This window comes from Denticeps clupeoides, chromosome 8 (genome assembly GCF_900700375.1).
Source record: "Denticeps clupeoides chromosome 8, fDenClu1.1, whole genome shotgun sequence".
NCBI lineage: Eukaryota > Metazoa > Chordata > Actinopteri > Clupeiformes > Denticipitidae > Denticeps > Denticeps clupeoides.
Window position 1 is genome coordinate 6459889 of NC_041714.1, and position 253153 is coordinate 6713041.

Below are 253153 nucleotides of genomic sequence, written 5' to 3' on the forward strand. Positions count from 1 at the left end.
GTTTAGTTTTGTTATCAGGATAGAACCAACCACACGTCCAGGTCATTCTACTGAACCTGCACAATCATGTTTCAAGAAACTAACAAATATAATCATTTAATACGTTTAATTTTAAATCAAATTTAAGTATCCAAAAATCACTACTCATCTATACATCCCATATGATGTTTGTATTTTTACAAAAAATACATTTTTATTTATTTACCTACTTATTTCTTCATTTTTTTTAGTTTTTTTTTTTTGTGTGTGTGTTCTCCACTGTAACTACATGAATTACAGTAATAGTAAGAGGGGGCAGTTTGCTAATAATAAATTAATTTTACTTCAGATCATGATTAACTGAGCATTATAATTGCTGATTTCTAGATATTACTATATATTTCTGTTTTAGTAAACTGTTTTTGCCTGATATTTTAATTATCTGTCTAGCATGTATTTACTTTTCATTCAGTCTTTTTGGTTATGAAATAAACTTTCAGTCAGGTGCCTGGTAGGTGAGCAACATTCAATTTGCTTCTGATATCTTTTCGATTCTATGTTTCCATCTTATTGTGTGCTGCTCACAGACACTGCATGTGGGTTTTAGCTCAGCTGTGCGCCTCAGTGACAGAGTGGGGCCGGGCTTAAGCAAAGATTGCAAAGCGTATCTCCCACATCATGCCATTCCAATTAAATTGGCTCTTACAGCTTGCTATCGACTGGGCCCCCTTCTCCTCTCCTCTTACGGAATAGGGCACATTAATGAAGCCCTCTCACCAGGTAACAGGATATGAGAATCAACCCCCTTTGACTTGTGTTGGTCCCCCCACCATGAGGGTGTGGAGAGGAGGACGTTCACTGTTTCACACACAACCAAACAAAGCATACAAACAGTGCTTTTATTTACAGCGAGCTAACAGGTACAATAAAACAGCGGACTCAGGACAGCTAACCAACATCAGTATAGCCTAAAGGAATGGATTGTCCAGCGGGGATAACTCAAACACGCACAAACACGTGGAGCCTGAGGACCGCCCCAAAAGCGTAAGGGCCTAGCAGACCCTGGGGACCTACTGAACACCATACGAAGTCTCTTTATATAGGTGGATGTGACCAATAGGCAGATGGTAGGTGGAGCTGGTAGGCTTCAACTCCTCCCACAAAGTAAACCTAAAAGAGACAGGCCACAAAACACAGCCAGTCACACGTGGGAGCATACGTCCAGGGACTGTGTTAAATGACATCATTAATCGTAGCTTCCTTCATTGTCCTTTTAGCCACAGCTATGACCAAAAGGACCTCTCCTGAACCACCAGCACCACTTGCACTTCCTGGCCCCAGCCATCCTGACCACCTTCTATAGGGACACTACTGAGAGCATCCTGACCCATTGGAAATGGAAATACCTCTGATTGTGCAGACAGCAGAGCGCATCACTGGCACCTTTCTCCCTGGCCTGCTGCCTCCATAAGAAAACCAGCGTTGTGATTGGCCACTGATGTCCATGTACAGTTCCCTCCCATCTAGAAAATGAGTCCACAGCATCAGGAGCAGAACTTCCAGACTGTATAATTGCTCCTGTACACCAGCACCCTCCCACACTGGACCATTTTGCCCCCCATTTGCACGCCATCTTCTGTAACAGTCTACTGATGGTATATTTTGAATGGTATATTGCACTGATACTGTAGTACTTGACCAGAATTTACACTTACACAGAAATTACTTACACTTACACTATTACTCTAACTGCACTGTGCATATTCACAAAAATAATACATAAAACATTTTTGATATATTATTATAAAGTGATGTGATCCACAAATAATTAGGAAATGACCCACAACGGCGCAAAGCCCATTTCAAATGCTTTTTATATGATTTTAGGCAACACAAGGTAAATACATATTTGTGGATAATGATGGATTTTATTTTCTACGGATCTACTGCGGTACAACTTGGATAAAGTTCTACAAATGCACAGGAAGAAAGTTGCAAATGTGACAGGATCCACAAATCAACAGGAAAGGATCCACAAATGTGCATAGTGCTTTTCACATGTATAAAACACTCTGTATTTTAGCATATATGCTTTATAAAAAATATAGATTTGTGGATACACAAATATTTGTGATGCACAACTTTTACTTTGGGATTATCTTTTGTGAGTTACAAATAATAATGTCCATTAATATCTTTCGTAGTTTTGCTTTCTATAAAGTGAAAGTGAAGTCATTGTGAAACACTGCAGCACAGCACACGGTGACACAACAAAATGTATCCTCTGCTTTTAACCATCACCCTTGGATGACACGTCATCCTTTTACATTCACTGGTTTAAAAGAGGGCCCTTGCAGATCTCAGGACATCTCGGTTTTCATAGGCGAATGCCAGGGGTGTCCAAGGACCATCTTTGTTTGCTTCAGGAAGTGTCTGTGCCTGAATTGGATATCCATTTGCAAATCTTCAATCTTAGCTAAGGTGATGGAACACATGGTTGCTACACAACTTTCTTCAAGGCAATTCACAGTATGAGTCTTTTATTCTGGTGTTTGTACACAGCACAGCACTGAGATGCCTCTGCTTCATGTAATTAGTTACTTTTTCTGGTTCACTTAATATTCTTCTTCTGAATCCTCCTATCACATCTCTGGCTGTTCCCTTCAATGGTTCACATCATATCAACTTTCTAATAGACAACAGATTGGAGTACTGTGTCACATGGTGTCCCTCAGGGTCCCGTCCTTGGGCCATTACTCTTTCAACATCGTTGGGTCAGATTATTCACAGTCATGGTATCTTTCTCCACTTTTTCTCCCGATTGTGGTGACCTGGGTCAGTAGTGGCCTTGCTTCTCTGGGAAACAGTTGATTTTCAAAACAAATGAACATTTAATTAAACAAAGAATTTAAACACTTTTACCAATCACCAAAACACTTTTACAAATAGTGAGCGGCACAAAACAAAAGGTAGTGATGAGTAGTTGGTAGGTATGATTGACAAGAAATGTGTGTGTTTGCAAGGTGAAGTAAAGTGAGCCTGATGTTTTGTGGGGATTATTTTTGCCAACTGGCCTGCTTTTCCTGTTTGTTTTTTTTGGCCAGTGTTTCCTGTGTTTTAGACTTTTACAAATCACCAAAACAAATGAACAAATACGAAGAATATGGAAAGGGTCCTCAAGCAGTAATCTCTCTGCCCCTGTCAGGATTGACGGCACCTGGACACATCACCAGTGTCCAATCTGTGGCTCCGCCCATCTGCAGTGATGGCATTTTCGTGGATTCAGTCATGAACTTGATTTTCGTTTGTGAACCTGTTTCTGTTTAGAGTTCTGGCAACCCCCACACGCCTGCGGGTTTGTTTCTGTTTTCCCCTGTGTTTAATGATGTGAGCGAAACCAGGAAATGGCAACAGAGGCGTTCCGCCAGCAGAGGGATGGGCCGGCTCCAGGCAGAATGGCCAGAGTAGTGCCCGTGGGAGCTGATCCCGCCCTGGGTCCGGGATGTCAGCAGGGTGGATGACCCTCGGGACCACTGGTGGGAGGAAACGGATGACGAAAGCGACGATGACGTGGATTGGTGGGCGGTCGGGGCCGGGATGGCTCCGCCCATCATGCACATCCGTGATCGTCGCAACATCCGTGATAACCCACATGACTTCCGGGGGTACGATGAGAGTGACGAAGACGTAAAGTGGGCGGTTGGCTCTGCCCATCGTCCCTCCTAGAGGTGTGAGTACAGCGAGGAGGAAGATGGTGGAGCAGGGCGACGGGAGGTCGCGAGTCAGCAACTGCGCTGCCGGGACTGCCTCGCGGGGAATCTACCCATACAGCTCAGGTCGTGAACCCACCTTTCCTCTGCCCGGACGTTCCCCAGCTGAACGGCAGCGCAGCACCAGTGCCCCCGCCTGCTGTAGTGGACGTCCCCTCCAAGCCACACACCCACCACCATCTCAACCGACACACCCAGCCCCGTGTGGGACATCCCTCTGGTCCCAGGACCCTTTAGTGGAGCAGCAGGTACATGCCAGTCATTTATAACATCCTGTGGTGTGCACTTTGCTGCTCTTCCCTCCCTTTCAGACGTGGAGAGGATCACCACCATCCTCACGTGGCTGACTGGGTCGGCATGGGGCTGGGGCGCAGCCCTGTGGCAGCAAGGAGAGATGGACAGAATGAGTTTTCGGGGCTTCCTGCAGAGACTGAGGGCATAGTTCGATCAACCAGAACCTGAGTCAGGGATCAAGCTTTGCCCCACCACCACATCCAGCGCCATTCATGATCCAGTACAAGAAGACCCAGCACTGGCAGGCGGCGAGAAGGTCTCGCCTCCCGAGATCCTGGCTGTGTCCCCTGAGGAGGTCCCAGAGAGCCCAGAGAGGGAGCCAGACGACCCTCTCTTCTGTCTGTGTGCATCTGAGTGGCTGTTTTCTGCAGCAGGCAACATAGCCTCAAAGAAAAGAGCAAGTCTGAGCCCGGAGCATGTGGACATTCTCACATTTTTTATTTTTGCATTGCAATGCAAAGTGTGAACAAAAGTGTGAGAGTTTGTAAGTGTGTCCGTCTGCGAGTGGGTGTCTGCAGTGTAGTGTAGAGAACAAGTTCTGACATTCAAACAAATCCTGTTAAAAAGCTTACATATTTGGCAGATGTAAAGTATACATGTGTATGGTTTTGTGTTAATCCATTTTTATTTTATTTTATTATTATTATAAAATATTAACAGCTCAAGTAGCAAGATGTTTGTGCATTTTTTAAAGATTTTAGTTGAAAAGAGTTGGAAATGAATGCTTTTCGTATCCGATTGATTAAAAAAAAATCGACAGATTAACCGATTATTAAAATAATCGTTAGTTGCAGCCCAGACCCAGATGGTTTTATGAGTGCAAATACTGAGGACCTGAGGTAACCAGCAGAGTTGGAGAACTTTGTCTCGCACCCAGTACCAATTGAACACTTCATTGGCATAACAAATAATCAAACCAGATCAGACTTGTGGTTTACATTTACATTTATGGAAATTAGGAAACGCACTTAACCAGAGTGACTTAAAGTCAGTATTTACTACGAAATGCTTGTGAACATGTTATTCAGCATATATTCATCAGCTTTAATGTACTACCTCAATACTACATCATAATACAGAATACATAATACATACATAATACATAATACATAACTGGACTGCAATAATCTCTATATGCCATCCACCTGGTACCTGCCAGTGGATCACCAGCTTCCTGACAGACAGGAAGCAGCAAGTGAGGCTGGGGGAGATCACTTCTGGAACACGGCCCCTCAGTACTGGTGCCCCTCAAGGATGTGTCCTCTCCCCACTGCTCTTCTCCCTGTACACCAACGACTGCACCTCCAGAAACTCAACTGTAAAACTCCTGAAGTTTGCAGACGACACCACCGTCATTGGGCTCATCCAGGATGGTGATGAGTCTGCATACCGACAGGAAGTTGAGCGGTTGGTACTCTGGTGCAGTCAACACAACCTGGAGCTGAACAAGCTCAAGACTGTGGAGATGACGGTAAACTTCAGGAGACATCCCTCAACATTGTTCCCCCTCACTATATCAGACAGCCCGGTGTCTATTGTGGAGACCTTCAAGTTCCTGGACCTGAAGTGGTAGACAAACATCTCCTCCATCCTCAAAAAGACCCAACAGAGGATGTACTTCCTGAGGCAACTGGGGATGTACAGTCTTCCACAGGAGCTGCTGATCCAGTTCTACACTGCGGTCATTGAGTGTGTCCTGTGCTCCTCCATCACCGCCTGGTATGGAGCAGCCACTAAAAGAGACAGGATCAGGCTGCAGCGGACTGTACGGACAGCAGAAAGGATCACCGGTGACCCCGAAAATCATCTCAGACCCCTCACACCCTGGTCACAGGCTCTTTGACCTGCTGCCCTCTGGCAGATGTTATAGAAGCCTGCAGACCAGGACCAGCCGACACAGGAACAGCTTCTTCCCCCTCGCCATCTCCCTCCTAAACAGCTGATACTGTAAATCCCCTCCATCATTGCACAATGCACTTTATGTTCACTTGTATATAAGATGTATTTTTTTTTTATAATTTTTTTTTTATTTTATTATTTTTTTTATTTATTATTTATTTATTCATAAAAAGTAGATATAGTTATTTATAAATCACAAACAAATCCACAACTTGTACAATAACACCACATCCTTGCACATTGTTGTTGTTGTTGATGTTGTTTTTTCCTACACTGTACTTGAGAGACACCATCTACCGGAATCAAATTCCTTGTATGTGCTTGGACTTACTTGGCCAATAAATACGATTCTGATTCTGATTCTGATTTTCTGGATAAATCTCCCTGAACATCCCAGGGTTATCCAGTGCTGACCAGAGGATGGGTTCCCCTTTCTCTCAAGGATTCTTCCTTTTTCCTTGCCACTGCTCACTAGAGTGTCACGTCCATGCGGGCATGACGAGGCGGGTGAACGGAGAGGTGGACGAAGAGTGACGAGGAGACGAGGAATGAAGGACGCTTTCACCTGACATCACGAAACAGGGGTTTTAATGGTGAATCACAAGACAGGGGAGACATCCGAGACGTAGACACTGGTGAACATGGAACATAACTTCAAAGACCTGACAGCGGACAGAAACGAACAGGGCAGCTTTATTCAATTAACACAGGTGAAAACGATTAGGGAACATTACACATGACAACGGATCCCGGACCGGAGTAACCCCCATTTCGGACCGGATCGTGACACTAGAGGTCTTGACCACTGCTCTACTGTGAGGCATTTGTACATTGTAAAAAGTGCTTTATAAATAAAATGGGATTTATAGTATAAACTGTAGTTTCTCCTAACCAAGAGCCGTCAAAAGAGTCAACGATGCAGTATCAGTACAGTGAAAGATTACATGAATGAGCAGATGATGGACCTTATTATAATTTAAATGGAATATCCAATAGATATGCAAATCCTGGATGTGAAAGAGCATCTTTCATTAAACCGTCATTATATCTGGGTCAGGCATGTAACATGAGGTCGAGTGTCTGGCAATGTCAGGAGCCAGCATGCAAACATTTTCAGTCACTTGAGACGCTCACACACATTAGCATTCGTCACGCCCTGCAACAATCAGAAATAATGAAGGCATGCTCTCCTCACAACCATGGACAAGTGCAAGAGGAACAAAATGAGCCGTCGTGATACTGATTGATTCTCTCTTTCGTTACCCATGTCCGATTGGCTGCATTCTGCATGCAAAGAAGCCACAGGAGAGGGCGTGCAACGAATTACGAGGTAATCAGAGGTGGTTTCAGGGAGTCACATTTGGAGAGCTCTTTGAACTCCATCAAATGTGACTTCACATCACTGTGCCAGCTGGCCTGGCCTCATCGGAACTGTGAGGACGCACTGAGAGTTCAGATGACCAAGTCCCTGCTGCTATTAATGCATGCAGAACTGTATTTACATTTCTAATGCAGTTATGTGACCATAACCTTCTGCGGGAGATGAATTACATGTTGGGAAAATCAACAGTTTATTACATGCAATGAAAATGATGAGAAAATAATACACTGCCAGCTCATACATGTATAAATATTCACACACGGGACTTTTTTCCCAAGCTTCGCGACTATTGAACAACTATTGGAAATATTCGTAAGACCTACAGATTATGCAGCAATTTTTGTATGACATGATATGACTGTGAATATAGATTCACAGATGAGGTGCTAGTAACGTCAGACACAAAGTGTGGCTCCAGACTCCACAACCATGTTAAACACCGCCCTCTTGTGGAAATAACACGTTGAAGAGGACGTGTGTCACTTATTAAAATGTAATACATCTGCCAAGATTTCCTGTCAAGTGAATCAGGAAACCATGTAGAATTTTATTTGTTTTTAATGCTGCTTATCAAATGGAACAAAATGTTATTATTAATATTGTTGTTGTTTATAAAAACAATTATTCTGTGCTAAATATTGCATCAAATACCATTTTTTATTTCAAATGAATATTTTCTCTGCACCACAGAGATATGATGAGAATGCCATTTCCTGAACTTCCTGAACCCTCCATTCACTGCAGCCGAGCACCGATTGGCTGCCTGACACGGACCCCTTTCCGCTACGCCACGCTCAGCACTCCACTCTGTGTCAGCCTGAGGCTCCTCCCCCAGCGACCCCTCGCTTCTGCATCCCACCCACTGTGTCGCCGTTCCACCCGGCGATATCCCGTCTCTGCTGCACCGTACAGGGATGCGGGGCCTCCTGGCCAAACACAGCTGAATCATCCTCCGCCCGATTCTGGCTCAAGCCAAAGCAAGGTACGGTTTTTCATTATTGTCACGTTGGTCCGGTCATCACCCAGGACAGGGCAGTTGGGGGCAACACCAGAAACAAACAGCACTTCCCACCCTCGTGTCTGAAGCTTAATAAAGCGTAATAAAGTGTTTCTGCTGAGCCACCATGCATGCTAGCCTCTGGCCATGTGAGGGCTTTTCCCCCCTCTGAAGCGAGCGAGGCAGGAAATCACAGTCATATGATACAGGCCGGTGGAGTTAATCAGCAGACGGACTGCGTCGGGCGTGGAAGTAGTAGCTGGAAGGCTGGTTTAATGCTCTGCACTCTGCCCTTTGGCAAATATGGTAAGTTTTCTTTTTTGTGTTTGATGAATTACGATCGTATTCATGTCATTTCTGCACATTTCAGTTGGGTTTTCGGTTTAGGTGAGACAGAGTTAATCATTGAACAGGGTCAAGAATGCATTGACTTCTGAATACCTGCAATGTGATGTTTTCTTTCACCCCGAGCAACTCAACATGTATTTGGTAAATCACCTCACTTTTGCCGTGATGGTGAGGCGCAGAAGAAAATAACCCCTTCTGACAACATTCACCGGTCTGTGCTGGTGACAGCGGCCTTGTTTTGCTGCTGCAGTCCAGACTGTCGCCTACAGGTGGTGGAGGAGGTGAACAGTGAACAGTGAGGTGGACCTTTGACCAACTTTACCCGGATCTGCGCCGATGTACACCTCTCCGAGCCTCCACCGCTGGGACGGTGACAGCATGGAACATCTGGCATACAGCCATGGTACGTCACGAAGCATCACATGCCTCCATACTGGAGCCTGTTAATTGTTTTTTAATGATCAATCCTACTGGTGTAATTTAATTTCCCACTTCACTGTTTTATGTGTGTACGTTATGACAAGACAGGGCCTACAACGCTTCACTGGTATTTAATTCGCTCCCGAGGAGAAAGCTCTGCGGCTCTCCTGCCACACGCCGGCAGGCCGCCAGGGGGCAGCAGAGGCCGCCGCTCGGCAGCAGGGTGACGTAGCGCCGCCGCTTCTCCGCTTTTGTGTCCCCGGGGCGTTTCGACGCCGCCCCTCGGTCGCAGTAGGACTCGGGGAGAGCGGCGGGTAAACAGCTCTGCTCCGCGCCGGGAGGGGGGAAAAGACCGTCTCGTTCCGAACCACGCGTCGCCGCGTTCGGGAGCTCGACGCCGTAGACGCGCGCAGGATGTAGGTAGCCGGGCCCGGAAGAGGGGAATCTCCCCGGACAGGGTGGCTTCGGACCCGGCGTTGTTAATGAGCGCCACCCGGGACCCTCCCGCCCCGCTCGCTGTCAGGTGAAACACCGTCGCCAGGCTTTTCCGCGATGGCCGCGGCCGCGGAGCACGACTTCAGCTTGGCCGAGGCGGAGGGCAGCAAGGAGAAGGCGCAGGTCTTCGGCATCCTCCGGCTGCAGGAGGACAGGTCTGGCGGGGAGAAGGCGCTCGGTGCCGGTGCCGCCGCCGCCTCCAGCAGCAGCAGCAGCAGCAGCAACACGAAGTCCGGGGATGGGAGGTGGCAGGCGCCGATATTCGCCCTGGCGAGGAAAGCGTCCGAAACCTTCTCGGGGAGCATCCATGTGCTCCCCAAGGTGGCGGAGCACAAAAGCGCCGCTTTCCCGGAGGACTGGGGCGGCAGGGGTGAGTTGGGCGGCGGTGACGTGGGGACGGGCCGCCTGGGATGACGTCATGCCACCTTCACATTTCATTTGCAATTATCGTTGCGATCAATTGACGATTTGTGTTGCCCTTTGTAGTTATTCCACTGGCAGGGTCTGATTTAGTCCGCATGGTGTTCGAGGGATTGCTCTACCAGGGCTGACATTAAAATAATAGCTTGTCCCCACCCATCCCCGGCTGATGCTGTCACCATGTGACCAGTGTGTCCCCTGACTCTGCTGTGTGATTGGTCTACAACACAAAAAAATACTAAAAAATCAGGCACAGCACCAGCAAAAAAATCTTTTATTTTTTCTCATTTTTTCCCCAATCTTGTTGTATTGTAAAAAAAAAAATCCTCCGTTTTAGGTTCATGTCGTCGTGCTGTAATCCTGCTTCTGCTTTTCTCGGTGAACATGGCCACAGGGACAGGACATGATCAGTGTGAATCGCTGCCACGCCATGTTGTGCACTCTCTGCACCCCGCCCCACCAGTCCCCCTTCCTCAGACCCACTCGGTGTATTTACAGCAGGATTTACATTCATTCGTGCTTTCGGTATAACTGTCTTGTTGTCTCTGTCCAGTGACAGTAAGGGTTGCATGAAACAGGAAATTCTGTAGTTTGACTGTACAGTGTTTCACCGGCGCGTGTTTAATGGTTTAATTTGTTTCTTGATTCATTCAGATTTGGAGCCAAAATTCCCCGCACCACAGAGGCTGATAGCTTGGAGGAAATTAATTTGTGCCAGTCAGGAGCCCCAATATGACAGACATTTACAAAACCGCATGCAGATCCAGTACACCGAACTTAGAAAGACCCCACAATTTTGGAAGCCCGGCATCTCCCGATTATCAGTAGCAGGTCCCTGACGCCAGCAAAATATCTACAATGTCCTGGGAACGTTGTAACGAGACAAACATTACAAGATTATAGCCTTACATTTTGTTGACAAAACATTCAAGCAAAAGGAAATATATATTTTTTTCATTTGCATTTTTTAGGGCCTTATAAGTTACATTACACATGTAACTTACTACATATTAGAGGTGCGAACCTTCGCTGTCTTCATGATTCGATTCGATTACGAATACCATGTCATCAGTTCGAAGTCGCAGTGCATCCCCTCGATTTTTGTACATTACTTCACATTATGTTTTCAAATAATATCAGTGGGATGAGACGAGATACAGCCACCAGCGGGACAACTTTCTAACAAGGTTTTTAACAAGCAACGTCATTATGATATAATTCGATCACTGCATCGATGCAGAATCATTCACCACTGCATCACGATGCCTTGATTATGAGATTCATTTGTCAGTGCACAGTGGGGTTTGTTTTGGTCAAATTAGACATTAGGCTTGTTAACGTCATAAGTAGTGTACCACTGTATACCAGGCTGCTTTCATGATGTGTGTCTTGTTCGTTCCATTCCAGCCTACCAAGACCCCATGGCGGTTGAACGTGCCAATCTACTGAACATGGCCAAGCTGAGCATCAAGGGTCTGATCGAGTCCGCTCTGAGTTTTGGCCGCACTTTGGACTCCGATTATCCCCCGCTTCAGCAGTTCTTCGTGGTCATGGAGCACTGCCTTAAACATGGCCTGAAAGGTATTTTTCATGCTTTGAAAAAGGCTTGTGTGTAGGGAGGGTCTAATACTTGGCCAATGTGTGTTATTCAGTTTGACAAGAATTTATAACGTGTTTTTCCTTCTCAGATTGCTGATATAATAAGTAATAAAACATACAGTGGGTTGCAAAAGTATTCAGCCCCCTTGAACTTCTCCACATTTTGTCACATTACAGCCACAAACATGAATCTATTTTATTGGAATTCCAAGTGAAAGACCAATACAAAGTGGTGTACACTTGCGAAGTGGAACAAAAATCATACATGATTCCAAACATCTTTTACACTTAAGTAGGGCTGCACGATTTGGGGAAAAAGACATATTGCAATTATTGAGATCAATATTGCGATATGCGATTGCGATATGATAAAGGGCACTTGCTTGTATATCAATGAAAAGTTGCATACAAATTACTAATAGTTAAATGTTTAATTTCAAAACATACAAACTACTTATAACAACTTGAAATGCCCAGTGCTTTCAAAATACAATATTCTACTAAATTAAATAATCACAAAAAAGTATTTACTTAAAAAAAACATTACTGTCGAACGACAAACCCTGGTAAGGCTAAACAACTGTTTTGATTATATTTGGATATTATAAAATCCCGTATTATAGTTCTTACGTTGAACCAAAACGTTGTTTGGAGGCTGACTTAAACACAGGGATGCATAGCTTTGCTAGCTGTTCCCTCCATAGACATGTATATGCTTCACGCCACAGCAGTGCCTATCGCAATATGGCGGCGACGTTGACGTACGTGTACCCATATGTTATCTGAGTCACGAGTCTAAGGTCTCCATTGAACCGAATCGAAAGTCATGTGACCAAACACGTCACATTTAAATTGCAGCTTTTTGCGTTCATGTAATCGCACAGACTGACATCGCGATTATGATTGCGATTAGATTAATCGTGCAGCACTACACATAACTAACTGAAAAGCGGGGTAAGTGCATAATTATTCAGCCTTCTTTGGTCTGAGTGCAGTCAGTTGCCCATAGACATGCCTGATGAGTGCTAATGACTAAATTTACATTTACATTTACAGCATTTATCAGACGCCCTTATCCAGAGCGACTTACAATCAGTATTTTACAGGGACAGTCCCCCTGGAGCAACTTAAGGTTAAGTGTCTTGCTCAGGGACACAATGGTAGTAAGTGGGATTTGAACCCGGGTCTTCTGGTTCACAGGCGAGTGTCTTACCCACTAGGCTACTACCAGTGCACCTGTGTGTAATCTAATGTCAGTACAAATACAGCTGCTCTGTGATGGCCTCAGAGGTTGTTTAAGAGAACATTGGTAGCAACAACACCATGAGATCCAAAGAACGTACCAGACAGGTAAAGGATAAAGTTATTGAGAAATTTAAAGCAGGTTTAGGCAACAAAAAGATTTACCAAGCCTTGAACATCCCACGGAGCACTTTTCAAACGATCATTCAGAAATAGAAGAAGTATGGCACAACTGTAAATCTACCAAGACAAGGCCTAAATCCAATCAAGAATCTGTGGCAGGATCTGAAAAACTACTGTTCACAAATGCTGTCCATCTAATCTGACTGATCTGGAGCTGATTGGCAAAGAAGAATGGGCAAGAATTTCAGTCTCTGGATGTGCAAAGCTGGTAGAGACATACCCTAAAAGACTTTGTATTGGTCTTTCACTTGGAATTCCAATATGATAGATTCATGTTTGTGGCTGTATTGTGACAAAATGTGGAAAAAGGGGGGCAGAATACTTTTGCAACCTACTGTATATGCAGGTTTTAGCCCTGATGCTGTTGTGTTTATCTGTGGTTACCATGCAGAATTGCATATATTTATGGTTGGGGCCAAGTCATGATAAATAACCTGAAAGCGACTCACACACCATGAAAAAATTAAGTAAACTAGCAGCAGCAGTGGGGACAATAGACAGCTTCGCACTCAGCTCTCTATAGTCGTGACCAAAAGTTTTGTGAATGATACAAATACTGGTTTTCACAAAGTTTGCTGCTTCCATTTTTTATTATGACAATTCGCATATACTCCAGAATGTTATGAAGAGTCATCAGATGAATTGGGGGGGACCCGTCCAAGAACAGTTTGGTGAAGAACACTCCAGCATGATGGAGCACCGTGCCATAAGGCCAAAGTGAGAACTAAGTGGCTCAGGGACCAAAACGAATTGCAGGCAAATTGCAGAGGTCTTGAAAAAAGGGCCAACACTGCAAATATGGACTCTTTGTAATGTAACTGTCAATAAAAGCCTTTGAAACTAAAATGCTTGTAATTATACTTCAACACTCCACAGTATTTGTGTCATTCTCCAAACTTTTGACCACGACTGTACTTCTTCATTCTGGCTGATTTGAAGTCATTACTTCACACACCCAGGTGTGTAACACAGTAACTACAGAATAAGGTTGCAGATTAATGTACAGAATAATGTTGCAGGAACCTCAAGTTCCTGGTTCTCCTCTCCTGTAACACTTATTATTCCACCCTGTTCCAAACTATGAGCTCCAGTGTCTCAAGTGGGTTTGCCTTTTAATTGTCTTCCTTAGTGAAGAAGTCATTTCTTGGCTACAACAAGTCTCTGTGGGGGCCGCTGGAGCTGGTGGAGAAGCTCTGTCCTGAAGCAGGAGAGATTGCTGCCAGCGTCAGAGATCTCCCAGGACTCAAGTATGTTCTCTTTTGTTGTTTTTTTTTTCTTTTGGTTTATAACAGTACTGTCCCCTGCGATTCTTGTGTCTGGCCCAGTGAACTTGTTTTATGTTGGGAAGGTCACCTGGTTCATGAAGAACGTTACAGTTCCTCCTTGGCTTCTCAGTACAGACTCGCTCTGAAAGAGGAAGTGCTTTGAAATCACAGAGGAGGCTCAGCACTTAGTGACTCTGATGGACACGTTTCCATTTGATGGCATTAGTGCTCCAGCAAATCTCTGGTGCTTTTGTTTGATCCGCTAATTTGCAATCTACTTATCATGCATTTCCCATTGATTCAGCCATATTAACCGTATTCTGCCTATTCACACCATCCTGCCTATTCACACAGGCCATCCTCATTCAGGTGCTGAAATATTAATACTCACTCAACATTGGAGTAGAATTCGTCCTAAAATGTGCTGTATATGTGTTTCTTGTTCCATGCCAGGACCCCTCTGGGAAGAGCGAGAGCCTGGCTGCGTCTGGCACTCATGCAGAAGAGACTCGCAGATTACCTGCGTTGTCTGATAACCAGGAAGGACCTCCTGAGGTAACGGGTGGATACAGGGCCAAAGACCGCGTTGCTCTTCTTTACGTGAACTGCGAATGAAGGGAAATGAGACCTAGACAGGAAGTGGTTTCAGAGTCTGGTCCGACATCTGCACTCTGACCAGGGTCCTCCTGTATTTCTATTCTGATTATTATAACCGTTACAGTCATTTACGTTCCTTTCGTTTACACCTTCTATATTAATGATGTGCTATATTAACAGGCAGACACTGTGCTTCATATTTATCTGAGTGTGTCTTGAGTGTGTTGGGGGTTTGTGTGTGACAGCGAGTTCTACGAGAGCTCTGCCGTGATGCTGGAGGAGGAGGGCGCCGTCATCGTCGGGCTTCTGGTCGGACTCAATGTGATTGATGCAAACCTGTGTGTGAAGGGAGAAGACCTAGACACACAGGTTAGTGGCCGCCTTTTCACTCACAGGACACTGCGGGTGGAGATCGCAGTGTGTGGAGATCAGTTTGCTTTTTCAGCGTTTTTTTTTTAAATGTTTTTTTCCTCCCCAGCTCCTTGAGTCAGGTTTTTGCAGGAAGCACGGCTCAGAGGTTGTGTTGTGTAACACGCTGACATGCCATAATCCAATGTAGTGAGGATGGATGTGTAAATGTGTGTAATTAATGTTTAGTAAATGTCAAGTCGTTTGATGCAGTCATCTCGCAGACCTAGCTGAGGAATGTTGTTAGCTAGCGGATGGTGTTTCAGATGGCCTTTAGTGGTGTGAACCGTCACTGGTCTCACGATTCGATTTGATCACTATTATCAATGCGGCCCCGTAATCAGAAGGTTGGCAGTTCGAATCCTGATCCGCCAAGGTGCCACTGAGGTGCCACTGAGTAAAGCACCGTCCCCACACACTGCTCCCCGGGCGCCTGTCATGGCTGCCCACTGCTCACTCAGGGTGATGGGTTAAATGCAGAGGACAAATTTCAGTGTGTGCACCGTGTGCTGTGCTGCTGTGTAAAACATGTGACAATCACTTCACTTCACTTCTATCACATCTATTCACATCACAATTTGCTACAATGAGCGCTCACCTGACGGCAGAAAAGGCGCCGAGAGAAGAGCGGGACTGTAGCAGCGTTGGAGGGCTGTGGGGATGCAGCAGCGGTAGTAGAGTGGGGGTGCAGCCGTCCAACACAGGGAAACAGTTTGTGGGCTCTTTTGGCCATAGGAGAGCTGCATGAAGAAGCGGGGCTGGGTGCTTGGGTTTCCATGGAGTAGCTGTAGGAGAACACGGCAGGCTGGAGAATAGTCGGGCAAAAATGGTTGGTACCAGAAGACAAAAGCTGTAGGATCGTCTGGGGCGTGAAAAGTCATGAAATAAATACTTCCCGGTTTGACATGGGTCCCGCCTGCTTCCGGGTCGGTTGCATGGGGTGAGCGTGCACGCCCCTGTGGGCCTGGAGCTGGGGTGGCAGCCGTGACAGGACTTCCCCCTCTAGACCTGGTGCCAGATGGGCCGGGCGCTGCAGGATGGGTGTCATGGAATTCCTGGAGGAGAGAGGGATCCAGGATGTCACGACAGGGAACCCAGGATCGGTCCCCCGGGCCAGCGGACCATGAAGGTTAGGGTGCCATGCACCAGGCGAGGAGGGGGAGGCTGCGGGGTTTAGGACAGGAGAGGTGAGAGCCTTCCGCAGAGTTTTGGCTGAGATTGGCACTGGGAGGCCCCTGGTGGCGACCCCCATAGGATAACTCGGGTGGTACAGCAAGGCACGCTGCTGGTCCACCCATCACCTCATGGCCTCCGCACTCCGACCCAAGGACCGATGAACCAAGGCCCAGGTCTGTTGCAGCTCGCCAACGCACTGATTGACGACCAGAACCGGACGCTCGGTGGTGTCGATTGGATAACAGGTGTATTGGTGACCCGTGGACGGCTTGAAGGGTGAGTGGAGGTCCACATGATGTCCACTGGAGGTCCATAGTGGCGCACCACTTCACGAATCATGATAGAAGCTGTCTCGGCGGCTGTGGAGTGTCTTGGCAGAGACAAAGTTTGCAGTCTTTGAGAAACAGTCCACCAGTACCAGAACCATAGTCTTCCCCATAGTCTGGGGCAGTGGTGGCCTAGCAGTTAAGGAAGCGACCCCGTAATCAGAAGGTTGCCGGTTCGAATCCCGGTCCGCCAAGGTACCACTGAACAAAGCACCGTCCCCACACACTGCTCCCCGGGCGCCTGTCATGGCTGCCCGCTGCTCACCAACGGTGATGGTTAAAAGCAGAGGACACATTTTGTTGTGTTAACGTGTGCTGTGATGCAGTGTTTCACAAGGACTTCACTTTCCCTTGTCAGAGAGGCATGCCGGTTACAAATTCCATGGAGACGTGTGACCATGGCCTGTGGGGCCGAGAGAGTGGCAGGAGGGGACCTTGGGACCTGTGTGCAGCACAGACGGTGCAGGCTGCCACAAATTCTGTGATGTTAGTCGGCAAACCTGGCCACCAAAAAAACATGCTGGATCAATGCCTGGATGCGATGTCATCCGGGGTGTTTGGCCAGGGTGTCATTATGTCCCCACTGGAGAGCATGGGGCCAGAAGGTAGCCGGCATGTAGGTGTGACTGGAGACCACTTCCTACAGGAGGGTCCACGATACGGGGGCCGGGATATAAGAAGCAGGAATGATTGGGTCCGGGGTTTGGTCTTCATTCTCCTGGTTGTGCTGACATGACAGAGCGTGCGGCCATGTAAACTACTGTTCAGTGACAGCCATGTAAATTAATGGCTGTTCAGTGATTTGGATATTAAAAAGAAATAATAGGAGTGTCATGCAATACTTTTATTTTGTTTTACACAGGTTGGTGTTATTGACTTCTCCATGTACCTGAAGAATGACATTGATGACTACAGAAGTGAAGAGAGGTAATGTAACCATGGATCTTTGAATTTTCATAGATGAAAATTACAGTATTTATTTATTAATATTCTGGGACAGCAGGTAGTATGCAAATGTAATTTTACTCTGACCTTTTTCAATAGAAATGGACAAATAGCCGCTATTTTGGACCAAAAAAACTATGTTGAAGAACTGAACAGGCAACTTAAGTAAGTGACATTTTTTTGATGCACAAAACTTAAAATAGCCTCTAATGCTCTATTAGATACTCTACAGCTATATGTTGACATTTTATCTGTATTCATATGTAGTGGGTATGGAAAGTATTCAGACCATCTTAAATTCTTCCCTCTTCAGCCATTTGCTAAAATCATTTAAGCACATTTTTACTATTATTAATAAACACAATGCACCCCATATTGACAGAGAAACACAGAATTGTTGACATTTTAGCAGATTTATTAACAAAGAAAAACTGAATATTACAATATCATAAGTATTCAGACCCTTTGCTGCGACACTCATATATTTCTTCTGATCATCCGTGAGATGGTTCTACACCTTCATTTGAGTCCAGCTGTGTATGATTATACTGTTTGGAATTGATCAGGAAAGCCACACCCCTGTATATATACAGGGAGTGCAGAATTATTAGGTTGTATTTTTGAGGAATAATTTTATTATTGAACAACAACCATGTTCTCAATGAACCCAAAAAAACTCATTAATATCAAAGCTGAATGTTTTTGGAAGTAGTTTTTAGTTTGTTTTTATTTTTAGCTATTTTAGGGGGATATCTGTGTGTGCAGGTGACTATTACTATGCATAATTATTAGGCAACCTAACAAAAAACAAATATATACCCATTTCAATTATTTATTTTTACCAGTGAAACCAATATAACATCTCCACATTCACAAATATACATTTCTGACATTCAAAAACAAAACAAAAACAAATCAGCGACCACTATAGCCACCTTTCTTTGCAAGGACACTCAAAAGCCTGCCATCCATGGATTCTGTCAGTGTTTTGATCTGTTCACCATCAACATTGCGTGCAGCAGCAACCACAGCCTCCCAGACACTGTTCAGAGAGGTGTACTGTTTTCCCTCCTTGTAAATCTGTAAATGTGTAAATGTGCCCTTATTACACCCCGCACTGCACCTCGTTTACTCCGAGCCTCCAGTACTGCTCGCCTGGTCCCTCCATCTCTGAAGGTAAAAGGAAAACATTCATCTAGACTCTTCTCCGTCTTGGCCCCTCGGTGGTGGAATGAACTTCCCCTCGAGGTCAGAACAGCTCAGTCACTGAGCACCTTCAAACGACAGCTCAAGACCTTCCTCTTTAAAGAATATTTTAGATTAAATTGTAATTTTCTTGTTGTCGAACTTTGTGTACAGAATCTACAACAGAGTGAATTAAATAGATGTATTCATAGTTGGGGTCCTAGTGAACCGGAATTGATCTCTTCATCGATGGTAACTTGAAAGCACGTTGTAAGTCGCTCTGGATAAGGGCGTCTGCCAAATGCCGTAAATGTAAATGTAAATCTCACATTTGATGATGGACCACAGGTTCTCAATGGGGTTCAGATCAGGTGAACAAGGAGGCCATGTCATTAGTTTTTCTTCTTTTATACCCTTTCTTGCCAGCCACGCTGTGGAGTACTTGGACGCGTGTGATGCATGAAAATCATGTTTTTCTCGAAGGATGCAGACTTCTTCCTGTACCACTGCTTGAAGAAGGTGTCTTCCAGAAACTGGCAGTAGGACTGGGAGTTGAGCTTGACTCCATCCTCAACCCGAAAAGGCCCCACAAGCTCATCTTTGATGATACCAGCCCAAACCAGTACTCCACCTCCACCTTGCTGGCGTCTGAGTCGGACTGGAGCTCTCTGCCCTTTACCAATCCAGCCACGGGCCCATCCATCTGGCCCATCAAGACTCACTCTCATTTCATCAGTCCATAAAACCGTAGAAAAATCCGTCTTGAGATATTTCTTGACGTCTTGATGTTTCAGCTTGTGTGTCTTGTTCAGTGGTAGTCGTCTTTCAGCCTTTCTTACCTTGGCCATGTCTCTGAGTATTGCACACCTTGTGCTTTTGGGCACTCCAGTGATGTTGCAGCTCTGAAATATGGCCAAACTGGTGGCAAGTGGCATCTTGGCAGCTGTACGCTTGACTTCTCAGTTCATGGGCAGTTATTTTGCGCCTTGGTTTTTCCACACGCTTCTTGCGACCCTGTTGACTATTTTGAATGAAACGCTTGATTGTTCAATGATCACGCATCAGAAGCTTTGCAATTTTAAGAGTGCTGCATCCCTCTGCAAGATATCTCCCTATTTTTGACTTTTCTGAGCCTGTCAAGTCCTTCTTTTGACCCATTTTGCCAAAGGAAAGGAAGTTGCCTAATAATTATGCACACCTGATATAGGGTGTTGATGTCCTTAGACCACACCCCTTCTCATTACAGAGATGCACATCACCTAATATGCTTAATTGGTAGTAGGCTTTCGAGCCTATACAGCTTGGAGTAAGACAACATGCATGAAGAGGATGATGAGGACAAAATACTCATTTGCCTAATAATTCTGCACTCCCTGTATATGACCTTACAGCTCACAAAGCAGGTCAGAGCAAATGAGAATCATAAGGTCAAAGGAACTGCCTGAAGAGCTCAGAGACAGAAGTGTGGTCGACGGAGGCCACCTGCCCAATACAGTCCAGATAGTGAAGCATGGTGGTGGCAGCAAAAGATGAATTCTGCCAAGTACAGGGATATCCTGGACAAAAAACTTCTCCAGAGTGCTCGGGACCTCATACTGGGCCAAAGGTTTATCTTCCAACAAGACAATGACCCTAAGCACACAGCTAAAATAACAAAGGAGTGGCTTCACAACAACGCTGTGACTGTTCTTGAATGGCCCAACCTGAGCCCTGACTTAAACCTTACTTAAACATCTCTGGAGAGATGTAAAAATGGTTGTCCACCACGGATCTGCAAGGAGGAATGGCAGAGGATCCCCAAATCCAGGTGTGAAATACTGTACATTTAACAGTTTAAAACTGTGTACATCAATGAGGAGAAGAGTGAAACATTTAAGTGGGTCTGAATACTATCCGTAACCACTGTAAACTTGATGTGTAAGTTTGCTTATGTATGGACTGTTGCCTGAGATGAGCAGTGAGGTATTTTGAATTCAGATTTCTGTCAGATTGATATTCAACGATGTTGTTATGGAATTTTCACAGTTCATCAGTGCAAGGTTTGCAAGGACGAGTTGACTCTCTGGAGAAGTCCAACTCTAAACTCATTGAGGAGGTGAGAACTCAAGAGGACTAAGTAGGACTACGAATGAATGTTAGTGATGGCTTGACTCTTTGTTGACCAGTGGATCCCGTGTTCTAGCTTGCCATTGCCAAAAACAACATCATTAAACTTCAGGAAGAGAACCACCAGCTTCGCTCTGAAAACTCAGTCATTGTGATGAAAGCCCAACAACGTCTTGAGGTACGGTGTGTTTTCATTCTTTTGTGAAACTGATATTTTAACTGAAAACCTCATGTGGTATAGGAGAGTAAAAGACATTTCTTCAAAGTTCATATGAAACAGCAGTATAATAGAAAACTAAAAAGTTGGTATCTGTAATTCCTGTATTCAGTTTGGATGGAGTAGTGAGGGGTGGATAATTGGTGGATGGATGAATTTACATGTTATGTATTCAGGCAACCCAGGGTGACGTGGATGTTGAGCTGAACACGTATAAGCAGTCCAGACAGGGCCTGGATGAGATGTACAACGAGGCTCGAAGGCAACTGAGAGAGGAGTGTCAACTACGGCAGGTCAGGACTACAAATTTGCTGAAACTATTCTAGAGTGCAGCAGACAAGATAAAATGTGCACGTCTAGAAAAAAAAGAATAAATTCTAAACCTAATTCTAAATCTTCGTAATAAAAAAGATGGGCTTTTCGTGTTTGTGAAATTGTCAAGAATGAAATCTCTGTCTAAACACACACACACACACACACACACACACACACACTGCTGCCAGGCTGGAGTAAAAATAAGTGTCAGATTCTACATGCACTTCAGGAATTGGGTGGATCAGACTTTGGCTTGCAGGGACTGCCTTCACAAGATTAATTAGCAGAGAGGCCTTTTCAGTTCATTACTTTCCTTTTTCAGCAACATGCAAGATGTTCCACCAGACTTTATAAAAGTATTACACATTATGTTACTAATTTTGCTGCAGGATGTAGAGAATGAACTGGTGGTGCAGGTGAGCATGAAGCAAGAGATGGAGATGGCCATGAAGCTTTTGGAGAAAGACATCCACGAAAAGCAGGACACCCTCATCGGCCTCCGACACCAATTGGATGAGGTCAAAGCCATTAATGTGGAGATGTACCAGAAAATGCAGGTATAACCAACCTTATTCGAGTGGATGTGCCACAGTCTGTTTTCTGGAATTCACATTATTAATTTGTAAGATCTGCACGTTTTATTGTATTGAGAATGTTGTAAATAATAACTTAACTCAACTTAAACCATGAAGGGATTGAAGGACTCTGGCCAGTCATCTTTACGTCTGCATTTTGAATGAACATTATGCCATATGGCAGAGAACAAATCTCTGTTACCATAGCAAAGTGCTGAAAGAGCAGCAAGTCTGGGTCCAGAACAGGGCGTTTCTTTCAACAAAAGTTACATTCGGTATAAGCAGGATAATCCACTTCAACAAGGTGTCCATCAATGGATTCTGATAAATTTCTCTCACTCTGTATGGTGTGCATATACCTCATATAATACAGAAATATGCGCTTGTTTGTCTCCAGGGGCAAATCCATTTATTAAAAAACATATTACGTTCAGGACGCATTCGCTGACCTATTGTTTGTGTCGTATCAACAGTCCTCTGACGACAGCTTGAAACAGAAGAATGAAATGATTGCACGACTAGAAGAGAAGACCAATCAGATTACAGCAACAATGAAGCAGCTAGAACAGAGGTGAGAGCTTTACTGCTAGACGTCATTTTACATTTAATTTGTTAATCTGGAACATGCCTTATATGTCCGTTTGCGAGATTTTGGCATGTACTTTTTGCAATTCCTTTGCATGTCCGTATTGGTAGGTTTGGCCGTGAAGCATCTGCTTTAGCGCTTTGTGTTTCTCGTGTGAAGTGGTCCCACCAGAACCTTGTCATGTTTCAGTCAACATGGACCCATCCCTCCCTGTCTTTGTCATTGCTTTATCGCCATCTTACCTGGACTGTTTCTATGACTGCATTGCTGAACAGTTTCTTATGGCTTTTGACATGGGAATTCACTGATATTTACACCCTCTTTCCCTTTTTGTTCTTCCCTTTTTTTCCCCCCTTTTTCCATCTTCTCTCCTCCAATTCATCTCTCGTGTCTCAACACTCGACCCTCCTTCCCACCCCTGATATACCTGCTGCGTCCCCGCAGCGATAAAGATCTGCTGAGTCAGACGAGAACCCTCGCCATGTCTTTCGTAAAATGTGCCAGCACCGATACTGAGCACCAGTACAAGCTCGTCAAAGACATTTCCTTCTGAGTCCTAACATTCACTCGTCCTCTGTCAAGCTGTTGTTAACATGCAGTACGTTGTAGACGTTACGGGTTGGCTGTACTCTGGATCTTCGCTTTCCTACTCCCTGAAATGGCCTTCTTTTTTGGGACTCGTCAGTTTCCATGGCCTGTGGAGCTTTTATAGAATCTGTGACTATTGTGGTACTGTAACATTAATAAAACAAGCATAAAAAAATACAATTTCAAAATATCTGTTGGACTACACACTGATAATTAATATAAATGTGTGTCTTTTAACATGTTGGCCAATAAAGTTTGATGTTTTGAATCGAATTAAGTGGTGTCTTTTGTGAAGCTCTGACAAAATTCGGACTCGCACAATGCCAGTTTGTCCCTTCAACTTGTCTGGCTGGGTGTCTGCTACTTCTCTCCTGTCTGGCTTCTCCTTTTCCCCCATTTTTGGTTTCTGTCGTTGGTTTACATTTCACCCCCCCACCACCACCATGTCCCCTTGTGATGGGATCCCTCGTTTTACCCATTCGGTTTGAATTACACCAGATTACAGGAGGCCGAGAAGGACCGTAGCCAGGCCGAAGACGGCATGCGGAAGTTCAAGCAGCACTTTGCCAGCAAAGTGGACGGTGTTCTGAAACAAATCACCCAGAGGGAGAAGCAGATGTGAGTGTTTCAATAAGACAAGTCTTTTCTGATATTAACGCTGCCATAAATATTCAAATGAACCCGTTCTTCTATTCTCAGGCTGCAGATAGAGACAGATCTGAAAATTGAACGCGAGTGGCGACAGACCTTACAAAACGATCTGGAAAAGGAACAGAAGACTGTTCTTCAGCTGCGAACAGAAGCCCAGCAAATAATCGGACTCAAAAAAGTAAACCTTCCTTCTTTTTTTAGTTCTAAACATCATTTTATTTATCTCATAGGACATCATTACTAGCAATTTTGAAAGGATCACACTGTACTTTGAGACTCCTACATTGTAGCTGTCCTTGTGTAGACACAATAACCATCATGTCTAGTTAACAATGGTCCTTTTGAAAGAACCTACCTTGGATAGCTGACATGGACTAGCTGATCTATATTGTGATAGGTGGGATGTTTTGTTTGTGTGTGTGCGTGTGTGTGTGTGTGTGTGTGTGTGTGTGTAGGAGTTTCACAGGTTGCAGGATGAGAACAGGCAGCTTAAAGGCGTTTGTGAGGAGCAGGAAAAAGCACTGGAGGAGCTCGGCTACAAACTCAGCGAGTAAATATTTGCTGTCCCATTCTCTCACTGTCATTGTTGTAACACAGTTGTTAAATGTGCAAATTAAATTATGCATCATGCTTATTAAATCATATTTCCAGATCCAAATTGAAGATTGAAGACATCAAAGAAGCAAATAAAGCTCTTCAGGTAGCTCTTCTGACATGAAAACATTCCTTGTGTTGATGGTGTTCATGTTTTGAGTATAACTAGTAAGCCTGGAATCAAGCCTTTTTCTTCCATTGATTATCAGGAAATGTTCCTGATTATTATTGGTATACATGGATGGAAATAAAAAGGTGTACAATCCACCAACCACTAACTTATAATTCACAGTGGCATTTTACTGTCATACGAGGAAGCACCAGTAGATGGAGCTGCCTGTCTGTGATGATGCTTAATAACACACAAGGCATATAGATTGTATTTCACACCGTTGTGGTCTCCGAAAGCCATTGTTCCAGAAGATCAGCTGAATTAATAGTAAAATAGTATGCATATTATTAATCAAGCTGAAATGTTTCAAATTTAAATGTTCAGATATTGATGTGTCATCTATATACCAGTATGAATGACATCCCTAGTAACTAGGCAAGTTAAATTAGACTGTATTGGTCCCTTTAATTATTCCTTAGTGAATATATTTCTTGCTTTCACTTTTGGTTATTTGCATGTGGTTTGGATGTTTAAATTAGCTTCAAGCTCTCACCAATCTATTTCAGGGTGGCCAGGTGTGGCTGAAGGACAAGGATGCCACACACTGTAAACTGTGTGACAAGGAGTTCTCCATTTCAAGAAGAAAGGTTGGCCACAAGTAGAAAGCAGAAGTAAAACTGATCTTGTATTCAGTGCATTATTTTACAGAACAGATCAGACATACCATTATAAAGAATTGTACATATTCATTAAGTTTCTGAATTGTACATAAGTTTCTGAATTGTACATATTCATTAAGATTATATTATTCAAATCATACAAACATGATACTGACTTTTCCTAACGTGACAGTTACTTAATGTAGAACACATGCATCTAATGCAATGCAGATATTCATTAAAGTAGATTTAACTTATTCTTTTTTTTCCTTTTTCTGGAGAAGCTGTACAGGCAATTGGCAGACACACCCCTTTATTAGAAGCTCCAGTTCAGATGCACCATCAGGGCCATTTTGTTCCTGTTCTACTGGTTTTGATTCACTGTTTTTCATTCCGACAGCACCACTGCAGGAACTGTGGTGAGATTTTCTGCAACGCTTGCTCAGACAACGAGCTGCCCCTTCCTGCCTCGCCAAAGCCTGTAAGAGTGTGCGACACGTGCCACGCCCTTCTGCTCCAGCGCTGCTCCTCCACTGCCACCTAGGGGACAGGAGGAAATGGGAGGCGTTCTTACACTACACACCTGTGAAGAGCTGTGTAGAGCATGCAGTATAGCTCTATAGCAGGACCACTGCCGCGATGGAAACGTTCCAGAGCTGAAGTATACCTCTCTCTGTTGAGGATGAACACACAAATTCTCATTACTTTATGTGTAATGAAGGTCAGAATGGAGGGTTTTCAGTATGAGTTGGTTGTTATTAATGCTCAGTATTCACTTGTGCCTAAAGGTGTAAGCAGCCAAAATGTGTGTGACATTTCAGCAACATTTCCATTGTGGGATGGAAAGTAAAAATGTATTATTATCTACGGCCGTCAGCGTTAATGTGTAAATCGCCATGATTCATCAGGAAACCTGAACTTAATAATATTATTGTCGCAAATTTTGAAGACAATGGAGGACACAAGTACAATCTTGACCTTTATTATAAATATAGATGGACTTGAAGAGGGATTGAAAGCAAAAGTGGCATCATTTTTCAGAGGAGAATGTTATATGCCCAGCCATCTTTATTTAACAAAGAAACATTCCCCACTAGATCGTCCACATTCTTACTAAATGAACCAGTAAATAAAGTAAGTGTGAACCATGTGATGAATTTTCACTAGCATCAGGTAGTACAGTATTTCTTAAATATTGAAAATTGTGGACTAGTTTGATTTTGTACACCACCCTAGCCTCTTGAACGCTGAAGCGTGTTCCACAGTGAATTTCTCCACATCATTACTCATTGGCCTTGGCCTTTTCTAAATTCACAACTGCGTGGTCAGACATGAATGTATACATTTTTTTATGTAGGCAATTTCAAATTGTCCTGATCAGAATATCCTGTTTCTGATGCATGCCTATAAGAGCATTTAGGGAGGAGGGAATGTTGAGAGCTTTATAGGCATCTGTGCTGCTTGAATTGCCTTGTTTTTGTCCACAGAATTGTCTGTCTGTCAGATCCTTCAAAGGAATCTTTTGAAAAAAGCATTATATGAGTGCTACAAGCGACCTGACAAGGAGCGGGCTGACTATGAGTTCTTCGTAGTGCGATCTGTCCCACAATTCATTTCCTCCCAGCTTTTACACTGCACTGTATCAACAGAAAGGCTTTGTTCAGAGTCACGGCCTATAATAACGCAGAAAGGCCGAACACAACGGTTGTATGTGTCAACAGGTAGAAATACAGGATATGTACAGTACAGGCCAAATGTTTGGACACACCTTCTCATTCAATGTGTTTTCTTTATTTTCATGACCATTTACATTGGTAGAGGTCGCCACCTGAAATGCTTTTCCAACAGTCTTGAAGGAGTTCCCAGAGGTGTTTAGCACTTGTTGGCCCCTTTGCCTTCACTCTGCGGTCCAGCTCACCCCAAACCATCTGGATTGGGTTCAGGTCCGGTGACTGTGGAGGTCAGGTCTCCACTTTTTGTTAAGTACATAACTCCACATGTGTTCATTCATAGTTTTGATGCCTTCAGTGAGAATCTACCAACGTAAATGGTCATGAAAATAAAGAAAATGCATTGAATGAGAAGGTGTGTCCAAACCTTTGGCCTGTACTGTACATGTGTGTATACATGGTTTAGTTCATAATGCAAAAGTTACAGCCGGATATGGTATAATTGCCATCTCTTTAACACCCTCTGCAGGATCCTGCCCCCCGAATTCAGACGTAACCATTTTCACTTTTACTTCTGCTTTGAGCTGCCCTGTGGCGACACTCTCCTTGCTTTTTCTGCTGTGTGTGTGTTTTCGTTCCTCTGCATTATTAGGGAAGCTGCATGTGCCGGTTCACTCCTCTACTGTTAAAGGTACAAGGTTTGGACACCATCAAAAAATGGGGGTTCCACCCCTATCAATAACAATGAATTTTCTGCAGTGTGAAAGCGGCGTGGATAGACAGACGGTGACACGCGCCATTATGTTCTGTTTATTATAACAGTATTGGTTACGTCCACAGTGAATATGAACCATGCAGACGTGATAAAACAAAGCTCTGCTGTCTCAGCACAAGTCGCACTACGGGCACACTTGACTCTAGTACATTTTTTTTCTAGTAAAATTTTTCAAGATTTTGCCGGACTAACTTCATGAAATACCTGTAGTCAGCATATCAGTGATGTAGAAAGCAAAGCCCCCATCTTTCTAATGTTACACCATGTTTCTCACCGCATGTCAGAGACAACGGAAGCGCTACTTACGCTTTTCTCCCTCCATCCTTGCCAGAAGTTAAGGATCCTGCACATTTTCAGTCAAGTAAAAACGGAATTATCGAACCCATTGGCTCCGGCTCTCGGATCGGTTTCCTTCTAGTTTTTAGAGTGGTACCAGTCTCATTTAATCCATGTTCATCTTTTTTCTTTTGTTTCTTTTTACAATTTCATAGTGAGAATGTCAGAAAGCCAGCTGTATTATTCGTGTATTTCTTCATTTCCAGCTAACAAAAGGCAGGGTTGTAGGCATTCTGCTGTGGATGCGGATCCCGGCAGACAATAATCTTGTACAAAATGGAAAATTATACAATGCACTTTGAACCAACTTCCAAACTATCAAACCAACGCCACAGGATTTGTATTTGAGAGAATGTTTCAAGGTTGTGTGATTGTATTTTTGGACATGAATATGAATCCAGGGGTTGTATATATATTTGTGTATTTATTTTCTATGCATGCCAAGGCAAGGAATTTGCTATATATAGTATACGACACCCACTGTTAGGGAATGTTTTTGATGTAAATATGTTGGTAGCGTCTGTGTAATTCGGTATATATCAATGTGCCACATTCTCTTGACTTATTAAGAATATTTGAATACAACGACCATTACCACGGATGAAGCAAGAGTCTTAATCGCCGTTGTGGTCGACAGAAACCTCTTGTGAACAGGTCACATCAGCAGTACGACGTAGTATCCACTGCATGCACAGACATGGTGCTGCCGAACCATGTAGAGGCTGCTTCTGAAACCCAGCGTCTATCAGAACGGAGCTCTGTATACAGTCCTGGGCAAAAGTTTTGCTGTTTCAGTGTTTTTTTTCTGTCAGTTGTGTGGTGGTATTGAAGTCAATATTTGCAGTATCGCCGTTCGCCCTGCCATGCTGTCAATTTCCTTCTGGGCCGAGTCCTGACTGTTGGCAACCAATTCTTTCAGTGCTTGGAGATTGTCCGAAAATGTGGCTTTGCATTTGTCCACCTGCCTGTTGAGGATTGACCACAAGTTCTCAATTGGATTATGGTGTGGGGAGTTTCTTGGCCATGGAGCTGCACACACGAATGGTCTCGGAATATTTTACTGTCGGCACGAGACAGGACTGATGGCAACGCTCACCTTTTCTTCTCCGGACAATTATCTTTCCAGACGTCCAAAACCATTGGAAAGGGGCTTCATCAGAAAGAATGACTTGTCTCCAGTCCTTAGCAGTCCAATCCCTGTACATTTTGTAGAATATCATTATGTCCTTCTTGGAGAGAAGTGGCTTCTTTGCTGCCCTTCTGGACACTAGGCCATCCACCAATGCCTGCCTGCTGCCATTCCTGAGCAAGCTCTGCACTGGTGGCACCCTGAACCTTGTTCATGGGCAGTGGTGGGCTAGCGGGTAAGGACACATACACATAATAGGAAGGTTGCAGGTTTGAATCCTGAGCCACTGCCCACACAGCTCCCCGGGCGTCTTTCATGGCTGCTCCCTCAGAGGATGGGTTACATACAGAGACCATATTTCATGGGGGCTGTGGATTACTTTCACAATGATTTCAAGCATCACCCTCCTTTTAAAGCATCCAATATGGTTTTTTTTTGTTTTTTTTGATTAAGTTCATTTTCATGGCAAAGAGGGACTTTGCAATTCATTTAATCATTCATAACATTCTGGAGTATATGGAAATTGCAATCAACTGAAGCAGTAAACTTTGTGAAAAGCAACATGGGAATAAACCATACAAAAGCAAAAAATGTATAATTAATTAACATCCAACACTCCATAGGTTTTATATAAAATTTAATAAGTAAAATGTACAATAGCTGGTTAATCTATGCAACATCTCAAATATATATATATATATATATATATATTATTTTTTTTTAATCCCAGTCTTTGAGACTGGAAAATATTCTAAGTAGATATTTTTATGAACAAGTGAAAACATCCAAATACAAAACAATTCTTCCATGAAACATCATCGTCTTCAGAACATTCCCCTCAGCCCACTGGCTCTTGAACCAATGCTGCCAGAACTGCTGTAGAAACCACCACCACCACCACGAGCTAGGAGCAAAACATTCACAATTCACTGATACAATATGCAAAATGACAGTACTTCAGATCTTTACAGTGATACAGACCCATGTCAGATGCTCCACTTGAAGTTGAGTTTAAGAAGAGCTCGATGTAACGGTGATCTATAAAGAAAAAAGCAAGATGTCCAGACATTACTTACATATGATATTCATCCATTGCAAATAATGGGTTCTGTCTTCCAACATGCATAAAACTAAATTAACAGAAAAAGTGATAGGTATGGTAGATATGTGGTCACCACTGATGTCCCTGCATTTCAGATTTTTACCAGTGCTGTAAAAGAAAAAAAAAAAAAAAAGACGACATACGCATGTGATTCTTGTCCTTTGACATTGCTGACACTGCATCTTCATGTGAGGCAAACTCGACATCAGCCTCCCCGGTGGACTTGCCGCTGGGACTCACATCAATGTGAATTCGCAATGGATGCAGTGGGCCAAAGAACTGTTGAGGGAGGAGCAAAAAAAACATGACCAACCCTAACACAAGACACCAAGTAAATAATCATCCAAAGACAGCTAGCCCCACATTTGCAATGTCCGCTTCAGTAGCTCGGAATGGAAGGCCCCTCATGTGTACAAAATGTCCGCTGTGGAAGCCTGAAACTCCGTCGCCACTGTAGCCATGGCTGCTCACGCCTGCTGCAATCAATAACGGACAGAAAGAAAAACGTCACTAGGCGATGGAAAGCAAAGCCATCCAAGAGGAAACACTCATCAGAAGTTAAAAAGCGATCAGAAAAAACGTGCACCTCTCCCTCTGTCCCCACGTGGACGCTCCTCAAACATGCCATTCCCAAAAGAGTAGTTGTTGAAGCCATTGTAGCCGTCAAAGTTGCCATAGCCTGTAGAAAACGACATCTTACATCTTCTAGAGCAAGTAAACAGCAGCTGCAGTTATTTCCATTTTCTTAGCACTGCATATCTGAAAAGAGGTCGAGCCAGATACATCTGAACGAACAGTAGTGAGAGGTGCATGATGTATAACTGTGACGAGTAAACGTTTGCCTGGCCAAAACACTCACTTTTCTTTCCTACTTTGCAGTACTTTTAATGCAAATATATGAAGAGACATTTGGACTATTTTAACCTCATTGGAAGCATACCGCCACTGTAGCCGCCACCACCGCGCATCTGCTCCATGACGCCACCTCCTCGCCCCTGCGCGGGAGTGAAGAAGCCACCACGATTCATCATGGGCCGGTCATACGGCCCCGGTCGCTGTGCCATCATCCTCCTGGGAACCTCATAGTATGCACGAATCTCGTTCCGGCTGCTCTTGAAAATCTCTATGTACCTGAAGTTGGTCCAATGCAGACATAATGAGGGCTGAGGCTGGCACGGCTATAAATATTCACAATCAATTTAATAATTAGGTGAACTACTACTTTGGCAGTGAAGGAGGAAAAGTGAACAGACTACTTTGCTGCATTTGCTGCAATAAGGCTTCATAAGTTCTAATAATGCATTGTCACAAGACAAAAGGGATAAGTGACTCGTCCCTTTGAAATAAGCCTCATTAAATTATTCAGCAGCACATATAAGCCCACAATTTACAAAAAAGCTCTGAATGAATTAAGAACTGCACCCCATGCCCTTATGTTGATAAAGAATTGTAATAAAATTACACAAAGAGCAATGCCAAAGTGTGGCAGAATGTGTCTTTTTACATCATTGTGCTGAAGCAGAAAGGTGCATATCCCACCCACCCCAGCCCCTGTAGTAAGTGAGAGCATAGTCCAGCCCAGCCCCGCCTTGCTGGCCCCACCTGTGCCCTATTCTTTCCTTGTGTTTCCCCAGTGCTTTTTCTGCTATCTCCTTTGAGGCAAACTGCACGAAGGCTTCCCCTGTGCTTCTCCCCTGGTAGTCCATCGGCAATGTTATCCCATTTGGCACGATTTTCAACCCTTTAACCCAAGGACAAATAACCCCCACAAGGGGAGACATGTTAAAAAAATAATAACGCAACATTACCCCAACCCCCGCCACCAACTTTTTGCAAAATATTGCTGATTAGCGTTAAAGCATTTAAAGACCTAAAAACACTCATCAATGTGTTTGCTAAATACCATATACAAGACATACAATTTCTGGCTAACTGAACAATAGAAATTCTACCAATTATTAAGTGTTAAAACAGTGTGATCATGACAAAAGAGCTCCCAGAATGCATTAGGCCAATATACCTGTCCAAACATCCACTCCTCATGTACTTACTTGCAAACTGCTCATTTACTCAAACCATCTGAAACGGCTGAGAAGAGGAGAACGCAAACGCACGTGTACCTGCGAAGAACTGCACAATCTCCTCCTTGCTACAGCCAAAGGGCAGGCCCCGGAGCCGCAGCATGCAGCCACTGGAGCTGTCATAGTCTGTGGGACCACAGCGCTTTAGCACCCAGTCCATCTCACTGCGGTTGGACTTGAACACTGTGAGGACAGCAGTTGGAATTAAAGAGGTTATCACTTCTCTCTGTTGAAGCTACAGATTGAGCATACAAAATATTTTAATACCAACCATGCCATTACATCTATTGGACTGTTGTATCGGATACCATGCACCCTCTCCTTTTTTCATTTGTGTGCAGAAAGGGTCAATGTGCAGGGGGGTGTCAACAGTAGAGCCCCAGAATTAGGACACAGGTTTGTTTACCCTCCTGTGGATTCTCTACTAGTGAAGAATTATATGTGAACATATTTTATTGTAAAACCTGATGCGGAATTTATCCAGGTAAACATATATAGGGCTTTGTGCTTTTCTTGTTCATCTCCCATGACATGTACTCCAGTATCAACACCCATCCTTCAACCCGAGGATCACCCCAGTGTAAATGAATACACTTTAACCTGTGCGTGTGAAACTGTACACATCAGAAATGCAAGACAGAAGTTTACAGCGGTGATGATCAAACACCTGCATGTGTCAAATTTGGAAGCTGAGGGATATTATATAACTAAAACCAAAAAGCACTACACAATGGACATTTGCAGCCTTCATTTCACCTCTGGTCATAATTAAGGCACATTCATAACGCCACAGACCTACCTTCAATATAACGATGGCCCATGTACTTGCGGTCTTTTGCTAACGCTTTCTTAAAATCTTCAGTTGTTTTGAGCTCTACAAAAGCTTCTCCGCTTGGTCTGCCCTCTTTGGAAAATGTGAAGCAGACCCCATTCACTTTCCCCACAATGTCACAGTCTGGAAGAAGAGAAGATTATATTGGGAAGGGGGGGAGCAGCCACAAAGTCACAGGTTCAAACCCTACTTACTACCAACCCTGAGTGTCTCCACGGGGACTGGAGACGACTGTAAATACTGGTTGTAGACCCTTCTGGATAAGGTCGTCTGATAAATGCCAACAAGGCCTTCCTTCCTGACTTTTAGAATGGTGGTAAACAAGCAAACTATGCATTCAGCAGCTCTAAAGTAATAGATGCATTGTCATAAGTTCTGGAAGTGGCATAATATTTCAAACTGTGAAGGCAATTTGTTCTCCAAATTGTACGAGATTATTTTATGAGATTATACTCAACATACTCAGAACGGGGGGGAAAAAAAGGAGATTATATGGATCCATGGAAACTAATTTAGGAGTAAATCCGTGTATTCTCCCACATTCCGGACAGTACTCACCCGAGAAAAAGGAGGACACTTCTTCCTGCGTACACGACCATGGCAGCCCTCGAATCCGCACCACATACCCCTCATCGTGAGACATGCTTACCTACAAAGGACAATGTCTGGAAATAAGACCAAAACATTAATGCAGATGAAATATCCTTGCTTTTAAACTCCTGCCACTTTTTTATTACACGCCAAAATAACATCTTGGAGAAAGAATGAGCTTTCGTTCAATTCCACATGACACCAATGAGCCAGTTGATCTACAGCGTAATTAATTTCAAGAAAATGTCACTTTCCTAGTGGCCTTGATGGCCTGGAAACCCGCACCTGCTTGTTGCTTTGAAACACCTATCGTCGCCGCTCAGGTTTATGGCTTCGACATCGAATATTTTTTTTTTTTTTTTTTTTTAAATCACGCAACGATAAAAAAAAATGCAATATTCAATGCTTCAAAACTTCTGCTGGCGGCCTTTCGTATTTGTAAGATGGCCACGGCCCCTGAACCGGACGAACACCTTCGGCAGGTCAGCGGTGAAGCGCCACCGGGACTCGACTCCCGTTCGTGTTGGATAAGCGGCTGGGCGGCTGGTTACGACGCCCAGACGGGGAGTTACGCCGCGGAGTGAGTCCGCACACGACGCCGCGCCGCCGGCTACGCGTCCCGTCTGACAGCAGGAACCAGGAAACGGCTAGCCGCGTCCGCTAGCAGAGAGGACGCCGAATACAGCGCCCCAACGCCGAGGCGCCACACGCGTCTCCACGTACGTGGACATTAAAGTGTCCAGCCGAGCAGTGCTGTAGGCGCGATCCACGCACAGGCGCCGTCAAATACAATTAACAAGAAGAAGGAGACCAGGCTCACCGTCCGCCGCCTTCTGTGCTCCGGCAGGAAGCTGTAAACATCGCGAGATTTCCGGTGATCCGGATCATTCGAGTCGATTCTTCTTTAAGATCCGATTCTTGGTTCCGTCCTTGCTCTTTAAAGTACAGTTCGAATAATTCTAGCATTCTAACAATACTTAGGCAATAATAACACGTCAGCAATCGTGTTTCATTCTTCAGACGCTCAAATAGAACATGACACGCCACTTGTTGAAAGTTGGAACAGAGCCGTCAGAGCGCTGTTTCTTTAAGCGGCACATGTTGATCGCGTCATGAAGCCTACAGCTGACCAGGTTCGCGAATAAAATCAACTCTCGTTTAGCTTTCTTTTAACTCTCTACACTTTCCAGTCAGCAATGGACATACCGATTTTTATAGTTGACGCATTTACCAGTTCACCTTTCAAAGGCAACCCTGCGGCCGTCTGCCTTTTGCCGAGTGTAAGTAAATAAATCAGTCTAATAAGCGTGTAACTTCGCCCATCAATATATGTCACTTGTTTCTTAAAGCCTTTGCAGGATGACCTGTACCAGAAAATTGCTGCTGAGATGAACTTGTCAGAAACGGCCTTCGTAATTTGCCTCCAATCAAGTCTCAGTGCAGGTTGGAATACAGTGTGTTCTCAGATCTAATGGAAAGTGCAGCAACTTTTGTTTCAATTAAACTGAATGCAAAGTGATTATTGTCATGTGCAGTATCTCACAAACGTGAGTACACCCCACCCATTTTTGGAAATATTTTTATTATATCTTTCCTTGGATGAACACTGGAGATATGTCTGATTTATACCATGTGTCAGTGTACAGTGTAAATCTACTGTCCCCTCAAAACAACCCACGGGCATTAACGTCTAAACCACTGGCAACAAAAGTGAAGACATTATTAAGGGAGAATGTCCAAATTGTGCCCAAAGTGTCAGTATTCTGTGTGGCCGCCATTATTTTCCACACGTTGCCACTGGAATCCGCTTTACCGTGTTTGGAATTCAGCACAGTTTCTGCTTCAGGATGTCACAGAACATGTTGAGCTTCACGATCAGCCCCAATCCATGACACTCACACCATCATGCTTGACTTGTCTTTGTTCTCTTTGTACTTTCAAATATGCTTGATGCCATCTGAACCAAATAATAGTATGTTTATCTTGGTCTCATCAGACCACAGGACATGATTCCAATATCCATGTTTTTAGTCTGCTAGTCTTCATCCTTCTTCATCTTCAGAAGAATCTTCCTTTAGGGATGACAGGCATGCGGACCAGTTTGATGCAGTGTGTGGCGTATGGTCTGAGCCTGATCCTTTCGATGGAGCAATAATGACAGCACTCATATGTCTATTTTCAGAAGATGACCTCTGGATATGACCTCTTTGGTCGACCCTGGTGAGGCCTGTTCTGAGTGGAACCTGTCCGGTTAAACTGCTGACTAATTGGACACTATTTGGACATTTTCCCTTAGGGGTGAACTCGCAGTTTAGACATTAATGTCTGTGTGTTTTAGTTATTTTAATTTTACACTGATTTTACAAGCTGTACACTGACTACATTCCATTGTATCAAAGTGTCATGTGAGTGTTTTGTAAGATACTGTGTATATAAAAAGAAATATAGGGTACTTTTGGATTCCTTGTAAAAACAGTGAATTAGGTATGAACGTGCATTAATACACACAATTTATGTGCTTTGATAGGGACACATTTTGCCCTGCGTTGGTTCACTCCGATAAATGAAATAGTCCTATGTGGACATGCGACCCTGGCCTCAGCAGCAGTGTTGTTTTACCACAAAAGTAAGAGCGTACATCACTTTTACATCACAGAAACACGTAGTGTTTCCCCATCATGTTGGAGTTTAGAATTTGTCTGTTTTGACTGCTTTCACAGAAAACCCCAACCCAGCAGTGGTGTTTCAGACGCTGAGTGGGGATCTGTGCGTTCGCCAGAATGGAGAGTCCCTAGTGATGGATTTCCCTCTGAACAAGCCCATTGCTCAGGTAAGAAATGCGACTGTGGCCAGCGTAAATGCTCACTTTTAAACCTAACGCCACCTTCTGAATTTTAATAGGATCAACGTGAATTTGCAGAACTTTGCAAGGTAAATATTCTTACTTGTATTTTAAAATGTTTTATTATATTCTGCTAATGTTCACTTCTTGTGTAGTGTATAAATCTTGTATAATTCTTAAAATGTGCATACTACAGGCTGCTTTAGGAGATTTGCCTGTAGAAGATGTGTGCTATTGTGCAAAAACCAAAAACCTACTCGTACACCTTGATGACACATGTGACAGGTAAATAAATGTTGGGGGGAAAAAGAAGTAATGTGAACTGAGAGGAGGAAAATCCTGCTGTACTCGTGGCATTTTATCCAAATGGGTTAGTCTCAAGACCCCCTAGCATATCGGAGGGAAATGCTGCTTCCCTCATCTTTTTCTTCAGAAAGAATACTTTGATACTGTGAACGGTTCTACACTCAGGGTACTACACTTTTTTCTTTTTTTTTAAATATAATCAAATTCAGTTTCCTTCTCAGTGGAAGTTTGTGGTTTTAATGTGACAAAATGTGGAAAAGTTCAAGGGGTGTGAATACTTTATCAAGATAAATTATTAATTGGAACAATCTGAGTTGTTTTTTCAAAATTCTTGACGTTTAGGTCAGTGCTTACATCAATCAGACCAGATCCGGAGAAGATGCTGCACTGCGATAGCAGTGGGAACATCAAAGGCATCGTTGTCACCATAAAAGGAGATAGAACATCCCCACCCACCTATGACTTTTTCTCCAGGTACTTTGCTCCCTGGCATGGAGTTACAGAAGATCCAGTTACAGGTAAATACTGGTTCTTTGCGTTCATATGGTTGAGGGGAAAAATTGCTTATTTAAGAAATGAACACACCTACTGTCATGTTCTGTTTGCAGGATCTACACACACCATTCTTGCTGCTTACTGGTCAAAGAAACTAGGCAAACAGAAGATGCTAGGTAATAAAATGCTTTAGAGGTGGTAATGTTAACACTCTTTATCAATAACTCATGGTGTTAAGGGTTGGCCAAAATATTCAAAAAAGTGATGGTTAAATGCTGAATACATTCTCTTACAGTACAAAAGTATTCAGAATACTTTTAAGGGGCAGTGGTTGCCTAACTGGTAATTAAGCAGGTGCCACTGAGCAAAGTACCATCCCCACACTGCTCCCCGGGCGCCAGTCATGGCCCGTCAAGGTGATGGGATAAATGCAGAGGACATATATCATTGTGTCACAGTGTGCTGTGCTGCAGTGTTTCTCAGTGACAATCACTTCACTTTCAAATATTATGCAGAGCTGTGAATTATAATTTTTTTCTACAATACATCTGGAAGGTAATTTTTTAGCATATATTAGCATATACAATGCATGCGCAAAGTGTTCACAGCATATCACTTTTTCCACATACAACACCCCATAATGACAACATTACTTGTGGTTTTGGCAAATTTGTTAAAAATAAAAGAAATGACATGTATTCACAGCCTTTGCTCAATACTTTGTTGATGCACCTTTAGCAGCAATTACAGTCTTTTTGAATATGATGCCACAAGCTTGGGACACCTAGCTGTGGCCAGTTTGGCACATTCCTCTTCGCAGCACCTCTCAAGCTCCATCAGGTTGGATGGGAAGCATTGGTGCACAGCCAATTTAAGATCTCTCCAGAGATGTTCAATTGGATTCAAGTCTGGGCTATGGCTGGGCTGCTCAAGGACTTTTACAGAGTTGTCCTGAAGCCACTCCTTTGATATCTTGGCTGTGTGCTTACGGTTGTTGTCATGCCGAGAGATGAACTGTCGCCCCAGTCTGAGTTTAAGAGCACTCTGGAGCAGGTTTTCATCCAGGATGTGTCTGTACATTGCTGCAGTTGTGATTCCTGATTAGTCTCCCTGTTCCTGCCTTTCCAAATCATGTCCTATTAACAGTTGTTTCACAGTTGGGCTCCAATGACGCTGCAGAAACATCTCTAGGATGAGCAGGGGTATCATGAGGCACCTGAACTCAATTTTGAGTTTCATAGCAAAGGCTGTGAATACTTATGTACAGTACAGGTCATGACCATTTACATTGGTAGATTATCACTGAAGGCATCAAAACTATGAATGAACACATGTGGAGTTATGTACTTAACAAAAAGTGGAGACCTGGCCTCCACAGTCACTGGACCTGAACCCAATCCAGCTGGTTTGGGGTGAGCTGGACCCCAGAGTGAAGGCAAAGGGGTCAACAAGTGCTAAACACCTCTGGGAACTCCTTCAAGACTGTTGGAAAACCATTTCAGGTGATGACCTCTTGAAGCTCATAGAGAGAATGCCAACAATGTGCAAAGCAGTAATCAGAGCAAAGGGTGGATATTTTGAAGAAACTAGAATTTAAAACATGTTTTCAGTTATTTCACCTTTTTTTGTTAAGTACATAACTCCACATGTGTTCATTCGTGGTTTTGATGCCTTCAGTGAGAATCTACCAACGTAAATGGTCATGAAAATAAAGAAAACACATTGAATGAGAAGGTGTCCAAACTTTTGGCCTGTACTGTATATGTGCTTTCTCAGTTTCTTCTTCTTATTATTATTATATTATTATTAATATTATTTTCTTATTTATTACAAAATGTGTAACATAACAAAATATGGTAAAATGTGAATACTTTGCGGTTGCATTGTATATGAATAAAATATCAGTATGAATACGGTTTATTCTTAACTGTGAAAGAACACACTGATTGGCCCAAAGACGGGCTAACATTAATTTTTCCTAATTTGACTTGTATGGCCATTACTTATTGAAACTAACACTAATTACATAAAAAGAGCTCCTCTGTAAACTGTTTTACTGATGCTTCCTTGTTATTTCTGCATAACAGCATATCAGTGCTCAAAGCGTGGAGGAGAGCTGGAAGTGGAAATAAAGGGTGATAGAGTGGATATCACAGGCCAAGCTGTAATTGTCCTCCAAGGGACACTGCTTCTGTAAACCCAAGGGACAAGACAAGAGACAAACAGCAGCAGAGCTCTGTGGTTTTTTTTTCCATTCACTTACTGTTTCTTACTTACTTCCTGACTGCTGTTTTTCACTGATGTTAAAACCACATGTGGCAAAATAAACGTGATATTGACTTTTTGCAAGGCCCATACTGATTGTATTACTCTAAAAGAACAGTTTCCACCTTTTGCATGAGACGTCAATGAGCTGTTACTGAGGTGGAATAAGCAGATTTGGAAGTGGAGTCCTGCACTTTCATTTATCTGGGCTTGGGACCAACACCAAGAAATGCAGAGTTACATGCTTCCTCAGCGGCCAAATGTCACCAAGAATTGAAAAGGGGAAGTACACAAAGTCCATTCTTGTTTTTTCAAAAATGTAAAAATTTGCTAAATTAAGATAGCAAAAACGGGGTATAGGTGAGACCACAAATTGCGATGGCACAACAAGCTGTTTTCTAACCTCTTAAGAGTTGAAACTGTAAATGCTGCTGAGCATGAAAATCACTTCAAATGGTGACTGGGTCTTTAAAAAATGGTGACCGAGTTTAAAGTCCAAGAGTCGCTCCTGACAGATAAAACAACCAGAAGACCTCAAATCACAACCCAAGCATTTCACAGTATTTCATACTTATTTTTTAAAGGGCACATCTCCATGGAAGTACCAATATATTTTGTGGATGCATTCACTAATTTACCTTTTAAAGGCAATCCTGCAGCGGTGTGTTTATTACAACATGTAAGTCTTCAGTTGGCTTTAACTTTAACTGTGTGTGCACATTGTGTTGCATAATGATAAAATAACATGATATTTGATATTTGAAGGCATTGCAGGATGAGATGTACCAAAAGATAGCTGCTGAAATTAACCTGTCAGAAACGGCCTTTGTTATTCCTCTCAAATCATCAGACTTCACTTCAGGTTGGTTTATGTCTATTTATGTGTCAGCATATGAACAGGTCTTCTTGTTAATACATTAATTATTGTCAGCATACTTACTAAAGTCATTCCATTTCATGAGACTTCTTGCTTTTACTTAATTTCTGTCATATCTCATCTTTTACTCCACTAAAGTGTGCTAAATCTGGTGTTCCTTTTTATTTGGATCAAAATGGTTCAAATTAATTGGCTGCAAGTTCCAGTCTTTGTGAGAACATATCTGACTTATCCAAACATATCCACAAATGCAATTTATACAAACTCTAGTTCCTATTAGAGTCAACCTGAATCGGCCAGATATAATCGGCCACGGGCAGTGGTGGCCAAGTGGTTAAGGAAGCGTGTATCACAATGACAATCACTTCACTATCACCTACATAAGCAGATTGCAAAGTAAGTCATTTATGCAACCATGTTTCGTCATAACTGCATGTTTTTTATTTCATAACAACTTGATTCTGTCTAATGGAAATGGTTTCCCTTCAATGTTTTGTGATCATTTGTTTCAATTTTTATTTTATTTTAATTATTCTCTGTATTATATTTTCTTTATATGAAAGTTTTAAGGGAGGACGTCAGCATTTTACTGTGGAATTTTTTTGTGCAGTACATGATTTGTGTGCAGTACATGAAATTGAATAGATACAGAAGTACATTTTACTATAAACTCTTACTTGTGTGTTTGCCATGTAAATACATTAACCTCTTGTCTGCCCCTTTCATTCAGAAATCTTTTTCTGAACATTTTGGTAAATACAAGCTAATTTTACTCGATGTGTTAGTCATTATAGCAACCTGGCCAAACTATCAAATTTGATCACGTGGGCTAGAATAGAGACAGTGATATTTGCATTAATATTCATTGACATTTTTTCTTGGTGTCCACTGTCATCTAGTGGTTAGGTGCTGAAATGTTAAAATAAATGACCTAGACTAGTATACCCGTCACAAAGTTTTCATTCCAACCAGCACAGTTTGCAACTGGCAGCAATAATTACTAACTAGGCTGCTAGGAAGAACATTTTCTGCTCTGTCTGCCTCAAATCTTCTGAGTGAGCTTTTTACTCAGCGTTGGAACACTGCCGATTTGGTTGGAAAGGTGACATCAACACTGATCAAACCCAGGGATGAAACATGAGGTTGATATCAATTAAGAATGCGTGATGGTAGAAGATTTTTTATTTATTTTTTTTACCACAGAAGCCCGTTTTGCCCTGCGGTGGTTTACCCCAACAAATGAAGTGCCTCTATGTGGACATGCCACTCTGGCCTCAGCAGCAGTGCTGTTTTACCTGAGAAGTAAGGTCCTACCATGTACAAAACACAGTTTCACATCAAATCATTTACTCATACTGAGGATACCTCATTGTCTTCATGTCTGGCCTTACAATACTACGGTCACAGAGAACATCAACCCAGCCGTGGTGTTTGAGACCCTCAGTGGGGATCTGTGCGTTCGTCAGAATGGAGAATCCCTAGTGATGGATTTCCCTCTAAACAAGCCCATTCCCCTGGTAAAACAATTATTTTTCCTATTCCATTATTCCGACAACTAACTAATGCAGTCTCACACTTCAACAGGATCCGCATGAATTTACAAACCTAATTCAGGTAAGTAAGCATTTCACAGGTCATAAAAAAAACTATTTCCAAAAAGATTTAAGAAAATGATATATTTTAAATGTACAGGTTGCTTTAGGTGATTTGGTGCCTCAGGATGTACGCTACTGTCATGCAACAAAAAAGTTGCTGGTGCGCCTTGCTGACACATGTGACAGGTAACTTGTCACATGGCTGGAATTGACATTCTTTGTCATTTAAACCCAAAAATTCTAATAACAAAAAAAAAACAGACACACAAGAGGAAATTGTGACCACAGTATGAAGAAGTGACATTAATAATGCGTTTAATGTTGATTCTTCTGCAGGTCAGTGCTCACATCACTGAAACCAGACCCAGAGAAGTTGCTGCGCACCGAGAGCAGAGGAAAAATCACAAGTCTGATCGTCACCATGAAAGGAGCTCCCACATGCCAGCCCGGCTATGATTTCTACTCCAGGAACTTTGCACCCTGGAATGGAATTCCAGAAGATCCAGTGACTGGTATGCTGATATAAAGTAATATTATAAATGAACTGGTTCAGAAAAGAAGTTTTCTGCCCTTCATCTCCAGGATCTGCTCATACTGTACTGGCAGGCTACTGGGCAGAGGAACTGGGGAAGCAGAAGATGCTAGGTAATTTTAAAATTATGTTAAATTATATTAAATTATGTTCAGTGGGCCTAGTCATTTCAAGCCATTAAATGAAGGTTTCAATCTGAAAATCAAGATTAATCAGTAATTTATTCAAGGCATAAACACAAAGTTGAAAGGTCACACAGTATCATATTTTATCAATGAAGTGCTCCATTTCACCACTATTTTTAACTCTTCCAATAAAACTCCACATTTTACATCTTCACAACCTACTTGATTTGTTCATTATGAATATTTATATTCCATATTAGCTGAGCTGCAATGTTTTGATTTTACAAGTTGTAAAGTACAGTGTGAAATAAAATAATACAGATTAATGGTTTCTCAAAACCCGTTTCACAGCATATCAATGCTCCAAGCGTGGAGGAGAGCTTGAGCTGGAAATTAAGGGCGACAGAGTGGATATTTCTGGCCGAGCTGTGGTGGTCCTCCAGGGGACGCTCACACCCTAAACCTGATGGACAGAAGTCAACGTGTCTGAACGGACATCTGGTGTCAAACCTGCCACTAATGTCATGACGTCCTACAGTGTTCAAAGAAAACGATTACTTAAAAAAATAAAACCTCACATAGCTATCAAAACGGCTTTATTTTATATTGCAAATACATAAAACACATAAAACACTGAACAATAAAATGTAAGAAAGTAAAATCTGTGCTTGGTGTTACTGTGGTAAATTCGTTCAACACTTATTCCAGTCAGTAAAATTATGTCCTTGTATGGTTTTTGAGGTGTCAAAAAGAAGTGAGGTGAAACACCAGTACATAATTTTCCTTCTGGTACCCAGAGGTCAGAGGTGAGCTGAGGGCAGTACCTCATGGGCAGCTGGTGGCAGTTGAAATATGTGATTTTTTTTGGTAAAGGACAAAAACCAGCAAGAAATAACATTTATAGCACATGCAGAACTACTGTAAACTGCTTACATTTTCATTTTTTGATTATTGCCACATAAAAAAAACTATCTTGAACATTTAAATATATTTTTAAAGCAGTGCGGTTCAGACTCACCATAATAATAGTAATAACAATAAAAAGGATATCATGTTCTCTTGCTCCAGGTGGGTGAGAAGCTTCAGGAGGGGGGAGTAGAGGCGGAGGGCAGTGGAGGAACCAATCATCAGAAGCTTGTGCTTGGCTCTGGTAATGGCCACGTTCAACCTCCTCCAGTCCTTCAGCAGCTCGCCCAGCTAGAGAGAGGGGTGAAAGGCTTAAAAATGCAACAGCAAGGAAAACAATAAAATAAAACCGGGCTGATGGAAATCTGGTAATTACTAAATATCACAATATAATCATGTAATTAGATTAATTAATTTCACAGAAAACATTACAGTAATATCGCAATCGTGAAGATCTACCATTACTTGTCTTGGGTAATAGCAGCTACTTCATCTTGTAATACAATACAAATAACACCACAGAAGTCCATTTCTGATCATAGTAAACATTTTGGAAAATAATAAACTTATACATTACAATAGTTCAGGACCATTACAGTATGCAGCAATAAATATATTCCAACAGACAAGCTGTCCTTTGATGCAAGTACAATAACCAGAGTGCGGCGCTCACATTGGCCTCCATGTTACTTCTGACGAAAGACACGATGATGACACTCTTGTCACGGCCCTGGTACTTGTCCACGGTGTTGACCTCCACTGAGCGGTACGCAGGGGCTTCCAGCAGCCCAGAGATGGCCTTGAGCTGCTGCCGATATGGAGCGATTACGCCAATGTCCACAGCCTTACAGCCAGCCTGCAAAATCATCGGAACAAATAAGCTCCTATTAACCAACTAAAACATCACCGGCCACTTCTGCCAGTGAAAGCAGAACCTACAGACCACGGTTCGAATCAGGGACATGCTAAACGCTCATCCAGGGCACACACACCATTCACACCCCTTTCACTCACACCTATGGCGAATTTAAAGCTGCCAATCTATCTAGTTTGCATGTTGTTGAGCAGCGGGAGGAAGCCGGAAAACCCAGAGGAAACCCGCAACCACATGGGGAGAGCGTGGAAACTCCTCAAACACAAACCTGGAGCCCGGATTCACTGCTGCGACCGTGTGAGGCCATGACGCTAACTGCAGCAGCATCATTCGGCTCCCATTAGTTAATTATATTTTATTAAAGTCAGACATAATCCTCACTTTGACCAGCAGGCTGACGACTGCATGAACCAGAACTGCTTCGGTGTGGTTACTGATGCCTCCTTTCTCCACTGTTTCTATTGCAGGAACCTGGAAAAGTCGTGAGAAATGCTGTGTATTACAAGGCAGTCTTCCTAATTGCAAACAGGATGATTAAGCTGGCAGCTTTTAGGTAGCCTACCAAGAAAACTAATAAAAATTCATCTTTGTAATTCTGGTTTTGGTCTATTTCAATATTTGAGTTTCAGGTGACACTGATAGCAACAGTGAACGTGACCTTTGACACCTATTGTAGGCCTGTAGTCAGTGTGGCTAAAAATGATTTAAGAGACCTTGCTTGTGTCCAAAAAGCAGACAGAGTTGAGGGGATCCAGGGCAGCGTGGATCCAGGCGGAGTATTCCTCCTGGCCCACACAGAGCTCCAGCTCTCTCTCCACACTGGCCTGGGATGGGAGCTGCAGCACAGCACTAGCCGTCCGCTCCGAACCGCACTCCAGCTTGCCCTCGTACATCAGCGTGTTGCTCAGCGACATGATCTTACTGCAGCACAGAAACCAGAGGAGTTTAACACTTTATAAAAAAAAAAAAGTCCATTTAATACATTAGGACTATTTCAACAAGATAAAAATGGCATGAATGCTTTGAGACAAGCTAACCTGTTCATTCTGTACTGCACATTTAGTTGGACCACAGCACTTGAGTGTCGCTCCAAACGCTTAAACAAACTCTCGTCCATACCCAGCGTCCTGAGCACATACAAAAAAAAATAAAAATCGAACCTACAAGCGGCTTTTCGACTGACCGATGATACACTAGTAATCCAGATTGGCTGTAGACCACCAACCTGGCCTCGGCATTCTGGACAATAGGGGGAAGCTGCTGATGGTCTCCAACCAGGACGAACCGCTGGGCGTAGAAGAGTGGCCCCAGGCAAACGGGCTGACTGATCTGAGACGCCTCATCCACAATGCAGAAGTCAAAGTGTCTGCGGGTAAAGATGGGGTGTTTCACACCCATGCAGGTGGTGGCTACAACCAGCTACAGGGAGAAAGGAGAGCAAGTTAGGGGATGGTATTTAAGTCTGTAACCATTCATTCACACACACATCAAAACTTAAAAGGCCAGGTTTAGAAGATTTACCACACCTCTTTACTATAGAGATGCTCCAGCTCAGCAAGCGTCTTAAGGCCTTTGGCCCGACATTGCTCCTCAGTGAAGGGGAGCACATCCGGGTGCACCTTCTGAGCTCGGCCCAGTCGGAGAAACCCAATCTTAAACTTCTTCAGCTTCAGCAGGATATTGTCAACGGCGGAGTGTGTGTAACTGGTGAGCAGCACGCTGAAGCCGCAGGCATGCAGGATCCGAACCTGAGCGACAGACAGGCCGTTTCAAGATGGGGCACATAACAAATGAAAACTGACGAGGAACCATCGTTCTTCTTCATTCTGAAACACGAACAACTGAAATGTGTCTCACCAGCGTGCATATCGTGGTGGTTTTGCCTGTGCCGGGCATTCCCACGATGAGTGTGTAATCTTTCGAGAGCAGCACTTTTTTCATGGCCTGTTTCTGAGGTTTGTTGAGACCTGCAATGTGGTTAGTGCTCTTGATCAATTTAAAAATATTATTTTCATATTTCAAAGGACAAAATTGGAGAGAAAATTGTTTGATGACTACTATGTAATACATTACATTAATTTATTAGACTAGCAGGTGGGGAATATCACTGAATCATGATGAATTCTGCTTTAATGAAACCAATTCATTATTTATATATATAATATTGTGTTTATTGACAAGACAATTATACAAAACCAGTGAACCTTTGGAATTACAATAAAAAAAAAAAAAAAACTTTCTTTACCTTTAAGGATGTTGGCAACAGTGTCCTTGGCATTGCGAGGCAGGACGCTGCTCAGGCTGTCAATAAACTGAGGAGCCCTGAACTCCACAATCAGCTCCCGTAACCTCTGACTGCAGGAACAGACATCAAATGAAACAATACTTTGATCTGGATGTTTTATGGTCTGTTAAATTACAGCCATAGTTGCTGCAGAAAAGCATGGTTAAAACGGAGGAAACTGAAAAGGAAAAGGGCTCATTTTGGTTTCGTAATGAGTCAGTTTACACTGAACAAAGTGAAAGTGAAGTGATTGTCATTGTGATACACAGCACACGGTGACAACGAAATGTGTCCTCTTGCTTTTAACCATCACCCTTGGTGAGAAATGGGCAGCCATGACAGGTGCGGGGACAGGTGTGTGGGGACGGTACTTTTCTCAGTGGCACCTCAGTGGCAACTTGGCAGATCGGGATTCAAACAGGCAACCTTCTGATTACGGGGCCGCTTCCTAAACCGCTCGGGCCACTGCTAGGCCACCACTGCCCAACCACAGAAGGTTGCCAATTCGAAGTCACTGAGGTGCCACAGAGCAAAGCACCGTCCCCACACACTGCACCTGTCATGGCTGCCCACTGCTCACCAAGCAGAGGGCACATTTCGTTGTGTCACTGTGTGCTGTGCTGCAGTGTTTCACAATGACAATCACATCACTTTCACTATATTTTTACACTCACCTTGTCGGGGAATTTTCCATCAGCTTTGAAAGGTTTCCGACGTGGGTGGACAATCCACCTGCACCTTCGTCCTGGTCCAAACGGAAAACCACGCTGGCAGGGTATTTTGAGAGGTCCCTATAATTGCATAAGGCATACTTACACTGAAGGCCAAAAACCACCAAAATATATACTAGTCATACATATATACATAGAAATATCCATAAAAGTAGATTTTGAAATAAATACTGAACAACAAGCTCTCCTTACCGGTCTAAAGAGCATGTAACCGCATCACTGGTCATTTCGGTCACGTAACCAGCCGCCACACCTATTAGTCTGACGTCCTGTCCACTGACCACAACTCTGTCACCGACTATTAAACCAGTCAAAGCTTGGATTCCACCTTGACGTTTAAAGTGATGGAGGAAGACATCGTCTGCAAGTGCAGCCACTTCACCAGTTCTCTTCATGTTGGCCATACAGCTGCCACTTTTCTCCCTAGAAACATACATGTAAATGCATCATTCTCCAGCAGCACACAGTTGTTTCCTCGGTTGAGGAAGAAAGGAGACGCAGGTCACCTGTCCTGGGCAGACTGGAGCCAGATGTTGCGCCGGCTCCCCTTGTTCTCCATGGTTCGGGCCTCCAGGGTGCAGAGCAGGAGCCAGCGGCTGAAGTACTGGAGGTGAAGCTGGTTCAGGTGTTGACTCTCCTGCTCCAGGAAGGGAGGCTGGGGCTCAGCTGATGAGCTGTGTGCTACTGGGACCCGCTCCATCGCCCTGCAAGGAAAGAAAACCGGAGAGGGTGCACACATAATTAGTTGCTGTTCAGCATTACCACTATTTGTTTGAATTGGGTTCATTGTACATGTTGAGTGTAGACTCTCTGATGATGTGATAAAGAAATTAAATAGTATAATAAATTAAAGTGTAATGGTTAATAAATCAAAACAGAAGTAGACCTCTTCAACTCTGCTGCAGTGGAATACAATACTGTCCAAATATCAAACCAGAGATTTTAACTTGACAAATCCCTATCAAAACAACACTGATTTACCAAAACTTATTTTGACTGTGTAGATTGTATGGTCTTGTATTGTTCTCCCTCTGTGTAATTTTGCTTGTAGGAGATAATTCATTAGTTGATAGAGACCAATTAAGTTTGTTTCACTAGTGTCTAAAACCTCTGCACAGTACTGCATATGGTTAGTATTTGAGGATGATCCTCAATGTGTCACATCCCATTTCTTTTGCCATTTGTGGTCGTGTAAACAGTATGAGCCAGGGTGACCACTAAAGTAATGTTTTTCATCCAATATAAAAAGTTAATTAAGATAATTGTTATTCTGAAGTGATACCAACTTGTTGTAGAGGGCACAGTTCCTCATTTGCGGGCAGAACTTGCAGGCCTGGCTATCGAAAATGACAGCAGGCAGTGGTGCCAAGCGTGTTGTTCCTCCTTCCACCTTCTCCAGATTATTGCCAAGGTGATGAGCCAGCAGGTTCCGTAGCTTTAGCAGTTCTAGTATCGGAGAATAAATAGCATAGAATGCACGTGAGATGCGCAAAAGTGTATAAGCGTAGAAGCACAATGGTCTTCTGAAACCTACCTCTTCTGTCCATGTGGTTTCCGACTACAGGATGCAGGTTGCCGGTCTTGAGGTAAAGGAGAAATCCAGTTTCAGCATCACAGCGCCTCTCCAGGCCCATCAGCGTGTACAGTATGACCTGGAGAAAGGTTTCAAGATAAATCAAAACTTCTGCTGATATTTGAACATAAAATATTGTTTTCCAAAAAGGTCCAATAACATGAAAATGTGAGTTTGTGTGATTATTTAACATTAATACGAGTTCCCTGAGCCTGTCTACAGTCCTGCAGTGGCTAGAAATGGGCAATAGGTGTAAAGAGTGCTTTGGCCATTCTGCTTCACCGATCAGAGCGGAGCATTGCAGTTGCTCAGTGATTAAATGTAAAAATGACCACACACGTCACACGAGTTTTATTTAAAAATTTTTCTAGAAAAACACAGACATGACTTTCTGCCTGCGGCAAACACTGTGGTTGCTGAGTGGTGTTGATGACGTCATTTCGTGAGAACCAGCTCACTTCTCATTAGCATTTAAAGCTACAGACACCGAGATGGCGCGTTGTGGGACTGGATCAAAGTGGCTGTAATTCTGCACCACGGCTAAAAACAGACCTAAGATATAGTATTAGGGGACAGATTAGACAGATATAAAAGCAGATTGTTCACGTACGTCATGGGACCGTTGAATGACAGAGGAATTGTGCTGATACCTGGCTACGGTGCTCAATGGAGTTGGACTCCTTCCCTGTTTTTAGCTCCAGGGGCACGACTTTGTCCACATGTGAACGGTCTCGCCGATGGATCCGCACTCCTGCCGTCACGTCAATCTTTCCCTTCAGACCAAAACGTGGGGACCAGATGTTCTCTTCTATGTCCACAAAGTCATTGACTGTCACAGTGCAGACACTGTCCTGTCGGTTCATGGGGCCATCGCTTGGTCTAATTTAGCAAGACAACAGCATTTAAGAGCAGAATGCCTGAAACAGTCATTTAATTTTGTCTTATTCAATTTAATTAGTAAGATATATGATATATGGGTGCTAAGGGGCTTCACACTGCACAGATATACCAACATTTATATCAGTAGACAACATGCAAAAGAAACTACATTCTGATGAATAAACTCATTTGACGGAACGCTTTTGGAAGCTTTGGTTTATGTGGAGATGTGGAATGAATTACTCACAATTTAAGGGTCATCTGCTTGTTCCCAGCATGAGGGGACGTATTGAGATAATCTCTTGCCCAGTCTGATAGCGAGGTCAGGTATTCCCCCATTTCATCTTTCATGGCCTCCTGAGTCAGATTTAAAGTGTACCTGAGGTCACAAATAAACATATATTTAATAAAATCACAGTAGTCTGGCAACATGAGGTCATATAAAACTTTAGGAAACAAATATATTCCACCACAATCGGTCACTAAAAAGCAAACCTATTAAACTGATATTGTTCACGGATTTTATTGTCAAATTATTGTTCAGTTCTCACATTTGGCCCAAGTAGTTTGGACTGTGCAGTGCATTTGAGGCAAGTTGCTCTAATTTCTCCTGGGAAAAGTCCATGGACAAGGCAGCCTTCTGAAAGATCTCATGAACTATGGTACCGTTCAGCATGTGCTTGGAGCCTCCTTCAAAATTCTGGGAAAAGAAGATTTTTACCCTCGTTAAAAACCAATTGTTGCCTCCTGTAGCCAGTATGGGTTTTTAAATATGATGCAGTAAACACAAAAAAGATAGACAACACACAATATATTATAAAAAAAAAATTTAAAAGGGTTTTTAAGCACTTCGGATGTAAGCAACATAGACAAACCAACCTTAAACATCTCTCCCAGCACAGCACGTCGCATGCAGCGAATACTGCTGGCTATGCTTGTGCCAGATATGAGTAAATCTGGCAGCAAGACCAGGAATCCAAAATCCCTGTTCATCACCCACGTACCAGCAACACACTTGCCCTCCAAGTGAACAACGTCTCCCACAGAAACTGGTGTGGACACCCTGATGGTTGTAAAAAACTATTAGTTACGTCATTTCAGGATGGATGGATTGAAGGATAGATAAATACTGTACACATTTCATATGATATATTTATTTATACATGACCAAAAAAATTACCAGTCATCTTGTAAGATGCATTTCTCTGTGGGTTCTGAGGTCTTGGAGGAGGTTAGAATCAGAAGTTTTTCCAGATATCCTTTTGGTCCCACCTTTTCCTGAACATCTAGTACCCAGTAACGGTTGTGTATTCCGGTAGCCAGCATGACATGGTCAGGAATGCGTTTGGTTTTCCTAGCAAGGCAAATATAACATTTCAGAAACAGATATAAGAATCTTTTTATTGTAACACACAATACACACACACATCCATAAACACACACCTATGGAGAAATTAGATTTGCAATACCACTTCAATCTGTTACTGTTCCGTTACACGGTGCAATGAGCAATCTATGCACAATGCACTTCAGCAGTAAATTTCTTACGATGTATAATGTTCTTACTGAACATAGATATCTTGCTTGCATTATAGCATGCATACATTCTTCATCCTTTATTCTATTGTATTTCTATAACTATTACTTAAGTATGCACGGTTAAAACAGAGCGGTTCAGGATCCGTTTCACTGCGTATTGTATTGATTTAACTATGCATGTGACAAAAAGAAATCTTCAAACTTATCATATCACAAGCTGATCAATATATAATTTTTATAAAAAAGTTTAATTGATTTAAAAGCATTCTTACACAGACTGTTTGGGTTTAGCTTCTGTAAAGTTTGGCTCCATTTTATCATCAAACCAGCAGTCATCCAGCTCATCCTCCACACTGAAGGGTTCTATCCAATCAGGCCCTCTGTCTGGTCCCTGACACTCCTCTTCACCCTGGGATCTGTTCTTGAGACATGATGAACTTGCTTGGGCAGCATCTGTCTCACACTTACAGGACACCACAAGCTCAGAGTCGTGAAGATCTTGGAGGATATCATCCGATTTCAAATCTGTGATGCGGGTGAAGTTTCTGCCACTCTGTCCGCTCCAGTCAGGCTGTTGTGGACACTTGATGTCTGATCTCTTAGTTTTAGCCAGTACACCCGAGGAGCGTCGAACCTCTTCAAGGCATTCACTGAGACTTTTAGCACATGACAGCTCGGAATCCATCACCAGTTCTTTGCGAGGCCTTTTCACAGAAAGGGGTCTGAGCCGCTTGGATTTCTGGCCATCCTCAGGAGAGAGCATGCGTCTCTTCACCGACCCGCCATGTGCGTGTTCTCTCTGCGGATACGAAGGGTCCATGGCAGAAGGGCCTTCATTCTTCAGGGGCTTCATCGGCATCCGGACAACAAGCTTGCCTCTGACTCCAAAGCCTTTTGACTGAGGGCTGCGGCAGACCGGTGAACGTGATGCGTCGGTGAGGAGACCGGAGGGCTTACGCGGCTTGATGAGGCTGTCAGGCGTCTCTGGGACAACGTTGGGATCTGGAGAGGAGCAGAGGTTCTCCCAATCTTTCATACAGTCTGCAGTCTCTTCAGAATTTAATGACGCGCTCTTCATGGACATTGCCCTCACCTAACAGAGAAAAATACAGCGCTGCTGAATATATATTTCTTTACGACCAGACATTTATTCAGGCACTTAGGTAAATGTACCAAACTGAAAAATCATGTTTCTGTCTTATTGACATTCAGCATGATGGTCAGCGCACTGTTGTGGGACACGAAAAACTGGATAAAAATGGTGATGTCCTAGCAGATCCTCTAAGTCTAAGTGATCAATACACGACGATCTGATTCTAATGGTGACAATCAAGTCTGTAAAGTTTCCATCTGTATCACTGAGGAAAAAAACTCACCTTTGGCGAGAAGAAAGCGTTGATTTTCCCGTGATGGCTGTTGCTCATCTGTCGACATTTACATGTGTTGTCATTTAATCAGTAACAGTGCCACTTTATTGTCGCATTATTTTTAATACCCACCACATTCTTCTGTATTTTAGCTTTCAACATGCTGGACCCTGGGGACAATCGCAGTTTATCGTCGCCTTCACCTCATCGCAGACGTGAAATCGTGGCATTGTCACCATTTCGGATCATGGGAAACTGCTCACGCCGCGCGGCACCATTTTCGAATTTGGGGGCCGGAAGTGTGCGTCACGGGGAGGAGGAAGGGGCGGGACCTCCGCCTCCCGCTCTCAGCGCAGCGGCAGGTGGAGAAAATGGCCAGTTCCAGTTCCAGTTCCATTTCCAGTTCCAGGGCGGTCTGGGTCGCGCTCAAGAGACTCGACCGAGACGGTCAGTGGGGTGAAGCCCAGGGAACGTTTTCTCTTACCGTCTCCGTGAAGCTTTTTTCGACGCAACAGCAGAATATTTATCGTGGTTTCCATAGAAACCGGTATTTACTATGCATAAAATAAAAAATTGAATTTAGAGACAGTGATAATATAATAAACATGTTTTTTAGTGAGAAGGTGTTACTGACGTCGAATTGTTTTATCATTTTTATTTAAAAGAAAATTATTTCAATCAACAATCCCTTTTATAAGGGATGCAGTTTTATTTCTCGACATTTTCATCACACGCACAACAACCATAATAACAGTTTTGATTTTAACTATAATAAAAGGTATTATTGGTGTTGTTGTGCAGCCCATCTCCATCTGAGCATTTAAATAAATGTCTTCTAGATGAAAGCGTAATTGCACTGAAGCAGGTGAGCATACCCCACGAAGCAGAAGTGGATAAAGTTAAAAAGGTATCATACACAATAAGCAATTCTATGTCTTTATAATTATTTCATTACAATTTAATGAATTAATTACACTAGTATGCTAGTAAGACTATGTTAGTAATACGCATGATTGCTGTCTGTCTTGTCTAGCTCGCTCTCTTTTGCTCTTCGTTTATAAACGAAGTATTCAAGGAAAATTACTTTACTTTTCTATTTTTTAGGTTCTGACTCAGTCTTTTGGGCTGGTTTCCCGTGTTACTCTGAAGGTATTTGGAAATGCACATCATCTAATAAAGTACAGTATCAATATAATACAGGATAATAAGCAGTATACAGTATGCAATAACATATTTCCCACAAACAAAATGCAGATAAGAAACAGCCAAGGCTCCTTAATACCTTTAAACAGCCAAATACCCGACAACACCAAACAAAGGTAAACCCATTTACCAGTGGCTTTTGTGATAGTTGATTACTTTCTACTTAATTCATTCATTTTGATCTCTAGGCCTCATGTTCTAGAAGTTGCAAAGACCTTTCAGCACGGTACGGCACAATTATGCAGTATGCTATGCTATCGATCGCTGATAATTCATACATTGACAATTTTCTGTAAATATAAGTTACTCCGCAGCCTCGAATCTTTGCTATGACTGTAATAAACAGAAGCTTGAAGTCAAGACTTCAGAGTGTTGTGAAGCGGGTAAGGGAAGTTTTATATCTAGTTGTTTTATTAAACCCATTTCCATTCCTTAATGATCTTTTGTTTATTAGTGCACTCTTTTAATTGCTCAGATTGAAAGACTTGAGGAACTTCCACAGATTCAATTAAAACAACATGAAAAGATGAGCAAGGTACTAATTAATTCATTTTTTATTAACTGAGACATGTCAATGTTTTATGTCAATAAAAATGAAAATATTTCATTTTCTAGGACATTGAATTACTAAACCAAAAGTTAATATTTCTCCATAAAAGAATGAAGGTAAGACAATGGTCTAATCTGCAAAGAAAAAATTATTGCCATCCTCATATTTTTTCCCTCTTCATTCTAGATTGCAGAATCCCACTGCTGGAAAGGCACAATTTCACAGCCTCCTCTTTGGTAGACAAATGATTTCCAAACTTGTCTGATTTGCAACTTCTAAACTAGCTAAAGTCTTGATTTACAACCTTTGGAAATTGAAAAGCATTCCATGGGGTTTGCAACAGATTCATTTTTTGAACCCATTACTTAATTGATGGAAACATAAAAGCAGATTGTAATTTGCTCAGGATAAGGTCATCTGCCAATGCCATAAATGTAAGTGAAATAATCTGAATAGCGAAGTGAATAAAATGTATTTTTCCAATACATTATTCATGATTCAATGCATGAATTGTTCCTACTAATATTTGAACTTTTGCCCTTAAACCCAAGAGACGTATTTACCCCAACGTCATTCTACTTCAGTCATTTCAAGTTGGTTACAATAAAGGCAAAACAGACATCTTTGTTAACATTTGTTTTATTCTTTAAAAAAAAAAAACTCATTGGAGCAGATGCTGTTTATAACTCACAAAGATGCTGGAAAAAGTACCAAAATATATATTCCAAAATTCCTTGTATATAAACCTTACTCAAATGTGTGTAAGCCAAGAAAACAAAATATGGAGTATTACATGGAGCTACCGTTCCTTGAGCTTTTTTCCTTGACCACGTTCACCTCTCAACAGTGATATCTACTGGAACAGCAGGCATCCCTCCATTTTAAGGCATTGCCAGCATTAGGACTGACATAGCTAGCTCATGAACAAGAACCATCAGATCAGCAGTTCCCAACTCCGCTCATACAGTCCCAAACTTCCATGGCAGCTGAGAACATGCAGTTCAAAATGTGGACTTGAAAACACTATTATATTGACCCAGTCCCCCCCCAAAACAGGAATGTTTGATGTCGCTCTAAATGTGAATTCATTATGTATACATCTTAATGGGGAGTCAAATGCCCACATTTATGAGAATCAATAAAACAAGTAGACAATCTTTTTGTGACATTCTTTAAAAAATGTATTTAGCATTATTCTGATGTCCAAAGTCGCACAACTTATCCCACAACTTAAAAAAAAAAAAAAAAAAAAAAAGTGATTGGTATAATGGGGGAAAATATATACATGAAAAGGGACAAATACCTAAGAATTTGTGATTTACATACTACCTGAATCGAGCCAACTCATTACCTTGGCTGGGTTGCTGCTATGTGCATCCAAAAATGATGGACATGTTGAAATGAGAGAGATAGGCAAAATAAAAAAAAAATGTAGATTGGCTAGTTGACATGTTCTTGGGACAAACTAAAATAAACTCCATATGCAGCAAACATGGTCTTTAAAAGTTTCCATAAAAGGAGAGGGAGATTTAAATTCCAAGAAACACCGAGCGCTACTCAGTTTTGGATTTTTTACTGTCACTGCCATTTTCTTCTGCATCTTCTGGCTTCCTTTTCTTACAAGCTTCTGGCTGTGGGGAGAAGGTGACGATGACGCAAGTCATGTTGTCACAACCAGTGCCATCTCCAGATGTGTCTGGTGCCAGGCAGTGATCAAGGAGCTTGAAAAGAGAAAGTTATGTTAGTCTCCCAGAGAAAGCAACAAACTACATGGACAGACAGAAACACACTTGAAAAAAGTCCATGGAAAAAAAACAAAATCTACCAGATCACCAGTTACAGGAAATAAACCACTAAATAAATTAGTTTGATAACTCATCAATACATCTTAAAGACATAAATCTAAACAATTCCCAGAACATGTAGGGGTTTGCACTTTTCTAAATAATAGCATCATGTTGTATATGTCTTGTACACGACTAGGATCTTATTGGAAGACAACATATTGGAGATTATTTACTTCTCTAAAAGTAACAAATACAAACCTCTTCAACAATGGATGACAGCGATCTGGCCTCCCCATCTTTAGGCTTCATCCGCTCGCTGACAAAATCTATGACTTCTTGACTGCTCATGACATTCCTATGTATATAAAAAAAGGAGGGGGTGCATTCATTATTAAAATCAATAAAAATAAGTCTTGGTCATTTTTTTTGACTACCAATTTAGAATTATGTAGAGAACTACTGCATTTCAACACACCAGATTCCATCGCATGCAAGCACCATGAAGTCATGTTCTTCATTGAGTGTCAGCACTTTGACGTCAGGCAGTGCTGAGATCATCTGTTCCTCTGGTGGCAGAGCCTTGTTTCGCTTGTAGAAGTGGTCTCCTGCAAAGCATGAAACTTTTTTTTTTTTTTTTATTTGCCCCCCACACACACCTGAACATGTCAAAATGAAAGCCTCTAATACTCTGACACAACATGCTGCATGAGTTTACCAATGGCCCTGGAGAGGTTGAGTCCACCATTAACCCTGCCGTCCATGGTCACTTTTCCTCCAGCGTTCTTTATTCTGGTGAGCTCCACCTCGTCCTCGGGTTTGTGATCATACGACATGTCGAACGCCTTGCCTCTCTCAGACACAACACATCGAGAATCTCCAGCGTTGGCAACAATCAGCTGCTTTCCCCGGATGAGCGCAACAACGGCCGTGGTGCCGCTATCTGAACCAGGCTGAAAGAAGAGGAGGGGAAAAAGCCACAAGGTCCCGTAAGTTCCAAAAGTACACGTTACAGAAAAAAATGATCTACAACCAGAAAGTTGTTGAATATCAGCACAACTACAAGATGAAGAGCAGCTTATTAGATGATCATTTCACCCAAACAAGGAAAGATTTGACGACCACCACTGACTTAACCCGCAATCATCCTGCTATGCCAATTTAAACCCAACAAAAGTTTATGATAATTAAAATGAATAAAAATTAGTCATGGTTAATTTTTTTCAACTACCAATTTAGAATTATGTAGAGGTTCTCTAATTTAGATCAGGCTATGTTCATACATTGTCCCTGCAGTAAAGCTGATGAAATTGGATGGGCTCGCGAAATAGTTTAATCTACTATGTCTACCCACACATAGAAGGAGCATTAGCTCAGAAATCAACAAACAGCAGTTATCAACTAAAATTACAAACTGGTCCAGACCTCTTCTTTACCATCCATGCCAGGTAAGCACATCTCCTCTTCCTCATCTTCAGAGTCATCTTCATCTAGCTCCTCTGTGTCATCCTCTTCATCATTTTCACTGGTGTATTCACCCTCATCCTCCTCACTACAATCCTACAAGTTAAATAGTTCATTAAATAAGACAATTCTGGAGTCTTTTTTTATATATATAAAAAGGTACACTACCTCATCACTTTCTTCACCCTCATCCTCTCCATCTTCCGATTCCTCGCTGTCTTCAAAGAACTTGGATTTGGTGCTTCCCTGAGGCTCTGATGCGGAGGAGGAACAGGAAGGGCCAGCATCTCCAGTCAGCCCCCCCTCACTGTCCCCTTTGCCGACTTTACTGGACCCTGATGCAGAACCGGAGGAATCTACCATTGCTGCTCTCCTACAGGCCCGAAGTTTTGAACCGCCCACTTTTTCACCAGACTCCCCTGGCTTGGCTTTGCTGTTAGTGATCGGCTGAGAAGCCTCCTGCTCAGTCTCTCCATTAATGCCCTTCTCAGGTTTCTCATCATCATCTGGGCCTTTGGTGGCATCGCTGGATGTCCTCTTAGCATGCTTGGCAGCATTCTGGCCAAAGCGGGTGAGCAACTCCTCAATGGTCATGGTGGCTTCCTCATGCAACAGAGCAGCTTCTTCATTGTCCACTACAAAAGACAGTCAGTTAGTCTGAAACTGGAATAGTCAGCAAGGTATACTGAATAATATGAATGCCATAAACAGGAGGCTCACATACAATTGTGGAGACACTTTTTCAGGGGGGGGGAAGAAAACTACTCACAGTCATCTTCATCTGCCACCTTTTCATTAGTAGTGTCATCCTGCGGGCGGCCAGCTATTTGAGCAAGCTCCTTGATTGCATCTTCTGTTGTTATTTGAGAGTCGATGGTAAGGAAAGAGCCCTCCAGAGCCTAAAGTCGGGTGATAAACAGAACACTGAAAACACATGAACATATGAAATCTTTTGGGCAACTCAAACCAAGCAGGTTTTTTTTTTTACCTTCTGTAGTTTCCCTTCTTTGTATGCTTTCTGCTCCTTGATTATTTCTGGCAAATACTTTGAACAATACAAAGCAACTTCTTCACCTAAAAATAAAATGGAAGGAAGTCATGTTATAACGACATACAACCCTCTTCAATATATGAAGTGCTCACAACACAAAATTAATGTGGAGTTATATCAGGTGGTAGTAGCCTAGTGGGTAACACACTCGCCTATGAACTAAAAGACCCAGGTTCAAATCCCACTTACTACCATTGTGTCCCTGAGCAAGACACTTAACCCTGAGTGTCTCCATGGGTCCCTGTCCCTGTAACTACTGATTGTAAATCGCTCTGGATAAAGGTGTCTGATAGTGACATTGGTGAATTTAAAATCACACTGTCTGAACCTTGCAGCTTCAGTTCTGCATTTTAGTCCAATCATTTTGTTAGAATGGACACAAAAGTGTAAAATTTCTTTACATACTTGTCGACCCTGTCCTTTAAAAAAATAAAATATTTTTTTAAAAAAAGGTCTGCAGTCTTGTAAAATGCGTGTAAAAAATGTGTGTAAAATGCGTCTCATGCTGGGTGATATGAAACCAGAATTAACAAGTGTGGCTTCACTTGAGCCCACCAACTTGAAACACGCTCAGTTTCTGGTGTTAGAATGAATAAGTTGGGGGGTGGGCAACACTTACCGCCATGTCCGTCATAGACCGCAAACATGGCCGTTTCACAGTCCAGGTTCGGAATACAGTTGTGAGCGTCCTGTAAAAAACACATTTCAGCGACGAACACAACCCCGACTAGCCGGCTGCAGCGCGCCGTGGCTAGTTAGCATCGTGAGCACGTAAATTAACACGGAGACTAAAGTCCGGCATGCGGGTTGTGATTTATAACTAACCGGCTAGCACAGCATTAACCTTCAACCAGGTGGTTAATAAGGAGCCAGGTCGTCGTTGGTTTTTACCTCCATGGAAATGCGCCAGCCCTGCATGGCCGCGAAGCCGTAGCCCAGGCTGCCGTTCCCGCCGTCCGCGGTGGACTTCACAGTGTTGGGCTGCGACAAGTAAGTCCCCATGGCAGAACAATACCTCTGCGGCTCAGGCGGATCTTCCACGGAGCGGGAGCTGGTCGGACGACGGAGGGGAAGGGTGTCTGCGCAGGTTAGCCTAGGTGAAGAGCGCCCACGGGCATTTCCCCGAAGCGGCGCCGTGAGAAGATGCGCGGAGCCCGTCCGTTTATTCCGCTCTGTAGCCTAGCAGCTAACACGGCCGGGGCGGAAGGCGAGTCTTCCTGAAAGCGGCAGCCGGTCAGACAGGTCCCCGTTCAAAAGCAGCGAGCAAAATATCACGGAGGGTCCCGGAACGTCGTGGTCCCGCCGCCGGGAGATTAATTAAATCCGGGAAAACCGATCAACACGTGCAGAGGCACCATAATCAACACTCAGTCGAAGCGGAAACGCGGTGTTAAGAGAAGGTACGTGTGCGAGTACGGCAGCCGCAAAGGGCCTTAACAGATCAATTACAAAACGCAAAAACTGTTGCGCATGCGTATTCTGAAGAATCCTGTTTTTAGATTTCCTGTCTTTTTTTATACGGTATTACCTGTTTTATTGAAGGTGAAACTACTGTGCAGCACACCAATATATTAATCACATACATTTTGCATTGGCAAAAGAATTAAATACACCATATAATTTAAAGTGACGTGACATGTCACTTAAAGACATATTCTGGAATATTCTTTAGAATCTGTGTTTATGCAATTCACATACATATCTGTGTCATCTGTGCAGAAAAGATTGGTGTCAAGAGAAACACCAATGTGTGAAAGCCATCAGAATAAAATAATCACAGTGGACACAACCGCTGTAGCACCTCCCCTGTAGTTGTAGGTTGAACCCTCACCTCCTATGAATAACTTCAGCCCCTGAGGCAAGATCTTGCAAGGGGCTCCATTTTTGAATCCCGATCTGCCAAGGCTCCACTGAGGTGCCACTGAGCAAAGCACCGTCCCCAAACACTGCTCCCCGGCGCCTGTCATGGCTGCCCACTGGTGATTTAAGTGGTGATTTAAGTGGAACCCACAGTGTAGCCTACTGGCCCTGAACAACTGGGCATTGCACTCATCATAGGAGTGGTTTTGTTGGCATGAAGGGTTGCTTTGGTGGTAGGTTCTGTATCACTGTCATGCTGTAAGCTACACGTCGTCAGTATTCTGGCTAAGGGACAGGGGTTCTTGTCCAAGATTTTATGGTATATGGTCCCATCTACTGACCCTCAATGCAATGAAAATGTCCAGTACCCTTAGTACAAAATAGTACAGTGCATAATGTTTCCCTCTCCATGCTTGACTGTGGGGACGATGATCCTTGGGTCATACTCAGCATTTCACTTCCTCCAACTCAAAGTGGTTTGCATGCCAAATAAATAGATTTTGGTCTCCTCTGACCACAGAAATGTCTCTGAACCACTGAATCCTCTTAGATGTTCAATGTACACCTTGAGCAGGGGGACCTTGAAGCGCTGCAACATTTAATTTATTCCAGTGTAGCTAGTTAGCCGTGGTGACTGTGCTCCCAGTGGCTTCAAGCACCTCATTTACATTTACATTTACGCCATTTGGCAGACGCCCTTATCCAGAGCAACTTACAACATGCTTAGGTTACCATCGATGAAGAGATCAATTCTGGTTCACTAGGACCCCAACTATGAATACATCTATTTTATTCACTCTGTTGTAGATTCTGTACACAAAGTTCGACAACAAGAAAATTACAATTTAATCTAAATGTTCTTTAAAGAGGAAGGTCTTGAGCTGTCGTTTGAAGGTGCTCAGTGACTGAGCTGTTCTGACCTCGAGGGGAAGTTCATTCCGCCACCGAGGGGCCAAGACGGAGAAGGGTCTAGATGAATGTTTTCCTTTAACCTTCAGAGATGGAGGGACCAGGCGAGCAGTACTGGAGGCTCGGAGTAAACGAGGTGCAGTGCGAACCTGTAGTTGTAGGTTGAACCCTCACCTCCTATGAATAACTTCACCCCCTGAGGCAAGATCTTGAAAGGGGCTCCATTTTTGAATAGTTGCACCAAGAGTTGTCACCCTGCTTGTAGCCCGGCCCGGTGCAGGTCTACAATCTTGTCTGCTGGGGGCAGTGGTAGCCTAGTGGTTAAGGAAGCGGCCCTGTAATCAGAAGGTTGCCAGTTCGAATCATAATTCGCTAATGACGATGGTTAAAACAGACATCATTCTAAACACGGCGGCTCCTCAGGGATGTGTGCTGAGCCCCCTTCTCTTCACTCTGCTGACCCATGACTGCACTCTGTCACTCTGCTCCAACCTCTTCATCAGGTTTGCAGATGACACGACTGTGGTGGGTCTCATTAATAACAGGGATGAGTCTAACTACAGAAGCGAGGTGAGCCGCCTGGCCACGTGGTGCGGAGACAACAATCTCTCTCTGACTTCAGGAGAGGAAATACTCAGCATGCTCCTCTGACCATCAACGGTGCATCTGTGGAGAGAGTGAGCAGCACCAAGTTCCTGGGTGTGCACATCACTGAGGATCTCTCCTGGACAAATAACACCACTGCACTGGCCAAGAAAGCACAGCAACGTCTCTACTTCCTCCGCAAACTAAGAAGAGCAAGAGCACCAGCCCCCATCATGTACACATTCTACCGAGGAACCATCGAGAGCATCCTGTCTAGCTGCATCACTGTGTGGTTTGGAGCCTGCAATGCGTCCTGCCATAAAACTCTCCAACGCATAGTCAGAGCAGCTGAGAGAATCATCGGTGTCCCTCTCCCCTCCCTCCAAGACATCTACAGCACACGCCTCACCAAGAAAGCCCTCTGCGTAGCAGCCGATCCCACCCATCCAATGCAAACCTTCTTCAGCCTGCTGCCATCAGGGAGGAGACTGCGGAGTCTCCAGGCCAGGTCCAGCAGACTAAAGGACAGCTTCACCCATCAGGCTGTCAGGAAGCTCAACTCTCTCCCTGCTCTGCCCCCACTCCCCCCACTCCCCTCTTCTGCTCCACAAACTTTCTGAATTCTAACACACACACACACACACACACACACAAACTGACCATGCGCCAGTCTCTCTGTGCAGCATTGGTCTACCAACTACCTCACTTTGTCACTTTTACCTTTGTATTTAATGTTATTTTTGTATTTAATGTTACTGTTTGTATTTAATGTTACTTGTATGCACCATGGGTCTGAGAGTAACGCAATTTCAATTCTCTGTATGTCCTATACATGTGGCAGAATTATTGTCATAAAGCTGACTTTGACTTTGAAAAGTAGAGGACACATTTCGCTGTGTATCACAATAACAATCACTTCACTTTCACTTTTCCTTTGACACCTCTTTGGAATTACCCCTCGTTGTGGAGAGGTTGTAATTGAAGACATTGATTCTGTGTCGAGGTGTGTTTCATTCAGGAATTGAGTCTGTAATTGAATGACTGATAGACTGAAATGAGCAGTAATTCTGTCAGGGTTGTAGAAGTTCAAATACTCACTTAGTATATATGAAAAGTGTGCACAGTTTTTCCCCACTTTTTGTGATGTTTAACATGATCTCTAATGTGTACAATTCAATGCAATAAAGTCTTTGGGTTCCAACCTGTCATGATTTAAAGAGACTCCTCCCGCTTTCTATTTCTGTTCCCATTGGTATACAATCCTGGTGATCAATTAAAAAGACTGATTAACCCCAAATAAAGTTGAGCTGTTCTAGTAGGATTTTTCTGACATTTACTTAGTTGCTGTTATAGAAGAAGCCATGACACCCCCGACACACACACACACACACACACACACACACACACACACACACACACACACAGAGCATCTTAAACATTATTTTAATCAGTTTAGTCTGTGTGCTGGGTTGTGAATAGTAAAAATGTGACAACAATGGGAATGCTCAAGATTACCAAAGCAGTGGTTGTGAAGAATCTGCCAAAGCCTGAACGTTTAGTACAGGTTAAATTTTGCAAATGCAATATTATCAGCTGAACACAAGAGGGAGACACAGACCTGAAACTAACGTTACAAAGTTGTGTGCATTTGTATTAGCAGAACTTATTCTTTCACCAGTATAGGAACAACATTAGTACCATTTGTACTGATTATTATTAATATTAATATTACATTCTTAAATTGAATAATATTGAATATAAGCTGATATGATTACTCTATTCCTTTACTAGAGTAAAATACCGCCTCTACTTTTTTATTGTGGAATAGTATGTGTGAACAATAGAAAAGGCTTTTTAAAGGCAACTCATTTTCATACATTGCTTGCTTTCTTTTCTCTTTCGAGATGCAAACGGCGGGTGCAGGATCACAGTGTGATATTTATGCATGTTCAGCTATTAAAATATTCTCAGAATTCTGCAATTGGCCTTAAGATTTTACTAACTCTGTGAATGCAGCAATTTGAAAGGAAAGGGCACAACTGGTGTCCCGTGCAATATTAAGAGATTATTGTATAAGATTATTGCCTTCGATTAAACGAACGTGCCATCTTCCAAAGAGAAATTTGCCATGTCCCTGTATGGCAAAAATCTCCTGGGGAGGGGGGTTGCCTGAAAAATGGGGGTCCCTGCTGTGATTGACGTTTCGAAAGGAGCTCGTCCAGATGGAGAGGTGTGAGAACTGTTCTTTGAGCAATAGAAGCTCGAGGGCGGAGGGGGGGATGGGACGACTGGAGTCACCACTTCAACTGCTGACTCACATGAGCCTTTTGTCTGGGCTGCGCCAGCTGATGGGTATAAACACAGAGCGCATGGCTCTAGTGTGGGATCGACGTGGCACGTTCGCTGCTAAACAATCCACAATACAAAACAATACTGGCCGAGCCCAAGGCAATTACACCTCCAGCAGTAAAAAGAAATGGGGCCTTGAGTCACCAAACTCACTTCAAACTTACCATGTAACCATAAAAACTTCACAAGCACTTGCAAATACCAGGGGGACTTTATTTTTGTCATCATTCGCATGCCCAGAGCGAAGTTTATTTCGAAATGGAAGTAGGACTAGAAATGGGAAACAGTTCCCGCTTCTCACACTCTCTCTCCTCACCCTCTATTCTCTTTTTCCACTTGATGTGAGCAACTGATGACCCGCTGATGGTTGTTCCCCCCGGGGGATTAAGGCTTCTGAATCTATGGCTAAGGGACGTTGCCATCTGCCACCGGGCACATTCACATAGCCAGCAGAAGGCTGTGTCATTTGTTTATTTAAATGGAGAACTTAACTTTCCCAGGACAGTATGACCCCGCCAGCCCCCCGAGCAGAAATACTGTCTGCATGTGAGTTGGCACTGTGGAAGAATGAGGTGAATTTTAAGCATGGCGTGGTGATGCATTTTTTCACACAATGATGGATATCCTGTGGACAATATGGCAGCCAATAAAGGGGCAGAAAGTGTTTGGTGGGATTCTCAGGGATGGGGGAGTGATGGGATTTTGTGTTGGATGGAAATCATTCTGGATTTCACAATGGGAAATTATACTGTTGAGTTGTGGAATTTTATCCAGACTCTGCCTCACTAGACCTTGTTAATTTTATATATATACACACACACACACACACACACACACACACACACACTATAATTTTGAGGAATACTATCTTTTGAATCTCTGTATAAATCACAATGAAGGGAAGACCACATAAGCCTGATATATTTAGATTAAATTGTAATTTTTTTGTTGTCGAACTTTGTGTACAGAATCTACAACAGAGTGAATAAAAAGATGTATTCATAGTTGGGGTCCTAGTGAACCGGAATTGATCTCTTCATCGATGGTAACTTGAAAGCACGTTGTAAGTCGCTCTGGATAAGGGCGTCTGCCAAATGCCGTAAATGTAAATGTATATTTCAGGTTTTGCACATTACTTTATTTTTATTATTGCAAAACACTTACAGAGGAATCTAAAGGAGTTTAATGTGTGCATTTTCAAAGTGTAAGAAGTTCCAATTAAGAGCAAATAAAGAAAGTGGTATAAGGTTTATGTTTGCATGATCAACGTGAACATTTTTCCTGTGAATTCTAGACGTCTGCAAATGGTGTGAAATGTCAGTCCGTCATTGTTTCTTTCTCTGTTCTCTGACCTGGAGTGGCAGCTTCCAGATAAGGACTGGCTTGCAAGGAGATTAAAAAGTGACAGTCGGGAGTGTCCTGGCATCAGCTCGCGTGTGAGGTTGAGATTGCTCGGGAACTTTGACAGCCTCGTCCCATCATCCATGTCAAGCGTCACTTGTTTCGTCAGGAAAGTGAGGCTTGCCATTTGGAACAAATGTGGAGGGAAGTGGAGCTGAGGAGCAGGTTTGACACTTCTCTCTCGGGTGTGGAACGGCGTCTTTAATAAGTTTGCTTTCTCACCTCGGACGCAGGTTGGCTGCGGCGGAGGAAAGTAACAGATGTCCGATGACAGGTCAGATGTTTGTCCGCATTCCGGAGCATCCACCTCCATCTGCTCACACCATGACAAGGAAAGCTCTTTTCCAGCATCACAGGCCCGGGAACTCTCTAAGGAGCTGCATCAGTGCGAGGACGTGCAGGATTTACGAGGCCACCTCTCACTCTTTTCCACCCCGTTTATGTTTTTCTTGCTGTCACTTCTTCTGGCTGCGCTTTGTTTGTTGAGAGAGTCCGTGGCGTCACAGGACCTGGTGGCTCAGAAGAAGCCTCCGTGGCCCCCAGTGAATGTAACTGCGAATCATGCTAACTCAATTACAGGAGCAAATAGTCCAACCGGCTTGCAAAAAGCAGATGTGATAAATCTCATCCATCTTCTGCTGTCTCATTCTGTGTGCCGTTTCCCACACTTTATAGAGTGTTTCTTTCAGACCGTCAAGGGTTCTTCACGTTCCTGAATGAAGTGGCCGTCGTTTTGCTACGGTTTTCTGCTAGACCCTGACTTTCTCTCAGCCACCCCCCTACAAAATCTGTCATTATCTTATCTTAATCATTTTATATATTTTATTTCTACTGTTTTTTAACAGGAAAGGCTGCCCATTTCCCAGGATACACTTTTCTGGCCGTTCCTATTCCAATACATGGGTATCAGACAAGTGATTAACCTTTGATTTAATTTGATTTATTTTTGTATTAAAATTATAAGAAATTGGACAGGTTTGCATTGATGAAAAAAGAATAATTAAAAGTGGCCATAGATGATTTCCATGAAATGAATGAAGTCAGTTACTCATCAAACAGTACTATTTCTAAAAGGTGTTATGACCTGTCTGCATACCTGGATTAAGGGCTTCGCTGTCATTAGAGGACCAATATTTGTTTAGGGAAGATGTGATTGAGGACAAAGGGATTACAGGAGGAATAAAGATAAAGCGACAGGCCCTCTGTGACCTGACTTTATCTTTCAAAGTGATGCAAAAATGGCAATATCCTTTCAGATGTGTTACAAATTAATCTTAAAATTCTCTAATATTGTGTTTCTGGATTCACTGGACTTTCAAGTGGGTGACATGTCCATAGCATTTCTCTGAGTGTGTGTGCGTGTGTGTGTGTGTGTGTGTGTGTGTGAATGTTTAACGCATGCACCAGTGAATGAGCTCACCAGTGACAGTTAACAGGGTTCTAGTCCCGTCACCAGTACGTCTTGCAGCGAGGTGCTAATTCTAATCAAACCCCAAAGCCCTTTGATCTGCAGTGTCCCACCTCTCCTCCCCACGCGGTTCCACGCAGACAGCCCCTACCTTTCCTTCCCACACTGTATCTGTACGAGCCCACTTCCTATTCATCATCTCTGCTTTGACACATGGGCTCATTAATGGCCCACAGGAGACCACTGTGTCTGTGTGTGTGTGGATCAGCACACTGGTGTGAAGCCGAATCTCAGTCCCCCCTCTACACTAATAGCGGATCTCACCCTGGTGCTGTCTGTTATCACAGAAACCTGACACCCATGGACAGGAGGGTGCGGGCTTTAGCCTGGCCTTGCTAACACTCACAGGTTACAACAGCATACAGGCACTTACGCTGTTGTACTTATTGCACTTCCCGGGAGGTTGTTGCACATATTCTTCTCAACTTCTCATCTTTAGCATGTTTTCATTTATTTAAAGATCACTCTGAACCAACACAGATTTGTTTTCGTTCTGTGCATGCATAGATTATAGACTAAGAAGTCTCGACAGATTGAAATGGGATCCACACATACAGGCATTTAGATGAAATGCGAGACAAACTCTGTTTCTTAAGCCAGCCATGAGCCTCAGGTTTGCTCATCCCCGTTACGTGGCGTGTTGTGTAGGCTGGTCGGAATGTGACCCTTGATGCAATCCCTAGAATATTTTTTTTTTCTTTTTAACACACGCACAAGACACATGAGGCGTGAAAAGCTGCTTTTTCTCTGCTTTACATCTGATTACTATGGTGTAAAATTGAATTACTCATTACAATGCACAAAGCACGCCGAAGGATGTCTTTTCCCACACGCCCAGAAGGGGAGGGGCGCTGCAAGCTGAAAGCAGACACCAGCTTGTGGGAAAAGCGACATAATTTAATCACATCACTGAAAGGAGCAAATGCCATTTTTTTCTCATGGAGCGATCTATAGAAGTAAAACTAGTTAATGCATTAACTAGTTAACATAAAGGGAAAGAAAGATGCAAATGTTGACTTTATTAGGTTTTGAAGGCTTTATCCAAGTGTGGATAAACTGATGGCCAAAAGCCAAAAAAAGCACAAAAGAAGTAGAAGCAAGCTGAAAAGAGGATAAGATGCAAATATTTTCAGGACCATACTTCAGTCTATTCATAACCATCCATTAGAAAAGTGCAGTGCTCTCCTCTTTCTTCATCAGCTGCCGCTGTTTTATCAGCCTGGTTCAAGAGGAATAATGAGCTCAGCATCTTTAGCACATACCACATTCTGACAGAATGGGTGACAAACTTATCAGAGGAGGAAATAGGTGCTGTGGGGGGTACAGGGTCAATGGTTGTCTAAAAACACAGACAGGGGAGGGGCACAACCATGCACAGTGGTTAAAACCATGTTTGGTACACTTCAATACACTCAAAACAGGAAATCTGCCAATTCCAGGATTCTATAAAAAAGCAAGTCTAAAATTGTTTCATTTCTGGTTATGCAGCTGAAGTCTCCTTGTTGGTCCCCATCATAGGCATTTTGTTTATTTAAAAAAAAACTATGTAATGTTTGTGGGGAAGGTTTAGAAGATGTCTTATTCACTCAGGTGTCTGTGTCCTCTGCCCACCCCCCTGTGAAGTGGGAGCTCAGTGGGCCATTTGTAGAATGGAGATTGTCCTGAGGTGAGAACGGTGGTCATTCAGACGAGGAAGACATCGGGGGGGCTTCCTCACACCTACGTACGCATTTAACAACACTTCATTCATGAAATTTTGCATAGATAGATAGATAGATAGAGCATACATGGTACACACATTGTGGACAAAGCAGACATACACGTGGGGGAACATGGAGGAACTTAATGTGAAACGACACCTTTGGCCTTCACACTTAATGAAATTTGTCACGTTTGCTTATATGTACAAACATGTGGAATTTTCCAAGTTGGTCTATTATCACCCAGCTGCTTTATTAGAGTCCATATTAGAGCTCCCTACAGAACAAACCTCGGCCTGGGGCTCCACCCTGGTGGAGCTAAAAGGCCACCAGTGCTCACGGGACGCCGGTTGACACAGCGATGTGAAGGGAAGCCCTTGCGTATTATCAAAGGCACAGGATCATGTCACTTACTTGCCTACTGGCCGGCCAGTTTACTGCTCAGTTGCCGGCCCTCATCTGCAGAATGCACCGTGTCGGACGCTGTATGACGGGGCTTCGGTCTCGCGCTTAGAGGGAGAAGAGTTATTGCTCTGACTGTAAGAGTGGAGGTGGGGCGTTGTCATCAGCAGTGATATTTTACCACTGCCATGACAGTTACGATCTGCAAAAAACCCACACATGCTCAGCTACGCCGTAGAAGGTGAATGCAGGTCAGGGGAAGGACCTTGTCACCTCTGTGCAGCAACGGCAGTCTTAGAAGCACAACTTGCAGCTTATTAAAAGTAGGGTGGTAGACAAGTGGCCAATAAACTGTCACCAACCAGCTGAACCACAAAGTCAGAAGTTCAATATCCCACTTTGTTACCACGGTGCCTGAAAACAAGACACTTAACTATATGTTGGTCCAGAGTGACAAGCCCTATAATTAATGAAGTAGAGACTCTAGGTGTGAGTGTGACATGAACATGTATAAGGTATCAGAATAATGTTCTTGGGAATGAACCTTAATCATTTATTTATTTAAAGGGGGAAAATCAATCAATCTGTATAGCTAGCTATTACTTCTCCTATGAGTAAATAGAGTGAAAAAAATTGGGTGTGTTACTACCAACTGAATATACTGAAAAAAGAAAAGCAGTGTATCACATGCTAGAACAATGTGAGAATGTGAGAAAGCTCTGTTTTGCGCTTTTTAATCTTTGTAATGAATTCACGTAGCAGGACTAACTGGGGATTTATCATTAAGTGTAAATAAAGGAGGCGTTTGATACTGACTATTAACAAACCTGAGTGCATGACAAATAGATACATTTCCATTTCCAGTTTTATTTGTTTGCCCATCTGCAGCATTTTAGATAACGTTATCTAATGTCACAAAGCTGCTTCTTTTCAAGGTCTTGCCCAAAGTCAAAGCTTTCCTTCAAATTGTCTTGATCCCAGGTGGTCAACAGACAATGACCTGATCTGCCCCGAAAAACCTCTCCTGACACACCTTGCACATTTGTTTAGAGCAGCTGCATGTATGAAACGGTTTGCTCTTAATATTATCCTAATAACCTATCTTGAAATGTCGACCAACAATCAGCATTTTGCTCTGCTGGAAATGTAAAATTGTGATTCCGCAAAGGCGCAATTTCTCAATTGCTCTGAAATTTTTACGAAGGGAAATGGCACAGATCACCACCTTAGTTTCCTGTGAGAGGCCAGATCTGAGCCCCAAAAAAGTCTTTTAAATTAGCATAACTAAAGTTACAGAAAGAGAGAGTCACCGAGTCTGTTCCATGCACTCTCACATACTCTCACCTCTCTCACCTCTCAGGCATCCTGAGCAATGGGCCCAAAGATCAAGGCAACACCTCCATTCAGAGTTAAATAGTCAGGCCATGTGAATCGCGGACAGTGCTAAAGCAGCATCAAAGCTATTTATGGGTGTTCAGGGCAGGATCAAAGGCAGGTCTTGCGGATAACGGCCAGGGTCTCCCCCAGTGATTTATCGTGCAGGGACCCATGGGAGTGCCACCTGAGGCCTCTACAGAGAGATGCTGTGGCATGTCACCCCCGCCTCGCCTTCTTAACCTCCAGGTCTTCATGCATGTAATTGACATTAGTGCGGAGGAAGTGCCTGGAACATCTACAGGTGCCATCTGTGTGGAATTAAAGCGTTCACAGCTACTAAGTGCTTCCCATCCCTGGTGTGGAAGGAAGTGAAGTTTTCCACGGAAAAACAGCAAGGGGAAATCGAGTCAGTGGGAAAAAGGGGTGGGTGGGCAGTAGCTACTTCCAGCAGCTTTCGTCTGTGTAATTTTCACTGGATTCAGCTCCTCTGTGCTGGAAAGGGTGGCGTCTCCTGGTCTTACAGTTTTTCTCCATTGGTTTGGCTCATTTCTTGAAACAGAAATTACAAAACTATAAGATAAACTGGCCAAACAGTCTTACGGTTCTGTGCAACATTAGAGCTCACAAGCAAAAGTCCATATCTCACCCAAAACTGTTCACACAGGCTTCAAAACTAGATTCCTTTTCCATATGAATTGTCAGTACCATCAAAATTTCAAAGATCTTTCTCAATTGCTTTGGCTCATTTGCATTCACTAAATAGTCGGTGCCCCCAAAATGCATCGTCCCTTTGGCATTGTGCAAGGACTGCTAGTCAAAATGGCTGGATGTTTTGTCACTGAGGAAGAAGTCTAGCTAACAGAATACAAATATGTATAAAAGTGAAAAATACACAGCACTGTACAGTAAGAAGGGCTGTGGTGGCCGTGCGGCTGAGGAAGAGGACCCATAATCAGTTGGTGGTTCGAATGCGAACTGCCATGGTGCCACCGAGCAAAGCACCATCTCCACAGACTGCTCCCCGGGCGCCTGTCATGGCTGCCCACTGCTCCGTCAGCGGATGGTTTACAGTAAATGCAGAGGACACATTTCACTGCGAGCACTGGCTGTTGCTTCAAGAAATTTGTATATGGTGTTCATTTATTGTGTTCTTGACTAATTTTGACAATATTCGGCATATGACTTACACAATATTTTGGGGAGAAAAACAACTAGAGTGAGAATGAACTAATAATTTAGATCAGCAAGAACTATTTATTTGGAAAATGTGCTAAATGGGGACTCGTTGTGCTGACTGTAGCCTACTTGTACATAGCCATATGCAACGATGAACTGAGACACTCAAGACATGTACTAAGACACTTTCAATGTGATGAAATCAATGAGAAATGCCATTCTGTTGTGAACAATTGCAAGGAAATGTGTGGAAATGTGTTATCTTGAGAATGTAATTTCTGTGTCAAGAAATGAGCCAAACCGATGGAGAAAAACTGTAACTACAAAGCCACACGCTCTTTTGACTTCAGCTCTTCACTGGCCTGGCTTAAGATGTGTTAAATGATCACAGGACCTGTTGGACCTGCAACCCTCCCAGCTTGTTCCAGATGGTCTCTGTGTGTGTTTGTGTGTGTGTTTGGCGTAGTGAGTGCAGTATAGCAATGTCCCCTCCAAACACTCCAGAAACATAATAAGGGATAATGACTAAGGAAAAGGGCCACCGATTCCTATTTGGAGTAGCATAAATCTCCCGCACTTGAAAGCAGTGGGAATTATTATCATTTTGCCTATGTCATTAAGAGTAATTGGAGGTTCAGGGTGGGAAAGAGGCTACATTCCATGTCCTCTGCAAAAATCCTCCAGGAATCTTCATGCTCTGGTTTTCGCACTGTGGAAGGACAGCATAGTTTCGTCATGACATCCAAAACACCCCAAAATACACTTAAATGTGCGGGTGTCACAGTCTGGTGCCTTAGACTGGATTTTCAGCATTACAAGCGAGTGTGCTTAAAAACATCTTGTGGAGCGTGATTTCTGAAAATATGAAAGAAGGTGAAGTGAATCTCAAACATGGCACACGGTGACGCCACAAAATGTGCCCTCTGCTTTTAACCGTCACCCTTGGTGAGCAGCGGGCAGCCATGACAGGCGCCCGGGGACCAGCGTGTGGGGACGGTGCATTGCTCAGTGGCACCTCAGTGCTACCTTCCGATTACGGGTCCGTTTCCTTACGCGCTAGGCCACCGCTGCCCCTTCAGATGATTAGGTCATGAAAAAAAAAACACTGATATTGTTTGAACTATTTCTACTTGCCTTTTGTGAAAAAGCTCATTAGCTCTCTGTTCGCATGGCTTTGTAGTAGGCAAGTCCTGAGATCCACCAGCAATGGTGGGGCGCGTCAGCGCCCCCTTTGCCCTCTATTCTTGTGTGGCAGACCTCGAGTCATTGAAGGGATGCCATTTCTAAACACTGGCACCTAAATATAGCGTTTTTTTCTTCTAAGCCTTCCTGTTAGGAGAGGAGCTATTAAAATCCAGAATGTTGGGGGAAGACAAAGAAAAGACCAAATTGAAAGTACACGAAAGTGACTATTGAAAGGCCCTGTTTGCAGCCCACTTCTGTATTTGAATCATCAGCTGAAAGCTCACTTGTAATGGCAGGGGCGCGGTCTGGGCTCTTATGCCACCAGAATCCCGACCACCACACGCAGCCGGTCGTGTTTTTCGATTTCTCGCTTACTCGTTTGTTTTCTCCAGAGAGGCACAGCAGTGGTGACTGGACTTGCAGGCTCCAGTAAATCACATGCCTCCCACACTTAGTTCTGAACTCGCCAGGAGAACGTACGTCGGCCGCTGTGGCCACTTTATAAACCATTGCAGCCAGGGTAGCGGTGGGGAGAGGGATGTTTTATGGTGCCAGAGAAAACGAAAACCACACACTCATGCTTGCATTCGCTATGGGTGTTCATGTCTGCTGAATGCAAAATTCTCTTTTGAGGGCTTCAAGGAAAGTGAATTTGCAATAAATAAATAAGACACTTGTGCAGTTGTTAAATATCTTTTATTCTTTCTAATTACACAGTATTACGCAAAAACAAAGGCCCTCTACTGTTACAATAGCACAGTAACTCATGAATGTTCCTAGCATATGGTCACCAGGGCTCTGCAGACCGGTGGGCATTTCTTCAAAATCTTCTGACTCCTGGAGCATTTACTTCAACCCCAGTCTGACAGCTACAGTCAAGCTGAAAGGGAAACGGCCAGACAGTATCTAAAGTCCCCGGGATTCTGTTTCATCTGCCATTGATGACCCCCTCCCCCTTTTTTTGTCGGAGGACTCCTGTCCCCTTTGTGGATCAGGTGAACCAGAGAGCTTGTGAATAACAACAATGACCCTGCACACCAGCCTGAGAGCCAGACAGCAGCCCAGCAATGGGTTCCTCAATGGGAACAGCCTTCAGTTGGAAACCCTACAGTTGGTCAATCCCCTCGAGAGTCATTCACAGTTGAATGAGGTTGGGAGAAAGAGTGGGCATTCCGTTGGAAAAGGCAACCTGATGCCTTTACACAGCATAGTGCCATTTGCTAGATCTTTATCTAACTTCAGATAATATTGATAAGGATATTGGGCAAACTGGGAATTTCATTGTTCTTAAAGCATTGAATTTCATTTCCGTATGAGTTTGAAAAGATACATCTTTTAGTCAATAGCCACAGTCAACCCCAGGAACAAGATCCTTACTCAAATAATACTGGAAACATAATTTCACAGACATTCTGGAAAGGGACAAATCCATTCCAAATCAAAAATGTTAAAATTCTGCATTTTTGGTAAACTTTAAAATCAGATATTTAATTTATGGAATTTTGACATCATTTCGGCATCTGAAATGCTGGTATTGCCAGCACAGGCGTAACAGCGATGCCACTCCAGTCTATGAACCACCACCACCACAACAACAACAACAACAACAAAAAGGTGGGAGAAAGGGGTCAGCTCTCCCAGGAAATGTTTGTAGGGCTATTGCAATGAAAGGCCCTATCACCCCGGCAACAGGATCACTTCATCAGTTGAGCGGGTGAACAGATGGTGGGTGTGCAGCATGCAGCATATGTTCCAATGAGCAGTGGCCACTGCCACAAATGGAGGGTGGGGAGGGAGGCTGGCAGTGAAACATAACCTGACATTTCCTCCTCATTTGACACTGCTTTGTTGCGTACCACAAAAAGAGATTAGGCCCAAGTGGTGAATAGCGACAGAGGGGGGGAGAGGCATATTAAAATCTCTTTAAAGGCAAATTACTGTCCGCTCGCCACATCTCACCAGAGCCTTGGCCGAGATGGACCTGCCATATTTCACTGGGCTGCCTGGGAAAGAGGCGTGCCGGCGTGCCTGTACCTGCTGAAATATGGGCTATATTCCCTTCCACGGCTCCGCTCTGAGAGATTTATGGAAGTAGGTTGAATCAGATCACTGTTCTCAAGAGCAACAGGTCCTTCAAGAGCATGACGACTACTAAATTCATTATTAAGTAAATACATTGACCAGGATTAGTATACACTGTAAAATGAAATGCTCAGCTGAAGCATTGTCATATATGTAGTGAGGATGTGGCAATCCAACTACAAACCCATGAGGCCTGAAATGGGATTTATGTTTCATCAATACAGAAAACTGCAGACCTTAGAAAGAACCGCAAAAATAATGCTGCATATTTGTTTTAGCTCTGAATTAGCCCTTTCATTTCCAGTAATCAAACCCTCACACTCAGGCATTATAAGGACTGCAGCCTGAATAAATTGCCTGTAACATGCTGAACATGGTCTGATGCTCACGTAACTCAATTTTTTGGTTGCACCAGGAAGCAATTAGAACAATTCTTTGGAAACACTGAAGCAATTTGAACCCTGAAACAGCTTTATGCTTTGACACAAAGATCCATAGTTGACTTCTCCAAGGGGGCTATTATAGAAAACACATTTGACAATATATAATTACCATAATTACCACCACAATTTCAAGAAAATACTACAGTCTTCTATTCTGATCATTTAAGCAACTTTAAATAACACATATTATGCAGGATCAAAACTGCAACACTGCAAGCATAAAGACAGTTGACACCCCAAAACAAAAACTGGGAATGAACAATTCTTGTGTCACTGCGGCTTCCCCTTTTTTCCCCCTGTTCTGGCACATGATAATCTTGTCTCCCCAATGCACCCCCCCCTCCCACATTCAACCGGCACAACAAACCCCAAACTCAAACCAGCACCCCGCCAGGCTTTCATTTCTTCAAGGAAAGCAAGTGGAGAGAGAGCGAGCGAGCTCGATAATCGTCGGCTCTGAACCGCCGAACCCCCTCCCCCCCATGGCCCATCCTCTATTGAAGAAGCCGGGACGAGAGCGAGCCAAAGGCTGGCTTCGTGCTGCCGCTCCTCCCCTTAGACAGGCGGAGCCCGATCGGACAGAACCCCCGTCCCCACCCGCTACAGGGACACGGCCGACTGCATCCCATCCCACACCAGCCCCCCTCCACAACTGGCTCTATTGACTGTGACCACAGCACCATGGGCAGAGTTTCTATATTTACCATTAAAACACACTGCTCCATAATCACAACTGATATTTGTGACTTTTATAGTGTTGTTTTTCTCCATCTGTCTTTAAAAGGAGCTGACTGGGGAGTCTATTTTTCTAAGGGTCAAGGTTTAGACCAGAACTGGATCCTGGTGACTTCGTCCTCCTTTGCAAAGTGTAAAAAAATGATGTAATATTTCTGGTGCATTTTCTTTAAATGAGTTTTCCATGGTTAGGCTCCCAGCACCAGAATGGCATCCAAACAGACCAGAAATCCTGCAATGTTTCTCCTGTTTGGGCCACTTCCTTTGGGCTCCTCCAGAGACTCCCGACTGTCAGGCTCTGCAAAGCAATCTCACAACTTCAGAGCAACTGGACACACATCGAGCAGCACGGCAAGCATGTAAGACATAAGATTATTACAGCTCACTGAATATTCAAAAGTAGCCCATCCCGGCACGTGCCTCAGGAAGCTTGACTTTATTGTCACCAATCAACATTGCCCAGTGTTGAGAAGGGGAAAAGATGTCATTTAACCCCGACAACCACATTGTTTTTCTCACAGAAAGTTTTTTTTTTAACTGAGTGACCTCTGAACAGGATTATTTACAGAAAGGCAGAAGGAACTTGGTTAGTGCTCTTGTTTGGTTTATTTTTGATTCTTCAGAAGAAGGGCTCATGTCAATGGAAAATGCATTTCTCACATCATAACACACAGATGTCATTCTAGGCTAAACCAAAAAATATCTAAATACTGCACAAATATTCCCCATATTTGTACGTCAACATAACCTTGGGCAAGTATGACCATCACAATAAGTTGCAAACCCCTCATCCACTGTCAATAAACACATAAGGTAACATCAGGGTTGCAAGTATCACAGCCATCCTGCAGGGCACAGACACACACCTTGGAGATGCAAACTATGTAGTTAACAAATACACTGCACCCAGAAAATATTCACAGCACTTCACTTTTTCCACATTGTCATGTTATGACTTGGAATTCCAATTTGGAATAAATTAATATAACACACAATGCCCCATAACAACAAAATGAAACAACAATTTATGAAAACAATTATTACCAGCTAAGCACCTGGACAATGGTGGTATGGAGGTGACCAAGAACTCCAGGAACCTTTCAGGAAACCATCAATTTCTGTTCCCTCCACCAAAGGTAGAAAGGCCAGATGGAAACTACTTCTCAGTAAAAAGCACAAGAAAGGCTGCCTGGAGGACTCTCAGACCATGAGAGACACTTGGCCAGTCCAACCTTACAGTGAAGCAAGGTGGTGGCAGCATAATGTTGTCAGCGTGTTTTCCAAAAGCAGGAACTGAGAGATGAGTTGAAGGGAAGATGAAGGCAGCAATGAAGATCATTGATGATAACCTGTTACAAAGCACATTGAAAACCTGTGACAAAAGTCCCTGAATGGGTCAGCCAGAGCACAGACCTGATCGACCTCGATAGGTTCTAAAAGAAAAATGGGGGAAATGCCCAAAAAAGCCTACAGCATCAACCTCAAAAAGACTTCAACTAAGTATTGCACAAAGGATGTGACTTTAATTTTTTTGTTATTTTAATTTTATTGTTTTTATAAAGCAACACACACACCAAAGGAAAAAACCCCACCCACCCCAGATGTCACCTTTAAGGAAGCAAACAGGATAAAAAAAATACATTTGCAAAGGTTTCAAGCAAACTTTGTCATTAGAAGGTATTCATTCATTTTGGTTTAAGCATTTAAAGTAACAAAATGTGGAACAATTGAAGAGCCGTCAATGCACAATGTATATAAATCTCAAATAAACTGCTAAAACAAAACAATATGCAATAACAGGAGACATATGATCTTGGTGGTCAAGGACGGTCAGGCCTGGGATTGTGCTGTGGCCACCTATAAGAAATAAGAAATAGAAATTAACCTATGGCATCATTAGCATGTCCCAAAACATTGTTCTATCACACATTACCTTGGCGCAAGGTGATACTTCCCTCTGTTGGGATGCCTTGTACTTGTCTTGTACTGATGTTCTAAGAAAAAGAAAGGACATTTTATAAGTGATTCAGTTCCATTCCAAAAATAATGAATTCATTTCAACAGGGTGATATTTGAACTTTAAATTAGTTTTTGCTCCAGGAATATTTCAGGATGAAGTTGTCAACAGAATATTCCCTTCTATTCCCTTCAATTCTAAGTTCTCTTTAAATATGGGTTCACAAGAATTATAATGAAGAGTAATTTAAAGGATTGCTGTGTAGGCATATTATTTCTTTTTTAAAGAATTAAGCAAGATACTGCTTTAATAATTCAAATTCAAACCTCGAGGAATCTGCAACTAGACTGCGGTTAGCCACTTGGCAGTGGCTGCTCTGCTTCCAGTTAGAGTACCTTGCACATAGATAGGGGGCCTTCTGCTATACTGGCTATTGTTTTGCAGTGACGACCCACAATGCCCTGGGGTACCAGAGTAATGGGGTCTTCTGTCCTTCCAGAAATCTTCCTTGTTTGTGGGTCCCCCTGAGGAAATGAAACAAATATGTTTAAATGCCGTTTTAATTATAGGTTTCAGACCTCTCTGTATAAAAAATCACGATGGAAATGAAACATTAAGCATATCTGAAAACACAAACCATACAATTCTCCGCGGCTCAAGCACCGCCACCATCTACCCACGGGACCAAGGCTGTGATTACCAGTTAAGTTACAGTTATAAATTAAAAACATACTTTTTTTGTATGCAAGTCAACTTGAGCAAAATATGGGTGTCATTTTTCATTATCAGTTCACCCTGTCTATAACACAGAGCCATCATCAGACAGAGCTCTCATAACCAGTTCTGATCTTCCCCTCTCTCAATAAAGTTTAAGGGGGGGTGGTGAAATTGCATTTTTTTTTTTTCTACCCAAGTGGAACTGATACTATGATTGTGGCAGACTATTTTCTAATCATGCTGTCAGCACATAATTCCAACACTAGTCAAACACATTCAATGGTGAAATGCTGTGCTTGCCATGTGGGTAAATGGAAACCTAAAAGTGGGCAGTAATAAAAGTATTCTAGTTCTACGCCAAAGCAGGCCTAACACTCTACAAATAAACTGACAATCATAAACCGGCTTGTTGACAAAGTCGGCCAAAAACTGATAACGAATGACGAATACATAATTACTTATGAGGCTAAACAAAAAGGTAAACAACAAGGCCTTTAGTGCTAAAATGTCAAGACACATATCATGTGCTGCACAATATCAGGATAAAGAAAACCCAGATGGATCCAATTTTGCAGTTAGGGTTCTTTTAATCTCAAGACAGAACCACAGAACACTGGATGCCAGTTGAAAGGAAAAGGGGTTTGAGGAGTTTGTAACGGCCCCCACGTTGTAATTTTGTTGTCTTGTTATGTTACTTAATATAGTTCACTTCCTATAAAAAGTAACCCTGAATTATTCTTGTTATGACAAAGCATCCCGTGGATCCAAAATTATCTGCCACCGGAACGTTCCGAGTGCCAGGACCCAGCTGGATTTCATTATGCCGTCTGCTGCGTATTGTTGTTCCACAAAGGGGCACCAACTCCCTTACTTTGTTTAGAATATATTCTAAAGTATTATTCTTTATCTCTGATTCATAACATATGGATAATAATGATAAGTGCTGCAATGTGTGGCAAAGCCACTGGAATCTGAGAGGAGACAGACTATTTTAGCCATGTCTGCACATTGGAGAGGCTATCGGTAAATATTGAACCTTGAACAACAGCAGTCATGAAGTGACCGGTGGAGCAGCTCTAATATCAGAACTGCAATGCATGTAGTGCAATTGTGTTTTGTTGTATGTATAGTTGTTTGTATTGGCCTGTCTTAATTTTAGTTTTAGTCTAGTCTTTACGTGCAGCCTATCTTTTAGTCTTCATTAGTTAAGTCATTATTGTTACCTTATAGACTAAAGATTAGTTTACATCCATTCCAGAGACGAAAGACGCTTTGTTCCATGTTTTTTGACCACAAATTCTGTTGTCTTTTCCACTTCATTGTAGAGAAAGTGCATTCAAAGATCACTTTGTCATTTTCTCCCAGTCATCTATTCACCCATCAGCAGTATCCTGAAATCGAATTAATGCCGTGATTGCGGAAGTGACGTCTTCAGTGCAACCAGATGGCCGATACAGGAAACAGAAGCCACGATATAATAACAGGGTTAAACGAGAGGGAATAACGGTTTAGTATAATTATTATCTTGTAAACCATATTTAGTCTCGTTTTTATTCTTCACACTATATATTCCATTATAGTTATAGTCACAAGACTATTTGGAACCGGTTCTTCAAGGTACATAAGAGCAGCTTCACATCCATAGTATAGCTAAATGGAGGCTGGCAAACCTTGGACCTTAACCTTAAAAGCATGTGTGAAGAACAAAGAGCTGAGCTGGTCTCACCAGGCCGAGTGTTCTGTGGGGAACTCTGCATGGTTCTACCACAGCTTGTGCACGCTTCAAGAACCAGATCTCTGAGGGACTGGAACTGGGATATCCAGGAGGCCTGCAGAGTGTCAAGCAAAGATTCAACCAACACAACATTTACTGCAAATACGAACAAATAAGACCCCCCGGCGGCACCAGCATATATTACCTAATATGAATTAGACGTTATCACAATAACCATGTCAAATTAGAACTGCGTAACACATTCATTCATGCACAATATTCCAGTAAAACATCAGAAAAACTTGTGACCTAAGTGAACTTAAGGGCGTTACCAAGCGTTGTTAGGGGTTGCTTCCGATTCAATTCATCTTCGGTTGCTAACAATTCAAGAAACCTGAAGCACATTTCACTGAGTCTATAAACTCACATTCCCTTCCAAAAGGTCTTCTGGGGTAGAGCTGCAGTGAGCCATCAGGTATTTGGAATGGAAGAGGAGGCCATCAAAAGTCCTCCATGGCATCAGGTCCTCCATATTGAAGGGGGAACCACAGGCGCTGTTGGCCGCCACCAGGTGGGTGAGGCCACGTATGAACAGAGACCCCAACTGCACCGCCCTGGGGTCCACGTGGGAGACCTGATTGGGAAAAAGGGTTGCAAATAGGTTGGGAAAGGATTGGCTCTCGCCCCTTAATTTACAGGGTTGACATAATGGCCACTGTGCCTTGGAAAAAAACACTGATGGGACACCTAACGAAACGAAACCTGTGAACATTGTTGTTGGAAGCCTATGAAAGGGCTCGGTTAATGCAGAGGGACAGGTAGAGACGCAGGCTGCAACCTGTAGTTGAAAGCTCACCTGTCGAGAACGGGGAATGGGGCAGATGTTCCCCCAGCAGTGTTTACCCTCTGGCCCCGGCCACCCCGCCCCACCCCACCCCCCCTCCTCCCCAGACGGCCTGATTAGGGCCTTGTGACACACAATCGAAAAGACCGGCCTGCCACCTGCTCCTCACTCAAACACAGCTTAAACCAAAGCAAACAAAAGGCCGGAGAGGGAGAGAGATAAAGCTCTCAGGCCAGGCTGCCGGCCTCGCAGGCGTGTGGCCTCGGAGACACAGGACACTGGCTCGTCTTCAGGATCCGGGCGCTATCTCGGAGACCAAATAAAGCCTCCAAAGGAGCCATTATTGAGGGTCCACATTACAGCGGGCTCTCCGGGGTGCGATAAGGGAATGACGTTTCATTTACAAATCTTGCTAATGAATTTCCAGACCCGGCCGAGTCTGGGTTCATATTATCATCCTTTTCAGACAACAGAGGGGGGGGGGCTGCGGTGGCAGCCACTAGTTCCCCAAAACATAAACAAAGACAATTCCACCATCCACAAGTCAGCAGGGCAAGTTGTGGCCCTCAGGCTACAGCATTTCTGCAAAGCAGTCTTCCATCAGACCTGGATCTCAGCTCTTAGGAATACATGAAATCAGCACTTTGCATGACTTTGACATTTAGTCTTTTTTTTTGTCACTAAAAGTGCACTCAACAATGACAGTTTTTAACACACCTTAGTCACATACTGATCCCTTCTGGGTTGGCTGTCAGTAGCACTTTTAGCGTCTGATGTCGTCAGACTGTTTTGATCTATTATGACTATTAATACTCACATGAAATTCCAGTGGGTTTCTACCGACATTGCATGTGTTTATTAAGCCCCAACAGGCTTCTTGTCAGAGAGTCAACAGACATTAAACTAATATAATATCTGTGATTTGTCCTGCGTTGTGTCTTACAGTGTTACAGCGCACGATTATCAGCACGCCGCCCTACTGCAGAGGCATTCGCACCCATCCTCACTCACATTCCCTCACTGTGAAGAGGGGACAGGGAGGGAGATTAGGGAGCGGTATCAGGAGCTCCCTGGAGTCTCCCGCCATCTGTCTCTCTGTCCCAACCGCCCCTCTGCCCTCCCCGACCCCCCCGTACTCCTCCTCTTCTGAGATTTCAGGCAGATGTGACAGTATCACTCCTGACGGGAGCCAACGATCCCGTATCCGACAGGTGCTTCCAGCCGCCCCGCGGCACAAGGGAGGCAGACAAGCTTCACACACTTTAATCTGGCCAGCAGCAGGCTGTCGCCACTGCACCCGACCCTAACACACACACACACACTCTCCACCCCTTCCCCCATCCAGCCCACTCGACACCTGCTGCTGCTGTGCTCTCAGTAAACACACACACACACAGGCTACTGAAATACAATCATTCTGGACTCAATGACTGTATAAACAGAGCCACGCAATCTCAGAGACGCCTGTTGCGTACATATAAACATGAAAAGCACTGACACTTACACCTTGTTCTTCTGGACCCTTGGAAAGGAATGAGAGGGCGTAATGAATAGACGGTTCTAAGTCTCAGCTTTATCTTTCCTTTACAAAATCATAGACGATGTTCTCGATACGACTTTACTGTCCTGTCTAGGAACCCTCCATGACATGTTGTCTGCTGGTCCCGCATCCCACGGCATGAACTCCACAACACACAGGCGCTCTCACAGTGCAGCACAAAGCTGACAAAAGCAGAGCTGCTGCTTCCAGACACCCGAAGGCACTGTAAATCAGGAGGTGGCTTGCTGGATGTCTCTCACGGGGCTCTAATTTGTCCTATCATCCATTATCTCTGCCGTAGGGAGCACTATCAATCCGGGCACTGCAAAACCACAGGCCGCCCTTGGTGGCGGCATCTGAAATAGCGTGCATAGCAGGTTTAAATTAGACTGAGAGCTGAAATAGCCCTGTGGTCACCGTCAGGGACGGCGCGGAGCCCGCCGCCAGAGCATCGCACTCAGGTTCAGACCACAATTAGAGCAGTTTTTGGGGAGGAACACTGCAAAGCGCCCAAAATTATCACCATGGCTTTTCCATTTCCACAGTGACTTGCAAACGGCATGAAGAATGAAGTGCTTTTCTCGTGTAAAAAGAAAATGGGCAGCTTAATTCTGCACTCAAACCAACTGTTGTTGCGCTGGCCTGGCTGGAAATCAAACCCTTTCCCAAATGATGTCCACTGGCGTTGCATGTTTCTTAATGTTTTTTTCTTTTAAAACGATTCAGAAAGAAAACGTAAAATCATATCCCATTTCAAAAAGAAAAGTAAAAAAAACCTTAAAGGCATGGAATTACATTTTATTTAGTAAATAAGCATGATCGGTACTACTAATGATAAATTGTGTATTCATCAAATTCCAGATATAAACATCACAAAATTACTTTTTTGATTATAAGCTGCAATGATGATAAAAACCATGTTAGGTAGTGTTAAGTAATGTTGTCGTCTTGCAACAACCATTAATAAATATCAAAATAACAGATCTGAGGTTGTGCTTGGCCTACAATCTCAATATTCCAGTGCCAGTATCTTATTGTATACCGCACCTTCTCATGCACAATTACTTAGAAAATACTCACCAGTGTGTAAAAGTCTTTTAATCTGCCATATAATAACCTATTATGCATGAAAGATTTGGGTTTTCTTGGGGTGGTGAGATGTGCAGTGAGAGTGAAGAAGACTCACTCTGGATTGCTGCAGCTCAGTGTGGGATTTGAACTTGATGCAGACGGCCTGGCTGAGATAGGCATTTAAGTCTTCTAGGACAAGCTGCCTCACCTACAACACAAACAGCGTTGTAACTCTGTAAACGTTGTGCATATGAGGTTGTTGACAAAAGAACTGAATGTCTCTAGAAAGGCCTCAGGGTGATGTCACTGTCAACAGTTAACTTTTTACACTGGCCTTGTATCAGTCTTAACATGACTGCTGCTGAGTATAGGATAATACTTTTGCAAAACGGCCACAGCCATGGAGCAAAAAAATAGCAAAAAAGTTAACAGAGCGAACAGAGGCTTCATGGCATTTTTGTTAATTTAGTAATTTGTAAGTCATCTGACCTTGAAATCTACTGCTAAATGAGTTTATCTAATCTACTGAGCTCACCTGTAAGGCCATATAAGTGACAAGACAAAATACAGCCATCAGGGGGCCATCTAGACGGTAAAAATCTTTATCATATCTCTCCAGGTCGAGAAGAGCCATAAAGGTGGACAAACTCAGACGTCTTGATTCAGGGTCGTTGTTAAACCACAGGACCTTTAAATCTGGCCTTCCTGCTGTATGTCAAGTAATGGAGATTATTAGTAAAGATACGCCAACTGAAAGACATGATGACAAATGTTAGCATAAATGACATCACACAGACAACAAATTTTAATTTCGAGATACAGTACAGGCCAAAAGTTTGGACACATCTTCTCATTCAAAGTGGGGTGAGCTGGACCGCAGAGTGACGGCAAAGGGGCCAACAAGTGCTAAACACCTCTGGGAACTCCTTCAAGACTGTTGGAAAAGCATTTCAGGTGACGACCTCTTGAAGCTCATCGAGAGAATGCCAAGAGTGTGCAAAGCAAGCAAGGAAACTAGAATATAAAACATGTTTTCAGTTATTTCACCTTTTTTTGTTAAGTACATAACTCCACATGTGTTCATTCATAGTTTTGATGCCTTCAGTGAGAATCTACCAATGTAAATGGTCATGAAAATAAAGAAAACACATTGAATGAGAAGGTGTGTCCAAACTTTTGGCCTGTACTGTATGTCGACAAACTTTGACTTCATACCTGAGACTGTGAAAGGCTTGGGGGATATAATTCTAGGTTCTTTCAAAGAGTTCCCAGGGAACACAAACCACTCCTTTACAAAAATCTCACTAGAACGGTCTGTGAAAAAGAATGATGGGAAAATAGAATATCAATATATTCCTTCCTACCTGAACATCATTATTTCTTATAGTACTTGATGAAACAATCAATACATTTTTTTCTGTCTGGCTCATTTCGTTGTGTCACCTTGAAAGTTGCGGGCAACTTTTTATTTTTTATTATTATTATATTTGGCAGATGTAAAGCATACATATGGGTGTTTTTTTTGGGGGGTTAGTCCATTTTCATTTTTTTATTATTATAACAGCTCAAGGAGCTACATCTTTGCACACTTTCTAAATATTTTAGAGCTGTTTTTGAATAAAGGTTTGGAAATGAATGCTTTTCTTGTTTTTTAGCCGATTCTCTGATTAATAAAAAAAATAGACAAATTAATCGATTCTTAAAAATAATAGTGAAAGTGAAATGATTGTGAAACACTGCAGCAGCAACGGTGACACAACAAAATGTGTCCTTTGCATTTAACCATCACCCACGGCAACCACTGGACCCAAGTTGCTGAATAGAATAAAGTGCACTGTGGCATTGTTCTTATCTGCTGCAAATGAGCATTCATGGAGAGAAAACAGGTTATGCAGGGCTACCTGATGGTGGTTGTAAAAGAAGGCCATAGATGTTCTCTCTGATCGGCTGAAATACTAGAGCTTGAGGGGGGAGCTGACTGTTCTCTTCATCCTCAAATGTGTTGCTGCATTCTACCGCTCCATCAAAGAGTAAATTGTACACCATAATACATTCAGCACCCATGTGCTTTTGTTTGGCAGCCTGTTAAAAAATGTAATGTAATTCGATTAAAAGTTATAATATGGATTGCAGTACGTTTATGTATAAACAAACGGTCCCATTTTATACCTGCAATACATCAACATTCACAAACTTCTCCATTACACAGACTTTAGGTGATGACAGCTGGAAGTTGGCCCATGGGAAGCTTTGACCAGGAAGTACATATGACTGCATTCCTTTCAGCACAAGGTCTCTGACAGAGTCGCACAGCGGCAGACAGGCGGCTGCCCCGAGTGCACTGAAACCACGCACAAAATCCGCCAGGGCAAAGACTTTTTCACCCCAATTTCCCAGGCCCTTTTCCCGATAGGCGCGGATGGCATTGCTGTGGACGTGTTTCAGCTTCGAGACAGGAACCGTGTCGTTTCCGAGAACGCACGCCAGCACGGGCAGGTCCGTTTGCTGGAGCTGGAGGATGCCGCACAGCTTCTCTCGAGAGAACAGCACGGTGGTCATCGTGGCTAACGAGAGTTTGGCGACCGACAGGTAGGGCGCCGTGTTGTATATGAGGAAGTCCGAGTCTTGAGCAAGAATGCCCATGCAGTTATGGGCGTTGGCGTAGCTGGCGATCTCATAGTCGCCTTCCTGGACGGAACACCTGACCTCCTGCCCAAGATCCTTCAGGGCGAACTGGGAGAAGGTGGCCAGTGCGGGGGGAATTAGAAACATGTCCCGGCCGGGCTGCTGCCCGTGACACCTGATGTGCTTGAATACTTTGGCCACGTCCTTGTTGACGCTGAGGCGTCGCCGCACCCACTCGGGGCGCTTGCGCTCCTCTACCGTCCCGTCAAAGAAAAACACGAGGCGAATGCCCGCTGCCGAAAAGGCAGCGCAAAACCCCTCCAGAGCACGCACGTACTCCTTCCACTGTCCGCCGTGCACCCACGCCGAGCAGCCGTACCAGTGGCGCAGGCACGCCATGCCGTCCACGGCCAGCGTGGGCGCGCCGCCGTGGCGAGATTTCCTGTGATCTGCGGCCATCTGTCTGAGATCAACATTCACGCACGTCTCGGGGCAGCAGGTCTCCGTGAAATTGCTCAGTCCACGAACACCCATCGTGTGTGCACTTTACAGCTCCATCATCAATCAAGAATGCAATCTATATTGGTGTTAGCATCAGCTAAACTGAGGAAGCCGCGTCTCATGAGCTCACAAGGCAGCGACGTCGTGTGTTAATAATGTTTTCTGCTGCTGCAGCTCATGTACGGAACGACTGGACAAAACGACCTTCACGTTTTCTTCGTACTGTTACAACGAACGCAAACATTATCATCCCAAGCAAGGAGCTCCGCTCACGTCCGCCTCAACGCAGCAACACTCCTAACCCGGAAGTAGTACCTTGGACTCGTATCATTCTCGCGATAGTTTAATGTGAATTGGTGAATGTAGTCCAACCTAAAGATGAACCGAAGAAAGATAAAATGATGTATTAATCGTGTTTGTGTTAAGTATGTGAATGAGATGTGTAAATCAATTTTCTCAGAATGTTTTTTTTTAACAATTATTATTTATTGTCACTATGAATTAATCAATTATTGTTGTTATTATTATTAAAATGTACTGTTCTTTATTTTATTTTACGCTAATCAGTGTATAATGTAAAGTTAAGCGTTTGCATTTCATAAAATGTAATTAACAAAATACTTCAAATAAATCATTTTAATGTTAATATCAGCATATTCATTAATTTGGTACGTTCGGATCACGGAGCTCAAGCTTCCGTCGTTGTCATTGTTCTAATTGCAGCCCAGAGCTTTGGGGTCACAGTATTGATTCCTGTGTCCCCTGGAGGCTGAGCGTTTTTCACACGAACAATAGCGCCCGAGGGAAGGGCCAGATGTTCTCTGGAGGACGTCGGCACGCGACTGAGGCATTCAGTCCCCATCTCCGAGTCCCAGATGCGACCCCGGCGACACACGAGGCACGTGGTCCGGCCGCTGATCTGTACGCCACCTTTATTATAGTAAAACGCAAACCTTTCTCCTAAAATTCGTTTTTTTTGTGTTTGTTTCAACATTCGATTCCACAGTTTGCACCGTTTCGTTCATCCGAATGTAATGGAATCCGGGTGGAGCAGGTGTGCGTGTTTTGCGTCGCCGTTCGGCTGCGACGGGAAGAATCGCTGAACCGATTCCCACGAACCGAAGCAAACTCGACTTCCAGCTTCCCGAACCATATGGCCATCACCATACCGTTGCAGGTTCTTTACATGCTTCCACTTCAATTTGGCTGAAGGCTGAGCGATGCGTGGCCGAACAGTGGAGACATGCAGTTGAAGTGGGTGGGTGGGTGCGGGGGGGGACCACGCCATTTGGTTGGGAGCAGATGGTTGGCTTGGGGGGCTATCCGCATCTGAAGGCGTGTCGTGCCCTTCAGAGAGAATCCCCAAGGGCTCCCCCCGTCCCATCCTTGTATTCCAAATCAATGAAAATTAAAGCGCGAAGAAAAGATGAATAGTCCGAGCTCGAGTCCCCCCTTTGTTCGGCGCAGCTACTGGTGGGCAGGAGTTAAAGTACAACAGCCCCCTATAGAAACACTTAAGTTAAACAGTCTCTCCATAGTCCACCTCGTGAAAGCGGGAGGAGGACGAGAAGGGGGGGGGGCTTTCTGCTTGATTTAACCAGGACAGAATCGCGTGGCATAAATTTCGCCGTGAAAAGAACGCGCGGCGCACAGTGGCCGTGGATCCGGGCCACGTGATCACGCCTCTCGGCCGCACTGGAGAAATGCGCGCCGCGTCCGCGTGAAGAATCGGCCGGGGTGTGGCCGCTGACGGGCGCCCGTGGACGTGGAAGAGCGCTGTTCGCGGTGTCGCGGGGGATCCGCCCCATAAACACGGGATGGGATTTACCGTGGAACGCGTCAACAGGTGGTGCAGTGGCAGCAGCATCTTCGGTGGGGTTCTAAACGTGGTTAATAACGGGGCAGACATACATATAGGATCGTACCGAACTACGCACATCAATTCGAGTTCTGCTCTTTTTCATTGAATAAAACATTCGAATCACGTGGGGCTGTTCGTTTAAGCCGGCATTGTCGGGAGCCGGAGTGCGTGTAGAAAACACCAAACATCCAAACGCCGGTACATTCCTCCAAAATGAAAGTTCCGTTTCAATTAACGTCCTAATGAAGACCACCCGTCACACACACACACACACACACACACACACACAGATGAATGGGGGCTATGTAAATTTACATCAGAACAATCCTGGCAACAAGCCCACGCGAGAGAAAGTCGAGAGAGAGATGGAGAGAGAGAGAGGGGAAGAGAGCGATGGAGAGAGAGAGAGAAAGGGATGGGGAGCGCTGGCGCGTCACATAAAAAAAGTTTTGTTGGTTTTTATGAAAATGTGCCCAAACAAAAAAGTTGTTGAAACAAGGTCCTCGCGATAACCGCTGCATTATTCTGATGGTGTGTGTGTGTGTGTGTGTGTGTGTGTGTGTGTGAGGGGAGCCGCCGCTCCCCCGTACATTGTGAGAGGAGCAGGTGCTGAGCGCATTACCATACAGCTGAGAAGCTCATTCTTCCCCCCACACAATAACACAGGGCCTTAATGACAGCCACGCGAGCGACACACACCAGCGCGGCATATCTGCACACACACACACACACACACACGCACACACCCGACTGCAGCACGCCCGGGGCGGCGGCGTAAAACGGATTTTAAAGACGTCAGGAGACGCGCGCAGGAATTTAATATCCCAACTCCGGCTGTAACGTTCCTCAAGTTGTCCTTATTAATGCAGCGTCCCCGTTTTACGCACGACGTGTATTAAAATAACTATCAAGCAATAAAATAAGGTCATGATTATGACGTTTTAAACTCTCGCTAACGGGACACAGGGGACGTTTATGTTGAACAGCAACACGGCTGCGGCTGCGCTGCGTAAAGTTGCGCACTCGTTACTCGGTCACAAGGGACCGTCTCCAAAGTGCGCACGGTTACCTGCATGCGCCAATTCCGCAACAAGTGCCGTCCGCGGAAACAAAAAAAAAACGAGATAAAGAGGCCGTATACCAACATCACCCGACAGGACGAGTTGTCTTTTTAAAACACCTTTTTGCTTTTGGTCTTTTATCCGCTGAACACGCAACGCAGTGTCTCGTACGTGACGCGCCCGTGGGGACCGTGACGTTTCGTTTTCGTTGCGCGCGTATTACTGTCGAGTCACGGAGTGACCGCGATGCGCTCCTGAAGTTCTAATGTCACCAAAAAAAAATCATTTTCTCTCTCTCTCTCTCTCTCTAGTATGCAAATGGGGGTTTGGGCTACAAGGAAGAGTTGCACATTTTACAGCTCAGTGACCATTTGGCGATCTTTTGAGTGTGGGGGTGTCGGGGAGGTGTGTGTGTGTGCGAGTGTGTGTGTGGGGGGGGTGTCCCTTTGTGACAGCTCGAGACAGACTGGGGGTGTAGGGGATGGGGGGGTGGGGGGGCAGAGCTCATTTGCATGTCATTACCCTAGCGGCCGCGGCCTGTATATAACCGGCGACGCGCTGCTCGGGACCTCAGACGCACGCACGTTTCGGAGCGGGAAGCAGTGCCAGAAACCGAGGGGGTCGAGTAACGCAGCGCACGACCCGCCCCGCGGCCGTGGAAACTCACAGAAGCCTGGATTTATCCACCAACCGAGGAATTGCGTTTTCTGGCGTTTTGGGGGACTTTTTGCGCATCTTTTTCTCGCTGTTGGGGATTACACTCTTGAGAAAGGACCTAAGCGACTCACGCCAGCATCTAAACAGAAGCCACTGGCAGAAGACGCAAGCTGAACACGTACCGAGAAGCCAGCCAGAGAGTTGTGTGACTTTGATGAAGGCGACCTTCCTCTCCATGACTGTTTGAGCTCTGGGACACTCTGATCTGGTCTGGTGTGGTCTGGTCCGGGCTCTTGCTGAAGAACATCCACCATGGGACGCCAGGCGCTTCTGCTAGCTGTCACCTTGTGCGTGATCACATGTCAGGTAAGGCGTTTCCTCTACTCTGACACATCGTGGTTTTTATTTTATTTTATTTTAATTTCCAACCGTATAAATAAAAACGCGTTTTTTTTTTCCCTCCAGGCATCGTGTTCTGGGGTTTTCGAGCTGAAGTTGCAAGAGTTCCTGAACAAGAAAGGCGTGACGGGGAACACGAACTGCTGCAGAGCAGGATCCGGGGCTGCCGGCGTCCAGCAGTGCGAGTGCAAGACGTTTTTTCGCGTCTGCCTGAAGCACTACCAGGCCAACGTGTCCCCGGAGCCCCCCTGCACCTACGGGGGCGCGGTGACCCCCGTGCTGGGCTCCAACTCCTTCCAGATCCCCGAGATCGTGTCGGAGGACTCGTTCACCAACCCGATCCGGTTCCCCTTCGGCTTCACGTGGCCGGTGAGTGGCTTCGCGTCCCCGATGTTGGTTTGAAGTGGGACAGATGTTCCAGGGGTGAGGATCCCCACCTCTCCGGCAGGCAGCGCAGCGTGAAATTCCGCACAGTAGCCCGCGAAGTGCGAACACGGGGGTGGGATGGGCGACGTCACACTGTGTTATTTGCACGATAAGAGTCATTTCTGGCGTTGTGATTGGCCTGTGCTTTTTTGGGGGCTACAGGGGACCTTCTCGCTCATCATCGAAGCTCTTCACACCGACTCCAGCGACGACCTCTCCACAGGTGAGCAGGAACCCGGTCGCGGGGGGGTGTGTGTGAGGGTTTTTTATTTTTATTTCTCGCTTCATCAACTGACGCGTCACTTTCACAGAAAACCCCGAGCGGCTGGTCAGCCGCGTCACGACGCAGCGCCACCTCGCCGTGGGCGAGGACTGGTCCCACGACCTCCAGACCGGGGGCAGGACCGAGCTCAAGTACGCCTACCGCTTTGTGTGCGACGACCACTACTACGGCGAGGGCTGCTCGGTCCTGTGCCGCCCCCGAGACGACGCCTTCGGCCACTTCTCCTGCGGGGACCGCGGCGACATCATCTGCAACTCCGGCTGGAAGGGCCAGTACTGCACGGAACGTGAGTTTACGCGCTTTGACCGCACGGAAACGTCGGCGCGGCAACAGGCGTTTATTTCTTTTTCTTTTTTTTTTTCCCCTTTTTTATTACTCGCATCACACGTGCGCCGCAGATTAAACGCGCCGCCTGATTGGCTGGCTGGCAGCGCGCTCGGCGCTGATTGGCTGAGCGCGGCGCGCCATTGTTGGGGACCGGGCAGCTGCCGAGTGAAGGGAGACAATGGAGCAGCTGTCCTGCGCTGGCACCGTGTATACCAGCTGTCCACTCTTATCCGCGCCGCCGGGACGGGACGGGGAGGGGAAAAAAGAGGGGACTTTCTGACCCACAGTTAGGAGGAAAAAGGAGCTTTTGTGTTTTTTTTTTTTTTTTTGGGTGGGGGGGGGCTTTTGTGCAGGAGTAACTGGGTAAGCAGAATGCCCTTGCCCCTGGTGATGAGGGGAAGAAGGGGAGAGAAAAAACTTTCCAAGAGAGCGCTAATAGGTCCGGAATAATTCAGCGAGCGGCTCGACACAAAAGGTCCAGCAGATTAAACAAACGGCCAAATCACTGAGTTAATGTGAGAACGCGCTTTGTGTTCACAGCAATTTGCCTTCCGGGGTGTGATGAAGAACACGGGTTCTGTGACAAGCCCGGTGAATGCAAGTAAGTATCCGAGCACTTCTGGAAGTTCTCTGTCCTTGGGAACGTTGATATGAATCATGTAAATTTATACAAATGCACATTTTTAACCATATTAATATTTTTTCTGGTTTCCTTTAGGTGCAGGGTGGGCTTCAGTGGCAAATACTGCGACGACTGCATCCGTTACCCTGGCTGCCTGCATGGCACCTGCCAGCAGCCGTGGCAGTGCAACTGCCAGGAAGGCTGGGGAGGCCTGTTCTGCAACCAAGGTGAGGCACATGGTCTACTCACACCCACAATGTGAATGTAACACCAGTTTTTTAACATCATTCACAAAAGTCAGTGCAGTTACATTTATTCACAAAGTGATAAACCTGCATTTACAAACGCTGTTTTTTTTTTGTCTCCAAAGTTTACAGCCAATCACATCAACTGATGTTTGAGAGTTTGGTCTCTTGGAAGGAATTGCGAAAACACAAGTTTCATAAAAGTCAGGAAAAAAGTCATCCTCCAGTGTTTTGTTGTGGTAGTAACTGTGCTGTCCCCGTCCGTCCGTCACATGTCAACACAGACAGCCTGGTGTCTGGACAAACCCTGGATACAAGAACACGATCTGAAGTTCTCTGAACAGGTTAACCGCATCATCCGACCGCAACAAGGTGAAAAGGGAAGCTCAAGCGCAGCTACTGTCTGCTACGAGTGTCCATCACCAGACCCCTTTATATGGACACCACATGACATGAGCGAGAAACCGTGTTGCTACCACAGCTAAACACTGGCTGATTCGCATTATATTTATAAATTCATTTGATGAAACCAAGAGACCACGACAATGCACAAAACTCTCGAACATCCATTGATGTGATTGGCAGTTGATGTGGTTTGTAAATGCCGGTTTATCAGCTTGCGATTAAATGCAACTGCACTGACATTAGTGCATCACGTAAATAATTTTTGCGTCGAGAAATTATATTTGTGAATCGTGTTACATTTGTTGCTGAATCATCAAATATATTTGAACGGTGTGATGTTTTTTTTTTTTTTTACGAAACGAGACTAATTCAAGACTTGCCGCGAATGTTTCAGACCTGAACTACTGCACTCACCATAAACCCTGCATGAATGGAGCCACTTGTACCAACACTGGACAGGGCAGCTACACCTGCTCCTGCAAACCGGGCTTCACCGGGGCCAGCTGCGAGATCGAAGTCAACGAATGTGTCGACAGCCCGTGCAGGAACGGCGGAAGCTGCACTGTACGCACAGTTTGTTTCTACTGATGAAACGTCTCAAAGACGAGAACTCTATTAGATGAATTCATTTACGCAATTCATAGGGTTACCTGCACGATGGCTTCTAAACACACGGCTTTTCCGTCTCACCAGGACATGGAAAACACCTACAGCTGCGCCTGCCCGCCCGGCTACTACGGCAAGAACTGCGAGCTGAGCGCCATGAGCTGCGCCGACGGGCCGTGCTTCAACGGTGGCCGCTGCGCGGACAACCCTGAGGGGGGGTACTTCTGCCAGTGCCCCGCGGGCTACGCCGGGTTCACCTGCGAGAAGAAGATCGACCACTGCAGCTCCGACCCCTGCTCCAACGGTGAGTGTGAACCTCGACGCGCCTGCGGACGCAACCCCGGACGTTTCCGCTCACGCTTCTTTTGAAACGCTTCTTCTCCAGGCGCCCAGTGCTTGGACCTGGTGGATTCATATTTGTGCCAGTGCCCGGACGGCTTCGCCGGGGACCACTGCGACGACAACGTCAACGAGTGTGCCGGCTTCCCCTGCCAGAACGGTGGCACGTGTCAAGATGGACTCGGTGACTACACCTGCACCTGCCCGCCCGGCTACGCCGGCAAAAACTGCAGCTCCCCGGTGAGCAAATGTGCGCACAGCCCCTGCCACAATGGGGCCACGTGCCACGAGCGGGACGGACGCTACGTTTGTGCCTGCGTCCCGGGCTACGGGGGACTAAACTGCCAGTTCTTGCTGCCCGAGCAGCCCAACGGACAGGCTGCGGTCGAAGGGCCCGACATGCGGTCCTCCGGCAAGGAAGGCGGCGGCGACGACTCCTTCCCCTGGACCGCCGTCTGCGCCGGGATTATTCTGGTGCTGCTGCTCCTGCTGGGCAGCGCCGTGCTGGTGGTCTTTGTCCGCGTGAAGCTGCAGCAGAGGAGCCAGTATCCGGAGGGCCACGGCGAGAGCGAGACCATGAACAACCTCGCCAACAACTGCGGCCGCGACAAGGACGTGTCGGTGAGCGTGATCGGCACCCACCAGGTGAAGAACACGAACAAGAAGGTGGACTTCCACGGCGACGGCACCGAGAAGAACGGCTACAAGTCCCGCTACTCGTCTGTGGATTACAATCTGGTGCACGAGCTCAAGCCGGAGGAGACGCGTGGGAAGGACGAGAAGTGTGAGGCGAGAGGAGAAGCCAAGTGCGAGGCTCCTGACTGCGAACCAGACGACAAACAACGGAAGCGTTTAAAAAGGTAAACGTTGCGTTGCATCGGCGCTGATCTGGGACCTGTTAGCACGCGGCGGTTTGGGAGAAAAACTCATTTCCCCTCTTTCACTTTTTGCAGCGACGCTTCGGAAAAGAAACGTCCAGATTCCACGTGCAAGGACACAAAGTACCAGTCCGTGTACGTCATATCTGACCAGAAAGATGAATGTATAATTGCAACTGAGGTGAGTTTCACGAGCAGCCCGTCAAAAAAAAACCTCGGTCCTGTCTACACAAAACAAAAACTCAAACTGTCCCCTCTTGTCCTCTTCAGGTGTAACGCTCGCTCGCTCTACAGGAGGTTTTACTCCGACAGAATGCTGCTGAAACCAGAGGGAACGTTTCCCTTGCGTGGCTGCTGCTGTGGAACTAAGATGTTGACTATGATACTCAGAATGAGCTGGATCTCAACTGAAGTAAGCACAGTGACTGCAGATGTTGGCTGTTGGGCCATACTGGCTCCTGCTTCCCCGTGTTTTCCGTTGTCCAGGACACGTGCATACAGTACATGGATGTGATGCGCGCCCTGGAAGGAGAGTTACCTCATTGCACTATGGAGGGTTGCTTTTTTTAATAAATGAGTAAATGTATTTAACATGCATATATTAGTGGAAGTATGTGTATAATAAGTATGCACTGACTGCAGTGTGTAATTGTGCTGTCCTCAGATCCGTTCCCTTGGTTTGGAGAGGAAAAAAAAAAAACACTGCCTTTTGAATATGTTCAATTACCATTTTTGTGTTATTTTTTTATATTGCATACTTTTTTATTTAAATATCATTTGTTTTATATATGTTTGTGAATGTTTTGTGGAATTCAGTTTGTTGTAATTTAATTTCTTCCTCATATTGTATAATGTATATAAGGCACTTCAGGTCAATGTGACTGTTTTCCATAAATGTATTTAAGAACCATTGTACAGATTGTATGGGTATTGTTTTTATAACTGTTGCTCATGAAGGAAATCATCTAAATATTTTTCCAAATAAATAATGTATGAATCAATGAACATCGCGTCACTCCATTTCTGTCCAGCGAAATGTTCTAAATGTTAGCAGCAGAGCCTGTTGATTCGCGGCTTGCTTGGACTGGGACTTCTGAGCTCCAATCTGGTCTCATTCAACAGGCCTCCGACTCCCTTCTGTACCCCAGTAAGTGAGACAAAGACACACCCGGTAATCACAAATTACAACCTTCGTCTTGATGGTGGGTTATTTTTGGTCACGACAGAGCCCTTTGGAAAATGGGGTTGGGATGTTTAAAGCCATGGTTAAAGTCGTCAAGTTGCAGAGATCAACATAGTCATTTAATGGCGGAGAGGTGACCATTTCTAGACAAGAAAAAAAAAAGTTCTCCTATGGTTTACCAACTGAACTCCATTATCCTTCCAGAAACCCCCAAAAAGACAAACAGACATTGAAATGTTCTGCATATCACATAGATCTAAAGTCCCTGTGAGTGTGTTTTTTGCAACAGTTGTTGTAGGTTGGCCTCATGATGTCATACGTGAGGTCCCGTCTCTCAGATTACGTCCAGTGGAAGAAAATCCAGCATGAGGACAGCTGAGTGGTGCCTTGGGTAACACATTCGTTTGCAGCTGCCAAAAGACACACACACACACACAGACACACGCACGGGTACCCAACAGAGGTAGCGAGGAGAGCCGCGTAAAATGGATGAGAAGCCACACAAGAGTCCTGTGGCTTGCGACAAATTGAAAAGTGGGCTGTATTTACGGGCCTAAGATGAAACAGATGCTCGCGTTCTCTCTAAATACCGCTGATTGTTTTCACAGCGAAGTTTCAAGTCTATTAGTATTCCGAATGCTGCCTGACGCAATTCTGGAGAATTTCACATCACCTCCCCTCCTGGCCAACGCCGGGTACCGACGGACGGCCAGTCAGCTCCAGGCAGCTGTGAACAAATATACAAACAGTTTAAGGAGCGCTTGTGGAAAGACATGCCGGCACTTTTAACCAAGTCAGGCTGACCAGCGATGACATTATGGATCGGCACCTTAGTGGTAAACACTACTTTGAAAAAACCTTGCAGTATTTCAAATGAACTGTGTAATAAATTAAATAATGGAATTGAAGTTTGGTTAAAAAAAAGTGGGTTAGACCCACTTTTGGACACCGAAATGATCTCAGTTTTCAAACGGAGAGGAGTGAAAGAGTTCATGTGTGGAAGCAGGCAGAATATAGCGGCTCCGATGGACAACGGTGAAAAGTATTTGCTTGTATTACACAACTGTCGGACAGTTGTTTTCACATACCATGCTAAGCTTTTAACTTAACTTTTTTCCCGCACACAATAGCTTTTCGCTGAGTTGGAAAATATCAGGAGACAGGCCTAAAGCAGCCTTTTGTTTCTTGATTCAGTGTAGGCCCGTTTCGCTGCTCCACATCCAAATGCAAATATCTTCTTTTTAATCTTTCCTTTTCAGTGGCGTGTCTGCAATTGAACAACGGTCGGCATTGATGTCCATGTTTAAAAGGTAGCGGCTTTTACACAAAAGGGCCAACAAACACTTTTGCAGTCATTTTATTTCAAATATGCGGGCGGCCCACATCCGGCAAGTTCTCTTTTGCCCCCTTTTTTTGACTTTCTGTATCCAAAACAGGTGGCGATTAACTGCGATTTGAAGTTTTGTTTATTGCCACACAACCACAGCATCTAAAATCTCTTTTCCACATCTCAGAAACAGAGAGACTGTGAGAATACAAAGACTGAAACTCAAAAATGTGCAATTATTCTCTCATTGCTGATTCTGTATGGAAATTGTTAAAAGATTTTACATAAATGTCAATTCCCAGGATTCCTCACACATGTGACTGCATGTAGGAATTACATCTCTTTTAAAGCTGAAAATCTTTCTGCTTTCCGTATTTTCGACCGTTTCTTCCGTTACTGCGAAATATAATGGGGACGGTCTGACTGAAGGGCCGTAAACAGGTGCATTTTGTTGTACCAATAAGTGCCAATCCGTTTGACAGGATCACAGAGGGATACAGGCTCACTCATCCTTAGAATTTGCCGTTGCTATTCATTCTTTGTGGGATCGATCCAACAATATGTTTGTAATTTGGTGCAATGCCAAGAGTTTGTGTGGCCATTCTATTATTCAAAGGGCTTTTCCCAAGCCCGAGCAATCACCATCTGAAGCAAAGCATTCTTTCAGCCCAAAGTGTGTTGGTGGTTTCGAAATCAAAGATAAAGTGAAGGATAAATGTCGAAAAAGAAATGTTACATTTATTTAGCAAATGAAAGAGGACGGGAAATACCATCAAAGAGACAAATAAAAGTCATTGTAAACTAGAAATAAACTCTGCATCATAATCTATGGTATGAGTGTTCCATTTCCAGTGGTTAAGTGCATTAATATACAGCGAAGAAAGTAAACCGATAATTGTTTGCAGTGATCAACTGTGATAGCAGGAATCGTTTCTCTGTCTGTATTTGTTTTTCATTTTGCCTTTTTGGACCATCGTTCGCGACAACACCGCACATTTCCAACGAAACTATATTAACATGACAACAGAAGACTTATAACCAAGCCTGCTTGTTTAAGTGTTTCACCTTCATGGCTTGATTAGTCTTGTCACAGATTGTTACCCCTTTCCCCTTCTTCTCTTTCTTCTTTTCTTTCATCCCTTTTCTTCGTTGAAATCTGAGTGCGAAAGCTAGCCCTCTGTCTGTGTGCGCGCCCTTACTTCTGCATGGATTAGTCAGTATGAAGCTGTTTTCTGCTGCCAGGCCCCTCAATGGCGAGTAAAATTTTGCAATTGTGGTTGTGTGATTGTGACAGATTGTGGCGAGAGGAAAACACGTTGAAAAGAAAAGGGACCCCGCTCCTGCAGTGACCCACCCTTTGTTCCTCCATAGTGGTCACCTGTCACTACCCACAATGCCCTGGCCATCCCCCTTTCAACCGCTGCAACCTGGACCCTTAGATCTCCCTCAACGGGCTAAAGACAGGATTTAGGGCTATGCCAGGGAAGTCTTGGGAAACAAAACTATTTCACGCTGAACAATTACCGGGACACAAAAGGGATAGTGGTGGGTGTAAAAGCTGGCATGTCATCATGATCTGTGCAACACACACACACACACACACACACACAGCCCCACAAAAGGGAATACTGTTGACACAACACTCGCTGCCAGTCCCAACTGTGCACTGTTAAACACAGAGAGTCACACACCATTCACACGAGGCTCTACAGGCAACAGAAGACATTAACACATGAAAGCCGTTCCATCAGCATAACGCTTTGTGTGTAGCAATGAAAACTAATGAAAAACAAAAATAAAGACATGACTGGATATATGACTTTAGGATTATGCATTTATATATATGACCATGTGCACATTTCATTTCAAACAAACGAGAAACCAACAAGTACAACTTAATTATTTTGTGGGGACTCTCTGAATAAGAGGAAATCTGACCTCTATTTTACTTACAATGCGAATGATTTAAAATATCATCTGAAAAGTTGAATACAGGTAATGATTTAAATTTAAACTTTTTTAAACTGTTAACGTTAAGCTGAAACTAGTCTGAAATTTGTAACATAAGGCCAGTGTTTGGTTAGCTTTGTAGCTAACATGAAGGAACTGGTATATGTCTGCATCCAGACATATACACATATGGGTTTTCAATTTAACCTCAACACAACCTTAACCATCAGCACTGACAATATTTTTAAATGATGTAGCTGCAGCACGAGGCAAACACAGACAGGTATATGTAGGGAATACGTTATGAGTATCTTATTGATGCCAAATGGCATAATTAGCAAATTTATTATAGAGTAGTAGGTTCAATTCACTCCACTTTCTTTGTAGCAGTCCTAGAATTTTACTTGAGACAACTAATAGCCTTAATTTCTTTTTGGATTGTTCAGGGGATGCTGCACTTTGGAGTTTAGTCGTCACTTGTGCTATTTTTCGCCTGCTGATAGTTAGACTTTTTAGACTATATAATCACTTTTTAAAGGATTAATAGACGAGCAGAGACGAATTGTAGCTCTGTATGAGCATCTGTAGAATTTTTGCATGAACGTTTCTTATTGGCACAAGCTGTTCTTTGAAGGAAGTGTCACTCCTACATAGATGAAAAGGTGGACATGAAGGTCTGGAATGCCTTTCCAGAATGCACATGGTTTTCCCATCAGCCACATGCTGCACAGACTCTAGAACCAGGTGGGATATGAGTTTTCAATTTAACCCCAACACACACTGAGTGCATAGGTCACCTCACAATGCTGTGTCACTGACCTTAATTATATTGACATGCAAGCAAAAAAACATCAGGTTGACCACACAAACTGGTCACAAATTACAGTGCGTCCAGAAAGTATTCACAGCGCACATTTAGTTATATTACAGTCCTATTCCAAAAAGGATTAAATTAATTTTTTCTCTGAATTCTACACACAACACTCCATAATGACAATGTGAAAAAAACTACTTGTGTGAGGTTTTGGAAAATGTATTAAAAATGTAAAAAAATCTGAGCACAGATTGAGCTCAGGTGCCCCCTGATTCACCTGATCATCCTTGAGATGTTTCTGCAGCTTAATTGAAGTTCACCTGTGGAACAAACAGTTGATTGGACCTGATTTGGAAAGGCACACACGGGTATACATAAGGTCCCAAAGTTGACAGATCATGTCAGAGCACAATCCAAGTCAAAGGAATTGTCTCAAAGCACACGACTATCTCAAGACACAAATCTGGGGAAGGTTATAGAAAAACATTCTGCTGCCCGAAGGTCACTCTGAATGGTGAGCTTCAGAGGTCCTCAGTGGACAGATGAGAACCTTCTAGAGGGACAACCATCTCTGCAGCAATCCACCAATCAGGCCTGTATGGTAGGGTGGCCAGATGGAAGCCACTCCTTAGTAAAAGGCACATGGCAGCTCACCTGGAGTTTGCCAAAAGGCACCTGAAGGTCTCTTGGACTATGACAAACAAAACCAGGCCTCACTCATCCCCAGGCCAATACTGTGTGCAATGTGTGCTGTGTGATGGTGGTGGCAGCATCACGGTGTGGGATGTTTTTCAGCTGCAGGAGTGGCTTCAGGACAACTCTGTGAATGTCCTTGAACGGCCCAGCCAGAGCCCAGACTTGACTCCCATTGAAAATCTCTGGAGAGATCTGAAAAAATGGCTGTGTACTGACACTTCCCATCCAGCCTGGTGAAGCTTGACAGGTGCTGCCTGAGCAAAACTGTGAATACATGTGTTTTACAAAGGGTTTTCTCGGTTTTTAGATTTAATAAGACTGAATAAGACTGTAACTTAACAAAATGTGGAAAAAGTGTAAATACTATCCAAATGCACTGTATAAAGTTTAGTTGAATAGTTCACACAACAGCAGAGTGTGTGGGACACAAAACCAATAGATGACAAAGCACAGAACAAACACTTGACTATATAAAGTGGGGTAAAAAGTATTTGGCAGCCACCATTTGTGCAATTTTTACCATAGTTACACTGTGAGAGACATAATATAAAAAAGATGTTTAATGAATTTATTTGAATATGGTGCAGAAGTATTTGGTCAATAGTAAAGACTCACCTCGATACTTGGTGGGCAGTGATAGAGGTCAAACGTTTACTGTAGTGGGTAGAGCTTCTCATGAGCTGTGATGTTTAGGGGCATAGATTCTCTATTAGATTGAAAATTTGACTCATGTCCTTTTTATTAAAAGAAAGTTAGTCAAACCCACAATTGCTAATTCTTAACTAGTCTGAAGAAGGGCAGTTTTAACCCTTCAGCACAATTTTTTTTCTAATAATCAACAAAGATTTTAAAGTGACAGTATTGCATTAATGAATATAATGTTCCATTGGAATTCAAGACTAATTGTTACAGATAAAGTTCTTCTCTACATGTATGCAGGTGTTCCATTCATTAACGCCCATTCCATTCTACCATAGTCATTAACAATATGAATGTCCCAATATGTGTGTGTGTGTGTGTGTGTGTGTTAAAAAAAGGCTTTCATCAAAAAAAAGGCTTTGGGGTTGTAAAAGAGGTTGCCTGCATCACCTAGTTTGTTACACAGAAAGAAACCATTTTGCTGTTAATTAGCGTGAGGTTGTAATAACACCATGAGGCCAAATGTCCCGACGGAATTCACCCCATGAGTTTATAGAAAGCTCTATTGCTACCACACACAGGTATAGTGGAAAGACTTCCTGACCTTCCCACTTCCCTCCCACAAGTGCCCCTTGACTTGCCAGGGAGGGACCACCCAGTCTGGAGGTGACAGTGCACCTCAGGTCCCAGGGACCATCAATCATATCCGCTCACATCTTGAAAAGTACCCAAAGAGCTCTTGACTGATGTGACTCTGGGTTGACATAAACTCGCTGATCCGAAGAGCAGGAGCTTTTTCTCCTTTGTCCTCTAAACACACGCTGCCGCTGGTTCTTTTCGGGCTCTTCTCTTGTCCATTCCTGAAACAGACAGCTACTCTTTGAGAAAAACTCTACTCAGTCAAATGCTTGTTCACACCGCCTACAGTACGCCTTTCTAAAGCTCCCACACGAACAAAGGCATAATTGTATGTATTATGCTAATTGTTGTATTATCTTTATTATGTATTTACACACAATTACAGTGAGACACGTTTAGTTAAATGTGGTAAAATAATTATAAAAAAATTATACAAATTACTTACACAACTATTTTTTGGATGGGCATATTTCATTATCTTGACAGCAAACGTTCGCCTCTTTGTCAAGTGTTTTCCATGAGAGTGGTTGGGCAAGATCTCTTTGTGGCGTGACATAAATATTAGGCTTTTATGTCCTCGGAGGGGTTTACAAGCCTGCCGCCACTCTGAGGGAGGAACCAGTGGCAGCAAAGAACAGACACCAAGCAAAGTTTATTATTAACATCTGCTGGGTCGTCCTCACCGAGCCCCATGGTGGGCTTTTCTGTTGTGACACTGCCGACATTGTGAAGAGTTACAAGTAGCTCTCTGGGGTCCAAATCCCTTTTCAGTGAGTCCCTACCCCTCCTCGCCTCTCCCAGAAAGGGTGTCTCGGAAATCACACCAGCTGACAGATACACACACAAGGGATAGCACCCCTTGGGCCAACCTCAAAATTCAGTATTTCATAAAGTTCTGCAATGTAGTTGTACAACACCGTCACAGATGCGTTTAAGTAGCAGCCATTTTGGTTATCAGTTTTGTTAAAAATACCCCTATCTTAAAGAACGTACATGAGAAACAGGAGAGCGGGGAGGACTGGGTGATGGCAAAAAGGAGCATGGCAATAACTTCCTGTGCATCGTGGGAACCGCCTGTGGCAGACAATGATTGAATTCACAATGGCGCACACAAAGGCCACCTTTGGGAGAAACCATATCCCACAGGCATGCTGGGAAAAGGGAGCAATAGCAGCAGATGTTGTCAGAACCATCAGCAACAGATGCCTTTTAGCCAAGCATTCAGCCAGGGCAAGCCAAACACGCAGCCAACCCCGGCCAAAAGAAACGCCTTCCAGAAGAATGGGCAAGAAATTATGGAGGTGCACAAAAATGTCTAAAGAGCGCAATAAATTGCTCTGCCTAGGCCAATTCTTTTGACATTTTCCAAATTGCACTGCTCTTTCAACTGCATTGAGATGATTGCAAAATGTTTATTTTACACACAAATGCTCATGATCATGTGTTTCTGGGAGTGTGAACATTGTGTTTTAAGTGCGCCTCATCTGGCCTACGTTTCAGAACCCCCTTCAGTCCACGTCTGCTCTAATGCAAGGTTACTTTCAGTCGGCCTCTCAAAGGTCTTCCTTCAAGTAATCGGTCACGCATCATGACAGAGATATGAGGAAACCTTCACAATGCGGACATCCCTGACTTCAGGGCAGGACCGCATCAATCTACCAACCAGTGGTAAAAAAGCAAATAAGCATTCAGACCCTTTTCCCCACAAACAGCCTATTGTGCCCAAATGAATGTGAGGACGTAATTTTAAAAGAGTGTGTGCAAATGAGAAGGCCCTGAACATGGCCTGTGTCCTTGGCCATCCAATGGCCGAGGCTGATTTCGCTCTGCTTGTTGTGGTCGTTGTGCTCCCATTGGCCCAGGTGGATTGTGGTCAGTGTGTTGAGGGCACCAGGCCACGGCAAGCAGCTGCCAGGCTCAAAGCAGGCATAGGATTCCGAGTTCACTGTGAAAATGCAGTGGCCTTTGGTGACCCGAGAAGGTCGCAGGACACAGATCCTTGATCCCAGGAGTCTTAATCAACACTGATGCAAAGTGGCTGAAAAACACCATAAATTAGGGGCTCTGGGTCATAAAACCTCTGGGCCTATAGATACACAGCACCTTGCTGTGCCGACTCTCATGTCCTGAGGCTGGGGCTGTCGGGGGTGGCTTGCCGCTCTGCTGTTTTCCGTTGAGAAGGTGGGAGTGGGGCGAAGACCCTTTGAGAGAGCCTGCCTGGTGGGGTGTGTGTGTGAGAATGAATGAGTGGAGTGACACCTGATTAATGACCACAAATTGTGAATGCTGCATTCTCTTCAGATGAATGATCATGGTTCCCAATGGCAGATGGGGAAAAAGTCAGGGTAGAGGCGCTAGTGGTGCGTCAGTGAATGAAAACCCACTGGCCGGAGGAACGGGAGGGGGCTGGTTCACCGTTATCATGTGAGACAGGCATAAAGGGCGGGACGGCAGGACGGATATTTTCCTCATGGTGACCTCGCTGCAAACTGTGACAAAATCTTCTCCTGTCAGTGTTCTGTTGGTCTTTTTTTTTTTGTCGTTTGGTTGAATCACACGATGGCATGTGGTAAATACTGCCGTAATGTTTCACCAGGCTATGGCTTTGATTCAGGCAAGGGAGGTGTTAGCACCGAGGGGATGGCAGAAAATGGCAGAAATGGCAGGAAGCGTGATATATATACTCGTGTGTGTGAACGGCTACGTCCTCCAGCTCAGATTTGCACCGATCGAACTGAATTCCTTCGCAGTGCGCTGCAATGTCACATGGGGGAAGTGCGGTTCAGCAGCGTCCGGCCCCGGTTCTCACCCCTCCCCTCTGTGTGTTTTGGTTACAGGCCGGCCCGGCGCAACAGCAGGAGCAGGAGCAGGGTCGGCAGGCCGCACGGCAGTCGCAGCGGACAGATGGTAGGCACCAGCCATTAATAGGACAACCAGCATTGCTGCGCTCTTGCCCTGGTAACTGCCGGCCTGTGATGGCATTTTCTCATCCAACACCCCCCCTTCCACCAACCACCCACAAACAGACACATGCTTACACACACACACACACACACACACACACATGCTACGTCAGTCCCTCAGGCTGTCTAGCACTTCTCTAGCATATGCAAATTAACAGACAGAGCGAGCCTGCTTTCATCTGAATATGAATAGGGAGCGAGTGAGAAGAGGAGGGTGATGGAGAGGGACAGAGATAGAGAAAGCCCCCCCTCCCCCAAAAGCCCCCACCCGCCCACCACTCCCCCGGCAGACTTCATTATAAAAACAAAACTCAGACAAGACACAATCCCAGTGATTAAAACAATGACACATACATCCTCTATTATTCCCCTGCTGCCTTTCCCCCTGAATGGTCAGCATTATTCTAACAATAATAAATGTTATTTCAGTCGCTGCCACTGAGCAGTTCACTAAAGACTCATCATGAACAGAGGTTCTCTCCTGGAAGGTATTGACACTCCCAAAAGATATTATGCAGATGCTACTCTGATGCCCTTCTTGACCTCAGTGAGCTCATGTGTGAGTCAGGAATGACAGGGATGTGGATGGGACACACACGCACTCACACTCACACTCACACACTCATCACCATTTTTTGGGACAAGTGGGACAAAAGTAAAAACACGATGTTAATTTCCACTAAGACACATTATATGTTCTTGATACAGTGTGTGTCTACATCACACCGTGTGTCCCTACCTACATGTGGACTTCATCAGGGGTTCATGGTATATGGTACATTCCATTTTATCAAAGTAACTGAATACTGAATAGATTTACCAATAATAAGAAAAGAAAACAGCATTCTAAATATTGCCTTGTTCAATGTAACGGGTTGAATATAAAAAAAAGGTAAAAATAACACAGACACAACAGTAGAAGGTGTTGCATCCTATGAACAACAGGGATTAATGATGAATAATAACATAGTGAATGAATACACCAGTTATAACAAGCGACTCAAAATGAACCAATAATTGATAAATTATGAATTTTATCTCAAAGTATTAATTAAATTCTTATAAAATAAATATTATCGATATAATTTATAAATTTAGCAACCATTTTGACAACAGTTCACTGTGAGAAACATTGCAATGTGTAACACTAACACTAACATGTCTTGAAACTACATTTCCACCAAAGGCCATCTAAGGTCATTAAAATTACATTGTATTAACAATGCCTTTTCCTGTCAGGGTTAAATGTTCATAAATCTTTAAACATGAAACAAAATATTAGTTCTTCCTCTCAGACAGTAAGTGTCGGGTAAAACGGCTCCCGCTTTGGAAAATCCATTTGTAGCTATGCAACCTCCAATGCAGTTGAGGCTGAAGTCTCCCTCCCCGTATGGTCTGATAGGACAGCGTTTAAGGCAAACATCAATACTTCCTGTGGTGGTAGAATAACACAGAGTTGCTGATTAAGAAAGCACTTGCTGAAAAAGACTAGCTGCTCTGCGCTTGCAGGAAACTGTGCCTGCTTCCTCCCCAGGGTCCCTGAACACAGTAAAAACAAGGCCCAGATTTCGGGGTGGATTAGGAGATTATCACTTTGCTGCCATCACCCTGTGGGCCATATTTTCATGATCATTTGACAGTTCTAAAGACATGGATAGATAGACGCTTTTATTGTCACTCTACAAGTACAGCAAGATAACGTTTGAAGCCAACCAGAGGAGGCACATTTAAACTAGCGGTTTTCAACAAAGATAAATCTCGAATATTTACAATTTATAGTGAGCAGAAAAGTCACATGAGTGTCTTATCATGGATTTATTTGGAGTGTTGTGGCTTTTTGAGAACCTTTTAATAACATACACTGACAAGTTATACATACCTCAAAGGGATGCACATTTTGGACTGTGGAACCACAACAACACTGCCATGCAATGTCTGACTGCAGGGTCCCACACATAAATCACAATCTAATGTTCAGATTTGATCATAAACTGACCATTAAAAACATGGGTGACAAACAGGTGTATTTAATAAAATGTCATCAGCTCATGTACAGTCATGGACAGTAATGAGATAAATGTATATTTTCATGTACACTACACTACTTTTTTATGGAGACTAAGATGGGGCCATTTTGAAGAATCCATTGCAAGAAACATATTTAGTATTTGGAGTATCAGGAGAAAGTGAAATATGTTCGATGAATCTGTTTTTTCAGAGTTGCCTCGTTTTACCTTGGTGAGCAGTGGGCAGCCATGGCAGGCACCTGGTGAGGTACAGTGGTACAGCGTGTGGGGACTGTACCTTGCTCAGTGCCACCTCAAGGCAAGACCTTTAAGCAAGATTAATCAAGCGTTAATCTTACAGAACTGATAATCGGACAATTGCAACCAGAATAACGAATGGTACTTTTGATAGTGTATATTGAAAGCAAATAGTTTCTTTAAAAAATTTAAGGGGAGGATTTTCCTTGGGTAATGTTTTTATATTTTATAATTTTATAAACTTCTTCTACCACTGCTCAGGGCTAATTGAACTGGTCACTGTGAACTGGTATCCCACACACAGCCAGAGCCACCAGTTCACACTTGACCACGAGGCAACCACATTGCAGTGAAGGAGGCTGCCGAGGTGTTTGTCTCCCAAGGGACCTCTGCTCGCTGTCAGGAGGAATGAATGTTACGAAAGTTGGTGCCGGGGTCCGGCCAGCAGCACTGAAAGGGGGCCCACTCTGCCTCTCAGCCTTAATTGACACTGGCGCTGCGGCGAGGGTGCAGCGCAATGCCCAGGTTTTGTCACTTGTGAGACTTAATTTGTACAAGAATAAGCCCAAGTCAGGGGTCAGTCAGTCGGGGAGCCAACCTGCTGACAGGTTGACCATTCACTGGGGCCTAATGAGAGCACCGCGCCAAGAGAACGGAACAAAGGCGGACGGATTACATGCACTCGTTTGTTGACTGGAATCAATAACACCGGCCAGTCGCATTCGACAATCTAACCCAGTTCTCGGCACACACACACACACACACGCATTAAAAAAACTTTATTCCTTTCTGTTAACATCACTCCTTGGAACTGTTGTCTCTCTTTCTCTCTCTTTAACAGAAATGTTAATATATGACTTAATCTAACACTGGTAAGAACACAAACACTCTGTTCCAAATATTTAGGCATGGTGACTCGCGTGTGTGTGTGTGTGTGTGTGTGTGTGTGTGTATACACTGATTCCTCTGGAATGCTTGAGATATTGTTCATGCTGATGAGGGGTGGGCGGGCGTTTTACTGAGGAAGCGCATCGGGGACGTAGAGGAAGCCCCGGCCAGTATCCGCCCTCTATCTGCTGCCGAGGGAAGGGGAAAAAGAAATGCTAATATAAACACAGCGAGGCACAGCCGTAAAAACGGCCGTCTGGCTGATCCTTACACAATGTAAAGAGTGTTTACTCCCCGACCTGCGCTCGCTGACAGATCACCACTTCTTCAAGTGACATCAAAATGCTTAAACATGAACTTTGCTTAGTTTCTAATTGAGAAACAAGGACACGTGCTACAAGGCTCCAGTGAAGTCCTCCACTACAAAACAGCTCGCAGATATGTCTGAGGATGGTTTTGTCCTGCTCAGAAGGCAGGAATGTCACAAAAACACTTTTCCTGGTTGTAAGAGAGAAAGGACTCTTTAAGGACTCTTGTTTTGCTGTAGTTTTATCTTTTTCTGTGAATTTGTATTGTAATTTCATCTTTCTCTTTGTGCTTCTTACAGAACAGAAATGAATGAACTTTCCTAGCAAGACAACATAAATCTTTGCACAGATTTGTTTTCCTGTAAACTTTATTGAGCCATAAATATTCTGCAAATCCACTGGTGGACATTTCACGCCAAAGATCCACAACATGCAGATTCACAGTCTATAAAGGCATCACTCCATAAATCACAGATACAGGAACAGTTCTGAAAGCAAACAGACGAGGCCTTCACTCGGGGATCGGCCTGCTGATTAAAAAGAGAGATATTGGCGCGGCTCATCAGGGACGGGGTCGCTTTGTTCAGTTGGTTTTTTTTTTATTATTCTTTCTCCAGCGTTAACAAACGAGCCAAGAGGTAACCAATACAGGTCGGGAGTGGCGGTGATGTGTGGGGTCGAGGCAGTCGCACGTCCCTCTTGGATTTGTCACACATGCGAGGAACTTCCTCTCTCTCTGATGGTATGCAGCGTTCGAGAAGAGTTCACATACCGCTGGAGTCCTCTGTAAACTTTGGGTAGTGACAAAAACTGTTTTTGTCCCTTGCTTAACTTGTCGTTTCCTATTTTCACTTGTTCAGGAAATCCAAAACTGGGTACATACATAAATACACAAAAAACATCTTCATTCACTGCTAATCCTTGTTTCATTACTGCAGATCATATAAGCTAATATAATTTATTGTCAATTTTAGATGTCAGTTTAACCATTACACCATGGTCCTCAAACAATTTGAGTAATACGTAATACTTATTCCATCACAGTAATGGAATTGATTCAGGACACATTAACTAACCGATACAGGAGAAAACTACAGAGAATCAAAAACGTCATTTCTTCACTTTAATGCAACTGCACATTTTCACTGCTACAAACATCTGAACTAGGTCAACAAATTTAAATTATAATCGTCTGGCAAATTCTTGAAGAGCATTGGCAATCGTTGCTGCTGTGTATAGGAACAGGTTTCTTGCCTTCATCTAGGAGGGAACATCAGTGACTCCCACGGGGGGAATTTTCAGTGAAGTCTGATTGCAAAAAAAAAGCCAGCATCATTAAGCAGGTCAGATGCACAGTGAAAGGGTTAATCCAAATTACAAAAGAGCACTAATGTACACCTAGATGCAAGAAGCTAAACAAGATGTAAAGAACTTTGAAGATGTCTGTAATCTCTAATCACACTTTTCTAGACTTTCTAGACTAGTTTCTCCCTCACAATCCCACTGTCTAACATAGATACTTGCCTTTAAAACATGTACTCTATTCTAATACAGGTGCATAAATACTGGATAGATATTGGAACTAACAATGTGGCCTAACACCTCCAAGATTGGAGTACATGCTCTCCCCATATTTACTCCGGGTTCTCCAGTTTCTTCCTGCAGTCCAAAGGTATGCACAAAAGGTAAATTGGAGACTGTGAATTGTCTGAAGTTTTGTGTCTGTGTGCACCCTGCGGTGGGCTGGCATCCCTTCCCTGCACCCAGTGTCCTGGTATTGTGAAATATTGTTGGATGATTTAGAGATTCTTCACTTTTGGTTAAAGTAGGTGTACTGAGATCAGATGAGCCATCCACTGCCCTGTAATCAGCAAGCTAAACAAGCTGAAGGACCTGCTTCCCATGATGAAGAGTTCTGGCATGAGATACACCATCATAAAAGATGATGGACTGCTTCTAATTGTTCAGGATTAACTGAAGCCAAGAAGACATGATTACATTTTATTCTCAATTTTAGAATATTTTGGTATTCAGTCACCTAAAGTCAATATCATTACATTGCATGTATTATTACAAGGGAGTTGCAGGGACAGTCCTCTAGTCTGGTTCAAAGGCAAGTTTATTAGCCATGAGGTTTAACCCACCCAGAACCAGAACTGGATGAGGTTCTCTGATGATGGCTTCAATTACAAATCATCAAAACCATTTTCATCCTTCCAGCACCATTATTTCAAGAGTTACATTTACTGACAGAATCTGTATTGCATGAGAATGTGCAAATCACTGACAATTAACCCCCCAAGGACCTAAAACACACATAGACATTTTTTCCTTCACTCCATACTTCCCCTGCCCGATGCTTTGACTCAGACACAAAAAGACAGACCCCTTCCTTCATGTCCTTTAAATAACAAACTAGCATCCATTGTCGGCCTTCGTCACTGGTGCTAATGTGTGCTGATAGACCAGACACTACAGAAGGAAGGACTCCATCACTAGAGAGTGACTGTAAAGCATGATTAGTCAGGAACAAGACTGTTTCCTTGGAATCCGTGCCCATTTCCTATTTGAATGTGCACAGAGTCTTTCTTTCTCCAGCCATTTCCCTCCCATATCCTGCGACCACCCTTTTCCAGTCCAACTCATTCCTGACTTAACTGTTTCAACACCCCAAAGGAAGTGGAATGGAAATGGCGGACAAATTTGCTGGGGCCCACTCCTGATTTCTCCAGCATTTTGTCCAGTCATCACTTTGGAAATGACCACTGACTCAGTCTGCTATACCAATATAAAACTCAGAAAACAGCTTTCACTGAACATGCCATTTTATAAATGATGAATGTGTACGAGAGTGAGCACCATTCAGACGTCACCTCCATACAGCTCTGCACATGTATGCTCTAAAAAACAGGCTTGAATGTATTAGACATTGAGGCACAATGACTTTTGGATTTTATGCATGAGATTGTCTGCAGGCATGGATTGGATTGGGCAGCCAGTACAGATCATGCGCCCAGAATAGCTAGTTGTACAGACACACCTGCTGAACCCAGTTCATGTGAGCATGTGAATCAGATTTATGAACAAATAGATGTAGACTAAGAGGAAAAGATTGCTCATATATTAAAAACAGGAAAATATGAGACTAAAATAGTTCATTATTGGACCCGAAGTCAGTTCAAAATGAATAGCAAAATCCTGAATGAACTTGTAACCAAAACAATCAGGACAAACTTTCTGGCCCCGTGTTCAGAGTTCCACTTGTTGACAACAAGCAATGTGGGGCAGGCTGGGAAAAAAAATGTGGAGCAAGCCCCCACATGAGGTCGGTGTGGGTTTATCAAGTGGAAAGTTTAATGAAGTAGCCAGCGAGGGAATGGCCGGGGACAGTCCTCCATGCACAGATGGCCCTTTGTACCTCCTGACACCTGCCAGCTGCTTGGTCTTCAAAATGATGGTGCTAAGGGGGAGGGTGGATGTGTGTGAGGGGAGGGAGCAGGCAGACCCCAGGCTTCTAAGCTGCCTACAGTGGCTGGGGGCTGGGGTTGACCCCTTGACCCCTGGTGTCAGACGAGGCCAGTGAATGTTTTCTCTCCTGCCAGTGGGTCTCAGGGTTCTTGTCTGAGGGCCTAGGTGCTCCATGGCCTCTAACTACTGCTCTGCCCTGGGAGTTTGTCTCACAGTGGTCAGCCTAGCTACAGCGGACAAAGATTTCAATGGCCACCAATATTGTTTGGCGTGCCCTGGCCTGAATGTTGTCATTGTCCCCTCAGAAAATTAGCAAATGTCTGAGAGGTCAAAATTAAATTTCGGACCAGCATAGCTTGCCTTTGGGGTCAGTTTTGGGAACCTAATCTAAGACTACATTGGCCTCAAGAAAAGGGGAGGTATGGAAAAAAAAGTAAATTCAATTGATCACCAGTATATGTTAGGTGTTCGAAAAGTAGCTTAGTTCTGCTTTTAAACTTTAAAAGCTAATAGCCATTCATACACAGGCACCAGATGTCAGACTGTCCTTTAAAATGTGTTAAAATTTGAGAAACAACAAACAAAAAAATTTGAAAAAATGTTAGAATTTTATTTGTTGCTGCATTTATAGTTCCAAATTGCATTTAATCCTCGAGAAATCAATATATACAGTCTCTGAGATCAAGTTAATTACATTTAAAATCACATCTGAATAGGTTTGTATGTTGTTTTCAACTCACTTGAGCCACTGCACCTTACAGAGAGTTTGGTGGCCATTGATGTTTGGTTAAGGTCTGGCAACTGTCATCAGCATGATGAATTACTATTTATGTGGTCACTTATGTAATTACAGGTAGAAGAGTCTGCTTTCTCAACTGGCAACTTGGTTTTTCAGTCAATTAGGTTAATTATGGTACTCTTAGTTGCCCTCTGAAATGTTGTATTTTGCATCTTAGGTACCTCATGGTGGTGGCAGCAGGGACTGGCAGACTGGTCACAATTGAGGGCATGTTGAATGGCGATACGCTCAATGGAAATATGTTCCACGGCACTCAGGACCTCAGGCTGGCTCAAAGGTTCACTTGCCCAAGTTTAGGGACAACATAGTCCTAGAGTGGCCCAGAGAGAGACCAGAAAATGTCTGTCCCAATAACTACCTGACTGAGCTTGAGAAGATTTGCAAACACAAAAAAAAGTTGGCAAAGCTTGTTGGTTCACACCCAAAAAGACTGCAATTACTACCAAAGGTGCTTCTTATAAGTAAAGGGCCTGAATATTTATATTAATGTAATAGTTCAGTTTTTCCTTTCTAATAATATATAGAGGACTTTACACAGTAGCATCAGACCAATCATAACCAAATTGAAACTGTATGTAAAAATGTATAAATACATTATAATTTTTCTTTGTCTAGCACCTAACAATCTCTGAGCATGCTCCTTGCTGACAAGTCTGAGCCTTATCAGGGCTCTTAGTTTGTAAACTCAATATTCTATAGAAATCGAACGAGAATTGCTGGTGTCTTCCTCTTGTAAGTCGCTTTGGATAAAAAAGCATCTGCTAAACAAAGTAAAGTATGTCAGACAATTTATATTGACAGGGGACAACATCTCGTTTTAGGTGCATGTGCGTTATTCCCACAAGGCACCAGGACGCAGTATGGGAAGAAGACAAGCAGCCAGAAATGGCGTCATGCTCACAGCACCGTTCTGTTGGGAAAACCTGAGGCCTGCCGTTCATTTGGATTATTCACTCATAGCAATAGTGCCCAGTTCCATCTTATCATTGTTGAGTATTTCAGTTTATTCTGAAATAAAGCTGCAGCAAATGATGACAAAAGACCTTAGCAAATTACACTCACACAAAGGAATTAAGCCAAAATATTCCAGTGTAAAGAATAAGTCAGAACTGTCATAACTGACATATGAACCCAATCCCACCATCTGGGTCACGTCAAGACATGACGTCTAACTAACCGGCTTCTGGCATCTTTCTGTGTGCCGGTGCGCTGCGTGCAGGTCAGGTTTCAGTGCACGCTGCCTGACCTGGTGGCAGGTTCGAAAGAGCGCAGGCTCTACTGAGGATGTTAGCGTGCAGCAGGATGATGAGACAGAGTCAGTAAACACCGGCTACTTCAGTTACCGTACGGCCCGGACAAGGCCCAGCAACCCACAGCTGTCATGTCTGAGTAACGGAGGATTATAAAATGTGGGAAAGGCACAACTCTAACAAACTATTTTTTTTAAGTAAAAAAAAAAAAACTGAAACTAATAATTCTTTGTGAGTTCTTTCTATTGTACACACTTCATCACAAAAAGAGCAAAAGATCAGCACACCGCCCATCGGCTTTAAGGTCACTAATGCCATCGGCTCCTTTTCACCACGGTCTGAAAAGGCGAGGGCATTCCTCTATTTGGAACGGCCCAGAAGTGCTGCTGTGACTTCAGAGTGACAGCTGGCTGGCTGCATCCCTTCCTGCAGAACCCATCATCTCCTCCCTGCCGGCCGCGAGTAAATGAGCACTCCAAGGGGTCAAAGGTAGCGCTCCCTTTCCCAAGAGTCCACCCAGCCAGAACAACCCTCCCATGAAACAGGAAGGGAGGGCATCGTCCATATGTTGTCTTCACTCACAGGGAACATGCCCGTGACCAGGCAGTCTCATTTTTTTTTTTTTTTTTTTTTTTTTGGAATCGAGGGACAGTGAATTAGGGGGAGAAGGCTCCTAGAGAAAAGTCAAAATGAGCTGTAAAATCTCCCCCTCCCCCTACTGCCACCAACCATTACAAAGATGAGAAATGGGATCGCGGGGGTCAGATCAAAAGCCTGCTCACCCTTTCACTTCCTGAGAAGTTACCACTTAAAAAAAAAAAAAAAAGGATCAGTATCATGTCAGCAATACTTTACATTCATCCGCTCTAAAAGCCATAAAAGTCCCACAAAGTTCAAGCCCACGCTTACAACTACCACTGTGCCCCTGAGCAACACATACCTAACCCCATGATGTTCTGGGGGATGTTGGTCCTACAAGAGGACAGCATCAGGCCACATTTACATAACTCCAATGGCAGTGCCATAACAATGGCAGTACCGAGTCAACCCAGCACCTGCAACGAGGGGACAAATACTTTCATAAAAAAAAAATAAAAAAATGAAGAGCTGATCACATTCAGTGTTAAGCTGAACATCTGTAGGCCTTTCTGCTGAAGTGAAGCATCTGCGGGCCGACGCTGGTCACATGTCCACACAGCCGGTGCCACACTACACCAGTGAGTGTATGCAGCTGGACAGCAACTGGAGCCAGCTGTCCTACCCTGTCTGCACGTTGGGGTCAGCGCTTTGTTGTCAGCCAGTTAGCAAGACGTCCTTTTTGATTTGAGAGTCAATGTCCTAAAAAAAAAAATAATAATCACACAGTCTCCGCTCACACTGGTGCATCATAAAATGCCAGAAAATATGGCAACCGCCCGAAACAAATAAACCCGTCCTCCCGTCCAACAGGGCAGATGAATTATTAACCTGTGGCTTTACGGGAGGCCACATCTTTTGTGGTGACAGACACAGACTAACAGCGACGTGAACCACTCTCTCCTTTACCTGGTTCATCCGACACCCTTCAGCTAACCGTCCCAACCGCAGCCAGGCCAGGTGGAACAATGGTGAAAGGTGGTCACCACAAAAGCGTGGACTGTGCTGAAAGGGGACAGAGCGGAGTGCTCTCATTGTGGCCGGACAACAGGTGTCAGGCCGGTGCCCTGGGCCTTCGGTCCGCTGCATTGAAATATGCATGAGATGGCCCACTGCCTTGCTGCTGTCAGCGTGGCTCGGCCGTCTGGCAGCGGGGAGGAGTGTTGCACCCCAATGCTTCGCTTGCTGCTGCTTGAACAAGGAGGGCCTTTCATTTTGACCTTGTAATGAGTTTAAATATTCCATGAGTTCTGCCGTTTTAATAATTGATGCACAATGCCACCACACAAGCAGCAGGGCTGGCCCGGACCTCAGGGGAAGAGGGTGCGAGCGAGATGATGCATGGGAAAACAGGCTTCTGGGAGGTTCCCAGAAATTAGGAACCGAACAGAGAGCACCAGCTGTCCATGCCGTTGTGGCCCGTTTTCTGGACGGCCAATTCATTACTTCTGGTTTATTGGACAACGCTCACCATCAGCTCACCTGTCTTTGACCAAAGGCATCTAATACATACATGCGAACTAATTTAATACATAGTTATTTATGACATTTTTGAAAATAGTGTATTGTAATGTATCTAATAGATTTGAATCACCAAATTTAAAGAAATTAAAATATGCACATTGCAATATAATTTAGTTCCTTACAATTTTTACACTGAATATATATATTTTGTTTTTTACACTGAACTAGGTCTTAAAACCAACCCAAAATAATTTAATGCTCTTTTTTTGTGAAGGAAATAGCCAGAAGTGACTTCGAGGATCTTTCTGAGAAAATGGCATTTGATCGCCATCTAGAGGCACATTCAAAAACAATCAGGTCAAGCACATCTCCAGTATTGAAGAGTTTATGGAAAGTTGCATCAAAATGATTATTTAACCTGGGCCAAACATAGTTCTAAACGTATAGCAAAAATACCATTAATTCAGTACATTCCAGTTCAATCCAACTTTATTTATACAGGACTTGAAAATAATAAGGTTAATGGTGCTTAAAACATTTGAATAATTGAGACATCATTTCAGATTCATTTATGCTTTGACATTTAGGTCAGTGAAGTGTGTAACAACTGGGTCGTTGTACTAAGTTTCCAACAACAAACACCAGCTGTTGAACGTAGCACCGTGGTCTTATCAACTCTGGCAAGCTTCACACACATGCCTCCACCTGAGAGCATGTCTCTTCTGGAGCCATTATCCTACACACACACACACACACACACACAGAGCTATCACATATCAGGGCCCTTCACACGTCTGTCAGCCAACGCGTCCACGTGCCATCTGCCGCATTACCTCACCGGCACAGCCACAGCCCAGGGACCAGAAAGAGAAAGTAACTGGATACCTCTGATTGGTGCCTGAGGGCCGCCAGTCAGTCATGGCGCAGGGCCCTGTGCATCGCAGGTGACTCACCCAGACCACTTAGGCAGGATGATGTTGAGCATAAATGGAGGACGTCTTGTTGTTTTCACCATTGGAACACAAAGTGCTGGATCAGTAAAAGACATTTGGGGTCAGTTTACGGTTCGAGGATTGTGCCTAGTCCTTTTATGGAAAGCGTCACTGAACTGACCATGAGCAAGAAATTGGTGTGTTTCTTGCATTAAAATGTCATGATATGAGCTGTGTTATGGAAAAAAATATCAATTTACATGATTTGGAAGTTTAGTTTTTTATTGTACAAATGTTTCAATAGCAAAACATAAAAAAGTAACAAAAAGGAGCCACAAGAGAGATCAAACAGTGAGAAAATCCATATATCCAGTTCTAAAACCATTTCATAGGTTATACCATACAGTCATGTTGACTACTTAGGAGTCTTTTTAGGCGTCTTTGAACCTTTCTTCTTTGGGGTTGAAAACTCCTTGTTACAACAATCACATACCCAGCAACCTATATTTAAAAAAAAGAGGAGAGATTAGTTAATGTTTATCAAGTGTAAGATGACACACAGATCTCTAAATATACTTCCAGTTCAAGTGTATTGCTTAATTATTCATTAGTTTTGAGTGGAACCATTGCGATCAAGACTGGATCATGAACGGAGGATACTACAGGATGGAAGCAAGCAGAAGCAGTAAATAATAAAACTCGAAGCTTTCATCAGTCTGGTGCGCAAAAAAAAAAAAAAAACATTAGACAGCTGGTGGAAGGTGGAAAATGCGAATAGGTGAAGACCCTTACCCAAAGGAATGGAGTCCATTCCCACACAGAACGTATGGAATCCACGGTCACACTTGTCGCAGAACATCATCTCTTCCTCGTGGTGGGGCTGTTCGCACACCGAGCATGTCTTACACTCCATGCACTGCCAGCGGTAGGTCTTGATGAGGGCCACCAGCTCTGTGCTCATGTCCAGACACGATGGGTGACCTATGAGGGGCATACAAACGTTGGTATGGACACAAATGCACCAATTGTTCGTTCACCAGGCATGTTAAATGAAATAAAACATAAATAATCCCCATTAATACAATCCACAGAAAATAAACAATCTCTTTCTAAAATGTATTAAAACACATGAAAGGGAATCAAGTGGCTCTTGTTTGAAGGTGCGACTCACCGCTGTTTCTGCACTGGGAGCAGTGTATTAGCGCTTCAGGTTTTCCTTTCTTGTTGGACTCCTTACCCTTCTGGCATATGCCACATATAGCATTGGGAATGACCTTAGGCTGGAAGGGCAGAACAACGCTATAAATCCATGGCAACAAGGTCAGGTAAACCATGTGACTCATGGATAAACTCAGGTCCTCTCAGTAAAAGACCAGGATTTTATGGGGAGGAGGGGTATTTTATCTGGTAAATGGTTCACAACACTAAAATTAAAAACATTAGCAGGATTTCCCTTGACACATTCAAAACTTTATAACAGAAAACTTTATACCACAAAGATTGCAACTGATCAAAAGAAATCAGAAGAAATGCAGTTTGTCATTATGTTCACAGTCAAACACTGCACATGAATACTTTTTTGGAAATGTTGAGAGAATACATATCCAGGGAACTCCTATAAAAACAAAGAAATGAATTAATCTGCCAAAATCCTGCACTCCCAGCAGTGCAAGTGTGTCGATGCCGTAACATGGAGTGCATATATTTCATTTGTTCAGTGCTCACAAATTAATAAACCTCAGTTGTCAATCTAAATTTCCAGCGGTTTTATTGAAGTATGTAACCGTGATACACCCTTCAGACATTTATCACATGACAAGTCTTGACTTCGGAAAGGAAACATGAGGTGAAAAGGAAGCTGGAACGAATGAAAGGAGCAAAGATAGATAGAAAGCACGAACAAGAAGGAAATAAACTTTCCAAATGTAAAGATATGACATGGACTACCAAACATTTTGATCAATTAAGTGCTAAAATGTTTCAGAACCAGTAGAATAAACAGGAGTTATAAAAGACAGCTGAAAATGTATTCTTATACATTATAGGTCTCTGTAAATTGTACCGTGTAGCTACACATTAGACAAACAATAGAAAATGAAACATCAGAGCGCCGTGAAAGCTTTAAGACCCTGTGACAAGCATCAGTGCAACACAAAATGTTTATAAACAGTACAATTTTTGACAGTCTTTATAAAATGTTTTACAAAGAACCAGAAATTTTCTTTCATTTTCTTGTTTGTTCTTCTTTAACAATTATAAGAGATTTAGCGCTTCCTAAAGACTTAAAGGGGAGGGGATAAACACACATTACCTTTGGCACCACACTATTAGACTCATATCAACTTTCAAAAAATAAAATATTTTGATATGCTGGTGACTTTAATAACTCTTCAGCTTTACGCCTAATTAGACACTGTTCATTTAAAACCACAACTAATAAATTAGAAATTAAAAAGAAAACTGGATGCAAAACAAGAGGAAAACCCAACTGCAACTGAGAAGCTTAGGCCAGGGTAAATGGCAAAAATTAAAGCAAGAGCCAAACAAAGAGCTGGCAGGGTAAATAGTAAGTCAGCTTTCTTGAAGCACCATTACTGATGGTGAGTGTCATAAAATCGCTGCATTTCACTCTGAAGAGCACAATGTGTGTGTTAGACGTAAAACTAGCCGTACTGCACTTAAAGCATTATTTCCTGTGTATTGCCACAAAGTCTTTCACATAAAAGATAAAAGTTAGTGCTTAAAGTAGCGCTAGGCGCTTCTTATTTTGCGGGCGGGGGGGTTAAATCTAGCAGCCATACGTACCTGCTTACTTGCCTTTTAGTTCTACCGACAAGGGAGCAGCTGAGAGGTATTTAAAACATTCAATGTAGATACTTGTGTGAGTGTGTGAGACGTGCACAAAAATCCTGTTGTTTAAACCATTCCAGAGAAGGGAAGAGGGGGCAAAAGTTACTGCTTATTGCTCCAAACGTTTATGCCCAGAACAGCGTGATCCCTCCTCACCTGAGTGGACATTCCAGAAACTGAGTGTCAAAAAGTAAGGTCCACAGATGAACAAGTTCAGCTTGAGAAGCTACAGTCATCTGAAGGAGTGTGAGTGTGTGAGTGCATGAGATGAGTTCACGCTGAGACACATCGGATGTCTCTGCTGAAGTGCTGAGAAGGTGAGAAGGGGACTGGACAAAACAAAGAAAAAAGGGGAAGAAAAGTGCTGTCGAAGAAAAAAAAAATATATAGATAGATATTTATCAGGGGCTTTTTTCTTCTACCTTGTACCCAGGGACAGATTTGAGGGGACGTGGGGTGGTGTCTTTGCCCTGGCCTGTGGCACGGTCCTTGGTTTTGCCTTTGGAAAGGACACTGCTGTCCTGGCTCTCCCCATCGGAGGTGTTCCCAGAGGAGCTGTCCTGAATACAAGACATATTTTCATCATGTGTAAAGTGCTGAGGTTATCTTTCCTCCAAGATAATGATACCAATTAGAGGTTTGCCATAATATGAAAAGTGGTAAAAAAAGTGGTATGTTAACTGGTTTATAGCTAACAGTTCCTTAACAACACAATTAGCATCATGTGATCTGCTAAAGGTCTGAATGTTTGATGGAAAAAAAATGCATTTAGTAAATGTGGCATATGGCCAGAGGTTCTTACAGAGGAACCTTTGTTTTTCTTCCCATCGTCTGCTTTGATGTCCTCTGCTTCATCAGAGTCCCCATCACTGTCTGGTGCAGGCAGCTCGGGATCCAGCGGAGGCTCATAAAGAGCTGTGTTCAATGGCAGGTAGCGCAGCTCGTTCGGGGAGTACCTGCAGCAAATTATTTCACAAAGGAAAGCGAATAAATTGTTCACATATTCAAAAAATTGACTGGCGGTATATTTTCTGATTATTGTAGTTTTAATAGCTCAGTGTTGGCTATTCTAAAGTTTGTTGCATTGCAGTTAGAGATGTTGAATTTTATTATAGCAACAAGATAAAAGCACAAGAACATTATTCCAGTTCATGTAGATAGATTATCTGTAAACAAACATTCCCCAGCAATTTTACATATACATAAATCCATGAATATAAACCAATCATGACAAACATTTAAATTACACTTTACATTTGACATTACCGTGTGTTGAAAAAGCACAGCTTTGAAATAGCACCTTTTATAATAGTCCTGAAATTGACCAGGTATGAGAGCCACAGGGTAAGGGCCTGTCTTTGTACGCTCTGGGGGAAGGACTTTGTATTTGCCTTGAGGAACCTGGATAATCTGGTTGTAAGCAAAAAAAAAATTGGGTCAAATCTGCCCATGACAGAGAAAGACTTGAGTGACGAGTGAAGCTCCTTACATGAGTTTGAAGGTCAAAATAGGCTCTTCGCTCCTCCATCCTTTCTCTGTTGAAGTTACTATTAAATTCTGCTGCTTTCTTAGCAGCTTTCTTGATGTATTCTGGAACTTTGCTAGCTTCAACCTTTTGAGGGTTCTGCTGCTGCATTTGCTAGAGAAAGAAGAGATTAAATCATTCAGCACTAATTATATTAATTATATGAACCTCAGGTTGTACATAACAATTACTGTGCTGTATTGGTCAACGTTTGTTTCCAAATCATCAAAGCTGGTTCAGGAGTTTCGCAGTTTATGCACTATATATGAATTTGAACCCAAAAAGCAGTGCACTGCGTAGTATTTTTTTTTTTTTATTAGAAAATGATGATCCACCACATAAATAGTACCAGAAATGAGTGCTCATGGAAATATTTTTTTATGATAAGGGCGTTTTATTTGGTTGTTCCTGGACAGAGGTCTTGGTCATTAAATTTCCTTCTAAAGTTATAAACATTTATAAACATTTTATACAACACATACACTAATCAAGCCTGTTTCACCACACATTTGCCACAATTGGCAAAATACAACCCCCTAATTTAGCATGCAGAGTATGGGACGAAGACCACTTACAACACTGAGAGTACTCACTGAGTACTCTTTAGTTATCCTCTGGCGTTCCCGTTCCTGAAGGATGACAGAATATTCTGCATGTTTAGCTGGATACTCCTTAATCATCAAGTCAATGACCTCATCACTTCTCAGAGCCGTAAGACCTATGAAATAACATGAGCACACTAAAATAAACTTACAGATGTCATGAGCATGACAGACTAATCATTAAAACAAAGGACATTTGTTATTTTCATATGGTTAATTAAGGAAAATTATTCTCACCCAAGGTGCACTGTGTCTCTGTGATGACGTTCTGCTCCCTTAGATACAGCTTCTCCTTGTGAGAGAGGTCCCTTCTTTCCAAATCTACATGTAAAGGCATAGATACAAAAAAGTACCCCAAAACACTTTTAAAAAAACTTAAACGCCACTGTCAATTCAAGATGGTTGTTCTCAATATTGAGGAATAGACGAAAAACACACACACACAAACCTGGATATTTCCGCTTGAAAGATGTGACCACTAAATATTCACTGACTTGCTCTTGCAACATGTAGTATTCTCCTGTATCATCCGGAGGCCACTTGTACTCTGTCAAGTTCTCTGCTGGAAAATATGTAGGCCTTCAAGGGTAAAGAAAAGCATCACATTAAACTACAGTACCAAGTGGGTAAAACAGAAAGATGGTAATAAAAAGATTGCGGGTCCTGTAATCAGCCTAGAAAAAAAAATACCCGAGCTCCTGGCTAGAAGTATCACAGCTTCGGGAGCTATCTCCTGAGCCCATGCGACGTCTCTTGGTGGCCTGACTTCCATCATTGGAGATCTCCTCTGTGTCATCCTGGAAAATCATCACAGTTAAATCATCAATTCTTATACTAACAGTCAGCATGGACATGGGAATCACATATCAAAACACTTCTGTCAATATGAAATGTTACTTGTAAAATGATGTAAACGAGGTGTAATGATACCTGACAACATGTAAGCATGGATGTAAAATTTTGAAATGTTTTAACATTACACCGGTTCATATCATTTGTGTAATATATATTTACTACTATGATGTGTATGTATGCATTTACCTTTTACTTACTATAAACAACAATGCTAACATGCTAAACGCATACAGTAAACGGTCTATAGTTCATTTTTGTAAAGCCACCAAGGTCCAAAAATGCTGGCGCTTTCCTAAACCAAATCACGGATGATATAATGTATATAAAGTTATATATTGTATATAACGTTAAGAAGCATAATCGCTTGATTTCCATAGTTATAGTATAAATATGATGCATTACATGCAAAATATAACGCATTTGCATTACTAATTTGTTGGTTAGCTAACCTTTTTTAGATATTTGGGCTAGTTATTAAACTAAACAATAAAGATTAGACTGGGTAATAAAGGTTAGCTGGGTTATATGGTGGGAAGGTCCAGCTCGGCGATGAACCGAAGAGCGTAAACACTCAGTGGCTAGCTGGCTAACGCTAGCGACAGGCGCAACGAAGTGATTGTCGGGGCGGCGCACGGGAGTCAAACGTCGGCTTTTCTGCACCGCGTGTCCGCTGCGACCGCAGCCAGCCTCTGCCGGACCGTCCTTACCCGCAGGGACTGAGTGCCGGGCGTTGCAGGACTACTGTCGCACTGTCTGGGAGAAAGCACTGTTGCCATTTTGATACGCCGCTACTGGTTTCTTCGTTGCCTGGCATACGTCCAGCGGCAGCGGCGCACTACCGCCCCCTACTGGGCTGGAAGGGCACCCGGTCATTGCTCAAACTGCAAACAATCTGATTGATTGGGAGGTACTTTTGTGTTTTGTTTATTCAGATAAAAAAATACAAGACTGAGAAGTAAAAAGTTTTACTTGAAAGTTCACTTTGAACCAATGTGCGGGATCTGTCGAGGAGGATGAGAGAAGAGTTTCTATCGGTTGGTTTGACAACTGCGGTCTGGAACGCAGGTGGAAGCGAAAGATGATGCGCACAGTGAAGTTCAGGTAAATTGAGATTACTTCCCCCCTTTTCACTGAAGGATTTGTCATTAACGGTATTTATCATTAACATCTTCAGATACATTTTATTTCTGAAGACACTATGATAAAAATGTATAGACGACAGGCCCACTTATTGTGGAACCAACCGTATGGTGGTTCTCCTGAGGTGTGTGTCTTCCTAATGTAAAGATATATTTGATATGATATATTTGACGGAATGCTGGAAGAAGTGATTAAAGTCACCCCCCACTCATCCGTCCTTTATTTTATATATATATATATAGTATAATAGTATAGTGTATGTGTGTGTGTGTGTGTGTGTGTGTATGTATGTATGTATGTATGTATGTGTGTGTGTGTGTGTGTGTGTATATATATATATATATATATGGTATAATAGTATTTTTAGTTAAAATAAGTTTAGTAAAAAAAATATTTATATTTAATTTGAGGGAGAGAGAATAGCATTTGCAGATATATATATATCTTCAGGACTCATGTCACTGGAACATGCCCCAGAAAAGCCAAGGTCACTGGGAAGACAGTGGTCATCACTGGTGCCAATACAGGAATGGGGAAGGAGACTGCCCGCGAGCTGGCCAAGAGAGGTAGGGGGTCAACAGACCACACCCACCCTGAGCCATGACCCGCCATGCACACCGCCATGGTTACCCTCTGTGCTGTGTCCTACCAGGGGGCAGGGTCATTATGGAGTGTCGAGACATGGTGAAAAGTTAGGTGGCTGCTCGGGAGATCAGGGGGCAGACGGTAAAACCCACATGTCTATGCCAGACACATCAACCATGTCCTGTCAGCAAACAGCCCATGCTCAGATCCACTCAAGGACACAGACACGTGCCAACTGAAAACCCGTGCTTGTTTCTTGTAGAGGAAGAGGGAGTGGACGTGTTGATAAATGATGCTTTGTCCCGCTGGGAAGACAGGGGATGGCTTTGGCATGCAATTCAGGCTCAACTACCTTGGTTGGTGACTAATTCTAAATCTGATTTCTGTACAATGCACTTAACACAACCAGGGCTGTGATTTTCAAAATTTCCGTTGCGTAGGTCATTTCCTGTTGACCCACAGGAAATGTCCTCCTGGATAAGCTGATGAACTATGCTCCTAGCGCAATCACCAATCTCTCATCCATGGCTCAATTTATTGGCGAGCTGGGTTCTCATGACTTGATCTGTAAGATATTAAAAACCAAATACAATACGTGTATCTCTGATCAATATTTTTTTGTTGTTTTTTTATTATCTTGTAGGTACAAAGGCCACACATCCAGGTGTGGTTGCTACAGCATTGGGGAGAAACACCGGTCTGCACCAGTCCCAGTTTCATAAAGGATGTTTGTGTTCATGAGATGGAAGTTTTACATTTACATTTACAGCATTTACCAGACGCCCTTATCCAGAGCGACTTACAATCAATAGTTACAGGGACAGTCCCCCCAACATAATATACAGTTGAAACCAGATATTTTCATACACGTTTACATACAGATTTTTTTGCATTTGTTTATTGTCAGAATATTTATGTATTTTTTATCACTTTCATACAAAGTATACAGTCACTATATCTTTAAAAAGAACGAAAAGTATAGGTTAGGTTGATTGAAAGGTTAGATAGGTTAATTGATTCCATTTGAGTTCACTAATGGCATATCTGTGGATTTCAGTGATTGTGGGGACCAAGACGGAGAAGAGTCTAGATGAATGTCTTCCTTTTACCTTCAGAGATGGAGGGACCAGGTGAGCAGTACTGGAGGCTCGGAGATTACGAGGTGCAGTGCGAGGTGTAATAATGGCTGTGAGGTAGGATGGTGCTACTCCATGTTTGTCTTTCTAGGCCAGCATCAGTATTTTGAATCTGATGCGTGCAGCTACTGGGAGCCAGTGGAGGGAACGTAGCAGAGGGGCGGTGTGGGAGAATTTGAAGATCAGTCATGCTGCTACATTTTGTATTTTTGGCATTCAGAGGTAGACCACCTAGAAGGGAGTTACAGTAATCCAGTCGTGAGATTACTAAGAACTGAACCAGTATCTGGGTGGCCTGTGTTGACAGATAAGAACGGATTTGTCTGATATTATAGAGGAGGAATCTACATGAGCGGGAAAGACTGGTGATGTGAGTCGAGAAGGAGAGTTGGTTGTCTATATTTACTCCACCATGACAATATGGGAAAATCTTTTCAAGAGTATAGAATTGTGGACCTCGACAATTCTATGTGTGGCTCATCCTTTGGTGCGATTTCCAGATGCCTGACGGTCCCATGTTCATCAATTCAGACAATCATATTCAAGTATAAAAACATTTTCAACCATCATGCCACTCAGGAAGGAGGTAGATTCTGGTGTGAAAAACCCTAGGACAACAGCAAAAGACCTTGTGAAGGTGCTGACTGAAACTGGGAAGGCGGTGTCCTTATTTACAGTAAAACGAGTCCTGTACCATCATGAGATCAAAGGTTACTCTGGGAGGAGAAAGCCATTATCTAAAAAAAAAAAAGACAGACTACAGTTTGAAATTGCGAATGGGAACAAAAATCTTAATTTCCAGTTTATATATATATCAAGGGAAAATATATACATATATATATATATATCAAGGGAAAATATATACATATATATATATATCAAGGGAAAATATATACATATATATATATCAAGGGAAAATATATACATATATATATATATCAAGGGAAAAGGAAGAAGCTTTGAAGCCTCAGAACACCATCCCAACTGTGAAGTATAGGGCTGGTAGTATAATGTTGTTGGTTTGTTTGCAGAAGGAGTTGGTGCACTTCACAAAATATACAGCATTATGAGGAAAAACATCTGAAAACATCCAAAGTCAAAGGCCAGGAAGTTAAAGCTTGTGTGCAAATGGGTCTTCCAAATGTACAATGACCCCAAGCATACCTGCAAATTAGTTAGAAAGTGGCCGAGGGACAACAAAGCCAAGGTATTGGCATGGGCGTCACAATGTCAATGGCACTGAAAAGGAGAGGGCGAGCAAGAAGGCCTGAAAACCTGACCCAGTCACACCAGTTCTGTCAAGAGGACTGGGCCAAAATTCCAGCAAACTAGTGTAAAAAGCTTGAAGAAGGCAATTCTAGGAAGTGTTTGTACATTTTTTTCTGAAGTGTAAAGAAATCAACTGTAGATACCATCACCTGCAGATTGTTGACTTCATTCAATTTTGGAAAGGACCAAAAGTCACTTCTTATCAGATGTTAACAAGAACCAAACATTTTACATTTCACCTTGTATTTGTCCATGAAATCCATGCGTCTATGATTCTGATTATGCCTAGACTGTTAATGCATCCATCCATCTGCACTCTTCCTTCTGACTGTGCGGCCTGATGTAGGTTGGAGTATATCTGTTAAATTATTATCATAATAAGTGTCATAAAATCACATACAAGACATTAGTCTGTTCAAATTGTTGGCTTCAGCAAAACAGAATTCAATGCAATATGATTCCAACACATTTTCGTCATAATGTTCCAAATGAAAACCTGCTTTGAGGTGTGTATCAAGTTGAACAAAACCAAGAGGCCAATGACAAACAAGCTCTTGTGAAACACAAGTAATGCAAATGCAAAACACTGGGATCAATTAAAGTATGACAGTTATATATTTAAATATATTGTATATACTAATTGTTTTTCTATGCACTACTCATACCCTTATTTAACAGCGGTTCGATGTGTTTTCATTTGACCAGCAGGTGTCACTCTATTCAACACAGTTGGCTGGAAGGTCATCTTGCCATCACTACAGGGAGTGCAGAATTATTAGGCAAGTTGTATTTTTGAGGAATAATTTTATTATTGAACCACCATGTTCTCAATGAACCCAAAAAAAACTCATATCAAAGCTGAATGTTTTTGGAAGTAGTTTTTAGTTTGTTTTTATTTTTAGCTATTTTAGGGGGATATCTGCGTGTGCAGGTGACTATTACTGTGCATAATTATTAGGCAACTTAACAAAAAACAAATATATACCCATTTCAATTATTTATTTTTACCAGTGAAACCAATATAACATCTCCACATTCACAAATATACATTTCTGACATTCAAAAACAAAACAACAACAAATCAGCGACCAATATAGCCACCTTTCTTTGCAAGGATACTCAAAAGCCTGCCATCCATGGATTCTGTCAGTGTTTTGATCTGTTCACCATCAACATTGCGTGCAGCAGCAACCACAGCCTCCCAGACACTGTTCAGAGAGGTGTACTGTTTTCCCTCCTTGTAAATCTCACATTTGATGATGGACCACAGGTTCTCAATGGGGTTCAGATCAGGTGAACAAGGAGGCCATGTCATTAGTTTTTCTTTTTTTACACCCTTTCTTGCCAGCCACGGTGTGGAGTACTTGGACGCGTGTGATGGAGCATTGTCCTGCATGAAAATCATGTTTTTCTTGAAGGATGCAGACTTCCTGTACCACTGCTTGAAGAAGGTGTCTTCCAGAAACTGGCAGTAGGACTGGGAGTTGAGCTTGACTCCATCCTCAACCCGAAAAGGCCCCACAAGCTCATCTTTCATGATACCAGCCAAACCAGTACTCCACCTCCACCTTGCTGGCGTCTGAGTCGGACTGGAGCTCTCTGCCCTTTACCAATCCAGCCACGGGCCCATCCATCTGGCCCATCAAGACTCACTCTCATTTCATCAGTCCATAAAACCTTAGAAAAATCAGTCTTGAGATATTTCTTGACGTCATGACGTTTCAGCTTGTGTGTCTTGTTCAGTGGTTGTTCTTGTTTCAGCCTTTCTTACCTTGGCCATGTCTCTGAGTATTGCACACCTTGTGCTTTTGGGCACTCCAGTGATGTTGCAGCTCTGAAATATGGCCAAACTGGTGGCAAGTGGCATCTTGGCAGCTGCACGCTTGACTTTCACAGTTAATGGGCAGTTATTTTGCGCCTTGGTTTTTCCACACGCTTCTTGTGACCCTGTTGACTATTTTGAATGAAACGCTTGATTGTTCGATGATCACGCTTCAGAAGCTTTGCAATATTAAGAGTGCTGCATCCCTCTGCAAGATATCTCACTATTTTGGACATTTCTGAGCCTGTCAAGTCCTTCTTTTGACCCATTTTGCCAAAGGAAAGGAAGTTGCCTAATAATTATGCACACCTGATATAGGGTGTTGATGTCATTAGACCACACCCCTTCTCATTACAGAGATGCACATCACCTAATATGCTTAATTGGTAGTAGGCTTTCGAGCCTATACAGCTTGGAGTATGACAGCATGCATGAAGAGGATGATGTGGACAAAATACTCATTTGCCTAATAATTCTGCACTCCCTGTAGTGCGTGTGATTTGTATCACAAGTGACAATCACTTCACTTTTAAATGACTTTTTACAGGCCTTTTTAAATACACCTTGGCCCGATTGTTCAAAAGGTAATCCAGTGGGATTTCGGGGTCTTGAAAATGGATTGTTGAAAGAGGAAAGAAGGCTTATGAAACCTTTATTGTCATCTCTTCTATATATTGTGCAGATATACAGAGAGACGAGAAGACGTGGCTCCAGTTTACAGTGCGACAAAAAAGTAGACAACAAAAAAAACAGAAAATTAGATCACCTAATTAAATCCAATCCAACACTCAAAAAAATTGGATCAATTTGATCCAGAAAATCAGGATTATCACGATACAGATGGGGGATTCAGTGTGAATTTCAGGCAGATGATATATAATATATTTGTATTTTGCACTAGGACAGTGGCAGTGACAATAAAGCAATAAGACATGGAGCCATTAGGGGTGCTAAAATCCCTGTGAAATCTGTACTCAAACTAAATTTTACAGCTCTAAACCAAAAAGATCTACTGTCCATTGTATTTTAATATTTTTCTATTTCAATGAGAATCTGGCTTTATAAATATAACAAAATTTGTTATGTGTGGTGTTTTCTGATTCTTCATATTTGCAGGATCATGACCTGATGACCTATTATATATATTACATTTTATATTACTCATATTTCTGTTTGGCCAGGTGAGAGACAATGTGTGTCCCTGTTCCAAATTGTGAAAGTGAAGGGATTGTCATTGTTTTACACAGCACATGGTGACACAATGAAATGTGTCGTCTGCATTTAACCTTGTATCACCCTTAGTGAGCAGTGGGCAGCCATGACGGGCGCCTGGGAAGCAGTGTGTGGGTACCTTGGCAGTTCAGGATTCGAACCTGCAACCTTCTGATTATGAGGCCATGTTTGTGTCAAATATGTAATTGAGACTGTGTCTGTAATATTACCTTTGTCATGTCAGTTATCTCATGCTGTAAACGAAAAAGCTTGCAGCTTTGTAAGCCTTCCCAGTTAATTCATATTGTATTGATATGCAAAAGGTGTGCTAGCACAGTGTGTTTTAAGAGCATTAATGCTATCAAGGGATTAGCACTAATGCTAATCCATTGATAAAACACCAATAAACCACCAAATGACCCAGTTCTGCTAGATTTGCATTCATGCATAATGCATAGAAGCAGCATTAGTTGTTCTCCAAACCGAAATCCCTCAAGATCAGAGCAGATTTTACTGGCAAGGGTCAAGTGCCCTCTAAAAATAGTGTGGATTCATAATTTTTTCAATTTTGGCTATTTTATGTAAAACCGTTTATGCCCGGATGCACGACCATGTCTGTTGGAGACCATGGCAAATAGAGATTGTTTTAGTCATCCCCACTTCCCCTTTTCTCTGCTCGCACACTGAATAGTCATCATTACAAATGTTTTAATGACAATGACAACATGACAAAGGTTGCTTCGCCCTTCCCAGTGTAGCAGAGCGCTTTTTACTTGAACATGCGTGAAGAAGTTCTGGACCTTTTCTTTTAAAATAGGTATCTATTCTTCTACTTGTGTGACCAGTGTTCTTGTGCCACAGAGGAACCAGTAGAGTCTGGGCTTTCCCAGGACGTCATGCTGCAGAATTCCCACAGGGGAACTCCTAAGAAGTCACATCATGTGCCACAGGGACACGTGCAGCTATGAAGAGGAACCACAACCAATTCCTACATCCTACAAGTTGAGGAAATGTCAGAGAATAAAATGATGGACAGACTGCTCAGTTTTTTTTTTATTTAAAGCAATCGGTTTCTTTCATTATTTCATTATTCACCCAAGAAAATACTGACTAAATGACATTGCTGATCTCTGAACCAGATACTTTGCAGTTAAAAGAAGGAGATTTTTCATTTCTGTAGATTCTTACAGATTAGAGGTTTTGTGAGCAAACACTTTAGATCTTTACATTCACCAGCTAAAAATGCTGCAGATGAAATTCTTGCTCTGGACCCCTTTATGAGAGGCAATATATGAAAGTGAAAGTGAAGTGATTGTCACACGTGATACACAGCAGCACAGCACACAGTGAAATTTGTCCTCTGCATTTAACCCATCACCCTGAGTGAGCAGTGGGCAGCCATGACAGGCTTTGCTCAGTGGCACCTCAGTGGTAACTTGGCAGATCGGGATTCAAACCAGCAACCTTCTGATTACGGGGGCCCCTTCCTTAACCACTAGGCCACCACTGCCCCCCAGTATATCAAAATGATATACTCTCATCCAGAACATTTATTCACCCTCATGGGAGAAAACTAAAGTGGCATGGGAACAGGATCTTAACATTTAACCAGTTTAAAGCACTACATCGTCTACACTACTCATTAGATAAGCTAGCAAAAATGTTTCCTAATACCAGCTCTGAGTGCCTATGTTTCACCAAGGGCCAGTTATTTTAGGCCACATGTTCTGGACCTGCCAGTCATTGTACAATTTCTGGGAAAATATTTGCATAGTCTTGTCATCTTTATGTAATAGAACGATTGAACCTACACCATACATTTCTATTTTTGGGGTCCCCCCTCCAGATATAATTCTTACAATATCTCAAGCCAAGGCGGTAGCTTTTTGCCTCATTAATGGCCAGAAGACTTATTCTTCTTATTTGGAAATCAGACAAGCCCCCCTCTTTCAATGGTTGGATTAAGGAAATGCTCTCCATGTTGCAGTTGGAAAAACTGCGATGCAATCGTCAGGAAAAGGAGATATGGTCACCATTTATTGATTATGTTAAATCATCCAGTTTAAGTCCAGCATAGACATGTCATTTCTTAATGCATATACAAACTAAAATACTACAACACTGAGAGGAGACTCCCTTCCCTTTTTTTTTATTATTTAGTTTTTTTTGTTTTTTTTTGCTTTTCTTATTTATTTATTTATTTCTCTTCCTGCTGTTTGATGGGTGGGAATGAGGGTGGTGGGTGGATATTGGTCAACAGCTGCTATTTGTTTGTTGTTGAAAAATTGAAAATCACAAATAAAGCATAAAAAATGTTTTATGAGTTCACATGCATGTCACTTTTTACTGTTGATCATAACTCTGCTTTACAATCAGAAACTGCTGCAGCAAGTACATTTTCATAAAGCAAAACACTACACTTAGTGTAGTGCAGTAAAACCTAGAGGACAGGCCTGAAGACCCCACTGGACCTCTGACAAGACCAGGACCACACAGACCATGTTTCACGACTACATGACTACATTGCTCGTGTGAGGCGGCCTCCGATTGGCTGATTGGTCGTTAGACAGTGCTCATTGCACCGTTATCAGGGGTCCGCTGTAAGTGGGTGTGGGGATGCTGCCATCTTACACAGGAATTCTTATCTTCTTTTAACTCCCCCACCCCTGGGAACATTTCATCAACGAATTGTGGCCTTGAGTATGTTCTTCTCATTCGCTTTTATTTGTAGTCCTTGTTTTTTTTTAAAAGTCATTGTTGTGAGATTTGGGTTCAAAAAGATTATAGTTTATTATTTTAGTTTATTATTTAACAAATAACAATGCTCATTATTTAAACATTAAAAGATATTCCCATGACCCCATCTGGAATGTCTTTTTGGGGAGGCAGGAAGCAGCGCAGTTCCTTTTTCTTTATGCAAGTATGCAACTTAAAAGATTGTGAATGTAGGTTGTGTCCCGACAGGTTCTTTCCACTGAGCTGCTCAATAGAAGAGTTATCAGCTGACTGGCTGTAACACACAGCAGTTTTTGTTTGGTGTTTCCGATCTCATGACCGTTCCAAAAACGAACCTGATGCACTAGTTATTTCATCTCAAATTGCTGCAATTGCTGCCTTAAACCAGGTTGAATTATTTACAGAGAGTGTGAACATCTCTCAGAAGGCCAGGAGGAGTTAACACTGAGACACGTGGCAGGTTGAACTATTAACGGTGTTGTAACGTTTTACTGATTCTGGTATCTCTTGTGGAAGTCAGCTGCTGATCACCCCGTTCTAAAGGCTGCAGGTTGCGTTCTCCCTGCTGCAGCGCTGCATGTGACGGACTGTCTGAACTGTGGCCCAGAACGCAGCAGGTTCACAGTGTTCCATTCTGTTCCTAACCGCATGCCTATGAAACAAAATGTACATGGAAAACAAGGAGATATCTAGAGAGAGAACAGGACTGGCGTTTATAAAACAATGGGCATTTGTCCAAAAACCTACATCATAAAACACATTTATATAATTTATTTACTCAAAAGGTAGCACACTTTCTCTCACGTCTGAGGTTCAAAGTTCAGGGGTCACTGCAGTGTGTGTACCTGCCCCAGGCAAAAGTGGCCGTGTCAACACAACCTGCAGCAATGCACTCCCCTACTGCAAATAAAGAACCCACAGAATATTTGACTTGTATTTATTAGACATTGTACAGGTATCATAGCAGAGAACTTAAGCAAAAGCAGCAAAGTAGTTAGTGCTGCAGTGTTAGTGTGGACCGTGCTGAACGTGGTGTGGAAACAAACAGGGCTTGGAAAAGTCAGCCATTAGACAACGTTCTAGCAGGACAAGATTCTGAAGGATCAGTAATGAAGGATCACTACTGAGATATTTTCACAGTCGCATGCCCAACATGACCAACATACCTAGGGTCCCTCTATTAAAAAACAAAAGTGAAGTGGTATGAACAGAATTCCATGTGCATCTGGATATCTGAGTTTACTAAAAAGTTATTAAAATTAAAAAGAAAAAAAAAAAGCATTACACATTGTGAGGTTGTAAATGTCATTTATAGATTCTAACTGAATCACTAAAATCACAGAAATTATTTGCGTACTTATATAAATAAATATAGATTTTTAATATTTCTCTTTTCAGCCACAAACAAGAGCCAAGAATGGCATAAAAGCACCAATCCATACACAAATCTGGTCCATTCTGGTGACATCCACCCTGCTGTTTTTATGATCATGGGTGCTCCGATCGCAAGGACTTCAAAATCAACTCAAACTAAAATCCCATGACCAGCCCAATTTCTCCAGGTTCAAGATCAAGACTCGGGTGCCAGTCCATACACTCACAAGGTTGATAAGAGACAGAAAAATCAAGCGGCTCCCCAATCCCATGAGATTATTGAAGGTAAAGGCAGTTGAAGGCGTTGCATTTGTGCGATGAGCAGCAACCTGGTTATTTCCAAAAAAAAACGTCTAATCTGACGTCTTCACATCTGTAAGAGAGGAGAGTGGGGTGTTTTACCGAAGACTTACAACAGTGAATGGTCACAAACAGGAAAATAAAGGCAGCGTGCCGCGTTACCTGTATAGGAGTCTTGTGCAGCCACTTGTCTTTATCTGCTACTTTCATGCATGAGAACAGGTCGCACACGGTGGGCAGAGCCAGTCGCTCCTGAGGAACAGCAGGGGACATCAAATCAGTCCAAACACGCAACTAAAAAGATGGTACGCTACAGGACATCATTGCAGCAGACTGACCTGTGCTTGGGCTCGCTTGCGCAGGAGCCATTTGTCCTCCTCCGTCTCCTTGGTGGGGGTCTCCTCTATCTGTGGTTGACTGGATTTCTTCTCTGGCAGAACCCAGTACTCAGGCTGCAGGGAATTCTGGAAAGGGCTCTCGGACCCTTTAGTGGATTGAAGCTGGCTAGTTTTCTCCTCGCTGAGCGGTTGTGTGGTCATGCCAGGAGACATCCAGTTTGACAGGGAGGACATGGATGTGGCCATGGATGTCTTGCCAGGGTGTAGCCAAGCTTCCAAGATTGCCTGCACCTTCTGCTCTTGCTGTTGAAAGTGGTGGCCGGTGATGGAGGATTTGCTGACAGGAACGCCATTTTTGTCCCGCCCCTCTCTCTTTAGCAGCCACGCCCCCAGAGCCTCTCGACCGCAGTTGTCGTCACAGACACACTGGGTGAAGTTGGCGCAGGGCTCGTTGGCCTTACATACCTTTTCCACCTGTGCGGGCGTGGCGTTATAGAGCCACAGCTCGATGGGGGAGGCTGCGGGGCTGGCGGGATTGGGTGCCGGCGTAGCTGAGACGGGAGGAGTCTGCTTCAAGCACTTCAGCTTGCCCAGGTTCTCGATCTCCACGGCTCTTTCGCGCGTGGCGCAACAAGAGCCACAGTCGGACTTAGGCAGCCAGTCACTGGAAGAGTAGGCCTCATGGAAGGGTTTGAGGACCTGCTTCCAGCGCTCAGCATCCGAGGCGGAGCTAAGCAAGGCAGGGCTGGCACAGGGTGCCGGAGTGATCAGCCAATCACTGAGATCCTCAGACATGCCTTCCTCCATCCGAGCCTGGCAGTTCTCAGTCGCCGGTTCCTCTTCGTCCATGACCAGGATGAATTCGGACTCGTCAATCTTCTCAATGGAGAAGGTGGATGTTGAGCTGCTGCTGCTATTGGATCGCTCCCTCACTGGTGCATTCTCCTTCATAACCCAGGCCTCCAGGTCTTTGAGCTGACCCCAGGCCTTCTGAAAGTCAAAGGGAACCAGGGGACAGCTAAGGAGCTGCAAAAGAGAAAGAGTATATTTTTAAAAGCCCTCATGACCCTACATTCATGATCCAATCATGATTAACCCTTATTACATCCCTGCATGACCTCTTCCTGCCCGCTCACATCTCACCTGCACTCGCTCTCTAGGAGCAATGAGCCAATCCCGCGGGTCCTTGCTAGACTGATATTCAACTGTGCCGCTTGTGACTGCTCTGTTTCCCAAAAGCCACTCAGCAAGAGGTGAGACCAGTTCAGGATCAACTTTCTGGAAGAAAATCAAACAGCGTTAGGTTGCACAGCCGGAAATTCCAGCCATTCTCATGCATGGAAGTCTGAGCATCGAAACAGATCAGAGTAAAGAGAGTAAACCTTGACAAACCTGCTTCTTAGCAGCTATAGGACAACTCTGTTCAAGCCACTCAGAGTTTGAGCGAGTTGAGGCATCCATCTGCTGAGAGATACATAGGACCTTTACTTTTCAAATAACAAAAAATGTCAAGTCAGAGTACTGAACTGTGCAGAAAATTTAAAATATGTAAAATAGAAATATTAAAAAAAAAAATACATCATTCATGTATGATGTCGTAACCTTCGTCCCATGAGTAACCTCCCATGCTAAAGTGTTGGTGTATTTAATTAGTCATAAAAACCACATGTTCAGCACAACCATTGTACAGTATCAATGACATGAATAAAACTTCAGTGACTTGGAACAACACTTCAAAAAAAACTTGGAGATTAGGATCCGCTGTTATTGAGAAGTAGTCCTCAACCCACTCCTCAGGGCAATGCAGTCAATGCATATAAATACAAAAAACGGACAGAGCCCAGAACCATAAAAAGTGAAGTAACCATTAAAATTACCATCAAAACTGATGTGAAAATTTACATACAGTACAGTTTTTCAGCACATAAAAGCCCTGGCTAATATGTTTATTAGCACTAAATTCTAAAGAAAAAGATTTTCAAACATTGTTAAGTTGTCTTGCACAACCCTGAGACTACACAAACAAAGAAGCTACCTGTGTAGTGATTGTCCCAAAGGAAGTGATGGCCTGCCGCAGGGAACGCACATCAGCCTGGAAGCTCATCTCCGGCGACTCTTCGGGACTGAGGTTCAGTGAGGAAAGTCTGTAGAGATGAAACAGAAGCTTTGGATTCAGCACTGGCTGCACTGTAATTCGACGATATGCAAGGCTATAATACAAATCATGCTTAGCTTGTCCTTTCATTAAACTCACCACGAAGCAACCACTGAAAATACGTACAGGAAGTAAAACCATATTGCATCACGAGTCACACTGCAGCCAACACACAGCCTACAGAGCCTGACTAACTCATGCAAGAACTTTGTGAGGTTATGATTGTTTTCTCATGCATGATGACTGGTGCACCCAAAATAAGTCCACACTTGCACAATAATCGCTATTTAGGGATAAGGGAACTGTACTTCTTTATCTGAAATAATCACAGGCTTGCACCATAAATGCATTCAAAGATTTAAGGGAACCTCTTGAATACCACACAGGGTGATAGTTTGACTCACTCATGACAGACTTGCAATCATTTTTAAGACACTAAATCCGGCAGACAATCCCACACAGAATAAAGCAAAGACACCAATGGACAAACCACAACAATAACCCTGTTCATGGGTGCGGGCCGTAAATAATAATTTGGCCAACATGTAAGATCTCTTACTTGTCCAGGCAGCTGGTGATCTGATTGGCCAGGTCGTTGCTGTTGGAGTTCTCCAGCTGATGGATGAGGATGTCGAACTGACCCCGAAGCTGCAAGACAAGCCAGCAGGAAAGGTCAGACTGAATATAAATAAAACAGACATCTGTTCACGCAGCGATGAGCCAGATCTTTGCTGAATTTATTTTTTTTAAAAGGGTCTGGCTGAAGTACAGTAACATTATATAGTGTGGGTCTTTTTACTTTAAACATGCTCTTAAACACAGGTCATGGGAGGTCCTGAATCCTTTTGAAACAATTGTCAGACCCTAAAAACCAATGTTTCCCCCAAACACAGTTCCGATTTGGCACAAAATAAAACTAATCCAGACAAAAACCTTGGACACCCTCTCACCAACAAGAAAGGTTGGAGCGAACGCAAGACTCACCCAGTAAAGCTGCTGGTTCTGCTGCTGTAAGGTCTCTACTTTCAGCTGCTCCACCAGGTCGATCTGCTCGCGCAGATACACCTCACGTGAGCGCAGGAACTCCAGGTGCCGACTGATGCAGCTGTGAAGCTGGGCCTTCACCTGCCGCAGAGGAGCATGGGAGTTTGGACATACAAACACTGGTTCTAAACTATTAGAACTGCTGTAGTTTTTAAAACTGAACTCTAAATGAACAGCACACTACAAAAAGTAGAGAAAAGAGAGTCTGAAGAGCTTCAAAGTCAAGAAACACCCCATTACCTGCTCTGCTGCTACAGTAACCAGAGTAGAGTAGAGTCTGAGAGGGTTCCACTCATCTCTCTTTATAAAGCCTGGAGAGCCAGGCACGTTGCTGAAGGAGCCTCACCTACTGGCCCCGCCCCATCCCCTCGACTGTACGCTCATAACCACATGAGCCAGGTGGGGGTAATAATAAACCGTGCCCAGGTCTCAGGATGGCACTGTTCTGACACCGTTTCCATCAACACACAACTGCGGTACTCCACCGCACTGGTATTTGTGGGGGTGGCACAGGGATGGTCACCCTGTCATTTCAACCGGCCCTATAATCACGTTCAGAACCACCAAATAAAGCCTTTACTGTTTAAAGTCGAGGACAATGGACTATGGTGCTGTTGTTAAAAAGATTTAATCACTTTACAGTCAAAAGAACACAGGTAGGTTTTAGAAAGAAAGCGCCTTCCAACTGAAGTGAACTGAAAACATAAAATGCCAGATGCATGGTCACAAAATCCATAGACCTTTCATTCCCCTTTTGAAATCCATCTAATACATACACAGGCCACAGACTAGTTGAGAAACACTTATCTGAACAGTGGTCATCAGCCATCCTACGCTCAATACGAGTCAACACGCAAAGAGGGTCAAACACCACAGTACATTGACCTTTTTATGTGATATCCACTCAACTGCATGTATGGTATTTTAAGAAATACTATTTAGTGTTAAATTACCATTGTTTTTGTGGCTGGTCGTATATTAAAATGTGTTTCCCCCTTTTCCTCTCTCTGTATATTTGTCCTCACCTCTCTGGAATTGTCTCGGAGCTGCACTTCTGCCTTCATGACACTGGCAATGGCCTCCTCTAGCTGGGATCGTGCCTGCAGGCACTGCCGCAGAGCAGTCTTGTCTCGGTCCTCAGTGGACATTCTGCGCGCACACACACACACACACACACACACACACACACAGACACAGAGGCGAGGTCAGGAACTGTGACAGGACACATTGACCACCAATATTAGCCCTTCAAATTCAATATCCAGTGAGTGAAGTGGTCACAAGCAGTTATTTCAGAAGACAGGAAATGACACTAGAGAGGAAATTAGGGGGAAATGCTGCAGCTGCAGACCAGGTGGCGAAAGAACACTTTCGTTTCGTCCTTCAGTCAGAATGTACGCCCTGGTCACAAACACAGATCAAGTGATCACGAGAGACCACGATGGGGTGGTTTCCGTATCCCCGGCTTAAGAATTCCTCTGTCACAGAAATACTTCCCTTTTATTTGTTCTCATGGTTGTGATTCAGCGCTCATTCAACATGAGACTTACGGTACGACAGGGGAAGTAACGTGAATATTGACTAATCTATAAACAGTACAATTTAATCAGGCTATGTATAACTGCATCACAAATACATTTTAGTTCGCTGATCCCATAACACAAATAGTGACAGCTGTCAACAAGCCACACTTGTGAAGCCAAACAGATGAGCAAAAATGGGCGCTGGTTCCACGAAAAGAATGAAATTAAACCGCCTGATGTTCCCATGCAAAACCAGCGATCAATGCTAGGCGTGAAATGCTAACACGGTGGGTTTAAATGGCCAAACGACGCAAGCAGGCGCCATTTGATAGCACTTATCGCTACAGCTTAACGCGTGTGCGCTCAGCACGATACCAGCACACGGAGGCATCGCTGGCACGACGGAACCGTGACGGCGCGACGCATGCGCAGTACCCCGGGGAATGCAATTCTGATGGGTGTGCTGATCTGTTAAAACACCCAGCCGAACTCGATGACCTCCGCGGCTTTAAACCACCGCGCCACAGCAGAACATGTGCATTAAGCCCTTGCCCGACGTCGTGGCGTTTTCGGGGGGACAGAAGACGGACTAACCGTAACATACAACCGAGCACTGTCGACTGCCAATATACCGAACCAAAATTTTACTCCCATTACTCCCAAAATTTTAGCCGAGTTCGCTTTTTCTTGGTCCTACCTCGTTTTCTAAGGAGTCAATCTTCCACTGGGCGGAGGAAACGCCGCGTCTCTCCTCACACGCAGTCGGCTTTCCCTTTTTGCTACTTTAAGGCGTGACGTCACGTATCGTAGGCGACGCCACCACCGCGAGCTCAGCTCTCACGTACACCATCCGCCCGACGCGGGGCCGCGCAGGGGGCGCAGCGCGCCACGACAGCGCATAATCTGTTTTCATACACTTCTTTGTATATTGTAACAATAGCTTTTTTTATATATAAAATGTATAATCTTTCACGCCTTTTCACTTTGTACAAAATAACTCGTTTGGATTGTATTTTGCATCATGGCCATGAATAAAGTTAGAAATAAAGATTATTTGAGAGCATTTTCAAAGTCATACCTGGTTTAAATTCAAAACTAAAAAGTCATCTTCATGTCAGAAAACGCACAGCCACATTGGGAAATGCAATAAACTGAAATGAACATTTATCAACCTGAAAAAGATAAACCTAATCATATATATATATATATATATATATATATATATATATTCGTATTCGTGTACATTTTAATAAATAAGTCATGAATATGAAAAAGTACAGTCATAAATCTAAAATGAATATTGTTTACGGAGTCATGGTCCACCGGAAAAAAGGACAAACATCCATAGTTGGTTATACTGAGATTATGGGTAGAATAAGGACATTTAAACTTGACTCATCAACGGCAGGAAAGCAAACATCAAATAATTAAAGCCGCGTGTAATTAAGCACGCGCTTGGTTGTTTATTGGCGGACTGTAAATCGATAAGTTATCAGTAAGTGGAAAGGCCGACGTGGTCGTACCCACCACACGGCCAATCGGAATGCAGATAAAGGTGGGCGAGGACCAGGCATGTTTTAAAACGACGTTCAGCACAACTTCAAACAGTACTTCTCAAATATTAATATTAATATTAAACATAAAGACATGTGATAAGTCATAGAAGCTAGGCTAACATATCTTATGTACGCTAACGAGAAAACAAGGCTGCTAATAAAACGCCGGCGTGCGCAGTCCATCCGTAAAAGCGCTACAACGTGAGGAACTTTGAGAACCAACCTAACGCGTTTGTTCACCAGCTTGATTTTAGCAGTCCGGACCGCCTCCTCGGAGTCCAGCGAGCGACCTTCTCCCACCGGAAACTGGGCCCGGCCGGCCGGCTCGCTCGGTGTAGTACGTGCGCAGACACGGAACCTCCGCACAGCGACAGGAACGCCTCCCATCTAAAATGGGCGTCCCCCATACGCTGTCGGATTGGCTGTGTTTGAAGTGGGCGTGTTTTCTTCTGCGCTACCAGATTGGCTGTGTGGTCGTCACGCGTCATCGCGCGAAAAGGAAAATACATAAAAATGGCGGCAGACGTGGTTGCTCAGGTTACCAGGGTGAGTAGGGTTTTTTTTTTTATTTTATTTGAGTTGTTGTCAATTTTATGTCGTTTTAATCGAATCCAACGTGCCCACACACTGCTCCCCGGTTGCCTTTCGTGGCTGCCCACTTCTCCTTCAGGGGATGGGTTAAATGCGCTGGGTGTTGTGCTGGGTCACGTCACAACTAATCACTTTCAATTATGCTGCAATATGTTAACTTGTGGATGTCCTGTTCTTTCTTATTTAGTTTCAATGTCTATCCATCTGTTTGAATTCTTCTCTTTACCTTTATAAGATTAACGATATTAACTAGTTGCGGATACTATGGGGTTACAGTTAATGTAACGCGATCTCAATCACGCTCTAGTTTATTTTTTGCAAATAAAATTTGGGGCTCCCGTCTAAAAGACAAGCAACTTCACTGAAACTTGATGCCAAAAGTTATAGATTATTAGACAAATTACTACTTGTGGCAAGAAAGTGTATTCTTATTAGATGGATAAAAAAATACTCACACAATGGTATAGAGAGATTTTTGCAGTTCTGCCTCATGAGAGGCTGGCGGCTGTGCTTAGGGATAATATAAATAGCTTTCAGAATGTATGGTCTCCCTTTTTAGATCACTTATCTCCAAATGTGAGAGAATGGTTTTGTGTGTCAATTAGGGTTTTGCGATGGTTATATTTTTATATCTATATAAAAAAAAAAATTATAAAGAATGGTCTTGGTTCTGTTGGTTTTTTTCGTGTGTGTATATGTGTGTTATAAATGACATGTTTCTTTTATGGTATTATTTAAATTCTTTTTTGTGTATTCTTTTTGTTTATAGACTTGTTTTTATTGCTTAAGTTGTTTCTGTATTTTTGAAGTGAAATTCAAGTCACAATACCTTAAAGTGATTGTACATCTCTCTGTAAATACTGAATAAAAAAAATTGGGATGCAAAATCTAAATGGTAAAAGTTAGTTGTTCAATTGTGATAGTTTTCCCCCCCGAAGTGCAAATGCTTATTGTGGCAGGATGTTTTTCTTTTTCCTGTATTTCCCCCAAAAGTGATACGTGCAAATATGTACAGGTAGAAAAAACAGACGTGTGCTACAACACTACACAGTCTCCCTTCAGTCTCAGCTGCCCTGGCTGAATGGTTCCTTGGGCCTAATACAGGGTTAACTCACCTGTAGCCCCTCCCCCTGGACTAAACCAACACTCCCCAAAAACAATATACAAGTGTTTTCATGATAAAATCATATAAAACACAATTACACACCCCAAAATATTTAAAATCACAGAAAATAAAAGTAACAAAAAAACACCTACACTCAAAACCCCAGTGATTGTATCCCCCATATACTCAATCAGCTCCAAACCAAAAAACCCTGGACGTGACCCCCAAACAGTAATAAGCCAAGATTTAATCATGCCTGCAGAAGGCCACTTGCTTGCTCTGAGCTCTGTGACTCTGTGACACTTATATTTCATAACTTAAGTACAGCCAATGAAGGAACATGAGAACAGGTGAAGATCTGGTCATATCTGGTGCTGCAGCAGTTTGAATGATCTATAACGTAGGACCAGTAGACCTAGAAGGAACAAGACAGCAGATGTCATTTAAGATTCTCACTACAGAGGGGACAAAATATTAGGTGAAGATGGAAGAAAGTGCCTGAAAAAAAAAAAAATGTGGATCAAGATGTTCCACGAATTCCTCACAGACTGAAAACTGCCAAGCAAAGTATTTCATTTCCTTCTCCATCTGCTTCTATTCGGATGCCTCCCACTTCTATAAAGACACAATCCTCGATTCCCTCAGTTCCTCTGATCCCTTTGTCTCCTACAATGTCAGCATCACACCCACCTTCACCATCTCCTGTTCCTTGGATCTCTCTGTCTACCATGTCCACATCAAGCCCATCTTCGGTCCTCAAGGTGCCTCAACACAAATCACACCCACCTTCATCATCTCCAGACACTCCTCCTACAAACGCAGCAACATGGCCATCGTCATCCTGTCCAGTTCATCAAATGCCTCTTGCTCAAACAAAGACAGCAACAGTGTCATCTTCATAGTCACGTCCCCGTCTAGGGGTTGGGAAATGTGACAACGAAGGAGAGTGATGTGTGAGGCGGGAATACACACATACCAGGCCAAAGTGAAGTATTGTGCTTTTATTTACAGTGAGGAGTGAACCACCAACCAAAACCTAGAGTGCTGTACATAACCCACAGGAGGAACAACACACCATAAAAGGAGAGACTATACAAATTCCACTACACTGACCACTAACACAGTGGCAACAAAGGCTCTTCTCTAACTCTTCAACACTCCAAAACTCTGCTCTCTATCCTCCTCCAGCTTCACAACAATGGGCCCCATCTGGTGGCTGGAGTTGTCCTTAACTGCTCCGGTCTGATGAGTTGATTGGCTGACTGATGATGAGGGAATAGGTAGGCGGAGCCATCAATTCCAATCTCCACCCAGCAGACACCCTAAATGGGAAACACACACCCCAAACCACTCTATGGCCCAAAGGACGTAACAATCATCTCCAGATCCTCATATCCCTATCACTTATACAAAGACAGCATCAAGAACACCTTGTTCTTCACCAGCCTCATTGTCAGCTGTTACATGCCTCTCCAAAAGTGAAAAATGTAAGATCCTAATTTGATTATTAGTAAAATTTGTTTAAAATAGAATAAGTTTAGCATTTGCTGATAGCTATTATAGCTATATACTGATTGCTATTACTCTTGGTCTTCCTTTCCTGGGTCTGTCCTCATGTGTGCCAGTTTCGTTGTAGTGCTTGATTGTTTTTGTGACTCCACTTGGGGACACAATTAATTTTTTGCAATTTTCAGGACTTACTCACCTTCATTTCTTAAAGTAATGATGGCCACTAGTTTTTCTTTAGTTAGCTGATTGGTTCTTGCCATAATATGAATTTTAATAGTTGTCCAATAGGGCTGTCGGCTGTGTAGTAACCTGACCTCTGCACAACACAACCGATGGTCCCAACCCCATTGATAAAGCAAGAAATTCCACGTATTAACCCTGATAAGGCACATCTGTGACATGAAAAACCATTTCAGGTGACGACCTCTTGAAGATCATCGAGAGAAAGCCAAGAGTGTGCAAAGCAGTATCCAGAGTAAAGGGCGGCTATTTTGAAGAAACTAGAATATAAAACATGTTTTCAGTTATTTCACCTTTTTTGTTAAGTACATAACTCCACATGTGTTCATTCATAGTTTTGATGCCTACAGTAAGAATCTAGCAATGTAAATGGTCATGAAAATAAAGAAAACACATTGAATGAGGTGTGTCTTTTGGCCTGTACTGTATGTATGTGTGTGTGTGTGTGTGTGTGTGTGTGTGTGTGTGTGTATATATATATATATATATATTAGTAGTAGTACTGAGGTCCTGACTTGCTGTATGCTTGCTTTAACAGGGGGGAACCATATATTCTAGGTATCAGGAAATTATGTTTATGCCCTATTATTTAAGATAAGAAGTATGGCAGTCTGAAAATCAATCAGGTAAATAATACATGTTTACATTTACGGCATTTATCAGACTAACTTATCCAGAGCGACTTACAATCAGTAGTTACAGGGACAGTCTCCCTGGAGCAATTTAGGGTTAAGTGTCTTGCTCAGGGACACAATGGACTCGAACCCAGGTCTTCTGGTTCATAGGCGAGTGTGTTACCCACTAGGCTACTACCACCATGTTGCTGATGTTGAATTGGTGTAGGGGCAGTTAAATCCTGGGTACCTGACAAAAGTGTTCCCTCTAATTTTAGGTTGGGTGACCAGACGTCAGATAAGATGATCATTTATTAGTCCCACAAGTTTACATTGTTTCAAATATTATCTGTAAAAAACAAAGACGCTTCAAATAAAGAGATTAAAAAAGGCAGAGAAAACGTCTAACGTTGCAAATCACGTCATGTTTTGAAATCAGCGCGCGGCAGGGTGAACATGGAGGAACTTAATTTCCCGTAACACCGGTTTACGGTGTTTTAATTCTGTATTCTTGGCCCTGATAGACGTTTAAAAGGAGCGCCGCCCCTCCCAAGATGGCGGCTATGTTGACGTATTCGCGTAAAACGCGGCATCTAGTCTATATATCTACGCCAACGGAGAACTAAACGTCTTTTTAGCTACAGCGATACGTAGTGGAATCATTTAGAAAAGAAATAAGAAAAATCATGAAAGAAAACGCAATGGAGAACTGTAAAAATGTAGCATGTTGAAAATCACCTTCTACATAAAGTGCGTAGGACGGTTGTCTACAATTCTTCAATTCTCGTACTTGCATTTCCGGGAAAATCATGTCTCGCGAGAGACGAGCGCATACGTCATCTGGCCACGCAGAACACTTCTGTGTCTGTGTGTGCGAACACAGAGCCAAACAGCGCCGTAGCCATTCGCCGAAAAGCTGCTTCTCGGTACTGTTTCTGCGCTGCATGCTCAGCTCGTCGACTGGCGTTTGGAGGTCTGGTGTGCAGCTTCTCTTTCACCAGCAGTCACTGAGCAGAGGAGGGAGAGAAAGATGTCGGCGTCGGAAGGGAACAAAAACACGGAACCCTGGGGCGGTTTTGATGACAATCTTATCCAGGTAACTAACTTAACACCTTGGCTAAATAATGATTCAGATGTCTGCGTTTCAAGATTTCGCTAACTATATGATGTTGGGACACGTGACTGCTAAGTTTTGTCACACGTCCCAACATCATTCAACACTGACTTATACCAAAAACACAGGAAGTATCTCTGCTGTTGCTGTGAAAACGTGGCCTTTCAGGTAATTATGTAAAAATGTCACGTTGGCATTATGATTACCTGCCACTTAGTAAGGTCATGTTTTGGTCACATCGCTCTACACTGGCAGCATACAAACAATCAGAACCAAGCATGATTTTCAGGCCAGCAGCATGTCCCACGCAAAGATTAGTCCTTACGTTACGTCCATGACTGTGTGTGTTTAGGGAACGGGGTCAGCCGTGATCGACATGGAAAATATGGATGACACCTCAGGGTCCAGTTTTGAGGACATGGGAGAGATGCACCAGCGGATGAAGGAAGAAGAGGAGGTGACAGCGGAGGCTGCAGCCACCGAGGAGGACAATGGAAATGACGGCGAGTTTCTGGGCATGAAAGGCTTGAAGGGTCAGCTGGGCAGACAGGTTGCTGATGAGGTCAGTCTCCAATTTACAGTATCTGTATAGTGTATAGCTCTTTACAAAAAAAAAAAAACAATACAGACATGTCTGTGTGAATATTTTATTTTCTGGTGCATGCTGTAATAAAATGGACTAGATAATGCCATAAAACTGTGTACATCCAGATGTTGGATTTGTATGTGTAAAGGTCTGGCAAGCTGGGAAGCGCCAGGCATCAAAGGCTTTCAACCTGTATGCCAACATAGACATCCTCCGGCCCTATTTTGATGTGGAACCTGTTCAAGTCAGGAACAGGTGAGAGGCTTGTGTTGGTTTCAATGCATTTGATTTCCACATGATTTCTACGTGTCTTCCTACATTCTTTTTTCTTTTTTTTTTTTATAGGCTGATTGAGTCAATGATTCCTATTCGGATGATCAACTTTCCACAAGTGAGTCTCTGTTTTAAATTTTAAAGGTCTATTGAGGTAACTTTTTAAAAACATGACCACATTGTGTTTGTGACGCTCAATATTTTCCTGTTTTATTTCAATTTCAAGAAAATTGCTGGAGAGTTGTATGGACCCTTAATGCTGGTGTTCACCCTGGTGGCCATCCTCCTGCATGGCATGAAAACTTCTGGAACGGTTATTGTAAGGAAAGCTTTGTGCACTATACGAGATGGGTGGGTACATAAAGTATTCAGAACTATAAAATTTTCACTCTGTTACTCAGCCATTTAGAAAATCATTAAAGTTATTAATTCATTAATGTACACACAGCACCCCATATTATATCTGATGTCCGTGTCTTCTGATCATCCTTGAGATGGTTCTACACCAGTCCAGCTGTGTTTGATTAAACTGATTGGACTCAATTAGGAAAGCCACACCCCTGTCTATATAAGACCTTTCCACTCACAATGCAGGTCAGAGCAAATGAGAATCACGAAGTCAAAGGAACTGCCTGAGGAGCTCAGAGACAGAATTGTGGCAAGGCACAGATCTGACCATGGATACAAAAAAAAGCTGCAAGGTTCCTAAGAACACAGTGGTCTCCATAATCCTTAAATGGAAGATGTTTGGGCCGACCAGAACCCTTCCTAGAACTGGCTGTCCGGTCAATGTTAGCTATCAGGGCAGAAGAGCCTTGGTGACAGAGGTAAAGAAGAGCCCAAAGATCACTGTCACTGACAAATGGCTGCAATATAACAAAGAATGAAAAATTTAAGGGGGTCTGAATACTTTCTGTACCCACTGTATTTTCGATCATTTTGATAAGTGGCTGCTTAGAATTTAAATTATATTAAAACTAAAATAGTATGTATTAGTAAGTTAAAAGTTTTCTGATTTCCATTAGAGAGAAGGCACACTGATGGGAACTGCGATCGGCACATGTTTTGGCTATTGGCTGGGAGTGTCATCTTTCATCTACTTCTTGGCTTATTTGTGTAATGCTCAGATCACCATGCTGCAGATGCTGTCGCTGTTGGTCAGTTACTCATTATTACTACCCTTAGTAATAAAGCATAATCCATATTTAATATTTATCCATAGGTTAAATGTAACAATTACATTTTTTTTTTTATTCTTTGGCTTCAGGGCTATGGTCTCTTCAGCCACTGTTTGATTCTCTTTATTACATACAACGTTCATTTCCACTCTCTGTTCTACATTCTCTGGCTTGTGATTGGTGGCCTGTCAACACTACGCATGGTAAGATACTGTAAAATTATGGTGTTATGGTATGAAAATAATAAGAATATTTTGTGTGTGCATAATACACACACATATAGAGAGACAGATGGGTGGTAGTAGCCTAGTGGGTAACACACTCACCTATGAACCAGAACTACCATTGAGCAAGATACGTAACCCTGAATGTCTCCAGGGGGGGACTGTCCCTGTAACTACTGATTGTAAGTCACCCTGGATAAGGGCGTCTGAAAAATGCTCTAAAGGTAAATGTAGAGAGAGAGAAAGGAAGAACTATATCTGCCCACTTGCAACTTTGAGATAATACAATATAAGTTTTATGGCATTGCCAGATTCATTGCATTGTGCTGTAGTTGGTCAAGGGCTCTAAAAAAGAAGGATTTGTTAATCACTAAAAGATGTGAGTTGTGCCAAAACTGTTTTTTGGGCTGTTATTGAACATTAAGCCAGGACCCAACAAATATTTAAAAAAATAGTTAATTATAAGACTAGCAATTGAAGTGTCAATCCCAGTATATGTAGACCTGTTTTGTGTCAACACCAGTGCAACACCACTAAGTAAGGGCTACCACCAAGCAAGTGACAGCATGAAGACCAGGGAATGCTAGACCGAGGAACTGTAGAGAAGTACACATCATTTTTAAAAAATGGACTGACAGACCAGGAAAGGATGGCATTAATCAGAGACCAACAGTAACCCTGAAGCAGCTTGGTGGCTCTACTGCTGAATTTGGAATAGTTGTCCATAGGACCAGAGATGGCCTTCATGAAGAGTGGCCAAGAAAACTATTGCTTACAAAAAAGGTAGACTGAAATCTGCTAAAAGGCATATTGGAGACTCCCCAAACGTGGTGCTGTAGAAAAATGAGACTTAAATAGAACTGGGATTCGGAAACTGGTCAGAATTGAAGGAAGGAAGGATGGCTGGTGCAAAATGTTGAGAAATTCTTGAGTGAAACCTCTTTGAGTCTTCCAGAGATTTGAGACTGGGACTGAAGTCCACCTTCCAGCAGGATAATGACCCTAAACACTTGAACATGAAATGACCCTAAGCTTCACTTTAAAGAGAAACAGACAAATGTCCTGGAATGGCCCAGTGAAAGCCCAGACCTCAATCCAATTGAGAATCTCTGGTATGATTTAATTATTACTGTACACAAGCGGCTCCCATCCAACTTGAAAGGTCTGGCACAGTTTTGCCATAAAACAGGCAAAAATACTAGTGTCTAGACCATCTCCAAGCATGTGGTAAAGTGGTAATTATGTGTAAATTCCAGGTTGTACAGATATAGAGATAGAAATAGAGTGATGAATAAATTTGCAAGGTACTATAGGTGTTTTAATTTTTACTCCATCAGGTGGCTGTGTTAATCTCACGGACTGTGGGCCAGACGCCTCGTCTCATCCTCTGTGGCACCATAGCTGCCCTTCACATGCTTTTCCTGCTCTATCTGCACTTTGCCTACCACAAAATCATTGAAGGTAATGCAGTGAATTGTGTTTTGAAACCATTAAAATCACAGATCTGCTCATATGTTACTAATATTTTACACTGCCCATTTATAATTTATAATTGCTCAAAGTATTGCTTAATTCTGCATGAAACTACTTGTTTAATTTGGTTTCTCTCTTCAGGAATCCTGGACACCTTGGAAGGGCCAAATGCTCCACCCATCCAACGAGTGGCTCGAGATTTGCCCAGTATAGTCAATGTTGTGAACGCTACGGTCAAGTCTCTGGCTGCAGCTGCCATGAACTCCCAGTGATTGTACAGCAAGGTGTGGATGAATGTGAAGACGCACCAGGTGGGAAACAAGAGGATGGCCATCCCCAAACCTTCTTATCTGTCAAAAGACGTTATTATGTTATGTACTGTGCATCTCATTTTATATGTTGGAAAACACTTTTTTTTCCCTCAGAGAATGGTTAAAATGCCCTCAGAAGACCTCAAGACAGTCCTGCCAACCGCATTCACTTTATAGACTTATATGGGGACTCCTGTTTTTACAACCCACGTGAAGTATTATTCAGAGAGAATAACAGTTACATGATATTTGTCAATTATTAAACGCTGTGTTTGGCATAGTAGTGCCATGAAAATGGCACTAATGATTACATTAAATGCCCTGTAATTGGCTTTGGACATGTCCCTTGAAAACCAGATACATCCAACTAAGCTAATTTTACCTATAATGCTCACCGCTGTGTGTTTTATGACAAAAAAGTCTTGGCAATTGTGAACCTGTCTCTTAATTCCTTATACTGGCCTTTATTGAATTTCGTCTTCGGACTAAATTTTAAAAAATCAGATGTTCCCCTTTCTATTTTAGGTTCCTTGTTTTTCACCAAATAATCCTTATGGTGGTGTTTTTTTTTTTTTTTTTTTTTTTTTATTTCCTGTACAGTACGTTTGATTTGCAGACAACTTTGAATGTTTGCAATGCATGAAGAAATTTCTTTAATGTTTTTTGAAGCACCATTTTAGTTCGGGAGGAACATAATTTTGGGACTGGGTTGTGCCTCATAAGTGCTCTCCCTCTTTCAGTCCTTTACTTATGAACTTTGTATTTATAGCATTATTGTACAGAAAAAAGATACAATATAAATAAACAGTAAAAGATGCAATTTTAGTGTGATCTACGTACATTAATAAATGCAATAAATCCATGTGGTATTTCTCAATTTTAGGGGCTCTGTGTGAAGACACATTCATTCTCGGTGGCACAGTTCTCTCATGATTTCAGAAACTAAATAGAGTGCCCTCAAAACATTTAAAATCCCTTTAATATCATTGCATGGTCATGAAAATGTCTTAAAAATCTGCCTTTGACTCCCTGAGATGTGTTGATGTGACATACCATGCAAATAAAAGCATTCTATATATTTTCTAAAAGATTTTACAAAAGGGTGACGAGATTAGCAAGGGCCAAACTGTGCCCACAGGCAGAAAATCCACAGCCACAGACGATGCCATCGCCCCCTGCATCTGACCCTCACCCACCTGGAAATTAAGGACACGTACGCATGAATGCTGTTCATAGACTTCAGTTCAGCATTCAACACCATCATTCCTCAGCACCTGGTCACGAAGCTGGGCCTGCTGGGCCTGAACACCTCCCTCTGCAACTGGATCTTGGACTTCCTGACTGAGAGACCTCAGTCTGTCCGGATCGGGAACAGCATCTCCAGCACCACCACACTGAGCACTGGAGCTCCTCAGGACTGTGTGCTCAGTCCAATGCTGTTCACCCTGCTGACCCACGACTGCAGCAATGCACAGCTCCAACCACATCATCAAGTTCGTCGATGACTAGATGAGAATCTCTCCTGGAATCTCAACAACAGCCAAGAAAGCCCAGCAGCATCTTTCCTTCCTGCAGATGCTGAGGAAAGCCCATCTCCCACAACCCATCCTCACCACCTTCTATAGAGGGACTATTGAGAGCATTCTGACCATCTCTGTCTGGTGTGGGAACTGCACCGTATCAGACCGCAAGACAGCGGATAATGAGGAGAGCTGAGAAGATCATTGAATCTCTCTTCCCTCCATAACCGACATTTACCACACACGCTGCATCAGGAAAGCCACCAGCATTGTGAAGGACTCTTCACCCTCCTGCCATCTAGAAAAAGGTACCGAAGCATTCGGGCCCTCACTGCCAGACTGTGCAACAGCGTCATCCCACAGGCCATCAGACACCTGAACACTTAGGGACAGGAATGACACCCACACAACAATTAAACAAATCGATACCTCATGATACAGACCTTTGGCTTCCTCTATTGCCCTAAAACTTACCATCCCCAAATGAAACCTTAGGATAAAACCTGCCTAACAACCAAAAGCACTATTCACACCTTCACACGGAATTAGTGATTATGTTCAGATACAATAGATACAATTCATATTGATGTGCGTATGCAAAAAGGAACTGACAAATTTACCATCCAGTGCATTAACATTTCTTCTGACTAAGGTAAAGGATTTTGTACTGCAGTTCAGATGACTCCCTGTAGTGTTTAATTCATCAAATAAATAGGATTTGAGTGATGTTGCAGTATGTTATATTGGGCTTTTTTCCCACTGCCCTTGTCACCTCATTTTGTGAGGCCATTTCAAATCCTTACTGAATTAGATTCAAATGTCATGGAGCTCCTTCATCTGCACATCAGTTCTTCCCGGAGTGGCTGTTCAAGCATCTCTTACACCATAATTTAATTTGCAGATAAGGAGAGGTGAGAGCCCTGACAACAACCTGCTGCTCAGTGTCAGCAAGACCAAGGAGCACACTGTGGATGACATTTTAATTGCATTAAAACTGTAATGCCAATTTGATTTGAGTCATTCCATTTTCAATTAGAATACAGGAAAAATATATTTCTTAATATGCAGTGAGTCAGAACAAAGTTTAATATGAAAAAAACATTGGATTGTATAATTATTTATTTCTTTTACCCATCCTCACCTGTTTAGGGGCTCCATACATTTGTGCCTGGTAACTTTTTCACTTCTGACAGTCGACCAAGTTAGTAACTAGTTACCAGGAAAAGTAACTTAATATTAACTTTCATGGCTTCCATTATATATATTTAACATTCAATAAGTGAAATGTCATGTCTGTATTTCCACTGTAAACACACTACTTTGAAACTTGCCATTACTGTGTGTCTCCTGTCTCCTGTCAGCCAGTCTCTGGTTGGCTTACCGTGAAGTTTAACTCAATTTTAGCCTTACTTTTACATTTTAGACATTTATCAGAGCAGCTTACAATCAGTATTTACAGGGACAGTCTACCTGGAGACACCCAGGGTTAAGTGTCTTGCTCAGGGACACAATGGGATTTGAATCTGGGACTTCTGGTTCATAGGCAAGTGTCTTACCCATTTTCAATTAAAAAGTAACAATTTCAAACAACAAACCTTTGCAATCAGTGTACCCTAAGAGTACACTGATAAGTCCTACCCTAAGAGGCTGACTTATCATATTCGTACATTTGACAGAAGAACCTACAGAAAAGTCAAGTCAAGTCAAGTCAACTTTATTGTCAATTCTGCCACATGTACAGGACATGCAGAGAATTGAAATTACGTTACTCTCTGACCCATAAAAATAACATTAAATACAAAAACAGTAACAGTAACGAATACAGAGTATAAATACAATTTAAAAAGAAAGGCACAATATACAATTTTAAAAACACCATGTACAAATAAGGGCACATGGTGGAGAGTGCAACATCAGGAGAGTGCAAAAACCAATAGTGCAACAGAGTTTTTAAGTTTAAAGTGACGAAGTGAAAGTGAGGTAGATGGCAGACCAGAGCTGCACAGAGTGACTGGTGCATGGTCAATTTGTGTGATTTAGAGTTCAGAAAGTTTGTGGAGCAGAAGAGGGGAGTGAGGGGAGTGGGGGCAGAGCCGGGAGGGAGTTGAGTTTCCTGACCGCCTGATGGGTGAAGCTGTCCTTCAGTCTGCTGGTCCTGGCCTGGAGACTCCGCAGTCTCCTCCCTGATGGCAGCAGGCTGAAGAAGGTTTGCATTGGATGGGTGGGATCGGCTGCTATGCCGAGGGCTTTCTTGGTGAGGCGTGTGCTGTAGATGTCTTGGAGGGAGGGGAGAGGGACACCGATGATTCTCTCAGCTGCTCTTACTGTGCGTTGGAGAGTTTTTTGACAGGACGCATTGCAGGCTCCAAACCACACAGTGATGCAGCTGGACAGGATGCTCTCGATGGTTCCTCGGTAGAATGTGTGCATGATGGGGGCTGGTGCTCTTGCTCTTCTTAGTTTGCGGAGGAAGTAAAGACGCTGCTGTGCTTTCTTGGCCAGTGCAGTGGTGTTTTTTGTCCAGGAGAGATCCTCGGTAATGTGCACACCCAGGAACTTGGTGCTGCTCACTCTCTCCACAGATGCACCGTTGATGGTCAGAGGAGCATGCTGAGTGTTTCCTCTCCTGAAGTCAACAACAATCTCTTTCGTCTTCTCCACATTCAGGGAGAGATTGTTGTCTCCGCACCACTTGGCCAGGCGGCTCACCTCGCTTCTGTAGTTAGACTCATCCCTGTTATTAATGAGTCCCACCACAGTCGTGTCATCCGCAAACTTGATGAAGAGGTTGGAGCAGTGTGACGGAGTGCAGTCGTGGGTCAGCAGAGTAAAGAGAAGGGGGCTCAGCACACATCCCTGAGGAGCCCCCGTGTTAAGGACGATGGTGCTGGATGTGCTACTGCCAACCCGTACTGCTTGTGGTCTTCCTGTGAGGAAGTCCAACAGCCAGTTACACAGTGAGGTGTTGAGCCCCAGCTGGATCAGTTTTTGTGTGAGCTGTTGTGGGATTATTGTGTTAAATGCTGAACTGAAGTCTATGAACAGCATTCGAACATATGAGTCTTTTTTGTCCAGATGTGTGAGTGTTGAGTGGAGTGCAGTTGAGATGGCATCATCGGTTGAGCGGTTGGGCCGATATGCAAACTGGAAGGGGTCCAGTGAGGGGGGGAGGGCAGACTTGCAAAAACATCAACCTCTAATATTACCTCTATTTAAAGTTGGACTACATATGCAATATTTAAAATGCCCAATTAGAAACAAAATAGCATGTTTGAAGGTCATGACTCTCTAGTTTAACAGGGTCAATGTGTACTGGCATAGTGGTTTGAAGTTCAACTGCATTATTTTGGTTAAACAGACACCATTGAAATTTCCATTTTATGCACCAAATTACAGGTGTGAGTAGAAAGTTAAACTGAGTGGTAATTTTACATTTACATTGGCATTTTGCATATTTCATTTTATATATTGCAGTACAGACTCTTCGTGCTCCTGCCATGTGGCTGGTGATACAGAAGCATCCAGGCCTGCACCAATATATTCAGTGTCAGGGTCCACTGGCAACTCATCAGGCTTCTTTCACAAAAATGTCCTGTTTACTTAATCGAGTTTTAGCTTGTTATAATAATGAGATATGGAGGATATATCTGTGGCTGTGTAAAACATAATCTGGTGTGTGTGTTAAGTGTTCCCAAGTTTGGCAAGCAGAATGCTTGAATTAAATCTATCTGCATGTTTGGTTCAGTAGTGCACAAGGTCTATTAGAGATTTTGTTTGTGACTGGAACAGAATAAACATGTGGAGTGGTCAGTGGGGCCTGCTGAGGGCCATTCCTTTCACATAACAAAATACTACTGTGCTGTGCATCGCAACCGTACAGTGTTCAAGTCTTCTGATACGTTGCTTGTTTAAGAAGGTCATGGGAGAATATGAGTCTGCAACAGGAGACAGGTTGCAGGTACAGGTGGTATGTGGAGCCACAACTTCTCTCATTACTTCCCAAGAGATGGCTGCCATGAATAAAGACGGTTTACACGGTCTCTAAAGAATGCTTTCTAATGATATATAATAAGTAATACAGGTTACAACAATGTATTACAGGTTACACAGATTACACATGTGTTGATATCGTTTATCCGTTAACAGTTTATTAACACTGTAATTACACAGACACATTGCACAAGGCGAATTATGAGTGCAGGCTGTTATGGCCTTCGATGTTCTGCGCCAGCTTGTATAAATTCTGCTTTTTGGGCTTGTTTGTTGTCCTGTGTGTCTGCTATATGAGGAATCTTGGAAAGTCGTGCACCTGTTCGCAGGTTTCGGTCGCGATCTGGCAACAGCAGCTGGCTCGCCAGACGGCCTGGCGCGTCTCCGCGGCGCGCTGCGGAGCTGGAACGCGGACTCGTGTTGTGGAGACGCTGTCTCGAAGCCTCCACCTTTCGCCAAGGACAGCGAGCCTTGATCAGCACCGGCTGGCGTCCGGTTTCTGCCGCACTGACCAGGTGACATTGAGAAGCCTGCGACCACAGCGCACCTGCAGCGGCGGACATTACTTTAGCCCCAGAAGCCAGACAGGCTTGGAAGTCATGAGGCTGCGCACCGTTTAGGTTACAAGGAGAAGATCGGATTGGAAGAAAAGGTCCACCAGCTAACGCTTTTAAGGCAATGCAGCTTATGTCTGGCCTTATGCTAATGCATTATTGAGCTGGGTAACTATTAGCCGGAGATGTGGGCAGATCTGTAGTATATACCTGTAGTATCTGCTACGGCAGAGTAAGTGTTGGCTAAAGGGAATTTTAAACGGAATATCACAACTTAAGCACGTTAGCCACGAATCGAACTTCATGTCTAGTGTTAAATACATTTACAGGGACCTCTCTACTGGGTTGCCTGGTTCGTAGTTTTCCCACTATATTCTGGTTTATTTTAGGTTTCAGGCGACCGATTTTGATTGACTAGTTTAAAATTGGACCAGATTAGATGTACACGTCTTATACTTGTTCGGGTTTTTATTTCATATGCTCGGTTTATAAATTAATCAGTAATTCCCCCCAAACCTGGCAACACTGTGTAGCCTTAAATTCGCTTATGAGAAAGATTATTAGCAGGCAGTGCAGTCCAGCAGTATGTAGACGTAACTGGAATTAAAGTGCAATAAGTAAATTGATCACCGAAACGTAACCTCGAACCCAAAGACAATGATGATTGCGTGAAGAAGTTATGTATAATAGAAAATGAGTGAGAAGTCCGCGTGACGTGGGCGTGGTTATTTCTCCGTTCGATATGCTCCCCGGGTCCATCCAGATCACCGGGGAGTCGCTTTCCGGTGCCGAAATAAAGGATATCTGCGACAGCCTGAAGGAGAACAGCGTGCGCCTGCTCTCCGTGAGGGGTTGCCAGCTCTCGGACAGGGACTTCGGCCGCGTGTGTCGCGGCGTGGCGGAGTCGCACTCCCTGGCGCAGCTCAACCTCAACCTGGGCGTCGTGTCGAGCATCGGCCGTACCAAGCAGCTCGCAGACGCGCTCAGAGCCAACAGATCCATCCAGACGCTCTTGTAAGTAAAGACTCGTGTGGACATTCAGTGGACGCGATTCGGCCCATATCTGGCAACCTGTAGGCATTTGAAAATGCCGCAATTTTGGTAAGGCATTGACGATGATGTAAGCGGTTGCCACTGATTGATTGGCTTCTGAATTAAATTTTAAACGTGATGGTTGCTGCCTAAATTTTCCTCCCTGTCTAGACCAGTGGTTCTCACGTTCCTAATTATAAGGCAGCCACAGAGCCAGAATGGCCCAATTAAAGGAAAATGACAAGTTGGATCTATCCCGGGAGATTATTTTGAGTAACATAAAAAAATCCCATGTCATCTGTGCATATTTCTTCTCTTTTGAAGCCTCCATGGAAGCCCCCTCCTAGATGCGGGTTTGGTTGCCCTAAACACAGCGCTGTCAACACACCCATCATTGGTCTCGCTGGACCTGGGTGACTGCATGCTGGGGGACGAGGCCGTCCGGCTGATATGTGGCATGCTGCCTCCTGATGGGGCCAAATCAGGTACATCGGCTACAGAACATCTCACTCCCTCCGCACTGAAGAATCAGCTCATTCACCAAGAAGCGAGGTCTTTAATCGTCTTGACAGCATCTGTCTTTCTTAATAAAGTACCTGGGTAGAAGAATCCAACTAATGATGAGGGCCACTTTTGAAAACTGCCACAGCAGTTGAATTGCGATGGTGGTGCTGTGCTGCTGTCATGTCTTATTTGCTGCTCCGACAGGTTTGAGGGAACTGACACTCAGTGCAAACCCGGCCATCAGTACCAATGGGTGGGCGCGGCTAGCGGTTGCCGTGGCACACAGCTCTCAGCTGAGGGTGTTGAACCTGGACTACAACCCACTGGGTGAGCAGCCGTCCCTGGAAGAAGTTAGTTAGTAGTTCTTCTGGATACAGCAAGTAGTAATGGCCCGTTTGTTGGCTTAAGGTGGTGCAAATGTGATAACAGGCACAGTAGAGATTTTATTCCATAAACAGACAATGCAAAGAATAAATGTACATTATGTAATTTATATAACACAGGTAAGCACTATATAGGACAGTGAATGGGGAGTGTTGATAGTTCACCTATCAGAATGTTAAAGAGCTTTGGCTCCTCCCTTTTTAAACTTTGCTTTTAAAGACATTATTAAAGTTCACCTTCTGCACACCAACAAAATGAGTGGATGGGTAGTTAGTTCCTCCCCTCATACATACAGATAACTATCAAGCAGTCACCTCTTGTTTGTTTCTTTCTGTAAATCCTGAAGACATTATCGATGTGACATTAGCAAACATTCCATATGTGCTGCATCTGTTGTAGCACCTTGAAAGGCAGGCCCTTTACATGATGGATAATTATCAGCATCAGTTCAATGTTCCTTACAAGGCATACCATGAAAATCTTTTCCTCCTGGCTCACAGTGATTTTCCCATTTTCTCTTTGGAATTTTAATCCTAGTAATATCATCAATATTACTTTGTACATTGAAGTTTCAGGGGTACATGTACATCTGAGTGAACTTCAGTTGGATACGGTGTAGATGGTGGATGAAACCACAGCCTCCACTAACAAAAATTGCTGCCAGCAATTTACAAGAAGCCGTTTTATCAACACCACTGAGTAACATGCAGTTTGATTTGTACAGTAATTACAGTAATTACAACTGATGCTTGGTGCCGGGTAAATGGGGAGGGTCGAGTCAGGAAGGCCAGGTCAGCTGTGACGATCAGCAGACGGGTTGATGCACTGTGGCGACCCCAAACGAGAATCGACAAAGTAGCATGATGAAGAGTACAAAAATTCACTGGTTAAGTGAAAGTGAAGTGATTGTCATTGTGAAACACTGCAGCACAGCACAAGGTGACACAACGAAAATGTGTCCTCTGCTTTTAACCATCACCCTGTGTGAGCAGTGAGCAGCCATGACTGGCGCCCGGGAGCAGTGTGTGGGGACGGTGCTTTGCTCAGTGGCACCTTGGCAGATTAGGATTCGAACCGGCAACCTTCTGATTACGGAGCCGCTTCCTTAACTGCTAGGCCACCGCTGTCCCCTTTGTTCGTTGATCTAGGCCATATTATAGCTTCCACAACACACTGCTTGGTTTTATCCAAGAACATTTTCATGCATAGGCTGGACATTTTGCTACGTTTTCTGGTTAGAATTGTCAGTCGATAATGATATTAATAATTCAATATAAATATTACAGTGAATATTTTACCAGTCTAAATACTGTTGCTAAAATGTAAATAGAGCACACAGCATTTTTAAACGCATTAAAAATTAATTGCAACATGAAAGCATATTGAGGTAAATGAACAAGTCTATGCTCCCCTTTTTAATAATTGAAGGATTTCGATGCAGAGTGTGCATTTAATGTGTTATCTGCGGAATCAGCTTGTGTTGAGGCTTGTAGGCAGCGTGTTCCACCACCGCAGAACAACCATCCTGCCCAGACCTGCACATGGCAGGATGGTCTAGCAGCGACAGCAATATGCCTTCATATCCATTTTATCAAGGATGAAAAGAAGAACATAACAACTGCAGTGCCAACCTGTTGTGTGGATATATAGGACTGTGCAAAGGTTTTAGGCAGGTTTTTAACCCATAGTAAAATTGTTCAAAAAGCAAAAAAAAAAAAAAAATATAGATGGGGGTTGGTCTCTCCCAACTCTACAGATGGAGAACAATATTCTATTGCTGCTCAGAGACCAATAGGACAACAGAGTCTCTTTGTCTACACACAGAATGCCAAGGAAATTTTGCAATATATACTTTAGGTAAATCAATATTTGATCAGTTTTTTTTATTTGTTAAATTATCAAAATTGCTTGCAGCATAGTTGAACAGTGGTTTTGTGTTTACTGGTTCATACTGGTGCACAGTACTGTAAGTATTTATAACTTTTACTACTGTATACAGTCATCTGGGTACATTCTTTATAACATATGGATATAAACATGTGGGACATCATGAGAAAATGCTGTCATTAGTTGTTCTTATTTTGTTTGCTTTTACTTCCAGGGGACCAGATCGCTGGCATGTTGGCAGTAGCGGTGGCGTCCAGCAGATCTCTGGAAGTTCTGGACTTGGAGGGAACAGGGTTGACCAACCAGTCAGCACAGGTAACCAGCTCAGACATATATAAATAAGTATAACAATTTAGATTTGTATTGAATAAATAAGAATACTTTTAGAGTTGGAATCCTTTTGTGATTATTCATAGGAACATATTATCCTTTTCGATATTGGGGCAACAATCAACATAAAACAAAACATATTTCATGTTTCACATATATAATAAGTTATTCAATTACATTATGAAATTAGGTTCACTAATTATAATAAATAAATAATACACACACATACAAAATATTTACACTACTTAAATCTAAATATATAGCAAATATTTTGTGTAATTTAGTCATTTTCCCTTTATTTTTGTCCACTTTATGGCACTAGATGAAATTGATTATTACATTTGTTTCATTACATTGTCCAAAGTGACGTAGATCAGTGTTTTGTAGTCCATATCTGTCCATAACGGAAACTGATCTGAGTCTGGAAGGTGACAATGCGTCACATGTTAATAATTAAAAAATTAAAACCGAACATTTTAATTAAACTATAAATATACATTAAGGGTCAGTTTCCCATTCATGGATGTTTTTCATTCAAAAGTGCTTTTAGTCTAGGACAAGGAAACTGACCCAAAGAATTCATGCATGTCCATTTTCTAGTATTTTCTATTGTCTGCTTGTGTCCACTGGGTGTTGCTGTTGTCCACAGAACCCATTAAGATGCTCAGTGGTCACATGGTCAGCCTCCTCCTGACAGTCTAATTACAGAATCTGTTCACTTTTCTTAAAGCAGCCACTGCAACCTTTTCATGTTCAAACAAATGAATGCGTCTCATCGAGTCCATGAAGGCTGACCGAGCAAACGCACCAAAGTCAAAGACGCCTGCCGCAGAGGCCACAGCTTTGATGTGGGGGGCAGCTCCTCCCTTTCTTCCTATGCGGTGCTGAACATAACCTTGAATGTGGTCTGAAATGCTCATTAGGGTGGAGCATATTAGCTATATTTTTTCACACTGAACACTCTTTCGCAGTATTGATACATTTTAAATTAATTTTTATTCAAGTTGTATTTTCATCTGTAGGAAATTAACTCAAAATCGATATAATTAACTGCAGTTCTAGGATACAGAACTGCAGTTCTACACAGAAGAGAATGAGAAACCCTTTGTCAGCTACATATGTAATTATTTGTTCTTAAATATTGTTCTTAATCAAACTATTTTAATGGAAACCAGTGTCATCAGACACGGTGCTCCACTCCTTGATCTGCGTGTGAAAGGAGTTTTGTCACCGGTTTTAGGAAATAGTACTTTCACACTAGTCACAAGGCTGCAGTAGCAATAGACTGGACGTTTGCCCTCGAATGTCATTTCTTCAGGGAGCCAGTGGAGTGGGGGGTGAGATGGAGTTACTCCATTGTTGGAGCTCGGTCATTGTGAGCTGCTGTAGAGGAGAGGGCAGTGCATTGTGCCCATAGTTGTTCTTCCCTTTCATGCCTTTCCAGTGTGCCAATACCAAAATTGAAATTTCAGAGAGAGTCACATAAACACTTTTTCCCCTCAACATACAGAACAGGCCAAAAGTTTGGACTTGATGTTCACTCATGCCTTCAGTGAGAATCTACCAATGTAAATGGTCATGAAAATAAAGAAAACACATTGAATGAGAAGGTGTGTCCAAGCCTGTACTGTATATCACTTGAAGGGTTGAACTTCTTGACCTCACTGCTACCCTGAACATCCCTGGGCCTCTTTGGGTCCATTTCATGCTAGTACCGCCTCTTCTACCTCTCTGTGTGCCAGATCTTCCTGGACATGGTGGAGAACTACCCCACCTGCCTGCGCGTACTGGTTCTGGCGGAGAACGCCATCAGCCCTGAGCTGCAGCAGCAGATATCAGACCTGCTGTCCGAGGGAGAGGAGGAGGACGACAAAGACGGCGAGGCCCACGGCAACGCCCAGTCGTCCAGGGAGAAGATTGCCTGGGTTCCCCACAGCAGTAAGGGCTAGAGCGGCCAACCAATCACTTGCCCTGTGTTCTGCTTCGAGGGCTGTGGGGGTTTTCTCTCTCTCTTGCTCTGAAACATTCCCTCTGCTGGTGTGACAGCCTCTGGAATGCCACTGCAGTAAAACCCTATTTATGCTGCTGCCGCCATTGCAGAGAAATTCGCCGAATATCACCTCTTTAACTCTAATGGCTTGGTTTTTAGCTAAGAGCTGTAGACCTAGAGGCTGTGGAATTGTCTTCTATGGTAAAGTTGAGTCGTTGTCTTAGCAATTGCATAGAAATCAAGAAAATATTGTATATTGTAGAGAATAATCAAGAGCGCATTTAAGAATCCAATTTCCATGCAGTTTTCACTCATTCTATTTATTTAATAGGTAACATATACAGAACCAAACCGTTTTCACGTCTTCCCAAGATATATATATATATATATAAAAAAGCAGCTGCTAAGAATAACAACTCCACTATACTGTGTGCTTGAAGAATGGCACAAAAAATACTCATCCACTGTCTTTGACCCTTCCAGACTCCAACACCCAGGTGGTTCTGGTGACATCAGGACTGGGTGACAGCCTATTGGCTGAGACTGAGTTGTGACAAGGGACACATCTACTGTTTTTTTTGTCATTTGCACTGCACAACCACGGCCAGAGCAAAGCCCACCAGTTAGTCGGCAACTCTCTGCATGACCTGTAGCACTTAGCAGAGGACTTTCCTGACGCTGGCACAATAACCTTGAACACCAAGTGACTTATTACACACGTATGACGTTAGTGATTGAATTATTTATTTCAAAGATCTTTATATGTACTTATTTAAATGTAATTAGTAAGAGTACGCTACGATAGGCTTGTTAGGGTTGTTGTGGTGGTCTGAGCTGTCAATAAAACTGTTTACAACTTTTTTAAAAAAGTCAATTTTTTGTCCATACAAATGAAGTAATCTTGCAAAATTATAATTTGCCATAAACTATAATGTCAATCACTTTAATTCCTAGGGTAACCACGCCTTCTTAGGATGTAATGCACCCTTTCTGGGTGAAAGCAAAAAATTGCAACGGGGCAGTGGTGTGCTAGCGGTTAAAGAAACGGTCCCGTAATCAGAAGGTTGCCAATCTGTCAAGGTGCCACTGAGGTGCCACTGAGCAAAGCACCATCCCCACACACTGCTCCCCGGACGCCTGTCATGGCTGCCCACTGCTCACTCAGGGTGATGGTTAAAAGCAGAGGACACGTTTTGTTGTGTCACCGTGTGCTGTGTTTCACAATCACTTCACTTTCAATTTATTGTAAATTATTGTTTCCAGTCAGGAATGTTATGTGGGAAAATGTATATATCAATATATGATGTATAAATATAAAAACTGACATTTTCATTGGGCATATTTCCCATTTGCTTGAGGGCTAATGGATATGCAGCTACAGTTTTGATTGAAACAGGATGATGGGCGGTGCTAAAGTGGAAGAGACCGCCAGCAGGGGCGCTACCCCTGTAAAGAATAAATATGTACACAAGGGTCAGGTTAATATCGTGCATGTTTTTATGATGATGGACCTGTCCAGGGTCTGTTAGTTATGTTGCTGGCAATGAGAGCAGGAGCAGAAACACACGGATGGATTGTAGCATAAATTAATCCATAAAAGCAGCATCTTTCCATTACTGCACTTATTCACATTATGAAATGAACACATTATGGCCCACAGCCATAGAAGGCATATCTGGGTTTCGAACTGAGTGCATTTCTGCTGGAAACCTCCATACAACATTTATTGTACTAAGTTTGTGAAGAAGCACCGTGGTCGGACTGCATACCTCTTTTTCTTTACAGGATTCGATTTCTGCTTCAGTAGAAGTGTGCATGCATGATAAAGGCCTGCAGCTGCTGCTGCATTGTGTCCCTGTGCTGCCTTTTCTTCTACTCCCATGTGCACTGGGCCTTGTTGATTAAGGTGCTTATTCCACAAAGGACAAGAAAGATCCGATTAAGCGCCTTTGTTTGCATCTCTACAGTTTCGTGCATTTCTTTCATTAAGCCGATTTTACCACACCGCAACGGTGACATACTTAAAAGGGAGTTTTCCTCCCTCTGAACATTTTATTTTCCATTTTTGCGGAGTGGGTTTAGAGCGCACCGCCATCATTGAATGGGACTTTGAAGACGGGGATGTTTGAACAAAGAGGGTGGATTGCGGGGGTAAAAAATTGGATTAACAGAAGGTTGAGTGTCCAACGTTCCACCTGCTGAGCTTCTCTCTCTATTCCAGCTGCGAACAGAAACCAGACATGAATGGAAGCGCTCTTTCTTCCTGGCTTGGTGTATCTAAGTGGCTGGTGAACTGTGAAGTTACCGACTATATAACAGTCCACCCCACCGTTGCCAGAGAGAGTACAGAGTTTTGAGTCAGTTCCAGTTAAAAAATAATGTTCAATTGTAGGTTGTTGTTCTTATTCTCATATATTCTATATAGAATGGATAAAGCATACAGGATTATTCTGAATTTTGATTACATTTCTAAAATCCCACTAGGTTAATGTTTACAGGTATAATTCTGGTAACCTCAGGGCAGATGAAAATATGCAGACCCCCTGTGATCTCTAAGGCCCCCAGGTTGGGAACCACTGGTTCAGAGTATTAATGTACGTTGGGTACAGAAAGTATTCAGATCCCCTCAAATTTTTCACTGTTTGTTAAATGACTAGCAAATGGTTGCAATATAAGTTAATTTTCCCCCTCAATAATGTCCACACAGCACCCCATATTGACAGAAAAACACGGAATTGTTGACATTTCTGCAGATTTATTAACAGAAAAATGAAATATGGAGAGACCTAAAATGGCTGCCCAGCAACGTTCACCATCCAACCTGCCAGAACTGGAGGGGATCTGTGAAACTTTCTCTTAAAGACCCATGGTTGTATTAGATCAAAAGGGAGCTTCTACTAAGTACTGAGCAAAGGAGTCTGAATACTTACGACCATGAGATATTTCAGTTTTCGTAATAATAAATCTGCAAAAACCTCAACAATTCCGTGTTTGTCAATATGGGGTGCTGTGTGTACATTAATGAGGAAATATGAACTTAAATGGTTTTAGCAAATGCCTGCAATATAACAAAGTGAAAAAAACCTAAGGGGGTCTGAATACTTTCTGTAGCCACTGTAAATCTTTTGACCCACCTTATTACAAACTAGAATACACAGAAAATACCTGATTGAGTTGCTGTAATTTAAACACAGTATAGTGTCCATTTTACAAACTTTAGTATAATATAAATTATAGTGGTTAAAACTGCCTGGATGTAATAGCATGTACTTGAATCATACATGCAAGGTTCTTGGTAACTGCATGGTATTGCACTGTATATGTAATGAAGTGTTAAAAAAAAAAAAAAAACCTTTTCCTGTTCAAATTTGTATTAAGGTTTCAGATCACAGCCAAGGGCAAAAACATGCTTCTGCAAGTCATTTGTTGGCCTTTTAGACTTCCCTGATGCTTTTAGCTTTACAACTCCACTCGCCATGTTCGCCATTGTGAATACAAGTCATTCCCTTAAATATTGAGAGACTCAGTGTTAGCTATGGAATAATCTTCAATAATCCTACCAGCAGGGGACAGGTTGCATGCAGCGAGTCGGAAATTCCCTCCACTGGAGCAAGAGAAAAGAAACATTTAAAGTTTAAAATAGCTTTATTTGTTTTAAAATATACATCAGTTTACAAATTCTGAAAATAAAATTAGTCGAGGAATAACAGTCCTTTTTTTTTAAAAGATTTTTTTTTAAGTCTGTATTTTGTTTTAAAGGGAGAAAGAAAAAAAAAAAAAAAAACTTTGCTTCAGCAAAGTCGAGCCTGAACGGAATCACCAGACACCACGTTGGAAGAATGACCGTGTGGGAGGGGGGATGTAAAAATGTTCATAGAAGAACCAGCGTGATACAATGACAGAAACACAGAAACCCAACACGCTGAACTCTGTTCCAAATGCCGGATCAGAAAAACCAACTTGCATAACATTCATTTACAGTCAACAAGAGATGCTCAACATTCGGTTTTTAATTCAGAAAAGAAGTGAGACAACAATGCCATTTTGAAATGAAAAGAAAATTATGGGAAATAAAATCTAGAAGGTAAAAAAAGGACTTTTCTTCTCCTTTTTGTCAAATCACACAGAACAGATTGGCTGGGTGCTGCAGACATTAAAACCTGAAATGAAGTAAGCGGGACTCAGACAGTTAGTCACAAAGTTACTCATCATTAACACATAGAGATGGAACCGTCTCACAGTGCATGATTGCAGGGAATTATGTACACGGACACGTATGATTACTGGGTACAAACAAGATTTTAAAAGTAATGAAAATAAACCAACAAATAGCTTAAATTTCAAACGATCAATTCTATCAATTAAATGAAAGGTAATATATTACTCTAACAAATCATTCTGCCTGGGAAACACTAATGTGTTTACGCATCTGTTGGTACGACAGACCAACAGTTATGAGCAGAACCTACGATAGGTGACCTTGGATTGGGTAAAAAGGGGGAAGAAGTGATGTCTTCACTGATGTCTTCAATTATCTTCATGAAAGGAATTCATTAAACCTGCAGGAGACCAGATGTAAAGATCTATTTATATACACAGCACATTACAGTCCGCAGATCCCGGTTGCTTTTACTCCATTTTCCTTTTTTGCCCTCTCCTCCCTCTTGACTGCATGAAACCTCGTCTACATCACAGCCCACAAGATCGTGAAATATTTAAAAACGGCAATTTCCATCTTCAAGACCATGGCAGTCTAGTCTTATTTTAGAATGCAATAAAATATTAATTATTCAGACTTGGGGGCTTGTTAGACATCTATTAATTATGAGCTATAAGGACTACATTTAGTCCTAATGAAAAAAGATCAATACTACACACAGGGAGTTCACAAAAGGAAATTTGGACCAAAAGATGTGCCGATTTGCAGACAATGCATGATGGAAACCATTCTGTCACCATCTGTGGCCATTAGATGGACTAGGAGAAAACCTGGTTAAATTATTCAATGGCCCAGTCTGCTGCAGAAGAGCAGAAATAAATGGCAAATAAGTCCAAGACTTGACAGAAACGCAGCTGGACTGAAAATGGCTTCTTTTAGCCATCCAGTGGCCAAGTTCACAGCTTTCCTGATATGTTTTTGCATTGGCAGGTCGAAGAATTGTTTCTTGACTGCATTTTACATAGTGTTGTTCACACTGCACATTAAACAGGATTGCCTGAAACAGAGGATTCTACTTGTTAGCTCTACATTCTGCATGACAACGTATTAAAATATCTAGAAGGAAAATTCTTAATGGGGGAGGGCCACTGAAAAAATGAACGTAGCCTCATTACTAACACCATACATTTCAGCCTGCCAGGTGCAGTTGGGGACATTTGTATGCATTAGACAGGGATTTAAAAAAAAAAAAAAAAAAACTTAACTTAGACAGCAGAAAACAATGAGCACACACTAATGTTCCTACTGTTTGTTGGAGTGGACAACTATTGAGGACCCAAGGGGGCAGGGGGTGAGACAAACGGTTACTAAACATTCTGCATGTCCCCTATACACCACCAACAGTGAGAGTGAGAGAAGTGAACTGCAGTGAAGAAAAATCGCTGCATTAGTTGTGATTACATGTGTGATTGAACGCACAAAAAGGTATTACGTCAACTTCCACAGGACCGCTTTAACGTCGTAGGTCCGAAGCGAACATCAGCTGGCTAACACACAGTGGCGTAAACTGTTCAACAGCTGCACAAAAGTGGCACTGAAGTTACCGTTTGTGTCTCTGTAGATGCTTCGGATGTTACAGAAGAATATCTGTTACATCTTTAAAAAATGTCCAGAAAATTCTGAAGATTCATTATTTGATTGTTGTTTTAAAAAAAACATTTCAGTATTATTAGTTATGATATTTATTCAGATTTATCAGAGAGACATTTTCGTTGATTTTCTTTCCCGCAGTTGAGTTATCAATTATGAACTCTTCTCATCTGCATTAATGTATCAGCTGTGGCATAACAATAGATAACAGTACCTATACATACAGTGTTATATGAATGGCTAAAATGATATGCCACTGGTAATTAACTCAGATGGAAGGAAAGGAGGAAGAAGGAAGGGAGCTGATAATTATAATCCTGTGTTGGCGAGACATTAAAAATATTTAGTATGTAAAGGTGCCCAAGGAGGCAGCGAACTGCCAGCTTCTGAAGGAGGATGATCCCCTGGTGACCAAAGCACGCAGAATATTTGATTTGAGCTTCCTTTTGCTGAAATACCAAAACATAATGGCCCATTTTGATTAACAAATTGGATGATGAAAAAGTAAAATGAAAGATTGACTATCTGCTTCTCCAAACCAAATGAACCTTCACACATTTGTACAGTGTACCTGTGTACCCTTCAAAAATCCAAAACAAGGCAAACAAATATACTGTGAACATCATTCATTACCTCAGTTTTAATGTGAAAGATGGAAAAAATTCTGCAGCATGACAGCACAAGAATTAGTTCTCAAAAGGATCGCCACTTCCTGTTTAATTTAAAAGGGTGAGGTGGAAAAAACCCTCAGACTGTGAGAGCATTAGGCACTGTGAGGAATCAAGAGACGACCAAAAAGAAAAACCCCACCTCGGGTTGCCCCCACGCCAGACCAGATGCTGTGTGTTAGCCCTGACACAAGTCCCCTGGTCCTGCTCATCTGGAACGTTCCACGGAGTACCGCGGGGTCTACAATCTTCCCTTCCTACAAAAGCCACAGAATAAGATAACCACTCGTGGTGAAGTCTCTTGCTGCCAAGGTCCACTATACTGCCACACGTCCTAGCTGGATTACTGACAATAGAAGGAAAGGTTCCACTATGGCTATATCCTGGGGCATAATCTCACAAAAAAAAAAAAAAAACTGAGTGTCTCACAGGAAAACACAAAAATGGCCTCCACAGTGCAAGTTACACATCAACAAGAAACACTCTTTACTGCGAATTCAGCATCCTGGCCATTGAGGAGAGATGTGAGAGCCACATCATCATCAGTCCAGGAGGTTGCCGTGCTCTTGTGCTCTTGTGAGACTGTCCTTGCGATGGAGGTGGTGAACTCCCATGCGCTTGGGGCTCTTCAGGGGCCTAGATGAGCTTGAGGGGTGATGGTAGTTGGGCTTTTCCGAGTGTTCCTCCAGCCCTGTGAGAGCTCTTGGAGCAATCACAGGAAAGTCCTGGGGAAGAATATCCCGCTCTTCTGCAGAGCTCCCAGCAGAGCCAGTGTCCTCCTCAAATTCCTGCATCTTGACTGCCGCAGGGCTGGTTTCCAAGGTGACCGCTGTGTCACCGCTGGCACTGTCATCCCCCTCAAGTGGATCCAGTGACATCAGAAGTTGCTCGGTCTCCTCCCGTGAGAAATCCACACCATACTGCCCTCTTTTCCCTCTGAGGTCTGCCAAGCTTCCAGAGTCTGTATCGAGACTGGATTCCCGGCTAGCCGTCCAGCTCCGAGTGGAAGATCCCTCCTCACCATCTGAGTAGGCTCCTCGCAGAGTCTCCCTGTCAGGTCTGCCAGGTCCTTGTCCCTTGTTCCGGCTCCTGTGGAGGTCCTGTGCCGTTTCACTGGTGAAAGACGTGCGGTTGATCAGGGTGCTCTCAGAAGACGGTGCCATCTTCTCCACGAACATCCGCTGCCAATTAGCCAGGAGGTCCTCCTCGGAGCTGTCTGAGCTGGCGAAGGCGCTAGGGGGTTGAGGGGGACTGCTGAAGGGACTGGACTGGCTCGAGGGGGCATCGGTCTGTGGCGGAGTCGACGCCTGGCGTTGGCGGGACTGGTGGCTGCTGCCTCCGCCACCGGAAGAGGACGAGGCGGCCGATCGCCAGCCGCCGTCGGAAACCGCGGGGCTGCTGGGAGACGTTCGCTGCCGGTCGCTGGCCTCCTCTTCGCTTTGCACCAGGCTGAGGGAGATGGCTTGGCGCGTGGCGTACGTACAGTTAGGGAGCGGGCTGTTTTTGGGGATCTTCACCCGGTCGTCCGAGGTGAACTCGATCACCTTGCGGCAGGGGTACAGTGCGGTATTGTGTGGTGGAAGAGGTGCGGGGTACGGGTTCAGCTTTTCGAAAGAAGCTGCGGACTCTTCATCCACGCCGCCCTTGCCGTGGCACGTCCCATTGACATGCTGCTCCGGCCCAGCAGCTGCCTGCTGGGAGCGGGTGTGCCGCGGGCCTCCGTTTTCCCGCCCCGCACTCTCGTCCTGGGGCCCGGTCATGTCCACGTGGACGAACACATCCTCCGCCACGGGCCGTCCAGAGCTGCTGCAGGACTGAGCAGAGTTTAAGACCAGCGGCTCGGGCTTCTCTAGGACTCGGGCGATGACGGAGGTGGGAACAACATCGGCCGGGGTGAGACTCAGAGTGTCAGGATCCTGTCCATGGGCCCCGGCCCCGCTCTGACCAGTGTCGGGCAGAGTACTCTTCATGTGCTTGTTCACCATGTCCTGCAGTTCATAGGGAAGCTGGAACACAGATGAAAGAGAGAAAGACACAGGAAAAAACATGACAGCTTTCCACAAGCTTAACTGGCAGCTAGTTCAAATCATGGAAACATCCTGACGCTGTTCCCATGCACATTAAAGACAGACAACTTGCTGTTCTTCTGAAAATGGTTTCATGCAAACTGTTCAACAAACAAGGAAGAGTATGTTTTATTAAAGATCAGTACATCAAAGCCCTGGAAAGATTGGAAATGGTAACGTATGCTTCCCAGGAACAGCATGTGCATGCAAGTTTCAGTCCAGGATTCTGTGTGTCTCTGGGGCATCAGTAGATTCTTTCTCTCTCTCTCTCTCTCACACACACACACACACACACACACACACACACACACACACACACACACACACACACACACACACACACACACACACACACACACACACACACACACACACACACACACACACACACACACACACACACACACACACACAGGTTTAACCAGATACCCCATATATGGACACTGAGAAAATGATTGAAGGGGAAGTCAGAAACCCTGAGTAGACGAGCCCTTACAATGGCAATCTCAGTACTGATCAGAGGCCGGATGGAAAGTAATGTCCCCATGCGGTCACCCTTCTCTCAGGACACCAGATGTCTTTCTGGCCCATTCATCTGAATGGTACAGGAAAGAAAAGAAACGGCTCACCTCAAATGAGATTTCTAGTTGAAGAGAGGTGAAAAAGAAAAGAGAGAAAGAGAGAGAGAGAGCAAAGACAGGCATCTAGGGCCTTTGTCACAGTGATGCTTCGAGTGGCTGGTTGAGAGGCAGGGCCCAGCTATCGATTGGTGGAAAATGGGCAGGGATGTTAGTGATTCACAAGCCCCTGGCTGGCAGATTCCACAACGATCCTGTGGAGCACCTACCACCCACTAACCTCTTCACTTCCTGAAGCTGAGGTCAGATCAATGTGGCAGCTGATTCAAACCAGCGGCTCAAACTGCAGCTTTTGGGTTAGACAGCAACACGTCAGTTCTGACACACTAACACACGGACACCCCAGGTCCATTTCTCCCAAAGGCAAAGAGAAAACCAATCTGCCACAACATACCCAGTGAAGTGGGCAGAATTTCTCATTACGGTGCCGGGCAAGAACTGGGAAATATAATGCAGCAAATGAAGTGTCACTGCACGAACGTGGAGTAATGGGGAAGCTCTTGGTAAAAGTGCCACTGTCCATGACCGCAATGTCAGGAGGTGCAGTACCGCTTATTGTGTATACGGCTGCAAATCAGACTGGCCAGAGCAATCATGCTGTTCAGCTAAAGGGACAAGAGAACCCAGAGAGTAACACTGAACAATGGAAAAAGGTGGCTGGGTCACATTTTCCCGCTGTTTATCGTTATTTACAGTTATTGGTGTCACTACAAAAAAAATAATTAATTTGCTTTAATAACTAAAATGACTTGCAGAGGACTGAGTATTATGCTTCCAAACATGGCAAACAAATTTAGAAACCTGCATGGTGGAATTTCCTCAGGGACTGACGGAAACGCGGCAACCCAGAAAAAGGACCCTCTTCGATTTGACTGATATAAAGTGGTCCAGACATTTCCTACAGCACTTGAGGGCACAAATCATCTAGATGAGAAGTTCCAAGAAAGCACTACTATTCTATTCTGTTTCTTCACCCAACTTCAATCTCTGATATTTGGGCACTCCAGCCAGGAAAAGTAATAACAGAATGTAATTCCCTACACAGAGAGCATTTAAATGGTCTGAAATGTTAAAAGGGCTGTTTACTAAGGCTGTCCCTAAAAGAAGGATGTGTTTGTGCACCCAGGCAACGCCATGACCTCCTCTTCCCAATCTATTGTGGAACCGTGTTTGTCTACCTATGGATCTCAATTAGCATCACCCTCTGTGCTCTTGTAATGCTGGAGCTGCTGGTTCAGGAAAAAATGTCTTTACCTGTCTATGTCTGCTTGATTGTTGCAAACAGTTTAATGAGGGCATCTATTATTAGTTCACTGTTGGAAATGTTCTTTGTTTGAATCATATGAGAGGTGTGTTTTTTTCCATTATACTAGCTGAACAGGCCTTTCTTCAAGATCACTGTTATATAGTCTATTCAATGGAAATAAGATTATATGGGTTCTGTGCTGAATTAATAGGGATGAAAAGAATAGTGGGAGGAAATTATATTCTTTTTTTCTACCAGTCTTTTGCAGAAAATGTATTGACATTTAAATGAGTTAAAGGTAACAATTTCTTTTATGCATTTTTATCCAGCCCCACAAGCACAGAGGCAATGCTGCATACACAAGTGATGTGTGGCCTAGTCATCACAAGGCATCCTCCACACCAAGGATCAGGGCAGGCTGGATTTCCAAGATCAAGAACTACAGACCCTACACATTCAGAGACCTAAGTGATGATTCATTATATAGATAATCAATAAGATGCCTATTCATGAGAACAAAGCTGAACAGAAATCACTACGGTAGAGTCTCCTCCTCCTCCTTTCCCTTATCCACTACACTCTACTCCGCTTCTGAAACTGGATGGATGGCAATTATCAGACAAGTTGAATAAGGGGAGTTTTAGAGCCCTCCAGGACTGATGTTGGACATGATGAAAGCAATAAATCTGTGTTTTACAGTTTGCCATTTACTCTGCAGCAGTATATTTCATGAACACTGATGCTGTAAGCTCTGTATTGGAAAATCTAAAGTCTCTGTATCAATACTAATTAGAAAATATGAATTTTTACTGAACTACCAACGCAAGACAAAACAAATATATTTTTTTCACAATTATTTTATGTCCAGGCCTATACAGAACTATTATTTAAGAAAGCAAAAGCACAAGCAACCAAATTACACAAACGAGACATTTCTCATGTCAATGTCATTTAATGATACCAGCAGCGCTAGAGCAGGCAGCGAGGTGATGTGTGGATTCTTTAGCTTTCCCAGTGCTGGACAGGGATTACTGTTGATCAGGCAGTGAGACAAATTGTCCCTCACATTTCAGAGAACGTCTCCCACAGGGGAGGTTGGGAAAAGAAAAAAAAAAAAAAAAGTCAGAACCGTCTGGCCTCTGGAACATTATCAGTAATGGCTCCTTTTTCCCCTGAGGGAATGGCTGTCAGAGTCTTTCTGGAATACTCGACTGTAAATCTGGACGGCTGCATTTAAAAAAAAAAAAAAAACTACAAATGTGCTCCCACGCGTGCATACGCACACCCACGGCTCAGCCTTGAACACCGCATTAAAGCGCCCAGCGCATTCTTGGCTTTTTTTTTTTGTCCTCTCCCGCTCTCTATTCTCTTAATCTTTCTCTTTTTTTTTTTTTATCTAGACCTCTCTCGGTGAGGCACTCTGACGATCCTGTAAATAAGTTGCTGGTCCCATCATTTTCACTCCCTGCCTCTCTCCCCTTGTCCACACGCGTCACTGCAGAGGGCAAAAGACATTCAGAGTGTGGGCAGCTCCGTCGCATGAAAGGCTGCCAGTGACTGGGCCTGTAAGCAGGAGGAGGAGGGATGCATGGCAGCACAGGCGCTATATACTTACATCCGCAAACTTGTGGTTTCGGAAGTGGGACTTGTTGCACTTCAACAGCTGCACAGCCAAATTGCAGTCCTGCCGGTAGCGTTCCTGCAACAGACGGACGGGGGGAGGGAAAAAAAAAAGAAAAAGCAATTCCTCGAAATGCTCAAAGACACAAAAACCTTTCAGGAGACGACTGTCACAAGTTTTTTAGGTTTTTAAGAATAAAGGTCCCCCAAGCTGATGGTCTAAAAGACTACTTCTCCCCTCTGCCCGAGTCCTCTAAGGTGCAGTAGCTGTGAGGAGAACACATGCACTTTATTTCTTTCTTGTGAGGACGCAGCCTAATGTCTTGTCTCTTTAAACCACAGACGACATACGTTTAGTTCCTCCAGTTTGTTTATCGTGTTCTTTGAATCCAGCAGTTTGTTGGTCAGCTCCACGATCTCCTGGTCCATGGTCTTCTTGTCCCTCTCCACCTTGCGCAGCTGTGGGAGTAAAGTGGGTGTGACGTGAAACATTCAGTCAGTAGTCAGTCAGTAGCACTGCAGAGTATAGAACGCTGGCTTGAGGGAATAAATGGAACTGGGTGCTAATGGTGGAGTGGGCCGACATTTTAAACTAAATCACACACTAAGTAATTTGCCCAATTGAACAGCAATGAGGCCCAGCCATCTACAAAACGCTTCTAAGTCTGCTGAGCTAGCAAAGACAAGAAAAGTGAAAAGGGCAGAAGCAAGGAACAGAAAAAGAAAACCATTGAGAAGCTGAGGAGAGTGCAGGCATTTTGAAGGAGGGGTTAAAAGCCGCGGAGGAAGAGCACCAACTGTCCTACACAGCCACAGATCGATTTCATATTATGAAGCCACAGAGCGCTCTGCTAGAATCCCTTCATCAAGTCTCTCCATTCTTTCCCCAGTTTGACTCCATCCCCATAATGAATGTTGGTCAGAGGAGGAACGTAGCTACACTCCTGTTTCATCTGGCTGTGCTGTAAAGCAATGAGCTTCAGAACACAATTACTCCGATTCTGCAGTAACCCACACAGCATGCAGGTCTGCTGTGGAGACGGCCTTCATTAATGCACAGCTATTAAAATTCACACATTTTCTGTCCATGACGAGGAGTTCCAAACCAACATTTTCAGTTTTAAATACAGTCAGGAGCTGTCGAGAATGACCATGTAAGAGTAAAATCTAAAGTGATAGAATAACTCCAATCAAAAGCCAGGACTCCAGAATAAACCCAAAAAGGGGTTCTGGTCTAATACTTGGATCAGCTAGACCACGGTACATGAGGGAAAATGAAATTTGGTGTTTTCTTTGTGCAAATATGCAAAAGCCAAGCTCATGTGCTTGAAGGCTTCGATCCCAATTATAATAGCCGGGAGGATTCCGATGCTGGATGGACTAGAGGGAGCAGATCTGTGGTGAATATTTAAGCATTATTTACACCCCGCACACATACAAATGGAAATGGAGCAGCTCTCTCAAAACTGCAAGTATGGGGGTCTCTCTAAATAAACAGAAGTATCAGCTATTACCGCGGTCGCTTAAGACTGCGTTTTATTACCAGAAATTATCACCATAATGAAGATTGCTCCAGTTAAAATTTTACGACAGAAGATGTCAGGGGACATATGTTGTCAGATTGAGAAAAAGGTACTCTTGGGTATTGGTAATGGCCTCGGCATAAGCCTGAAGAGATACAGTGACGGGTGGAGTAGAAAATAAACAAGCAAAAGAGAAAAAATTTGAGTTGCCATGCCAATTATGAAACAATATTGCTTATAGAAGCCCTTCAGTTGGAGAGAATAAGTTGGAATGGTAAACAAACTAAAAATGAAAAATAACACAGTGAAATAAGAGCTTCTAATTGTTCTACTCTGCATTCAGGTCTGAGGAAGAGGCAAAGAAATATTCCATTTAGAAGACTTCTTTTTGCACTGTGTGGCAATTCAACGCAAAACATCAATGCATTTATTTGAATTGTGAAATAGATGTTAGAACCAATGAGACTGTGAATTCACTGCATCCTGCTACACAGCGGCCCTCTTCCTGCATGCAGCTCTAAACTTCCCAATCGCCCACACCAGACCTACGGAATCCACCCCTACAGCAAGCGCGGGAGAGCAGACGGCAGCAAGAACAGCAGGACTGGAAAAACAGAGGGAATGCTAAATACATAGTGAATAGAATGTGAACGCAACTGCGTAGACCCATGTTTGACTGATGGCAGCCTGATGGTGGAGATGGAAGTCATGAGGCAGCATGGAATACAGACAGAAGGGGGAGAAACAGGAGAAAGTGAAAGAATGATGTTCATTTCAACACAGTGATGAGCACAACAATGGCAGGTTGAATAATGAATGAACCAATCAAAAACAATAAAAGGCTTGGCGATTCCTGAACTTTTCTTTAAACAACAGTAAGTAAAGAACCTGATTCGGAGAGATTTAAAAAGCATATTTTGTACTTAAGGTTTTATTAAAACCACTTCAATTGCATATAAATTGCATTTATTTATAAATCATAATCTTAATAAAGTATTCAGTGGCTGCTGCATAATTAGTATACAGGCCAATATTCATAAAAGTTAAATAATCAGGGTACACTGTCTATTAAAATATATATATAATATACACACATGCACTAAGTAGACTGAAGGGAAATATGAGAGACAGCAGGGAATCCAAACAGGGATTTCCCAGAATCCTTGACAGCGGACATTTGCCTTCAGTAAGCATTGGCATGTGGTGACATTTTCAGCATCTACCATGGCACCACTGCCTCACACAAATGCAACAAAGCCATGTTTCCCTAAAAGCCACGCTGACATCCAGTAGTGCTCGGACTGAACTCCTTTCCTGGTGAAATGCACGTGGGGGTCACAATTAATGTCAGATTCCGTTTAAATTTTCCCCTTGCAAGGGAAAAATATTATAATTTATTTCACACAACAGCAGGTAAATGCTTGTGAAATCATGACCACAAAGAGACCATGCTCTAGTACATCACATTACACTTCCAACATCAAGTCACTTACGTTTGCTTTTCTAATTTGTATGTTTTCTGGTAATAAAAATCTGAGGGAGGACCCGCACTTTGGGTCTGTAGTGCAAATTACCGCCAAATGTGAGTGGCGAGAGAGATTCCATGTTCCTCGCTTGTACGTGTGTGGTTCTGAGATGCAGCACTCTCAGCAGGCAGAGTGTAAACTGAGCCGCAGGCCAAGGGACGGGTGAGAGGGCAACCAGCCTTGCTGCTCGTCAAATTTAAAAACTTCATGGGAAATCAATTTCATTGCAGGGGTAGAGACATGGCATGTTGCCTTCGATCTCATGTGATTGGATTCTGAGCAGAAAGAGCATAAGCGTGGGGGGCACGCACACCAACGAAGAGCCAAAAATGTTTCACTAGGCCCAGCGACACGTCAGAAAGTGGAGCCCGGTCCAGCTCGGCAGGTCCAATCAATGAGAGAGCTTTCTGTTTAAGTGTGGCAGGCCAAGTCCTACATTTCATCTATTTGTTATTCATTAAAGGATGCTGTGCTGACAAGCTACTCAGGAGGGAAGCTTGGAACGGGAACTTGGAACTGGCCTGCACTGCACAGCACTGCCGGGACAGCAAATACTGCACAGGCTCCGACTCCGGCGTGATGATAAATTTAAACACGTTTGGAGTGTTATATGCAGGAGCATAGAAGGAGTCTCCATCCCTGGTTGGTTAAAACCCTCATTAAAGTCACTCTGTGTGAAAGCCAACACACACACACACACACACACACACACACACACACACACTGCACAGACACACAGGCTGCAGAAGCGATCAAGAGCCGCTGGGGGGGGGGGCGGGGTAAGTCTGTGATCATATTCTACAGTCATTAATGCTCTCCGGCTGGCTCCAACATGATGTAATAGGCGCCCTGATCCTGCTGCAGTTTCAGATAAAGGCTCATAAACGACAAGAATGTCGGCATGTAGGAGTTGATCTCCTCGTCGCACCAACCTCACAACATGACCTATGAACACAAGTTTATGTCAAATAAAGCACTTTAACATTTAAACAGCTTTTTTTTTTACAAGCAGGTGTCACATGAGAAAAAATTGAGAGAGAAAGAAAACAAAAAAATGCCGACATTTTACAATAGCAGTAGAAATAGAAAAAAAAATTACCAGGGCATGAAGCTTCTCTTCCAGTTCCTGGTTGGCTCTCTGTGAGGAAGTATAGCTGTTCTGCAGTCTGTAAGACACACACACACACACACACACACACACACAGTCAGCATGCATTAAACTAACAGTGAATAATGTCCATCCGGTCCTTCCAGATGATACTTCCATAACAGGATCTGCTCAACTAACGTACCATTTGGAGAAATGCAAATAGGAGCATCAGCACCTTTAAACTGGGTTAAAACCTCATTCCAGACCAACGAGGCTTTAATCTATCTTAATTCCGAACCTGCTTCACAGCTGAGGTAGCGCACATGTCAAATAGGTAGGGTTAAAATGAGCTAAGAATAAAAATTTTAAAAATATACTGCAGGGTTAGACCAGGCAGGGCTACCGGACCACATGTTGTAGATGCTAAATCACTGAATACTGGGAACAGAGAGATGCTTCTGGTCCGGTCTTCTCATCATAATTTGTTGTTGTCAAATTTAGCTCTATACTCTCCCTCTACTTTAAGAACGGACCGTTTACCTGCTGCGTAATATATGCACAGAAAACCGAATGTTACTCATTTGGCAGATCAGACAATATTTTATTCTTTTTCCTCTTAGACGGTGTTGCTGTACAAGTCTGCAGAGGTTAGCAAAGCCATCACTCAACTGTCTTTATGCTCAGCACAAATTACAACGGTCAAAAGAAAAAGATCTTGAGTGCTAACAGTGCCTTTCGGGACAAAAGCCGTTATGACCGGCTGCTACCTACAACAATGTGGAATCAATCAGTCGAATGTTAGCAAGTGATTGAATAAAAGCCTGTGAATATTACTTTCTCTTGTAGCTTCACTGCGCAAAAGCTGTTTTTTAGGCCCATTTGTGTTCCTGCAAACAAAATAAAAATGTCTGCAACGCTACAAGGAACAGTGAAGCACTTTCCTCATCACAATCATCATCATCATTGTAGACACTCAAACTGATGCATTAAATTTAGTTAAGGTAATAATTTCAAAGTAGATCAAAGCACCACAAAAACCCAGCAGACTGAATGCAATACAAGCCATTAAATTTAAGAGAAATGTGAAAGTGAAGACACACTTCATTTAACAACAATGATGAGAAACTATACAGCACGAGCACAGAATCAGCACTTCTGTGTGCAGGGCATGGAAAAAAATAATCTCTCAAGGCCACAATATAAAGCAGCTGATGCAAAATACTGTATTCGCTTTGGACAGTTAAGATGATGTACTGCTCCATTCCACTCACTCAACGAAACGTGGAAATGTTTCAAAACCTATGGGACCTTAAGGTCAGAGGACTGATGATTTTAAAACGAAACGGTAATGACTGGTGTGAACATAAAGGGCTCAAAGCGTAAATTCTGCAATTTTGTTGGAACAAACGATTGTAATGACATACAAAATAATGATTCTGACAGCGTGATTTTATATATATATTTTTTGTTGCTGTGCCATTCCAGCAATATAAACACCAAGCACTGATACACTAGCAATGAATGTCCCAGGAGTGGTTTCTTATTGGTTTCTGCTGCATGTATAGCTGATTGTTCTGTTCTATCGGGACACACCCATGGACACAAACGATTGCAGTTTCATTTTATTTGACTGTTGCCCAGCACAGGTCACCAGTTGATGTGTAACACCGGCCGGCACATGCCACACCCATACAAAAGTTCTACTTTCCCATGACTTGCAGAGCTGTCCTAAAATGTGGAAATGAGCTCAGTTGGGAATTGTGCTCTACTGCTTTCCCTCAAAAACCCAAAACTGCAAGTGGCATTAATCTAAAATTGAATTGTGTCAACTTAAATTGAGTTAAGCTTTTTTTACAGATGAAGTTTCAATTTAATTGGAATTCACATTCAAATTACTACATTCAGATTAAGTTTCAAATATATTACATTCAAATTCAATTTCTAGTGGCACAAATACCAGCCAATAGCTGTGCTGGTATTTAAAAGCAGTCAGTGAAAAAAATGTAACTTTTATTGATTTTTGTACAAAACAACTTACATATGAGGACTAACATTCAGGCTTCTAGGTGTGATCACATTTTAAGGTGTATGTACTTTCAGATAAGAGTGAGTGAGTTCATATTTTGTATTTAAGTAAAGACTAAAGTGAAAAATTGAAAGTGTTTGATTTCTTTCACCAAAGCCCTAACTCTAGAATCAGAAACTAGGAAAATAATCCCATAAAGAAGGGGCAATTCCTACCACTTTTAAAAAAATAGATGTATACTCCTTCACGTCTAATAATTACGTGATGGATTTTTCATGAAGAGAATATCAATATCCAATGTATGCTTACAAACACCATCTGCTGAAGCTTCATTTCCCACTGGAGGCTGACTGAGGGCTGGGCTCTCCTACTCTCTCCACCCTCTCTAATCAATATCCTTTGATCAGGGAATGTTTGTAACAATTAGATTTTAATAAATTCATTTTTAACTAAAGTACGTTAAATAACGATCTTAGCCACCAAAGCCCAAACCTCCTGCATTGCCTGAATACTAAATGGAGACCTTAATTATAAACTCAATGATCATGTTTTACAAAAATAGAATTTAAATGGATGGATAAATTCTAAATAAACATAAGTAACTCACAGCTACACAGGCAACAAGGCAAGCCCTTGAAAGCAGTTACATAATTACTCTCTCAAATGATCAGATGCGACACACAGTGCTGTCTAATCATTAGCCAATTGTAATCCAATTAGAGCATTTTCTTTGACTAGATAGTGTGCAAATTCTGCATCAGCGGGAGTCTAAGTGATTAGAGGTGGGAATGCATCCTTGGGTCCTGGCTGTGATGACACACTCTGACTACTGTATAACAGCTCAGTACGTGAAGCATGCAAGCTAAATTATGAATATGGACACTAACAGGCCCTAAGCAAAGGGCTACACGCCCGAGGCTTGTTCACTAGCGTAAATCCTGAGGACGACTAGCGAACAGTCCTACTTCTAACTCAAGTGATAATATCTGATAAAAAAAAATTAACAAATGATAAATAAAAACACCCTTAATATGCTTAATCTGGAATTAAGGTATATTAAATGTAGTCAATAAAATGATGACTGATTCATCCATTAGGCTGCATGTTTTGTTAAATAATGGTCTGTGTGTTTGTTGGTGGTAAAGGAGCTCTTGAAACATTTCCATGCTGTCCGGCCAAGAGAGGTTCATTCTTTGTTGTTTATGAAAGCTGTTATGCGAAAAACACCAAGCAAAAGAATCAAAATTATTTTGAAATGAAAAATAACTAATATGACAGTAGTAATTTGTGACAGTCAGTACTTTGACTAGCAACAGAAAAATAAACAGCATCTGATTATACAAAATCACTCTGGAACGGTGGGAACAATTCTCCAACTACAAATAAGAGTAGAGATGTTGAAAAGACAGAGCCAGGGTCTTTGCTTAAAAAAAAAAATACAATTTAAAAATGCCATTTCAAAAATCCCCCTTTCAAATCCTCCAACTACAGTTATGTCCTTGATCAGCACAATTGTGCTCTAGACTGACTGACCATGAAATTATCCAATGTTGCTCAGGAATATAAAGGAAAAATGAAAGGAAGCCAGCCTTCACTGCCACTTCTTTCACCAGTCTTCAAATGCAGCTGTGGCTTCTTGATTATTAAATCATTTATTAATAAAATTAAATGAGTCACACAAATCAATATCCAAGAAATAAGAGATCAGTTGCCTAGCAACACATCAGTGAATGGAGGGAAAAAAAAGAAAACCTGAAAAGGTGAACTAAATTAACACATACCATTGTATTCTCACAAATGTATTTCAGTGCAACTCAAAATGTATGGGAGAGAATCGTATTTATTACCTATGCAAGGACCTGCTAGCCAAGGCAATCAGACAAATTGGTTCAGAAAAAGTTTGTCAGTGCCCACTATGGAATTTTTTAAAATTCAAATTTAGCTCAGAAATAGTTTAAAAATTTCAAATGTATATATTGGCTCTGGCTGCAGGTGTTTCTTTTTATTGGCTGGTTAAATTTAGTGGCTTCTGTATGAAGGAATACTCATAAAATGCCAGCAAGTCCACAGGAGAAGACTGCTGTTGTGATTGCCAAAAGCCCACTTGAAACTTTTAAGTGTTGAATTAAAACTAATAAGTGCAACCAATCATATTTCTTTCATTATTTTTAAAATCTGTGAACTACATATCAAAATCACATACAAACATCAGAAACAAAACTGTTCCCACACACTGCTCCCCGGGCACCTTTCATGTGTGCCCTGTGTGCTGTGCTGCTCACAATCACTTCACTTTCACACCACCCTAGCCAAGAGGAAGACAACTATTTCATCACATTTTTTGGTTGATTGCTGTTATTTTTGGTGCTCTCTGCTGGTGCTGTTCTCCGTTCTGTCATGTTATCGTGGTTATCGTACTGCCCCTGTGTGAAAACCCACTGCGTGAAAGCTTGTTTACTGTTCTGCTGCAATTAATATGCTGATGTTAAATCATTATTTTTCTACTGGTCCTCTGGATCCGGTGTAATGAATTATACTATGAATATGTTAAGCGCATGGTCTTCATTGATAATAACCAATTATTTATTTATTTTAAATCACATTTAAATAGCCTTTTTTTCTGTTTTTCTGCATGCATCTTAGACTAGGTATGCTCCACATTGATTAGTCCTGTGCCTTTCTAGGACCATATTACTGAATACGAATCAGAATCAGAATCCCAAAGTCTCCTCACTTTATACGCCAGTATACTATACGTATTTCTACCTTCACCTGCAATTAAAATCAAGGCTGCTCGGCATGATTCGAACATTTTGCTCAGCTGGCTCACTGTGCCGAGAAACGATTGAATAAAGTGTTCAGTGGTTCCACATGCAGGATTTGGCGACTGATGTAACCCACATGGGTAGAGCAGCTGTGTATTCTATAGCTGGCTGTGTCTTCATTAGCCAGCTTTCATGGAGCATCTCATAGAATGTGAGAAGCTGTTTTTTCTGGACAGGGAAAATGTAATCCCAGAGGAGGGATGCTTCTATTGAAGCTATTTAATGAAGACTGTCATTACTTCTCGGCCGATTTACTCGTAACAGTCTCATGAACTCCTAGCATTTGATTTATTAAAAAAATAAAAATAAAAATCCACACAAGACCCTGCATCAAGGTTGTCAACTACATTTGTCTGAGGGCCAATGCTCTTCTAAAATACAATATATTAGTTGTATTTTATCTTGAGTCATATATTATTATTTGATAGATTAATTTTCCTTCAAAATTTGTGTTATTTCTTAGCCTTTGTCAATGTTAACACACTCATTTTACCTGTACTGCAGCAAGCCACTAGGGCGACTGTGATATTTTCGGTTTGTACTATTTATGAGTCATTTCCAATGGAGTTTTTTGATATGGGTGACATGGGCAATTGCCCAGGGTGGCATCGCGGATGTGGGTGGAATATTGGTGTGCCTGCTGCTGGCTGTGGAGCGAGGAGAGGGGGCGGCAGCATGTGATAACCAGCTGGGGGTGGCAGGACGTATAAACAAGCTAGGTCATTTACATGTGCGCTAGGTTATTTACACGGTTATTTAGTTTAGAGTCATTTGCAAATTTCCTTGAAATGAGTTGGAATATCTATAGGAAATGGTCATTGAAACAGTCATGTTCTCTTACATGAAACACAATTCAGGTCATTTTATTCAAAATGGAGGTAATATATGAACATTTTAAATAATTTCATAATGTTACCGCACAGAGGACTGCCCTATGCTAAACTGCTCCTCTTTTCCAAGACCAGCAGACAGTCTGGCGGCAGCATGTTAGGTGAACACCTCATCTCCAAGACTGCCCATGTCTCCTCAGGCATTTGGAAGGGGTTTGGATGGCAAGTCTGCGTAACCCAACTGATTTAATAGCATCTGTGGATGCCGCTCGCTCTGTGCATTAAAAAGTGTAATATTTTATTTTCGGCCAAAAGCTATACACAAGCAACACAACGGACCCACTTCATTTTGCAGTAAATGAGATGTAAATGACACCTTCATTGTGGCAGTGACGCCAGCCTGAGGGATGCTAGCAGGTAACAATAGCAGATATAAGCTACCAAACCAAAAACAATTAACCTTTAATAAATTCAGAGGAAAAAAAAAACAATAAAAGGTTTAATCAAGCTAAAATATTTGGTTTTTAGGCTATATCGTACAGCCCTAATTGCTTCTTTAATAAGTGCAAATGTTTTCAAGCTCTACTAAGACAGAAGGGTTTTCTAAGAATCAATGAAGCTTTTAAAGTGACAGACTTGCATTATTGAACGCAGAATTCCATAGGACTAATTGTTGCTGATAATTGCCGTTGCCACATTTATGCAGATATTCCTTTCATTAACAGCCACAACCAGTTGCCATTGACATTTAGAACATTAATTTGAGTTTTTTTTAAATAAACAAAACAGGGACAATTCTAAATGGTTTTGTACAATATATTACAATGGGATGGCAAGCTTGTATAAACCAGTCTCGGTTCCAGCTGTAATTTCATGACATCTAAACGCCTGCTGTGGCTCTCTGTCTCTAACACAAACACAGGCTCAACATGGCCCGAGGTCATTAGAATTAAAGTAAAAGCCAGGAGCATAATAAATCTAAAAGAACTCCTTAAAATCAATGACTTTGATCGTGATCATTAAAAATGGATTGCAAGGAGGCATTTAATTCATTTTTTCCCCCTTCCGTGTCCCAGATTTCAGGCATAGCTAGAGTCACACGCATTCTTGTACACGGTTTCCCGCCTGAATTTCAGAGCTGTGTGTCCAGAATTCAAAAGAATCCTTGTGTAAGTGTAAGAAAGTGTATTTTGTATGTGCAATTTAGTGGGCATCAAAAAAAAGAATAACCCTCCACTAGGTCAATCTGAGATTAAACTACACATTTTTTATATTTTTTTTAGGAATTAGTTTTGAGCTAATTCCTAAATGTTCAATATTTTATTAAGTGTCTCTGTGGTACCTGCGGAACTTGTCCCTCATCTTCTCCAGGTCATCTCGTGCACGGCTCATCTCTGCCTGCATGTAGTGACGGCTCGTCTCAAACTCCGCCTCCACGCCTTCCATCTTATGCGTGGTGTGCGTGAGTCGACGTCGTAGGTCTTCATTCTGCTGCTGGAGGATTCTAGGGGAGGAGATGGAGTTCATTCAGATAGAAGCACACACAAACACACACCTAAGAGCCACAAATCAACAAAGGACAATCAACAAATCAACTCTGTCCCCAGGGGCTGGACACCTTGCAGTGGTTATGCTCTAAACAAAGAGTGGAGCAAACGGCTGAATAATTAGCTTACGAATTGAGAAAACTGTACTCCTGTAGTGCTGTGAACAATAGTGAGATGCATACTACTCACAATCGGCTTACAGACAATACAGCAAACACACACACCCAAACACAGGCTGCTACAGCCTCAGATAACACTCAAGTCAGCTATCGATACAGGTTGAGATCGATCTGACCAATCAAATTTGAGACTGGCAAAATGGACAACTTAGGGTTAAGTGTCTTGCTCAGGGACACAATGGTAGTAAGTGGGATTTGAACCTGGGTCTTCTGGGTCATAGGCGAGTACTAGGCTACTACCATCCTACCACCTAGGTTTGGTTCATTTAATATTTTAATAATGATGATTACCTAGTTCACCATGATGACCACAGAGCATAAGCACCATGACACACATCATTATTAGGGGTATGTAACGATGCATAAGCGCCACCGCGTCTTCGCCATGACCTCAAAACAGCTGCCAAAATTTACAGTGTCTGGTTTTAAGCACTTGTGTTGTGCACTTAAGCTGTTGTGAGGGTCCATGTTGCTGCTTGGAGCCGTGTGCTTGGCGGCTGAAATAGCCTGTACCTGAGTGAAGTTTTTTTTTTTTTTTTTGGTTCTTTATATGAGTTATGTTTCTTGTCCTTTTATTTTTTGGGGATGTGTGCCATGATTTTTTTTTTTTTTTTACCCTCCAATGGCTGTGACCACCCATGGGAATCACCCTACATTTTGCCTCTCTGCTGTCTCATTCCATCAACCTCCAAGACCATCGACACCCTCGGTACACGCCAGGACTGGGTGATCGGGAATGTGATAAAAATTCAGGTCAATTACAATGACCGGCTTTGGGCAAATCAATCACACATGGCAAATTTACTGATTTCCTCCTCTGTTTCTGTTGTGACTGCATGCTCACACATAAATATTTTGTTGTGACATGACCCATTGTTGCCTCTACAGCGTACATATAAGTCTAAGGTCCCACCCACAAGAGAACGATTTGCTCTATAATGGGTTTAGTTTCTAAAAAAAAAAAATCTGCATTCACACAGGAGTGTTATCAGAAACGTTTTCGTCCACACGGAGACGCAGATGACTGCTCGAATGCTGTTTTAACCCCTGTCCACACCTGTAAGTGGCGCTGTAACTCCTCGTTCTCACGTCTTGTTTTGACTCTAGTTGTCTTCCGCAGAGTGTTAAGTGCCAGAACACGTCTCCAGCCTTGACTTTTCATTAGAGAGGATTTCTTGAAGTTGCTTTATGAAGTTCTGCAGCCGATGCAGCACAACCATGAACATGTACTGTATGATGCGTTTTGGGTTATAAGTCAGGTTGGAGGATAGACTGATACGTGCCGCAGAGCTGATGCGGAAATAAAGCCGCATTCCCAGGGCACCCCCCATGAGTTACGCAACACTAATACTTGTAATATTTAAATGCCTTTAAATACTTAATAATACCTTAACACACAAAAAAATCCCCTCTGCAGTCCACATGGACACGTGTAAAAGCGAAATTCACTCTGCAGCCAATTAAAAAAATTCAAAAGTTTCAGAGAAAAATGTTTCTGTGTGGACGGGACCTAAGGTACAGAGAGAGGTAAAGCTAGAAAAGTAGCTTGACCAAAATGAAAGCAGTGGAGGAAGTGATGACATCAACTGTGGGGCAATGCTTTGGTTTTGGCCATTATAGAACCGAAACTTTCACTAACTCAACAATTTGAAGAAAGTTCAGGTGTGTTATTATAGATTTATATATCAATACAGTTAAGTAATATTACTTTCTTTTAGATGTGAATAAAATTTACATCTTTTCTGTGGTTTCTTCAGGTTTTAATCCAGATGTTGTTAATCTGGCCACATCAGGGGGAAAAGAAATCAATTATTGTGGCGTCAGGAAAACATTTTTTGCCATTTCATCCGGTCCTTATTAGTGGTGATGAACTTAATGTCATAATCCAGTGGTTCTCAACCAGTGGGGACACTCTTGCAGGGGGTTTCACTCGTTGTTTGGATTCATCTGATCTATTTGCGCTGCTAAAATAGACCAAAACAGTCATTAATTCATCAAAAATGTAACTTAATATTAGTGACTTAATATTATTAAGTTGTTTGTTGAACTGTCATATGAAATCAGTGTCACATTTTCAAGGATCAGCGGGTGCTGCCGTGAGCCCCTCTCCCGTTCAAAAGCCCTGGGGGTTTTGAGTAGGTCAATTCTGCATCAGTGCAGTGCAGAACTTCATTGATTATATCATGACGTTGCGCAGCGGTTTTGTGGTGGCAGTATCTGTCATCTCACTGATGGCACTCACAGATGAGAATGGCGGAGAATTTAAATTCTTATTTTACAGTGAAAGCATCTCCCTGGTTTGAATTTGAAAAAAAATAAATAAATAACGTCATGTGATCCATAAAGATATACTAAAGAACCAATGACATCAAACTGAATCATGCAACCAGGGAAGGTTCACACCTTTAACTCTAATTACAGGATAGTTCAACTAAAAATGCATTAATATTGCATACAGTACCAAGTGCTGGACTATGTTTCATTCTGGAGCAGTCCAGTACTGGTTTACTGGTTCTCCATCCCTACAGACAAGTCTTAGGGTTTGGAAATGTGAAAGTGAAGTTTATTGTCTTTGTGAAACACAGCACAGCACACGGTGACACAACGAAAGTGTGTGGGGACAGAGCATAGATGCTACCACTGCTCCCCACAATGATGAAACAACCGGGGACAAGGATCCTGACCTCCCAGGCTGCCCACCACCGTGCTACACTATTCTGCCGCAGCAGACAGGCAGCGTAGTGGGGAAGCACCATCTGCTGTGTGCCACTGTCCCCAATTCCACTATTACACACACTTCTGCCAAGTCACAGCCAAGCAACACTCCTGCCACAGCGCATTAATTTGGCAGATGACTGCCAATTCTGATCAAATCATCTAAAGTACTCTGTGGGCATGTGTTGATTTAAGAACAACAAAAAAGAGAAAAATTCTGAAAACAAAAAAAGAAAATCCTGTTTGTGTTGTTCTGTACTATGTCAGCTGAAGCTTCAACTCACTACTGGAAATAAATCAGTGAGAACTCTGCTGACTTTATTAACCTTTGACCAAACCATCAGCTATGCTGTATGTCTGTCTGAAATACATTAGACAAATCTGCATGCACATCCTGAAAAAGGGAGAAATTATATTATCTTTAAAAAAAAAACGAAATTATTAAACATCCCCCAGTCTGACTCGGGCTCTTGGTGGCTCTGCCTCTGTTAGCTGACAGCAGGAGGGCTTTCCACATCGCAGACGTGGGACGATGCCAGGCAGGCAGGCAGGGAGTGGAGGCTGCAGGACACTGAAGAGAGACGCTGCCGTGAGATGCGGAATGATGACTGGGAGAAGCCTGCATGTACGAGGCGGAATGAAGAGACCGGGACAATGTTATCATCCTTACCCTCACTGTCATTTGAGAGGGTAGGGATACCGTGAAATAAATCTCACTCGTCCCCAGCTGACCACCCCATAAAGAGACCGGTGGGACCTTGCAGACAGCTATAACTGCCGTGAGGTGCTGACATTCCCAGGGAGACAAAGTCCTGCCCGGCTTCTCATTGTGTCCCATAGGCTCCAAAAGGCCGATACAAAGTCACAAAACTGAAAGCAAGAAGGGAGGAACCGCTATGCTTCATAAGATAAGGGCAGGGTTGGACTTTAGACAATATAAACATAAAGAGAAATACAGAAGTACTGGCTCTTAAACATAGTTTTTATACAGCACTTGAGCACTTAAACACCACAATGTAACACTGCTCAGGTACACTTAAACAACACCATGTAACTCAAAGTCAATCAAACTGTCCACTTAAGAAGCAACACTGATCGACAATCAATTTCTCATGCTGCTGTGCAAATGGAATAGACAACAGGAGGAAATTATCGGCAATTAGCAAGACATCCCCAATAAAGGCGTGGTTCTGCAGGTGATGACCACAGACCCCTTCTCAGTTCCTATGCTTTCTGGCTGATCTTTTGGTCACTTTTGAACGCTCGCCAGAGGTAGCCTGTCTGCCATTAGGAACCGAGATGAGATCTTCAGACCCCTTGTGAGACCATATGCTGGTGCGGTTGGCCCTGGGTTCCTCCTAATGCAAGACTCATGTGGCTGGAGTGAGTCAGCAGTCAGCTGCAAGACAAAGGAATTGATGGTATGGACTGGCCTGGCCGTTCCCCAGATCTGAGTCAAATTCACATCTGGGACATCATGTCACGCTGCATCCACCAATGCCACGTTGCACCCCAGACTGGGTTGATGCATGGGTTGATTCATTTGATTTCCACTGATAATATTGTTGTCAGCACATTCACGTATGTAAAGAACAAAGTATTTAATGAGAATTTTTCATTCATTCATATCTAGGGATGTCTTACTTTTGTCTTCCCTTTACTTTTTTGCACAATGTACTTAGGCAGGTGGGGTAACAATGTACTTAGAAAGTACTTTGCTACAGGTCGATAGCTAAATGGCATGTAAGATGCATCTAGAGGTCTTCTGTGCCTCCACAAGGATCAAGTGGCTGAAAGTGATCGCTCCTACAACAGGTTTCCCGAGTACAAACACATGGAGCCTAGCCTCTATTTCAGCAATTCTTGTGGCATCACACCACTAGTCAGACTTCTGTTTCCATGACAACAAACTGCATCGCAAATAAGCGGCTCTGGATAGCAATCCAAAAGATTGGTGTCGGTCAAACATATCCATAGCTCTCCCAAGCAAAGCCCATCCAAACCTATCTTCCCGTTCATGTCTGAGTGTCTGTTGGGTGGGGCTGGTTCCAGGAGAGCCCTATTTATGAAGCACTACAGGGGACGTAGCACATGGGAGGTGTTCACTAATCGCACATTAAAGACTGTCTCTAGGGTTTACAGAAAAAAACTGAGTAACAAAAAACTGCTTGATAGTTATCTGGATCTTGGAGAAGAGGAACTAACTACTCACATAGCCAGTTTTGTTTGAGTGCAATTGTATAACCGTGAAGAAGAATTTAAACCATTAAAATGAATTCTGAACAATTTCAACCTACCCCCATCAATATGTCACACACCCAAACAGTGAGTATAAGTGTGTGCACTGTAACCAGATATGTAAGTGCAAGGGCATGTTTCCTACATCACTAGTGTTTCCCTTCATTTTGTTTTGCTCTTAATGCCCCTTATTCACAGGTCATCAGCAACATGACCCCATCTTCAACAAAACAAAAAAAAAAAGGCCATTAATAAAAGTGGCATTTGGGTCTGTACAACACTCAAAATAAACCAAATTGTGAATTCAATAACAATCCATAATCTGTTTCACATGCAATTTAACACAGGTACAGGTCTGCAGTTGTGATGACTTAAGAAAAACTTTTACCAGTGAAACCAAATTTGTGCATGCCGAGGTAAATGCAGCACTTATCCAGAATCACATCAGAAGCCCTCACCTCAAAAAACATACCCCGGAGCTGTGAGTCCGTTTTGAAACAAAATGAATCAATGAGAGGGAGCACAGTGTGCAACTGCAGCTATAGAACCATATCAAGCAATTCTGTATGAATGAAGCAACAGCATGTGATAAGCAGCGTCTGAATAATTCTAATGTGCTACAGTAATATTGTATCTCAAATGTAAAACAGCACCACATTTTCTTTACTACAGTCCTTTGTTGCTCATAATTATGGAAAAATTTAATAATTGAAATTTCAAAGGCATTAGTTCTCATTCAAATAAGCTAAGCCAATTCAACATGCCTGAAATAAAACAGCTATAGACAAATTGTAAAAAATCCTTCAAAACAAAAAAAATTACCTTCCCCCCCATGCTGAATCTTGTCCAGTGCACTTGTCCAGTGCTACGTACTTCATACAGAAATATAGTGTGTTATAGTTAAGTGTAGTAGTGTATATTATGTGCTGCAACGTATCTGCATTGATCAACCCACCACCAACTACATATGGGTTGTGATTAAAGCACAATGCAAATGATTAAGTAATTTTCTGTTACTCAACTCTCAACAAAGAAGCGCTAATTAAATTTACTGTGCAATTTACAAAGCAAGACAATGACATTGACAGTCTTATTAAGCAGGAACATGCACAACCCTTCTCAACAGCTGGCCTATGAAATACTCTCAAAAGGAAAATGTAATCATTTGAATCTATTGAAAATTCTAAAATATGCTGAGAGAAAAAAGGCCATCCATACACACTAAAAAGAAAAGCAAAGAAGCTATCTGACAAACTGAGCTGCAGCTTAACACAACAAAATGAAAACTAAATAAAAATTACACCAGTTTCAGCAACAGATAATGCACCTTGTCATAAGTAAAATGGCTTTCATGCCAATCACATGTGCCACAAGAGATTTGAAATTATTTATTTGATTATTGGGCCACAGTGTATGAAATGTGCAATTTAAAATAGATCCTTCTGCCATAATCATTATTTAGTACAAATTACTGAAGAATATTTAGAACTGGATGGCCTACACCAGTGCAATTAAAATAGATCAAACCTTGCCATTAGTCTAGCACAGCTTTCCTTTGTAGGGCATGCCAAATGAAGTTACAACAGAAGCTTGAAAGAAGTAACAACCCGAATATGACCTAGGTATAGGCATGACCTAACCATTCAGCAGAGCATCTAGGCCAATCAATGTGATGCCTCTGTGATCTGTGGGAGAAGCAGCACACTCAGCTCCAGTTCATTTAGAGAAAAGGCTACATACTCAACCTTGTCTATATACACACACACACACACAGAGAGAAAATCCATTGCCTCATTACAGACTTTTGTATTTAGTCCAAATGAGAGTCAACAAGAAGAAATAAAGGGCCAAATATTGGCAAAGTCTGAGTCCCTGTGACCCACCCACTGAGGGCCATGTTCATGAGATTAAATCACATGTTTTATAATGTGATTTGCAAAGGATTATGCAACTGCATACTGTGGAACTGAATGAGTTTCATTTTAAATTCTAATGACCTTAAAAAAATACATAAATAAAAAACACACAAAAATATAACTGCTAAATATCTCAAGGGAGTGAACTGATAAGAAATAAAACTAAGCCCAGTCAATAAATGTTCAGGCTTAGCAGTAGATCATAACTGCAGGCAGAAGGTAGATTTGGAGCAGAGAAGAAAAAGTTGCAAGAGAGTAACCCACAAAATCCAGAAACCTGAGGAGAGGAACCAAGGCCGGGCTGATAAAATTTCTAAATCAGATTTTCTTCCATACTAAAGGCTACAACTGGGTAAACTGAAATTAAGTGTAAGTGTAAACCCTTCATTGACTCAAGCAACATCACACATGGATTTCTTCTCAATAAACTACCACCATAACATTATTCCAGGCAAGGGGAATAACACAGATCTTCTTACAATGGCACCCGGCAGTCAGTGGGATATATTCGTTTACAAATAACAAGCATAAGGATTAAAGTGACTTGTGATACTAAATACTGTGATACTGGGCCATAGCATCAGTGGCCACATTAAAGCAGGATAACACTCTGTTGGATGTGCTGTAAAAAGGACTAGTGATTGCCTAGTACCACAACACAGCTTAAATGTGTGTTCCTTAAATCTTCCCTGTAAAAAGGTTACATGTACAATTGCCAAACTGCACTGGCCACCAAAGCAGTGACCAGACAAGCCGAAGATCTCGGGCTTCAGGCCACCAAATGCTGAAATGTCGACAAGACCTCGCAGCAAAAAACTTCATGACTACCAACTCGGAGCCACCTTCCCTGATCAAGACAGCCCTGACTCACTTTCTAAAAATGTGCAACATTAATCTATGCAAAAGCCAAAGTTCGAATTAATTCAACAGCCATTAATGAGGAAAACAAGACTTCAAGGATGGGGAAAAACAACCAATATGACAAGGATACAGTGCACCATGACAAAGGAATAATACCTATCCTAGCAAAAGAGGATTACTTTGTCTTTGAATAGTACAATCCTTCATAAGGCAGAGTTCTCACTCCGTTTACCTTCATGCACACGTTGCTTTAGTTTGAAAAAGTTGATCTATTTCAACTGAGGGAAGGGGGGGTAGTAGCTTATGAACCAGCCTATGAACCAGAAGACTACGGAGTCACAGGTTCAAATCCCACTTCCTACCATTGTGTCCCTGAGCAAAACACTTAACTAGTGCTGCACGATTAATCTAATCGCAATGTCAGTCTGTGCGATTACATGAACACAAAAAGCTGCGATTTAAATGATTAGTACATGGAATGGATGGGGTATGTTGCCGATCCATTCTCTCAAAGTTTGCGAGCTGAGTGAAGTCTCACATCTCACGCCTCACATCTCAGTCGGATGTGACATGTTTGGTCACATGACTTTCGATTCAGAGACATGGTTAGACGACGCATGACGCGCTGCATCGTACGTCAACGTCACCGCCATATTGCGAGAGGCTCTGCTGTGGCGTGAAGCATATACATGTCTATGGAGAGAAGTGCATAAAAATGCCTCACTCTTGTGCTGCTTGGGGCTGTACAAACCGCTGTACGCTCCAAACCAGATCCTGGGGGATTACATTTCATAGGTAAAGCGGGACAATTGTTTTGAATATATTTGGCCATTATAAAATCCTGTTTTATAAGTCTTAACCTTAGCTATGCTAGCAAAGCTATGCATCCCTGTGTTCAAGTCAGCCTCCAAACAACGGTTTGGTTAAATGTAAGAACTATATTACGGGATTTTATAATGGCCAAATATAATCAAAACAGTTGTTTAGCCTTACCAGGGTTTGTCATTCGACAGTAATGTAAAGAGTTTTTTGTGATTATTTAATTTTGTAGAAGATTGTATTTTGAAAGCACTGGGCATTTCAGGTTGTTTGTATGTTTCACTTTGAAATTAAACATTTCACTATTAGTATGCGACTTTTCATTGATATACAAGCAAGTGTCCTTTATCATATCGCAATCGCATATCGCAATATTGAGCTCAATAATCGCAATATGTATTTTTCCCCAAATCGTGCAGCCCTACACTTAACCCTAAGTTGCTCCAGGGGGGGACTATCCCTGTAACTTCTGATTGTAAGTCGCTCTGGATAAGGGCGTCTGATAAATGCCCTAAATGTAAATGTAAATGGAAGGAAGGTGCATGAGCCCCATGCCTTCACAATAAATATTAGAAAGGACTAGCAAGGTTGTAATAACACAAACAGAAGAGGAACGCATCAACAAGGCGGCCAGCAATCCTGAGGCTTTAGCATATCTGACATCAAGGACAGTCAACACATGAAACACGAGAAAAAAAAACTTACTTAATCCTGTCGGCGTCTGATAAGGACTCCTGGAGGGAAATGAAGAGAGGGCAGCATTAGTTTGGATGGAATGATGATACCCTTTACATCAATGCCTTGTGAGACACCGGTTTCAATGTTTACTATTACAAAGTCTTTAATGGGGGACCAAAAAAAAAAAAAAAAAGGCAATTAAAAAAAACGGCAATTAAAAAAAAAATCCATACAAAACAGAAAGCTTGGCAGCACATTTCGGTTGTTCATGAAACCAAATGTCCACGTTTCTTCCACATAACTACTAAGAGTGGTCCCAAACAGCATTTTGAAATGGTATGCTCACTTCTTCGAATATACAGCTAAAGTCATGATCAAATACATTACATGATCATATTATTACACCAATGTGAAAACCTGACTATGGAAAAAGGGAAAGACTGATCTAGTTCTATTGCAAAGTTGCAGTACGACGTTGAGGCAGGGAGCTAAGAGTTAAACAGTGTGTGACAGGAGCAGAATTCTACATGATGTGCTCTTAGCAGAAAAGGCCAATAGGTATATCCCTTTTGGTGCTATGAAATCAATTTGACAGCGCTGTCACCCTGCCAAGCAAAGGGCCGTAATTCTGCAGCTCACTGCATGAATAAATGTTGGGGGTCAGTCGTCGGCTTACAGAACCATGGCAGCCATTTGAGTTGCATACTAATGTAAGACTTTGTACAGTGGACTCTGGACACAACGGTGGAATTTACAACTTGACATTTTCGGGGTGTTTTCACATATGACCCTCTTTAAAAGAACTCAGTCCTCTAGAAGTGGTTCAAAGAGTATAACATGTGATCTACCAACTAGAGCTGTGCAAAGATCCAACTATTAGAAGGTGAAATTATTGATAAAGTATTTAAATGTATTTATTATATACACATTACATTACATATACATATATAATATACTATTTATTCATATATTATGTGTGTGTTTTGTTTTTAGGCTAAATATAGATAAGTTCTTCCCATAAACACATAAATACCAGCGGGTTATGTGTTCATAATTCACATGTGAATAATGCTGTTCGTTTGGAATGCTTACTAATTGATCTTAACTTCAAGTGTGAAAGCATAGCGGATGCTTCTGCTTGCATAAATTGGACGACAGAACATTGTGCCAGTCAGTGTAATCAGACGCTGCATTTCTTGAGCGTACCCAAGCAATCTGGAATCTTCAGTACCATCAGAATGAATATGTAATAATTTTTATTTTATGGGAAGAAATGAGCTAAATGTCACTCATACAATGTACACCATATAGTGGGAAGAAGGGTTTAACGCCGCCTGCTCACCATACCTTGATCTGAGATAAAAAAGAAAAAGTCGTGGGCTGTGATGCGGGCGCTTTTTCCACCCCGGAGTGGGAGGTCGGCAGGCCACCCTTCGGTGGAAGTGATTTATCAATAACATCTTTACGGTGTGTCCTGTTATCCAACTGGCCGGGCTGGTGCAGGGTCCCTCTCCGGGTCCTGTCCTCCCATTCGGTTTCGCTGCTTTGGCAGGAATCCCCGCCTCCGCCCAAACGTACATAAACGTGGCCCTCAGCTTTAGGCCGAGCACCGTGGCGCTGAGGCTCTCGGTCGGGACTGTCCTTCCTCAGAGGAATGTGCCAGGTTTTGGGTCTGGCGTCCTTATCAAGCTCCTTCTCTGATCTTTTGGCGCGGTGGTGGGCCGCCCAGTTGTCCCACGGTCTCTTCTCCCCTTTCCTGTCCGCATGTGACTTGTGCTCGGGTGGCTGAGCAGCACTGGGCTGCTGGTTCTGGCCGCTCTTCTGAGCCCTGGAGCCTTCAGGGAGTTTGCCCCCAAGCATCTGCAGGCTGGCTGGACTCAGCACACGGAACGTAATTTCATCCAGGAACCTGGAGAATTTCACCTTCTCCTCAAGCATCTGGTTCTTCCATTCGGGTGGAGCATAGGTTGGAGAAGCAGAGGACACTGATGCAGCCTGTCCCAAAGGGGATGTCTTACCACGGTCTAAACTGCCACGGTCTGCGTCACGATCTAGTGAAGGATTCTTAGGTTTACGACTGCGTCCATGACTCTGTCCCAGCATCTCTGCTGATTTGGACTTGCGTAGAATGTCAGCAGGGCTCACACCTAACTGGTTAGGCTGCTTGAGGATGCCTTTTGGTGGGACGGGCTTCTTTGGTAAAGGGGGTGGCCTATGTACCAGGATCTCAGCCTTCTCCTTGAAGACCAGCGAGCGTTCCAGGCTTCGAGATGCTGAGGAAGATCTAACGCACTGCTGTGAGCCCTCAGAGGTTGGCAGGTCCTCATCGCCCGAGCAGACCAGCAGGTCCTCGCTGCGGCTCAGGAAACGGTTCAGGGTGGGGTGAGGCTTTGGGGGAAGGCTTGTGCCGACGGCCCCATGACTGAAGATCCGAGGAGGAGGCAGGACAGTGAGGTCCAGGCTAGACAGACTGGACACATCCAGCTCACTGTCTGAAGCCAGTGACCACGAGGAGGAGAAAAGCTTGGCATCAGACGGACTTGACGGGCATTTCGCCGGGCAGGGGTCCGTAAACCTGGTGCGTTGCAAAACGGGGGTGCTGGTATGGTTTCGGAGGCAAATTACCTGGCTGGGGTCGGGAGGGGTTGCAGGGCCGGTGGTTCCAGCAAGGTCCTCCCTGAAGACAGGCACACTGTGGCGGGTCTCGCGGTGCTGTGGTGGCGCCTTTCGGTATGGCTTCCTGGCTGGCCCGGCGCTACTCATTCTCAGCGCTCAGTGTCTCTCCATAAACTGTCCCCTTGTCCTTTTGTCCTGCCGAAGAGAGAACGGACCATCAGAAGGCACCAGCCCTGCTCCCTGCCCTGTGCAAAAGAACTATGGAGTTCTGTGGAGCTTCTTTCTCTCTCCTCACTACCCCCCAAAGCCACTGCGATGAAAAGAGCCGTTTAAATCGATAGGCTTTGATGAGAGCGGTAGCAACAGTGGGCAGCTGCCTAGTATCAGGCTTTCAGAGGGAAAGAGGGATGGGAGGAGGGGTGTGGTGGGGAAAGAGGGATGCCGCCACATCAAATAACCATCAAACATCTGTCAATGGCTGTGTTGTGTTAGAGAGTGCCTTTATGGAAGGGGAGGGGATATATATATATATAAATAAATAAAAACAAAACGGCCTCAGTCTGTGACTACACACACATCTGCCAAATGCAACTAGAGGCAAAACAGAAGTGAATCTGTTCACAAAACAGACCAGGCCGGGGGAATTAGGCAGGAAACAAATGAGGCACGGGAGGGCCGCGAAACCAAGTCTCCCCTCAAGCTAGCAATTGATTCCAGCAGGGGTGTGTTTCCAATATGCAAATTCGTTTGCCTCTGTCCACTCACTGACAGCATGAGCAGCATTAATCACAGCAGCTAAGCTCAAGAGTGCGGAAACTGGATGCACGGCCCATCAGTGTCGACGGTGTGATGGACTTTTGGAAGTTTTTCCTTGTTGCAATGTGTAAATTTCTCACCCAAATTCATGGCAATAACATTGTAGACAATATAAACACTTTAAATGAAAGATAAGATAAGATGCTGTGTGGGTTGATATTCACCACGGATCCAACTGAAAATGACCCAGTTAAGCATAAGGGAAAGACCAAGAACTGAATTTCAAATAAAACCCTTGAACCTCTCAAATACCGCCAACAAACTGGATTTGCATCTACATTTTTAGACTAACTGGAAGCAAATCTGATAGGAGCAAACTGCTTCCCAACACTGAGTCACTGTGCGGATTGCGTTTCCTGCAGGAGCCCAAGAATCTGACTGCAGATAAGACCGGAACGGCAGCCTGGTGGGTCAACACATGAGAGTTTCAGCAAGGTGCCTGACGCTTATGGTGGGGAAAGAATTTGACACCCTGCAGTCAGGCGAGAACACATGACCAACATCACGGGTCCTCATTGATCCCTCCTGGGTTTCCGGGGTCACGGCCAGCACCCTGCGTCTAATCCAATGGCATCCCCTCAATCATAGGCTATTATTTCAACGCCAGGAAGTACAGACTGCACAGGAATTAGTTGGTGCACCACTGCATTTTACTGTTGAAAAAAAGTGGGGGGGGATCAATCACTCCCTAGTTCTGCTGTTCATTTGCAGGGCTGGAAACACACGTGAGTGCGTGGAAGTTACCCAATCAAAACGTGTCTGGCTGGCAGGCTGCCCTCCTTATTGACGCAATGGGACAATTCCCCACTTTACAAAACTGGCTGAGTTCTACACCTACACCACAAACACAAAAGCACACACCAGGCAAATATGACTTTTATACAGATATAAACTGCAACTAAAAACTGAACTGCATGTTCCGCTTTGACAAATGTGACTCACTGAGCTGTGGCTTGTGAATGATTCATGATGCAAGTTAAACATTCATCCTTTCCTTCAAAAAGGACAAAAAGAATCCATGAGGGCCTTGGACTTTTTCTGTGCTTTCTTACTATGTGGAGTGGGTAGAAAGTGAAAGGTAGAAAGTGTGCGGGTCTCTAGCAGGAACGCACAATGAATGACTGAACATTGTAACATGGCACTGTGCTGCTCAGGCAGTATCACAAAGAACCGCATAATCAAGATTTCTGTATTTTGAACTGGGACTGACAGAAACGCATACAGGATTAAAAAGTCATTTTTTAACCTTTCAAAAACTTGCCATTTAAACATGGATGTGCACTTTTTATATTTGTACAACCCCCTATATAAATGTTCTCTGTGAATTGGTCACAGTAGCTCTGGGGCCAGTCTGGTTTTGGTTGTAAAACTCAGCAGCACGAGATATACTTCAGGGTTCGATTCCCGATCCTCCGAGGTGCCACTGAGCACCGTCCCCACACACTGCTCCCCGGGCGCCTTTCATGTGTGCCCACTGCTCACTTAGGGTGATGGGTTAAAAGCAGAGGACACATTTTATTGTATGCACCATTTGCTGTGCTGCAGTGTATCACAATGAATCACTTCACTTTCAGTTTTTGACAAAAAGTGCAGTATGGCCTGAAGAGACATGAAATAATTTTACACAAAGATCATAATATAAAAGTAATAGTAAAAGCTATTAAATAAATGTTAGCTTGTTTACTTTTACTGTAACATCCTGGCATCCTGACAAATCTCCGCTGTGGTGAAATCTCGTTCTGACGAGGAAAGCAGTGAAAGAGTTCAGTTGAAGTCAGTGACAGCTTTTCCGAGTCACCCAATTATCGAGCGAGCTCATTATCGAATTGCATGAACCACTGAAGGCAATTATTGGTAAAGGTAGAAATGTTGACATCTGTTAGAGAGCCTGGAACAGGAAATGTGCCAGTCTGTTGATGATCCTGCTGGAAGCGGTGTTACGCCGCAAAGTGATTGGCGAACGTGAATGGCTCGGTTCATGGCCTGACTAAACACTTTTAAACATAAACACAATTTGATCTATTTAATTTATAAGTAATGTTTTATATATTATTATAAGCAAAAAAACCCAAGCATAATGCTTTGCTGAAATATCAGTAAAAGATGTCACCTGAACTAAAATAAATGAATGAATAAATAAACCACCATAACAGTGTGCCGGTTTAGTACAAAAGTTAAATGGCAATTAACTCAGATATATTTTTACAGCATGTTTACATCGACACAGAACAAGGAAGACAAGTTGATAATCTGTTTTTCAAACTCACTGCCATTCAATTTTGTCTTTTTTTCCTTCTGAAGACTAACGGTGATGTGGACTCTTGAGGTGATGTTCAAACGACGAACAGGTTGTGGGAATTACTGCCTTGGAGTTGTAATCAAGTGGGTGATTGTGGCGTTTATCCATGCACAACCCTCCTCCACCCCAATCACGACATGCACCACCAGCATTCCGTTGCCAGGCCCTCACCTTCCTGTCAGCTCCCATTCCCCTTTCCTTAACTGGCACTGCAGGCCCACGCCGCAAGGCTGAGGCTTCAGTAAACATCAAGCCGGTGTGAAGGGAGGCAGCGAGTGTGTCATGCTGTTTAATGGACACCGCAGAGACCAGCTCTGCTGAAAAGAAACCAGCAGATTCACCACGGCTTGCAGCAAAAATTGGTCGAGGACAAAAACACGGGCAATTTTCCTTCAACTCCCAATTAATGTCTGGTGGAGTATCCTGCAGTGTGTGTTCTGGTATCAGATACGGATACTACCATGCATATTGCTCTAAAACCTCAACTGCAGCAATGAAATAGCGGTTCTGAAAAGCACATTTTTAATATAACATAAAAAGTAAAGTAAAGTGAAGTGATTGTCACACGTGATACACAGCAGCACAGCACAGTGCACACAGTGAAATTTGTCCTCTGCATTTAACCCATCACCCTGAGTGAGCAGTGGGCAGCCATGACCGGCGCCCGGGGAGCAGTGTGTGGGGACGGTGCTTTGCTCAGTGGCACCTCAGTGGCACCTTGGCGGATCGGGATTTGAACCGGCAACCTTCTGATTACGGGGCCACTTCCTTAACCGCTAGGCCACCACTGCCCCGGTACGGAAACACATGGAACATAAAGTCATAACCACCCTGCCAGTTTTTAATTGTGCACAAATCAGACAAATGAATGTTTACAGGACAATTACAAACTTACCCAAACTAAGCTGGGTTTCAGTGATTCTTCATCCACAAGTCCAGGCCAATCTGCAAAAGACAAAATGTACAAAAGGTCACTATGATTTGGCTATTCGCCACCCAGGACAAATTCTGCTGGTTTTCCACATAAATTAGGATGGGAGCAGTTCAGCATTGTGGGGGAACTGGAACCGGACATTGGGCAGCCACCCCAGTTACATTCAACACTACCATTGAAATGTAACCGATTCCGGTTGCTCTAAATCAGCGTGCTTCTAATCGATTCCCTGATTCAGTTCCAAAGTGGTAAAAATAAATAAATAAAAAATAATAATAATATGCACTGGATGCACTGGAATATTAGAAACTTATTTATCTGAGTTTTGGACATCCAAAGCCACAAATGAACTGCATTTGTATGCTGTTATAGGTTTTACCCACAAATAGTTGTAACTATCTTGTTGTAAGTGTCCTTACAGATGACGCTTAGAAATTCTGGAAGTATCCAGCAACACTTATTCACGCAACAATCTAGAAAAAAAAATTAATAGTGATGAGAATGATAAGACTCCCAATCTAGAAACACCTAGAGGAAAATGTATAAGTGAGCATTTTTTCTGCCAAAAGCAGTAACTCACCAAAACTCAATCTCTTTTCTTCTGACATTTTTAAAATCCTATCCAAAGAAAGAACGAGTGTGCATCTGTCTTCAGTGTGCAGCATATAAACACTTTCCTTGCCCTTACAGCACAGCATCAACACATACAGCTCACTCGCCACCAGAAGCTGGGTTACTTTCACTTGCATAGCCAAACCAGACTTCCCAGACTGGTGGACGTTCACATTTATGGCATTTACCAGACGTACGTGGCTTACAATCAGTATTTACAAAGACAGTCCCCCTAGAGACATTCAGGGTTACGTGTCTTGCTCAGGGACACAATGGTTGTAAGTGGGGTTTGAACCTAGGTCTTCAGGTTCACACACGAGTGTCTTAACCACTACCACCCAGTGGTGGACCTCAAATGGTTGTGACTCCTTTTAATATTTTTAAGTTAGTGACTAAACAGATATAAGCGGCACCCATCAGGCTGAGGGCACAAGAGAGGAAGGTGGTGTTTTATTATTAACCAGCATCTGGGCATGGCAGAACAGAAGAGAGCGGAAGAGGGCTCTGTTTCTTCTTGTTTGGTTTCAGCTTTAATAATTTAATGAGGGTGAGGCGGCCATGGCTTACGAGACTGTGGATTTCACAAAGAAATAAAATAAATAAATATTTTTTTTTGGAAAAGGACTGTAGTCAGCTGCCAAAGCAGAAAACCACCGGTAAAGTAATATCCTGGCCTGTTCCGGTCAATGTCAGACCTGCCCTGGAGAAGACCTGATGAAGTTCACCTCTCCTTCCCACACAGCTTCCTCAACAACAGACTACAAGTGGGAGTTCCCAGACATGCATTTACATTAATGCATCTGCAAAGACTTGACATTTCCGCTCTAATTATACTACGAACACACTGCTTCATTGATTCCGACTATACTGCTGAAATTTATTCATTCCCATGATTTAAATGAGCTCAACTTATTTGGACTTTACATCCATGTTTAATATAATTTCACAACTGATTCACTGACTGGCCAGTTTCTTAATGACTAGATGGACCACGAGCCAATTACGGCTCCCAGAAATCCACCAAGCGACATGCGTACAGACAATATGTATCCAAATTAAAGGCAGAATGACGACCAAAAGTACATAAAAGATAAAAAGGGGGGGGGAGCCATAACAAAAACCCGGTGATTTCGAGAGAGAGAGAGGGGGTCTTTGTAAAACCGGACAGAAGGGCAGCGAGGGTGGGGTTATAGTACAGACAGAAAGCACCAAGGTCATGTAAAGTTACACAACGGCAAAAGAAAGCGAACAGCCCCTCACCTTAAGTGCGCATGCTGCAAGCTCCAGAGTCATCACCCCTAGTGCATCTCTCCAGTCGCCAGGGAAACTCAATCCAGCGCTCGCTACCTCCACCTCTCCAGTTACTCACCCTCCTCCTCCTGCCGCCGCAGCCGCTACTCTTGGCATGTGATCCTTGTGGCTAATGATGACCTGATACAAAAGAAGGCGGATGGAAAAACACAGCGCAGCGTCAGTGCTTTCAGCTGTCACTCAATGGCCAGCAGGGACGGGTCACAAGGCGAACGAAGCCTCACTTCTGGTGCAAGTGTCTAAGGCAGCCCCCTCCTTTACATTAACCTTCAGATATTGCACAGTACTAAGACCCAAACAATAGCCCCCCCGACAAATCCTGCTGTGCTCACCCCACAAGCCCTTGGATGCTAATTAAGGTGTTCCAGTAGAAAGAGGAAGGCCAGTTTAACACAAGAGAGCGGAAGATTCCTGTAGCATCACTGGACTGTGAAGGCTGGTCCAAAATGAGGGGAACAACTCACCGCCACAGACATTTTAAAACATACAGGTCATGAAGACGAGTCTGCTCTTATACATTTATTAAACTGTGCAGACCCATTCAAAGGGGACTAACAGGGATCCTACACAATTCTACTTCAGCCACACACATTATTTAAATGGGTAATGAATGGGTAAGATGGGTAGGTGATACTTTGATACTACTGAGCACAAATGACAGAAAATATCAGAGTGCAAAGAGCATGTTTCCTTCTTGATTTATCTATGTATTTATGTAATTCATTAGGTACTCGTTGCCAGTTCAGAAATAATGCCCTGTCACTTTTTTTTTTTTTTTTTTTTAAACTAATCTAGTAGAGGAAAGACAGAACTATTTTCTCCAGACTGTGAGGGACAGGGAGCTCCCTGGAGTGAAGCGATAGTCATAGTAAAACACAGCACAGCACACAGTGACACAACGAAATGTGTCCTCTGCGTGACCAGTGGGCAGCCATGACAGGCACCCAGGGAGCAGTGTGTGGGGACGGTACCTCATTGGCACCTTTCAACTGGCAACCTTCCGTTTACAGGTCCATTTCCCTACCCACTAGGAATCCTTGATTCTGTTTAAACATTTTGGGTCTTTGGACAATTGCAACTTTTACAAATTTCATACACTTGCAGCTGGAATTCTCTTCCTATGTCAGCTATTCTCAGTCCTCCACCTCCCTAGCTAGTCTATATCAAAGCACCAAAGGTTCATTTTACTTTGGACGGGACTGACCAATAGAGATTTTTATCCCTGATACTAATCTTGGAGAAAGTCAAATTCAATACTCTCTCATATTTTTCATGCTGTGTAAGAGCCCTGGAATGATTCATTCATTAGTTTACAGATGAGGTCAGTGGTGTGTCCCCGAGCGACCACAGCTGGTTAGGTTCCCTCCAACCAACAACCCTTTCTCACCCCTGCGAGCTGCTCAAGCGTCTGGTACACGATCCCTCAATTTGCATACAATAATGAAATAAGAACGAAGCGAGGCTCATGATTCTTTTAACCTGCCTTGGGAGAGCAATGCTGATTGAGCAGAACACACACACACACACACACACACACACACACACACACACACACACACACACACACCGGCCAGTCAATTTACACGGCTGCTTTAACAAATCCAGAGCGAGGGGCAAACAGATGCCCCCAAAACAGGAAGGTTCAGAGTGACATTATACAAAAGTCAAATATGCTACATGTCAAAGGTTGGTACCCAGGAGTCACAGCCTCAAAAGCCAATAGAATAAAAATGAGAATGTCAAAATAGGACGAAAAAAATTATAAAGCCATGCGTTGCTGCCTGCCATGAATGATGTGTTAATTATCATTTCACTAGTGCTAAATGGATTTACAGATGGAATGTAATAGACCTGTCAGTCAAAATATCCACAAACTGCTCACCTGACAGACTACCAGACATGTTTCAGTGGAACATTTCTATGGAAATCAGCAGCGATTATTTATTTAATAACAAATAAGCACTACATGCTCACTGCAGCAAAATGCCAATCCACAAAGTCCAGCTCCTTCCTGGCGTGTAAATGAAGACCTGACGGGCGGGGAGGTCCTGCACATGGAGCCAGCAGGAGGAAAAAAAAGGCTACTTTCCGTCTGGATGCAAAATCAGGCATCACGAGGGCTGAAAATGTGGTGCGGTTGTGGTGTGGTCCACTCTCATGCGAACTTCATGCATAACTCGCATCCAGATATTAATAAAAGATGCCACTGAAATAATCCATTAACACACGATGTATAAACAAAAGATGAATTTATCTTATAGGGCAGTACTAGGCAACAGTACTATGTGGGGGTCAAATGTGTCCTCAGAACTGACCTAAATAAAGAGAAAAGATGCAAGAAAGATACACGAAATTTAATGATACTTAATTACCTATTGACAGCTGTGGGTTTAAATCATTTAAAAATTAGGTTCTGGGTAACAAATAATTATACATAAACAAAAAATACTTTCTCTTCTTTGAACATCAATTTTGATACCAATTAGCTCTGGTATGGATACTTAAACAGTTTTGCATCTGTCAGATCATGGAAATCTGAAGCAGACTACATCAATTTTCAACAGGCATTGCAGCGGGCAGCCCCCCCCCCACTGCCCTTCAAGGAAGAGTTCTGTTTCTGCCAGCTATTGAACCGAGGATCTTTTGCGTGTTAACTACTACACTACAGAATCTTGTCGCTATCAAAGCAAGCAGCAGGACAAATTTAGCAAAGCCGAGTAGTATCAAACATACTATCAAGTAACAAGTACCATACTCAGACTTGGTATAGAGTTTGAAATTTCTGTATCGTGACAAGCCTAATGTATAATCTACTAATTATTAAAATAAATAATGTAATGATAACATTGAATTTCCACCCATTTTCCTGAAATAATGTAGACTGGCGGGCCAAATTACATAATGCATCTACTGTGACATTTTTTCATTAAACCTGTCTATTCTATTAATCTTATCACAAAGATTTTGTCAAACGATTGAATGTGTTCTCCAGCACATTCAATAGATTGGGGTTAATGTCTCTATGGTGGCCAATCCAGGTGTGAAAGTGATGTCTCATGCTCCCTGAACCATGCTTTCACAGGTAGAACCCTAGCAGCGGCGTCTTGCCCATGGAACAAAAAATGAATAAATCCACTGATGGTCAGTATATATTCAGTATATCCAGGTAGTCTTCTCCTGAAGCCAGACCTGACACCAATACAGTACCACCAATACAAGACTATTTCCCAACAACCTGTCCAGGGAACCAGTTTAAACCCAATTTTAGTCATTTCAGTAATCATCTGAGTTTATGTATATTATGTGACATTTTCCAAGATCATACTTCATCTGTTAACATTAAACAACATGTTGTCATATGAAACATATTAATTACTGCAGCAATTGTCCAAATCAAAGGGTCTTGACAATTTTCTCATTTAAATACAGGTGCTTGCATGCATGAGCTGCCATGTTCATTTGTGTTTGCACATTCATTACTTTACATTGTAACTATTTATTACAGTGAACACAATGAAAATACTGCCTACAGCCTCACTCCGTGGACACATACAGCACAAAATCCCCCCCAAAAAATCCAGTTTCCATGCAAATGAAGCCCAGTTCCAACCAACTTGCGTACACCGAATCCCTAACCCTGTCCCAGTGACACTGTTTTACACACAATCCCTGCACAGCACGGCCAAATCCTGTTTCACTGTGCAGTGCACTAATCCCATCATCCTCTGGAAGCACGCCACCAGCTTGCTCCACTTCGCCAGGTCACATGACACAGGTCAGGCAGGGCTGACACGAGCGTTACGCATTTTAAAAAGATTCGACAAAGTGAGTCTAGAAAGTCAGTGAGTCCATAGGTGGGAAGGAGGAGTGTGTGTGTTTGTGTGACCACTAGGCCACCATTGCCCCTCCCACTGTGGGTGTCAAGTCCTATCTCATCCAGTGCAAGCATGCACGTACGCACACACACACACACACACACACACACACACACACACACACACACACACACACACACAAAAAAAAACCTTGTCTGGCCCTTGAACATATGGCGTCAGGCAGAAGACTCTGACGGACAACAGCAATCTCTCTACACAGCAGCCAGCTCGACTGTCTTCCGCCTTGTGGGATGCCAGATGCCATTATAAAATCTTCAATTTTCCACACAAACAACATTTTCAAACCTAATGGAAGAGGGGTCTACATTAGACTCATGTTGCGCGCCTGCAGTCTTATCACAAGGCCACCTCTATGCCAGGTAAACCAGGTTGCTGCTGGTGGCTGAGCTGCACAGACGGGAGATGGCAAAGGTCAGGCGTGTGAATCGTGATCTGTGCTGCAGGACACGCAGAGAAGACGCAGTCTGCTGCATGCTAATGCTATTTTTGTAATGCCTGCCCTATTTAAAGATTATCAGTGACTTATACCTGAAAAGTTCTTTAGAAGATAATGAATAAGCGCAACATATGACTCAGAAACTGGACCAGCTTCAGAGACGAAAAGAATGAGAAAATAAAATCAATATACAAATGGGTGCAATGAATCAAAGCTGAATTTCCAAGAAAACCTTAAGGAACTAGAGGCGGGATTTACTTCCATCTAGTGAATGTGGAAAGAAGGAAAAAAAGATTTCTAATGAGGCCTGTTTGACATGCACCTCCTCTTTCACATTTTTACATACAGAAGAACATTTAATTCAGTGGCAATCATTAAAAGTGCATGTATTTAGCATTTGACTAAAGATGCACTGATTTGCTAGGATTATTTCTACGCAGTCGAAAACGCAAAGGTTTTAATCTAATTACAAGCCAATCCCAAGTTTAATGAATGAAAATGAAAAATAAAAATCGGCTAATGAAAATGACAAGGCACTTCAGACCGACCATGCTAACAGAAATGAAAAGACAGCAGCTCGGTCACTCAGACTCATTTTTCTGATCAAATTCATTAGCTTAATGCGGAGCGTCCCCCAACTGCGAGGATGGCTGAGTGCAGAACTTCTGGGGTATCGACTGAAACGCTCCAATACTACCAAACACAGAAAGATGAATTGTGTCAGTTCCGAATTCCAATACCCAAAACAGTAAATCGCTCCATCTGCCCATCACTAAACCCATAGAGAGATCTATAGTTGCTGCTGATTGGCTTTCGAACCGGACACCACAGAGGACACATGTCCTGAAAACTGAGATTGGCAGACGCATGGTGTCTTGTGTACTGGTGCATGATGATCATTAGGTTTGGTAGCACAGTCACATTTTCATACTAAAACATAATTTTGATTCATTTTGCCGCTGTTAATTATGCATGGATTCCAGTACACACAAATTGTGTGTGTATGTATATATAAATTCTGAATGACAGCCAGTCATAATGGCAGCAGTACCCCATTCACCAGATTTCAAGTGAAGCTGGTTTCCACTTCACCATCACACCATGCTGTACAGTGCTCCGCTGAATCAGGCAGCGCTCTCTGGAACCCTCTGCATAACCCAGATTTTGCCATTTATAGCTTGTGCTGTTGATCTGTCAGAAAAATTATAAAATAATTGTATAATTGCATATTGTAAGAAACCAACACAGTAAAGTGACAGGCCTACATATGCATTCCAAGAGTCTTTCAATACCTGTGTGTGCAATAAATTGAATTAAAATTTCATTTCTAAATAAATGAACGAATGGCATTCTTAATGCTTTAAGAACCATTAGGTTCTGCATAAGCCTAAAGACCAAATACTCGCAAAAATATATCTGAGAGGAACAGGGTGATCACCATGGTAAAGGCTAGGCAAGGACAAGTTTCTCAAATTCAAAAACAAATTACTGATCACACACAAACAGGACCTGTACGTTTACCACTACAAAATGACAGTGCCTAGCAAGTGATTGACAGACATCGTAAAAGAGGAGAGTTGCTTGGCAACGTCTCTTCCTCTCCAGGCACAGTTCGTCATAGATGTGCCAGTATAGAATTTTGCAGCAGCATACTATAGCAGCTCTCTCAAACAGAAAGAATCCAATTGCCCGGGCAAATCTGCATCACTCTCATTCCCTCGCTCTCTGCCCCACTATTCTGTCATTTTCACACCTTTCTCAGTGGGACAGATGAATAGACAGACCTGGATGCGGTGCTCATGAGAGGACATTGAAGACAGCCGCCTGCAGATCCATGCGATATACTTCAACGTGACCTAAGGTCACATGTGCTACAGCATAAAGAATGGCAGCGAGAGATAAAGCAAGGTATTCTGAGAGCAGCCTTGAATCCGTTGCATGATGTCGATCACGTTCCTCATTATCAGTCATCTAGCAGTGCTGTGCACTCTTTTAAAAAAAATTAGTCACCAGAGAGAAGCTAGTGGCTGCAAGAAGCAATTTTCCATCCTATTGATCACTTTCTAAACGCGCGCACACGCTCAGCCAAATCCTTCTCATTTTCGCCATAAAGTTCTGAACACACTAAATGTGTGGTTAAGAGGAGAAAGATGCCCCCCCCCTTTCTAATTACAACAAGCCTTTAACTCTTGCCCTTCTTGCTACTAGCTCGAAATGCATTTTATTTGACTCAAACTCTAGCACGGAGGTACAAATAAAAAAAAGAAAAAAAAGTTGGAAAGTAGTCATGATTGCCAACATAGCTTTTTCTAGTTATCACGCCACAAAACACAAAATTATTCTGAAAGTTATTTACTTTCACACATTATCTATCTATTATATTTCACACATTATCTATCTAACCATGTAATTATGCATGACCACAAGAACCCATTGAATATATGGCCAACAATTAATTGAAAGCCCTTTTCTTTTTGGCATCTATCATGGGATTTGACAACATTAAGGACATGGAGGTGTGTCATGATCAGCAGCGGATGAAAGTATGCTCAGTATGTGGAACGTCATTCTGCTTCTACATAAATTGACTACGGTTTGTCTAATGTAAAGCGATGCCATACCAAACACTCACGTTATATATTTACATTTACGGCATTTATCAGACGCCCTTAATCCAGAGTGATTTACAATCAGTATTTACAGGGACAGTCACCCTGGAGACACTCAGAGTTAAGTGTCTTGCTCAGGGCCACAATGGTAGTAAGGGGGGTTTGAACCTGGGTCTTCTGGTTCATAGATGAGTGTGTTACCCACAAGGCTACTACCACCCCTGGGTGGGGACATTTTCCTTTATTGAAAAGAAAGCGCGTCCGCAGCAACATTTGTCCTGCAAATGAATTAAAAAGGCCATACGAAGGGCCTTGAAGGTGAGACTGGAAGGTGACTTTGAAGCCACGGATTTGACTACACTAAGGACATGGAGGTTTGTCACGATCAGCAGCGGATGAAAGTATACTCAGTAGGTGAAACGCCAGCTACACTCTGCTGGAATAAATAAAGGCAGTGTCTGGATTTCTTAAACTAAATTCGAAATATACTTCCATTGTATGATGCAATGATGTTCTCCCAGGTTCTCCCCGCAGAAAATGATCGGTTTAATTTTTGCAATGCAGCAAGTGTTTATATTATGTCTCAATTAAATTTTACTATAAATTATTTCTGTATTGATGACACTGTAATTGTGTTTTTTAAATAAAATATCTGCAATTGAATTACACAGAGAAAAACCTGCAGAATTATAATACTGAAGTGCCACTGAGAATCACAATTCATACTGATTCCCATCCCTACTGACTGAAGTTTCTGCACATGTATAGGTGCAAGAGAGAAAAGAACAAAGGACGAATCTTCAATCAGAGGTCTGAACCGTGGGGTCAGAAGGTGTGAGGAAGCCCTGCATGCCAGGAGCTGACAGTCAGCACACGTATACACTCCTCCAGGCAGGCGCATGTACCTACACACCTGCAAACACACCGCTGCGATCTTTCACCAGCTGGAATTGCTCCGAGAGCTGAACAATTTCAATGGATATTCCCAACACACTTCATTTGCGGAATACTGAATACATATGCACATGCATTATTATTAAATTATTCATTTGATTGACCGTTGTAAATTATTGTTTTTGTTCTGCATTCCACGTTCGCTCAGGTAAGATAAACGTAAACAGAGGTTTTATTGGGACTGAATTATTGGCAAATTATATAACGGGGACAGTCATAAATAGCCGCTCCACTCCCAAATTTGTCCAGCTTAATTTATTTTCAAATGTTGATCTAGTAGATGTGACAGCAATTAAACCCTAAAGCGAGAGACTGCACGTTTTCCATTATTAAACATCTGTATATAGCCCATTTTTACATACTCCACAGATACAACTGCTGCTCACACATTCTTTCACTTTGGACTGACCTGATAATTCCAGTGGGTGACGGGTCTATAGGTACATCGCTAACGGTGCCTTTCAAACTCTTGACCAATTCCAGGAAATGTCAATCTTTAGGCAGAGAGACGATTAGCTTTTGATTGCCAATTAACATAATAAGAGTCATCACAAGGACGCTTGTTAAGGCTTACAATCAAACTCACTGCCTCTTTGCTTGAGCCAGAATCAACCAACACACACACCTCTTTGCGGTCCCCAGCAGTGCGCAATTCATTAGCTAAGCACCAAGTGCTCTGCCATTAGCCAGGAAATCAAACGCTGAGTGAGAAGTTCCCAGAAGTAATTCAGCCTCTGCGTCATCATCCCTCCAAGAAGTTACTGATAAAGCAACTGCAGTTGTGAAAGAAGTGAAAAACGCCACCTACTAGGCATCCGAGTACAAAGCCATCAGGGTCAATCAAAGACTCCATGCCACACTGCCTGTGCCAAGCAAATGTTGGAATCCATGATTTACACACACACACACACACACACACACACACACACACACACACACACACACACACACACACACACACACACACACACACACACACACACACACACACATAAAACAACAAGCGCTTGCATCGAAGTAGGTTTGCAACCGCTGGAGACCATCCCAGGAGATAAGTGAGGGCAGGAATTCACTCAGGACTAGATAACAACCTAATGTAGGCCACACACACACAATCAACTCACACACCTACAATTTAGGGTCACCAACTCACCAAGCATACATGCTAGAGGTTTGAACCTTTACTGGTCTCATGATTCCGTTCGAACACAATTATCAATGCATCACAATGCAACCCTTCAGTTTTTCTACATATGTCAGTGAGATGAGAGTTAAGATAAAGAGTTGAGGCCTCGTTCACACGAATGTCTGAACCAGTGGCATTCCGGTGAGTGCGGATAGAACACAGAACGTTTTTCAAAGCATCCATATGGGCATTCAGTACCATGCAATGAGTGAAGTGAAAGTGAAGTGATTGTCATTGTGAAACACTGCAGCACAGCACACGTTGCCAACGGAATGTGTCCACTGCTTTTAATTATCACCTTGGTGAGCAGTGGGCAGCCATGACAGGCGCCCGGGGAGCAGTGTGTGGGGACGGTGCTTTGCTCAGTGGCACCTCAGTGTCGGATCGGGATTCGAACCTTCTGATTACGGGTCCACTTCCTTAACCGCTAGGCCACCACTGCCCCTGAGAGGGCGATCATTTCGAACGATCATGTGCACAGGGCTGAACTCACATCAGGCAGCTACAGTCACTACCGGCACTACTGTTCAACGAGAAATTGAATACCACCACCGGAAAATCACCCAGCAACATCATCATCATCATATAACAGATTATGTTCTGCACTGCGTCGATGCAGAATCTTCCACGGCTGCATCGCGATGCATCAGTTTAGAGATTACGCCCAGAACACAGAAGGAGACCCGCACCACATGGAGAACATGCAAGCTCCACCATCCTTGGTGCAGTGCAGGGATTCAGAATGGTCCTAACAAGAGGGCCGCAGTGCAATACCGACTCACACCGATGTAAAAAGAAACACAAAGCCACTCAGGCAGCGAAAAAGAACCCGTTCAGAAATTCAGACTGTACTGCAAGATGGGTTTGACATCTGAACACGGCGCGCGACAAGCAGAGGGAGGTCGAAGGAACGGCACAGCCGAGCGGGCGTGTCCTGAGCACAGATGGTGCGGCCCTTTCGGGTGCAAAGCCATGTTTTCTCTCCCATTAACCTGCCTTCTGCACAATGCTGACCCAACACACGCACACGGCACCACCAAGACTCTCCGGGCCAGTTCCGCTCCTCCCGACAACTGGGCAGGTTTATCTTACAGCTCTTGCGAGAGGAGAAGCGATTTCATGCTTGACGCTCTCTGATAGAGCCGTTCAACAGATGCCGCAGCAGCTTGTGATGTAAGAGGCTCACGGCTTCAGCCGCCGATGCAGTCTGAAGAACTGGGAGGGGATGTAAACAAAGACGGAGATAAAAATCTGTCATTTCAAATGAACAACGTCACAAGGCTAATGTATTGGTTTTGACTGGGGTGGTTAAGAAATACAGCAGGAGGGGAGAATGAGTGAGAAACTAAAAAGCAGGTCAAAAAGAGGGATGAAAATTATTATAATTTTTTTTTTTTTTTAGAACCACTCGTGCTTAGGAACAAGTCATTTCAACAAAATGTAATAGCTGGGGTCCTAATGGGGACGCTCTATTCAAGACACCGATTTGAGATTAAAAACACCACAAGCAGGCGCCGCCCAGTTCCTGCCCACTTCCTGTCCTTCAGCTCAGCCAGGAAGTAGTCGTGACATGTTGATCTCTCTGGGGGGTACACAGACAGATACACACACACACACACACACGACTGGAGAGAAAAGCCACCAGGTTGGGTGTGGAGAGCTCAGAAGCCTGGAACTGAACTGTGAATGGTGACTTCAGCCAGCTGTCGAATTTTTACAGATCACACAGAACTAACATTTCAGTGGTGGGCACGGGTCAGAATGGACACCCCCTGACTGGTCCGCAGCAAACAACGAGTCAGTTTTGCAGATGCTACAGCCTGGATGTCCAACCAGAATAATTTGGTCCAGGTCAATCCTTTTTTCTGCTGATTTTCAGATCATAGAAAAAAATGTTAATTCAATGGAAAAAAACAAAGCGATGCATGCATACAAAAATCAGTTTCTTGGGGATACTCCAGGCCTCCTGTGGAGCTCTGATTTCCCAAAGACCCCCCAGGGATATTTTGCAGTCACTTCATATAGAAGTCTAAGGCTGAAAATCCCTCGGAGAAAATGCTGAAAATATTGGACATGTACGCTTCTAATCCAGATGAGAGAAGACATTTCTTTTCACCTCCTCTCCTTTATTACTTTCAGTCGATTTCTATCCTATACCCTGGGGTCAGGAGCAAATGCAATCCAACATGAGCTGGCCCATTCCGGAAAGCTGGGGCCCTATATGGGCAATCATAGCTAGATGTGGGAAGTAAACAAGGGTAAATAACAGATAAGTCATACATTTAATTAACAACCATGCTCTCTTCTGGGAAATCAAACACTAAATGCCAAGCTGGACTTTTCGTATCGATAAGGGGGACCTCTGAAACAGCCGGCATTTCAGTTTCCACAGTGACGATACAAAAAACCTCTTTCCCAGTGCAGTGTATAGCCATCCCACAAGTAACACTCTGTGTGTGTGTGTGTGTGTGTGTGTGTGTGTGTGTGTGTGTGTGTGTGTGTGTGTGTGTGTGTGTGTGTGCGCTTATGTCTTGCAACCGTGTGTATGCGCATTTGCTTGCGTGCTAAATAAATGTGCGTTAGACTTATTTAGCCTCCATCTGGTACACAATCCAGAACACAAAACAGAGCGTTACATACTGTTTATAAAGCACTGCTCTGAAAAAAGCATTTGCGGTATGTACGTAGTAGATATTACTGCCATTTAATACACCTTGCTCCGTTAATATCTCATGCTTCAACGCGTGTATGTGAAATTTCTTTTCTCTTTTAAAAACGAGTAGGCCTACATACAGGTGCGCTCTACAGTTCGGAATTTATGGTACATGGCTGCCTGCGTATGCCTGCGTGGAGGAAAAAAAAACGTCACAGCGGCAGACTTGGCAGCCCAGTCTGTGCCGGTGATGTGATTTGTAATCACTTTAGGTTTCTTTTGTCATGACTGCCCTCTGGCTCCCTGCTCAAGGCCCCTGGAATGGAGGGACTGTGCTGAGCCGGCCCTTTCAGACGCGATGATTCACAGTTATGGGTGGTGGAAGGTTGGCGGCTGTGGAGGCTGTAATGTGCACTTGGCACAATCACCATAATCACTTGCAACCCCAAGGAGAAAAAGGGGAAACAAAAGAGTGGAAGTCAGAGCGAAAGGTGAGTCAGACATCAGGATAACAGACAGGACCGTTCGACAACTGTACGAAACTATTTAAAGATCTAGATTTCTAGGTAGCATTAACACATGCGATTAACACACAGACACAAATATAGAAGGTCCTGGAAATATGAGAGCGCCTCTCTGAGGCATCCAGAAAACACAGAGGTCTTTGTGATGGGAGGACGTGGAAAAAAAGCTACCTGATCTTGGCTGATGTCTTCCAAACTGATAAGACATCTGACCCTGCAAAGGAGTACCACTGGTGGACACAAATTTCAGGACATTTATATACAAGGAGCAAACCACTAGTGGTTTACACCTTACTAATAAAACTTTTTTTAATCAGTTCTAATCTATTTGGTTAATCCTGTTTCAGATTAAAACCAAACACTGCACAGTTTTCCCTCATCGCATTAATGCAGTAATATCTGCATTCTGATTTGAAATATTAAACATAAAACGCAAAGGAGGACGAATGGATAGAAATAAAAAGACAAGAATGGATGGGACACGAGAGAAGTCTGGAAAGGGTTCAAGAATGCCCCTGAATAAGTTTGGCAGCTGGAAATAGGGCTATTACGGACCGGTGCTGCCATACAGACTCTCGGTCTGCACATAAGAAGCGGTCCACAGCCCTCAGGGCCCATGAGTCCTATTCAGATGACAAATATAGACACTCTTATATACCGCACACTCCTACAGCGTTTGGAAACAGGAAATTAATAAGAGAAAACACATACACACCTACAAAGCCCAAATCCCAAACAGAAGTCTTAAATTACAAAATGCAAAGCTAATATAGAGAACTCACCTCATAACCTACAGCATGATCTTCCCTAACCAACCGCCATCCCAGCGTCCATTATTTTACCAAAGACGACAAAGCCATCCAATGACATTATCTTGACATACATTTATTATTCCCATCCGGGGAGTTACGCTTTTTCAGCAGCTGGCATGAAATGGTTTTTGCTTTTATATCGGTCTTAGTTGTCCCCTAATACTTTATCTGAAGACTCTTTCTGAAATTCAGCCGTGGTGCAGAATTACAGACACTTTGCGATTCAGAGATCCAGTCCCACGATGAGATGCGTCGTTTCTGTGTCAGTAGCTAATCAGGAGGAGAGAGGCGGGACAAGGATGAAAGCTGCCTATAGAAGTTGAGGGGGTATCCACAGAAATGACGTCATCAACACCATTCACCAACCACAATGTTTGCCTCAGACAGGAAGCCTGCATTTTATTCCAGACACTGCTGCTCTCTACACCTTTTTGTGTCCACGTGTTCTGTGGTATGATGCTTCTGGAAGAGCTTTACTAAAATATTGCAAGTTTTGTGGAACATTTTGATGTATAAAGCACCTCCATAATGATGGAATTTCATTGTTGGCTCCCTCCATGTAATTACATGTGTGTACATTATAGCACATTCATAAAAACATCCTTCAATTAAACTGAATAAATGGTTTCCATGGATTGGCGCAGTGTCCCCGACCCCCAATCTAATTGTTACCTGTCGTTTATTGACCGATAACCGATATTCAGATCAGATCATCACTAGTCTAGACACGATTGTCTTTTAGCAGATCGGTAAAACCTACAGACTACAAGCATGTCACAGATAACTGGATTAATGCAAACAAAAAGCCTTAAGGACAGTGTGACACTGTGACAACGACAGCATGTGGTAAAAGGAAGAATTTGCACAAGAATTGAAATGAGGATTCCAAAGTCTATTTTGCTGGAATTGGGGCACAGTGGATGGGAAGCGACAAACACTGTGAGAACCGGCCATTATCAAGCTCTTTACAAATTCCCCACTAAACACAAAAACATTGAGAACCTTAAATGTACAAGAATACAACAAAATCACTGGCTTACAACATACAAAATGAAACGTCCAGCAAAGTCATACACAAAGTGGAAAGGAGCGAAATCTGACCTCACTTTGGCCTCTCTGAAGAACTATGTGGGCGGGGCCTTAATATTTGTATGAGCTTGACTGCCTGCTACTCATTTACTCCACAATGGCTCAAACCCGAGTTTTCAGGGTGATTCAATTTTGAATGAAAGGACCAAGAATTCTTCATTCAAGGGACTGAGAAAATTGACCAACAATTGTCAATATTTTCAATAAAAATATGTTGAGTTTTTCTGATTGTGCAAAATTATATTTCTAGTAGTACATTGAATCTCTGTATGTTAAAGAAATATGTGTAATGTTCATTTTATAACATTTGAGTCTGAAATTAGGAAACAATACTTAGATCACTTTTCAATAAATTGAAGGCTTAAACGCAATGGGAGCGATGGGGCTTTAGCTTCCCCACAATCATATGACTAAAAAACATCAAACTGTACAACCATCTCAAAATCAATAACCTTTATCTCCAATTACCAAATTCAAATAGATTCATATCAGATGTTGCACCAAGTTCCTTCATGTGAACTCACGTTGACTAGCAACTCATATTTTCCAGACTCCTACTGTATCCCTCTGGATCAGAGTTAATGCCAGAAAACAATCATGGATTTAGGCTCCCTGGAGGTAAATCAGAAATCTATGACATTTTGAAGTGAAAATTACCTTGTTAAATGGAACATTCGGTCACAGGGAGAGCATTTACTCAATATGCCAGAAAGCAGCAAAAACATAAGCAGTGAAGAAAGCACAAAGCGTGTCAATGAAATGTCCTTTTACCCTCACTTCTTTTGACATGTTATACTGTAGATAAATATGTACTGCTGGAAGGTGCCTCAGAAATCCAAAAAGGTTAGCGGAAGAAACACAGCCGCGGTACTGAAATCAGACATTTCTGCTGCGGACTGGGCTGCTGTGATCAAACTGCCTGGCATTTCCAGCTCGCTCCCTCAGGTCAAAGCCACAGATCTAATAAACAAATGTGCTCCAGTGTCCAGACAGCCGGTTTCCTCTCGCCTGCACCGGAGGGCACCGCTTATCTGGACCAGATCTATTGTGCTGGAGCACACAAGGCCACCGTGCTGATCTTCTCATTCTGCTCTGCAGGCTCCAGTTCTCAGCAGATTCTCGTGTTTGTGTTTACTTGTGTGATATATGCGATAGAGGCATGTACCGTAGGGGTGTTGAAACTAATCGTATAATCGACTTGGACGATATTGCAGTGAAGAACATAATCGATTGTGTTATAATGACTTTCTAGTTAAAAAGTAGTGCCGGTAGAGACTGCGGCGGCCTGATCTGAGTACAGCGTAGCTACTTTCTGCCACTTCAAAACACACACACACATGGAGCAGGAATAGAGGAAAAGCTGATCCTAACAGTCTCGGAGTGTCCAGAGATCTGCAACATGACATTATTGTCTTACCGAGAGTTTAGAAAGCCACACAGACATTTTTGCGTGTCACATTCAGCCTTAGATTTTCTCCAAAGACCAAAAAACAGTCTGTATTCAGTCCGCCCTCAGCTGGCGCCACGGACGTCGTTTTTGGCTTCAGTTTTAACAGGTTTGGGTCGGTGTGTAGTGGTGGAAACTCTGGTGAAACATGCAGAGAAAGGAGGCCTGCCGGGAAGAAAGAGAATTTCTCTCTCTGTTTATTATGTTTGCAGCACTTCAGTTCCTCCACAGCCGGGTAAACGTCAGTAACCGCTCGTACATGAGACAGGGACGTTAAATAAACCAAACTTTCTGCTTTTATGTAATATTAAAAAATAAAATAATAAAGGGACCGCAGGAGCTTGGACTGTTCTTCTGCTAAGTGGAGAGTCGATCTGCATCAGGACCATCAGCATAGTGATGCACTTTCACTGGACACCCTACAACTGGTTTATGTAACTGCTATGTGACATTTCTGAAAGAAGCTGACGTTGTTGACGTTTAGGGAAGTGGCTGATTTCATGAACGAGAATCAAAAGTAGATTTTTTTGCCAGTTGCTACAAATATCTGCTGAATGATTTGTAGCAGTATCAAGAAAAGTCCAACAAAATTTGCCGTTCACATTTAGCTTTTTTTTTTGTATATACATGGCGATTTTAACATTTGTGTACAATGTGTGTGTGTGTGTGTGTGTGTGTGTGTGTGTGTGTGTAGAGGTCACTGAAGCCAGTTACTGACTCGTCTCAACATTTCCTCTGCCACCAAGGCTCCTGTCCACACACTCATCACACACCTTCAGAGCACTAGTGGCTGCTTCATCTACACAAATGAAGAGTGACTAGCACGCTCTGACGAAGGACAGTTCCCACAACACCCATCTATCTCAATCTATTCCATCCGATTCTAACCATCTAGTATCCCACGTGGATAAGTGGACAATTACTGCTTATCGCCAGTGCACGCTGGACAACTTGCTATTAGGAGGCTGAAAAAGGCTGCAGCACCCAACCCTCAACAACCATGATCAGCAACGCTGAGCGGCCAGCAGCCGACCAACATCAACATCCAATCTTTAAGAAAAACGGCGTTACCGACTATACATTCCTATATACTATACATCTTCTGACGTTTCACTCTAAATCTGCTCATTTTGCACACGTTTGTCCTGTCCAGACCACTTCAAAGCATCTTATATGGTGTTCTCATTGTTTAGTGTACAGAAAGTTTTATATATATTTTCTCAGTCTGTATGGGTACGTATTTACAAAAATGGTCCTGTGTGAAACAGTATTTCAAGACACTGTGTATATGGTTGTACTGACTATAAATCGCTTGAATCCTGAATTACATTTTACAGCATTTATCAGAATTACCAACAACCCACACACGGCATAGTTCAATATTTCCCAAGAATATGAGCTGAGTCATCCTTTTACACCAGGAGTCTCTGCATTATAAAAATCTGGATCCCTCCATAATCCGGAAAAACAAGGTCTACGATAGGACCATTGAGTGGGATGACGGCAGTCTTGCTAGTGGCATCACAAGTGTTTGAATAAAAATGATGGTAATACGACATTTCACAAAGTTTGATGTGTGCTGATCTAAGACCAGTCTCAGTCCACGTTTGGTCCGTCTTCCCGCTCTGGGAATCAGAAAGCAAAAATCCTTATTATTCTAATAACCCCTATAATACTGCGTCTCCTCCATCTTCACTGCCGTATCGTGACTACATCACACGGGACGGGGCGCGGGGTTTTATGCAGGCAGGCCATAAACCAGCCCGTGGCAGAAGAGCACTTAGCGAAGGGTAATTAATTGTTTATCTCCAAAGGCGAATCTGTACTTAATGCTCGCTGCCCGGGTCTGTGTCCTGCTTTTAAACAAACGTTTGCAAGGAGGGTGGGGGTCGCATGGGACCACCGAGAGCGACTTGACTGTGACATGATTTATTTAAAGGCACTGAGAGCCATTTCAAGGTGCACACGTAAGGCACACGTGACGTCACTCGTCCAATCCATTTTAGGAGCAGAGACGAGCACCGGCGCCAGCTCGGCAAAATAAGACGGGATCGGCGACTTGGCTTGCAATCCCCAAAATAAATCGACCGATCAGAGGTGACTTCACCTGCGACATTGTCTGTAAAAACTATGGAAAATTGACAAAAATTAAGTGAGGCGCGTGCGGTGCCAACTTTGTCCCGTCGTTTGGAAAGGAGTTCCGGCGCCAGCCGATTCCCCGATAATAAACTCTCTGGAACGCAGGGGGACCAGGGCTGGCGACCGCGACGCGACACTTCCACGCGACAAGCCTCGTTTCATTCATTCTTTCCACGGCTGCTCGCATATGCAGGTGCGTCCGGAGAAACGTCGACACCCGCATGTCGCATGTCGTCTCGTCACCGTGCATTTCACACGCGGGCAAACCACGACACGACAAACGACAGATAAACCCACCAAGATGACGACCCAGTACAGCCTACCGGAGCGCAGAAAAAACAACAACAAAGAAATCTGTGGCGCCTTTCCGAGCCAACGCTTTATTCCTCGCGTAAAACGCACAGACCTGACGGCGGCCTTTAAACTAACTTTCCGGGGGAAACGGAGCGACTGTTACGCGGCGTCCTGGCCGCACTCACCTGCTGGCGAGGGGGACGCGGGGCTGAAGTAAACTTTAACCGTGAGAGAAAAAAAAAAAAAGATTCCGGCTGCGGTCCCGCCGCCTCTCTGGTTCTACGTTCCCCGGGAAAACGCCGCGCCGCGTCCGAGCGGCGCTCCTCCCAGCGCCGGGGCGCGGTCGCTGGCGGTCTGTGCTCGAGATTGGCCGCTTCCCGGCGAGAGATAAAGTTCATCTCCTCCTCTCCTCCTCGACCGCCATCTTCCCCGCGGGGCACGCCGGGTAATCCTCCGGAATCCCGGCGTCGTGCGCGCGCTGACGCGGGACCGGTCGGGACGGACAGCAGGTGGGATCGAGTTCCAGGTTAACTGGGTCACGTTCACGGAATGCATGCCAGATACGAGCTAGAATTAAGCGATCGTGTCATCATGACCGGTAATTATAGAATTAGATTATGCACGTTTTTTCTAATTGTTTACTGGCATTACAGACTGTATCCTGTTTATTCGCATTTTGATATGGGAACGCCCATTTACGCTGTCTCGTGCCTGGTTTTCATTCTCTCCCACCGTTCAACATGGTTTTGTGTGACACGTGCCACTGAAAACTGATAATTCTGATTCCCACACATTCACAGTCACTTCACTGCACGCTCATATTCATAATTTACTTTACATGTTTCTTCACTGCAACCTGTCCACAAATTCCTCCACTACTGCTGCAGCACCGCCCGCCCTCCGAAATATCTACCCCCCTCTACGCATTCTGCAAGATACAGCCTCACTACAATAAATGTATTTACGCTCTGTAAATAGTTCAACTCTTCTGCAGAGTCACCTGTTCTGCGCGAAAGGACAGTGCACTTGAATCTGCCCAACATCCCTCAGTATCGGGGTGTAGAGGGTGAACGTAATCCAGGAGCAGGCCTGGATACGGAAAGTCCTTCAAGCTCCTGTGTCTCATGGCCGTGAGCAGCAGATGGCACCCTGGTGTTCACCAGATCATACAGGAGTAGACAACCCAGATAAACACGGAGGCGTTGTTTCAAAGACCCCTCACTTTCATTGTGAGTATGGTATATATATATATATATATATATTTTTTTTTTGGGGTTTTTTTGGGAGGATGGGTTGAGAGAAGGACATGATTGTGGCAGTGACATTTGTTATTCAACTGGCATATATTTAAGAAGGACCGGATGAATTGTTTAATCTTGTGGGGGGTTTATTTATGAATATTGCTTCGAAACAGAAACAGAGGCTTTTCTGTTCAAAATGAAAACATGGGAAGGATTGTTATGTGACACGGTTGCATCACACTGTCCTCACCACAGAAGCGCCCACCACCCACGGTGCAGTTTGTACCTCTAAGTGTCGACCGATGGCACCGCCAAAAAAATCTGTGACATTAAACGTCTCACCAGCTGTGATCTTAACAATAAGATCACAGAGGCTGGACTGGGTTTTGGAGAACAACACGATCCCCGGGTCTGTCAGACCCCCTGATGGTGAACCCCCGAAATCAGGATCAGGAACACGTGCCGTTGATGGTGTCAGCGTGCGTTCGGCCTCATGCGCGAGCGACCTGCTGCTGCCTAGACAACGATTTGCATCTTCATGGTGACACAGGGTGGATCTAGACTGAGGGAACTAAATTAAAACTACAAAGTCGGTATGAAGCTTCCCCCCCCTTAACTCGCTGAGTGAGGCCGCTGGGTGCCATGGCAGCCTGTGTGTGTCTTCATCAGAAATCAACTAAATCCTCTGAAAGCCAGGCAGGCAGGGGTGACTGTGCACAACACAGGCTGCTCATCACTCTCACAGCGAGGTGGCCGAGGCGTGTGCCGTTTAAGAAGTGTAAAGTAATTGCACTAATGTTTGTTCATTCGTTTTTCACGTCACTGCAGATCATCTCTGAGCACAACAAATCCCAAAAATGGCCGTGGATCCGGATTAAGGCCCAAAGTATGATTTTGATGAAAACTTGTAAATAGGAGTTTGTGTAGACATCTCACAGATATTTCTGATGCACACCCTCAATAAATCAGCACAGCAAACAGCCGACCGATTGTCACTCATAGACAGGGGTTCATTTTTCCCCACGGTGAAGTTGGGGGAAGTTAGGGGCAGTGGTGGCCTACCGGTTAAGGAAGCGGCCCTGTATTCAGAAAGTTGCCGGTTCAAATCTCGATCCGCCATGGTGCCACTGAGCAAAGCACCGTGTGTTGGTTAAATTCAGTGGACACATTTCACTGTGTGCACCGTTTGCTGTGCTGCTGTGTATCACAATCACTTCACTTTATCTCTATCTTTATCTTGGACAGGCATTCAGACTCCTTAAAAACAAGTTCCGTCCAGGTAGCTTGTTCTGACGAGAATAAAAATGTATATTGCAGGCTGATCTGAATCACTTAAGGCAAGTTTGTGTGTTATTTTTTTTAAATGTGTAAAACGGTCACAGACATGCTCACAAATATTCCTCCTGACATTACAGTGACATCAGTCAATCGCATTTCTTTTGTAATGCTGTTTGGCATGTGTCCCGTTTCGCCATGTGGATAGTGCGATAAAACCAGGCCCGATGGGCTGAAGAACATATCCTCCACGGCCAGTGAACGTGTATGGAAAAGCTGGCATGAGTGAACACGCACCCCGAATCGATAGAGTTGGGGAGCCCTCTGACTTCGTGCGGGACCCATGCTGTGGGCCGTGATGAAAAATGCACCGTGTTTTCCTGTTGCTTTTTTTGGCAGGCCTGCGTGAACCTTGAGAAGCGTGCTTTACGCTCAGTCTCTTCAGCTCGTACCCGTGGTTTTTGGCCTGCAGCTATATTTGTTTTCTCAGGCTGCAAAGGGTTCCGGGCTGTTGGAAAACCCATTCGTGGCACAGCAGGAAAATCTGCCACTCTTCTGCTGGGGCGTAGCGTAGCGTGGAGGAGTATTCTTGCTAATGTGAGGAAGGGGAATGACAGCACCACCAGGCCCTGCTTCCTCTAGGGCACTGATGGAGTGGCATATGGCTCACAAATGAATTTTTTTTTTTTTTGAAAAAGGACGCTGGTGATGCAAAACTAGGATTAGCACCTAAATAACCCACTGTGCAGAATTCATTTTGGGTTTTTGCATTCTCAACACAAACCCACTGGCTGCATAGCATAACACACTCTTATGCATTCTTCAGACATTACTTTATTTTATCAATAGTTCATGTTGCTTTTTTTTTCTTCTTTAAAGCCTACACAAGATGGGCAGGAATGCTATTGGGTGACAATACCACACAAAGCCACAAGGGGAGGATAGGTGGCAGTGATCGAGTGTCGCTTTTTGCCATAATTCCACCCTTGTCACATCAAGTAAATGATTCAGGCACATACTGTTGCCACACATGCTGTGTGAAAGGCACCGATAAGCATACGGAGTACAGTGAAGAGGGGGAAAAACGCAACATTCCGCAGAATCCGTTCACCTTTAGATTCGTCAGTTTGAAGGTTTAAAAAAAAAAAAAGGCACACGTTGAAAGAAAGCCCATGCTGATGCTCCACTTGAAGTGGTAATGAAGTGAAAATTGTCTAATTACAGCCCTCTCATCTTCTCTGGCCATGACAAGTTTTCATTTTGCTACCTGGCTACTAATTAAAATTAATTGGCTGCACTTTCCAGTAACCCTTCCCAGCTTTAATTGCTTTTCCAATAAACAATATGTTTGCAAATGTCAGTGTGAAAATAACTGGTGCAGACAAGTAAGACCTGTGGCAATTTCCTATCATTTCAAAGTTCACAGCGTATTTGAAATATCAGCTTTTCCTTTCACCCCCTCGGGTCATGAAGAGCATGGCTGACTGGAAGCATCTCAAGCTGAGCGTGAAGAATCATCACAGCACATCAGAAGATGGCTGAACTTCTGGATACAGGCCTCCTAGCTCTGGTCCAGAGCAAAGACCTGAACACGGATGATTACTGAACTATTTCAGGCCAAATTAAAAATGATTTTCAACGGGCATCTAGAGAAGCATACTAATAAACGAGTCGTTTACCAGATTTATAAAAAGCCCCAGGCGAATATTCAAAATGCCCTCTTTCAATATTATGAAGACGGCAAGTGCTTTGCATAAGAAAATACCAAGAAAATATGCTCTGCTTAATTTTTGTGGAACCTTGAACACATAATCCACACAGGGACAGACAGTCACAGAACTGACTGACATTCCATCAAGGCTTTAGGTTGGAGAATTACTTTTTTCTTTAGAAGGATAGGAAATGAAATGTCAAATGTGGATACAATACCTAACCACAGAAAATAGAGGTAAAAATGAAATGCAGGTTTATAGTGCACATTCGCCAACATCTCTTATATGGGGGAAAAAGAAGGTGCTGGCTGAGTAGGTTGTCTCTACCAGCCCTTTGTTGGTTGTATGTAGTTATATCTGAGAACCCAAAGAATATGTTGGTGGTGGTGGCCTAGCGGTTAATGAAGCAGCCCCGTAATCTGAAGGTTGCCGGTTCGAATCCCGATCTGCCAAGGTGCCACTGAGGTGCCACTGAGCAAAGCACCGTCCCCACACACTGGTCCCCGGACGCCTGTCATGGCTGCCCACTGCTCACTCAGGGTGATGGGTTAAATGCAGAGGACAAATTTCACTGTGTGCACCGTGTGCTGTGTATCACATGTGACAATAACTTCTCTTTATATTATTGGCACCAGTCTTAGCGGTGTTAAATTATAGCCCACGATGTGCCTCAGGTCTGTGCGTGGGTATGAAACGTTGCAGGTAAAAGGTGCGTTATGCTGATGACCACCTATTAGACCAAGCTTGCCTGCGAAACCAAGCGTGAAGGCTTTACAAAAACAGCAGCACGGCTCTTAGTGTGTGATTGATTGATTGACTCGACCTTCACCGCAGCCATTATTCATGACTACTTAACAAGCGCCACGTCACTTGTTGCCGGTGGCCGCTGGTGATCGGCGATCCCTTCCGCAGCCTGGTGATTGTATGGGGGCAGCTGGTTCCTGAAGAATGACGTGGTTATTTTTACAAGCAACAATGACAGACAGGTCGATCCCATGCAGAACCGTTCAGCCGAACCCCCATGCAGCCTCATTAAATTCCACTTAGTTGTAGCAGCAGTACGCCCAGCTTGTCAAAGAAGAAGAAAGACAATACCCCGCCCGCCTCTCCTTTAACTTAACCCCGATCGCCTGAGAACAATGCGCTGTGGTGCATCTCCTCGTTTTTCAGCAATGAAAGCCACGGCAAACATGCCCATCGCTTCACAGAGTGACTTCCATCCCCAGCAGCTGCCGCGCTCATTCCTGCCCTGCCGTGGGTGTTATTTTGGGGACAGCATCTCCAGCACCACCGTTCTTTCTCAAAAGGTCCCTGCAACGCCAGAGTGACATGGCGGCTCATGTAAGCGTATAGGTGCATGTATCCTTGCTGCTAGTGTTTCAAGGGCTCTGTGTTGTTGTCGGCAGATGACAGCGTTGGTGTAAAAGTAATCTTGGGACACGGCAACTTCAAAGGCACCGAGTGGCGCATCCACACTTGAAATAGCGCCGCATTTCACCACCTTCATGAGTTGTACCATCATTCGCCACTCGGCCGGTAACATGGCCCACAAAACCAGCTGCTAAACACCCAGTCTGTGGCTGAACAACTTACAGAATAATGTCTTTATCATGCACCATACATGTGCAATGTAGCTTATGTCAGTTCTGCATGGTGCACTGAAAACATAACAATGCTATTTATACACTTTCATTTTTCCATTTCCATTCACTCACCTATGATGGGTTTGTCCCCTGTGCCCACCTGGTATGGGCTTTAGTACCAGTGACCCTTTTGTGAATTTAATGTATGGTGTGTGTGTGTGTGTGTGTGTGTGTGTGTGTGTGTGTGTGTATATATATATATATATATATATATATAGCCGTCCATCACTATTTTGCAATATTACAATATTGAAAAATGAAGTTGTGTGCAATAACACCCTTGTAAATTCTACACCTTTGTTATGTTTGAGAGATAATGTGACATGTCTGGTGACATGTCGGCATATGATAACTGTGCTCTGACAACTCATTTAAAATCCTTATGTATGGGCTTGATTGAACTCAGTAAAACAAACAATAAATGAATTGTGGCAGGTCCCTGTTCCTGTGATTGCACCGAACTTTTCCTGACCGCATGATTGATTTGTGGCATATTACAAGACCTCCGACCCCCCCACCCCACCCCATCATTCAGCCACTGTGTATCATATGTCTCGTCATTATAGACGCTCATCATATGCTGGTGACGCAGGCAGATCAGGGTGCCAAGACAGGATTGGGGGTGCTGAGGAGAACATTGTGAGCAGGGGGGTGACATATGCGAAGGAAACTGCAGGGCACCTCCCCACTTAGTTTACCTCACCTCAAAATCTAGCACTTTTCTAAAATAGCCAATGATATGTGTGTGTGTGTGTGTGTGTGTGTGTGTGTGTGTGTATATATATATATATATATATATATATATATATATATATGGGCCAACTTCAAGTGTCTGCCATGTCGACTGGCTGACAAGTGATTCTGAGTGAAAAGTGTCCTTGGTGTGAGGTAATGCTTGAGATGAAGCTGGTGGGGGGGTGACTTGTCATATACTATGTATACTGTACATACCAAATATCCCTTTCCAGTAACTGCGGATCGGAGAAGAGACGATTCAGACCTCATATGATTTAAGGACCACAGATGGTTACCAGATACATTAGTATAGAGCCAAACCTACACTGTTATGTAGCTGCGAAATTGTTTATGACATGCACCTGTCCAAAACTGTAACTCTGTATTGTGTCTACATGCGTTGTATCAACAGTGATTGGTCTATTTTATGCTTACATTTCCAGACTGGCATTGTCAACAGAGTCAACAGAGAAAATTCGATATTTTAAAAATATAAATAAAAAATGAAAATGTGAGTATTGCCAATCACTAGATTGCTGAAGCTCTGCTCTTTCTACACCAAGTCATGCTACTGTCTTGTTGTCAGTTAACCCGTTTCGTTGTTAAATATTGCCCCAATCTCAACTTCTTGAGACATGTTGTTGCCATCAAATAAAATTTAGCTAATAATTTTCGTAGAATAGTAAAATGTCTCACTTTCTTGTGAAGATATGGCTTTATCATATTTCCATTCTGTTTTATTTATTTTTTATACCAGATCCCATTTTTATAGGGTAGTTTATCTAAACCATTATATGTACACAATGGTGTACAATCAGTATCAAGATTTTATCTTATTGAGCAGATTTTCTTCTTCAGAGACTGATCAAGAGAATAGTGTTTCTAATTGTATGACATACAATAAGCACATAATCAGCAATGAAATATGCAGCATGGTAATGCTAGAACGTTGCCCGGGAGATGGTGTGACATAAGAAATGCGTGCTTGTGGTTTTATCTCTCTGCTCATTCATATCCCTAACAGTCACATTTGGAATCGCCATGTCACTCTCACTTGGTTATAGCTGGTATCACTCAACGCCGTGTGAAATGAGAGCCCTGATGTAGCTCAACGCTTACACCTACACATTAATGCAGTAAAATGTCTTCACTGCAAAATTAGCACTGCAGAGCTTCACTGCATGTTCTCATTACATAGTTTTCTCCCTGACTCATGTCACAAGTGTCATTAAACATCACCCAGTTTGATCAACTGCTAAAAATGAGCTGTGATGGAGACATGTTTTTGACAGCAATGAATACTGATAATGTATATTTTCAGTTTATCCAGTGAAGGATGAGGTAGAAAGAAACATAAGACACAGTCAAAGATTATAACTCTACCCTTGATCTGGAGGCAGCAGTATTCAAATCTGCCTCTGTTCGAGGCACAAGCCTGGGGATTGTATGATGGGGAAAACGTCTGCCTCAGAACACACAGATTGCATTTCACACTTCACTGAAATCAAGCTGCCTAACAAATTTCCCACGATGTCTCATCTGGTAAAGATAGCACCGTGGGACTGTGGGCAACGTCGGTAACTTTAGGGCACACTCTGATACTGCGTATCGAATGAATTGTAATGAAATTATGCACGTAATAGATGAAGTGATTATGATTTAGTATGTATAACAGAATGGACAGGCATTCTGGCATTGTACACTTGTAAAGGTACAATTTTATTCTGTTCTGTCTGTTTATTCAAAAAGTGCTATAAATAATTAGCCGGAGACAAGGAGACAGAAATATACATTTAGCATCTTGCTTCTTAATTTGGTTAATCTGCAGCAGGGCATGTATCAGAAGTCCACGTGAGGATGGATGTCTGCAGACCTGAGTCCTGTCCATTGTGAAAAGCTGCTACAACGAGCATGTGATAGTCAGAACTGCACAATTTTAAAAATGTAATCATGCATGTCATTTTGTGGCACCAAGATGCTGGACGGAGAACACCACATTGCAAAGATCATAAACGGTTTGAAGAACATGAAAAAAGAACATATTGCCCCGGTCAAAATCCAATAAGATATGCCAGGAGGAAAGTCTGCTCCATGTTAGCACCGCTTCCCAACTGACAGGATAGTACAGGACACCTTCAGAGTTTTTGGGGAGTCCACGCTTCAATGGATCATAGAGGTTCTGGTGGTGAAAGAAAGACCTTCACAATAATAACTGGGTGGTTTTAATCTTTTGGACATAATGTATATTTAGTGTGTGCCCCCATTGGGATATTATCTTACAATAATATTCATTGTCATGAAATAAAAAATATCATGTTTAGCAAAGCAGTACATTAAGGCACTGATATGGTGGCCCTGTGGACTTACTGCACACAATTAGAAAATTGTCACCGTGAGCCATGACATCCCTGACAGCGTGTGAGGAATCTCATTTTGCTCTCTTTTCCTTTAGGATTTCTGCAAGCTTCTGTGTCAAGGTGACATAATTTCCATGATTGCCAGTCTCTTCTATTTTCTCCTCCTGCGGGAAGAATACTTCCAGTGACCCTCCGGCTGACATTGCAATGCAGCTCAATGTAAAACCACAGTCTTTGGGAGTTATCTGCTATTAGGCTGGTACCATTGCCAGAAATAGTTTTCCATGACATTTACTTTCTCTTTTAAGATCAATGGCCCAGAATTGAGCTGATAACAAAAGCTAGTTGCTTTTGCAACATGAATATTCTCATTGACAATGTTCCCAGTGTGACATGCATATAAAAGCCCGGAGAGTGTTGCTCAGCGATTGCACACATTCTACTTAGTGCATGTTAAAAACAGGACTCGGCTGAAACCCACAATTGGAGCTAGTTGTCAGGGGCGATGTACCTCACAGAATGAATTTTCATAGCTAAAATGCATTTGAATTGGCCAGTGCTATATTCTTTCAGTTTAACATGTTCATACTTGTTGTAATTGCCCTGATACCTGAGATCATGCACTTTCAGTCACCCTTTATGCTGACATTTGATACTTTAGGTGTATTTCTTTGTATTTGTGTCTTTAATGTATTTCTGGCAAAAGAATTTGAATGTACATTTTTTGTTTCAATCCTCTAAACCGCTCTCATTCCGGTTAAAATGGGGGCTTTCCCCCCAGGAGGAGGTTAAGCTCAGTTGAGAGGATGCCTAGTTCATACTTTTTCACCCATTTTTGAGCTAGTGGCTTGTCTGTTGATCACTTTGCTCTTTGGATTTATAATGCAGACCTTATGTGCATATGGGCTTTTGCAGTGGGGGCGTTGGGTGTCCAGACCTGCTAACATGAAATCTGTCCCCTGTCTTCTGCGTGTGTTGATTTCATACTGCTACTTCATGCCTCCTAGCTGCTAGACACACAGAACTCATCAATATTTCATCATAAAAAATGCAGTGTTTTGATCTTATGGGAAAGTTGTAAATAGTAAATGTTAACAACTGAACCCATCCTAAATTATAACACATCACAAAATGATAAACATTATGAGAATCATGCAGGAAAGGGCAGAAACGTGTTGATTGCTTCTGAAGATTAAAGAGTTTATTCTTCTTTCCAGGAAACTAAGAATTTGACATCACAAAACAACACAAAATGAATCTGCTGGTGTGAAAATGTCAAGCTCACACATCTTTATTAGCTGCAATATTTGAGGTCAAGTACACAACTCTTTATCAATTGCATCGTTTGACCTAATTGTGTTACCATGATGACTGAGATGTTCCTGTCACTCAAGCACTACACATCACTCCATAAGGCAAGATCTGGTGAAACCATAGATTTTTACCAACCTTTTACTTCTCACATCTCTCACATCTCACATCTCAATCTATAGAAACTCAATCTATAGTTACTAAAATCTGCACAAACATGTGAACCACATCGATTATCCTTTTTTGTTTTAAGACGATTGGAATGAAAGGTCCCCTATCATGAAAATTTTACTTTGTGAGATTATTTAACATTAATAGTTGCCCTAGCCTGTCTATGGTCCTGCAGTGGCTAGAAATGGTGATAGGTGTAAAGAGTGTTGTCATAAGGGGAAAGGCTACCTCCGGTTTCTCATTCCCACCCAGAGAATTTCAATCTCATTTTGTGTCTGGCTAAAAGTGGCTATATTTCTGCACCAAGGCTGAATTTTGGAAAGAAACTTTGGTATCAGGGGACCATTAAGACCATTATAAAAACAAAAAAGAAAGATCCACATCAAGTAGCTGAACCATCACTGGAGAGACCCTCACATTTGGGAAGCCTCGTGCCCCCTTGTGTTCCCCCATGGCTGTCAGCTGCACGCAGGTCAAGGCTGCGGTCGCTGCCCTGGAATGTTTGTTGTCCTCCGCCTGCGTAGCTCCGTGCCATTCTCATCCTAACATAAACACAAAGCACTCTGGGGCCAGGTGCTTGGGGGTGGAGTGGGAGTTGTTAAGTGGCACAATGCATTGAGGGAACCTTCGCCCACAGCATTCAACATGACTGCCATCGGAGCTTCTATACCTCGGCCAACCAACTTGGGGCCCATGACCCCAACAGGCAGTTACACAGCAGCTTTGTTCATGAAACGTGGCAACTCGAGGCCTTTCAACATCACCAGCAAGTCAGCGCGAGGTCAAATTCAGCTGTGACCTCTGCGCTGTTCGGGGTCAAGTTACAACTGGATGCACAGGCCTGCCCAGTCTTACAATCACGTTGCTTTTAACAGGGTGCAGCAGGAGGGCAGTGTCATTCCTGCCCACCCTAAAGTGACAGGAGAGGAGCATTCGAGCTATGGGGATGTTAATTCTGACTGCCTGCTTCCAGCACACAGGGGATGGAGGGTGTTAATTACCAGTCTGGGATCTCCTTACACTACAAATATCTGTAAAATGTGAGGGAAATAAAACATCAGATACAATATGCCTCCAAATCATCTCCCTCTCTTCCTCTTTTCTTGCATGTGGGGTACATTACCTGGACTTTGTGGAACAGCTGTTGTAGTTCAGCTGCTTGCAGCCTCTGTCTGTTGGGTTAGCACACAGAGCTCTGTGGTTTCACCTCTCCTGAAGGGCGTTTGGATGGACTAATGCACAATTTCAGTACCTCACGTAATTATGAATGCCCTGATAATGGACTAAATGAATGCCAACCTTGCACTGGCTCCTATTACACATTCATCTCACCTGGAAAGCCTCCTTGTGAATGAAAAAAATGGCTACATTTGTGGGGTGTCAGGGTTCGGTTAAAGCTCAGTGAGACATACTGTTTGTGTTTCAGGGCTATACAAGACATAAATGTTGCTGTTGTACAGGATTAAATCTGATGGCTTTGGGAGGAAGTACAGAAGACAAGATGACCTTTGTCAGTGGCCGCCAGCCACCGGGAGCTGCTGTCTAATCAGGGTTCACTTTAACGCTGCTGCAGACAAGTCATCCGACGAAGGAGAACCAGCTCACACACCTCCCTCTATCAGCACAGCAAGGCTGCAGGGAGGCTGAGTGACTCTGAGGGCAAGACCCGGAGTCGGGGCGCGTGGCCGGCTGAGTGGGTGTGAAGTGAGGGCACACGCGTGCGTGTGTGTGTGTGTGTGTTAGAGAGACTCTATGTCATCTGTCTGCAAGACGGGGTGGTAGAGGACAAGAGACGAGAAGAGAGGGGGAGCACCTTCTCTTCAGCCTGCAGTTCACCACACACCAAAATAACCCCACAGAGAGCAGGAGGCCGCTGGGTGCACACACACACACACACACACACACACACACTCTCACACACACACACTCAGGGGGCTGCTGGACACACTTCAAAGGCAGAGGAGCCCAACGTGGGTTGATAAGTCAGGACCAGGAAAAACACACTTAAACTTTTTGCTGGAATCACTGTCATTTTAAAGGACACAGAGGACATCCACACACACACAGGTAACATTTTAAAATTTTAACGTGTTTGGGAGGAAGTTCAGAAAAGTGCAGTAAGTTCTTTGCGTCTTAAATTCAGTTCACAGATTTAAGTTACAGATTAAAATGGAGCTGTTTTTTTGTTTTCGTGTCTAAAGAAGCTCATAGTGTGATGAACCGACAGCAGCAGTTTTCTGATAATAGTCTTCTTGATTTTAAACATTTTTGCCAGTATATTAATTGTGCGTGATGCACTTCAAAACTCAGAATTTTTCTAGGTCTGACTTAGTTCTGAGTTGCTGACTTCTATTGCACTACTGTGACTATACTGTGGAAGTGAAGCTAATAAACTGAGTTCGTAAATACCATGACTTCCCAATAAAATGGTGACAGGACCCATAACTGGTTTTCCCAGTCCTGCAGAATTGCTGCGCATAAGAAGATGCAAAGAAAGCTGGAGTTTTGTCTGGTGTGTGTGTGTGTGTGTAAGCTGGAGAGCAGAAGGAGAAGGAGTGAGAGAGCATATCAGTTGGTATACGGAAACAAAAGCGAATGCCAAGGTTCAATGTGTTTAAACAAGGAAAGTAAATTTAATGGCCTTCACTTTTATTTAGACTGAGATTTAGAGGATATACCCCACAAATAAATATGCTTAGGGTAAGCCTGTGATGGTGATGACGACTATTGCATTGACCAAGAGGTCTGGACAAGAAGAAAGTGCAATCTGTTCGAGGGGCATGTTCAGAAAGGCTTTTATCTTTTACCAGAACTGAGCCGTGTACATCGGCGCATACCCTGCTTCCTCCCGGGTGAGGAGGATTAAGGTTGAGTATGAATGGCTCGTGCATCGCTGTGTAGACAACTGTTTCCCCAGAGGCCATTGTTTCATTTTAGTAAACAGTGCCTAAATCACAGCTCTCTAGAAGAAGCCACATAGACGCTTATGGGGGAAATAACGGGTGTGGGATGGAGACCATCTCATGGAAAAAAGATGATCTGCAAAACATAGACGCTTATGGGGGAAATAACGGGTGTGGGATGGAGACCATCTCAGGGAAAAAAGATGATCTGCAAAACATAGACGCTTATGGGGGAAATAACGGGTGTGGGATGGAGACCATCTCATGGAAAAAAGATGATCTGCAAAACATAGACGCTTATGGGGGAAATAACGGGTGTGGGATGGAGACCATCTCAGGGAAAAAAGATGATCTGCAAAACATGGTGCGACTCGCACGACCATAAACCATGCATGTTCTGTGGATAACAATACCCCAAAATCGGTGTAACAGAGTTTCAACAAAGCAACGTTATTATGGCAGACAAGGATGCCGGCTTCTATTCTGTTTCTGAGGCGCCGTGGACGGGGAACCAGCAGGCTCCTTGTAAAGGGATTACGCGATTCGCACGCTTAAGTAGCTCGCCTGAACCATGCCTACACACAGGCCCACAGCTTGCTTTTATCTCTATTCTGCGGGGTGATATGCAGAGTGGTAACACAACTGGGTATCAGGTTTCTAGCATCTAATACATATATATAAAAAAAAAAGAAAAATAAACAGAAAGACAGCAAATCCCCCAGCCCAGAATTTATGCCAATTACCCAGACACCAAAGAGAGGCATTATAACCAGCGGGGGTCGGCTGGAAATCTGTCTGAAAGCACATGGCTGTCGCTGCTTTGGAACACTGAAAGTCTGTTAGTTTGCTTTTCTCCGACTGTTCCAGCTGCGGAATAATGATCAGTGTCTGTGCAAACTGCACTCCCTGCTCTTAGTTAATGACTTCTTGTTCTCTAATTGACTTCTGGCTGATTTCACTGTGAATAAAGAAGCCCTGAGATCATAAGAAGGATACAAGTCATACAATTTGGTATCACACACTCTAGAGCCACAGAGTTTTTGATTACACGCATAATTGCACGCAGTTGCACAATGCAGGAAATTGCACAATAATTAAAGAGGAAATTCTTTCCCATTTGGGCACAGCGGCCCAGACTTTTAAATCTATATGCAGAAAAAAATGTGCATGACCTTCTGCTTTTGTTCCTTCAGCTGGAAAAAAAGCATTTTGCTGTCATAGCTCTGCGAATGTCATAGCTTTTGCGAATGAGTAACCTTAGTTAAATTATTAGTAAATGTATAAAACCAGAGCTGAAGAGTGCAATTACAGAAATGGTAATATAGCTTTTAAACAACAACACTCTAATCTAAAGGCCGTGTCCTAAAATTGTCTGGTTGGACAACAGAGAAGATATTATGAAATGCGGGTGAAAGATCAAGTGGCAGAGATAACACAAATTTATTCACAATTCCATTCACAGCCACTCATTACTGTACACGCCAGACGCAGCTACCCTGAAAATGGGGGGCAGTGATTTTCCAGGCTTTACATTTCACATTAAACTGAATTAATGATGCTTTTTACCAGCTTTAACTTTAAGACAGGTGAGGACAGATGAAGTGAATCATTAATTTTCTTGTTACCGTGGCACTTGTCAGAGGGTGGGATATATATTAAGCAACAAGTGAATATTTTGCTCTTCAAGTTGATATGTTGGAAGCAGAAAAAATGGTTAGGATTTGATGGCTAGATGCCTGGCATAGTATCCTCAAAACTGTAGCTCTGGGATGTTCCTGGTGCATCCTATGAATCTGTGGTCCAAGGTAGGAAAAACTGGGTCATGGGTGGTCAGGACAAATCGATGCACATGTTGAGCTCAAGTAGAAATGCACAAAATACACAAATATACAATACACATCGCAGTGCGTTGTGTCGATCACGAAGAAGGTGTCATGGTCTCATGAACCTTACTCTCTTTTACACTATGAAGACGTAGGCGAGTTGGTGGAGGCAGTATGATGCTTTGAACAATGTTCTCCTGGGAAACCTTGGGTCCTGTGTTACTTTGACACATCCCACCTACCCAAACATTGCTGCTGACCAAGTACACTCCCTTGAGGAAACGGTATTCCCTTCTGGCAGCAGGATGATGTGCCTTGCACGTGGACAGGGGGGGGGGGGGGCAATAACGTTGGAGTCTGAACAGAAGTCCAGCACAGAAGAAGAAAAAATATTCAGTTTCAGCCAAGCGCCACCATTATGATGCACTGTGATGCACTGTGGATGTAAAGTGAAATCATTTGCAAGCTTTTAAACTGTTCCGTTGGATGAGAGCTGAGATGAGTTAGTCCTCAACCACAAGAACTTGAGATATTTGAAAAGAAGGAGAGGTTCTGGTCTACATAGCCTTTTGAAGTACTGAGGCAGATAACCTCACAACATACTACTTGACTCTTTCGTAACTGGCCCCCAAAACACAAGCATGCATGCGCATGTGCCGCCATACGGCGGGCGTGCCGTGGGCATGTAGGTGCCTGTAGGAGGGAGCTACGCGGCCCCTGATATTGTTGCGATAATCCCGAGAAAAATGATGCGCTTCCTGCACTCACCCTTGGTGCGGCGTGTGGGCACAACTGAGATTCCTGCTGCTGGAGAGGAGCTGTCGCTACAGCAACAGCCTTCCTGCACACCAGAACATGCTCCAGCCTTTCTGCTGCGTCTGAGGGGGAAACTTGTCCTTTGGCAGCGAAGAAGACTGGCGTCTCCACATGGCCGATGAGTCCGAACCCACTCCAGTTCTGGTGTCTGGGAGTCTGTCGTATAGGGTAATAGGAGACCATCTGTAAGTGGTTTAAAGACTGGTGTTAAAATGATGTGTATTATGCTGTACTGGTCTTGCTGGGATCTTCGGAACCTTGTGTAATCGGATATATGTTCTACAATATGTTCTATTGTTCATCGCGTTTGAAAGAATTTTTATCAAAAGTCTGTTGAAGACCTGGTGTGTGTGTGTGTGTATGTATGTGAGCAGAGCACTGGGCTTTGTGACTGTGTGTGCGTGGTGGTGGAGGTGACAGCAGCGCCTGTCTCTTTAAGAGCTGGTCTTTGGGCAGGTTGTATAGTGGAGAGAGGAGGTGGATCCCAGCCTGTTTTTTTTTTTTATTTTTTTTTTTATGTTGTCTCTGTTTCTCCAGCGGGCTTCTCTATCAACAAACCGAGCCTGGCCGCCAGCCTCCTCCTGTCTCCACTACAGAGCGTCTCTGTGCATCCGCACGCTGGGGTGTGTTAGTGTGTGTGGGTACCTGCACTCGCTCACCTGTGGACTCATTTCACCTTGCGGCCGCCTCTTTCCAGCTCAGGTGTGTGCCGTGTGTGTCTGTGACTTGCTGCATTGTACCTCAGTGATAATGGCTGTTTCGTGGGTCCTGTTCAGGATGGCTTGTTTCATTAGTGTCATTATTCAGGATGAAGAGAGGGCGAGTTGATGCTTTTCCTGAGCTTAGCTGATTCAAGTGCATATGCTCCATGTAAACAATGGCATATTTTTCCATCTATCTGCATGCACTTGTGTTGTGTATGATGCACAGCGGCACAGTGTCTGTGTACAGATGGCATACAAAGCAGCGAAACAAAGTGTCTGCAGATCAAAGCTACTCAGGGTTGAAATGATTGAAAACACAGCATGACGGGATGTTGCATTTCTGAATTTCCACTTTTTTTTTTATCTCGAACCCAATATGGAAGGAGCATAAACAACTGCAATGCTTCATGATGCTGGGTTCATTATAAAGACTGTTGTATGGGTGTATGGATCACTATGTATAGCTTGGGGGGTCTGAAAGGGGGGAGGTTGAGGAGCAGGGAACACAGATGAATTCATTTGGGTGATTTCATGACAAAAAGCCCTGATTAAACCCATGCCCCCCACCCTTCTCTCTGCGTCGCACCAAGAATATCACAGCAAGTCTCACTTTGGCTATTTTCTGAACAATGTGTCAAACTCAGTCATTCACACTCCCACTGAGCTGTGGAGGATTCAGTGCCAAGTGGGGCTAAAACAGGTCAGCTTTATAAAGCTCATCCTGCAAAATTTTTTCAAAGACTAATCACACTAAATACTTATAATTATAATGGCCTAGTTGTAATATAATGTTAGCTCAATATGCTGACTGCTGACAATTTGCACAATTTGACATGCTGTTTGTGTTACCATGAAGTGGTATTGTGGCTCCAAGAGTTTCCATCAGCAGTATGAAGCAGTTGTCACTGCAGCCACTGATGGTCTTGGAGAGCGACTGAGCGAGAAATGAAACAATCAACAATATTTTTAGATCGCAGAGTGCTAACTGTCAGCACTGGAAGCGAGTCGAAATGCAGGTGCTGATAATTGACATGGCATCCAGAGCATCAAGGACAATGGACAACAGCCATCTACTGCAGCGCAGCAGAAAGCCTCCTATTATGGAATTAAAACTGCACTCGTGTTTCACGTTCAAAGCATTACCCGAGTTCGTTCCCATTAACAGTTCCATTGTGCGCCATTATCTCAGCCAGGACCGGATGGGAAAGCAGACATTTGTGGCTCAGGAGCCAGCTTCTTTCCTGACAGCCGTCCTGACAGCAATCCAAGGGATGACAATCGGGAGATTGCTGGGAAATATATGACAGCTATGGCTGAAAACCACACCCTGCTTCTCCGTCACAGTCCGCATCGGTTCCCAGAGCTGGAAAGGTCACCCGGCTTTCCTGCTAATAGGAGGGGGAAAGCACCTGCATGTGGATATGTCATCCAGGATTGACCCAGATAGACATATCCATCTACATCGTATCAGAAAATCACCTTGGCTGACTTGCTAATCTTATTTCCTTATTGACAAATTTGTCATGTCCTTTCACCTCAGGGTACAAATCACAGACACTACTGTAAATATTAATTATATGTTTAATTGAATGAATGGATGAAAACAAATCAGGTTTCAACCAATTTTTCCACAGTTTAGTTTGGTTGCATCCTGCTGCATGCAGCCTTTGTGTAGAGGTAAAACAATGTTGTTTGGTGGCTTGTAAATGTCCACTATAAAAGATTCAGACACCTTTGTCAATTATTGAGGTTTAGCTGGTCTCCCACTCAGGTTTCCCTTAGTTTGAGTGCTGTGGAATGGGAGAGAAGAGTAAAAAGGGTATGTCTGGAAGAAGAACCATTGGAGTATGTTCCATGACAAATTTATTAATGGGGTGTATTGCGTCTGGCTTCATCCTTTTAATTTGGTATGTGCTGTGCGGTCTTCTACATCTATGATTCAGTTTACTGTAACTCCATATCAATGTCTTATACTGACACGCTTCTACTTTCTGACCCATTTCAGGAACTTGGCACCATGAGTCCCAGATTCTCATACACTCTCCTGTCATGGGTCAGCTTCCTGCTTCTCATACACAAGTGCACTGCGCAAGGTGAGATCCTTTTATTAACCAATGAAGCGGCGGTTCGCTGCTGAAAGGGGAACATTCCACAACAACCAGGGCTTTTACAAGTCAAGCTGCAGGAAAAGCAATCTGACTTTGACAGAATTCCAAGTTGGAGCAGAAGTGTACATGTTTCTTCGAGATCTGCAGGGACTGAAAGCAATTAAACAGTCCGATCCATCCACAACAGCACATCTGTTCATCAACTCTCTCCCTGAACCTGATGAGCAGCTAAGATGGTGTAAAAATCAAAAAGACACATCCCTGGTGTATTCAGCTGTTAAATTCCAGCCCACTCCAGGAATGTGATTAATGTCCGCCAGGATCCCCGAGGTGAAGAATGCAGGCTTAATGTGACAAGCGATTGTGTCAGGAGGTGTGTGACACGTGCGCGGCAGCCGTGTGTCCAGAGACCTGAGATCAGGGGTGAGTGGCACCGCACCTCCTTGGCTGACCTCCCTCCCCGCCAGAGTGACGCTGGACCCCCGCGGTGCCCCTGGGGCCGTTCCAGGGAGGGGGGCAGAAGGCGGCGGATCTACACTTGGCTGTCCTGCCTAAATATTTTTCTAACGGCGAAAGCAGCTGAGTGGATCTGGGGGATTGTATGATCGGTACTTTCACAGAGGGGTCTGCTTACAGCGGCCTCAGCTACTTCAGCCTCTACCTTCTGCCCACCCTCGTTTTTAGCCCCTTCTCCAAACTGGAGTTACTCTCTCTGGCAAGCACGCTTACACACAAACACACACACACACACATGGACCTAAGAGTGTGTGCTAGTGGCAGGTGTGAACCCCGTCTGATGGAGGAAACCCAAACCTACGAGTATGGCTGGCACCAGTTTGCTGGCTACGGCCACTTGCAGGGGGGCAGATAATGTTTCATGGCAGGAGTAAATTTAGATCCCCCTGCTTTTAACACACGGGCTTTCTTCCTCTTCCCCTATCTCTCTCATCCTCCACCCACTTCCAGCTCACCTATTCTCTCAAAGTCTAACCATCGACAGCAGGTGTTGCCAGATCACCCGTAACCACCTCCTAATTTACCAAGCATTAGCATAAAACGAGTAGTCCAAATTCTGTGTAAATATAGAAAGTACGTGAGCTGATGCCAGCACCATGTATGAGTCGGGACGAGATGGTGCTTTTATCTTTCCTCTGTCGATGTACGGAATGAGGTCCTTTCATCTCGATTCGTCTCTGTAAGAGTGCGTGTGTGCTGTGATTGAAGTGTTTCCCCCAGAGGATAGTGGAAGAGGCTTCCATGGCAAAGCAGAAGCAGGGCAGCACCTGTTCTCCTGTTAATAACCCTCTCCTTACAGCCACCGAGCCATTGTTGCCGCTGAAATCATCATCACGGCAAATTAGACGACCACCGCCCCAAAAATAAATATCACCTGGTCGAGAAGTGAATGCATTGTCAAAATGAGTCTTCACAAAACAACCAGTGTAGATTGTTTTACCATCTTACCATCGGGCATTGTATGCTTAATAGAGATCGCACTCCATTTGGCTTCAATTCAGACACCTGCCAGAAGGTCCACAAGCCGTCCATCAAACATGAATGCCTATGGTGCGGTCATTTCATTTGTTGAGGCTTTTGAATGCACACAAAGGGTGTGCCTGTTCTGTGCCACGGTCTACATAATTGGGCTGCTGGGGACGAGGAAGGCGGCCAGCCGAGGCCAGGCACACTCCGGGGACTGCCCTGCCAGTTCAGTTTTCCCTGGCTGGATTTCCATGGCTTGTTAAAGGAGCTTCAGGAATGGCAGGCAGTTAGGACGCTGTCCATGATTGGGCTACGGAGATCAGACAGATGCACGGGCCTCGTCACTCCGTCCACACTCGGTGGCGATCGCACTGCTGTGCCTGAAAGAGCTCTCGCTCGTTCACTTGTTCTTCCCAGCATGCCATGCTGCCCTGCTGCATTTAAAGTGCCCATTCGTAGCTCTGTCTACTTTCAGCCAATCTCTCACAAAGTCATCACTGGTACTTTTTCGTTTCCTTTGTTCTCACCCTCCCACCTCATTCAGAAATCTCATTTGCGTTTAAAAAAGCTAGTATGTGGTTCATCAGAGAGGTGGATTTTGGTGGGAAACTGCAATCCGTATGCAATTATTGTAAAAACACATTCATCCTTTATGAGATAACCAGAGCCTGCTTCTGTCACAACATATGCAACATTACTTTTATCCAAAGCTGATAACAGAATAGGACTAAAATTGCACCTTAAAGGGAATGAAAAGTGCAAACAAGTATAAGTTTAGATGTACACTTGCTTTCTGAATAGGTGAATCTACTAGACATTCTTGAAGCTAGAGAGTGTGGAGCTGCTGTGATCCATGAATGAGTAAAGTCTAGGCTGGGAGTCAACAATGCCAGATTGCTCCACAGAGAAAAACAGTTGTCTGGATGGAGCCTTTATAACCGAGATCAGGCAGATGGTCACTATCTAGGTGAGCATTAGTAACTCAGAACAAGGATAGCCTGATTGAGCCGGGTGGCATGTTGCGTGAGGAAGGACACACATGCATATCAGAGAAGGTTTGATGACCCCCCTCCTGCATGATAACAGCCAGGTTTCTGGCAGCCTTGATAGCAGGGAGAGATGAAGAGTAAAGATGACTGTTTGGCTGGTATGACTAAGAACACAGTTTTGGAGAGGTATAGTATAGACTCATGGTATCTTCTATTATCAATAGTCTCAGTCAGTACAAGTCTTTCTGTCTCCAGGAAAGGTGTGCTAGTCAAATATTGCACTAGTATTTTCTAGAGAATTTTCATTTCACTGGCTTTGTGTAATCAAATTGGGTCCAAATCAGGGCATTATTATGGTGCTCCAGCTCCGTTTTCGGATCCAGAGTTTTAAGTCGTCCCATCATGCCTTTTATGTTATGAAATCCCCTTTTGTTAAGGCATGCAATTGTGTCCACTTTTTACCTGCTTTGCCAGTGTGATTCATTTCTTAATTCATAGAATCATTCTCTTGTTGAAAGGATTACCACCAGTTCTAATTTTATTAAGATTACCTTTAGCACGTTTTCATTTGGAATATCTAAATCATTTACTACAAGCTGTGCGGTCTTTTGGCAGACTAATAGATGATGATCACACCACCTCACCAAAAATAAAACCAGACTTTTCTATGACACACATATTAATAGCCACCGTTTAAAAGATGATCAAATGTTTTAAACCGTTTGCTTGCTTATAATTATAGGGCCTATACCTCAAATGAATGTATAATTTGTTTCTTCAATTTCATTAATCCTTTATCATTTTGTCTTCATGGACTTTAACAAGAAAGTGTTTATTTTCATAAACCATGCCAGCCAGATCATATTCACAGTGGTGGCCTAGCGGGTAAGGAAGCAGACTCGTAATCGTAAGGTTGTGGGTTCAAATCCCAAACCACAAAGGTGCCACTGAAGTCCCCACACACTGCTCCTCAGGTTCCTGTCATGGCTGCCCACTGCTCACTAAGGTGATGCAGGGTTAAATAAGAGGACTCATTTCATTGTGTGCACCGTGTGCTGTGCTTGCTGTGTATTACAATGATGAAAAACAATCACTTCACTTTGTTTAGCTGGTGAATAGTTTAGGATGAATAGTTGTTATTTAATAGTTGATGAACAAGTTGAGCACAAAGTGCCCCATGTAGTACCATTGTGTCCCTGGGCAAGACACTTAACCCTCTTTCTGAAACTGTAAGGATAAATTGAGTAAAATGCTAAATTAACCTAATCTAATATGTGTAGAAGGCAAGTCAGTCAAAGCAGAGAGATGCTCCAAGATGATGGCACAGCAATGATGATGATGTACTTTTTATACAGGGGTGTTTAATATGATCCATAAGGGGCCAGAGTGTGTGGATTTTTTGGACAACTTCAAGGCCAGCTGTTCAAGCTCACGTGTGAAGACTTTGCAGCAAGAATCCTGCCATGTATTTATGAGATCGACAAAATATGATCTGTTGTTGTCTCAATGTGTATATATGGTTAAACATAGAAAAACACATCATTACAATCCTCCATTAAATTAGCTGAAGCCCCAGTTTGACCCCAATTCATTATGTCCCAGTAGGGGATTGTTTGTTCTGTACCACTCCGTCCTTTATAAGCACACCAGCCGGTGGCATGTTCCGATTCTCTTCGCACTTGGGTGCCTTAAAAGATGCTCCAGTGGCTTTTAGCATGTATGCTTTTAGCCATTCTGTTCTTAGTCAAAGGTATTTGCACTTTCCTAACACCAAAGCTATTAAATTATAAAAGGGGATTGTAGACACAACTACCATTTCTGTAGTCCCTCCTTTGTTTAGAACACACCAGCTAATCCTGGTGTCCCACAGCTGTTAGTGTTTAAAGGATTAGGCTATATGTTGTTTTCTGGGCCTCTCCATGACTCTCAGATAACAGTTAGTGCTCTTCAGCTGTTCCCGCGAAGGTAAGGGAGACCCATCAGCATTCGCAGCATCAAGGCCTGTAGCACTCACTCGGACACAAGGCTTCCAGAGGCTATGGGTCAATGGAAAATGCCGATCATTCCATATCAGATGACCCAAAGCAAACAAGTTGCTCCATAAGACAAACTCAGCTAGTGTTGCTCTGTGCTTGCGAACATCCAGAAATGCAAGACACGCTCCTGAGAACATTGGAATCCATAAAGGCCGAGCAACTGACCTTGGGGCTGAAGGTTTTTAAAAACTTAAGTCATGTATTAACAAATCCTTTTTAACCATTTCCAAGTAAACTTACATTTTTACATTAGAAAAAGCATGTAATTTTCTCGACAGGAAAACTGTTCTGTCACGAGCAAATGTAAATTCCAGTGATGTTCAGACAAATCTTGAGCAGGCGGAGGCCTGACCACATTCCTCATCTCCCCTTGCACGTGCCCCGCTTGCGCCACACGCGCAGAAGAGAGAGAGCCTGCCAGGCCTACCTCATTCACAGCAGAGGCTGTGACCAAGTTCCTGAATGAATCATCTTCACTAATTATGCATCATTCACGGAGTTCCCTGTCAATATCACCAGATGTGCACATGCACAAAGTCAAGCGCGCAAGTGCCATTTTCACTTTGCAATTTGTGAAAAAAATAGAAAAATTGCCATTCACATTTTGTTTATGGCTGATTTGGGTATTCACCCTGATCCTCAACTATTGAATTATTTCCTTAATAGTATAGTATCATCTGTGTTTCATTATAATTTTCACAAAATGAATAGTTTTTTAGATGCTGGTCCACAATGACTCACACAGAAATATTGGCGGGCACTCTGTTTGATCCCAGAATTGTATGATGCTTTATGCTTGTAGCGTTGAGCTTTTTGTTTGCAATGTTCTTGCCTGAAAATGCTTTTTTTCCCGCAGAAACGAACTGCACGTGCTACCAAGATAACGGGCGCTGTGATGACGTCACCGGGGAATGCAGGTGCATTTTTACTACAGCCGTCCACTGCCTCTCTATTTCAGTGTTTTTTCAGCCCCCTATTCGGCTTTCGTTCTTTTAAAAGAGCCAGCAGAGCCGCACCCCACCGCGGTTTCAGTCACAGTCGACTCAGAAACGCGGAGTTAAACTCCGGAGTTCCGTACAAAGTGCGCGACGCGCGCCCCCGCGCGGCTCACACGCGTCACTAAAAACCCCCCAAAACGAGGGAATAACAGCGCTCCGTGACAAGTTCCCCGCGTTTGAACCCACACTGCCACCGAACCGACGCTCCGAAACGAACACGTACGTTCTCGTTGTGTCCCAGGTGCGACCCCGGGTGGGCGGGGCCTCGCTGCGCGGACTGCGTGCGCACGCCCGGGTGCGTGCACGGCTCGTGCCACCAGCCGTGGCAGTGCACGTGCGACGCCGGCTGGACCGGCCGCTTCTGCGACAAAGGTGCGTGCGCCGTGCGACTTTTCTCGTGTTCTGTTGTCGTCATGTGTTTTATTTTATGTATTTATTTTATTCTGCCTTCATTTGCCCCCTCCTGCAGATATTCATTTCTGCGCCAAGCAGCAGCCGTGCAGGAACGGCGCCACCTGCGTGACCGACGAGTTCGGGGAATACTCGTGCCTCTGCCCTGCAGGCTTCCACGGAAGGAACTGCGAGTTCAAGGCCGGACCCTGCTACAACAAACGGTGAGACTCGGGGAGAGAGAAAACAGCTCCATGGGCCACAAAAGTGGGGTTTGAGTAGTTAACATTTGCATAAAATTGCTAATCGTAATTGCAATACGTATATCGTATTGCTATAATTAACATAATAGAGTAAAAGAAACATTCACGGTTGCACGTCAGTGTTCTGAAATCACGTGACACCAAAAAGGCCTCTGATAGCAAATCCCAGTATGCTTTTTGCTTTTGCCAATTATATGGAGAAAACCTCTCTATTTATTCACCCAAAATGTGTCCAGATTTATATGTAGTTGTCATTTGTTCAGATGCTGAAAATATGCCAGCTCACATACTTCTGTTGTGGCCCTGTGTTGAATTTCCCTCAGGGATTAATAAAGGATCTATCTACCCATCTATCTGTCATTAATTAACATAATTGAGTAGGGGTGGTAGTAGCCTAGTGGGTAACATGCTCGCCTATGAACCAGAAGACCCAAGTTCTGCAGAGCCCTGCAGTTTTGCTGTTCCGAGAGCGGCAGCACAGGTTCTCAGATCTGCAATTTGTCCACTTATGTCGTCATAAGGGGAAAGGTTACCTCTGGTTTATCATGCTTTTTTCACCCAGAGAATTTCCCACCTCCCATAAAAAAGTAATTCCACAGACCGTGCCAAGCATTGCAGTGAATTAGAAATTTTTATGGAAAAACGCTCTCCTCCTCGTCCCGCCTCTCTCCCCCTCATTAGCATTTAAAGCTACAAACACTGAAATGGCCGTACTGGGAAAATCTCATTGTGGGACTGGATCAAAGTGGCTCAAATTCTGCACTAAGGTATTAGGTGACCAATAAGACCGATATACAAGTAAAAAAAAAAATTCCTAATTGGGGATCTTTAAATTGCGTTTAATACTAATGTTATAAAATGTTAATTCTGAATGATCTCTTCTCATTGTGGTATATCTGTTCTCCCTACTTTAATAGGTCTCCATGTAAGAATGGAGGTCTGTGTGAGGACGATGGCGGCTACGCTCCTGAGCTCTCCTGCAGATGTTTAGCGGGTTTCACTGGGCTTCGCTGTGAGACCAATGTGGATGACTGCCTGCTTCTGCCCTGTGGTAATGGTGCCACCTGCCTGGATGGCATCAACCGCTTCTCCTGCCTGTGCCCAGCTGGCTTCACAGGCCGCTTCTGCACGGTCAACTTGGACGACTGTGCCGGTCAGCCTTGCCTGAATGGGGGCCGTTGTCTGGACGGCATCAACTCCTTTCACTGCCTCTGTCCGCAGGGCTTCACAGGGAGGACTTGTGAGGTGCTTCTCCCGGATAAGGAGACGGTAGAGAGCCCTGGCCCTGGGCGGAGCACCTTTGGCTGGAGTGGTGGAGGAGGCGGGAATCAGAGCAGACCCATCCCCAACACTCACCCACAGGGGACCACAGGGCAGCTTGTGAAAATATCACTGAAGGAGGTTGTGACCCAGCAAGGCCCAGCAGGACTCTCTGAAGAGCAGCTGGTGATCCTTCTGGTCCTCGGGGGCATGACATTGGCCGTGGTGGCACTGACTGCTGGATTTGTGTTACGTGGGCGCTGTCGGGACTGTCAAACCCCTCCAACGACCGCCAGATTACAGGCAAGCTGCCGAGCAGCCCAGGACCTGCAGCATCCCGCTCCTGCTGAGCAAGAGTGTAAGATCAGCTTTCTCCAGCCGCCCCCCTCCATAGAGCTGGTAAAGAAGAAACTCAACACTGAGGTCATCTAGCGGCCCCAACAGCCCTCAAGCTGGGTAACAGGCAGAAGCCACGTCCCCCTGTTCTGCTCACTAGTGAGTGGGAACAGCCAACTACAGAGCGAGAATCCTCACTGAACGTCTGAGCAATTACCATGGTGAAACCGCATAGTGAAATGTGAATGTGAGTCGTTGTGTTCGGCGTGGGCGGAGTCTTTGCTGCTCTTCATCAGTGATCATGTGGCTGATGTGATTTGATATCTTCAACCTCAGTGAAATATGCAGTGTAGTGTTGTAGAAATCCCATCGAAACGCACTCATGATGTACTGAATATTGGTTCTGTAGCAGTGATCTGTACCAAGGGACTTTTTTTTTTTTTTTTTTTTTTTTTTTTTTTTTTTTTTACCATGTACATATAATTTTTTATGTTTTTGTAAAACAAAATCAAACATGCTTGAATCATCAGTTGATTTTGCCACAAACATGTAATTGTGAATTATCTCCACAGTCCTTTTCTGTCATCTGTAAAATATTAATGTATGTAGTCTGGTACATACTTCACTGTGGAATCCACAAGCAGTATTATGATGCTGTAAATGTAATTTATTTGGGATATTGTAATTTGTCTTTTTGTTTTGGTTTTTATCTATTTTTGATACAGGTATTTGTGCATTAAAGTTTGTGAACTGCACTAGACGCTTCACCTTACAACTTGTTTACTCCCAACACCTCCAGCACTCACAGAGATGTCACAGGAAAGTGTCTCACACAGATCAGTTGCACACATGAAGATGCCAAACCGCCACCCAGATACCATGTTCTGCTCCACTGTTCCAACGCCGTTGCAATTATTTCCACTCCGCAGACCCAGTGTTGAGTAAAAGGACAGGTTCTCGACCTTGAAGCTGGAGTCTTCCATACCCTGAGAAAACGACAGCAGCCCCAAGAATACCCTGCAACTGGAGTCAAGACTTCCTGTGGGGCGGAGTGACAGCCAGTGTTGTTCCATATCATCATATAATTCTTTGGGAGGAAGCCGTGGGGTGATGCAGTTCAACATAACGACATAAATGATACACATGACCTCAACGTTACTGATGTTCCTTCCACAAAGTGTATCCCTTTCTTCGTTTATTTGGTTCATGCATGTACAGTGGATAGCATGAATGAGTACACCACCTTTCAAGATGAGAACTTGTAGAGGTTTGTTAGTGAATATGAAGCCAATTAGCAGCATTTGAATAAAATCAGCTTCTTTAGGATGGGATGATATTCAGTGCATCCAGAAAGTATTCACAGAGCATCACTTTTCCTACATTTTTTATAAATTTACAAATATAATTTTTTCCAAAATGGATTAAACGTATATTTTACCTCAGAATTCTACACACAACACCCCATAATGTGACAAAAATGACTTAATGTTTTGGCAAAAAGACTGAGAAGTCCCATATGCATAAGAACTTACAAGCTTGTCACACCTATCTTATGCCACCTGTGTTTGGCCCATTCTCTTTGCAGCACATCTCAAGCTCCATCAGGTTGGATGGGAAGCGTTGATTTAAGATTTCTCCAGAGATGTTCAATCGTATTCAAGTCTGAGCTCCTATGAAACCACTCCTTTGATATCTTGGCCGTGTGTTTAGGGCCTTTGTCCCGCTGAAAGATGAACCATTTAAAAGCGCTCTGGAGCAGGTTTTCATCCAGGATGTCTCTGTGCATTGCTGCAGTTCTTTCCCTCTATCCTGACTAGTCTCCCGGTTCCTGCAGCTGGAAAAAAATTGGTGGACTCTAAAGAAGCTGCAGAAACATGGCACAGGCTGTGAATACTTATGTACAAAAGTGTTTCATTGGGTTGATGTGATGGTTGCACTTTCTCTTCCCGTATTTTGCAGTCTGTGATGAAATCATGTCTGTGAATTCATAATCTTCACCATGCGTTTTGCATTCATTTTGTGCACTGTAGCTGGTTCTGAACCCAGCCGCTGGGGGCCATTGTTTTTGGTGCCAGTCCCAAGCCTGGGTAAACGGGGAGGGTTTCGTCAGGATGGCATCTGGTGTAAAACTTTTACCAAATGAATTATGCAGTCAGCCAGATCGGTTGATCCACTGTGGCGACCCCTAGCGGGTTAAGATGAAGGGAGATGATTGTAGCTAGTTCTGACCCAATATACTGTATTGGGAGATACACTCTCTAAAGGCTGTGCAATTGGGAAATTAGTTGAAAGGGGTGTGTTGTTTGTTGTCTGAGAATCTACTGCACCTACTGGTAACTTGTTTGCCATGTAGCAGTAAAAAGATATACTAAAAACCTGGATTATTCTGGTTAGTCACATTGCACTGCTATTATTTTGAACAATACTGTAAAGGCTACAAAATGACTGAAATTCACCTGCTGCCTTCTCTAGATCTCTGCAGATGGTTGATGCCCATGGGTCCATGGGAGTTTAGAGTTCATTCATAGAAACATGAATTAAACAAGAATTAAACCACCCTCTGTACAATTCAAACATATTTATTCAACATTCCAGATGCTTCTCTCCCAATGGCCTGTTCGGTTTCTGCCTGATCAGCCCCTGGACCACCTGTCAAACTACAGTGAGGTGAAACAAGCCTGAACCCATCTGAACACAGCATGAACCCAGCCAGTGCTTCACAGCTGGCAACATGTTAAGAGCAGGGACGGATTACGGACCTGGCCAGCGGGGCGGCTGCCCAGGGGCCCTTGGGGTGCAGGGGGCCCGTGGGGTCCCTAGCCCAAAACAATTTGCAACACAAACAGTTTTTTCACATTGGAGAACTTGCAATGCGTAAATCATGGGCAGAGACCTATCTTTTCCCATGGTAATAACCAGGCTGCTGAATAGAAATGGGATGATTAGCAAAAGTGCTTTGATTTAGAGCATGAATTGTATGACATTCAAACTGCATGATCATGGTCTATTTGTTGCACCTTATACCATCGTCAGATTTATACATGTCAACTTGCATCTGGCAAGCTAACGCCCGGCCACCTCTCAACTACATGAGCGCACATCTCCACAACATTCTGACAACCCACGTGTAAACCTGCTGTTTATCTAAGTTATTGGTTTATTAAATATGGTACGGGTGGTGGGTGGTATTTGTGATTTCGCACATTCTGGAATATTCAAACAAATAATGTTTGTTATGTATGATCTGGTTGTGCTACGTTGCTACCTGTCTCTATAAACAGAGATGGGTAACCTGGTGCTAACATTAACGTGAGGTAATGGCATTAAACTGTACTGATTATAATTTGAGATCCAACTTACTGTATCAACTTAAGCCACCTTCTTTTCACTTTTCCACGGTAAAAAGCGGCAAAAGATTTTGTCAACATCATTCTGCTTTTACAACACGGTACACTGCACTAGTTTGGACCCACAAGTGGCATGGTGACGTAGCAACTAGCCATCCCAGACAATACCTGCATTTTTTTTTTTTTGAGGGGGGGGCCTCACAAATGTTTTGCCCAGGGGCCACATGACCCATAATCAGTCCCTGGTTAAGAGTGCAGTTATCATGCTGACAAGCTGTACTCATTGTGCTTGGTTGTATTAATGGTGAATTATAT

General features: G+C 43.3%; 14 protein-coding genes and 1 pseudogene across 36 annotated transcripts; 8 read left to right on the plus strand and 7 right to left on the minus strand.

Annotated features, from left to right (window-relative positions):
• Window positions 1-8165: 8165 nt before the first annotated feature.
• rufy2 (RUN and FYVE domain containing 2) lies at window positions 8166-26493 on the plus strand. 6 transcript variants are annotated; one of them, XM_028989584.1, is made up of 19 exons: window positions 8166-8305; window positions 8897-9071; window positions 11411-11584; window positions 14157-14274; window positions 14746-14847; window positions 15135-15258; window positions 17662-17726; window positions 17844-17909; window positions 20955-21024; window positions 21112-21213; window positions 21429-21545; window positions 21957-22124; window positions 22616-22713; window positions 23815-23934; window positions 24016-24145; window positions 24423-24517; window positions 24619-24667; window positions 25240-25320; window positions 25733-26493. In XM_028989584.1, the coding sequence occupies exons 2-19, from the start codon at window positions 9005-9007 to the stop codon at window positions 25874-25876; spliced, it is 1890 nt and encodes a 629-aa protein (XP_028845417.1). In that variant the 5' UTR covers window positions 8166-8305; window positions 8897-9004; the 3' UTR covers window positions 25877-26493. The 6 variants fall into 6 exon arrangements, with proteins under 6 accessions (XP_028845417.1, XP_028845420.1, XP_028845418.1 ...); XM_028989587.1 differs by having other exon boundaries at window positions 8209-8305; window positions 8938-9071; XM_028989585.1 differs by lacking the exon at window positions 8166-8305 and adding an exon at window positions 8511-8626.
• A 3369-nt stretch (window positions 26494-29862) lies between these two features.
• On the minus strand, window positions 29863-34839 carry hnrnph3 (heterogeneous nuclear ribonucleoprotein H3 (2H9)). 4 transcript variants are annotated; one of them, XM_028989152.1, is made up of 11 exons: window positions 34669-34839; window positions 33816-33922; window positions 33225-33380; window positions 32465-32608; window positions 31947-32085; window positions 31285-31475; window positions 30931-31023; window positions 30708-30817; window positions 30488-30623; window positions 30224-30280; window positions 29863-30146 (listed from the first exon to the last, which is right to left on the minus strand). In XM_028989152.1, exons 2-11 carry the CDS (start codon window positions 33898-33900, stop codon window positions 30067-30069), a joined length of 1191 nt encoding a protein of 396 aa, XP_028844985.1. In that variant the 5' UTR covers window positions 33901-33922; window positions 34669-34839; the 3' UTR covers window positions 29863-30066. The 4 variants fall into 4 exon arrangements, with proteins under 4 accessions (XP_028844985.1, XP_028844984.1, XP_028844982.1 ...); XM_028989149.1 differs by having other exon boundaries at window positions 30067-30146; window positions 30708-30820; window positions 34669-34777; XM_028989150.1 differs by having other exon boundaries at window positions 30067-30146; window positions 30708-30820; window positions 33816-33906; window positions 34669-34695.
• On the plus strand, window positions 34351-39844 carry LOC114795639 (phenazine biosynthesis-like domain-containing protein 1). Its single transcript, XM_028989154.1, has 9 exons — window positions 34351-35128; window positions 35198-35291; window positions 36376-36474; window positions 36569-36678; window positions 36750-36779; window positions 36887-36975; window positions 37339-37514; window positions 37605-37667; window positions 39579-39844. The coding sequence occupies exons 1-9, from the start codon at window positions 35045-35047 to the stop codon at window positions 39686-39688; spliced, it is 855 nt and encodes a 284-aa protein (XP_028844987.1). The 5' UTR covers window positions 34351-35044; the 3' UTR covers window positions 39689-39844.
• Window positions 39845-40083: 239 nt separating this feature from the next.
• On the plus strand, window positions 40084-43546 carry LOC114795860 (phenazine biosynthesis-like domain-containing protein 1). 2 transcript variants are annotated; one of them, XM_028989552.1, is made up of 9 exons: window positions 40084-40435; window positions 40522-40618; window positions 41837-41935; window positions 42041-42150; window positions 42218-42247; window positions 42326-42414; window positions 42565-42740; window positions 42811-42873; window positions 43237-43546. In XM_028989552.1, exons 1-9 carry the CDS (start codon window positions 40232-40234, stop codon window positions 43344-43346), a joined length of 978 nt encoding a protein of 325 aa, XP_028845385.1. In that variant the 5' UTR covers window positions 40084-40231; the 3' UTR covers window positions 43347-43546. The 2 variants fall into 2 exon arrangements, with proteins under 2 accessions (XP_028845385.1, XP_028845384.1); XM_028989551.1 differs by having other exon boundaries at window positions 41837-42150.
• A 353-nt stretch (window positions 43547-43899) lies between these two features.
• dna2 (DNA replication helicase/nuclease 2) lies at window positions 43900-53264 on the minus strand. The gene is made up of 22 exons (XM_028989171.1): window positions 53171-53264; window positions 53048-53095; window positions 51944-52764; window positions 51313-51486; window positions 51012-51195; window positions 50684-50832; window positions 50380-50511; window positions 49904-50132; window positions 49215-49332; window positions 48967-49126; window positions 48187-48384; window positions 47873-48103; window positions 47624-47740; window positions 46911-47020; window positions 46523-46632; window positions 46192-46413; window positions 45891-46084; window positions 45703-45792; window positions 45379-45586; window positions 45047-45136; window positions 44465-44647; window positions 43900-44082 (listed from the first exon to the last, which is right to left on the minus strand). The coding sequence occupies exons 1-22, from the start codon at window positions 53198-53200 to the stop codon at window positions 43900-43902; spliced, it is 3981 nt and encodes a 1326-aa protein (XP_028845004.1). The 5' UTR covers window positions 53201-53264.
• A 2150-nt stretch (window positions 53265-55414) lies between these two features.
• Window positions 55415-60520, minus strand: ppm1g (protein phosphatase, Mg2+/Mn2+ dependent, 1G). The gene is made up of 10 exons (XM_028989550.1): window positions 59982-60520; window positions 59710-59779; window positions 59028-59113; window positions 58809-58938; window positions 58208-58674; window positions 58001-58135; window positions 57294-57528; window positions 57054-57183; window positions 56837-56933; window positions 55415-56512 (listed from the first exon to the last, which is right to left on the minus strand). Exons 1-10 carry the CDS (start codon window positions 60090-60092, stop codon window positions 56345-56347), a joined length of 1629 nt encoding a protein of 542 aa, XP_028845383.1. The 5' UTR covers window positions 60093-60520; the 3' UTR covers window positions 55415-56344.
• A 16877-nt stretch (window positions 60521-77397) lies between these two features.
• Window positions 77398-88047, minus strand: fam120b (family with sequence similarity 120 member B). Of its 3 annotated transcripts, none has more exons than XM_028990165.1 (10): window positions 86775-88047; window positions 86507-86687; window positions 85821-85919; window positions 85141-85310; window positions 84721-84813; window positions 81578-81784; window positions 81163-81265; window positions 79115-79243; window positions 78696-78756; window positions 77398-78619 (listed from the first exon to the last, which is right to left on the minus strand). In XM_028990165.1, the coding sequence occupies exons 1-10, from the start codon at window positions 87762-87764 to the stop codon at window positions 78583-78585; spliced, it is 2070 nt and encodes a 689-aa protein (XP_028845998.1). In that variant the 5' UTR covers window positions 87765-88047; the 3' UTR covers window positions 77398-78582. The 3 variants fall into 3 exon arrangements, 2 of the variants coding, with proteins under 2 accessions (XP_028845998.1, XP_028845996.1); XM_028990163.1 differs by having other exon boundaries at window positions 85141-85313; XR_003750617.1 differs by having other exon boundaries at window positions 78582-78619; window positions 79046-79243; window positions 85141-85313.
• Window positions 88048-91240: 3193 nt separating this feature from the next.
• On the plus strand, window positions 91241-96763 carry dldh (dihydrolipoamide dehydrogenase). The gene is made up of 11 exons (XM_028988804.1): window positions 91241-91676; window positions 91776-92078; window positions 92298-92358; window positions 92447-92704; window positions 93286-93346; window positions 93464-93594; window positions 94412-94581; window positions 94711-94927; window positions 95009-95822; window positions 95916-96021; window positions 96111-96763. Exons 1-11 carry the CDS (start codon window positions 91623-91625, stop codon window positions 96114-96116), a joined length of 2181 nt encoding a protein of 726 aa, XP_028844637.1. The 5' UTR covers window positions 91241-91622; the 3' UTR covers window positions 96117-96763.
• Window positions 96764-118324: 21561 nt separating this feature from the next.
• phf10 (PHD finger protein 10) lies at window positions 118325-124724 on the minus strand. 3 transcript variants are annotated; one of them, XM_028988814.1, is made up of 12 exons: window positions 124600-124724; window positions 123728-123834; window positions 123486-123616; window positions 123275-123358; window positions 123029-123153; window positions 122400-122549; window positions 122211-122320; window positions 121713-121866; window positions 121333-121470; window positions 119232-119340; window positions 118853-119041; window positions 118325-118561 (listed from the first exon to the last, which is right to left on the minus strand). In XM_028988814.1, the coding sequence occupies exons 1-12, from the start codon at window positions 124666-124668 to the stop codon at window positions 118476-118478; spliced, it is 1452 nt and encodes a 483-aa protein (XP_028844647.1). In that variant the 5' UTR covers window positions 124669-124724; the 3' UTR covers window positions 118325-118475. The 3 variants fall into 3 exon arrangements, with proteins under 3 accessions (XP_028844647.1, XP_028844646.1, XP_028844648.1); XM_028988813.1 differs by having other exon boundaries at window positions 123011-123153; XM_028988815.1 differs by lacking the exons at window positions 118325-118561; window positions 118853-119041; window positions 119232-119340 and adding an exon at window positions 119528-121239 and having other exon boundaries at window positions 123011-123153.
• Window positions 124725-124970: 246 nt separating this feature from the next.
• On the plus strand, window positions 124971-126358 carry LOC114795653 (retinol dehydrogenase 13-like; annotated as a pseudogene).
• Window positions 126359-134712: 8354 nt separating this feature from the next.
• ncoa4 (nuclear receptor coactivator 4) lies at window positions 134713-142455 on the minus strand. Of its 3 annotated transcripts, none has more exons than XM_028988812.1 (10): window positions 142306-142455; window positions 140029-140152; window positions 138944-139084; window positions 138519-138607; window positions 137840-137948; window positions 137197-137265; window positions 136948-137082; window positions 135805-136830; window positions 135629-135718; window positions 134713-135539 (listed from the first exon to the last, which is right to left on the minus strand). In XM_028988812.1, the coding sequence occupies exons 2-10, from the start codon at window positions 140149-140151 to the stop codon at window positions 135534-135536; spliced, it is 1788 nt and encodes a 595-aa protein (XP_028844645.1). In that variant the 5' UTR covers window position 140152; window positions 142306-142455; the 3' UTR covers window positions 134713-135533. The 3 variants fall into 3 exon arrangements, with proteins under 3 accessions (XP_028844645.1, XP_028844642.1, XP_028844643.1); XM_028988809.1 differs by having other exon boundaries at window positions 137197-137268; XM_028988810.1 differs by lacking the exon at window positions 142306-142455 and adding an exon at window positions 141224-141371 and having other exon boundaries at window positions 137197-137268.
• A 4509-nt stretch (window positions 142456-146964) lies between these two features.
• Window positions 146965-152125, plus strand: yipf3 (Yip1 domain family, member 3). Of its 2 annotated transcripts, XM_028988819.1 has the most exons (10): window positions 146965-147237; window positions 147608-147817; window positions 147990-148096; window positions 148187-148232; window positions 148341-148433; window positions 149140-149271; window positions 149382-149495; window positions 150854-150977; window positions 151131-151300; window positions 151415-152125. In XM_028988819.1, the coding sequence occupies exons 1-9, from the start codon at window positions 147172-147174 to the stop codon at window positions 151259-151261; spliced, it is 1023 nt and encodes a 340-aa protein (XP_028844652.1). In that variant the 5' UTR covers window positions 146965-147171; the 3' UTR covers window positions 151262-151300; window positions 151415-152125. The 2 variants fall into 2 exon arrangements, with proteins under 2 accessions (XP_028844652.1, XP_028844651.1); XM_028988818.1 differs by having other exon boundaries at window positions 151131-152125.
• Window positions 152126-157157: 5032 nt separating this feature from the next.
• Window positions 157158-174628, plus strand: lrrc73 (leucine rich repeat containing 73). Of its 3 annotated transcripts, XM_028988823.1 has the most exons (7): window positions 157158-157325; window positions 158128-158378; window positions 158721-158881; window positions 159105-159227; window positions 161386-161486; window positions 163244-163439; window positions 163975-164360. In XM_028988823.1, the coding sequence occupies exons 3-7, from the start codon at window positions 158818-158820 to the stop codon at window positions 164043-164045; spliced, it is 555 nt and encodes a 184-aa protein (XP_028844656.1). In that variant the 5' UTR covers window positions 157158-157325; window positions 158128-158378; window positions 158721-158817; the 3' UTR covers window positions 164046-164360. The 3 variants fall into 3 exon arrangements, with proteins under 3 accessions (XP_028844656.1, XP_028844655.1, XP_028844654.1); XM_028988822.1 differs by lacking the exon at window positions 163975-164360 and adding an exon at window positions 174248-174628 and having other exon boundaries at window positions 157158-158378; XM_028988821.1 differs by having other exon boundaries at window positions 157158-158378.
• tjap1 (tight junction associated protein 1 (peripheral)) lies at window positions 169987-223392 on the minus strand. Of its 4 annotated transcripts, XM_028988805.1 has the most exons (11): window positions 223124-223392; window positions 204849-205019; window positions 202938-202987; window positions 198937-199122; window positions 196339-196367; window positions 186701-186862; window positions 179687-179753; window positions 177719-177748; window positions 175890-175997; window positions 175534-175617; window positions 169987-171974 (listed from the first exon to the last, which is right to left on the minus strand). In XM_028988805.1, exons 4-11 carry the CDS (start codon window positions 199072-199074, stop codon window positions 170511-170513), a joined length of 2082 nt encoding a protein of 693 aa, XP_028844638.1. In that variant the 5' UTR covers window positions 199075-199122; window positions 202938-202987; window positions 204849-205019; window positions 223124-223392; the 3' UTR covers window positions 169987-170510. The 4 variants fall into 4 exon arrangements, with proteins under 4 accessions (XP_028844638.1, XP_028844639.1, XP_028844641.1 ...); XM_028988806.1 differs by lacking the exon at window positions 204849-205019; XM_028988808.1 differs by lacking the exon at window positions 198937-199122.
• A 15480-nt stretch (window positions 223393-238872) lies between these two features.
• Window positions 238873-249915, plus strand: dlk2 (delta-like 2 homolog (Drosophila)). Of its 2 annotated transcripts, XM_028988816.1 has the most exons (7): window positions 238873-239110; window positions 239463-239627; window positions 241635-241722; window positions 247101-247161; window positions 247484-247614; window positions 247712-247856; window positions 248813-249915. In XM_028988816.1, the coding sequence occupies exons 3-7, from the start codon at window positions 241647-241649 to the stop codon at window positions 249585-249587; spliced, it is 1188 nt and encodes a 395-aa protein (XP_028844649.1). In that variant the 5' UTR covers window positions 238873-239110; window positions 239463-239627; window positions 241635-241646; the 3' UTR covers window positions 249588-249915. The 2 variants fall into 2 exon arrangements, with proteins under 2 accessions (XP_028844649.1, XP_028844650.1); XM_028988817.1 differs by lacking the exons at window positions 238873-239110; window positions 239463-239627; window positions 241635-241722 and having other exon boundaries at window positions 245313-247161.
• Window positions 249916-253153: the final 3238 nt, after the last annotated feature.

Bases quoted from the DNA above. Each gene is read 5' to 3' on its own strand.
- rufy2 (XM_028989583.1), top strand. From the start codon at position 9,641: ATGGCCGCGGCCGCGGAGCACGACTTCAGCTTGGCCGAGGCGGAGGGC. The intron at 17,910-20,954 runs GTAAGTGACATT...GAATTTTCACAG, and splicing joins GAACTGAACAGGCAACTTAA to TTCATCAGTGCAAGGTTTGC. The intron at 23,935-24,015 runs GTGAGTGTTTCA...TTCTATTCTCAG, and splicing joins ACCCAGAGGGAGAAGCAGAT to GCTGCAGATAGAGACAGATC.
- hnrnph3 (XM_028989151.1), bottom strand. From the start codon at position 33,900: ATGTCTCACGATGAGGGGTATGTGGTGCGGATTCGAGGGCTGCCATGG. The intron at 32,086-32,464 runs GTACACGTGCGT...CTTGGGTTAAAG, and splicing joins GATTGTGCAGTTCTTCGCAG to GGTTGAAAATCGTGCCAAAT. The intron at 31,476-31,946 runs GTGGGGCCAGCA...GACCAACTTCAG, and splicing joins AAGGAAAGAATAGGGCACAG to GTACATAGAGATTTTCAAGA.
- LOC114795639 (XM_028989154.1), top strand. From the start codon at position 35,045: ATGGACATACCGATTTTTATAGTTGACGCATTTACCAGTTCACCTTTC. The intron at 35,292-36,375 runs GTTGGAATACAG...GTGCTTTGATAG, and splicing joins CCAATCAAGTCTCAGTGCAG to GGACACATTTTGCCCTGCGT. The intron at 36,679-36,749 runs GTAAGAAATGCG...GAATTTTAATAG, and splicing joins TGAACAAGCCCATTGCTCAG to GATCAACGTGAATTTGCAGA.
- LOC114795860 (XM_028989551.1), top strand. From the start codon at position 40,232: ATGGTGACCGAGTTTAAAGTCCAAGAGTCGCTCCTGACAGATAAAACA. The intron at 40,436-40,521 runs GTAAGTCTTCAG...TGATATTTGAAG, and splicing joins CGGTGTGTTTATTACAACAT to GCATTGCAGGATGAGATGTA. The intron at 42,741-42,810 runs GTATGCTGATAT...CTTCATCTCCAG, and splicing joins TCCAGAAGATCCAGTGACTG to GATCTGCTCATACTGTACTG.
- dna2 (XM_028989171.1), bottom strand. From the start codon at position 53,200: ATGTTGAAAGCTAAAATACAGAAGAATGTG. The intron at 49,127-49,214 runs GTAGGTTTCAGA...CTCCGATACTAG, and splicing joins AAACCACATGGACAGAAGAG to AACTGCTAAAGCTACGGAAC. The intron at 45,793-45,890 runs GTTGGTGGTCTA...GTATGTGCTCAG, and splicing joins GTCCAGAATGCCGAGGCCAG to GACGCTGGGTATGGACGAGA.
- ppm1g (XM_028989550.1), bottom strand. From the start codon at position 60,092: ATGGGGACTTACTTGTCGCAGCCCAACACTGTGAAGTCCACCGCGGAC. The intron at 59,114-59,709 runs GTAAGTGTTGCC...TTTTATTTTTAG, and splicing joins GGTCTATGACGGACATGGCG to GTGAAGAAGTTGCTTTGTAT. The intron at 58,939-59,027 runs GTAAAAAAAAAA...ACCCGACTTTAG, and splicing joins AAGAAGGGAAACTACAGAAG to GCTCTGGAGGGCTCTTTCCT.
- fam120b (XM_028990163.1), bottom strand. From the start codon at position 87,764: ATGGGTGTTCGTGGACTGAGCAATTTCACGGAGACCTGCTGCCCCGAG. The intron at 85,314-85,820 runs GTATGAAGTCAA...CTTGACATACAG, and splicing joins CAAGCCTTTCACAGTCTCAG to CAGGAAGGCCAGATTTAAAG. The intron at 81,266-81,577 runs GTGAGTTTATAG...GACACTCTGCAG, and splicing joins AAGACCTTTTGGAAGGGAAT to GCCTCCTGGATATCCCAGTT.
- dldh (XM_028988804.1), top strand. From the start codon at position 91,623: ATGGGACGCCAGGCGCTTCTGCTAGCTGTCACCTTGTGCGTGATCACA. The intron at 94,582-94,710 runs GTACGCACAGTT...CCGTCTCACCAG, and splicing joins GGAACGGCGGAAGCTGCACT to GACATGGAAAACACCTACAG. The intron at 94,928-95,008 runs GTGAGTGTGAAC...CTTCTTCTCCAG, and splicing joins CTCCGACCCCTGCTCCAACG to GCGCCCAGTGCTTGGACCTG.
- phf10 (XM_028988813.1), bottom strand. From the start codon at position 124,668: ATGGCAACAGTGCTTTCTCCCAGACAGTGCGACAGTAGTCCTGCAACG. The intron at 123,154-123,274 runs GTGAGAATAATT...GTTATTTCATAG, and splicing joins AGAGACACAGTGCACCTTGG to GTCTTACGGCTCTGAGAAGT. The intron at 118,562-118,852 runs GTAAGGGTCTTC...TTTTAAATATAG, and splicing joins AATGGACTCCATTCCTTTGG to GTTGCTGGGTATGTGATTGT.
- ncoa4 (XM_028988809.1), bottom strand. From the start codon at position 140,151: ATGTCCACTGAGGACCGAGACAAGACTGCTCTGCGGCAGTGCCTGCAG. The intron at 139,085-140,028 runs GTGAGGACAAAT...CCTCTGCGGCAG, and splicing joins TCCGAGACAATTCCAGAGAG to GTGAAGGCCCAGCTTCACAG. The intron at 137,083-137,196 runs GTTTGTCAAGGT...ATTTTCTTCCAG, and splicing joins CTATAGCTGCTAAGAAGCAG to AAAGTTGATCCTGAACTGGT.
- yipf3 (XM_028988818.1), top strand. From the start codon at position 147,172: ATGTCGGCGTCGGAAGGGAACAAAAACACGGAACCCTGGGGCGGTTTT. The intron at 148,097-148,186 runs GTGAGAGGCTTG...TTTTTTTTATAG, and splicing joins CCTGTTCAAGTCAGGAACAG to GCTGATTGAGTCAATGATTC. The intron at 150,978-151,130 runs GTAATGCAGTGA...TTCTCTCTTCAG, and splicing joins CTACCACAAAATCATTGAAG to GAATCCTGGACACCTTGGAA.
- lrrc73 (XM_028988821.1), top strand. From the start codon at position 158,107: ATGCTCCCCGGGTCCATCCAGATCACCGGGGAGTCGCTTTCCGGTGCC. The intron at 158,379-158,720 runs GTAAGTAAAGAC...TCTCTTTTGAAG, and splicing joins AGATCCATCCAGACGCTCTT to CCTCCATGGAAGCCCCCTCC. The intron at 159,228-161,385 runs GTGAGCAGCCGT...TTTTACTTCCAG, and splicing joins CCTGGACTACAACCCACTGG to GGGACCAGATCGCTGGCATG.
- tjap1 (XM_028988806.1), bottom strand. From the start codon at position 199,074: ATGAGTAGCGCCGGGCCAGCCAGGAAGCCATACCGAAAGGCGCCACCA. The intron at 186,863-196,338 runs GTAAGTTTTTTT...CTCCTCCCCTAG, and splicing joins TCAGACGCCGACAGGATTAA to AATCCTCCAGCAGCAGAATG. The intron at 177,749-179,686 runs GTAATTTTTTTT...CTCCACCATCAG, and splicing joins AAGAGAAGCTTCATGCCCTG to GCTGCCATCAGTCAAACATG.
- dlk2 (XM_028988816.1), top strand. From the start codon at position 241,647: ATGAGTCCCAGATTCTCATACACTCTCCTGTCATGGGTCAGCTTCCTG. The intron at 241,723-247,100 runs GTGAGATCCTTT...TTTTTCCCGCAG, and splicing joins ACACAAGTGCACTGCGCAAG to AAACGAACTGCACGTGCTAC. The intron at 247,162-247,483 runs GTGCATTTTTAC...GTTGTGTCCCAG, and splicing joins GACGTCACCGGGGAATGCAG to GTGCGACCCCGGGTGGGCGG.